The sequence below is a fragment of the Neomonachus schauinslandi genome, chromosome X, assembly GCF_002201575.2.
Source record: "Neomonachus schauinslandi chromosome X, ASM220157v2, whole genome shotgun sequence".
Lineage (NCBI taxonomy): Eukaryota > Metazoa > Chordata > Mammalia > Carnivora > Phocidae > Neomonachus > Neomonachus schauinslandi.
The window spans coordinates 57,388,081-57,676,438 of record NC_058419.1 but is presented as its reverse complement, the minus strand read 5'-3'; the positions used below and the strand labels follow the sequence as shown (position 1 = coordinate 57,676,438).

The 288,358-nt window shown below is 36.9% G+C and overlaps 3 protein-coding genes and 1 pseudogene across 5 annotated transcripts in view; 1 reads left to right on the top strand and 3 right to left on the bottom strand.

Moving 5' to 3' along the window:
- Positions 1–51,075: 51,075 nt before the first annotated feature.
- On the bottom strand, positions 51,076–51,809 carry LOC110581521 (UMP-CMP kinase-like). The gene is given in 2 exon segments (XM_044911821.1): positions 51,076–51,455; positions 51,458–51,809. Coding segments are annotated over 2 exon segments (684 nt in total). The 3' UTR covers positions 51,076–51,123.
- An 87,732-nt stretch (positions 51,810–139,541) lies between these two features.
- On the top strand, positions 139,542–270,461 carry APOOL (apolipoprotein O like). Of its 3 annotated transcripts, XM_021691559.2 has the most exons (10): positions 139,576–139,613; positions 184,271–184,323; positions 186,668–186,772; positions 217,997–218,116; positions 220,779–220,833; positions 222,737–222,835; positions 236,499–236,590; positions 242,771–242,884; positions 243,095–243,212; positions 269,893–270,461. In XM_021691559.2, exons 3-10 carry the CDS (start codon positions 186,668–186,670, stop codon positions 269,979–269,981), a joined length of 792 nt encoding a protein of 263 aa, XP_021547234.1. In that variant the 5' UTR covers positions 139,576–139,613; positions 184,271–184,323; the 3' UTR covers positions 269,982–270,461. The 3 variants fall into 3 exon arrangements, with proteins under 3 accessions (XP_044767624.1, XP_021547234.1, XP_021547295.1); XM_044911689.1 differs by lacking the exon at positions 184,271–184,323 and having other exon boundaries at positions 139,542–139,613; XM_021691620.1 differs by lacking the exon at positions 222,737–222,835.
- Positions 188,120–189,238, bottom strand: LOC110571729 (annotated as a pseudogene).
- Positions 270,462–273,383: 2,922 nt separating the features above from the next.
- The window catches only part of SATL1 (spermidine/spermine N1-acetyl transferase like 1), an 18,401-nt gene continuing 3,426 nt past the window's right edge, over positions 273,384–288,358 (bottom strand). Inside the window, exons 3-6 of the mRNA XM_021683200.1 lie at positions 282,987–283,067; positions 282,469–282,570; positions 281,863–281,903; positions 273,384–273,554 (exon numbers count right to left, since the gene is read on the bottom strand). Of these exons, the coding sequence (XP_021538875.1) occupies positions 273,384–273,554; positions 281,863–281,903; positions 282,469–282,570; positions 282,987–283,067 (395 nt within the window). The remainder of the gene's footprint in view (positions 273,555–281,862; positions 281,904–282,468; positions 282,571–282,986; positions 283,068–288,358) is intronic.

Genomic DNA, 288,358 nt, shown 5'->3' with positions numbered 1-288,358 from the left:
TGCATCCCAGTAGTAAATCCCAGTTGATCAAGATGTATGACCCATTTCAATGTGCTATTGAATTTTGTTTGTTAGTATTTTATTGAGAATTTTTGTATCTATATGCATCACAGATACTGGCCTGAAGTTTTCTTTTTTTTGTAGTATCCTTATCTGATCTTGATAAGAGGGTAATGCTGGCCTTGTAAAATAGCTTTGGAAGTGTTCTCTTCTCTCCAACACTTTGGAAGAGTTTGAGAAGGATTGGTGTTAGTACTTCTTTAAATGTTTGTTCAATACATCTGTAAAGCCATCTGGTCCTTGGGTTTTTCTTTGGGGCAAGCTTTTAAATTACTGGTTCAATCTCCTTACTCATTATTGGTCTATTTGGATTTTCTATTTCTTCATGATTCAGCCTTGGAATGTTGGATGTTTCTAAAAATTTATCCATTTCTTCTAGTTTATCCAGTTATTGACATGCAATTGTTCATAGTAGTCTCTCATAATCCTTTGCATTTCTTTAGTATCAGTTGTAATGTATTTCATTTATAATTTTATTTGTGTTCTCTTTTTTCCTATATAAAGTCTAACTGAAGTTCTGTCAATTTTGTTTACTTTTCAAAAAATCAACATTTAGTTTTTTGTTGGTCATTTCTATCTTCTGCCTCACTATTTCTCCTCTGATCTTTTGTTATCTCCTTTATCCTGCTAACATCAACTTAGTTTTATTATTACTATTTTCTTAATTCCTTTTGATATATAGTTAGGTTATAATTTGAGATTTTTCTTTTTTCTTAATGTAGGCATTTATCACCATAAACTTCCTTCTTAGAACTGTTTTTGCTACATTCCATAAGTTTGGGTATGTTGTTTTTCCACTTTAATTTTTTCAAGTTACTCTGATTTTCCTTTTTTATTTCTTCTTTGATCCATTTGTTGTCCAGGAATGTTTTGTTTAATTTCCACATATTTTTGAATTTTCCAGTTTCTTTCTGTTATTGATTTCTACTTTCATACCACTGTGGTAAGATAAGATTTATTATGATTTCAATTTTTAAAAATTTTCTGACATTCGATTTGTGACAAAGCATATGATGAATCCTGGAGAATGTTCTGTAGGTGCTTGTTTTCAAAGTGTATCATGCTGCTGTTTGATAGAATGTTCTGTGTATTGTCTATTAGGTCCATTTGGTCTAAAGTATAGCTCATGTCCAATGTTCCTTAATTGATTTTCTATCTGGATCGTCTATCCATTGTTGAAAGTGGGGTATCACATCTACCTACTATTATTGTATTTTTATCTCTTTCTCTGTTCATTTTTGTTAATGTTTTCATTAAATATAATAGGTGCTGCAATGTTGAATACATATATTTTTACAATTGTTATTTCCTCTTGATACGGTGACATTTTTATTATAATAAAGTTAGTCTTTTTGTCTCTTGTAACTGATTTTGACTTAAAGTCTATTTGGTCTGATTAAGTATAGCTTCCCTTGCTTTTTTTTGGTTTCCATTTGCATGGAATATCTTTTTACACTCTTTCACTTTGAGCCTGTGTATATATTTAAAGCTAAATTAAGTCTCTTTTAGGCAGTATTTGGTTGAGTCTTGTTTTTAATTCCATTCAGCCACTCTATGTCTTTTGATTGGATTATTTGATCCATTCACATTTAAAGTAATTATTGATAGGTATGGAATTACTAATGTCATTTTATTATTGTTTTCTAGCTGTTGTGTAGTTAATTTGTTCATTTCTCTCTTGCTGTCTTTCTTTGTGGTCTGTTGATTTTCCATATTTGTGTACTTTGATTCCCTTCCCTTCTCTTTATCTTTTGTGTACCTACTGCAAGTTTTTGCATTGTGGTTACCATGAGATTTAATACATCTTACAGATATAAAGTTTTATTTTAAGCTGAAAACAACTTCAATTTTGAACAAAAACTTTACTCTTTTGCTCTCCCTATTTTATATTTTTGATGTCATAATGTTCTCCTATTTATATTGTGTATCTGTATATCCATTCACAAATAACTGTAGCTTATAGCTATTAGTTTTAGCTATACCTATTTTTAATACTTCTATCCTTTCACCTTTACACTAGAGTTAAGTGATTAACACACTGCCATATTATGGTATTGTATTCTGAATTTTACTATATACCTTGACCAGTGTGTTTTATATTTTTGTTTACATGTGACTAATTAGCATGCTTTCATTTGAGCTTGAAAAACAACTTTCAGCAATTGTTGTAAGTCAGCTCTAGGCAGGCCTAGTGGTGATGAACTCCTTCTGCTGCCTTTTTTTTTTTTTTGGTCTGAGAAAATGTTTATCTCTTCTTCATTTATGAAGGAGAACTTTGCCAGATAAAGTACTCTTGGCTGGCACTTTTCTTTCAGCACTTTGAATATATCATCACACTTTCTCTTCACCTATGTTATTCCTAGAAATCCTCTGATAAATTTTTGGGAGTTCCCTTATGAGTGACAAGCTTTTCTTTTTTCTTGCTGCTTTTAAGATTTTCTCTTTGTCTTTGTGTTTTACAATTATACTATCATGTATCTTGGAGAAGATCCCTTTGAGTTGAAATTTGTTTGGGGACCAGGAACTTGAATATCCAAATCTCTTCCCAGATTTGGGAAGTTCTCAGTCATTATTTCTTTTTCTTTTTATTGTGTTATGTTAGTCACCATACAATACATCATTAGTTTTTGATATAGTGATTCATGATTCATTGTTTTTGTATAACACCCAGTGCTCCATGCAGTACGTGCCCTCCTTAATACCCATCACCAGGCTAACCCATCCCCCAACACCCTCCCCTCTAAAATCCTTATTTTGTTTCTTGGAGTCCATAGTCTCTCATCGTTGGTCTCCCACTCCGATTCCACCCCTTCATTTTTCCCTTCCTTCTCCTAATGTCCTCCATGCTATTCCTTATGTTCCACAAATAAGGGAAACCATATGATAATTGACTTTCTCTGCTTGACTTATTTCACTTAGCATAATCTCCTCCAGTGCCATCCATGTTGATGTAAAAGTTGGGTATTCATCGTTTCTGACGGCTGAGTCATATTTCATTGTATATATGGACCACATCTTCTTTATCCATTCATCTGTTGAAGGGCATCTCAGCTCTTTCCACAGTTTGGCTATTGCGGACATTGCTGCTAGGAACATTGGCCCTTCTTTTCACTACATCTGTGTCATGGGGTAAATACCCTGTAGTGCAATTGCTGGGTCATAGGGTAGCTCTATTTTCAATTTTTTGAGGCACCTCCACATTGTTTTCCAAAGTGGCTGTACCAACTTGCATTCCCACCAACAGTGTAACAGGGTTCCCCTTTCTCCACAACCTCTCCAACATTTGTTGTTTCTTGCCTTGTCAATTTTTGCCATTCTAACTGGTGTAAGGTGGTATCTCAACGTGGTTTTGATTTGAATTTCCCTGATGGCTAATGATGATGAACATTTTCTCATGTGTCTGTTAGCCATTTGTATGTCTTCTTTGGAGACGTGTCTGTTCATGTCTTCTGCCCATTTTCTGACTTGATTATTTGTTTTTTGGGTGTTGAGTTTGAGAAGTTCTTTATAGATCTTGGATATCAGCCCTTTGTAGTGTCATTTGCATATATCTTCTCTCATTCTGTGGGTTGCCTCTTTGTTTGTTGACTGTTTCCTTTGCTGTGCAGAAGCTTCTTATCTTGATGAAGTCCCAAAAGTTCACATTTGCTTTTGCTTCACAAGCCTTTGGAGATGTATCTTGAAAGAAGTTGCTGTGGGCGATGTCAAAGAGGTTACTGCTTATGTTCTTCTCTAGGATTTTGATGGATTCCTATCTCACATTGAGGTCTTTCATCCATTTTGAGTTTATCTTTGTGTATGGTATTAGAGAATGGTCAAGTTTCATTCTTCTGCATGTGGCTGTCCAATTTTCCCAGCACCATCTATTCAAGAGACTGTCTTTTTTCCATTGCATAATTTTTCCTGCTTTGCCGAAGATTATTTGACCATAGAGTTGAGGGTCCATATCTGGACTCTCTATTCTGTTCCATTGGTCTATATGTCTGTTTTTGTGCCAGTACCATGCTCTCTTGGTGATCACTGCTTTATAATATAGCTTGAAATCAGGCAGCGTGATGCCCCCAGCTTGGTTTTTCTTTTTCAACATTTCCTTGGCGATTCGGGGTCTTTTCTGATTCCATACAAATTTTAGGATTGTTTGTTCCAGCACTTTGAAAAATGTCATTGGAATTTTGATCGGGATGGCATTGAAGGTATAGATTGCTCTGGGCAGCATAGACATTTTAACAGTGTTTATTTTTCCAATCCATGAGCATGGAAAATTTTCCATCTTTTTGTGTCTTCAATTTCTTTCATGAGTGTTCTGTATTTCCTAGAGTGTAGATCCTGTACCTCTTTGGTTAGGTTTATTCTGAGGTATCTTATGGTTTTTGATGCTATTGTAAATGAATCAATTCTCTCATTTCTCTCTCTACAGTTGCACTGTTAGTGTATAAGAAACCAACTGATTTCTGTGCATTGATTGTGTATCCTGCCACATTGCTGAATTGCTGTATCAGTTCTAGTAATTTGGGGGTGGAGTCTTTTGGATTTTCCACATAAAGTATCATGTCATCTGTGAAGAGAGAGAGTTTGACTTCTTTGCCAATTTGAATACATTTATTTCTTTTTGTTGTCTAATTGCTGTTGCTAGGACTACTAGTACTATGTTGAACAATAGTGGCAAGAGTGGGCATCCTTGATGTGCTCCTTATCTTAAGGGAAAGGCTCTCAGCTTTTCCCCACTGAGGATGATATTTGCTGTGGGTTGTTCATAGATGGATTTTATGAGCTTGAGGAATGTTCCCTCTATCCCTATACTCTGAAGAGTTTTAATCAGGAAAGGGTGCTGTAGTTTGTCAAAATTTTTTTTTTTTTGCATCAACTGAGAGGACCATAGGGTTCTTCTCTCCCCTCTTATTAATGTGCTCTATCACATTGATTGATTTGCAAATGTTAAACCACTCTTGCATCCTGGGGATAAATCCCACTTGGTTGTGGTGGATGATCCTTTTAATGTATTGTTGGATCCTATTAGGTAGAATTTGGTTGAGGATTTTGGAATCCACATTCATCAGGGATATTGGTCTGAAATTCTCCTCTTTGATGGGGTCTTTGCCTGGCTTGGGGGTTAGGGTAATGTTGGCCTCATAGAATGAGTCTGGAAGCTTTCCTTTTCTATTTTATGGAACTGATTCAAGAGAATAGGTATTAGTTCTTCTTTGATGTTTGGTAGAATTCCCCAGGGAATCCATCAGGCCCTGGACTCTTGTTCTTGGGGAGGTTTTGGATCACTGCTTCAATCTCATTACTGGTTATTGGCCTATTCAGGTTGTCAATTTCTTCCCGTTTCAGTCTTGGGAGTTTATAGGTTTCCAGAAAGGCATCCCTTTCATCCAAATTGCTCAGCTTATTGGCATACAGTTGTTGATAATAATTTCTGATAGTTGTTTCTATTTCCTTGGTGTTAGTCGTGATTTCTCCCCTTTCATTCATAATTTTATTAATTTGGGTCCTTTCTCTTTTCTTTTGGATAAGTCTGGCCAGTGGTTTTTCGATCTTATTAATTCTTTCAAAGAACCAGCTTCTAGTTTCGTTGATCTGATCTACTGTGTTTCTGGTTTCTAATTCATTGATCTCTGCTCTAATCTGAATTATTTCCCTTCTATTGCGTGGCTTAGGCATCGCTTGTTGCTTTTTCTCTAGTTCTTTAAGGTGTAGAGTTAGTTGGTGATTTCAGGATTTTTCTATTTTTTTGAGCAAGGCTTAGATGGCTATGTATTTCCCCCTTAGGACTGCCTTTGCAGTATCCCATAGGTTTTGGATCCATGTGTTTTTGTTCTCATTGGTTTCCATGAATTGTTCTTCTTTGATTTCCTGGTTGGCCCAAACATTCTTGAGCAGAGTGGTCTTTAGATTCCAAGTGTTTGAATTTCTGCCAAATTTTTTCTTGTGATTGAGTTCCAGTTTTAAAGCATTATGGTCTGAGAATATGCAGGGTATAATCTCAGTGTTTTGGTATCGGTGGAGACCTGATTTGTGACCCAGTATGTGGTCTATTCTGGAGAAAGTTCCATGTGCTCTCAAGAAGAAGGAGTATTCTGTTGTCTTAGGGTGGAACATTCTGTATATACCTATGAGGTCAATCTGGTCCACTGTGTCATTCAAAGCTCTTGTTTCTTTGTTGATTTTCTGCTTAGATGATCTGTCTATTGCTGAGTGTGGAGAATTGAGGTCTCCTACAATTAACGTATTGTTATCAATATGACTTTTTATATTGGTTAACAGTTAGCTTACGTAGATGCCTGCTCCCTTGTTGGGGGCATAGATATTTACAATTGTTAGATCTTCTTGTTGGATAGACCCTTTAAGAATAATATAGTATCCTTCTGTGTCTCTAACTACAGACTTTAGTTTGAAATCTAATTTGTCTGATATAAGAATTGCCACCCCAGCTTTGTTTTGAGGTCCGTTGGCATGGGAGATGGATCTCCATCCCTTCATTTTCAGTCTGGATGTATCTTTAGATTCAAAATGAGTCTCTTGTAGACAGGATATGGATGGGTCTTTTCTTTATATCCAATCTGCAACTCTGTGCCAGTTTATTGGAGCATTTAGGCTGTTCACATTGAGAGTGATTATTGAAAGATGTGGATTTATTGTCACCATGTTTCCTGTGAAGTCCTTGTTTCTATAGATTGTCCCTGTAAATTTCTATTCTATATCACTCTTGGGGTCCTTGTCCTTTTATAGAACCCCCCTTAATATTTCTTGCAGGGCTACCTTAGTGGTCACATATTCTTTCAGTTTCTGCCAGTCTTGGAAGATCTGCATCTCTCCATCCATTCTAAATGACAGCCTTGCCAGATAAAGTATTCTTGGCTGCATGTTCTTCTCATCTTGTACCCTGAATATATCTTGCCAGCCTTTTCTGGCTTGCCAGGTCTCTGGGGATAGGTCTGATGTTATTCTAATGTTCCTCCCTCTGTACATAAGGAATCTCTTCCCCCTAACTGCCCTTAAGATGATTTCCTTGGTTCTAAGATTTGTGAGTTTTACTATTACATGCCAGGTGTTGGCCTATTTTCCTTGATCTTGGGAGGGATCCTCTCTGCCTCTAGGACACTAATGTTTGTTTCATTCCCCAGATTAGGGAAGTTCTCAGCTATGATTTGCTGAAATATATCTTCTAGTCCTCTCTCTCTCCAGCCCCTCAGGGATCCCAATAATTCTGACATTCGAACGTTTCATGGTGTCACTTATTTCTCTGATTCTATTTTCATGGATTTTGAGTTGTTTTTACCTGGCTTCTCTTTCTCCTTCTTTTCTATCAACTGGTCTTCTAGATCACTAATTCGTTCTTCTTCCTCACTTACCGTAGCTGTTAGATTATCTAGATTTGATTGGATGTCATTGATAGCATTTTTAAATTCTGCCATTTCAGCTTTCATTTCTGCCCTTAGAGACTCTATGTTGCCCTTAATCGATTTCTCCATTCTAGCTATTGTTTTCACAATTGCTACCCTGTATTCCATTTTTGACATCTTGGTTATATCTGTATCTACTTGTAAATCTGTGGCATAAGTCACAGTCTCTGATTCTTTCTTATTTTGGGGGTTCCTCTTCCTAGTCATTCTGCTGAGGGGTGGTTGAGGGAATGTACAGCGTCCAAATTATTGACCACAACCCAAGCAAGATGCACCTGTTTTATAGGGAACTTAGAATTGCCGGGCTCTTGTTATCCCAGCCTGTCTTCTGGGGGAGGGGCCTGCCATGCTGTTACTCAGGCAACCCTGTTTGGGCAGAGTTGCCCTGTCCTCTGTGGGAGGGGGGGATGGGCTCAGTGAAAACCGGTTTTGGGGGGCTTTTGTTTTCTGACAGCTTTCCCTGGTGGCTTTCCCGGTCTCTTCCGAGAGTCAGAGCAGAAGAGATCGTTTCCAACCCTCTGCCTCAGAGCAGAGAGATCGCAGTCTATTCTTCAGTGAGCTCTCCAGGCCACACTATCTCTGTTTCTGTCTATGTGGCTAAAAACTGCAGCGTCCTGTGTCCTGCACCCCTCAGCAGCGCTCCCAGTCCTTGCTTCCAGGTCGGGGCATGTCTCTGCCCTTTGTGCTTCTAACACCACCAGCTTCCCCCAGTTCACATGCCCAGCCCTGCTGCTCCAGGTTCCAGTCTGGGGGGCTGCCCTAATGTCCTTTCCCGGATGCTACCGGTCTGCAAATCTGTGCCCTGTCCCCGGTGCAGGAGGCTATAGCTCACCAGTGGTGCAGGATCCTGATGGCTCAGCTCCCTCCCCCTTCCGTTTATCTTTGGATATGTGCCTGTGGAATCACGGCTCCCCACTTCATACCTTGAAACCAACCGCCTGTGATACTCTGTTTGTAGAGATCCAGATCTTCTTACATCTCAGGCTGATTTCATGGGTGTTCAGAGTGGTCTGGTAGATATCCGGCTCAATTATAGGGACAGTTTGGAATAGGGTCCCCTACTCCTCCACCATCTTTTTCTCTCTCTCAGTCATTATTTCTTTAAATAAGCTTTCTTCCTCTTTCTCCTATTCTGGGACTCTAATAATGTGTAGATTGTTTCTTTTAATGATGTACCATTAATTAGAGAGGTTTTCTTTATTCCATCATTCTTTTTTTTCTCTTCTGACTGGATCATTTCAAATGATCTGCCACCAGCTTTACTGATTTCCTTTGCTTTGTCTAATCTGTTGTTGAAGCTCTCCTTTGATTTCTTCAGTTTAGTCATTGTATTCTTTAGCTCTAAAATTTTTGTGTTTTTTTTTCCTTGTGGAACTTCTTATTTTGTTCTTATATAATTTCCTGATTTTGTCAAATTACTTACTGTTTGTTCTTGTAGCTATAGAGCTTCTTTAGAACAATTTTTTTGAATTCTTGGTCAGGCAATTTGTATATTTCCATTTCTTTGGTGTCAGTTACTACAAGTTTACTGTGTTCCTTTATTGGCATCATATTTTCTTGATTTTTTTGTGATCCCTGTGGCCTTGCATAGAGTTACCTCTTCCAGATTTTATGGACTGACTGCAGTAAAGGAAGACCTTCACCTGCAGGTGGGGACATGCTAAAGCATGCTGTAACCCCACATCTTGTGATGCATGCCACCAAGTGTGGGGGAATGTAGTAGCTCTGGGTCAAAGAAGGCATTATGGATGTTGACTAAGGCCTCTCATGTCCACAACATTGACAACTGGGTGATACTTGATGAAAGTTTTGGGGGGTCTGCAGTGACTGCTGTGGTTGTTGGGGTCCTCAATGGTGACCCCAGGTTCAGTGGTTAGGGCCAGAGAAGGCAGCAGTGGTAACATGCTAGTGGTATGCATATGCTTGGCTGCAGTGCCTGTGTAGTGACAAAGGCTCTCTGCAAATACACACATTGTGCTGAGAACCAGGGTCAGCAGCAGGGGCTTGAGCCAACTGTAGGCACACTAGCGGATACAGGGGCACTGGCTGTTATCTTATACTCCTGTAGCCACAGTCTTGCCACAGGCATGCACATGGCAGTGGAGACTAATGGCAGCCCTCAGGCCAGAGGAGTGCAGGAGTATAGCTGAAGGTTAGCACAGTAGTGCAGGCCAGTGACTGAAAATAGGATCATATCCAGACCCACAGCCATTGTGTGGGCCCTGGCTATCATTATGCACTCATGGACATAGCAGCTTGCTATTGGTGCATGCATGATAGTGGAAGCTGGTGACAGAGTCAGGCCACTGGTGACCAGATGCACAGCTTGTTAATACCTACAGGTGAGCTTAGTGATATAGGCCAGTGACAGGAGTCAGGACTATATCCAGGTCCACAGAGATCTGTGCAGGCCTTGGCTATCTGAATGTACTTCTTCAGCTGTAGGGGCTCACCCCAGGTGTATGCATGGCAGTGGAGGTTGTGATAGGAGTTAGATTGGCAATGTACAGGTGCACAGCAGCAGGGATAGTGTAAAGTCAAGTGGTGCATGCTAGTGACAGGTGTCAGGGTTGGATCTGGGTCAACCAGGAGCTGTGGGGATCTTAGCTGTCCATGTGCATTTGTGCAGCTATAGGGACTTGCCACAAGCATGCACATGGCAGTAAAGGCCAGTGGCTGGAGTCAGGATGCTGTAGGTGCATAGCTGACAGAGGCAAGCCACAAGTGTGCTCACAGTGACGGAGGTCAGCCATAGGGTCTAGGCTGGTGTCTTGCATGATCACAGTTACAGAGCCAGGGCTGGCTGCTGGTATGTTTCTGGGCTCCAGCAGGAGTAGGGACTGAGCTGGCTGTCATCTGAAAACATGAAAATCTGTGGGACAAAAACTTCAGCAATGAAATCTACAAGGGATGCATGACAGCTGTGCTTGCCATTGGTTTCTTCAGTGATAAAAGCTGCTGAGCATTCTATTGGTGTCTGTGATGAGGTCCATGGTGATGCAGTTTGGCGGGTGTACAGCATCTGCAAGAGCTTTTGAGGTCCTCAGTAGTGACGTGTTCTGGGGTCCTCTGCCAAGCAAGCCACTAGGAACCACAGTCATTCCTGCAGTGTGGCTGATACTGGTAGCCCCTATCCTTCTTCCTTGTTCTTAGCCATCTCCAGATGTCTCAGTTTTGCTGTTCTCTGGGTGGAATGGAACTGAAATGGATCCTTCATGTAGTGCCCCAATAGGCTGAAGAAGCTTGTCACTGCCTGCTTTTCCTTTGTTGGCAAAGGGAACTCTTTTGAGCTAGGACATTCCCCCTTGACACTGAGCAGTGCTGACCTAGAGGATGGGATGATAAAGACTAAATTAAGCTATTCCCTCTACCCATTTTATGCATTTATTCTCAGGTACTTAATTCCACTGTGTTGCTGAAGCTTCTTAAGTAGACTCCTCAAATCTTCCAGAACTATTTTCATTTGTGGATAGCTGTCCAGTTGTTAATCTTTCTTGGGAAATGGAGGCTGTGGTCTACTCTGCCATCTAGGTGACATCACTCACCCAAAAGTTTTTCATTTCAATGTAGTCCAACTTAATCTGTAGTTTCTTTTGTCACTTGTTCTTCAGATGTCATCACTAAAACTTTGGGTTAGCCAAGTCACAAATATTTACTTCTATGGTTTCTCCTGGAAATTTTATTGCTATAGCTCCTACATTTAGCTGTATAATTTTTGTTGAGTTAATTTTTATAAAAATGGGAGATAAAGGTGGGAGATAATTGTCCACATTTATTTTTGGATGTGAATACCCAACTGTCCCAGCACTATCTCCTGAAAAGACTATTCCTTCCCCTTCAAAATTTATTGTAGCACCCTATTTTAAAATCAACCATAAATTAGGGGCTTATTTCTGAACACTCAATTCTCTTCCATTGATGTCAGTGGTTATTCTTTTTTTTAAGATTTTATTTATTGAGAGAAAGAGAGAGAAAGCACAAGCAGAGGGGAGGGGCAGAGGAGAGGGAGAAGCAGGCTCCCCACTGAGCAGGGAGCCCAATGAGGGGCTCTATCCCAGGACTCTGGGGTAATGACCTGAGCTGAAGGCAGGTGCTTAACCAACTGAGCCACGCAGGTGCCCCTTTAGGTGGTTATTCTTATACAATTACACACTAGTAAGTTTTGAAATCACAGAGTATGAGCCCTCCAATTTTATTCATTTTTTCAAGATTTCTTTTAAAACTCCCTTTGGTCCCTTTCTTTTCCATGAGTTTTTAGATAAGCTTGTCAGTGGCTGTACAAAAGCCAGTTAGGATTTTGAGGCATAGTGTTTTGAATATGTAGGTCAACATGGGGGATTATTGCCACTTAACAATATTAAATCTTTTTCTTTAAAGATTTTATTTATTTATTTGACACAGAGAGAGAGGCAGCGAGAGAGGGAACACAAGCAGGGGGAGTGAGAGAGGGAGAAACAGGCTTCCCGCTGAGCAGGTAGTCTTATGCGGGGCTGGATCCCAGGACTCTGGGATCATGACCTGAGCCGAAGGCAGACGCCCAACAACTGAGCCACCCAGGTGCCCCAAAAATATTAAATCTTGTTGTCAATGAACATCAAATATATTTTCATTTATTTACTTACCTATCAATCTATTTATACTCCTTTTTTAATTCAATTTTTATTTAAGTTCTAGCTCATTAACACATTAAAATTGGTTTCAGGTGTAGAATTTAGTGATTCATCACTTACATATAACACCCAGTGTTCATCCAAGCACCCTCCTTAATACCTATCACCCATTTAGCCCATCCCCCACCTACATCCCTCCATCAACTCTCAGTTTTTTCTCTGAAGTTAAGATTCTCTTATGGTTTGCTTCCCTCACTCTTTTTTTCCCATATGTTCATCTGTTTTATTTCTTAAATTCCACATATGAGTGAAATCATATAGTATTTATCTTTCTCTGACTTATTTTGCTTAACATAATACACTCCAGCCCCACCCATGTCATTGTAAATGGCAAGATTTTATTCTTTCTGATGGCTGAATAATATTCTTTTATATATATATATATATATATATACATATATACGTATATATATATGTATACATATATGTATACATATATATATATATATACACACACACACACACACATATATATGGCTAATAATATTCTTATATAGATAGATATAGATATAGATATCTTTATCCATTCATCATCAGTGGGTGGAGATTTGGGCTCTTTCCATAGTTTGGCTATTGTTGATAATGCTGCTATAAACATCAGGGTGCATGTGCCCCTTCAAATCAGTATTTTTGTGTCCTTTTGGTAAATACCTGGTAGTGCAATTTCTGGGTCATAGGATAGTTTTATTTTTAATTTTTTGTTTGTTTGTTTTGTTTTTTAGAGAGAGAGCACACACATGTGAGCAGGGGAGAGGGGCAGAGGGAGAGGGAGATAGAATCCTAAGCAGGCTCCAGAGACTGATGCGGAGCTTGATCTCATGACCCAGAGGTCATAACCTGAGCCAAAATCAAGAGTCAGATGTTTAACCAACTGAGCCACCCAGGCACCCCTATATTTTTTATTTTAATTCCACTATAATTAATGCACAAACTTAAGGGTTTATATGGTAGATTATCCTGAAATATAAATTAAGTGGAAAGATAGTCATAGTGTACATAGAAAGCTAAAATCACCTGTAAGATTTCACAGATAAAATTGTAACTCAACTGGGTTCTGAAAGCTAGAAACAATTTGGCTTAACAGAGGTTAAATTAGGGACATTTCAGTCAAAAGGATCACTATGAAAACAGGAATGAGCGTGACACATTGATGTAACAATTAAGAAACTGGCTAGATAAAGCATGATTTCCAGTTGGAAATGCATTTAATTCATTCAGTAAACAGTTAACAAACATCTACTATGGTCCATGTATTCAGTTTAGGCAAAAGAGATACAAAGAGCATAATGACATGGTACTTACCCCTTGAACCTCAAATCTTATGTTGTAACAGTCTTGGTTTCCTCATCTTAAAATGAATGGATTGGACTAGATGTTATTTAAATTAATAGCCAACCTAGATAATGTCTGATTCTGCTTTTAAAAAATCAACGTATTCATGCATATATAACCTATGCAGTATTTATAACTTTGCACTTTAAATTTACATACTGAATTGAAATATTTACTAGGGATAAAATATACATTTGGTACTAGCACAGACGTATATTTTTTTACCTATATGTTTTTTTTAAGTCATTAAGATTGTAAGCTATTTTGGTCTGTAATCATTTAAATCACTGAGCTTTCCCATGACTCCATTACCTGAAGCCAATATTAGACTTAATTGTCTTACTTATTCCTTGGAAAAGTTAGAAAATTGCTTTTATGTCTTCATACTCACCAACAATAAGTATCTATGTAGCTTTACTAGATACTTGGAATTGTACTAAGGGATGGGGATTCGAAGAGTTATATATAGGCTACAATTCCCACCCATGAGACTTACAGATAAATAAGTAGGTGGTTTATTGGACCATTATTTATAACTTTTTATTTAAAATTTTCATTTCTTTTTTAAACTCATACTAATATTTCAGAAATGTGTTCTGTGTACTATATCAAAATATTAAAGGGGCACCTGGGTGGCTCAGTTGGTTGAATGTCCAACTCTTGGTTTCAGCTCAGGTCATGATCTCAGGGTCAATAGATTGAGCTTCACGTAGGGCTCCACACTCAGTGTGGACTCTGCTTGAGATTCTCTCTCCCTCTGCTCCTCTCCCCATTCTCTCTCTCTCTAAAATAAATAAAATAAAAATAAATAAAATAAAAATAAATAAAATAAAAATAAATAAAATAAAAATAAATACATATAAAATAAGATAAAATAAATCTTTAAAAAAATATTAAAATTCACGCAGTTCAAATTTCCTTTAGAGAGTTTACCATATTTAAAGGAAATGATGATATGGTCCCTAAAAGCGTAAATACAGCATATATAAAAATCTCTGCCGAAAGTGCCTTTTAAAATAAACCCACAGTAAATGGATCTTTATGGAGGTCATGATAAGTAAGTGTAATATTTACCCTGTTTTCCTGTGGGCAGGATTGTGAGTGATAGTTGATTTCTTCTTAGGTTCTTCTGCCTTTTCAAAAATTTCCATGAAATTTTCCATGATTTCTTTTCAAAAATAAATGAATATTTAAAACCTATTTTTTACTTTTTCTTATTCACCTTCATGTTGCCTACACCACAGTTTAGAGGACCTAAAAATTTCACCCAGTTTTATACTTGGATACTACACAATTGACTAGGGAATCAAATATATTTTTTCATCCTGTTGGTGAGTCATGTAATATCTTTCCCTGAATAAAAATGCAAACATATGTATACATATGTATGTTCATTTTTGAGAAATGAAAATTATGGCAATTACATATTAGGATTGAGTTAGAGATGTTGATAGGAGTTTTATGCATCTTGTTTCTGTGTTTTCTTCTTTTCTAGTGCAAGAATGTGACTAAAATCTGTCATTACATAGTTGCCCTGCCACCTGATCTTATAGGACCAGAAACACAGATTACAGAATTTCTTACCCCTGAAGAGAAGCTATCTAAGGTGCAAGTGGTAAGCAATTTAAAAAAAAAAGATTTATCATTAATATTAAGCATTTTAAAAAGATTTATAAAGGTCAATAAAGTCCTCTCTAATTTAACACAGCAATTATTTATGGGGTTTTGATTTTCTTCCAGTGTTTCTCAGTGTATACAGTATATATGATGATGTAATCACATCTTTCTTTTCCATATAGTCATCACATTAATTTTAAGTGACTACCTCATAAACTATTGAATTTATATACTATAACTTAATTATTCAATTATTGTTGGATTACATAGGTTGCCATCAATTTTCAGGTGTTAAAAGTAAAGCTGATATAATTATCTTTGTAAGTATAATGTTTTTCAACTATTCAAATAAGTTTCTTGAATACATTTCTATGATTCTTTTTTTAGTGAAGTTTTCTTTAAGAAAATGTTACAGGGGATTTTTCATCAGTTACATTCTTATGATTCTGATTATGGTGACAGAATGTACAATTGCTTTAAGATTATTTGTATTATCAAATTATCTACCAGAAGAATTCTACCAATTAAAAACCTGTATTTTCACCAGTATTGGATTTTATCTCTTTTCTTTATCCTACTAGAATTGTAAAATCAAACCTCATTTTTGTTTATGTGTTTAATTGCTTGGACATTTTTTCTTAGACACTGTATATATCTCTCTTATTTTCTACATTTCTTTATCATTATTATTAAAATTAATTGTTTTGAATTTGAAAGCAATAACTGCTCATTATCTAAAATGTGGAAAATATAGAAAAGCATTTGAATTGCTTTAACCATTAACAATGTTTGTGTATTTTCCCCCAGTGTTTCTTCTATTCATATTTTACTTATACAATTGTGATACACACACACACACACGCATGCACTTATGTGTGTGTGTATAAGTAATATATATATAACTTGTATGTATATATATATAATATAACTTGATCATATGAACATAATTTACTTGTGTGTGTATATATATAAAAATGTGTGTGTGTATATATATATCATATGTATATAATATAACGTGTGTGTATATATATAATGTAACTTGATCATATGAATATAATTTACTTGTTATCTTCTTCATTGCTGGAATTAAAATTATTTTAAGTTTTTTGCTATGTTACTATTATATATACTGCTTTGATATACATAAAAAAGTTGTGAATCATCACACAAAGCCTTTTTTCAGTCTTAGTTGCTTAGGCAGTTGATTTCTTCTTAGGTTCTTCTGCCTTTTCAAAAATTTGTCCAATGGTTATGAATATTTTTAGTTTCTTAATATATATTGAAAAAATGCTTTTCTAAAGGATTTTATCAGTTTACACTTTTATCAGCAGCATGCATGCATAATCATTTCATTGTGCTTTTACTGTTTAAATAAATAGAATTATGTAGGTGACAAATAGTCATTAACTATAATCCTGGTCACAATTGTTGCTCTTACAATTAATGAGGTTACGTGTTTTTCATTATATTTATTAGTCATTTTTATTTCCTTTTAGCTGAATTGACTGTCCATAACCTTTCTCCATTTAACCACTGGGTCTTAGTGTTAACTTATCTGCATTTTATATTGCTTATATGTATATGTTAACAAATTTATTGTAAAGATTTTTATAATGCATTAAGGTAAGGACTTTTTAAGTTCAGAAATAAGAAGCCTGAAAAAAAAATAAGAAGCCTGAAGATTAATTTCCAGTGAAGTCAGCTAGCATATTTTATGTGCATAATTTTAGCCCGATCACAAATTATTGCATCTGTCTTAGTATTTATGTGAGTTTCTAGTACTTTCAAAAAGTAAGGTAGTTATGACTTATATCTCCTTTTTAAACAAAAGGAAAAATAAACTTTAGGCTTGCTCCAACAGAAAAAAAATAATTTAGCATGAAATTTTTAAAGCTATAATTTGAAGTAATCTTTCAAATGTCATGCTTATATTTGCAGGATTATTTAAATTTATTGCTAAGTCTTACTTTATTGTTATCTTTGTAAACATAACAAAATTATTATTACAGTTGCATGGAAAACTTAGCATGATAATTTAAAGAGAAGGGATAGAGATTTTTTAAGATTTATTTATTTATTTTAGAGAGAGAACATGAGTGGGAGGGGCAGAGGTAGAGGGAGAATCTCAAGTAGACTCTGTTGAGTACGGAGCCAGAGCAGGGGCTTGATCTCATGACCCTGAGATCATGACCTGAGCTGAAACCAAGAGTGTGACACTCAACCAACTCTGCCACCCCAGTGCCCCAAGATAGAGATTTTTAATACAGAATTATTTGGGTTGAAATAGTCAGTTAATGACCTGAAAAAATTGATAGACCTTCAAAATAGAAACTGTTATCTTTATTGTGCAATTGTATCAATGATGTAATTAAACTAAACTGCATGCAAAAATTATGACATTTTATGTTGATGGTGAAGTACACAAAGTAATGATTTAAAATACTGAATAATAATTTGGCTCTCAGTTGTAGAGATGGGTAGAATTTTAACCTTGATTTGCAAAATAGACAAATCCAAGCATGTTAGGAAATAAACTTCATTAATGATGAAGCAAATAAATTCAAACAATAGTATAAATTAGCATAAGGATTAAATAGCTTTCTTGAAATCTCTGCTTTACCACTAATAACCTAGATGTAAATTTAAACAAGTCATATTTCCTCTCTAAACCTGTTTCTTATATGTAAAATGCAGGACTTGGGTGAATGACAGCTGAGATCACTTATAATTCTGTGAATCTAATATTGTTTCATAGGCCTACAATTTTATTTCCTCCTGTTGTGCTCTCTCAAAGAAATCATTAACTAGTTCATATATTCTGCCTAGGGATTAATTCCTAATGGAAATGGATTGAGTATTATTGATTTTCATCAAAATGTTTGTTCTGTAGCTATAGATCCAGATATATTGGGGGTAGGGGGAGAGTGTTATGAGTTTGAAGGATATCAAATCAAATTCATCAAACTGACTACTGGTGAAGCATGCTTAACAGGGGAGGCCAGGTTTTGAAGAGCCTGAACCTTATACAGTTTGAGAGTCACTGTTTAAAATATATATGTGTATATATGTTTATATTTATATTTGTATATATTTATATATTTTATATATATACATATATATGCAAATTGAAATTTGGAATGAGAAAAATCACAACAAGTATAAATTTGAAAAATTTGAAAGTATTACAAGCAAAATACTTTTCAGGGCCTTGGAAGGGGCTTAGCAAGTGAGAGACCCTAAAACTTAAGCTTCATTGGCTTCATGGTAAATCTGTCTCTGAGATTAGGCATGTTTTTCCCTTTGCGTACCTTTCTTTGGTTCTACTCCTTATCTTTAACAGTTCCTGTCACTCCATGGACACAAGTAATGTGAAAGAAGAAAACAACATTGGAGGTCAAACAGTAAATACGATACAGATATGATTTTTGTGTGAGCAAAGAATGTGCCACGCCAATATGCTTCCCTCTATGTCAGCTGCTTCAATTATTCTTGCTATGTTGTATTAAACACTGGCCACAAAGTTACAACCTCTCTGGGATGGGTGAAAAGCTTATGAGATGCTTTCATTTAAATGGCAAAAGAGCCTAATCACAAATGTGGTTCAATACCAACCACAATTAGAATAAGTTTCTCACCTGGGACCATTATTTCATGTCCAGGGAGTATACTGGCACGTTGGCATCATCTCTACCAAAAACTTGTCATACTCATCTTTCATCTAAGATGCCTGTTCCTTGTGCTTTTCATGTACTTGGTGTGTGGATAATTATGATCATTGATTCGATCAAGGATTGTAAAGACCCAAATGTTTTCATTATCATAGCCATTGAAGTCTTGTACAATCTGAGATTTGTACTGTATGCTATGGCTTTTAATCAGTTTCCTCTGTTTTTGGCAGCCACCTAAAATGTCTTTACAACATTGCAATGCTGTGAGTAGTCAATGATACCATAGTTGATTTTGAGATCTATCATGTTTCAGGAAATTTTAACATCTCTGCCAACTCCTGGTTATTAGCATCAGCAATCCAAAATAAAAATTAAAGACAAAATTTAATTGTGCCCTTGGAATATAATATAGCATTCTAGTTACTAGATGTTGGTATAAAGCAATGCGCCTTGTTGAGGAAACTAACTAGCAGTAGAAGAAAGCTGCCCAGAAAGATTAGATGGCAGGAAAAATCACCTTTATGCTCTACAAAGGGATGAACCTAAGAAGTAGCTATTTATCTTAGTTAATGGAAAGTTTAGCATATTTTTTAACATTTAAAAACCCAATAGGCTAGGGCGCCTGGGTGGCTCAGTCGTTAAGCGTCTGCCTTCGGCTCAGGTCCTGATCCCAGAGTCCTGGGATCGAGTCCCACATCGGGCTCCCTGCTCGGCGGGAAGCCTGCTTCTCCCTCTCCCACTCCCCCTGCTTGTGTTCCTGCTCTCGCTGTCTCTCTCTGTGTCAAATAAATAAATAAAATCTTTAAAAAAAAAAAAAAAACAACCCAATAGGCTACTTTATGGGCTTTCTGTTGTAAAGTAAATCAATAGTGGAATCATTTCCAAGTGTAAGAAAAGTTAGAACAGAATTACAAAATACATATTTGTATGTTGAAATATTGCATGACCACAAGGTATTTTCATTATAAAGATGGGTCATCTAAAAAGAGTGTTTTGTGTTCCCAAAATATGTTATACAGTATATTCTGAAAATCTATGGTTTAGCTCAAAAAAAAAAGTGGCTTTGTCCTACCCTACAAAACAAAGTTTCAGATTCTATCTATTCCCATGTGAAAATTGCAAATAATGAACTATGTTACAAAATTGTCCAGAGTAAATAGTTCATCTCTGCTCAGTAGGAGAAGCCTAAAACTATTTGGCTGACATCTTACTTTCACTCAAGTGATGGGACCCAGAAGATAAAACCGGGAACCCATAATCAGACTCTAGACTTGCTGTGTGTTCTTCATGGACCATTCTGCAGTAACCCTTTGACCGATGACCTTAATAGGCTTCCAGAAGTAGCAAGTCTGGATAAGATAGCTGTGCTAATTTATCCTCATCAGGAAGCTTTACAAGAGCTCAGTTGTTTTTTTTTTTTATTATGTTCAGTTAGCCAACATATAGTAGTACATAATTAGTTTTTGATGTTTTTGATGTAGTGTTCAATGATTCATTAGTCACGTATAACACCCAGATTTAAAGAAGGAAGTATAAATTTAAAACTCACAGAGTACCTGTCTATCTTTTTGTTTCCCTTCTTTCTCCCATTCTATCTCACTTCTTTACCACGGTCCTCTCTCTCAATTGCTCTAAGTGTGATATGGTCAGTTACTTGCCTACTTAGAGCCTTCCTCCATGAATATTTCCCACAGTGCTGTGGGAATGTGGCAGTAATTGCATGTTCTATAAATGAAAATTTAATTTTTTAAAAATTTTTTTAAGATTTTGTTTCTTTGTCAGAGAGTGTGCACAAGCAGGGGGGCAGGCAGAGTGAGAAGCAGGCTCCCCACTGAGAAAGGAGCCCGATATGGGACTTGATCCCAGGACCCTGGGATCATGACCCAGGCCAAAGGCAGACTCTTAACCAACTGAGACACCCAGGTGTCCCGAAAATTTAAAGAATTTTTATAATTCTAAAAATAAAGATGGATTTTCATATATTTTGTTCTTTTGAATAAAAAAAGATGATATCAGGGGAACCTGGCTGGCTGTTTGAAGAGCTTGCATCTCTTGATCTTGGGGTCCTGAGTTCAAGTTTCACATTGGGTGTAGAGATTACTTAGATAAATAAAACTTTAAAAAAAGATGATTTCAAATTTAATATGTTTTGTTCAGTTTTTTAAAAATCTGCATGTGCATAAGTAGTCAATATTTATATCACCTCATAGTTTACTTTCACATCTATCATTTCTTTTGAAATGCATACCATCATTTCATTTGGTCCTCAAAATGAGTCTATGATAAACAGGACAGAAAATATTTTCATATTCATTTTTTAAATTAACAAATTGAAACCCAGATGCATTATACCACTCTCTACCCCTGCTGTCACTGCTATCTATCAAGTTCAGTTGGATTGTCAGTATTACTTGTATATTTAATCATCTGTGATTGGCTGTCTTTTCTCAAAAGCTAATCCAAAATTTTACCACTTCCAAAGGGAGTTGGTCCACTATCCAGCCACTTTTCAATCTCAGCTTATGGCCTCATACCCACTTCAGCAAAAATATTGAGCCAATCAGTTATGAATACCTCCAGTAATTGTGGACTTGGTATTTTGTGTCAATCTTCCAGCTGAAAAAACCTGAAAAGTTTGACAAATTTTTAAAAATCTCTAAAGGCAATAGAGAGCTAACAATCATTTTTAAAAAATGAGGCCAAAATCTGGGAGAAGATTGAAACCAAAAAGCAATGCAAGAAAAAAGAAAATGGAATGCTAGTTTCAAAAAGTGAACTGAAAATACTGAAAGAAAGTAACTGCCAACTTAGAATTCAATTTCTCAAAAAAATATCCTTCAAAACTGAAAGTGAAATTAAGACTTTTTGGACAAACAGCTGAGAATTTGTATCCAGTACACTCAACTAAAGGTTGTTCTTCAGCAGAAGAAAAATGTTTCCAGATGGAAGCTCAAGGATGCAGAAAGGAATGAAGAGCAACAAAAATGGTAAATATGTATGTAAATATAAATGACTGGATCAATGATAATAATAGAAATAATAATAATGTGTAGCAATAATAATAATGTGATGTTTAAAATACATAGAATTTAGGGATGCATGGGTGGCTCAGTTGGTTAAGCGTCTGCCTTCAGCTCAGGTCATGATCCCAGGGTCCTGGGACCCAGTTCCACATTTAGCTCCTTGCTCAGTGGGGAACCTGATTCTCCCTCTGAGTGCTGCTCCCCCTGCTTGTGCTCGCTCTCTCTCTGACAAATAAATAAAATATTTAAAAATAAATAAAATATATAGAATTTAAATTCATTAAAACAGTAACAAATAAGGAAGAAGGAGGTAAATAGAGATAAAGTACTCTAAGGTCTTAGCACTATCCAAGAAGTGAAAAAGTACTTTGATAAACTATGTATGTTTATGGTAATCACTAAAAGAATAATAAAATAATGTATAACTATCAAGCAATAGAAGGGAAAATAGAAAATAATAATCTGAAAGAAAGCAAGAAAGGAAAAGCAAAGGGAAGAAAAAAAAAGTAGGCAGAAAAAGGGGAAATTAGGGGCGCCTGGGTGGCTCAGTCGTTAAGCGTCTGCCTTCGGCTCAGGTCATGATCCCAGGGTCCTGGGATCGAGCCCCGCATCGGGCTCCCTGCTCGGCGGGAAGCCTGCTTCTCCCTCTCCCACTCCCCCTGCTTGTGTTCCCTCTCTCGCTGTCTCTCTCTGTCAAATAAATAAATAAAATCTTAAAAAAAAAAAAGTGGAAATTAAGTAGTAATGTGGTGGATTTAATCCTAAATATATCGGTAATAGTATTCAATGTAAACAAAATAAATGCCTCAATTAAGATAAAACAGATGTTATACTAGGCAGAAAAATCACAACTATAGGCTGCTTACAAAACACATGTCTAAAATATAAAAATATAGAATGTTTAAATGTAAAATGATGAAAAAAATATGCCATGCAAACAATCACCAAAAGAAACTTTGAATATTAGATTAAGTAGACTTTAAGGAAAAAATCGTTATTGGAAATAAAGATGGATATTTTACAAGATAAAAGTTTACTTTCATTAAAAAGGTGGAACAGTTTTAAATTTGTATGCAATTAATTATAACATAGCTTCAAAATAAATAAAGCATAAGGTTTGAACCTTTTTTGCTTCTTGCATTCCAACCTTCCAAATGACTGTTATCTACACTGGCAATCTTTTTTTTAAATGTTTATTGTTATGTTAATCACCATACATTACATCATTAGTTTTTGATGTAGTGTTCCACGATTCATTGTTTGTGTATAACCCCCAGTGCTCCATGCAGAACGTGCCCTCTTTAATACCCATCACCAGACTAACCCATCCTACCAACCCCCTCCCCTCTAGAACTCTGTTTGTTTTTCAGAGTCCACCGTTTCTCATGGTTCGTCTCCCCCTCCGATTTCTCCCCTTTCATTCTTCTCCTCCTGCTATCTTCTTCTTTTTTTTTTTTAAACGTATATTGTATTATTTGTTTCAGAGGTACAGATCTGTGATTCAACAGTCTTACACAATTCACAGTGCTCACCATAGCATATACCCTCCCCAATGTCTATCACCCAGCCACCCCATGCCTCCCACCCCCCACCACTCCAGCAACCCTCAGTTTGTTTCCTGAGATTAAGAATTCCTCACATCAGTGAGGTCATATGATACATGTCTCTCCCTGACTGACTTATTTCACTCAGCATAACACCCTCCAGTTCCAACCACATGGTTGCAAATGGCAAGATCTCATTCCTTTTGATGGCTGCATAATATTCCATTGTATATATATACCACTTCTTCTTTATCCATTCATCTGTCGATGGACATCCTGGCTCTTTCCACAGTTTGGCTAATGTGGACATTCCTGCTATAAACATCAGGGTACACGTACCCCATCGGATCCCTACATTTGTATCTTTGGGGTAAATACCCAGTAGTGCAATTGCTGGGTCGTAGGGTAGCTCTACTTTCAACTTTTTGAGGAACCTCCATACTGTTTTCCAGAGTGGCTGCACCAGCTTGCATTCCCACCAACAATGTAGGAGGGTTCCCCTTTCTCTGCATCCCCGCCAACATCTGTCGTTTCCTGACTTGTTAATTTTAGCTATTCTGACTGGTGTGAGGTGGTATCTCATTGAGGTTTTGATTTGGATTTCCCTGATGCCGAGTGATGTGGAGCACTTTTTCATATGTCTGTTGGCCATTTGGATGTCTTTGGAAAAATGTCTGTTCATGTCTTCTGCCCATTTCTTGATTGGATCATTTGTTCTTTGGATGTTGAGTTTAAGATGTTCTTTATAGATTTTGGACACTAGCCCTTTATCTGATGTGTCACTTGCAAATATCTTCTCCCATTCTGTTGGTTGTCTTTTGGTTTTGTTGACTGTTTCTTTTGTTGTGCAAAAGCTTTTTATCTTGATGAAGTCCCAATAGTTCAGTTTTGCCCTTGCTTCCTTTGCCATTGGCGATGTTTCAAGGAAGAAGTTACTGCAGCTAAGGTCGAAGAGGTTGCTGCCTGTGTTATCCTTTAGGATTTTGATGGACTTCTGTCTCACATTGAGGTCTTTCAACCATTTGGAGTCTATTTTTGTGTGTGGTGTAAGGAAATGGTCCAGTTTCATTCTTCTGCATGTGGCTGTCCAATTTTCCCAACACCATTTGTTGAAGAGACTGTCTTTTTTCCATTGGACATTCTTTCCTGCTTTGTCAAAGATTAGTTGACCATAGGGCACCTGGGTGGCTCAGATGGTTAAGCATCTGCCTTCAGCTCAGGTCATGATCCCAGGGTCCTGGGATCAAGTACCACATCGGGCTCCCTGCTCCTTGGGAGCCTGCTTCTCCCTCTACCTCTCTCTCTCATGAATAAATAAAAATTTTTTTAAAAATTAGTTGACCAAAGAGTTGAGGGTCCATTTCTGGGCTCTCTATTCTGTTCCATTGATCTATGTGTCTGTTTTTGTGCCAGTATCATACTGTCTTGATGATGACAGCTTTGTAATAGAGCTGGAAGTCCGGAATTGTGATGCCACCAGCTTTGCTTTTCTTTTTCAACATTCCTCTGGCTATTCGGGGTCTTTTCTGGTTCCATACAAATTTTAGGATTATTTGTTCCATTTCTTTGAAAAAAGTGGATGGTATTTTGATGGGGATTGCATTGAATGTGTAGATTGCTCTAGGTAGCATTGAAATCTTCATATTTGTTCTTGCAATCCATGAGCATGGAAAGTTTTTCCATTTCTTTGTGTCATCCTCAATTTCTTTCATGAGTATTTTATAGTTTTCTGAGTACAGATCCTTTGCCTCTTTGGTTAGATTTATTCCTAGGTACCTTATGGTTTGGGGTGCAATTGTAAATGGGAACGGCTCCTTAATTTCTCTTTCTTCTGTCTTTTTGTTGTTGTATAGGAACGCCACTGATTTCTGTGCATTGACTTTATATCCTGCCACTTGACTGAATTCCTGTATGAGTTCTAGCAGTTTTGGGGTGGAGTCTTTTGGGTTTTCCACATAAAGTATCATATCATCTGCAAAGAGTGAGAGTTTGACTTCTTCTTTGCCAGTTTGGATGCCTTTTATTTCTTTTTGTTGTCTGATTGCTATGGCTAGGACCTCTAATACTATGGTGAATAGCAGTGGTGATGGTGGACATCCCTGCCGCGTTCCTGACCTTAGGGGGAAAGCTCTCAGTTTTTCCCCATTGAGAATGATATTTGCTGTGGGTTTTCTCTCTTCTTCTTCTGGGATCCCAATTATTGTAATGTTTTTCGTCTTATGGTATTGCTTATCTCTTGAATTCTGCCCTCGTGATCCAGTAGTTGTTTATCTCTCTTTTTCTCAGCTTCTTTATTTTCCATCATTTGGTCTTCTATATCACTAATTCTCTCTTCTGCCTCATTTATCCTAGCAGTTAGCACCCCCATTTTTGATTGCACCTCATTAATAGCCTTTTTGATTTTGACTTGGTTAGATTTTAGTTCTTTTATTTCTCCAGAAAGGGTTTCTCTAATAACTTCCATGCTTTTTTCAAGCCCAGCTAGTATCTTTAAAATCATCATTCTGAACTCTAGTTCTGACATCATACTAATGTCCATATTGAGTAGGTCCCTGGCAGTCGGTACTGCCTCTTGTTCTTTTTGTTGAGGTGATTTTTTCCATCTTGTCATTTTGTCCAGAGGTGAATAGATGAATGAGACAACAAAATGCTAACAGGGTAACAACGTCCCCAGAAAAATATACTCTAAACAAATCAGAAAAGACTTGAAACTGGGAAAAAAGAAATGGAAAGAAAGAAAAAAGAAAAAGAAAAAGATAAAAACAAACAAAAATAGAACAAAACAAAACAAAAAAAACAGGATATGATCAAATATGATCAGGCTGGTGCATAGATCAGTGCCACACACTAGATTTGGGGTGTATTTTGGTCTGTTAGAAGAAAGTGCCTCCCAAAATTTTAAAGAAAGAAAAACTTATATATGTACAAAAATAAGGGTTAATACGATGAAGGAATGGAATATGACTGTAAAGATGAAAATTATAAAAAATTCTATAAAAGGAATTGATAAGTTGTTTGAAAAAAGAAAAAAGAGGATTAAAAACAAAGAAAATAAAGGGAGAGAATGTGATCAGGCAGGAGACTAGAACAAAGACATACACTAGATATTTAGGGTATATTTTGATCTGTTAGAAGAAACTGTATCTCAAAATTTTAAAGAGAGAACAACTTATATATATATATATATATATATATATATATATATATATATATACCAAAAATAAGGGTAACTATTATGAAGGGATAGAATATGACTCTAAAAATAAAAAATAAAAATGTTTTTTTAAAAAAGGGATTGATAAGATGTTGGTTGAAAAGGGAAAAAGAAAAATTAAAAAAAAAAAGAGTTAAAAAAAATTAACTTTGAAAGACTAAAGAATCATGGTATAAAAGCCATGAATTCTATGTGCAGTATTCCCCTAGCACTGGAGTTCTGCCATTCTCATTGATCTGTAAACTTGGTCTTGGCTGGCTGTTCTTGCTGGTCTTCTGGGGGAGGGGCCTGTTCCCGTGCTTCCTAAATGTCTTTGCCGGAGGCGGAATTGCCCCGCCCTTGCCGGTCCTGGCTAAGTAATCAGCTCCGGTTGCTCTCAGGAGCTTTTGTTCCCTGAAACCTTTCCATACAGCTTTGGAGGATGAGAGTGAAAATGGTGGCCTCCCAATCTCTGCCCCAGAGGAGCCGAGAACTCAGGGCCCCACTCCTCAGTGCACCCCCAGAGAAAAGCAGTCAGTCACTCCCATCTCCCCGGTCTCCGGTCACACTCTGTGCTCACCCGGCCTGTGACCGAGCATTTCTATCTCTGGCACCCGACCCCGTGTGGAGTCTCCAAACCCAGCAGATCCCTGCATTGCGCTCCTGTGCCACTCCTCCCAAGGGAGGAAGGTGAGTCTCCCTGGATCTGCTGCTTGTTGGGTCCCTGCTGGAGGAGCAGGGGCCCGACTGGGCCACGGATCATGGTTTATGGCAACTCCGAGCTGAGAGCCCGCTCCTCAGCCCCATCTCTGCAGCTGGCTTCCCCGCTCTGATACCTAGGAGCTCTGCCACACTCAGGCACCCCTGGTCTTTCTGTGACCCCGAGGGTCCTGAGACCACACTGCGAGGGTTCCACCCCTCACTTAGCCACTGGAGTGACGTCCCTCAGCGGAGCCGACTTCTAAAAGTTACGATTTTGTGCCCTGCTGCTCTATCACTTGCCAGTAGCGGCCGACGGAGGCCCCCTCCCCCGCCTTCTATCCTCCCAAATATCGCCTCGGATTCACTTCTCTGCACGTCCTACCTTCCAGAAAGTGGTCGCTTTTCTGTTCAGAGAGTTGTTGCTCTTCTTTTCTTCTATCTCCTGTTGAGTTCGTGGGTGTTCAGAATGGTTTGATCCCTATCCAGCTGAATTCCTGGGACCAGATGAAATCCAGGTCTCCTACTCCTCCACCATCTTACTCCGCCCTCTACACTGGCAATCTTATTTCCTCCTTCCAGTCACGGAGAAGAACATGTTTCTCCTCGTTTCTAAGAATGATCCTCTTATCTTCTCATGTCCTCCAGCACCTTGTTTCTATTCCTTTTCACTTATCTTAACTTTCCATCTGCTCCTTCTACTCAATCTAAAGTCACACTCAAATCTCACCCATCTCCCCAAATAAAATAGTTCTTGATTCTGTGTCTTCCATTAACTATTTTATTGCCTTTCTCCTTCACTGCTAAGCCAGGATTCCTAAAAGGACAGTCTATGTTATGAATCCTTTACATCCCATCCAATACTGAACATGTAGAAACCAAACTTCTGCCCTCAATACTGTACTGAAACTTCAGTCCTCAACTTACTTTATTTATCTGCAACATTTCACATAGTTGGTCACTGCTTCTTTGAAACTCTTTCTTCCATTGGCTGTTGTCTGGATTCTTCTCTCAATTATCTGGTTGTTTTTCTCAGTGTCCTTGATTGGATTAAGTTTCTTATTCCATACATGTTGCTATTCTCCCATACTTTGTAATGATGTTTTTTTTTTTTCCCAGCTCCCTCTGCTTCAGTGTTTCTCAAGTTATGATTATTTGACTACATACATCAGAAGTACTTAGAGGTTCTTGTTAAAAATGCAGATTCCTGAACTGAACCCCCATAGCTTCTGAATCAGAATCTGTAGGGTTGGGGCTTGGAAATGTGAATTTTTTAACAAACTCTCAGTGATTCTGATGCAGGCCAGTGTTTGAGAAGCATTGTCTGTCCCTTTACCTAAGGAAACTCTTATAATTTCCAATCTATACTTCTACCTAGACTTCTCCACAAGTCAAAACTCAACTATGATTAAATCTTTCTGTCTAGAGAGAGAAGGCAGAAAGGTGATTTGGCTAAAACCTATAAAGTTCTAAAATAGATAAATAATATGAAATTTAATTATTCAAACTGCAAAGAGTACTGCACCTAAGAGTCATGAAACTTACATTGTAGTCTTGGTTCTATTAATTACTGGCTTTGTGATCTTTGTCAATTAACTAAACCCCACACAACTTCAAATTCTCATTTGTAAAAATAAAGGGGTTATAATAGATAAATTTTAAACCATGTAACATTGAACAAGTTACTTAACTGCTCCTAGTTTCCTCAAAAGTATAATGGAGTTAATGATACCCAATAAGATATTTGTGAGGATAAATTGAAATACATTTAACACATATGAAGTGCTCAATAAAAATGAGAGATAGGACTATTATTTTTTTAAAAGATTTATTTATTTATTTTAGAGAAACAGCAGGAGCAGGAGGGGAAGAGGCTGAGAGGGCTGAGGGAGAGAGCATCTCAAGCAGACTCTGTGCTGAGTGTGGAGCCCAACACAGGGCTCCATCTCATGACCCCAAGATCACAACCTGAGCCAAAACCAAGAGTCAGATACTTAACTGACTGTGCCACCCAGGCACCCAGAGATAGCACTATTATTATAAAAAGAATCTTAGTAAATATTCTAATACTTCATTTTTTAAGTTTTTATTTAAATTCCAGTTAGTTAACATACAGTGTAATATTACTTTCAGGTGTACAACATAGTGACTCAACATTTCCATACAGTACCCAGTGCTCATCACAAGTGCCCTCTTTAATCCCCATCACCTATTTAACTCATCCTCCAACCCACCTCCCCTCTGGTAACCATCAGTTTGTTCTCTATAGCTAAGAGTCTGTTTCTTGGTTTCCCTCTCTCTTTTTCCCCCTTTGCCCATTTGTTTTATTTCTTAAATTCCACATATGGGTGAAATCATATGGTGCTAGTCTTTCTCTGACTGACTGATTCAGCTTAGCATAATATGCTCTAGCTCCATCCATTTCATTGCAAATGGCAATATTTAATTATTTTTATGGCTGAGTAATATTCCATTGTGTATAGATATACCACATCTTTATCCATTCATCAGTTGATGGACACTTGGGATGTTTCCATAATTTGGCTATTGTAGATAATGCTGCTATAAACATCAGAGTGCATGTATCCCTTTGAATTAGTATTTTTGTATCCTTTGGGTAAATGCCAAGTAGTGCAATTGCTGGATGGTAGGGTAGTTCTATTTTTAACTTTTTGAAGAAACTTTGTACTGTTTTCCAGAGTGGCTGCACCAGTTTGCATTCCCATCAACAATGCAAAAGTGTTCTCCACATCCTTGCCAATACCTGTTGTTTCTTGTGTTGTTGATTTTAGACATTCTGACATGTGTGAGGTGATATCACATTGTAGTTTTGATTTGCTTTTCCTTGATGATGAGTGATGTTGAGCATCTTTTCATGTGTCTGTTGGCCATCTCAATACTTCATTTCTTAATAGGGTTTTGTTTATAGTGCTTTCCAAAAAAATATTTATCTTTTTACTTTCCTATCAAAAAGTAGAAAAATAAATAAAATGAAACATGCTAATTTTCAAAAGTGATTTTTAAATGTGCAAATATTCTAGAAGAATAATTGTTCTAAAGAACAATGTACTTGTGTGATTTGATTGCCTTTGAAATAGAAATTTGCTGCAAAATCTACAAATACTTAGATTTGATAAACAAGCATTATAAGCTTGCACAGAAGTTAAAAAAAATTGTGAGATGGACTTAGAAATATTTTGCCTCAAATTAGTGTACTCCAGAGAAAGTCTAGAACAACTTTTTTACTCATTGACTGCTTCATCAATTTATTCAGTAATCTGTCTTGAGTATTTACTATATGCCAGACAATCTGCTTATAATGGGAATGTACCCATTTCCCAAGGAATTCACAGTCTAATAAAGGACTATAAAGTAAAATAATTCTTATTTTAACCTGGAAAAACATCAGCATTTAATTTCTTAATCATGAGGTCATTCTAAATGAATTTCTCATGGATCTCTTTTGGTTGTTAAGAACCGTAGCAGTCAATGAAAGTATTATTTGGAGGGTACATGACCCAAGTGAGTACCCAATAATTCATCTCTAAAGCGGGCATTTAGTAGTAGTTTATAGAAGACAACATTTTATGTGGTTATGATAATTTATCTGATATGATATGATGGTGCGGTAGCTCCACTGTTTGTCCAGCATTATTAAATATTTACCAACAAACCAATAAATTTCAGTAAATCTTAATAATGAAATTATGTTTCTATACCCTAAGATAATGTTTTCACAAATGTTTCTACTTCTAAATAGGAACACTTAAGTAGTTGATTCCAAAACAGTTATTTTTGTCTGATCATTTTATTTTAAATAAAATCAACAGATGTCTTAATAATCCTGAACCATTTTAAACTGGAGTTTGTGAGCAGGAATTGTCTTTCTGGTGCAAGAGAGAAATCTGGTTTTACACAGTGTGGACAATAGTAAACTAGGAGAAATCATACTGTTGTCTCAGAACTAATAGTAAATACTTCTACTGATTTTATTTGGGTGACTTACGAATCTCCACTAGACATTAGAAAAACAAACAAAACGGGCACCTGGGTGGTGCAGTCGGTTAAGCATCTGACTCTTGGTTTTGGCTCAGGTTATGATCTCAGGGTTGTGAGATTGAGCCCCGCATCAGGCTCTGTGCTCAGCACTGAGTCTGCTGGAGATTCTCTCTCTCTCTCTCTCTCTCCCTCTGCCCCTCCCACTCATGCGTGCTCTCTCTCTCAAATAAATAAATCTTTTTTAAAAAAAGAAAAACAAGCAAAACATACACGTGGGTAAATGCAATTTCTTCATAAACCTAAAACAAAGTTTGAGAGGTATTTTTTTTCATTTTTTTTCTTTTTCTGCATGTGGAAATTAAATAGAATCTTTTTTTAATAACATCCACTGCTAATTTTTTTCACTAAAACCTACTTTTTCCCTAAGGTTTTAGGTCAGATGAAAATGGGGGGAAACATGAGTAACCCATGCTATCAGATGAAAATGGGGGGAAACATGAGCAACCCATGCTATCAGATGAAAATGGGGGAAAACATGAGTAACTCATGCTATCAAGAATTTTTAAAAAAAAGTTTTTTACAAATTGTATAAAGGCCAGTCACTTCAGATGGAAAGTAAATTAACTTTCATTTCAATTTGAATCATATACTAGTTTTATAACCTTATATAAATTCCCAACACACTCTTGTTCTGGAGCCTGTCATGCCAACCAACATTCATTTTCTTAAAACTATTTTCTCTTCAAATTTACCAACATGTTAAGTATTCTTATAATTTTGAGGCAACCTGCACATATTATTTTTCAGCTATCAAAGGCTTTGAACAAATAGAAGTGTTACGTATAATAATATGGAGGATGCTAATGGACTGGGCCAGGTTTTATAGGGAATTATTAGAGACAATACATCACAAAGTTCATGGTTGGCAGCATAGTTTATGTTTAAATTATCTTGGGCTACACTTTTGATGAGTATACTTAAAATTTCCAAAGGAAATCTTTGTCAGTGCAAGGATCGTAATTTAAGTACTTGTTAGTGTTTACTGACAATACTAGTGATTCCAAAGATAATGATATTATAAATGGTTTCTTATAATACCATTCAAAATAGAAAATTTGGAAATAAGTCTTTTGCTGCCATTTTCCAAGAACATGGTTATAATGTCAAAGATAAACAAAGCCAGACACTTGCAAAATATGGTAAAGACAGATTTTATTCAGTAATACCTATTGAAGTAGGGGAGAGACCTCAATGTAATCTGTGCTCAACTCAGCCAAAAGGAAGTTTTTTTAAATGCTGAGGGTTTGCTAAAGGCAAGGCACTGAATGGCATTAAGTAGGGATTGGTCCATGTGACTAAGACATCTGGGTTTGCTAATTGGCATTTATCTAGAAGAGAAACAAATTTCTCATATATTTATGAAGGAGGTAGTGATACAAGTTGGAGTAAGGCACCCACCAAAGTTAGGCCCTTTCCCTCCCACAGCAGGTAGAAGTAAAAGCTATCTCCTTAAATATTTGCATTTCAAGAAGATGGCTCCCAGGTCCTTGAGAAAAGAGTTCTGTGTGATAGAAGATTTGCAACTCAAAGGACAAAGGAAAGATTTATATTTTGCAAGCTTTTTAAAGAAATTGTTCTAACATGGGGTTCAGGGGCCTACCAGCCTGTCACCAGCTGAAACAAACCATAAATTCTCCTGGAAATGTTAAGCTTTTTCAAGCAGGCATTTTAAAGGAGGCTAGGGTCATTCTAGGGACATGACTTTAAGCTATTAGAAGACCTGCTAGAGTTTGTTCAAGTCTCTTAGTGTTGGGGTTGGATGGAGTTGTTTTGTGCCGAGAGTTTTTTGCTATTTTCAATGGTAATTTTCGATTTGACGTTTAAGCTGCTACAATTGAGAGCTCTACTGACAGAATATTTCTATTTTTATTAAGTAGCACTCACTTACGCAATATATATAAGAAATTTACTATTAAGTTAAAACTTAAAATGTCTTGTTTGGCAACTTCCAATACACAAATTAATTTTCCTGTAGAGATCCACAATCAATGGGGTTTACATACACCTTTTACATTATTGATTAATAGAACATGAAGTTGGAGGGTAACAATAAAGATCTAAACTTGTTCATGTGGCACAAAATAACTATTTTGGTAGAGTTTGGGTCTAAACTGGTTTAGACTTGTTTTTGTATTATTTAGGACCAATAACTCAATCATAATATTTCAGGATATATCTTTTGGAATTTAAATGTTTGTGTAGTCTTGACCTAGAAAAAATGATAAGTGATGGTAAAGCAAGAAAATGGATCCAGGGACTTTGATTCTCGAAGCAAAAAACTGCATTTCAGATCTTTATAAATCCTCTTTTTAAACCAAAGGCATCTTACCTAGGTCCTATTCACAGGTTATATAATAATGAGTACTAAATCTTTGGCTAAATATTTGTATTTTATAAAAGGTTTTGGATATCTTGTGTTATTATAAAGAAGCAGCTATATATGTTTTGGGATTTTATTATTTGAATTAGCCAAAGGGAAAGAATTTGGCAATCTATAAAACAACTACATCACATCACACAAGCATTAGATTACCTTGCTTAGATTCAGAAAAGAGAATGTATGAGAAAAGAGTAATGTGAAAACAATGAAAGCTTTCAATCCTGTCTATATATCCAATAGCAGATCAGATAGGGTTTGAAAAATCTGGCAAATCACTTAGTGAGCCCATGTGACTCTCTGGACAACCTATTTTTAAATATTATTATAATCTTTAAGGTTGACCAGTGTCCTAAATGGGAAAACTCAGTTCTCAAATTTCAAGTTCAATAACCTACATGTATATTATTCAACAACTTTAGAATATTTTACAATTCTTATGAGAGAGTTATGGGTGTTTGAATTTTATTCTTTACTACTATTTAACCTCAGAATCTAACTAAATTACTTAAATTGTCATTCATTCTGACAATGGTTTTCTAAAGAAAGAACAAATTTGTGGGTTTTTTTGGAATCAAATAAGAAGAAAGGCATATTAGAGTATTATTTTGCATTTTAAATCTGAATACCCATTGGAGATTATCTTTAGGTCACTTTTGACACTCTGGCTGTACTAGGTGTGATTGCACTAATATCAAATAAATAAAGCAAGTAAATAAAACACTATTTCTGTTTACATGACTTAGATTTTTGTCACACAAAGGCTGTTTCTACTTGGTACAAAATACAGATCTAGCATTTATTTGTTTAATTTGACAGAAAGGATTAGACCTAACTCAAAGTGAAGTTGGAGGTCATGGGAAGCTCTTAATTTATTAATATAGAAAATACAATTAAATAAGCAGCAGTCGTAGAATGGGAGTAGAATGCAATAAAAAGCACATAATATTTTTACTGTTTTAAATATTAACTAATCCCCTTCTATATAATGATAAAATTATGCTTATTATATATAATAGTCATTTCTCTGTTAAATGCTCTTTTTCTACCTCTACCACCAATTTATTTCAATTATTTGCCAGCATAACTCAGACCTTGTAAAATAAATATTCTGATTTTGTCTGTTACACATATAGGATATTACTGATTTTCCTTAGTGAAAGACACAATAATGAAAATCCTTACCAAAAGCAATATGTCTTTAATATTTCATAGTTAATTGGAATATCTTGGAATCTGTAACAGCACCATAGTCAGCCAATTAGCTAAAGTTGTCCTATCTTCTTAGCCTCTTGGACCTATATGATATTAAGCATCCATGAAATAAACAGTTATCATATGTATTTGGTTTGGATACACCAAAAATGTGAAATTAGTTTTCAAATGTACCTATTTACCCTATTTTTACCTACAGGAATCATTCTAATAAGTTTTGCATATAAGGTGAATATTTAATATGATGTGATATTTTTTACATTAAGTTCCACTACAGTTTTAAAGACTGAATCCTACAAAATATTTAATTGAAATGAATCTTGCTAGTAACTCGAAGAAGCAGTTTGAGTCAATACATAATCTGTTGCATTTAATTGCATTCATAACCCCTGGAAGACGTTAGCCAAAAGGATTGCCAATCCACCTGACCTAGTACACTTATTTTAAGTCACATATATTATAATCTACTACATAATTAACTTCTATCATATTGGAAGTTTTAATTGACTCTCTGGTATTTAAATATTTAAATAGGCCCACTCCAATAATTAGTTGAATTTCCCAGTTGGAAGAATCATTTCAAGATGCTTTTGTGTATGCTTTGGTTCAATAAAATCCAATAATTGTTTTTGTTTTTAATAAGAAAATTGTTCTTTTTAAGTAGAATTTAGCATGTGTGTAGAACCTTATTCTCATCAATTATTCAAAGATATTGATTAATAAAATATCTTAACTAAATTGTAGATTATTGAGAGTAAAACTCAAATGTGTTATTGAATCAAATTACTAAACTCATAGTAGATTCTCAATAAATCCTACTGCATCTAATATCTGGAAGAGTCTATATATAGCCCTTAAAAGCTAATCTACTTATAATATGAATGAGAATTGTGTGGTTCAAAAAGGTGAAGTACCTTATGACATATAATTAGTTTAAGAGCAGATGTTTGCTCCTCATTAATAACAAGAGAAATTTTAATGGTAACAACAAAATCACTTTCTGAAGCTTTATCTGGGAGTGGATTCTAGTAGGTAAGAAGAATTCATCAGTATAAAAATAAAATCACAGTACAGACTTTATCCAATGTGTAAATCCTAACTAGAAGATTATCCCCTCCCCAAAATGTTTACTTCTACTTATAAAAGTACATTTCCTGAATTGCTGCCAGTTTGTATCCTCAACTGTAGCAATATTTATTTTGACAGCATATCACTTTTTGCTGTCTACCACTTGTGTTTTTCCAAGCAATTACGGTATAATTAATATCTTATTTGTGCCCCTGTAGTGAAATTTTCCTTAGTTTCCAGTGGAAGTACCAATGATCTAGTGTAGATTAAGAGGGCATATGACCCATCTGCTTTGCCCCTAATGAATCAGTATCCCAAATGCCCTCTGATTCCTTCCTCTTCCAATTTCTCAATTCCTGGGACATTACAAGTCTTTTTTTTTTTTTTTTTCAAGCTGCCACTCAGGAAAGAGAAAATTGGGCATGGCAGAAGTGGGAAATAGGGGTCCACCTCTGTGTGAGCAGGAAATTTTAACTTTTGGTGTAAAGAGGGATATTGACTCCTATCAGTAGATACAAAGGTCAGTAATCAACACTTCCATATAATGCCATACAGATGATGATCCACAGATAGCTGTTTTCACCAGGGTACTGCTTCTCAATTATGCAAATAGATTATATTTACTACACACCTATTTGTGCCCAAGCAAGTGGAGCCTTGGATAACAAAGCAGCTATTTGTAATGCATTTCCAGAAGATCCTTCAATAATACAACTTCTCTGACTGACTCCTCTGGAAAATTAAAGCTTTAGAAATTCCAGGCATTCACAAGAGGCAATTAGTTCCATATTTGAGTCCCTTTCTTTTCTGAATACAGTGTTTATTGCAAAAGCTCCACTGGACAAAAGAAGTATGTGTGTATGTGTGTGTGTAATGAAAATCATAACTAAAACAATAAAATGACATTAAGTTTCAGTTTTTTCCCACAGAAACTACTTTTTTAGAACCTTTTCTGATTAATATATTTACTTATAAATAGGCTTGATTTCTCCCTCCTTGCCCCTGCCAGGAAAATGTCCATGTCCTGGACTTCCATAGAAAGCACTTTTCAAGTATTATTTCTGGTTTAACTGGTGATGTCTTCTGGTGATTACAGTGTCTATGACCCAACATGACTGTAAAGGGACAGCACTATCCTTCTGTATTCACTTATCTATTTATCCATCATTAACTGAGTACCTACAATATGTAAGCAACTGTTCTACATGAAGCAGTAAAGAGTAGCTGACATCCTCCCTAAAACATTTATAAAGGAGTCCACATTCTAATAATTTATAATGTTTATTCATAGTAAGGATGCATTTCTTCTTTCTTTCTCTTTATCTCCCTTGTTGTTGCTTGAGATAAACTTTCCTACTTCAAGGAAAAGCCCAAAAGTGAATGACAAGTGTATCCCTGCTTAAAATAAGTACTGTTTATCAATATTTCCTCTAAACTCATGAAGTTCATTCTCTAGTTACTTACAAATAACATTAAGATTTTTCTTTTCAAAGTCAGCAACATTTATAACAGTACTTAATGTTGAGTAAATTGCATTTCTACATTTTCATTTTCATATTCAGAGAGTATAATTCACAAGATGTATTATTAAGACATGACTTAGATGTCAGTGTTAATTCACATCAATATGTGCTATTATTATCCCTATTTTATAGATGAGAAACTTGATACACAGACATTGAATAACTTGCTCAAGGTTATACAGCAAAAAGTAGCTGAGTGGGGTTTAGATGTCAGTGGTATGGTTCTGGGTTCCTTACTCTTTTTTTAAAAATTTTGTTTTATTGTTTTTTATTGTTATGTTCAATTAGCCAGCATATAGTACATCATTAGTTTTTGATGTGGTGTTCAACGATTCATTAGTTGCATATAACACCCAGGGCTCATCACCACACGTGCCCTCCCTAATACCCATCTCCCGGTTATCCCATCCCCCAGTCCCTTCCCTTCTGTAACCCTCAGTTTGGTTCCCGGAGTCCAGAGTCTCTCATGGGAAGAAATCAGAGAGGGAGACAAACCATGAGAGACTCTGGGTTCCTTATTCTTAACTACTACACTATATCACTTCTCTGAAAAGAACTTGCTCTTGCTTTGATTCCTGTAACACCACATTATTACCTTTTTTATACTTACCACATACTGTCTTTTGTGTAGTATTTATTCCCTGTCAAACCATGTACTACATTTAATTTAGAAAATGTAATAACTCAAGTTTTCATCTCTGTAATATTTTTTGCTATGTGACCTTGAGTGATTTGCCTACTCTCTCTGTGTCTTAATGTTCTTATCTGCAAAGTGAAAAAACTAAGGTTGTCATGTCCAGTATCTCTCAGCTCTTAAATTTTGTATGGATCTGATATTCACACATATTAACTTTTGACACTTTCTGTGGGCCCATGAGACAGTGTCCTGTTCCAAATTTCATTTGAAGATTTTTTTTAAGTTTCTATTATTAAAAGCTCTTATAATATTCCTGAATCTTATGGTGTATTTCTTTTATATTAGTGCATTTTTAGTTCTTTGGCTTTATTATTTTGTTCAACAAATGTTTATGGAGCTCTTACTATGTGCTAGAATAAAGAGCAAAAATAAATAGAACATGGCTTCTGCCCTTGAGATGCTGGCAATCTAATTAGTGGTTGATATGTGAAAACTTGGCTAGTGCCTACTCTTAAAAAATGGCTTGTTCGGGCGCCTGGGTGGCTCAGTCGTTAAGCGTCTGCCTTCGGCTTGGGTCGTGATCTCAGGGTCCTGGGATCGAGCCCCACATCGGGCTCCCTGCTCGGCGGGAAGCCTGCTTCTCCCTCTCCCACTCCCCCTAATTGTGTTCCTGCTTTCGCGCTCTCTCTGTCAAATAAATAAAATCTTTAAAAAAAAAAAAAGTTCCTTCTCTACCCTCCCCTTCGTGTTAAAAAAAAAAAAAAGAAGGCTTGTTCTTTTGAAATGTTTTCTGTCTCTTCATTTATGATAAATACTATTGAATACAAATTAATTTCCAAAGTGTCTCTTTTAAATATGTTTTTGATAGGGGTGCCTGGGTGGCTCAGTTGGTTAAGCATCCATCTCTTGATTACTGGCTCAGGTCATGATCTCAGGGTCATGGGACTGAGCCCCACATCAATCTCTGCACTCAGCGGAGATTCTGCTTGAAATTCTCTCTTTCCCTTTCCCTCTCACACTCTCTCTCTAAAATAAATAAATATTTAAAAATAAATAAATGTGGTTTTGATAACTGATTACACATGTCTATAAAGATTCAGAAACTAGCCTTGTAACAAGCTAAGAAAAAAATTCCTTAATTCTGTTGACTGTTTTGTTAATACAGTATATTTATTAATTAACATAATAGATTTAAAGGAAAGAAGGAAAAAACATTTCTTTAAAATGCTTACACATTTTTAAAAAAGAAAACTTCATCAGCTAACCAAATGAAAACCATACATCTTTTTTTTATTATGTTCAGTTAGCCAGCATATAGTACATCATTAATTTTTGATGTAGTGTTCAACGATTCATTAGTTGCATATAACACCCAGTGCACATCACAACACTTATGCCCTCCTTAATAACCATACATCTTTTAAGTACTAATTTGTATTCTTGAATCTGTGCTGCTAATATAAGGGAAAAAACATGTCTATTTTTGTGGTTATAAATCTATTGTATATGTAATATAGTATATAGTATGAATATATAGCTAATATACTATAATATGCAACTATATTATAAAATATATGATTAACGTACAATTAATGTATAATATATATTATATGATATGTAATATTGCATGTTATATAATACATATTATACAATAGGTATTGTATATATTGTATATATTATATATGTGTCATGTATTGTGTTTGTGTGTATATATATATATTTATATATGGTCACTAAACAGGATTTAAAGTGCTTTATTTCTAGCCTGAATATTATTTTATTTCTGTCTCAACTAAAATTAGACTTCATAGTTTATTTTCAAATGATTTATTGATTGGTTGTGTTTACTACCACATTTTTTAAATTATATGAAGTAAAAAGTGAAAGGTTCTCCCCCAGGGGTAGTCAGTATTAACCATTTACTACAGATCCTTTCTGACTTTTTTCCAATTCATACACAGACCTGACATTTAATTTCAATCCATATTATTTATTTCTACAAGGAGTAAATTAGAAAAAAGAATGAAAGAGAATGACCCTTTTGTACAGAGCTAAAATAAGATAAAATGTAGCCCACTCTAACATTAAAAGGTGTCATTTTTTCCCAATGTATGTATACATAATATATTTCTCTAATTGTCCACCAATAATTTTTATGGCCTAGTTTGTCACAATCATTTGTCACAAGGCCTTTCCTAAAGAATGACTATTCTTCACAATTTGTAAATTTATTTGTTGTGTAATTTTTTATATGCTGAGGACAAATACTGATAAGTGTTAGTTTGTGGTGTCTATAGACACCAGAGTGTGTGCAAAATAGTGTGTACAAAACACTTTATTGCTGCTTAGATAGTAAAATTGGTTGACCACATAATGTAATACTGAGCAACTATTGCTCTCTAAGTTTGGCCTTATTTTCAAGTGAAGTAGGTTTTCAAACCAGTGTCTTGTCCACAATTAAGCATGTATTCATTTACATAAATAGTACACTCTCCCTATGTTAAATCCTTCTTTTGAAATGTTCTTAGAACATAACACTATGATAAATATATCAGGTCACATTTCGTGACATGAAAGAAATCACAGCTGTGATAGAATTAGCATCAACACAGGCTAAGGGAAACTGGAAGTTAATATTGGAGATAGTAAATAGAAAAAGTAATCAGAAGACAACTGAGACAAACATTATCTGTTTTATAATGTCATCATTGACTAGTTTTAGAGCTGTTAATTCTGATATGAACTAATCTACTCAGACTGTGTCCAGGTTAATTGTTTTCGTATAACCTGAGATGCGAATATCTTAAACTCAGTTTTGAAGTATTGATAAAATAATCTGATCTATCTCTATACCCTCTAGTTGATTTTTCACACACAAAATGTCCCATTTTTGGCAAATCTTCTTTCCATTTATATCCACTTTTTGAAGTTTACTAGTCTTGAATTTTTTTTCCAGGAATAGAAGGGAATTTAAAATGATCCTATGTATATATACATAGTATATTTTTCCAAATGTCCCTATTAAGTGAGGCAACAGCCATAACAGAGTTAATATTTATAAAGCACTAAAAACAGCCTGGCATATAGTAAGCACTGCATAAGGATTGTTAAATAAATACATTCATATCTTTTTAATATAAATTTAGACTTATATATTTATTAGGCTGTTTTGGTAATTAAAGGTGTGGGCTCCAGCACCAGACTACCTGAGTTCAAATCCTAGCTCCATTACTTACAAGCTGTGTGACTTTGGCCAAGTTAATATAATTATCTAGGCCTTAGTTTCCTCATCTGTTAAATATGCATAGGAATAGTACCTAATTCATAAGGTGGTTGTGAGAATTAAAGAAGTTAACATAGAATAATGCCAGACATATAAAAAAAACCACGCAATGAATGTTAACTGTTTATGTAATCATGATTGTATATGTGCACAGTTTATAATCTGATGCCTTATCATAAAAATATTAAAAAGCTAACTAAGATGCCTGAGCCTTTTATAAACAGCTATGGTTTCCTTTTTATAGCACATTAGGCTCAATGTTTAATGGGCTTTTCACTTTTGCTTTTAGCCAATTGCCACTGAACCTGAAGCATTGAGTTTCTCAATAGAACATGGACCTGACTGTGTGCCTCCAACTCAACATCTATCAATGGTGAGTGGGTTGAATTCTCCATTAGAGAGCATTGAGAAGCTAACTATTAGAGGAATAAATACATAAACTTCACCACTTAAGTAATATCCTACATGTACTTGAATTTAGGATCCTAGATAGAATTTGTTTCATTACAATATTTGGACTCAAATAAAATCATTCCACCATGGGCTCTAGTTAAGATTCCCTTTCAGTAATCTTACAAGAACAATTCAAGATTTAGTCATTCATTTAATAATTTATTGAACAGATGGCCTGTTATTTATAGCTATCTGAGTTCTTTACTTCCTTTCTAAGTAAATGTAGGCTAATATTTGACATTTGACTCTGTTGATTCTTCCTTGAAACTTAATGTAACAATTATTTTTTTTCTGGAATCATTTTTTTAACTTCTCTGATTCTCTGTTGTTTTTACTAATTCCTATTCTTAGCATGATATACACAGCCCTTAAAAATATGATCCCAACCAAATTTCCAGCCTCATCTCCTGGAACTCCGCATCCTAGAGTCTCCTAGCCATACTACTCCACTCCTGCATCAGCAAATACTCCACATGCTGTCACTCTATGCCTTTTGTTCATATTTTTCTCAGTGCTCAGATTTCCTGCCCCTTTCTTCTCTGCCTGAGCAATTATTACTCATTCTTCAACATTCAGTTCAAATCTCACTTCTCTTGTGATATTTTACCTGACACCCTCGGGTAGAATTAATCAGGTTATTTTTGTGTGTGATCATGTGGTAATTTGTAAATAAGACTGTCAAAAAACTCATCACGCTGTATTCTAGTCAGTCTGTGCCATATTTTCTTATTGTTTTTTGCAATCACAGCAAATACCGCTGTAACTTGAACATAGTAGAATTTTAATGTTTCTTGAATAAATGAATATATGATTAAATGTATGTAGGTATGAATGGATGAATGGACAAGGTCCAAGAATAAGACCAGGCCAGAAAATCATAAACAAGAGTGAGTAAACCAAAGATAGTATTTCATCCTGTAGATTCAGAGAATATGAAAACGTAAGTCCAAAAAAATCCTGATAAACACAGTGGGTTCTGGTATTTTTATTCAGCCATATCCATCCCTCTGCCCAAGGAAAGGAGACCTCAGAATCCAGTCCTAATGAGGATGGGGTTATTTGCTCTTCCAGGACACAAATGTACAGGGACTACATCTTAGAATGTTCCTGGCCCCTCTGACAAGACTATAAAGTAATTAGATTATTCCAGCCTCTACCTCACATTCACAAAGTGAGTTTCTCACGTTGACATACTTATTTACTTACCTGAATCTTGTTATTTAATCAATTTGGAAACATGGTTATTAAATAATATATAAGTACAAGAAAAATTAAATTATTTAGTTACCTTAATAGGAGCAATTTCAGATAATATCCAGAAATTCCTCACATATATTCCCATAAAATATGAACTGAAATATAACATATTAGGAAATAACAAATCATTCTGTCTAATCAGCTCAATCTTCAATTAAGAATCACATAAACACATATTGGCAATTTTCTCATCATGTAATTTATAACATCTATTTCTAAGATAACAAGATACACAGTTTATTATAGTTACACAGAAACCACATATTATCAGTGTTATAACAAAATATTTGAAAGGTAGAAATAAATCCTAAGTTCTTCTTAGGAAATGGGGGCTATGCAGTGCCAAGTAGCCAACTTTAAAGGGAAAATGCGGATAAGGCATTCCTAATTGGCTTATTAATCTTTAAAAGCTAAGTGATCAAGACCAAAAGTGGTGCTAATTAACATCTAATTCAAAAAGTATTATCATCAATCATTTTTGTTTTTCACCAAGTCCTGTGTGTTCCACACTTAGAGGTGCTTTTTGCTTGGAAGCTTTTAACTGTATGTGTGTAAATGAGTATGAAAGGTAAAGCCCATGCACATGTAATGATGATGCCTCAGTTATTTGTCTTTACAGTCTCTTCACAGGAGATGTAAACCTAAGGGTATATGAAGAGAAATAATTGATCTAATCACTAAATTTATCACTAGAACAATGAAACACATTTTTACTTTTTAGAAATACTGGAAGTCTGTTCCATATACTTTTTGAATGCAGTTACATAGACTGTCATCTGTTGCCAAAGAAGCACTCAATGAAATGTAGGTCTAAGTAGTAATAATGGCAGTCATTTATGGAGTGTTTACTATATACTGGACACTATGATAATCATTTTATAAGTGATGATTTGTTTAATCTCTATGCCAACCTAATGAATTATACATTTTTTTAAAATTTGAGTATAGTTGGTATACAATGTTGTATTAGTTTAAGGTGTACAGCATAGTAATTCAACTTGTCTATATGTTATGCTGTGCTTACCACAAGTGTAGCTACCATCTGTTACCATACATCACTATTATAATATTCCCTATGCTGTGCCTTTTATTCAATTATTATTTCTCCATTTTACAGATGAAGAAACTGAACCACGTAGAATTAATATAACATATCCCAAATTACATAACTATTAAATGACAGGCAATCTGACTACAGAGCTCATGCTTTTATTCAATATGCTATATTATTTCTATCTTGCCTAGCATTTGCCTATGGAATTGCTATAATTAGCTCACTCCAAAACAAAGTTCCATTTGGTTTCCCCACTCTTCTGCCAGAAAAGCTTATGGGGATTGACGTATCTTAAATTAAGGCAAGTTTGTGGGATTATTGGCAATGTTAGAGTTAGCTAGGTTTCTGAATGGCCAAAGTACAGTGCCAAATATTAAATACCTCCTTTTTTTAAATTTTATTTTATTTTATTATATTATGTTAGTCACCATACATCATTAGTTTTGATGTAGTGATCCACGATTCATTGTTTTCATATAACACTCAGTGCTCCATGCAGTCTATGCCCTCCTTAATACCCATCAGCGGGCTAACCCATCCCCCTACCCCACGCCCCTCTAAAACCCTCAGTTTGTTTCTTGGAGTCCATAGTTTCTCATGGTTTGTCTCCCCCTCTGTTCCCCCCCTTCATTTTTCCCTTCCTTCTCCTAATGTCCTCCATGCTATTCCTTATGTTCCACAAATAAGTGAAACCATATGATAATTGACTTTCTCTGCTTGACTTATTTCACTTAGTGTAATCTCCAGTCCCTTCCATGTTCATGTAAAAGTTGGGTATTCATCCTTTCTGATGGCTGAGTCATATTCCATTGTATATATGGACCACATCTTCTTTATCCATTCATCTGTTGAAGGGCATCTCGGCTCTTTCCACAGTTTGGCTATTGCGGACATTCCTGCTATGAACATTGGGATGCATATGGCCCTTCTTTTCATTATATCTGTGTCTTTAGGGTAAATACCCAAGAGTGCAATTGCTGGGTCATAGGGTAGCTCTATTTTTAATTTTTTGAGGAACCTCCACAATGTTTTTTCCAAAGTGGCTGTACCAACTTGCATTCCCACCAACAGTGTAAGAGGGTTCCCCTTTCTCCACAACCTCTCGAACATTTGTTGTTTCTTGCCTTGTCAATTTTTGCCATTCTAACTGGTGTAAAGTGTTTCCCTTAAGATCAGGAACACATCAAGAATGCCCACTCTCACCACTATTGTTCAACATAGTACTAGAAGACCTTGCAACAGCAATAAGACAACAAAAAGAAATAAAAGGTATTCAAATTGGCAAAGAAGAAGTCAAACTCTCTCTTTTCGCAGATGACATACCTAAATGTTAACATAGACTAGTTAGTTGATCTATAGAAAACATTTTCAAATGTCATTCAGAGATATTATAGCTATGGCTTGGGGATTTGTCAGCAAATTGATTACTAGAAAGAACAAAAATAATAGAGATATAATTCTTCTGTTATTTCCTTAACTTTATTTTAATCTATTATTCATCCACTCATTCACCCAATATCTATGTATGGAGCCTCCTCCTTAGTTTTGAGTATTATTCGAAGGCATTGACTTAAAAAAATGAGAGTAAAAATTATGAGTTTTTCCTTCCTAGTAACTTACATTATAGATAGAAATCAAAACTTGAATTCAAGGGTTATAATAAGATAACTTTAGGGTCCAGGAAAGTATCTTAAATAATTGAAGCAGGCTAGATATATAAAAATTAGAAGTGAGGGTGCCTGGGTGGCTCAGTTGGTTAAGCAACTGCCGCCGGCTCAGGTCATGATCCTGGAGTCCTGGGATCAAGTCCCACGTCCGGCTCCCTGCTCAGCAGGGAGTCTGCTTCTCCCTCTGACCCTCCCCTTCTCATGCTCTCTGTCTCATTCTTTCTCTCTCAAATAAATAAATAAAATCTTTAAAAAAAAATTGGAAGTGATTTGGAAAGATGTGGACCAGGAAGCATGGGCTTGAGTAGCTGGATTCAAATTCAAGTGTGTTTTAAAAGATTGTGCCAGCCAGGCATAACAAGTTTTAGAATCGGGTTAGACTCACCAGCTACTAATATAAAGCAATAGATGATTGTCCAAAACTAAAAAAAAATTAAGTATTGTAGAAATTCAAAAGAAATAAAACTGTTAATCCAAAAATTTTTCATAGAGTAAGATTTAATCTGGATTTAGAAGATTTCCATGGAGAAAATGAGGTAAGACCTTATAGGCAAGGGGAAGACTATTCATCTTGTCCCTTCCCTTAATCTCTGACACTTTCTTTTAAACTTGTCTTCTTGGTAATTTACAAAAATAGTATGCTCAGTGCAAGTTAAAAGCAAATATTTGTTGTTATCTATAATATTCAAAACAACTTTTACTCTGCCTCCCAAAATTATATCCAGTTGCTGTCAAGAATTGTTTCCATTGAATAACTGAATTTGCAAGGGGGTATAAACATAGTTGGCCAAATTTAAAAACTAACATTTAAACAGCTTAAGGTAAACCAGTGAAACTATCTATTCATGGTGTATTTTTCTTGAATAAGTATCTGTATGCAATAATAATATCATAAGGAAATACACTGTAAATTTCATTATTGAGATATTTTTATAAAAATGTTTATGCTTTTCAGGGCACTTGGGCTGCTCAGTCAGTTAAGCATCTGCCTTCAGCTCAGGTCATGATCCCAGGGTCCTGTGATCAAGACTCATATGGGGCTCCCTGCTCAGTGAGAGTCTACTTCTCCCTCTAACCCTTCCCCTTGCTCGTGATCTCTCTCTCTCACTCTTTCTCTCTCTCTCAAATATTTTTAAAAAAATGTTTATGCTTTTCTCTTTCAAGCCCCTCTAGCTCTAAGTTGAAGTTGAATTCACACTTTCGCAAAAAAATAATTTCATTGAGATAATTTGATATGAAGTCTCAAATGAAGATATTTTGTTTTATTATTTTTTAAGTTTTTATTTAAATTATATTTAGTTAACATACAGTGTAATATTAGTTTCAGGTGTAACATATAGTGGGAGTTGAGTTTTATAAGTTCTTTATATAATTTAGATACTAACCCATTATCAGATATGTCGTTTGCAAATATCTTCTTCCATTCCAAAGGTTGCCATTTAGTTCATTGAATATTTCCTTCACTCTGCAGAAGTTTATTTATTTATTTATTTAGAGGAAGTCCCAATAGTTTATTTTGGCTTTTGTTTCCCTTGCCTCAGGAGACATATCTAGAAAGAAGTTGCTGTGGCTGAATGTCAAGCAGGATACTGCCTGTGTTCTCCTCCAGGATTTTTATGGTTTCAAGTCTCACATTTAGGTCTTTAATCCATTTTGAATTTACTAAAGTCTTTGTTGCACATACTTTTTTTAATATTTATTTATTTGAGAGAGAAAGAGCATGAGCAGGGGAGAGGGGCCATGGGAGAAGGATCAAGCAGACTCCCCACTGAGCAGGGAGCCCAATGGGGGGTTCAATCCCAGGACCCTGGGATCACGACCTGAGCCAAAGGCAGAGGCTTAACTGACTGAGCCACCCAGGCGTCCCAGTTTCACATACTTTTTGAGTGTAGTTACATGGACTGTCATCTGTTACCAAAGAAGCACTAAATGAAATGTAAGTCTAAGTAATAATATTAGCCAAGTCTAAGTAATAATACTAGCTTTCATCTATGGAGTGTTTACTATGTACTGGACACTATGATAATCACTTTAAAGTGATGATTTGTTTAATCTTTGTGCCAACCTAATGAATTATATATTATTATTTTAATTTGAATTTACTTTTGTGTATGGTATAAGAAAGTGGTCCAGTTTCGTTCTTCTGCGTGTTGCTGTCCAGTTTTCCTGGCACCATTTATAGAAGAGACTTTTTACCATTGGTTACTCTTTCCTGCTATGCTAGAGATTAATTGGCTGTATAGTTGTGGGTTCATTTCTAGGTTTTCTATTCTGCTCCAATGATCTATGAGTCTATTTTGTGCCAGTACCCTACTGTTTTGATCACTACAGTTTTGTAATATAATTTGAAGTCTGGAATTATAATGCCTCCAGCTTTGCTTTTCTTTTTCAAGGTTGTTTTGTCTATTCAGGGTCTTTTGTGGTTCTATACAAATTTTAGGATTGTTCTAGCTCTGTGAAAAGTGCTGGTGGTATTTTGATAGGGATTTCATTAAATGTATAGATTGCTTTGGGTAATATAGACGTTTTAACAATATTTGTTCTTCCAATACATGAGCACGGAATATCTTTCCACTTCTTTGTGTCATCTTCAATTTCTTTCATCAGTGTTTTATAGTTTTCACAGTACAGGTCTTTTACCTATTTGGTTAGGTTTATTCCTAGCTATCTTACGGTATTTGGTGCAATTATAAATGGGATTGATTCCTTGATTTCTCTTTCTGCTTCTTCATTATTTTTTTTTCTGCTTCTTCATTATTAGTGTATAGAAATGCAAAAGATTTCTGTATGTTAACTTTGTATCCTGTGACATTACTGAATTCATTTATCAGTTCTTTTTTTTTTTAAAGATTGTATTTATTTATTTGACAGAGAGAGACACAGCAAGAGAGGGAACACAAGCAGGGGGAGTGGGAGAGAGAGAAGCAGGCTTCCCTCAGAGCAGGGAGCCAGATGCGGGGCTCGATCCCAGGACCCTGGGATCATGACCTGAGCCGAAGGCAGACACTTAACGACTGAGCCACCCAGGCGCCCCTCATTTATCAGTTCTAAGAGGTTTTTGGTGGAGTCTTTCAGGTTTTCTATACAAAGTATCATGTCATTTGCAGATGGTGAAAGTTTTACTTCTTCCTTGCTAATTTAATTGCCTTTCATTTTTCTTTGTTGTCTGATTGCTGTGGCTAGGACTTCCAATACAATATTAAGTAACAGTGGTGGGAGTGGACAACCCTGCCTTGTTCCTGACTGTAGAGGAAAAGCTGTCAGTTTTATCCCATTGTGGATGATATTAGCTGTGAGTTTTCCATATATGGCATTTATTATGTTGAGGTGTGTTACCTCTATCCTTACTTTGTTGAGGGTTTTTATCATGAATAGATGTTGTACTTTGTCAAATGCTTTTTCTGCATCTATTGAAATGATCATATGGCTCTTATCCTTTCTTTTATTAATATGGTGTATCACATTGATTGATTTGTGATGTTGAACCACCCTGGCAACCTAGGACTAAATCACACTTGATTGTGGTGAATGATTTTTTAATGTATTGTTGGATTTGTTTTGCTAGCATTTTATTGAGATTGTTTGCATCTGTGTTCATCAGGTATATTGAACTGTAATTCTCTTTTTTAGTGGAGTCTGTCTGGTTTTGTATCAGGGTAATGGTGGCCTGATAGAATGAGTTTTGAAGTTTTCCTTCCTTTTTCTATTTTTTGGACTAGTTTGAGAATAGGTCTTAACTCTTCTTTAAATGTTTGGTAGAATTCCCCTGGAAACCCATCTGGCCCCGGACTTTTGTTTGTTGGGACAGTTTTGATTACTGACTCAATTTCTTTGCTGGTTATCAGTCTGTTCAAGTTTTCTATATCTTCCTGTTTCAGTTTTGGTAATTTATGTGTTTCTAGGAATTTATCCATTTCTTTCAAGTTGTGTGACTGGTTGTCATATACTTTTTCATAATATCCTCTTATAATTTTATTTCTGTGGTATTGGTTGTTATTTCTCCTCTCTCATTTGTGATTTTATTTTTTTAAACATTTATACGATATATTTTTTATTTTTCTGACCAAAGTGTAATGATTTTTAAATCTCCTTAAACAAATAACTGAAAAAAAGTATTCAAGAAAATAAAACACAAATGGGAAATTAACCATTAGATATTTTTACTTCATACCAACCCTACACTTAGTCTAGAAAACAAACAAAAACACTTTGAATGAAGTGTTAGTAAAACGCTAACCAAATCATTGACCATAAACCTCATACATGCATTTCAAGGTTCCACTGCTAGGAATTCTGTTAAGATCAGTTTAATCACTAAGAACATTACATAATAGAGGACAGGAACACAGGTCATTAGATGCAATCCTTGCCCTTGACCCTCAGATTTATGTCAGAATAAAGCTGACAATTCTGCCAAGCTCTGAACCCCCAGTGACCCCCATCCCAATCCCTGGAAGCAAAGAAGATGCCCTGTCACACAACTCTGTGTAAGTTGTAATAAAACAAAGCCTAAGTTTTCTTATCTTTCTATAGGAAATAGTCAATTATTTGATAAATACTAAAACACTTCTAGGAATTTATTTTATGAGTTCATTTACCAAACACATTTTGCAAGAACCGACTACACAATAAGTTCCTTTAGAATTTGGTCCACGGAGCACCTGGGTGGCTCAGTCGTTAAGTGTCTGCCTTCGGCTCAGGTCATGATCTCAGGGTCCTGGGATCGAGCCCCACATCTGGCTCCCTGCTCGGCGGGAAGCCCGCTTCTCCCTCTCCCCCTCCCCCTCCCCCTGCTTGTGTTCCCTCTCTCGCTGTATCTCTCTGTCAAATAAATAAATCTTTAAAAAAAAAAAAAAAAGAATTTGGTCCACAAATTCACTTAACAGGTTGGAAGTTTAAAACCTGCAAGAAAACAAGGAAGTGGGGAATCCCTAATCCTAACATGTGGTAATTATTAAAGGGATATACAGACATGTGGTAATTATTAAAGGGATATACAGACATACTAAAAAGTTTTGCTCACAGAAGGCACAAACTATAGAAGGGATATGCTTTTTGAGTAAAAACAAAGAACTAAGCTAATATCCTTCTTTGTTTTGTGAGCACCATAGCTAAGATGAAGTTAGACCCGAATTCACTGTCTACTCCTATAACCAAAAAAATCTAAGATAAAAAATTTAATTTGTCTTACTACATACTTTCCAGCCATTAACTGAGATGTAATTATGAAAGATTAAAATTGCCTTAAAAAGGGGTTGTAATAACAGCTATCAAAACAATATTCAAGCATGATTTTGAGGATGCTTTCAGGTTTAGAGTTAGCCTTCTTTGTCAAAAATCTTCACAACTTCATCAAAAACTTCGTCAACAGACTTAGAAGCATCTATTTTCTTGACTTTCCCCATTTCTTCATGTAAGTCAATAATTGGCTTTGTTGACTGAAGATAGGTCTGAATTCTCTTCTCCAAGCTCTCTCTGTTGTCATCACTTCTACCACTACTCTTTCTCCTCTCAAGGCATCGTTCAATACAGATCTCACTATTACAATCAAAAAACAGAACGAAAGACACATCTGCCTTCCCATCCATGGTCTTGTTCCAACCTTGAAGGTTGTCTTGATTTCTTGGAAACCCATCAATCAAGAATTTTTCTTCTGAGCATTGGCAGCCATTGTCTGATCCATTTCCCTCTTTAACAAACTGATGGTTATCTCAACTGTCACAATCTTTCCATCTTTAATGTACTTTTCAGTGAGTTCACCATACTGTGAATCTGGGTTCTTCCTTTCATCACGAAGAAGTTCTCCTGCAGAAAGATGTGTGTAACCATATTTCTTGACAATGCGGGCGCACTGGGTCCCCTTGCCAGCGCCGGGACCGCCGAGGACGAACATGACCAGCAGTTTCATGAGGCGGTGAGCGCAGAGGAAAAGCAGCCGGCGGGTCAGCTGCAGGAAGCTAAGGCCCAGGACGTGCAGCAGCCTGTGGTCGCAGCGGGTCAGCATTCCCAGCGTCTGGGCCCGACGCTGAGGAGAGCTGACGGCGGCCCGGCCGGCGGGGCGGGGAGGGGGGGGGAAGGGGGCGGGCCTAGTTGGCGCCCGCCGCGGCACGCCGCCGTGGCTGCCGAGATGTCCGTGCCGCAGCCGCTGTGATTTTATTTATTTGGGTCATTTTCTTTCTTTTTTGTAAGTCTGGCTAGAGGTTTATCAATTTTATTAATTTTTTCAAAGAACCAACTCCCGGTTTCATTGATCTGTTCTTCTGTGTGTTTGTTCTTTGTTTGTATATCATTTATTATATCATTTATTTCCACTCTAATCTTTTTTAATTCCTTCCGTCTCCTGGCGTTAAGCTTTGGTGGTTATTCCTTTTTTAGCTGCCTTAGGTATAAGGGTAGGTCATTTATTAGAGATATTCCTTGCTTCTTGAGGTAAGCCTGTATTGTTATAAACTTCCCTCTTAGGGCCACTTTTGCTGCATCCCAAAGGTTTTGGACTGTTGTGTTTTTATTTTCATTGTTTCCACGTATTTTTAAATTTCTTATGTTTCCTGGTTGACCCATTCATTGTTTAGTAGGATGTTGTTTAACTTCCACGTATTTATGGTCTTTCCATTTTTTTCTGTGTATACCACCTCTCAGAGAAGCACTCTGAGAAGAGGGAATAATCTCCCCCTCTATTCCCCAGGTGTTTTTCAGATAGCTGTTTCCATGCTGTCTGCCTCAGAGTTTTTTGCCTGCCTTCTATCCAGGAGCAGAGCAGTACTCTCTGGACTCCATCCCAGCCAAGCCTGCTGACCTTTAAAACTCCAGGTTTAGAGATGTGTGAGCAGGGGTTTGTTCTGGTCTTCTGGGGGAGGTGTCCACCTTGCTTGGACTGAGGCAAACTTGGCTGAGAAGGGCAGTCCCGCTAGAGCACAGGGGTGTGAGGCTTGGTATAAGCAAATTAAGCAGCCATTGGTGCACTGCTGCTTCCCATAGACGATTCTGTTTATACTGAGGGGTTGGGTGAGGTAAATGGCTCCAGCCAGCTCCTTTGTCCCCAGAGAGGTGTCTCATTGAATGCTGCCTCTCTGGAAAAGTCTCCAAGAATTGAGTAATTTCCCTAATGTGTACCCCAGGCATTCCTCAAATTGCTGTTTCCATGCTGTCTGCCACTACTTTGCTTGCCTGCTTCCTTCTCAGAGCCAGGGCAGTACCCTCAGAGCTCTATCCCAGCCATGCCCGCTGAAATTTAATACTCCAGGCTTTAAGCCTCACTTATTGCAAGAACTCATGAAATTCAGCCCCTCTCATTTTCTAAGGCAATGGCTTTGGGGAAATATTCTCCTTGTGCATCCCCCCCTGTGTGCTCTACTCTCTCTCACCCTTCTCTGTGACCACTGCTCCCTCCTTTCTGCAGCATCCATATTCTGTTTCTCCCCTAAACCACATTTCTCAGGGTTGAGAGAGGGTTTGGGTGAGCAGCTGAGAAACTGGTTTAAGGTTGCAGCTTATAATGCTAATGGTTTAGCATTTTATAATGTAAATTGATTCTCCAAGTTTGATAGAAACTGAATCTCATGAATAAATAAGTTGATCCGTTAGTTAGGTTTTCATTTTTAAAGCCATCCAACTTTTGTTAACAAAGCCCCGGGTCATAAGAAGCTTCTTGGCGTTCATTTGATATGTGAGAAAAAGGTATAGTAAATCTTTGGGTACTATGGATGCAATTTAGGATTTTTTAAGATTCATGGACTTCTTTTGAGATAAAAAAGATAGAAAGCTAGGATACTGGTTTATTCCATTAGCATAAAACACAGCGTGTCTCCACAAGTCCTACCTTCTTTTTTTTTTTTAAGATTTTATTTATTTATTTATTTGAGAGAGAGAATGAGAGACAGCACAAGAGGGAAGAGGGTCAGAGAGAGAAGCAGACCCCCCGCTGAGCGGGGAGCCTGATGTGGGACTCGATCCTGGGACTCCAGGATCATGACCTGAGCCCAGGGCAGTCGCTTAACCAACTGAGCCACCCAGGCGCCCAAGTCCTACCTTCTTCAATGTGGCATCTTCTCTCCCTTTAGTTGTGAAGTTTGTTCTGTCAGTCATCAGGTTGATTTCTGGGGTATTGCCAATGATTTGATAGTTATCTAGTTTTGTTCATGGGATAAGATGAGCTTATGATCCTCCCACTCTGCCACCATCTTCCTTAATTTTGCCCATTTATATACTTTTATTTTGCAGAGAGAGATTACCAAATTCTTCATACCACTATAATCAGCAGTCTTTTTTTTATATATATTTTTTAATTTGGTAAGACACTTATGGAGAATATTACATAACTCCGTTAAAGAACATAAAAAATATAATAAAAGAACAAAAATGTAATTGGGATACATACACCAGATAATGCTGACCTTTGGAAAGGGAAGATAATGGGCCTGACAGAGAAAATGTAGAGATTTTTTTTTTCCTTTTAAAAAAAGTTTTTAAGTAGTCCTCTTAAAGTATTTGCCTGGGTTTTCTCCCTTGTTTTATACCTTATCAGTATATTTAATACTCTGCTGCTGTTTATCTACTCAAATCATAAACGTAATCATGTCAGTGCTTCTTAACCTTCAATATTTCCCTAATTGTCAACAGAACACAGCCAAAATTCTTTGGAATGGCTTTTAAGGTCTTCCCTAATCTATTGTTAATCCTACCTTCCCAAATATATTTCCCACATTGGTCTCCACTCACCATTTGATCATGCCAACTTGACACGGTATGCTCTGTGCTTTGTCACATCTGTGCCTTTCCTCATGCTTGTTGCTTGTTATGCTCTTTCTCCCTCATTTAAGCATACCCAGATTCCACCCATCTTTAAATTCAAGTTTGAATATCACCTGTTCCACTAAGTATATACAAGATACCCCTAGCAAGATACCATGTTCCCTTGCTTCCCCTACTACACTTATCTGTATCTTCTTTATGATATTTGATATCTCTACTATAGTAATGTATTGTATTAGTCCTTCCCATAACCCTGTGTAGCAGCCATTTGATGGAAGATCCATGCTTGATTTGTCTCGCTGTTCCTTTGCAGCAGCTAGCACAGTCCTTTTATATTTAGAGCTCAAGTACTATGTGCTAGAAGAAGTAGGATTAGTGGTTCCCTAGCATCTACATTTTCTACATAATACCAAGCCTTAATTCCTTGGCCTTGCATTCAGTATCATTATCTTTCCTGTGTAGCTTTTCTTGCTGCTATCCAATAATACAGAAGAACCAAAAGAAAGCAGTGAAAAGAAAAAAGTACCAGGGTGCCTGGGTGGCTCAGTCATTAAGCGTCTGCCTTCGGCTCAGGTCATGGCCCCAGAGTCCTGGGTTCGAGCCCCACATTGGGCTTTCTGCTCGGTAGGAAGCCTGCTTCTCCCTCTCCGCCCCCCCCCCCCCGCTTGTGTTCCCTCTCTCTGTCAAATAAATAAATAAAATCTTTTAAAAAATTGTTAAAAGTAAATAAATAAAAATAAATTTTTTTTAAATAAAAAAAGAAAAGAAAAAAGTACAAAAACTATATTATGTTACAAAGTTGGGCCCGATTTTATAAAAACTGGTGTAACAAATTTAAGTTTTGTAAACTTATTTTAAAATAGAATTCACAAAGAACTATATCTGAGATATTATAGGAACTATAACACATGGAAGAAAAATAGAAAATTCGGCAGTTATACTGCTTAGCTTTTCTTCACCAGGAAAACTATTTATTTCCTTTAAGTGCTTCTACCTTAATTGAGGTCATAAATGACCAAATTAAATGGACTATTTATTATGTGTTCACAAATATTACATTTTAGAGAGTCAAATTCAATCAACACATATATTGACACTTGTAATAAAGTCATAATGAAATACTTAGGCTAACAAACTCATAATTTTGAACAGTGGAATCAACATAACTGCACTACATAACTTTGGTAATTATGTTTTTGTACTTGTGAATATGAGACATCTTTTATCTTTAGCTACTCATATAGTCTACCATTTTCATGTAATGACAAAGATACCATAAATTGTCAGTTGGAGAACTTACTTCTACATCAGTCTTATGCTCTTAAGTACGTTTAAGAAAGACGGGACCCTATAATTATGTTTCAGAAAGCACGAACATCTGTAGAAATTTACAGTTGGACAACTTCTACAAGCATGTTGAACCAATGTTCATGACATCAGATCACCAATCTATGAAGTCTAACTACTGCATCTTACTTCTCATTTGGAATTGTCTGATTTGAGTGGGAAAGGAGGATTTATTTTTTTAAAAATTTTAGTCCTCTCAGCCTTAAAAAATGTATTAAGGTATATTATACCTGCTATTTGCTATTCATTGACTATATAAAAATATAAAGCTGTCTAGGAAGCAACCAGAATGTAATCTCTTTAATTTTGTGGATGAAAATTACTTCTATAATTATTATAACAACCCAACAAAACAAATGTAAATTAAATTAACTGGAAAGAGAAAAAGTTCTGAGTAATATCAGCAAAGCATGGGTCACATAGCCCATTATCTCCCTAAACAGGCATATAACAACAAAAACTGAGTGTTCTAGGTCACTAAATATTATAAACTTTTTCTACCCTATAATATACTAATTATTTAACTCAGTAAAATACTAGCCAATACTCAGTCAAATTACCATAGAGCAGAATTTTCTTAGCTGCATTATAACTTAAAGATAATTTGGCACTGAATGATTAAAAATAACAATAAGTACATATAAAGCACTTTATTATTTACCAAACATTGTGTTAAACAATTATAATCCCGTAATCCAATTATATCTCTTACAATCTTCACATCAACTCTTTTTTATGAAGTTTTTTATTTTAATTCCAATATAGTTAGCATACAGTGTTATATTAGTTTCAGGTGTACAATATAGTGATTCAATGATTGTAGACATTTCTCAGTGCTCATCATGATAAGTGTACTCTTTAATCCCCATCACCTAATTCACCCATCCCCCCCACCCCCCTCCCCTCTGGCAACCACCAGTTTGTTCTCTATAGTTCAGGGTCCATTTTTCTGTTTGTCTCCTTTTTTCTTTGTTCATTTGTTTCTTAAATTCTACATATGAGTGAAATCATATGGTGTTTGTCTTTCTGACTGATTAATTTCATTTAGCATTATACTCTAAACTTCATCCATTTTGTTGCAAATGGCAAGATTTCATTCTTTATATGGCTAATTAATATTCCAGTGTGTGTGTGTGTGTGTTTGTGTGTGTGAATCTCACATTTTCTTTATCCATTCATCTATCTATGGACACTTGGGCTGCTTCCACAGTTTGGCTATTGTAAATAATTCTGCAATAAATGTAGGGGTGCATGTATCCCTTCAAATTAGTGTTTTTTGTATCCTTTGTGTAAATACCCAGTAGAGAAATTCCTGGATCATAGGGTAGTTCTATTTTTAATTTTTTTGAGGAACCTCCATACTGTCTCCCACAGTGGCTGAACCAGTTTGCATTCCCACCAACAGTACAAGAGGGTTCCTTATCACCACACTGTTACCAATGCTTGTTGTTTCTTGTGCTTTTGATTTTAGCCATTCTGACAGGTGTGAGGTGATATCTCATTGTAGTTTTGCATTTCCCTGATGATGAATGATGTGAAGCATCTTTTCATGTGTCTGTTAGCCATCTGTATGTCTTTTTTGGAGAAATGTTCATGTCTGCCCATTTTTAATTGGATTATTTTTTGGCATTGAATTGTGTAAGTTCTTTATATATTTTGGATACTAACCATTTATCAGATATGTCATTTCCAAATATCTTCTCTCATTCAGTAAGTTGTCTTTTAGTTCTGTTGATTGTTTCCATTGCTGTTCAAAAGCCATATCAACTCTTTTATCCCCACTTTATAGAAAAGGAAACAAAGCCACAGAAAGGTTAAGTGACTTCCCTAAATTTACACAATAATAAGTAAAAAAGCCCAAACTTGAACCCAGCTCAGTCTAATTTCATAGCCCGTACGGTTAATCATATCCCTGTGGTTGAATCCTATAATATGATAAATTTACTAGGAAAGAGCTGAGAGAAAATCTAAGGCAAAACTGATGTGAAATTTTTTTATCAAAATTACTTTAATAGATTTCTCACATTTAAAATTTTCTATCAGGATGTATCTCTTTAATTTTTATAGAGAATAAATATGTTTTATATAAAACATGGATCTATTTTAATTTATAAACTTATACTTTCACAATCACAAATACTAAAAAGCATTCCAATAAATAAATAAATATCTTGTTTGGGGCACCTGGGTGGCTCAGTCAGTTAAGCATCCAACTCTTGACTTCAGCTCAGGTCATGATCTCAGGGTCCTGGGATTGAGCCCCACATTGGGCTACATGCTAGGTGTGGAGTCCACTTGAGATTCTCTCTCTCCCTGTCCCTCTGCCCCTCCCCTGGCTTGTGCTCTCTCTTTCACTCTCTCTCTCTAAATGAATAAATAAAATCTTTTTAAAAATAAATAAAAATAAATAAATATCTTGCTTACAGATTATGTGGCACCTACTATAAATTCATTTTTCTCTGGAATGTCCTTTCTAATATATTTTGTAAGAGTGCAACATGACTCACTAACTATAAAAGGTTGAAATATTGTATTGCTGATGGAAACCTGAGAATTGCTAGTTTAAAGGTTTATGCTTGCATAATAAAATCATATTCATGTTATATAGAACTTATAATTCAAGCATATTACCAAGGCAATAGGTAACTAGAAAAAAAATTGAGGAAACAATTATATATGTATATGGAATAAGAAAAAATCAGATCAGGAGAAAGTAATTATCTCATAATAATGTTTATTGTTCTTTGGCATGTAACTTGAAATACTCCCTTACATTTTTAGATCTGTGATCATTTTAGGCAATAGTAATATTTCATATATTATAGAGTAGTTTGACAAAATATGTGTGACTAGAAGATTTTATTAGGGAGTGATGACAACATTGTCAAATGAAGAAGTGATTAGTTTATATTATATCCAGTTATCTCACTCACAGGATGAAGGTTGCACTGCAAGGCTTGTAAAATTAAAATGGAAAGCTTTCATTTTGTAGGAAAGAGGAGTGATATTCATTATCCATTGTCTTTGTAGCCACATCCCATTAGATGTGAGATCCCCATTCCCACTCTTCTGGAAACAGAGTCTATTATTAAGAGTCACCCCCTTATTCTCTTGGCATCTCTTAGAATCAGCTTTTGGGTGTAGGGCAAAAAAAATCTTGGGTGGTTCAGCACTCTATAATTCCATAAAGTCTTTTTTTAAGATTTTATTTATTTATTTGAGATAGAAAGAAAGAGCAAGAGAGAGCAAGAGAGAACAAGCACGAGCTGGAGGTGGGGCAGAGGGAGAGGGAGAAGCAGACTCCCCACTGAGCAGGACCCCTGAGATCATGACCTGAGCTGAAGGCAGACGCTTAACTGACTGAGCCACCCAGGTGCCCCTCTACAAAGTCTTTTAATGTAAAAACGTTTCTCCATGTATAGTGTTTGTGAATTAATTGGATCATTTTTTTTCTTCAGTCCAGAGGATCCACAGAGAATCCCTCTTTGGCAACTCACAAATTACATTTTCAGATGCATAAGTCACAAATTTCTCTAGGGACAAACTACTGTATGACTTTAACACCATTAAAGATGCAAAGAGAAGCCTCTGAACTCTCAGAAATTTAAGCAAATTGATCATTTCTCTACATGGGAAAACTATCTCAAAATACTTAAAAAGGGCGATTAATCTTGCTTAAAAACATAAGCTCATGGACTCTGAGTCAGAAAAGTCATTGGAATTCATGTAGTTCAGAGGATGGCAAACTTTCTGTAAAGGATTAGTTCTTAAATATTTGGGGCTTTTCAGCACTATGTTCTCAACTATTGAAGGAACTGTTCTCACTGATGGGCTAATAGATTTTTGCACTTCACTTTTTTACAATTTTTAAACATGAAAGTCTTCCTTTGCTCTTGAGGCATACAAAACCTGATCGTGGGCTGGATTTGGCTCACAAGGCATAGTTTGCCAGCCCTTCATCTAGCTCATTTTTTCTTAAACTAGGCTATACTTTCTTAGGGTGCTTGTTGAAAATACTTGGATATTCTGGCTTCTTTCCTTGACATCAAATTGCAAATGGGCATTTTTACTAGTGATGTTTTTCCAAAGTAAACCTCTAGGGAAATGTACAATGTACAATGGTGGGGATAGCTTACCAAAATGAGGACCACTTAAGAGTCGTTTCATAACTACAGGCCTTACTTTTAGAAAATAAAGGGGCTCCTTGCCTTGCACTATCCCTGCTCCCCTTAAACTCCCTATTTACCTTAAAATCCTTAAAATTTTGCAAATCACGTGCTATGACTTCCTTTTCATGTAATTGCATTAAAAATTAACATTAGTTATACAATGATACTTTCTACTTAAAAAACAGATTGTGGAGGAAAAGCTTCCTATATAATATAGCTTATTAATGTAACCTTTTTGTTATTTTCACATTCCCCATGCACCTGGGGGTTCACTTGGGCGTCATCTTTTACACTCTGAGGCCTAGATAACCTGTGAGTCCATTTCTTTTAGAACAATGACTAACTAGGATACAACTGTATATTATAGGTGTGTGTGTCCATGACACTGATGTCATCAGATCAAGAAATGGTCTGTCTAATAAATTTCTTCATCTTAATGACTAATCTATTAAGATTATAGGATGAAATTACAACTTAGTTCTTTACAAGATGCAGTAAAAATAGCAGATAAAAATAAAGGAAAAACAAGGATATAAACCTTTAGACAGAGCCTTACAGGCTTAACTGAAAGTTGGTTTAGTGTACAGTATAAAACTGTAGAGTGAAATAAGTCAAGCAGAGAAAGACAATTATCATATGGTTTCACTCATATGTGGAACATTAGGAATAGTGTGGAGGACCATAGGGGAAGGGAGGGAAAACTGAATGGGAAGAAATCAGAGAGGGAGACAAACCATGAGAGACTCTGGACTCCAGGAAACAAACTGAGGGTTACAGAAAGGAAGGGGGTGGGGAGATGGGGTAGCCAGGTGATGGGTACTAAGGAGGGCACTTGTTGTGATGAGCACTGGGTGTTATACACAACTAATGAATCATTGAACACTACATCAAAAACTAATGATGTACTATATGTTGGTTAAGTGAAAATTAAAAAAAAAACAACTGTAGAATTCATATTCTTTAGAGGAAAGAAGCAACTGTCTAGAAAGAGGGGGCAACTTTATACAGATTCATTAGTTGGACACATTTAACAATCTAATTGAATTTAGTTTTCACGGCAATTTTTTTTTCTCTCAATTAGAACTTCTCAATACTGTACAGAATTACAGTTCTCAGGAAAGGATAGTCTTGGACATAAAGGTAGATTAGATTTTACAGAGTTCTAATGAATTTATAAATATCCTTCCCCCTCTTTTGATGTTAGGTGAAGTTTAATTAACTAGCAAAAATATATTTCAAAAGTGTCATCTCTGGAAAGTGGTATTACTGGAAGAACACTTAAACCTTCTAATGCTCTATACTATCTTTGAAAGTATTCCTGCTAGGGAAGATATTTGGTTTAGTACTCCAAAAGGCAGACATAAAGGTTTGTTCTAGTCAAAGTCCCCAAAACTTCAGGCAGTATGCCAATCCTAAATAACCACTGTGAATTACATATTTACTGAATATGAGTTTTTTATCAATGTAGTAGAATATGTAGCTGCCCTAGGTTCTTTTGGAAAGAGTAAAAACATTATCTGTATAGTTCCTCAGGAGGCCTGGTAGCCTGATAAATCTAATACATGAAAAGATATTAGTTACCAATTTATAAAGGCAAATATTATTTTATTAGGCATATATTATATCTAGTTGAGTAAAATCTTTTAATATTTTTAAAAGATTTTAATTACTTATTTCAAAGATAGAGTGAGAGAGAGAGAGAGTCTGAGCAGGATGAGGGGCAGAAGGAGAAGCAGACTCCCTGCTGAGCAGAGGAGCCTGATGCAGGGCTTGATCCTGGGACTCCAGGATCCTGACCTGAGTCCAAGGCAGATGCTTAACTGACTGAGCCACCCAGGCGCCCCTTGAATAAAATCTGCTTGTATTTTTCCTCACCCTTTAATTTTTGTCTTGACTTTCAAGCTGATGAAAACTAGTGAATTGCAATAATGATGGAAAAGCTATTACTATGATTTGAGAATAGGAGTCAAAGAAATTCTGAATATTGTCACGTTTTAGATCAATGTTTAGAAGCACATGAAATTTGTTATCTACCTCCCCTAGGATGTGAAAATTTCAATATTTTTCATGTTTGTTTGCCATGTAAATCAACATTACCTTTCTATTTCTTATGTTAATCCTTTACATTTTATGTCTTTACCAGTTTCCATAGTGAGTGTTTTCTCTTACTCATTATTTCATGTGAGCTTCACAATTATCTGCTGAGACAGAAGATTCCAAACCTTGTAATTATAATCAATTAGAGAGTATAGTAAATCTCATGGAATATGTTTTTCTTATATCATACCTAAATTACATGTTATAAGTCTACAATTTTTTGCTCAGGTTTCATTGAAAATGGAATAAATCTTTTTACATAGATAAAATTCATTTTGATCATTCTTCAACTTTCTCTTCTCCTGTGCTTGGACACTTTCTTTGCCTAAAAGACGTACTTATTAGGTATGTTCTACTTTGAAGCTAACAATAAAATATTAACAGCAATTATGATGTCTATGAGAGTCCTTTTTTTGAAAAGAACAAAACCCTACTCATACTAGCTTGAGCAAAAACAAAAGGGTCTGGTAAGAACTCTAGTCAAGGATCATGACTACCATGGAGAACTCAAGGGTAGAAAGTAAATACTTAGGAGGAGCTGGAATCAAGAAAAATGTTTTCATCTGTTTCTCTAGAGGCATCTGATCTCTTGTTTCAACTTCCTTTATGTATGGCTGTTTTATTCTTCACGTTCTCTACACATTGACCTTTTTTCTACTTCTCTAGGCATGTGACAGACATTGTTTTTTTGTGGTGCCTGAGATTGCCTATCCCCATTTCAAACAACCAGCAGAAAAACAACAATAACAAACAAACAAAAAACTTCTGAATTCTAACTCTAAATCCCCAGGAAAGAGAATCTGCCCCAATTTGGGTCAAATTTCAACTACCTCCAACCAAGGGACTGGGTAACAGAGTACGAATGCATCATTGGAAATGGCCACTAGTTTTTGGAAAACTAGAGGCTAGGAAGATACCTCATAGTGTATCTATGATGTCTGCCCTTATAGTTGAATATTAATTCTGAAGTTTTACTTTGGAAGAGGTTCTCACCATGACTTACCCTTAAGCACAAGTGCAGCTAATTAAGTGATATCCCCCCCCCAGTCAAAATTCCTAAGTGTTCTGTGTTCCTTGGTAAATGCAACTGAAAAATTATAACTTGGTTTTTTATTTATTTTGCTTTTGTTTTGCAGCCAAGAAGTACAACTAGTTCATCAAGTGAACCTATATTTTCACTTCAACATGTGTCCCTTCCAATTGAAATAGCACCTAACAAATTTGAATATTTTTCCTTACAAAGGCTCAATACTCTAAGGTAAGCCTCACTAATAACCAGATCTACAAACATACAATCTTAACTTGGAGTAGAATATAGAAATAGTTTGTTTTACTTTCCACTACATTTTTAACATGATATTCAATTCCCAAAATAATGATGCATTAATTAGACAGGTCAAGAAAATAGTACATTGCAAGGAAGTATCCTAGGCAAGCTATTACTTTCAGCTGTGATGGAGAACAGTTAATGTGGGGGTAAATGAAAGTAAGTGTAAAATCTGCTCACACTGATATTCTTCCAGTTTGTTCACAAGAATGTTGGTGGTGTTTCTTGCTTTCTGCATTCTAATAGATAGAAATATATACTCTATAATATTTTCCTACAGTGAGGTTTTCAACAGAGAAAACATTTGACATTTAACATTTGATGAATATTTTTAAGGTGTTCATGTTTGTCTTTTCTTTAAGTAATGAAAGAGCAGTTATGATGTCACAGGATGAAGGAAGCAAGTCCGAATCAGAAGCTTCTGATACAAAAATTTCTGAAACTTCAGCTGGTTCTTTGGACTACAAAAGTCTCCAAGACCTAACAATAATTGAAAATGACACCCCCCCACTGGACTCTGGCTCGGAAAGATGTGTGATTGATTCTGACTCTGACAGAGGCATTAGTTTGGACTCTGACTTAGAAGAACATTCAAAAGACTCTGAGTCAATAATATGTGGAATGGACTCAGACTCGGAAAAATGTCCCATGGCCTCAAACTCTATGAAATACCTGCTAGAATCAGAAAAATGCCAGATAGCTTCAGGATCTGTGAAAGACCTGATGGAGTCAGAGCAACAACTAGAGGGAATTGAACAATGCCAGATGGACTTTGACTCTTTGAAATACTGGATGGACTCAGATTCAGAAAAATACTTGACAGACTCTGAAAAATATGTGTTGAACTCTGACAATGAAAGATCAGAGATGGATTCAGACTCAGAAAAATGTCCAATTGCTTCTGCATCTGTGAAACACCTGCTGAAGGCAGAAAAATGCCAAATAGCTTTAGATTCTGTAAAACGCCTGATGGAATCTGAAAAAAGATTGATGGAGACCAAACAAAACTGGATGCTCTCTGATTCTAAGAAGTGTGTGATGGACTCAGAAATGGATAGGGATGGAATGGACTCAGCTTCTGCATCTGAGGTACATCTGATGGGGGAAGAAAAACACCAGGAAAAGATTAGATCTAAGAGATATATAACGGACTCTGATTCTGAACCATGTGAGATAGACTCAGACTCAGAAAGATATGGACTAGCCTCAGCAGCTGTGGAATGTGTCATGGATGCCAGCGCTGACACTGAGGGGTACTGGATGGATTCTTGGTCTGAAAAACGTACAATGGACTTAGATTCTGAAAGCCTGGGCATGGTCTCTGATTCTGATTCCACGAAACACATGATGAAGGCTGAAGATTGCCAAAAGGCCTCTGACTTGGAAGGATTCTGGATGGGCCCCAGGTTTGAATCTAAAAGATGCTTGATTGACTCTGAAGGACGAAAGTTGGACTTTGACGCTGGTAGATGTTGGGATAGCTCTAGAAGATATCAATTTAGGTCTGAAAGACTTCAGCGTAGCTCTAGAAAATATAGGAATGATCTTCAAAAACATCGGGTTAGCTTTGAAAGACATCAAATAGACTCCAGTTCTGGAAAATATCTAGCAAAATCTGAAAGTGAAAGATACCAAAATGAGTTTGAAAGTGAAACACACATGATAGAGATGGAGAAGGAACAGTGTTTGATATTTGAAAATAAGAGACTTGAAATGGATGAAGAGATGAAAAGATCTCTCATGTGGTCTGACAGTGAACAAGAGCACAAGATTGTATCTGACAATGAAAGACACCACACTGACTCAGAAAATGAAGCACAACAGCTTGGTGCTCGCAAGAAGGGTAATCGTCCTCAGGGTAAGCTTAAACGTGTGTGGCTTTTGAAAGCAGCTTGTTTACAAGTATAATTAATAACAGGATGACACTTACAATATGTCAGTAGCTTTAACAGATTTGGGTCTGAGATCATTTCATAAGAAACACAGAGAAAAGGCATTTTAATCCTAGATTTTCATTCACTTTTATTTATTTTTATTTTTTAATTTAAATTCAATTAGCCAACATATAGTACATCATTAGTTTCAGATGTAGTGTTCAATAATTCATAAGTTGCGTATAACACCCAGTGCTTTTTTAAAAATTAGGCAAATAGGGGAACCTGGCTGGCTCAGTCAGTAAAGCATGCAACTCTTGATCTTGGGGTTGTAAGTTCAAGCCCCACGTTGGGTGTAGAAATTACTAAAAATAAAATCTTTTTAAAAAATGAGGCAAATCATCTCTCTTTAGTTATCTGCTTCTTAAAAGAAGAAAAAATACAGAATTATTAGCAAAGACAGTTATTGTGGCCTGGAAAACAACACGTTAAATTTTGTTCCCATTATTCTGAAATGGGTGAATAGAGATTGGTTATGAACTTTTCACTATTATTAGTTGCTGTGAAAAGAAGTAAGTATCCAAGCCTAACTATATAAACATCCAATTTAACTTGCTTCTCTCAAAATTATTATAAAAGCTCCATAATTTTCATAAAATAGTTGGCATTTACCTTGTTACTCACATTTACTTTATCACACTAAATCATTATAATTCTCCATTTCCTAAGCCATTGTATTAAGGTATGCTTAATATAAAGGAACTATTATCATTTCATAAAGTGTTTTTCTTCATATTAGTCATTTTCCACAGAGTCTTACAATTCAAGGCATGAAAAGAAAACTAAGAATTGACCCCAAAACATTCATAAGAAAACTTCCCTCTAAAAATATAACAAGAAGTTTTGTGCTTCAATAAACTCCAGTGACTTTTCAAAAATAGAGTATTTGAAATAATATATATTTAATGTATGATCAGTGTTTCCTATTTTAATATGCTATTTACACATAAGTCTTTGAAATTTGTCCTATATAATACTGACTTCTCCATATCATATTTTTTTAAGTAGAGCAGATCATTAAATCCAATAAAAATATACTATATATTTTTGGGCATTTACTACACAAATTGGTATCCACCCTAGTTGTCAGACAGGTACCTTTATCCTCAAGCCATTAACTCAGTTGGATTAAGTGTGTAATATTTTATTTGAACACTCAGAGGAAAATATTCACCTCATTCTTCATATTCCCTGACAAAAATTCTGATTTCTAGTTAGAAATGCAATTCTGTTGGAAAGGATTAAGTAATGTGAGGAATGAATTTCTTTTTTTTTTTAAAGATTTTATTTATTTATTTGACAGAGACAGAGATGGCGAGAGCAGGAACACAAGCAGCGTGAGTGGGAGAGGGAGAAGCAGGCTTCCCACTGAAGAGGGAGCCCAATGTGGGACTCGATCCCAGGACCCTGGGATCATGACCTGAGCCGAAGGCAGACCCTTAATGACTGAGCCACCCAGGCGCCCAGAAATGAATTTCTGAGATCCTCTTATAAACCAACATATTGGTAGGGTGGTGAAAGAAGTATGTTACCTTTTATGAAGAGGGGAAAAAAACCCTTAAAACAATGAAGAAGATAGCAGGAGGAAAAATGAAGTGGGGGAATCGGAGGGGGAGACGAACCATGAGAGACTATGGACTCTGAAAAACAAACTGAGGGTTCTAGGGGGGAGGGGGGTGGGGGGATGGGTTAGACTGGTGATGGGTATTAAAGAGGACATGGGGCACCTGGGTGGCTCAGTCGTTAAGCGTCTGCCTTCGGCCTGGGTCATGATCCCGGGGTCCTGGGATCGAGTCCCACATCGGGCTCCTTGCTCAGCACAGAGCCTGCCTCTCCCTCTGCCTGCCTGCCACTCCCCCTGCTTATGCTCTCTCTCTCTCTCTCACTCTCTCTGTGTCAAATAAATAAAATCTTTAAAAAAAAAAAAAAGAGGGCATGTTCTGCATGGAGCACTGGGTGTTATACGCAAACAATGAATCATGGAACACTACATCAAAAACTAATGATGTAATGTATGGTGATTAACATATCATAGTAATAATAATAATAAACTAATGTTTTCACTGGATTTGAATTTTGTAACACTAAGTTAATTCTCTCCTGATCCAGTATCATTCTCTTCTAACAAGGCAATATTAGCAATCCTGTAAGAGTTGAATTAATCAGCATGGAGGGTATAAAGATTTACATATTTCACCCAGCTTCAGTTTTTGATATTTTCAAACAACATCTAATAAGTGTCCACTGAAATAGCATAACTACTTCTAAGGGACTCAACTGCATTGTTATTGATGTGCTTTATAAAATTTTGTCAATCTAATGCTTACTATATGCTCAGCATACATTATAATAAAAACATAAAAGTATAATACCTTATATTTACATAGCACCTCAGCCTTTCAAAGTCCATTACTGTGAAAATAATAAACCATCTAATACTGAGTGTCAAGCACTATGCTACACAAGTCACATGCATTACTATACCTAATCCCATCCTTTACTGATAATAGCTAAGCTTTATATAGCATTGCCAGGAAGAATTCTAAGCATTTTACACATACTAATTTGTTAGTACCAATTCACCAGCACAAATTAATTAATGCTAATTGATGAGTCTTACACATGTGACTTCATTAAAACCTTACAACAACCCCAGGAGTTAGGCACTATTATCATTTCTAGTTTACCAATGAAGAAACTGAGGCACAACGAAGAATTAACCAAGGTAACACAATAAATGACAGGACATGAACCCATGCTCCAAAATCTATGTTGTTAAACATGAAGACATACTATCTTTCAGCTAAGAAGAAAGTATTATCCCAATTTTACAGTGACAACAGTGAAGCTAAAATATTCAAGTGGGTTGTTCTGGACTTTAAAACTGGGTTTATCTGATTCCAGAGCCTGAGTTCTTAATCAAGTTTAAGTATGTTACTTATATCTCAACTGTTGTTTAACTTCATCTTCTTCTAGTTTAGAAAGAGCTACTGCAGTATAGCATTATTATACCTGCTTCAAAATTGAGGAAACTGAGGCTCAAACAGACTACTTCCCTAAATGTCACATAGGTAATTAGTGGTTAAGCTAGAGCATAGAAACTCCTAGTCTAGTGTTATCTCAACTACATCTGTGACTTCATGAAGTTAATAATCTAACTGAGAAAATAATATTACTCCTCATGAAACCAGTCAATTAATTACACTTTAGCTGAGTCTAATTTTTTTTTAATAAAAGGCTTTGAAGCATTTTAAATATTTGCAGTTAGACTGTACCTAATTTGTTGATTATTATTAGTGTAAAACATGCATTGGGGTATGGTTCAACCATAGGTGACGCCCTTTCATACATAAAATCAAACTTTTGCTAGCTGTTTTCACCCATCTTCAGCTGTTGTATATTGAAAATATAAACTGATAGGCTAAATGTGATTTTGAAGCCCATGGGTATAGAAAAATTACTCTTTGTGCTACTTATGCTCACTTCCAAATGAGCAATACACTCTTCTTAAAGTTAGCTTTCACTGTCTGTCCCTTCTCTAGCTGTCTTATGGTAAAGAGATAGGAAAAATGGCTTTGCTGCATGTCCCAGGTCGAAAATTAAGTCTTTTTATTCCTCTGACCATAGATTTTAAATGACAATAGTTTTTTTAAATGAATACTTGGTTACAAAAAACATGTTTTTAAAAGATTTTATTAATTTATTTGAGGAGAAAGAGAGAGAGAGTATGAGCAGGGGAGGGGCAGAGAGAGAGGAGAAGCAGGCTCCCTGCTGAACAGGGAACCAGAGGTGGGGCTAGATCCCAGGACCCTGGGATCATGACCTGAGCCAAAGGGAGACGTTTAAACGACTGAGCCACCCAGGCACCCCACAAAACACGTTTTTCTTTTATCTTTTTTTTTTTTACAAAATGCCTTTCCCGAGGACAATATAAAGCTCATTAATAATATTAACTCATTTACTCAACTTCTATGCTTATATTATAATGATGTTTAGAATTTATGGTGCACTTTAAAATTTTATACCAGGGCACCTGGGTGGCTCAGTCATTAAGCGTCTGCCTTCAGCTCAGGTCATGATCCCAGGGTCCTGGGTTCAAGCCGCACATCGGGCTCCCTGCTCAGTGGGAAGCCTGCTTCTCCCTCTCCCACTCCCCCTGCTTGTGTTCCCTCTCTTGCTGTGTCTCTCTCTGTCAAATAAATAAATAAAATCTTTAAAAAATAAATTAATTAAATAAAATTTTATACCAAGTACTATCATTTTGGCATTATTGAATTGAAATATCCATTGTTTAACATGAACATATTTCCATATCTTCTCACCCTCATACCCTGCCATAGCCTATTGTTAGCCATTTTTTCATTAAAAAATTATGGTAAAATATACATTACATAAAATTTACTATCTTGACCATTTTTAAAATGTACAGTTCAATGGTATGTACATTCATATTGTTGTACAACCAAGTCTCCAGAACTCTTTTCATCTTGTGAAACAAACTTTATACCCATTAAACAATAACCTCCCATTTCCCTCTTTACTCAGTCCCTGGCAACCACCATTCTACTTCCTTTCTCTACGATTTTTTTAAGTTTTATTTACATTCCAGTTGGTTAACATACGGTGTAATATTAGTTTGAGGTGTACAATTTAGTGATTCAACACTTCCATACAACACCTGGTGCTCATCAAGAGTGTACTCCTTAATCCCCATCACCTACTGAACCCACTTCCTGCTTATAGCTCTCAGTTTGTTCTCTATAGTTAAGAGTCTGTTTCTTGGTTTGCCTCTCTCTCTTTTTTTCCCCTATGCTGGTTTGTTTCCTTCTCTATGATTTGACTAAGCATCTCATATAAGTATTTACTTCATATATAGTATTTGTGTATTTGTGCCTGCCTTCTTTCAATCAGCATAATGTCCTTGTATTCATCCATGTTGTTGCATATGTCAGAATTTCCTTCCTTTTTAAGGATAAATAATATTCTTTTATATGGATATACTAGATTTGCTTAATCATTCATCTGTCCCTGGATAGATGGTGTTGTGTAGCTGTCATTTTTGTCTACTGTGAATAATGCCACTAAGAATATGAGTGTGTAAATATCTCTTTGAGATCCTGCTTTTATTTTGGGGATATATAATCAAAGAGTAATTGTTTGATTATAAGATAATTATATTTTTTATTTTTTGAGGATTTGCCATACTGTTTTCTATAATGGCTATACCATTTTACACTCCCACTAACTTATTTTTTGTGTTTTTGATAGTAGTCGTCTTAATGGATACTTCTTACGCAATTTTACACCCAGTATTTCATTTATTAGGACAAGAACTGTCTACAAAACTCTTTAGAGGAAGTGAACTGAGAATCTGCTGAATTTTTACATGAGTCAAATATATCACCAGTATATGGTGGAATTTTTTTAAAGATTTTACTTATTTTGAGAGAGAGGGAGTGTGTGGGTGTGGGTGTGGGGAGGGGCAGAGGCAGAGGGAGAGAGAGAATCTCAAGCAGACCCCATGCTGAGTGCAGAGCCCAATGCAGGGCTTGATCCCACAACCCTGAGATCATGACCTGAGGAGAAATTGAGTCAGGGACTGAACTGACTGAGCCACCCAGGCACCCCTATGGTGGAATATTTTTAACTCAGTTTTCAATATTGCTATAATAAATTCTATGAAAATTGGAAAGAGGATCCCTGTTACTAATAGATATAGTATTTGAAGAAAAAGTATTATCAGAAATATTTCTTCACTGCAGAATCATATAAACTTTTCCTTTCTACAATCTTATTTTATTAAGAATTGGAAAATAATTGAGTCTATTTAATACGTTTACAGGTTTTTGGAGGCCTGTTTTCCAGTCACCTCCACTTAGCCAAAGAAAGGAAACTGAAGAACAAAAAATTGTAAAACAAATTGATAACAGAGGTGAGTATATTTTATAGAAATTGTCTAAGGATTTTATATATTTTCTGTCAATATTTGGAAAAATTTAAGCCAGAATTTGTTGTATCAGAGATCCCCAAGGCAATATCAAGGTACAATCATTCTCTAGGAGGATTCACTGGATTCAGCATACAGTAGTACTCAAGGTTAAAATTTACTACAGCAAAAGATCACATAATAAAATAAAATAAGTAATGAGAAAAGACACATAGAGTGAAAACTAGCAGAAACTAGGTACAAGGTTTCCAGTGTCCACTCCCGGTGGAGTCACGCAAGATTCATTTAATTTATCCACCAAATTATGACAACAGGTGTGAAATGTTCCCTACCAGGAAGCCCATTCAATTGTCAGTATCCAGAGCATTTTTTTAAAAAACACCTTTACTGAGATAATTCATCCATTCAACTATATAATTCAGTGGTTTTAAGTATACTCACAGATATGTGCAATCATCACAACAATCCCTTTTGGAAAAATTTTATCACCATAAAAGATAACCCTGTACCCTCCAGTTCTCATCTAACTACCCTTCCTATTTCTGCTAGCCCTAAGGAACCACTAACGTGCTTTCTGTCTCTATAGATATCCCTATTCTGAGCCTTTTATATGAGTGGAATAATATAATACATGGCCCTTTGTAACTGGATTCATTCAGTTAGTATAATGCTTTCAAGATTAATCAATAATGTAGCATGTTTTCATTTCTCTTAAATATATGCATAGGAGAGGAATTGCTGAATCACATGGTTACTACGTTTAATTGCTTGAAGAACTGCCAGGCTGTTTTCCAAAGTTACAACATAAATTTACACTTCCGCCATCATTGTATGAGGATTCCTCTTTCTCCACATCCTTGTAAACATATTTCATTAACTGACTATTTTTAAAGCAATTATTTATTTATTTATTTAGAGCGTGCGTGAATGGGGGAGGGGCAGAGGGAGAGAGAGTATCTCAAGCAGGCTCCGTGCTCAGTGCAGAGCCCGAGAGAGGGCTCGTTCTCATGACCCTGAGATCATGACCTGAGATGAAATCAAGAGTCAGACACTTAACCAACTGAGCCACCCAGGTGCCATATTGACTTTTTTTATTTTAGCAATCCTAGTGGGTATGAAATATTATTTCACTGATTATTTGGTTTATATTTCCCTAATGACTAATAATGTTGAACATATTTTTATGTGCTTTTTGACCATTGTATATCTTCCTTGGATAAATGTCTATTCAGTTTCTCCTTTATATATTATTTTAATTTAATTTTATGTTATTATGCTACATTAGTGGCCATACAATACATCATTAGTTTTTGATGGAGTGATCCACGATTCATTGTTTTTGTATAACATACAGTGCTCCATGCAGTATGTGCCCTCCTTAATACCCATCACTGGGATAATCAATCACCCCACCCTCTCCCCTCTAAAACCCTCAGTTTCTTTCTCACAGTCCATAGTCTGTCATGGTTCATCTCCCCCTCTGATTTCACCCCCTTCATTTTTCCCTCCCTTCTCCTAATGTCCTCCATGCTATTCCTTATGTTCCACAAATAAGGGAAACCATATGATAATTGACTTTCTCTGCATAACAGATTTCACTTAGCATAATCTCCTCCAGTCCCATCCATGTTGATGTAAAAGTTGGGTATTCATCTTTTCTGATGGTGGTGTCATATCCCATTGTATATATGGACCACATCTTCTTTAACCATTCATCTGTTGAAGGGCATCTCAGCTCCTTCCACAGTTTGGCTATGGCGGACATTGCTGCTAGGAACATTGGGATGCATACGGCCCTTTTTTTCACTACATCTGTGTCTTTGGGGTAAATACCCAGTACTGCAATTGCAGGGTCATAGCATAGCTCAATTTTTAATTTTTTGAGGGACCTCCACACTGTTTTCCAAAGTGGCTGTACCAACTTGCATTCCCACCAAATGTGTAAGAGGGTTCCTTTTTCTCCACAACCTCTCCAACATTTGTTGTTTCTTGCCTTGTCAATTTTTGCCATTCTAACTGGTGTAAGGTGGAATCTCAGTGTGGTTTTGATTTGAATTTCCCTGATGGCTAATGATGATGAACATTTTCTCATGTGTCTGTTAGCCATTTGTATGTCTTCTTTGGAGAAGTGTCTGTTCATGTCTTCTGCCCATTTTTTGACTTGATTGTTTTTGGGGTGTTGAGTTTGAGAAGTTCTTTATAGATCTTGCATATCAGCCCTTTGTCTGTAGTGTCATTTGCAAATATCTTCTCCCAATCTGTGGGTTGCCTCTTTGTTTTGTTGACTGTTTCCTCTGCTGTACAGAAACTTTTTATCTTGATGAAGTCCCAAAAGTTCATTTTTGCTTTTGTTTCCCTTGCCTTTGGAGTTGAATCTTGAAAGAAGTTGCTGTGGCCAATGTCGAAGAGGTTACTGTTTATGTTCTCCTCTAGGATTTTGATGGATTTCTGTCTCACATAGAGGTCTTTCATCCATTTCGAGTTTATCTTTGTGTATGGTGTTAGAGAATGGTCGAGTTTCATTCTTCTGCATGTGGCTATCCAATTTTCCCAGCACCATTTATTGAAGAGACTGTCTTTTTTCCATTGCATATTTTTTCCTGCTTTGTCGAAGATTATCTGACCATAAAGTTGAAGGTCCATTTCTGGGTTCTCTATTCTGTTCCCTTGGTCTATACGTCTGTTTTTGTGCCAGTACCATGCTGTCTTGGTGATCACTGCTTTGTAATATAGCTTGAAATCGAGCAATGTGATGCCTCCAGCTTTGTTTTTCTTTTTCAACATTTCCTTGGCGATTCAGGGTCTTTTCTGATTCCATACAAATTTTAGGATTGTTTGTTCCAGCACTTTGAAAAATGTCATTAGAATTTTGATCGGGATGGCACTGAAGGTATAGATTGCTCTGGGTAGCATAGACATTTTAACAATGTTTATTCTTCCGATCCATGAGCATGGAATGTTTTTCCATATTTCTGTGTCTTGTTCAATTTCTTTCATAAGTATTCTGTAGTTCCTAGAGTATAGATCCTTTACCCCTTTGGTTAGGTTTATTCCGAGGTATCTTATGGGTTTTGGTGCTATTGTAAATGGAATCATTTCTCTAATTTCTATTTCACAGGTGCATTGTTACTGTATAAGAAAGCAACTGATTTCTGTGCATTGATTTTGTATCCTGCCACATTACTGAATTGCTGGATGAGTTCTAGTAATTTGGGGGTGGAGTCTTTTAGGTTTTCCACATAAAGTATCATGTCATCTGCGAAAAGAGAGAGTTTGACTTCTTCTTTGCCAATTTGAATACCTTTTATTTCTTTTTGTTGTCTAATTGCTGTTGCTAGGACTTCTAGTACTATGATGAACAATAGTGGCAAGAGTGGGCATCCTTGTCGTGTTCCTGATCTTAAGGGAAATGCTCTCAGCTTTTCCCCATTGAGGATGATATTTGCTGTGGTTTTTTTATACATGGATTTTATGAAGTTGAGGAATATTCCCTCTTTCCCTATACTCTGAAGAGTTTTAATCCGGAAAGGATGCTGTATTTTGTCAAATGCTTTTTCTGCATCAATTGAGAGGACCATATGGTTCTTCTCTCTTCTCTTATTAATGTGTTCTATCACACTGATTGATTTGCAAATGTTGAACCACCCTTGCATCCCGGGTATAAATCCCACTTGGTCATGGTCGATGATCCTTTTAATGTATTGTTGGATCCTATTAGCTAGGAGTTTGTTGAGAATTTTGGAATCCATATTCATCAGGGATATCAGTCTGAAATTCTCCTTTTTGATGGGGTCTTTGCCTGGTTTGGGGATTAAGGTAATGCTGGTGCCATAGAATGAGTCTGGAAGGCGGCACCTGGGTGGCTCAGTCATTAATCGTCTGCCTTCAGCTCGGGTCATGATCCCAGGGTCCTGGAATCGAGCCCCGCATAGGGCTCCTTGCTCCACAGGAGGCCTGCTTCTCCCTCTCCCACGCCCCCTGTTTGTGTTCCCTCTCTCACTGTGTCTCTCTGTCAAATAAATAAGTAAAATCTTAAAAAAAAAAAAAAAAGAATGAGTCTGGAAGCTTTCCTTCTGTTTCTATTTTTTGAAACAGCTTCAGGAGAATAGGTGTTATTTCTTCTTCGAATGTTTGGTAGAATTCCCCAGGGAATCCCTCAGGCCCTGGACACTTGTTTTATGGGTGGTTTTTGATCACTGCTTCAATCTCATTACTGGTTATTGGCCTACTCAGGTTGTCAATTTCTTCTTATTTCAGTCTTGGCAGTTTATAGGTTTCCCAGAAGGCATCCATTTCTTCCAGGTTGCATAATTTATTGGAAAAATAGTTGTTGATAATAATTTCTAATAATTGTTTCTATTTCCTTGGTGTTAGTCATGATCTCTCCCCTTTCATCCATAATTTTATTAATTTGGTTCCTTTCTCTTTTCTTTTGGATAAGTCTGGCCAGTGGTTTATTGATCTTATTAAGTCCTTCAAAGAACCAGCTCCTAGTTTTGTTGATCTGTTCTACTGTTCTTTAGGTTTCTATTTCATCGATGTCTGCTCTGATCTTTATTATTTCTCTTCTCCTGCTGGGTTTAGGCTTTATTTGCTGTTCTTTCTCCAGCTCCTTTACGTGTAGGGTTATGTTGTGTATTTGAGACCTTTCTTGTTGATTGAGAAAGGCTTGTATTGCTATATACTTTCCTCTTAGGACCACCTTTGCTGCATCCCAAAGATTTTGAGCAGTTGTGTTTTCATCTTCATTTATTTCCATGGATTTTTTAATTCTTCTTTAATTTCCTCATTGACCTATTCATTCTTTAGGAGGATGCTCTTTAGCCTCCATGTATTTGAGTTCTTTCCAACTTTCCTCTTGTGATTGAGTTCTAGTTTCAAAGCATTATGGTCCAAAAATATGCAGGGAATGATCCCAATCTTTTTGTACTGGTTGAGACCTGATTTGTGACCTAGGATGTGATCTCTTCTGGAGAATGTTCCATGTGCACTAGAGAAGAATGTGTATTCGGTTGCTTTTGGATGGAATATTCTGAATATATCAGTGAAGTCCATCTGGTCCAGTGTGTCATTTAAAGCCTTTATTTCCTTGTTAATCTTTTGCTTAGATGATTTGTCCATTTCAGTGAGGGGGGTGTTCAAGTCCCCCACTATTATTGTATTATTGTCTATGTGTTTCTTTGATTTTGTTATTAATTGGCTTATTTTTTTAAAGATTTTATTTATTTATTTGACAGAGAGAGTTAGCGAGAGCAGGAACAGAAGCAGGGGGAGTGGGAGAGGGAGAAGCAGGCTTCCCGCCGAGCAGGGAGCCCGATATGGCGTTCGATCCCAGGACCTGGGATCATGACCTGAGCTGAAGGCGGACGCTTAATGGCTGAGCCACCCAGGTGCCCCTTAATTGGCTTTTATAGTTGGCTGCTCCCATGTTAGGGGCATAGATATTTAAAATTGTTACATCTTGTTGGATAGACCCTTTAGTATGAGATAGTGTCCTACCTCATCTCTTATTATAGTCTTTGGCTTAAAATCTAATTTGTCTGTTATAAGGATTGCCTCGCTGGATATAGTATTCTTGGCTTCATATTTTTCTTGTTTTGTTCCCTGAATATATCATGCCAGTCCTTTCTGGCCTGCCAGGTCTCTGTGGATAGGTCTACTGCCAATCTAATGTATCTACTGTTGTAGGTTACAGACTTCTTGTCCCAAGCTGCTTTCAGTATTTTCTTTTTGTCTCTGAGATTTACAAGTTTTACTATTAGATGTCGGGATGTTGACCTATTTTTATTGATTTTGAGGGGGGTTCTCTCTGCCTCCTGGATTTTGATGTCTGTTTCCTTCCTCAAATTAGGGAAGTTCTCTGCTATAATTTGCTCCAATATACATTCTGCTCCTCTCTCTCTTTCTTCTTCTTCTGGGATCCCAATTGTTCTAGTATTGTTTAGCTTTATGGTATCACTTATCTCTCAAATTCTCCCTTCGTGATCCAGTTGTATTTTATCTTTTTTTCAGCTCTTTATTCTCCATCATTTGGTCCTCTATGTCACTAATTCTCTCTTCTGCATCATTTATCCTAGCAGTTAGAGCCTCCATTTTTTATTGCACCTCATTAATAGCCTTTTTGATTTCGACTTGGTTAGATTTTAATTTTTTTATTTCTCCAGAAAGGGATTCTCTAGTGTCTTCTATGCTTTTTTCAAGCCCAGCTAGTATGTTTATAATTGTTATTCTGAACTTTAATTCCAACATCTTACTAATGTCTGCATTGATTAGGTCCCTGGCAGTCGGTACTTCCTCTTGTTCTTTTTTTTTTTTATTTGTGTTTTTCCATTTTGTTATTTTGCCCAGAGAAGAATAGATGAATGAGAGAATGAAATGCTAAAGGGTAACAACGACCCCAGAGAAATATACACTAATAAACAAGTAGGAGAGATCCAAAACCAGGGGAAAAGAAAAAAAAAAAGAATATGATCAGGCTGGTGAATAGAACAGAGCCATACACTAGATTTTGGGTGTATTTTGGTCTGTTAGAAGAAACTGCATGCCAAAATTTTAAAGAAAAGAAAACTTATATATATACAAAAATAAGGTTAAATACAACGAAGGGATGGAATATGACTGTAAAAGTGAAAATTAAAAAAAATTTTAAAAAGGAATTCATAAGATGTTGATTGAATAATGAAAGAAGAAAACTTTTTAAAAAAAGAAAGAGAATGTAATAAGGCAGGTGAAAAATACAGAGCCATACACTAGCATACACTAGATTTGGGGTATATTTTCGTCTGTTAGACGAGACTGCATCCCAAAATGTTAAAGAAAGAAAAACATATATATATACAGAAAATAAGTTTAAACACAATGAAGGGATAGAATATGACTGTAAAAAAGAAAATTAAAAAAGATTTTAAAAAAGGAAATGATAAGATAAGAAGTTGGTTGAAAAGGGAAAGAAGAAAAATTCAAAAAAAAAAAGAAAGAAAAAGAAAAAGAAAATTTTAAAAAATAAAGTTTAAAGACTAAAGAATCATGAGAAAAAAGCCATGAATTCTATGTGCTGTATTCCCATAGCACTGGGGTTTTGCCTTTCTCATTGATCGGTAAACTTGGTCTTGGTTGGATGTTCTTGCTGATCTTCTGGGGCAGTGGCCTGTTGCAGTGATTCTCAAATGTCTTTGCCTTAGGCGAAATGGCCCCACCCTTGCCAGGGGCCAGGCTAAATAATCTGCTTGGGTTTGCTGTTGGTAGCTTTTGTTCCCTGAAAGATTTCCTTACAGCTTTGGAGGATGAGAGTGAAAATGGCGGCCTCTCAATCTCTAGTCCCGGAAGAGCCAAGAGCTCAGTGCCCCACTCCTCAGTGAGCCCTCATAGAAAAGCAGTCAATCACTACTGTCTCCCTGGTCTCTGGCTGCACTCTGTGCTCACCGGGCCTGTGACTGAGCATTTCTATATCTGGCACAGGACCCCGTTTGGAGTCTCCAAACCCAGCAGATTCCTGAAGCAGTCTCCTGCGCCACTCCTCCTAGAAGAGGAAGGGGAGTCTTCCCAGATCTGCCGCTTGTTGGGTCCCTGCTTGAAGAGCAGTGACCCGACTGTGCCGCGGATCACAGTTTATGGCAACCCCGAGCTGAGAGCCCACTCCTTGGCTCTATCTTTGCAGCTGGCATCCCCCCTCTGATGCCTGGGTGCTCTGCCACACTCGTACCCCTGGTCATTCTGTGACCCCAAGGGTCCTGAGACCACACTGTCCCAGTGAGGGCTCCACCCCCCACTTAGCCACTGGAGTGACGTCCCTCAGTAGAACAGACTTCTAAAAGTTCCAATTTTGTGCTGTGCTGCTCTATCTCTTGCCGGTAGCCAGCTGATGGAGGTTCCCTCCTGCCGCATTCAGTCTTCCCAAATATCGCCTTAGATTCACTTCTCTGCACATCCTACCTTCCAGAAAGTGGTTGTTTTTCTGTTCAGAGGGTTGCTGCTATTCTTTTCTTCAATCTCCTGTTGAGTTTGTAGGTGTTCTGAATGTTTGATAACTATCTAGCTGAATTCCTGGAATCAGATGAAATTTAGGTCTCCTACTCCTCCACCATCTTGATCCTCCCCAACCTCCCTATTGCTTTTCATGCCTCTTTTCTGTTCCTTCACAAAACCCACATTTCAATGTTTCTTCTGGTAAAAGTTTAATGCCTTCTATTTCCCAGCCACTTACTGAGGAAACAAGCCAACTGGGGATGTGATAGATAAGGACAGATTTTTTCCTCTACCCCACCTACCACTTGTGATTTACTAGTAATAGCCTAGTTGAAAAACCTTGCTCTTCTTCCTTCTCTGTGAACAAGTTAGAATCATATGCATTGGCCTTTCTTTTTTTTTAAATTTTTTTTAATTTTTATTTTATTATGTTAGTCACCATACAGTACACCATCAGTTTTTGATGTAGTGATTGATGATTCATTATTTTCATATAACACCCAGTGCTCCATGCAGTACATGCCCTCCTTAATACCCATCACCGGGCTAACCCATTCCCCCCACACCCTGCCCTCGAAAACCCTCAGTTTGTTTGTCATAGTCCATAGTCTCTCATGGTTCGTCTCTCCCTCCGATTCTGCCCCTTCATTTTTCCCTTCCTTCTCGTAATGTCCTCCATGCTATTCCTTACATTTCACAACTAAGTGAAACCATATGATAATTGACTTTCTCTGCTTGACTTATTTCACTTAGCATAAACTCTTCCAGTGCCATCCATGTTGATGTAAAAGTTGGGTATTCATCCTTTCTGATGGCTGAGTAATATTCCATTGTATATATGGACCACATCTTTTTTATCCATTCATCCATTTTAAAAAATAAAGTTTAAAAACTAAAGAATCATGGGCATCTCGGCTCTTTCCACAGTTTGGCTATTGCAGACATTGCTGCTACGAACATTGGGGTGTATATGGCCCTTCTTTTCACTACATCTGTGTCATTGGGATAAATACCCAGGAGTGCAATTGCTGGGTCATAGGGTAGCTCTATTTTCAATTTTTTGAGGCACCTTCACACTGTTTTCCAAAGTGGCTGTACCAACTTGCATTCCCACCAAAAGTGTAACAGGGTTGCCCTTTCTCCACAACCTCTCGAACATTTGTTGTTTCTTGCCTTGTCAATTTTTGCCATTCTAACTGGTGTAAGGTGGTATCTCAGTGTGGTTTTGCTTTGAATGGCTAAAGATGATGAACATTTTCTCATGTGTCTGTTAGCCATTTGTATGTCTTCTTTGGAGAAGTGTCTGTTCATGTCTTCTGCCCATTTTTTGACTTGATTATTTGTTTTTTGGGTGTTGAGTTTGAGAAGTTCTTTATAGATCTTGGATACAAGCGCTTTCTCTGTAGTGTCATTTGCAAATATCTTCTCCCATTCTATGGGTTCACTCTTTGTTTCATTGACTGTTTCCTTTGCTGTACAGAAGCTTTTTATCTTGATGAAGTCCCAAAAGTTCATTTTCCCTTTCTTTTCACTAGCCTTTGGTGATGTATCTTGAAAGAAGTTGCTGTGGTTGATGTCGAAGGGGTTACTGCTTATGTTCTCTAGGTTTGGATGGATTACTGTCTCACTTTGAGGTCTTTCATCCATTTTGAGTTTATCTTTGTGTATGCTGTTAGAGAATGGTTGAGTTTCATTCTTCTGTATATAGCTGTCCAATTTTCCCAGCAACATTTATTGAAGAGACTGTCTTTTTTCCATTGTATATTTTTTCCTGCTTTGTCGAAGATTATTTGACCATAGAGTTGAGGGTCCATTTCTGGGCTTTCTATTCTGTTCCCTTCATCTATATGTCTGTTTTTGTGCCAGTACCATGCCATCTTGGTGATCACTGCTTTGTAATATAGCTTTAAATTGGGAAACGTGATGCCTCCAGCTTTGTTTTTCTTTTTCAACATTTCCTTGGTGATTCGGGGTCTTTTCTGATTCCATTCAAATTTTAGGACTGTTTGTTCCAGCACTTTGAAAAATGTCATTAGAATTTTGATCGGGATGGCATTGAAGGTATAGATTGCTCTGGGTAGCATAGACGTTTTAACAATGTTTATTCTTCCGATCCATGAACATGGAATGGTTTCCATCTTTCTGTGTCTTCTTCAATTTCTTTCATGAGTGTTCTGTGGTTCCTAGAGTACAGATGCTTTACCTCTTTGGTTAGGTTTAATCCAAGGTATCTTATGGTTTTAGGTGCTATTGTAAATGGAATCGTTTCTCTAATTTCTGTTTCAACAATTGCATTGTTAGTGTATAAGAAAGCAACTGATTTCTGTGCATTGATTTTGTATCCTGCCACATTACTGAATTGCTGGATGAGTTCTAGTAATTTGGGGGTGGAGTTTTTTGGGTTTTCCTAATAAAGTGTCATGTCATCTGCGAAAAGAGAGAGTTTGACTTCTTCTTTGCCAATTTGAATACTTTTTATTTCTTTTTGTTGTCTGATTGCTGTTGCTAGGACTTCTAGCACTATGTTGAACAATAGTGGGGAGAGTGGGCATCCTTGTCATGTTCCTGATCTTAAGGGAAATGCTCTCAGTTTTTCCCCAAGGAGGATGATATTTGTTGTGTGTTTTTCATAGATGGATTTTATGAACTTGAGGAATGTTCCTTCTGTCCCTATACTCTGAAGAGTTTTAATCCGGAAAGGATGCTGTATTTTGTCAAATGCTTTTTCTGCATCAATTGAGAGGACCATATGGTTCTTCTCTCTTCTCTTATTAATGTGTTCTATCACATTGATTTGCGAATGTTGAACCTCCCTTGCATCCTGGGGATAAATCCCACATGGTTGTGGTGGATGATCCTTTTAATCTATTGTTGGATCCTCTTAGCTAGGATTTTGTTGAGGATTTTGGAATCCATATTCATCAGGGATATCGGTCTGAAATTCTCCTTTTTGATGGGGTCTTTGCCTGGTTTGGGGATTAAGGTAATGCTGGCCTCATAGAATGAGTCTGGAAGCTTTTCTTCTGTTTCTATTTTTTGAAACAGCTTCAGGAAAATAGGTATTATTTCTTCCTTTAACGTTTGGTAGAATTCCCCAGGGAATCCATTAGGCCCTAGACTCTTCTTTTTGGGAGGTTTTTGGTCACTGCTTCAATCTCATTACTTACTGGCCTATTCAGGTTGTCAGTTTCTTCCTGTTTCATTCTTGGGAGATTATAGCTTTTCAGGAAGGCTCCCATTTCATCCAGGTTGCTCAGTTTATTGGCATATAGTTGTTGATAATAATTTCTAGTAATTGTTTCTATTTCCTTGATGTTGGTCATGATCTCTCCCCTTTCATCCATAATTTTATTAATTTAGGTCCTTTCCCTTTCCTTTTGGATAAGTCTGGCCAGTGGTTTTTCGATCTTATTAATTCTTTCAAAGAACTAGCTTCTAGTTTCGTTAATCTGATCTACTGTGTTTTTGGTTTCTAATTCATTGATCTCTGCTCTAATCTTAGTTATTTCTCTTCTAATGTGTGGCTTAGGCATCGTTTGTTGATTTTTCTCTAGTTCTTTAAGGTGTAATGTTAGTTGGTGAATTTGGGATTTTTCTATTTTTTGAGTGAGGCTTGGATGGCTATGTATTTCTCCCTTAGGACTGCCTTTGCAGTATCCCATAGGTTTTGGACCCATGTGTGTTCATTCTCATTGGTTTTCATGAATTGTTTAAGTTCTTCTTTGATTTCCTGGTTGACCCAAACATTCTTGAGTAGAGTGGTCTTTAGCTTCCAAGTGTTTGAATTTCTGCCAAATTTTTTCTTGTGATTCAGTTCCAGTTTTAAAGCATTATGGTCTGAGAATATGCAGGAAATAATCTCAGTGTTTTGGTATCGGTTGAGACCTGATTTGTGACCCAGTATGTGGTCTGTTCTGGAGAAAGTTCCATGTGCGCTTGATAGGAATGAGTATTCTGTTGTTTTAGGGTGGAATGTCCTGTATATATCTATGAGGTCCATCTAGTCGAGTGTGTCATTCAAAGCTCTTGTTTCTTTGTTGATTTTCTGCTTAGGTGATCTGTCTATTGCTGAGAGTGGAGTATTGAGGTCTCCTGCAATTAACGTATTATTATCAATGTGACTCTTTATTTTGGTTAACAGTTTGCTTATGTAGATGGCTGCTCACATGTTGGGGGCATAGATATTTATAATTGTTAGATCTTCTTTTTGGGTAGACACTTTAAGAATGATATAGTGTCATTCTGTGTCTCTAACTACAGTGTTTAGCTTAAAATCTAATTTGTCTGATATAAGAATTACTACCCCAGCTTTGTTTTGAGGTCCGTTGGCATGGAAGATGGATCTCCATCCCTTCACTTTCAGTCTGGATATATCTTTAGGTTCACAATGAGTCTCTTGTAGACAGCATATGGATGGTTCCTGTCTTTTTATCCAGTCTGCAACCCTGTGCCATTTTATGGGAGCATTTAGGCTGTTCATGTGAGTTCTTTTTGAAAGATACGGATTTATTGTTATGTTTCCTGTGAAGTCCTTGTGTCTATAGATTGTCTCTGTAAATTTCTATTCTACATCACTCTTGGGGTCTTTCTCCTTTTATAGAACTCCCCTTAATATTTCTTTCAGGGCCAGCTTAGTGGTCACATATCCTTTCAGTTTCTGCCAGTCTTGGAAGCTCTGCATCTCTCTCCATCCATTCTAAATGACAGCCTTGCTGAAAAAAGTATTCCTGGCTGCAAGTTCTTCTCATTTAGTGCCCTGAATATATCTTGCTAGCCCTTTCTGGCTTGCCAGGTCTCTGTGGATAGGTCTGACATTATTCTGATGTTCCTCCCTCTGTATGTAAGGAATCTCTTCCCCTAACTGCCCTTAAGATGGTTTCCTTGGTTCTAAGATTTGTGAGTTTTACTATTACATGCTGGGGCATTGGCCTGTTTTCCTTGATTTTGGGAGGGGTCCTCTCTGCCTCTAGGACACAATGTTTGTTTCATTCCCCAGATTAGGGAAGTTCTCAGCTACGATTTGCTCAAATATATCTTCTAGTCCTCTTTCTCTCCAGCCCCTCAGGGATCCCAATAATTCTGACATTGGAACATTTCATGGTGTCACTTATTTCTCTGATTCTATTTTCATAGATTCTGAGTTGTTTTTCCCTGGCCTCCTCTTTTCCCTTTTTACCTATTAATTGGTCTTCTAGGTCACTAATTTTTTCTTCTGCCTCGCTTTCCCTAGCTGTTAGATTATCTAGATTAAATTGGATCTCATTGATAGCATTTTTAAGTTCTGCCAATTCAGCTTTCATTTCTGCCCTTAGAGACTCTATGTTGCCATTAATCAATTTCTCCATTCTATCTATTGTTTTCACAATTGCTACCCTGAATTCCATTTCCGACATCTTGGTTATATCTGTATCCATTTGTAAATCTGTGGCATAAGTCACAGTCTCTGAGTCTTTCCTATTTTGGGGGTTCCTTTTCCTAGTCATTCTGCTGAGGGGTGATTGAGGGAATGTACAGCGTCCAAATTATTGACCACAACCCAAGCAAGATGCACCTGTTTTATAGGGACCTTAGAGTTGCCAGCCTATTGTTCTCCCATCCTGTCTTCTAGGGGAGAGGCCTGTCTCATTGTTACTCAGGCAACCCTGTTTGGGCAGAGTTGCCTGCCCTCTGTGGGGGGGAATGGGCGCAGGGAAAACCTGTTTTTTGAGGCTTTTTTTCTCTGGCAGCTTTCCCTGGCAGCTCTCCACGTCTCTCTTCCGAAAGTCAGAACAGAAGATATCATCACCATTCCTCTGCCTCAGAGCGAGAGATTTCAGTCTGTTCTTCAGTGACCTCTCCAGGCCACACTCTCTCTGTTTCTGTCTATGCTGCTAAAAAGTGCAGCATCCTGGGTTGTGCACTCCTTAGCAACGCTCCCAGTCCTTGCCTCCAAGTCAGGGTACGTCTCTGCTGTTTGCACTTGTAACACCGCCAGCAGCTCCCTGTCCACATGCCTGGCCCCACTGCTCCAGGTTTCAGTCCAGGGAGCTGCCCTAATGTCATTTCCCCACCATTACCAGTCTGTGAGTCTGTGCCCTGTCCCCAGTGCAGGAAGGTATCACTCACCGACCGTGCAGGATCCCGACGGCTCAGCTCCCTCCCCCTTCCCTTCATCTTTGGATATGTGCCCGCTGAATCACGGCTCCCCGCTTCACACCTCGAAGCCAGCCACCTGCAATATTCTGTTTGTAGAGATCCAGATCTATCTTCTTACATCTCAGGCTGATTTCATGGGTGTTCAGAGTGGTCTGGTAGATATCCAGCTCAGTTTGGAATAGGGTTCCCTACTCCTCTGCCATCTTTTCCTCCCATCTTTCCTTTATATTCTTATATTTTTATTGTTTTTTTTATTGAGTTATAGGAGTTCTTTATATATGCTGAACACATGTTTTTTTTAATGGATATATAATTTGCAAATAGGTTGTACCATTATGGATTGTCTTTTTATTTATTTTTTGATGGTGTTCTTTGCAATACAAAACTTCTAAATTTTAATGTAAACCAAATTATCCATTGTTTTCCCTTTCTTGTTCATAATTTGGGTGTCATATCTAAGAATCATTTGCTCAATCCACAATTGTGAAGATTTATAGCTATATTACTTTCTAATAAGTTTATAGTTTTAGTTCTTACATTTAGGTGTTTGATGCATTTTAAGTTAGCTTTTTCTGTATGGTATGATGTGAGGGAACAATTCATTCTTCTGCATGTGATTGTCCATTTGACTCAATACCACGTGTTGAAGAGACTATTTTTCCCCATGGAATCATACTGGCTCTTAGTCAAAAATCAGTTGATCAGAGATCCATGGTTTTATTTCTGGATCTCAATTTTATTCCACTGATCTATAGGCCTATCTTTGTGCAATTACCATTGCTTTATAGTATGTTTTGAAATCTGGAACTATATGTACTCCTACTTTGTTCTTTTTTAGGACTGTTTTGGCTATTTTAGGTCCATTACAATTACATATAAGTTTTTGGATCAGCTTGTTGATTCATTAAAAGAGGTCAACTGAGGGCACCTGGGTGGCTCAGTTGGTTAAGCGACTGCCTTCGGCTCAGGTCATGATCCTGGAATCACTGGATCGAGTCCCGCATCGGGCTCCCTGCTCGGCAGGGAGTCTGCTTCTCCCTCTGACCCTCCCCCCTCTCATATGCTCTCTCTCAAATAAATAAATAAATCTTTAAAAAAAAAAAAAAAGAAGTCAACTGAGATTCTGATAGAGATGGTGTTGATCTGTAGGTTAATTTGTGAAGTATTGCCATTCAACAATATTAAGTCTTCTGATCCATAAACATGGAATGTTTTTCATTAATTTAGATCTTTTAAAATTTCTTTCAAAAATGTTTTATACTGGGGCACCTGGGTGGCTCAGTTGGTTAAGTGACTGCCTTTGGCTCAGGTCATGATCCTGGAGTCCCAGGATCGAGTGCCGCGTCAGGCTCCCTGCTCAGCAGGGAGTCTGCTTCTCCCTCTGACCCTCCCCCATCTCATCCTCTCTCTCTATCTCATTCTCTCTCTCAAATAAATAAATAAAATCTTTAAAAAAATGTTTTATACTTTTTTAAATTATGATTTTTGAACATATTTTATTAAATTTATTGCAAAGTTTTCTTTTTATTTCTATTGTAAATGGAATTTTTAATTTTATTCAATTATTCTTCATTGCAAGTATATAGAAATAAAATTGATTTTTTTCAAGTTTTTATTTAAATTCCAGTTAGTTAACATAGAGTGTAATATTACTTTCAGGTATAGAATTTAGCGATTCATCACTTACACTTCACTGTGTTCATCACAAGTGCCCTCCTTAATAGCATCAACCATTTAATCTTCCCCTCACCCCCACCTCCCGTCCAGTAATGCTCAGTTTATTCTTCTTAGGTAAGACTGTTTTCTGGTTTGCCTTCTTTTGTTTTGGTATGTTCATCTGTTTTGTTTCTTAAATTCCATATGTCAGTGAAATCACATGGCATTTGCCTTTCTTTGACTGACTTACTTCACTTAGCATTATACTCTCTAGTTCCATCCATGTCATTGAAAATGGCAAGATTTCATTCACTTTTATGGCTGAGTAATATTCCATATTGTGTGTGTGTGTGTGTGTGTGTGTGTGTATACACATCTTCCATATCCATTCATCAGTCGATGGACCTTTGGGCTCTTTCCATAATTTGGCTAGATAATGCTGCTATAAATATCAGAGTGAATGTGCCCCTTCGAATTAGTATTTTCATATCCTTTGGTTAATTTGCTAGTGCAATTGCTGGATCGTAGGGTAGTTCTACTTTTTTTTTTTTATTAACATATAATGTATTATTTGTTTCAGGGGTATAGGTCTGTGATTCTTCAGTCTTACACAATTCACAGAGCTCACCATAGCACATACCCTCCCCAATGTCCATCACCCAGCCACCCCATCCTTCCCACCGCCACTCCACTCCAGCAACCCTCACTTTGTTCCCTGAGATTAAGACTCTCTTATGATTAGTTTCTCTCTGGTTTCATCTTTTTGAGGAAACTCCATACTGTTTTCCAGAATGGCTGCACCAGTTTGCATTCCCACAGTGTAAGAGGGTTCCCCTTTCTCCACATCCTCACCAACACCTGTTGTTTCCTGCGTTGTTAATTTTAGCCATCATGACAGGTGTGAAGTGATATGTCATTATAGTTTTGACTTGTATTTCCCTCATGATGAGTGATGTTGAGCATCTTTTCATGTGTATGTTAGCTATCTGTATGTCATCTTTGGAGAAATGTCTGTTCATGTCTTCTGCCCATTTTTTAACTGGATTATTTTATTTTTTGTTTGTTGAGCTTTAGAAATTCTTTATATATTTTGGATACTAACCCTTCATTGGGTATATCATTTGCAAATATCTTCTATTCAGTAGGTTGCCTTTTAGTTTTGTTGATTGTTTCCTGCCTGTATAAAAGCTCTTTATTTTGATGAAGTCCCAATAGTTTATTTTTGCTTTTGTTTCCCTTGCCTCAGAAGACATAGCTAGAAAAAAAGTTCCTACAGCTAATGTCAAAGAGGTTACTACCTGTGTTCTCCTCTAGAATTTTCATAGTTTCCTTTCTCACATTTAGGTCTTTCATCCATTTTGATTTTATTTTTGTGTATAGTGTAAAAAAAGTGGTCCAGTTTCAATCTTTTGCATATTGCTGTCCAGTTTTCCCAATACCATCTGTTGAAGAGACTGTCTTTTTTCCATTGGATATTCTTTCCTGCTTTCTTGAAGATTAATTGACCATATAGATGTGGGTTCATTTCTGGGTTTTCTATTCTTTTTCATTGAACTATGTGTCTGTTTTTGTGCCAGTACTATACTGTCCTGATGACTACAGCTTTGTAGTCCGGAATTATGATGCCTCCAGCTTTGCTTTGCTTTTTCAAGATTGCTTTGGCTATTTGGTGTCTTTTGTGGTTCCATATAAACTTTAGGATTGTTTGTTCTAGCTCTGTTTGTATTTTGATAGGGTTGCATTAAAAGTATACATTGCTTTAGGTAATATGGACATTTTAACAATATTTGTTTTTCCAATCCATGAGTGTGGAATTTTTTCCATATGATTTCACTCACATGTGGAATTTAAGAAACAAATGAGCAAAGGGAAAAAGAGAGAGAGAGAATATATATACAAATATTTGAGACCATGGTATATTATTCCCTGCATTTGAGAACACCTTTTCTAAATGTTAGGGGGAATCTTCATAGTTATTACTCAGTCAGAATTTTGTGTTTAACTCCTATATGCCTAAGGACCATTCTGGGTTTTTGGTTTATTTGGGTTTGTGTATGTGTGTATACGTAAAAATATGCATGTAAATGGTTTTCTTTTCTTCCTTCCTTCCTTCTTCCCTTCCTTCCTTCCTTCCTATCTATGTTTGTTTAACATTCACCAAAACAAAACAGCATTAAGCCCATGTTTCTGGGATAGTATCATTTTCAGCAACATAAGAAATAAATCATGGAAAGTTAAATTGTAATTTTTCCTGAAGCTTTAGCCTTTCAAGTTTTGTAACTAATTGAACAATTTAAATATAATGTAAACAATTTAAATTGGACAATTTAAAAACAGCCATACCTTGTGAATTATGCAAGACTGTTGAATCTCAGATCTGTACCTCTGAAACAAATAATGCAATATATGTTAAGAAAAAAAAAAAGAAGAAGAAGAAGGTAGCAGGAGGGGAAGAATGAAGCGGGGGAAATCGGAGGGGTAGACGAACCATGAGAGACGATGGACTCTGAAAAACAAACAGGGTTCTAGAGGGGAGGGGGGTGGGAGGATGGGTTAGCCTGGTGGTGGGTATTGAGGAGGGCACATTCTGCATGGAGCACTGGGTGTTATGCACAAACAATGAATCATGGAACACTTCATCTAAAACTAATGATGTAATGTATGGGGATTAACATAAGAATAAAAAAGTAAAAAATTTTAAAAAATTAAAAAAAAAAAAAAAAAACAGCCATACTAGAATCCATAGCCATATCTACAGTCATATAAATGCAAGTTTATTTGCAAGATCCCTGAAAGGAAAATTTTATCACTACCAACCACCTCCCCACCTAAATAAGAAAACGAAACAAGTTCTGGTGTGTTTTTTTTTTTTAAGATTTTATTTATTTATGTGACAGAGAGAGACACAGCGAGAGCAGGAGCACAAGCAGGGGGAGTGGGAGAGGAAGAAGCAGGCTTCCCACAGAGCAGGGAGCCCGATGCGGTACTCGATCCCAGGACCCTGGGATCATGACCTGAGCCGAAGGCAGACACTTAACGACTGAGCCACCCAGGTGCCCCTCTGGTGTGTTTTAAGTAGGTGATCAGAACTTAGTTAAATGGACATTTAAAGGTTCATTCTAGTAAACCATTCCTTTTCAAGAAGTTGAAATTCCTGTGCTACATTGACTAATAAAAGGTCATGATTCATGGAATGTCTAAGACTTCATTCATGGAAACCTAATCATAATCAGATGGTTAGAGATGTTGGCAGCTTAAGACCTGCTAGGATAAGTGAGTAAACAAACATCTGTAATCTAAATTCTTGAACTACATGTTTCATCTTTACCCCAACTCATACCTCACATGTAAACTCAATCTTGTATTTAAGTTACTGGTTCAGCAGAAACCAGGAAAAATAAATTTGTAGTATTCAGAATGTTATACAACTGTATATTGTTTACTTTATTGTAACTACTGGTAAACAGTGGTCAATAGTTTTTTAGTCCTTTAAAAAAATAAAATAATGTAATGAAAACAGTGTTATATATAACTAATGAATTACTGAACTCTACCTCTGAAACTAATAATACACTCTATGTTAATTTTGAATTTAAATTTAAAAATCAAATTAAAAAGTAAAATAACATAACATAAACAAGTTGTCTCATTTCATGTGAATATCAACACTTTTTCTCAAAGTTAATGACATGAGTATCATTACATATCATTCAAGCTATTAGCAATTATTATTACTGAAATGGTCACTGTAAGAATTTGTACTTGTCATAATTTTGCTGTGTTTATACTTTATTTTCATAACTATTTCCTTAAATTATATTTAAATAAATATCACTTTATTTAATGTTTTTAGTAACAACATTTAGGATAAATCAGCTTTCTTTTCTTTTTTTAAATTTCTTTTTATTAATATATAATGTATTATTTGTTTCAGGGGTACAGGTCTGTGATTCATCAGTCTTACACAATTCACAGTGCTCACCATAGTACATACCCTCCCCAATGTCCATCACCCAGCCACCGCATCCCTCCCACCCCCCTCCACTCCAGCAACCCTCAGTTTGTTTCCTGAGATTAAGAGTCTCTTATGGTTTGTCACCCTCTATGGTTTCGTCTTGTTTCATTGTTCCCTCCCTTCCCCTATCATCCTCTGTCTTGTTTCTCAAATTCCTCATATCAGTGAGATCATATGATATTGTCTTTCTATGACTGACTTATTTTGCTTAGCATAATACTCTCTAGTTCCATTCACATTGTTGCAAATGGCAAGAGTTCACTTTTTGATGGCTGCATAATATTCCATTGTATATATATACCACCTCTTCTTTATCCATTCATCTGTCAATGGACATCTAGGCTCTTTCCATAGTTTGGCTAATGTGTACATTGATGCTATAAACATTGGGGTACATGTGCCCCTTCAGATCATTACATTTGTATCTTTGGGGTAAATACCGAGTAGTGCAATTGCTGGGTCATAAGGTAGCTATATTTTCAACTTTTTGGGGAACCTCCATACTGTTTTCCAGAGTGGCTGCACCAGCTTGCATTCCCACCAACAGTGTAGGAGGGTTCCCCTTTCTCCGCATCCCTGCCAACATCTATCGTTTCCTGACTTGTTAATTTTAGCCATTCTAACTGGTGTGAGGTGGTATCTCATTGAGGTTTTGATTTGGATTTCCCTGATGCCAAGGGATGTTGAACACTTTTTCATGTGTCTGTTGTCCATTTGGATGTCTTCTTTGCAGAAATGTCTGTTCATGTCTTTTGCCCATTTCTTGATTGGATCATTTGTTCTTTGGGTGTTGAGTTTGGTAACTTCTTTATAGATTTTGGATACTAGCCCTTGATCTGATATGTCATTTGCAAATATCTTCTCCCATTCTGTCGGTTGTCTTTCGGCATTGTTGACTGTTTCCTTTGCTGTGCAAAAGCTTTTTATCTTGATGAAGTCCCAATACTTCACTTTTGCCCTTGCTTCCCTTGCCTTTGGCAATGTTTCTAGGAAGAAGTTGCTGCAGCTAAGGCTGAAGAGGTTGCTGCCTGTGTTCACCTCAAGGAGTTTGATGGATTCCTATCTCACATTTAGGTCTTTCATCCATTTTGAGTCTATTTTTGTGTGTGGTGTAAGGAAATAGTCCAGTTTCATTCTTCTGCATGTGGTTGTCCAATTTTCCCCAATTTTTTTCCTTTGAACATTCTTTCCTGCTTTGTCGAAGATTAGTTGACCATAGAGTTGAGGGTCCATTTCTGGGCTCTCTATTCTGTTCCATTGATCTATGTGTCTGTTTTTGTGGCAGTACCATACTGTCTTGTTGATTACAGCTTTATAATAGAGCTTGAAGTCTGGCAACATGATGCTCCCAGCTTGGGTTTTCTTTTTCAACATTCCTCTGGCTATTCGGGGTCCTTTCTGGTTCCACACAAATTTTAGGATTATTTGTTCCATTTCTTTGAAAAAAAAGTTGATGGTATTTTGATCGGGAATGTATTAAATATGTAGATTGCTCTAGGTAGCATTTACATCTTCACAATATTTGTTTTTCCAATACGTGAGTATGGAACGTTTTTCCATTTCTTTGTGTCTTCCTCAATTTCTTTCATGAGTATTTTATAGTTTTCTGAGTACAGGTCCTTTGCCTCTTTGGTTAGATTTATTCCTAGGTATCTTATGGTTTTGGGTGCAATTGTAAATGGGATCAACTCCTTAATTTCTCTTTCTTCTGTCTTGTGGTTGGTGTATAGAAATGCGACTGATTTCTGTGCATTGATTTTATATCCTGCCAATTTACTGAATTCCTATATGAGTTCTAGCAGTTTGGGGGTGGAGTCTTTTGGGTTTTCCACATAAAGTGTCATATCATCTGCAAAAAGAGTTTCACTTCTTTGCCGATTCGGATGCCTTTTATATCTTTATTTTGTCTGATTGCTGCCGCTAGGACTTCTGTGTTGAATAGCAGTGGTGATAGTGGGCATCCTTGTTCTATTCCTGACCTTAGGGGAAAGCTCTCAGCTTTCCACATTGAGAATGATATTCACTGTGGGTTTTTCATAGATGGCTTTTATGATATTGAGGTATGTACCCTCTATCCCTACACTCTGAAGAGTTTTAATCACGAAAGGATGCTGTACTTTGTCACATGCTTTTTCTGCATCTATTGAGAGGATCATAGGGTTCTTGTTCTTTCTTTTATTAATGTATTGTATCACATTGACTGATTTGCGGATGTTGAACCAACCTTGCAACCCAGGAATAAGTCCCACTTGGTTGTGGTGAATAGTCCTTTTAATGTACTGTTGGATCTTATTGGCTAGTATTTTGGTGAGAATTTTTGCATCCATGTTCCTCAGGGATATTGGTCTGTAGTTCTCCTTCTTGATTGGATCTTTGTCTGGCTTTGGGATCAAGGTAATGCTGGCCTTATAAAATGAGTTTGGAGGTTTTCCTTCCATTTCTATTTTTTGGAACAATTTCAAAAGAATAGGTGTTAATTCTTCTTTAAATGTTTGGTAGAATTCCCCTGGGAAGCCATCTGGCCCTGGGCTCTTGTTTTTTGGGAGACTTTTGATTATTGCTTCAATTTCCTTAGTGGTTATGGGTCTGTTCAGGTTTTCTATTTCTTCCTGGTTCATTTTTGATAGTTTATACGTCTCTAGGAATGCATGCATTTCTTCCAGATTATCTAATTTGATGGCATATAGTTGCTCTTAATATGTTCTTATAATTGTATTTCTTTGGTGTTGGTTGTTATCTCTCCTCTTTCTTTCATGATTTTATTTGGGTCCTTTCTCTTTTCTTTTTGATAAGTCTGGCCAGGGGTTTATCAATCTTATTAATTCTTTCAAAGAACCAGTTCATAGTTTCATTGATCTGGTCTACTAATTTTTGGTTTCTATTTCATTGGTTTCTGCTCTGATCTTTATTATTTCTCTTCTCCTGCTGGGTTTCAGCTTTATTTGCTGTTCTTTCTCTTGGTCCTTTAGGTGTAGGTTTAGGTTGTGTATTTGAGACCTTTCTTGTTTCTTGAGAAAAGCTTGTATCACTATACACTTTCCTCTTAGGACCACGTTTGCTGCATCCCAAAGATTTTGAGCAGTTGTGTTTTCATTTTCATTTGTTTCCATGAATTTTTTTTAATTCTTCTTTAATTTCCTGGTTTACCCATTCATTCTTTAGGAGGATGCTCTTTAGCCTCCATGTATTTGAGTTCTTTCCAACTTTCCTCTTGTGATTGAGCTCTAGTTTCAAAGCACTGTGGTCCAAAAATATGCAGAGAATGATCCCGGTCTTTTGGTACTGGTTGAGACCTGATTTATGACCCAGGATGTGATCTCTTCTGGAGAATGTTCCATGTGCACTAGAGAAGAATGTGCATTCTGTTGCTTTGGGGTGGAATGTTCTGAATATATCTGTGAAGTCCATCTGGTCCAGTGTGTCATTTAAAGCCTTTATTTCCTTGTTGATCTTTTGCTAGATGATTTGTCCATTTCAGTGAGGGGGTGTTAAAGTCCTCTATTATTATTGTATTATTGTTGATGTGTTACTTTGATTTTTTATTAACTGGCGTTTATAGTTGGCTGCTCCCATGTTAGGGGCATAGATATTTAAAATTGTTACATCTTCTTTTTGGATAGACCCTTTAAGTATGATGTAGTGTCCTTCCTCATCTCTTATTATTGTCTTTGCTTTAGAATCTAATTTTTCTGATATAAGGATTGCCACCCCAGCTTTCTTATGTCCATTAATATGGTAAATGGTTTTCTACCCCCTCACTTTCAATCTGGAGGTGTCTTTGTGTCTAAAATGAGTCTCTTGCAGACAGCATATCGAAGAGTCTTGTCTTTTTTATCCAATCTGATAGCCTGTGTCTTTTGATTGGGGCATTTAGCCCATTTACACTCAGGGTAACTATTGAAAGATATGAATGTAGTTGCCATTGTATTGCTTGTAAGGTGACTGTTACTGTATATTGTCTCTGTTCCTTTCTGGTCTGTGTTACTTCTGGGCTCTCTCTTTGCTTAGAGGACCGCTTTCAATATTTCTTGTAGGGCTGGTTTCGTGTTTGCAAATTCTTATAGATTTTGTTTGTTCTGGAAGATTTTATCTCTCCTTCTATTTTCAATGACAGCCTAGCTGGATATAGTATTCTTGGCTGCATATTTTTCTCATTTAGTGCTCTGACTATATCATGCCAGTCCTTTCTGGCCTGCCAGGTCTCTGTGGATATGTCTGCTGCCAATCTAATGTTTCTACCATTGAAACTCACAGACCTCTTGTTCCGAGCTTCTTTCAGGATTTTCTCTTTGTCTCTGAGGCTTGTGAGTTTTACTATTAGATGTCGGGGTGTTGACCTATTTTTATTGATTTTGAGAGGGGTTCTCTGTGCCTCCTGGATTTTGATGCCTGTTTCCTTCCCCAAATTAGGGAAGTTCTCTGCTATAACTTGCTCCAATATGCCTTCTGCCCCTCTCTCTCTTTCTTCTTCTTCTGGGATCCCAATTATTCTAATGTTGTTTCGCTTTATGGTATCACTTATCTCTCGAATCCTCCCCTCATGGTCCAGTAGTTGTTTATCTCTCTTTTTCTCAGCTTCTTTTTTCGCTATCATTTGGTCTTCTATATTACTAATTCTGTCTTCTGCCTCATTTATCCTAGCAGTTAGAGCCTCCATTTTTTATTGCACCTCATTAATAGCCTTTTTTATTTCAACTTTGTTAGATTTTAGTTCTTTTATTTCTCCAGAACGGGATTCTCTAATATCTTCTGTACTTTTTTCAAGCCCAGCTATTATCTTTTTTTTTAAGGTTTTATTTACTTATTTATTTATTTGACAGAGGGAGACACAGCAAGAAAGGGAACATAAGCAGGGGGAGTGGGAGAGTGAGAAGCAGGCTTCCCGTGGAGCAGGGAGCCCAATGCGGGGCTCGATCCCAGGACCCTGGGATCCTGACCTGAGCCAAAGGCAGCCGCTTAACTACTACGCCCCCTAGCCCCCCCAGCTATTATCTTTATAATTGTTTTTCTGAGCTCTAGTTCTGACATCTTACTAATGTCTGTATTGATTAGGTCCCTGGCAATCGTTACTGCCTCTTGTTCTTTTTTCTGAGGTGGGTTTTTCTGTCTTGTCAATTTGTCCAGAGGAGAATAGATGAATGAGTGAACCAAATTCTAAAAAAGTGCTAAAATAGTAACAACAACCCCAGAAAAATATATACTAAACAAATCACAAGAGACCAAAAACCAGGGGGGAAAGAAAGGGAAAAAAAAAAAAAAAGAATATGATCAGGCTGGTGAATAGAACAGAGCCACACACTAGATTTTGGTTGTATTTTGGTCTGTTAGAAGAACTTGCCTCCCAAAATTTAAAAAAAGAAAAACATATGTATACAAAAGTAAGGGTAAATATGATGAAGGGATGGACTCTGACTGTAAATATATAAAAAAATATATTTTTTAAAAGGAATTGGTAAAAAGTTGGTTGAAAAAAATTTAAAAAAATAAAAAGAACGTGATCAGGTGGGGGACTAGGACAACGTCATACACTAGATTTAGGGTATATTTTGGTCTGTTGGAAGAAACTGTATCCCAAAATTTTAAAGAAAGAAAATCTTATATATATACAAAAATAAGGTTAAATACAATGAAGAGATAGAATATGACTGTAAACATGAAAAATTTAAAAAGATTTTAAAAAAGGAATTGTTAAGATGTTGGTTGAAAAAGGAAAGAAGAAAAATTCAACTAAATAAATAGAAAAAGAAAAGAATAAAGAAAATTTTAAAAACTAACTTTGAAAGACTAAAGCATCATGGGAAAAAAGCCATGAATTCTATGTGCTGTATTGCCTAGCGCTAGGGTTTTGCTTTTCTCATTGATCGGTAAACTTGGTCTTGCCTGGACGTTCTTGCTGATCTTTTGGGGGAGGGGCCTGCTGCAGTGATTCTCAAATATCTTTGCCTGAGGTGAAATTGCCCCGCCCTTGCCAGGAGCCAGGCTAAGTAATCTGCTTGGGTTTGTTCTTGGTAGCTTTTGTTTCCTGAAGGCTTTCTGTACAGCTTTGGAGGATAAGAGTGAAAATGGCAGCCTCCCAATCTCTGGTCCTAGAGGAGCTGAGAGCTCGGTGCCCCACTCCTCCGTGAGCCCTCATAGAAAAGCAGTCAATCACTCCTCTCTCCCTGGTCTCTGGCCACAGTCCGTGCTCACCCTGCCTATGACCAAGCATTTCTATCTCTGGCACACAACCCCGTTTGGAGTCTCCAAACCCAGCAGATTCATGTGGTGTGTTCCTGTGCTGCTCCCCCTTGGGGGAAGGGGAGTCTCTCTGGATCTGCTGCTTTTTGGGTCCCTGCTTGAAGAGCAGTGGCCCACCTGTGCCACGGATCATGGTTTACGGCAACCCCAAGCTGAGAGCCCACTCCTTGGCTCTGTCTTTGCAGCTGGCTTCCCTACTCTGATACCTGGGAGCTCTGCCGCCCTCAGGCACCCCAGGTCTTTCTGTGACCCTGAGGGTCCTGCGACCACACTGTCCCAGTGAGGGTTCCATCCCCCCACTTGGCCACTGGAGCAAAGTTCCTCAGCAGAGCCGACTTCTAAAAGTTCCAATTTTGTGCTCTGCTGCCTCCATCACTTGCCTGTACCCGGCTGACGGAGGCTCCCTCCACCCCCTCGCCCCCCGCCCCCCGTGGTCTATCTTCTCATATTATCACCTCAGATTCATTTCTCCTCACGTCCTACCTTCCAGAAAGTGGTTGCTTTTCTGTTCAGAGAGTTGTTGCTATTCTTTTCTTCAATCTCCTGTTGAGTTTGTAGGTGTTCTGAATGGTTGGATAACTATCTAGCTGAATTCCTGGGACCAGATGAAATTTAGGTCTCCTACTCCTCTGCCATCTTGCTCCTCCTAAATCAGCTTTATTTTCACTATATGCAATAGTGTGGGAAATAAAGGTATTGGGCTTTTTGGAATTATAAATGAAATTAGAATTGGTATCATAATTATATAAAAATGCCTAAAATTTAGTCTTTGTAATTGAACAATCATGTTCTTCCTAATATTCAGAAAATTAGAATTAATGTAATAGTGCAAAATTGGCTGCTAGTCACTAGGTATATAAGATTCACAAGGGTACAAAAACTTAGCACAACAATCTCAACAATATTGTACTCTTCTATCTTGGGAAGGTAAAAATGTCTAACATTTGTAGAGTATCTCATTTAATCCACACAAAAACTTTAAAAGGTAGATATAATTGTTTTAGAGCTGAAGAAACTATGGCTTGTGAATATTGTATAACTTTCCCAAATCATATCACTAAAACTGACAGAACCAAATTCTCAAACATAGGCTATTGACTGAAAACCAATGCTCTTTCTTACACATACAATATTGACTTCTCTAAATCACATAGAAACCACTGTTCTGTCTGATAATGTCATTAAGATTCTACTTTGTTGTCATTTATTCATTTTAATTCCTCCTCTAAAAGTCACAGAAAGAATAAAAGGCTTTATATTATTTTTTTCTAATTTTATTTTATTTAAATACAATTAATTAACATATAGTGTATCATTAGTTTCAGAGGTAGAGTTCAGTTATTCATCCATTACATATAACACCTAGTGTTCATTAGATCACATGCCCTTCTTAATGCCCATCACTCAGTTACCCCATCCCCCTACCCCCTTCCCCTCCAGAAACCTTCAGTTTGTTTCCTATAATTCAGAGTCTTTTATGGTTTTTCTCCCTCTATGATTTCTTATTTTCCCTCCATTCCCCTATGATCCTCTGTTTTGCTTCATAATTTCCACATATGAGTGAAATCATATGATAATTGTCTTTCTCTTATTGACTTCTTTTGCTTACATAATACCCTCCAATTCCATCCATGTCATTGCAAATGGTAAGATTTCATTTTTTTGATGGCTGAGTAATATTCCATTGTGTGTGTATATATATATATATATATCACATCTTCTTTATCCATTCCTCTGTCGATGGATATCGGGGCTCTTTCCATATTTGGCTATTGTTTACATTGCTGCTATAAACATTGGGGTGCAAGTGCCCCTTCAGATCACTATGTTTGTGTCTTTTGGGTAAATACCTAGTAGTGCAATCTGGGTCATAGGATAGCTCTATTTTCAACTTTTTGAGGAATCTCCATACTATTTTCCAGAGTGGCTGTACTAGCTTGCATTCCCACCAACAGTGCAAGAGGATAGCCCTTTCTCTGCATCCTCACCAACATTTATGTTTCCTGACTTAATTTTAGCCATTCTGATTGGTATGAGGGGGAATCTCATTGTGGTTTTGATCTGTATTCCCTAATGCCAAATGATGTGGAGCACTTTTTCATGTGTCTGCTGGCCATCTATATGTCTTCTTTGGAGATATGTCTGTTCATGTCTTCTGCCTGTTTCTTGAGAGGATTATTTGTTTTTTGAAAAACAAACAAACAAACAAAAGTTAGAAAAACAGCAAAGGCAGCAATAATAATATCAACAAAACAACAATATCTTCTGGAAGTGATTCTGGAGTATGCTATGTACACTCTGCTATTGTGTTTTGGCTGCTCTTTCCCACTGGTCCTTCCTCTACCAAGTTCCTCCTTGCTTGTAGTGGGGAATGTTTGTTCCTTTAAGTAGGTATGCTTTGATTTGTTTTTGAAGTTAAGCCATTAGGTGATGTTTTGGAGTTTTCTTTAATCAGTAGACTTGGTAGATATGGGGGTTTGTGTTGATCTTCTGAGGGAGAGGCCTGCCATGCTGGCTCACAATCTGATTTGCCCTCCTAAAGATGCCCTGCCAGGTCATGGGGGTGGGGTTTAGTGTAGGGCACTCCAGCCTCCACTAGAGTGTCTGTGTTTCTTTCAGGAGGCTGACTGTGCTGGTCGGCAGGAGAGGGGAGGTGTGGGTGGTGGAGAAGGTAGAATATGGCATCACCTTGCCTTCTTGTCCCTGGGGAGCAAAACTCCAGCAGCTGCTCTTAGGAGGTCCTCTTAGAAAAGCAAGTCATCTCGGGGCGCCTGGGTGGCTCAGTCGTTAAGCAGCTGCCTTTGGCTCAGGTCATGAACCCAGGGTCCTGGGATCGAGCCCCACATCAGGCTCCCTGCTCGGTGGGAAGCCTGCTTCTCCCTCTCCCACTCCCCCTGCTTGTGTTTCCTCTCTCGCTGTCTCTCTCTCTCTCTGTCAAATAAATAAATAAAAATCTTTAAAAAAAAGAAAAGAAAAGAAAAGAAAAGCAAGTCATCTCATGTGACCCAGGCCCTTGTCAGCTCCCTGCGCTAACCTGTCTGTGTCCAGGTTGTCAGCACACCCAGACCCCCAGATTTCCTGTATTTTATCTCTGGCCAGTGGCTGGGATTCAAAACTCCAAGTTTTAAAGGGCCACATAATGTGAGCACCCACTCCTGTCCCCAGGCAGGGAGGCTTGGGGTGTGCCCAGCACCATCCCATTCCTGAAAATCTGTCACAGTGTTTGTGCAGAGGCTACAGTTTATTGTAACACTAAGGGAAAAGCTGGAGCCAGGTTGTCAGCCATCTGCATTTGACTCAGTCTCGTACTCCCCTTTGTCCCAGAAAAGCTATAGCAGAGGCTTGAATCTATTGTGGCAGACAGCAAAAAGCAGTAGTCAGGTTGTCCATGATCTGCTCCAGTCTCTATGCTCTGCTCAGTCAGTCCCAGAAAAAACTAGATTATTTCTTTTTTTTTAAAAGATTTTATTTATTTATTTGACAGAGAGAGAGAGTACAAGCAGGGGGAGCATCAGGCAAAGGGAAAGGGAGAAGCAGGCTCCCTGCTGAGCAGGGAGCCTAATGTGGGGCTCCATCCCAGGACCCTGAGATCATGACCTGAGCTGAAGGTAGACGCTTAACCAACTGAACCACCCAGGTGCCCCAAATACTAGATTATTTCTGATAGAGATCTCCACCATATGCCTTATGCATTCTGTACTGTAGCTACACCAAAACTGCAAGTACAGATAATCATGTAGGAATAAATTCATCATTATAGAGGCCCTATTTTTCTTATGCAAATGAATATATCCATTTGGTTTATGAAATCAAGGATACATCTTCAGTTTTATTGAGAGATACTTTCTTGACTATAATTTATTCATTTTTTTTACAAAATGATTTCTCTCATATGTGGAATTTAAGGAACAAAACAGATGAACATAGGGGAAGGGGGAAAAAAGAGAGCGAGGCAAACCATAATAGACTCTTAACTATAAAGAACAAACTGAGGGTTGATGGAGGGGAGGTGGGTAGGGGATGGGCTAAATGGGTGATGGGTATTAAGGAGGGCACTTGTTTTGGTGAGCCCTGGGTGTTATATGTAAGTAATGAATCACTACATTCTGCTCCTGAAACCAATACTACACCATATGTTAACTAGCTAGAATTTAAATACAAACTTGAAACAAACAAAAATCTTGTTTATAATTTAAGTTCTCTATCTCTGTAGAACAGCCTGAGTACTGCTGTCTGATTTTCATCTCACTCTTAGTGTTGTGCCTTACTTCTGATCACATAAGATATTAATCAATTTGGTGATACAACTCTTATTCTTGATATGACTTTTTTCAAACAGTGTTCCTTTTTCATTGAGTTTAAAAAGCTTGTATACCTTGAATGCCCAGATACTTCCAATTTGTTTTACAGCCAGATTGTTTATTAACTGTTTTAGTATATTCCATTATTATCTTGAGTGTGAATGAGTTTAACAAATAGTGCAATTACATCATTTTTTTTGTTTCTCAGGGTTTAAGCCTTTGTCACTAATTTATAATAATAGCACTATATTAGTAAATTATATAATACATGCTATTGAAGAACAGAGCCATTAAAAATTATAGTTACCACCTTCCTTCAATATTTGTTGACACTTGGCTTGGGATAGAAAATTTATATTTGTGTTTCTAGTATTTACTATAAAGCATAAATAAACGCTATCAAGATCTCATGTCTTTTGTATTATGTGAACACCACTAAATGCTATCATGTTATCAAAAGCAACATAATGACTTCATGTATTTACAAGAATATGAGCTCCTTTTCATAGAAATAAATCTGAGGGCTATACAGTAAAAAAGCTTCATTGTCATATATAGCATACCCTATTGAATACTTTTCAGAATGTATCTACATAAAGTTGTCTCTTTTATAAATGCCTAAAGATTATGAGTGTGCAATTAAAAATTTATCTTGAGGATTCTGTATGTCCTTAAAGGAAATTTTATGAAAAGACATATCTCCTTCTCTCTAAAAAGGCACTATCAATTTCTAAGGGGAAACTACCACCCAGAATTCTTTGACTCTTTCCCAAGTATGATTTTGTATTTGGTGTGAAAACATAAGAAAAAGGAAATGGTAGAAAGAGGTCTGCTGTTTTTAAAATTAAGTGATGTTGATTTTTATTTTTTTTCTGCCTATTTACCTGACATATCAAGCCAAAGAAATTTTTTTTTCTCTAAACAGGGAGATTGTATAAATTATAGGAATTATATTCCAGGAAATAATAAACTGCTAGTATTTCTAGAAGCAAAATGAAAAAAAAATATATAGACCTGTGGTAGCCAAACTTTGTACAGCAAGTTTTATTTTGGCCACATTGTGCCAGTGAATTCCTACTAAATGACCTATCTCCTAAGGAATAAGCTCTCTGAATCTGGACAGTATAGAAATATAAGATAAATTATCACCTTTCATTTTTTATGTCTTAATGAGCACAAGAGGACAGAAGAAAATTTAGGATCATGGCCACCTTTTGAAATATCAAATAGCAATAATCTATTGAAAGAAATGGTGTTTTTTTCCTTTGCAGAGATTTGTGTTGTAATGTGAATGTCAAAGTAAAACTTTATTATATTTTTTGTTATTCTTGCTCATGTTTTATTCTTCTCTTTCTAGCAGTTTCAAGAATTCAACTTGTAAGATATCTGAGTGGTGACAAGATTGTGAGATTTAAAGAGGTATCTCCAACGTTCAGTGACAATCAAAACTCACAGAAAAAGTTAAAGGAAAAGCACAGACACAGCCTCTCTCTAAAACCAAACACAGTCATGGATAATAAACATCACAGAAATGCCAGGCACAAAACTTCTGTATGTAAAATTCGTTGCAAGGACTACAGATTCCCACAAAGTTTTCAGAGTTCCCAATCTCAAATGAATCCTATTCCTCCTCTAAATGTTGAGGATTATACCTCCGAAGACTTAGCACTTCTCTGCCATCCTATGTCCATGAGCCCTTGGCCTGATGTACGCCCCAAGACTCACAGAAATAACACATATTCTTTGGACACTAGAGCTCCTATATGTTCCAAATGTTTCATGGAAATCAGTAATTCCTTCCATAAATGTCTTGTGAATTCTGATAATGATTCAGACCCTGAGTCTACTTTACATCTCCAAATTCCCTTGGATTCTAAATATTCTCTGAGCCCCAAATCTATTAGACATCATAAGACTTCTCGGAATAGCCCTTTATCTCAATCCCTGGATCCTAAGCATCCTGTGGGCATCCACTGTCCTTTACACCGGGAGGATTCTAAATATTCCTTGGGCTCAACTTCTTATTTACACTGTGAAAGTTGCTCAGCTCTTCAAAATCTCATAGGCTCTACTGTAACCAGTACCTTTCCCATGAATCCTCAAAATACCATGGGCCACCATAGTACCCCTGACTCAGACAGTGCTATCTACACCAGCAATATTCCCGGCCTTGAAAATGAGGGCAAGTTTAACCTTACTGCTAAATTTGAAAATGAAGTCAATTCTGACAATGAAACTAAATTGGCCAGTGCTGGAAATCTCAAAGATAAGGCCAATGCCAAAGAGAAGCCTCTTCTCAAAGATGAGACAGACCATGAAGACGAGACAGAGTCTGAAGATGAAAAAGATCCTGAAGATGAAATAGATTCTGAGGATGACAACAACACGAAAGATAAGAAAGATCCCAAAGATAAGTCTGACTCTGATGACAGTGATTCCAAAGATAGCAATGCCGAAAAAGATGCAGACACAAACAATGGATCTGATCCCAGTGGTGATGCTGACCCTACAAGTGGAGCTGATTCCAGTAGTGATGGTGATTCTAACAATGGAACTGACTCCAACGGTGAACCTGACTCTAACATTGATAACGCCACTAACAATGATGCTAACTCCAAACATAGCACTGATTCTGATGGGGAAAAACACACCAATAATTCAGACAGTACCTCTGGCCTAGACAATGGTGTTGATCAGGATTGTACTGCTAACTCCAACAGGGACACTAATACAAACTATAGCTCTGGGCTCCAAAATGGAACCGGCCTGGACTATGCTTCTGGTTCCAATAATGGTGCTGGTCCCAACAATAGACCTGGCTCTAAAATCAATAGATCTGGCTTCCAAAACAATGCCTCTGACCCCCAAAATATCAGATCAAACCCCAACAGCTCTGAGTCCATTAAGAATGTCTCTGGCCCCAACAACAATGGTCCTGGCCACAATAACAATGGCCCTGGCCTTAAAATAGACCCTGACTCTAACTATAATGTCAGGCCTAGTAACGCTACAAGCCACAGTAGTGCTATTAGTTTTAACAAGTATGCTGATTCCAAATATGATACAAAACCCACCATTGCTACTGGCCACAACTATGCAGCTGTCCCAAACTGTGACTCAGATCTTGACTGTGTCTCAGGATTTGCCCATGCAGTAGGTTCTGGCCTTCTACTCAACTCCAACTATATTGCCAGAAATAGTTATGCTGCCAAACCCAGCTCTACAGCTACCACTGTCAATGCCATTGACACTAGCAATACAACTAGTTGTAGTGATGCCCTTAGCCCTAGTTATACTGCTGGCACCACCTTTGCCTCAGGCACTAACCATGACCCTAGATTAATTCATGTTTTTGGATCCAACCTTGTCACCAACCCCAATTATGATGCCACAAATACCCATAATGTTCATAATTCTACCAATACTAGCAATATTATTAATCTCCCTGAGCCTGAATTGGAAATTAGTACCAATTCCTCCATTCTTAATATTTTTAATGGTAACTCCCCCAGTTTTGCTGCTAACACAAACTATATTTCCACTCCTGGAAATTTGACCACCTCTGAATTTTCTAATCCATCCAAGCTTGGTATAAATTACACAATTTTTGATAACCACAAATTTGGTGCCTGCCTCAAAGACTCTGTTGGCTCCATGGACTTTGTTAGCCTTAAGCATACAACTGAGTCCAAGGATGTCCTTGATGCCAAGGAATCTGGCTTTTTAAAAGATTTCTCCAGGGTCCAGAATCTCGTTGGTATCAAGGATCCTACCAATTTAAATTTTCACTCCAATTCAGATATTCCACTCCCTAGTTTTGACATTATAGTAGAAGCTGAACCACCAAATGTTGTGAAGTTTGCTGTATCATCAGGTGCTGTGAATCAATTTTTTAAGGTAAGTTTATATAAATGTAGGCTTTAAATTTCTTCTCCCTTTCTTATAATTCAGAGTGTTGGGTCACTGAGACAGGACCAAAAAAACTTCCTTTTTAAAATTTACTTGAATATGCAATCCATGGAAGAGAGGAGACAAGATGTCCAGTATTATTTATTTTTTGACCCTGGTAGCCAGCAACACGGTTTTCCATTTGAAAGATCCATCTGCTATACAGCTGGTAAATAGAAAAATGGCCTTGATTGCACTGTGGCTGGCTCATTCACTACCTCCATCAAAGGTACAATGGCCAAGTGTTGGTTTCTTCCCTCTATTTGCAGAAAAAGTAAAGTTAAATTAATTTTAAATATCATGAATCAAGACATTTGAAACTACCATCTCCCAAAATCCCATTTTTATAAGGAAGCTGGCAAAAGTAGCTATAGCTATTATATTCTAATTTTCCATTAAATAAATATAATTTTAATTAGTTTGGTGACATAATATTAAGGAGCAAAGAACCCTAATATTTTTTTTTACTTTTGACTTAAATTTTGCTTTTTTTATTTCTCCTGAAAATGAGTAAAATTATATCTTTAATAAGTCTTTATCAAATGTTTCTTCTAGCACTCTGAATTGCATGCACAAACTAGGATTTCTATATTTTGGAAGACTATTTTTGACAGCAGCAAGTAATACTCTTTTTGCTGAAACTTTACCACCATACTGTCATTGAGACATAATCAAGTTGGTACACATTGAATTTTATTTTAGTTATTCTTCATTAGACATGGTAAACAAATACATTTATTTGGATTATAGTGTCTGTGTGGATAAATGTGCAACTTGAAAAATTACTTTGGTTTTCTACTAGAATGTATAATTGAATATATATATATATATATATATATATATATATATATATATACATTTTAAAATAAGGCATATAATCTTATAACCAAAATGAAAGTACAAAATAGTATCTCTGTAATGCTTTTACTTTAATAGAGAACAGTCTCATGATTTTCCCAAGAGAACCATCTCTCTGGAAATAGTTGTAAATACCTAGTATAGTTTTATAGCTCCACCTTATGTAAATTTAAGGGTAATGTCCTGTTATAAGTAATAAAAATAATATTGCTAAAATACAAGCCTTAACATTAGAAAAAAGAGATGTTTTCTCTAGTTGTTTCATACAAATGAACTTTTGCAGTAGTCTGAAAACTTTTAAAATGTTTGTTTTATGGACTTTGTATTTTGGGATGAATGAAAATATGGTTATCATAAGTTGTAGCTTACTAGTTAAGGAACACTTTGCAGTTAGAATCCTAGTATATAAGAACTATGTTTCCTAAGTTTGGGTATGTAAAACATATCTTGTTGATTTTAGATGAAAACTACCTGCAGAGTAGGGCATTTCCCTCCCCCCCAAAAACAACCAAATTTTTCAAATGGAGGGTACACAAACAAAGCATTCTTCTGAAAGAATGGATGATTGCCTTCCCTCAGAGCTTTGGTATTTCCATATTTTCCTGGTTTATTACATCCTTGTCCATATTTCCATCATAAACAACTACAATAGGGAAAACAAAGTTACTTGCCCCATTAAGACAATTTAAGAAGTGAGAGAAGCTCACTTTAAAAGGAATAAAACTTTTCTACTAACCACAAATGAACCAAACAACCAACTTAACATCAGAACATTTAGTCAAGCCATTTGTATCATCTTCATTCATTATTTCAATAGGCATTTAGTAATTAAACAGCGTAAAAGTCTCAAAAAATATACAAAGTGAAAAATATAGTGCCTTTTAAGGTGCTTTTAGCCTACTTATCTTAATAGGAAAACAAGTGCCTATTTGAGAATAGAGGCTATGTGAAGACAAATAAAATGGCATCTCACTGAAATTCTAGAATGGTTAGAAAACTTTTTGGTTGTTCAGATCACATATCACCAATGTATTAAAGTAGTTGGAAATATGTGTGTATTAATTATTATACTGTGTTGCACTTTTCAGAAATAACCAAACAAGATCATAACTCCTGAAATTATCTTCCTTTTTGTGAGGGTTAACATCGATTTCTGTGGATAGTGGTTTTAGAACTATATTACTAAGAGCCTGATACCATTTAATAAGTTATCTAGAAGTTATTTACAATTCTGAAGAAACAATATGATTCCATATAAAATAGATAAAAGTAATACCTTATCTTTCTTAAACTTTGAAAATAGTCTTTATTTATAAAAAGATTTACTCAAGGATTTAATTAGTTGAAGTACTTGACAGATTCCAATGTACTTAAGAAAAATTGCATTAGGGCCATTCAAAGAAGTGGTCATCTATGATTTATGGTAGATTAAAAAAAAAACAAAGATGATTCAGTAGTGATGCTGAAGGAAATTTTCATATAGTATAGTCTATTATAACCAGAGTTTTATAAATACAGAGTTATATAGGTCTTCTTAGCGACAGATGTCTGAACATACCAATCAAATGTGTTAATGCTTTTTGCACCAAAGTTTTCTTACATTAGTATCTCTAGAAATTGCTCCAAAATTAACCAACAAAAATGTTTTTGTTTATAAGTATCTTGTATGTTTGAGGAAGCCTACAGATAAGTCTTGGTTCAGAAGAGACTAAATTTGTAGTATAATGTCATCAAAATGGATTAAGTGAAGTGGCCAGAAGTTTTCATATTTTCATTTCGAAATGGTCCACCCAATGTATCATTTCCTTTCTGATCATAGAGCCATTAAAATACATGAATAGGTTTAACTCTTCTGCCTAATATTCATTGAAATAAATCTTAGTTAAACCCAACCTTTAGGCATATTTAGGTATAGAGTACCCACATACTCCAGGTAATCAAAGCAATGTCCTGCCTTGTAGTTTCTTAATTAAATATGTTTACATAGAGATAAACAGTTTTTCTCTTTCTAGCTTTTTAGGGATATGCTGTGTTTTGTCAGTGGGAGACATGTTTTCTGGGGATTTTCAATCTAAGATACAGTAAACCATCTCCTATCAACTTGCTCAAGGTCTGTTAATTATTAAACTGATTTACTGAGGTCATCTGTGCACCAAACCTTTCCATAAAGTCACTCCTTTATATATCAATTTGATCATATTTCTTTATAATACTGAGGTGCTTCCATGGCATCCTATTGCTGGATTTGTTGTTAGATAGGATAATGTCCTGAAAGTGTTTAATTGAAATACAGTGAACTGATTTATTTCGCTCAACATAATACCCTCCAGTTCCATCCACGTCGTTGCAAATGGCAAGCGGGGGAAATCGGAGGGGTAGACGAACCATGAGAGACGATGGACTCTGAAAAACAAACTGAGGGTTCTAGAGGGGAAGGGGGTGGGAGGATGGGTTAGCCTGGTAATGGGTATTGAGGAGGGCACATTCTGCATGGAGCACTGGGTGTTATGCACAAACAATGAATCATGGAACACTGCATCTAAAACTAATGATGTAATGTATGGGGATTAACATAAGAATAAAAAAAAAAGAAATACAGTGAACTGAGTTGGAACCTACTTTGGAATTAATTAGTAAAAGATCTCAAGTTGAATGTAACTAAATAAATAATATTGAGTAAATAAAAAAGTTCCTCCTGCTAACCATGTGAACTGCCCGTTGTTCTCTGAATAGTTTTGGGAAAAAAAAAAAAAAAACAATTGTTGGTTTGTTAAAAGATCAAAGTCTCAGACTGAATTCAGCCTTCTCTATCTACACCATCTATAGTTTTCTTTTTTCTTTTTTTAAATTTTATTTTATTTTATTATGTTAGTCACCATACAGTACATCATTAGTTTTTCTTTTTTTTTTACACTTCAATTATGGCTATATTTATTTTTGTTTGTTGTTTTTTATTATGTTATGTTAATCACCATACATTACATCATTAGTTTTTGATGTAGTGTTCCATGATTCATTGTTTTTGTATAACACCCAGTGCTCCATGCAATACTTGCCCTCCTTTAATACCCATCACCGGGCTAACCCATCCCCCCATCCCCCTCCCCTCTAAAACCCTCAGTTTGTTTCTCGGAGTCCATAGTCTTTCACGGTTCATCTCCCCCTCTGATTTCCCCCCCTTCATTATAGTTTTCTAAGCCAACCACAACCTTGCAATGACCCAGGTGAACAATCCAATGGAAAGCCAGTTACCCCAAGCTCAAAGTAAAGTACACTTTATTACTGCCCCTATTGCAGAAAATCTGTGCAAATGACCTTCTTTCTGAAGGAATTTCAAAATTATGTATTTTCCCTCATGCCTCAAGGGCCTTTGGCCCAGCCTCCCTAAATGTAACCACAGAATCAATGATGCATCTTATCTGAGCAGATAAAGAAAAAACAGACCAAATCAACTTGAGTCCAAAAATTGGTAGAGACTAACTTAGGAGAACTTTAATACTATCACTCAACATCATAAATCTTAAATAATTGACTAAAGAGACATTTTATTCTCAAAAAGAAGATTTCACTAGATTTTCAAACCTCAGAAATGTTTGTTACAATGACACCAGGGTGTATGTAGTGCATTCAACAGATGTAGGATCTGTGTGGTCTGCCATGTTCCAGGCTTGAAAAAAACTGAGGCAGGTGTGTCTGAATTTATTTCATCTTCTACTTGAGGGACAATTAGTAAACTACATTTTCCAAAATTTTTAAGTCTGAGTTTGGAAGTATTGAGTATCAAAGACAATAAATGTGAAATGATTAAATAAGCAAGGTATGAAATTTCAGGTTTTGTCTCTCATGAGTTATGTCAACCAATCCACTTCTAAAGATACCTGGATTCATTAAGTGGAATATTTATGGGATGGAAACTACTGACCCAGTGTAATAGAGTCCCTCATTAAAATGAAGAATGTAGATAAGAAGGTAGCAGCAAGAGAGGATTATATTGGAGGTGAAGACAAAGGAAATAATGTTATATGGAGAAGGAGGGATATTGTGGAATAATAAAAATGATTGCAGTAATCTTTACTTTTTTTATCATATCATTGAATCCCAATATGCTCTGGCTGGTCCAAGTCCATTTGTAAAAGAAAAATATTTCCTCTATGCCATCCCTTGTACTTCCTTACCTACTCTTATCTCATCACACACATGCACACTCACACACACACAATAGACTTACACACACATACACAATTGCACTTTTCAAAGTTTCAAATACCAAGAATACAAGCACCCTATATTAACAAATGCTCACTTATTCACCACCAGCTTCTGTTTTTCCCATTCTGAGGTCATTCTAACACCCTAGTATACTAGCCCCATTTAGAAAGTAACCAGGCTGTTAAGCTGTCAAGCTAAGTGTACTTCCTGATTGCTGACTTTTGAAAGTTTATCTCCTAATATATCTGCTACCACCTCATTTTTACTCTTTCACATAGAACCTATACAAATGCACACACACACACACACACACACACATGCACATACACCATTGGTAACTTTCGTTGCTTTGGGGTTACTTTGAGGACCATAGCCATCTGAGTTTTCACAGAGATTTTAATAAAAAGATCATTTTTATTACAAATAACTGATTTTTTGGGTTTTTTTTAAATAACTGGTTTTTTTAATAAGAAGTTAGGAACAATCTGTTTGTTCATACTTACTATCTTGGTACTTCCTGAATAAAAAGATGACCAATCAAGTAGTAAATGAAGTAGAAATAATAGAAAAAACAAGCACCAGCACTACCTTATTTCACCACATAAATATTATACCACAAATGGACATTGACCACAACCAAGCAGCATAGTTCATCCTACCTGACTACATAGTGATAGGTAATGAGGCAAACAAAATTTTATTTTAGGCCCCGAAAAGACCATTTCTAGACAGTTGCAAAAGGCTCTGAATCAGAATAAGATTGCTAATTGTGAGAGTTTTAAGCAAAAGGTTCAGAAAATTCAATTCTCAGTATGATTATTTTCATGGCTTTATACTACTCTTGAATATAGTTTACAAATGGAATATGATATGACATAACAAAAGATTAGTAAGACAGCAATGTTGAAATTAGAAAACAAATAAACTTCAATGTAAATCTTATGCCATTTCATAACCAAGATTTAGTAGCACTTACTATTTGACATGCATTCTTGAGTTTAATGTGTAGTAGTTCATTTAACCCTCTCAACAACTCTATGAAGTTACATAATTTTCCCTATTATCCCTATTTTATAGGTGAGGACTATGTCATATAGTCAAGTAACCTTTTTGTGATCACACAACTACCAAGTGAAAAAGAATCAGAGCCTATAATGAAAAATTTAAAGTTAATTTTATATATTGAAAATAACATAATTAAAGGTGTCAGGTGTAGTAAATATTGTGTTAACCTAATGTTAGCAGATGCTTAGGTTACAACATGAGCACTACTATAGTTCCATCTTAGTATTTTAAGAGACAGTATTATACTTGTGATTATAAGGTGGTCATAGTAGTTTTTGGGGCATGGGTTTGAAGTTTTCAAGGATCATGATATCTAATATTTTATATTAAATAATCTATTTAAAGTAGTCTAAGGATAAAAATATTTTTTTCTTTCATTACAACTTTTAACTCCCAAGTTTCTTTTTATCCTGTTGTTGCAGCTCAACCTCCAGACAGGTAGCAGACAAAACCTTGACCCTTGATTAGTGAAAAGAATACCTTGAGATGGAAAAGACAAAGGCACACAAGAAGGTTTTGAGGATGTGAGCAAATAACTTCAAAACCTGCAGAGATCCCTGAGCAATGTTTATTATATGTTTGTTTTCTTACCCCCTCCCCATTACATGACCTCGCCTTTATTGTCCATGGGACCAACAATGTTGCTTCAAATTACCATGTGACAATTGCCCCATTCATCTTATTTGCTTTTGGCAGACTCTGAAGTTAGAAAAAGAACACATTGTGGTCCTTTCTAACCATCATATAAAAATTATTTTGTATTGTTAATGACTAAAAAGTGCAGTCAGATTTTTCAGCCAGAAATTCTCTCCATCTTTTGTGTAAGTCTCTGTCTCCAGAACAAGATTGTCTTAATTTTTAAGAAATTTCATAACAAATGCTTTTAATATTGTGATAGCCACTTAAGAAATCTTATGACAGATGCTTTTAAAATTGTGATAGCCACTCCAGGTTTAATATCACTCATAATACATTGTTATTTTATTGTTAATGTTGCTTATTATTGTTATTGTTTTATGAATATGGTACACATAATTAAAACAGTTGAGACTCATCAGTACTGTGTAGTGTTTGCTTAACTTGATATTTATCCCATTCAACCTTGCTAACCTAGAAAAATTGATAACATATGTCATTTACCAAGAAGTTTTAGAAATGAATGAATTGGATGCAATAAAGCTATCTCTGGAGCTGCCATAAAGCAACTCAAAAACTGGTATAGAGTTTTTATAGCTTGTGGTAAAAGAGCTGGAAAATATAGTGAAATAATTAAAAGAACAATATATTTCTTTCCTTTGCAGTTAGAAACAGGGGCTGGGTTGCCAGGTGTACTTAAAAAAAAATACCTTTTTGTGACTAATAATTACCAGATACACTTTGAGGACTATAGGACACATAGGCAATCAAGCCACAGTGACCTACCAGACCTTTTTATAAGATCTCCATTATTTGTCACCATTCTGTCTGTATGCTCATTTTTATTGCTTAAATCTAGCCCTCTGCTCCACCTAGGTGAGTCTCCCTACTATTCTCTACATTGTCTTGCTTGTATATATAGGCACCATATTCTTTTTGGTATCTTCCCTTAACCAAGACCTTTCTCATTCAAGAAGTTTCAGACTTCGGTGAACAATATTGCTCCTCCATTTTTCAAGTTTCTATTCTTAAAGTCAGCTGAGAAAGATCATAGCGCATTTGGGGAACTACCCATATTTTGGGATGCATATATTACATGGTTTGACTGAGGCTGATGAGAAGTGAGATTGGAAAAGTAAGCAAGGACCTTGTTTGCCTTTAGAAAGTTTATATCTCATCCCAGAGGTAATAGGTAACCTTTAAAAGATTTTAAGCATGGTAGCAATGTGATTGATTGCACTTTAGAGAAATAACTCTGGTGGAGGTGTGGAGGATGGATTTAAGAAGGCATAGAGGAAAAGAGGACAGAAGGACACCTGTTAAGACACAGTTGTGGTAGTCCAGATTCTAATTCAAAAGAGCTTGAAATAAAGCAGTAAGAAGTAAGAATGGAGAAGCGAGGACACATTTGAAAGCTATTAAGACAGAAATGGCTGTAATTACTGGATTATTTGATGTAGTAGGAAAGAAAGTGGGAAAAGTTCAGTTTAACTCCAAGCTTTCTGATATGGGGAGATGGTGGTGCCATTAACCAAGTTGAAATATAGAGGAGAATGGAGGAGAGGTGGTGGTAATGATACCAGTTTGTGACAAATGAAGATGGAGATTCTTGAGTAACATTTAGGTGCTGATGTCCAAAATTCATCTAAGATAAGCCCTGACCTTTAATATAACCCAGATGTAGAAGAAAAATAACATAATATTTATTGACATTGTATTTACATGTAGGGTTAGCAATTGTATATGAAGCATTATCAGAATATTTGATCTTATCAATTACCCTTTAGAGTCATCATCACATGTAATAGTAGCTTCATTGTACATAAAAATAAGGAAACAAAGGTTCAAAAAAGACAAAATATGTTGTTCAAAGCTACAGATACAATTAAAAGAACTTGGAACTGGAACACTTGTATAGCAGTGATGGGTTCCAGAAAGTAACTCGTGGCTCAGGAAAAAAATGCTTGTAACAAATCTTCTGATTTTCAGAATCAACATTGTGTTTCTTTATGTTAAGTTAAAGATGAAACACCTCAAGAAGAAAGTAACAAATTACATGTTTACATAAAACAACTACTATAAATATAATTAATTTTTGTAGATTTCTGTGCTTTGCATAGTTACAAATTACCTAAAAAATAAATTTCCATTTTTCCCCTATTTTTTTTATTTTGGTAAAATGCACTTAACATAAAATTTACCATCTTAACCAATTTTAAGTGTACAGTTTAGTGCTATTAAATATATTCATGGGACACCTGGATGACTTAGTTAAGTGTCTGACTCTTAATTTCAGCTCAGGTCATGATCTCAGGGTCTTGGGATTGAGCCCTGTGTTGGGATCCACACTGAGAGCAGAGTCTGCTTGTCCCTCCCCCTCTCCCCACTTGTGTGCACTCTCTTTCACTCTAAAAAAATAAAATATTTAAAAAATAAATATATTCATAATGTTGTCCAAACATCACCACCATCCACCCCCATAACTTTTTACTTGTAAAATTGAAACTCTATATCCATTAAATAAGAACTCGCAATCCAATCCCCAGCCCATGGAAATCACCATTCTACTTTCTGTATCTGTGATTTTGACTAGTCTAAGTACGTCATATAGTGGAATGATACAGTATTTGTCTTTTTGTGATTGGCTCTTTCACTTAGCATAATGTCCTCAAGGTTCATCCATGTTGAACCATATGTCAGAATTTTCTTCCTTTCTAAGGGTAAATAATGTTCCATTGTATATTTAAACCATATTTTGCTTATCCATTTATCCAACAATGGACACTTGTGTTGCTTCCACGTTTTAGCTTTAATGAAATAATGCTGTTTATGAACATGGGTGTACTAATGTCTCTTCAATACTCTGCTTTCAGTTCTTTTGAGCATACACAGAAGTGTAATTGCTTCATCATATGGTAGTTCCTTTGTGTGTGTGGGTGTGGAACTGTTATATTGCTTTCCACAGCAGCTGTACCATTTTATATTCCCACCAATACTGCACAAGAGTTTCAATTTCCCCAAATCCTGGGCAATATTTGTTATCTTCCATTTTGTTATTCTGTGGGGTTTGTTTTGTTTTGTTTTTATATAGGTCCCATCCTAATAAGTATGAGATGATATCTCAATGAAGTTTTGATTTGCATTCTCTTAATGATTAGTGATGTTGAGCATCTTTTCATGAACTTATTGGCCATTTTTACATATTCCTTGAAGAAATGTCTATTTAAATCTTTTGCCCATTTTTGAGTCATTATTTAATTTTTGTTGTTGAATGTTAGGAGATCTCTATATATTCTGAATATTAACCCCTTATCAGATATATGATTTGCAAATATTTTCTCCCATTCTGTTGGTTATCTTTTTACTCTGTTGACATTGTCTTTTGAGGCACATTTTTAAATATTTCATTAAATCTAATTTGTCTGATTTTTCTTTTGTTGCCTATGCTTTTGGTGTTATACTCAAGAAATCACTGCCAAATCCAATGTAGTGAAGATTTCACCTTGTTGTCTTCTAAGAATTTTATAGTTTTAGGTCATATATTTAGGTTTTTGATCCATTTTTAATTAATTATTGTATATGGTGTTAGGTAAAGGTACAACTTTATTCTTTTGCATGTGGATATCCAGTTTTCCCAACACCATTTCTTGAAAAGACATCATCAATGAATGCAATTGGCAGCCTTATCAAAAATCATTTAACCATGCATGTAAGAATTTATTTCTGGGCTCTCTATTTTTTTCATTGGTCTACACGTCTGTCTTTATGCCAGTACAGCACAGTTTTGATTCCTGTATCTTTTCAATAAGTTTTAAAATCAGGAATCGTGAGTCCTCCAGCTTTGTCCTTTTTCAAGACTATTTTAGCTATTTTGGGTCCCTTGATATTCCAAATAAATTTTAGAATGGGTTTTCTATTTCAGCAAATAACATCATTGGGACTTTGATAAATATTTCATTGAATCTATGTATCACTCTGGGTAGTGTTGACATCCTAAAAGTATTAAGTCTTCCAATCTATGAACATGAGATGTATTTCCATTTATTTATGTCTCCTTTCATTTTTTTCAGTAATGTTTTGTAGTTTTCACTGTACAAGTCTTAACTTCCTTGGTCAAGTTAATTCCTTTTTTCATGGTATTGTAAATGGAACTTCTTAAGTTCCTTTTTAAATTGTTCATTCTTGGGGCACCTGGGTGGCTCAGTTGGTTAAGCAGCTGCCTTCAGCTCAGGTCATGATCCCAGGGTCCTGGGATTGAGCCCCGCATCGGGCTCCCTGCTCAGCGAGAGGCTGCTTCTCCCTCTCCCTCTGCCTGCCACTCTGCCTACTTGTGCTATCTCTCTGTCAAATAGATAAATAAAAGATATCTTTTAAAAAAAATCCTTTAAATTGTTCATTCTTAATGCCTAGAAATGCAACTGATTTTTGTGTGTTGACTTTGTATCCTGCTACATTGTTGAATTCATTTATTATCTCCAGCAGCGGTGTGTGTGTGTGTGTTTAATCATTAGAGTTTTCTATATGTAAGATCATATCATCTGCAAACAGAGGTAATTTTAGCTCTTTTTTTTTTTTCAATTTGGATCCATTTTATTTATTTTTCTTGCTTAATTGTTCTGGCTACAACTTCCACCACTGTGCTGAATAGAAATGATGAATGAGGGCATCCTTTCTTTATCTCTGATCTTAAAAGAAGTCTTTCACTACTGAGTATGATATTCACTGTGGGGTTTTCATATATTCATATATTAAGGTAGTTTCCTGCTATCCCTAGTGTATTATGTATTTTTATCATAAAAAGATGTTGAATTTTGTCATTTTTTCTACATTAAATGAGATGATCATGTGATTTTTCTCATCATTCTGTTAATGTGTTATAATTTATTGATCGATTTTCATATGTTGTGATATCCTTGAATTCCATGAATAAATCTTACTTGGTCATGATGTATAATCCTCTTAATATGTTGCTGAATTCTTTCCTAGTATTTTGTTGAGGATTTTTGAATTACTGTTCATAAGGTATATTGATCTATGTTTTTCTTTTCTTGTGATTTTTTTTCCAGCTTTGGCATCAGGATAATGCTAGATTTATAGAATGAGTGAGGCAGTGTCCCATCATTTTAAATTTTTTTAGAAACATTTGAGAAGGATTGACATTAGTTCTAGTTTAAATGTTTGGTAGAATTCACAAGTGAAGCCATCAGGTCCATGGCTTTAATTTGTCAGAAGAGTTTTGGTTATTGATTCAATCTCCTTATTAGTTATAGGTTTATTTCGATGTTCAGTCTTCATGATTTATTCTTGGTAGATATTATGTTTCTAAGAATTTGTTCATTTCATTTAGGTTATCCAACTTGAGTACAATTGTTCATAGTACTCTCTTATAATCTTTGTTTCTGTAGAATTCATAGTAACGTCCCCAATTTCATTTTTTATTTTAGAAATTTGAGTCTTCTCTCTTTTTTCTTAGTCCATCTAGCTAAAGATCTCTCAATTTTGTCAATGTTTTAAAAGAACTAACATTAGTTTTATTGATTTTTTCTATTTTTTTCTCTTCTCTTTATTTGACCTCTGCTATGGTCTTTATCATTTCCTTCCTTCTGCTAGCTTTTAGTTTAGTTTGTTCTTCTTTCTCTAGTTCCTTAAATTATACATTTAGGTTGTTGATTGAGTTCCTTGACTGATTTTTTAAAGAAATATTCATTTTTACTGCTTTTATGATTTCTATCTTCATACTTTCATTTTTAGTCTTTCCTTTTTACTCAAAGAGCCCCCTTTAATATTTCTTGCAGTGCTGGTTTAGTAGTCATGAACTCCTTTAGTTTTTGTTTGTCTGGGAAACTCTTTATCTTTCTTTCTATTCTGAGTGATAGTCTTGCTGGATAGAGTATTATTGGCTGCAGTGTTTTTTCATTCAGCACTTTGAATATATCATGCCACTTCTTTCTGGCTTGGAGATTTTCTGCTGAAAAATCCACTGATAGCCTTATGGGGTGTCTTTTGTATGTAGCTGTCATCTTTTGTCTTGGTGCTTTTGAGACTTTTTTCATTATCATTATATCTTGACATTTTAATTACAGTATGTCTTGGTGTGGATCTGCTTTTATTGATTTTGCTGGAGGTTCTCTGTGCCTCCTAGGTCTTGATGTCTGTTTCCTTCCCCCAGATTAGGGAAGTTTTCAGCTCTTATTCAAATAAAATTTCTGTCTCCTTTTCTCTTTCTTCTTCTTTGACTCCTATAATATGAATGTTTTTACATTTGTTGGAGTCACTGAGTTCCCTAAGTATATTCTTGTTTTGCATAATTCCTTTTTCTCTCTTTTGTTCAACTTGACTGCTTTCCATTACTCTGTTTTGTAGGTCATCAATTTGTTCCTCTGTTTCTTCCATCCTGCTATTCATCCTATCAATTATGTTTCTCATTTCATTTATTGAGCCTTTTATATCTGCTATGTTATTCTTTATCTCTTTGTTAATGGTCTCACTGATGTGATCCACTCTTCTCAATTCCAGTGAGTATACTTATCATTGCTTTAAATTCACTATCAGGCATATTACTTATATCTGTTTTACTTAGATCTCTGGCCATGGCCTTGTCCTTTTCTTTCATTTGGGACAAATTTCTCTGCCTTCTCATTTTGTCTAAGTCTCTGTGCATGTTTCTGTGTGTTAGGAAAATCAGCTACATCTTCTATTCTTGAGGGTAATGGCTTTATGAAGAAGAGGTCCTGTAGTGCCCTGCAATGTAGTTTCCCTTGGTCCCAAGGGCCTGGCACTTCCAGGATTGTCTCCAATATGTACTGCATATGCTCTGCTGTTCTGCCCTGGCCACCTTATTTTTCAGAGCAGTCATCTGCAGAGGTTCTCTTTGCCTATTGTGGGCAGTGTTTGGTCCTGTGTCTGAATGTGGTGAATTTTAACTACGTGTGCTCTTGTGAAATAAGATATGGCACCATTGCCACTGGCACAGAGGCCTTGCAAATCTCCCAGGTAGGGAGATGCAGTATTGGCATGGATTTGGGCCAGACTTATGGGGGAGGAGGTCATCTGTGCTGGGACTGAGGCACGTGTGACTAGGAGGGGCACTTCCACCAGAGCATGTGGAGGCATGGCTTAGTGTAAGCAAGTTAGGTACCCAGTATTGCTGCTGTGCAGGTTCCAGCAGGTGGCTCTGTATTTATGCTGGGGGGAAGGGGAGGGAAATGGTGCCTTTCAGTTTCTTTGTTCTCAGAGAGGTCTTTCTGTGAACATTGCCTCTCTGGGGCATCTTCCAAGATGAGCAAATAACCTCCCCATTTATGCCCCAGGTGCTCTTCAGATCAGTGTTTCCACATTGTATGTTCACAAGCTGTTTTCCCTGTCTTTTCTCCAAGAGCAGCCCCAACATCTCTGGAGCTTTCCCAGAGTCAAGCTTGCTGACATTTAAAACTCCATGCTTTAAGCCCTGCTGGTTGCAAAAACTCATGAGTCAGGTCCTCTAGCTTACCAAGACAATTGTTATGAGGATTTGTTTTCCCCATGTGCTCCCATGTGTGTTAGTCTTTGTCTCACCCTTCTCTGTGACTGCAGCTCCCTCCCCATTGTAGCAGCCATAATCTGTTTTTCTCCCAAACTGTGTCTCTGTACTTCCTATCTCCTTCAATGTAGTCTTTCTCTACCTTTAGTTGTGGAGTTTGTTCTGTCAGTCTTCACAACAATTTCTATAGTATTTAGGATGATTTGATAGTTATCTAGTTGTATTTGTGGGACGAGGCAAACCTAGGGTCCTCCTTCCCCATCACCATCTTCCCATCCAGTCTCCTAAATTGTATCTCAATTTAAAGTTAAACATTTTTGAACACCATTACAGGGACAAAAATGCAAGCCACAATGTGGTAGTAGATATCAACACATATAACTGACAAAGTGCCTGTATAAGGTCTTATAAAGGACAACTAAAAATAAATGAGAAAAAATAGACAACACAATAGAAAAAGTGGGAAAAACTTAAACAAGCACTTCATGAAAGATAATATTCATATGGCTGACTGAAATATGAAACGGTGATCAATTTTGTTAGACATCATGGAAAGGCAAAATAAACTTGAATGAGATACCACTATACGCCTACCAGTATGGCTAAAATGAAAAAGACAATACCAATTGTTAATGAAGATGTTGAGCAACTCTAACCTTCAAACCCTACTGGTGGAAGTGTAAATTGGTACAATTATTCCAACAATTACATTTCTGTCTTCTGTTCTTCGGCCAATTTTTATGTGCCTGCTACCAAAGCAAAAGCAGCTGCACATAGACTCTCACTGAATTCACTCAGGGACAATCTGATGGTTCCTTGCCTCATGCTCATGCTATAATCTTCTCACTTTGCACCCTAGGGTTCCTCTTTTGACATGGAGACATGCAATACTATGGACCCACCCAGCACCTGTACATGTGCAGCTTGGAATTTGGGGGCAGGTAACCTTTCATGGCATGAATCTTTAGTAAATGGGTGATAGGAACCAAAGGATAAATACTTTTTCTCTTCTTCCCACTGCCAGATTGTCCTGATACAGCCCACATAGCCTCTCAAAAATGAGATTGTGAGATTGAGCAATCAGTTGTGTTGGTTCCAGGTGGTGGTCAGCTCAGTAACACAGTCTTGAGTTAACTCTCCCTTCTCCTGAGCCTTAGTCACCTTGTGAATGTTCTCCTTAATCAAGTAATAGTACATAATATATTTCTCAGGCTGTTTTCTGAAGAACCCAGGCTAAGGAAATACCCAACTGAATCATAAACATATGTACATCAAAAGACATGTACAAGAATGTTTATAGCAACATTATTCACAATATCCAAAAACTAGAAACAACTCAAATGTCCATCAAAGTATAATAGATTTTAAAATGTGACAGAAGTCAGGAGTGCCTAGTCAGTTAAGCATCTGACTCTTGACTTTGGCTCAGGTCATGACCTCAGAGTCGTGAGATCGAGCTCCACATTGGCTTCCATGCTGGGCATGGAGCCTGCTTAAGATTCTCTCTCTCTCCCTCTCTCTCTCCCTTTGCTTCTCCCCCCACTAGCATGCTCTCTCTCTCTCTCTCTCTCACTAAAAAAAAATTAAAAAATGTAAAAGAAGTCAAACACAAAAGAATACCTACTGTGTGATTCCATTTATGTAAAGTTCAAACACTGGCAAAATTAATATATGGTGTGAGGACGGAAGAGTGATTATCTTTAGAGAAGAGAGAGAGTAATTAATGAGAGTGAGCACAACGAAGGCTTCTAGAGTCCTAGCAATGTTTGATTTTTTGATTCGTGTGCTGTTATGTGGATGGATTTAGTCTATAATAATTTCTGTTTATACACTTTTCTACAAATAGGTTATACTTCAATTTTTTAAGAAAACTGATTGTCATAGTCCCACTTGTCCATTTTTGCTTTTGTTGTCTCAGGCAACCTATGGAATGGAAGAAAATAATTGCAAACCATATATCTAATAAAGGGTTAATTTCCTAAATATATAAGAAACTCCTATAACTCAATATCAAAAATAAAATAAAATAAATAACCTGATTTAAAAATAGCCAAAGGACCTGAATAGACAATTCTCCAAAGACATACAAATGGAAATGAGAATATATGATTCTCAACACTACTGATCATCAGAGAAATGCAAATCAAAACCACAATGAGATGATAATTTCACACTTGTTAGAATGGCCATTATGAAAGCAAGGAAGAAAGAGAAAGGAAGGAAGGAAAGAAGGAAGGAAGGAAGGAAGGAAGGAAGGAAGGAAGGAAGGAAGGAAGGGAGAGAAAACAAGTATTGGCAAGGATATGGAAAAATCAAAACCTTTGCACTGTTGGTGGGAATACAAAATGGTGCTACCAATATGGAAAAAAGTATGAGGGTTTCTGAAAAAATTAAAAATAAAACTACCATATCATCCACAAATCCCACTCTTGAGTATTTCAATCCAAAATAATTGAAATCAAACTCTCAAAGAGATATCTGGACTCTCGTGTTCTTTGAAGCATTATTCACAGTGATCAAGATATAAAAACAATCCAAATGTCCATTGACAGACTAATGGATAAAGAAAATGTGGTATACACATGCAATGGAATATCATTCAGCCTTAAAAATAGAAGGAAATCCTACCATTTGCAACATGAATGGTTCTGGAAGACATTATGCTAAGTGAAATGTCAGTCACAGAAAGACAAATACTACAGGATCCCACTTATATAGAGAGAGGTATATACAATAGTCAAACTCATAGAAGCCAAGAATATGACGTCTTGCTAGGGGATGGAGGGAGGGAGAAATGGCGAGTTGTTGTTCAATGGATATAAAGTTATACAAGATAAATAAGTTCTAGAGATCTGCTGTACAACATAGTGCATATAATTAACAATACAGTGTTGTGCACTTAAAAACTTAAGAGGATAGACTTCATGTTAAATCTCTTACCACAAAAATGAAGAAGGGTACACAAGAAATCTTTTGGAAGTAGTGGATATGTTTATTACTTTGTGCTGATGTTATCATGTGTATATTTATATGTCCAAACTCATCAAAATGTATAAATATGTGTAATTTTCTGTATATTTAGTATACTTTGATAAAGCTGAAAAAAACTTAAACGAAAAGGTAGGCCATAAGAGGGAGAGGGTAGTGATTTCCATAGCAAGTCTCTAAATCTGGGACATAACTCCAGGGAAGTTTTCCAAGAAAGGAGCAGTCCCACCACCTATGAAAAACTGAGTATCTATAAGTAAAGCCTACAATGTGGAATATTTTTGGACTTCCCAGGACATGTGAGTTACGGCTTACAGACTTTCCAACATTGAACTAAACAAGAACCACCCACTGATCATCTACAACTAGGAAATAGTTAAGGATCCAACTTCATCAACATCCAGTGACTACCCCCAGTGACTACCTCTGCAGGAATCACATCAATCCATGACCAAGACTTCTTTGCTTCCTGTATGATTTGCTCCATGTGAACCTTCCCTCCTTAAAATGCCCCAGAACACTCTTAAACTCAAGGAGAAGAGGGAGGGGGGGCATTTGTAGATTTTTTTTTCCTTTTAGTGCTTTGAATATATCATGGCACTCCCTTCTGGCATGTGAAGCTTCTGAAAAATTAGGTGATAGCCTTTTAAGTTTTCCCTTGTAGGTAATTTTTGCTTCTCTCCTGGTGTTTTTAAAGGTCTTTATCTTTAATCTTTGACATTTAAATTATTATCTGTCATTGTATGGACTTTATTGGGTTCATCTTGTTTAGAACTTCCTGTGCTTCTTCGACCTGGATGTCTTTTTACTTCCCAATTTAGGGAAGGTTTCATTTATTATTTCTTTAAGTTAATTTTCTACCCCTTTCTTTCTTCTTTTTCTGGGACCCCTCTAATGCAAATGTTTGTTCACTTAATCTTGTCCAAGAGATCCCTTAACCTATCTTCACTTTTATTTCTCTTTAGGCTGTTCAGGTCTCACGATTTCCATTACCCTGTCATCTAGATCACTGATATTCATCTGCATCTGCTATACTACTGTTATTTTTTCATTTAAATTCAATTAGCCAACATATAGTACATCATACGTTTCAATGTAGTGTTCAGTAATTCATCAGTTGCATATAACACCCAGGGCTCAACACATGCCCTCATTAATGCCCATCACCCAGTTACCCCATCCCCCCACCAACCTCCCCTCCAGCAACCCCCAGTCTGTGTCCTACAGTTAAGAGTCTCTCATGGTTTTTCCCACTCTCTGATGACTTCCAATTCAGTTTTGCCTCCCTTCACCTATGATCCACTGTGCTGTTTCTTATATTCCATATATAAGTGAAAACTTATGTCTTTCTCAGAATTATTGTGCTCAGCATAATACCCTCCAGTTCCATCCACATCAATGTAAAAGGTAAGTATTCATCCTTTATGATGGCTAAGTAATATACCATTGTATATATATATACCTTATCTTCATTATCCATTCATCTGTCAGTGGACATCTTGACTTTTTCCACAGTTTGGCTATTGCAGACATTGCTGCGATGAACACTGGGGGGACAGGTGCCTCTTTGGATCCCTACATTTGTATCATTGAGGTAAAAACCTAGTAGTGCAATTGCTGGATCATAAGGTAGCTCTATTTTTAACTTCTTGAGGAACCTCCATACTGTTTTCCACAGTGGCTGTACCAGCTTACATTCCCACCAACAGTGTAAGAGAGTTCCCCATTCTCTGCATCCGTAACAACAATTGTTGTTTCCTGTCTTAATTTTAGCCATCCTGACTGGTGTGAGGTGGTATCTCATTGTGGTCTTGATTTGCATTTCCCGGATGGCAAGTGATGTGGAGCATTTTTTATGTGTCTGCTGGCCATTTGTATGCCTTATTTGGAGAAATGTCTGTTCGTGTCTTCTGCCCATTTCTTGACTGGTTTATTTGTTATTTGGGTGTTGAGTTTGATAAGTTCTTTATAGATTTTGGATACTAGCCCTTTATCTGATACGTCATTTGCAAATATCTGCTCTCATTCCATAGTTTGCCTTTTAGTTTTGTTGACTGTTTCCTTTGCTGTGTAGAAGCTTTTTATCTTGATGAAGTCCCAATAGTTCATTTGTGCTTTTGTTTCCCTTGCCTTTGGAGACATGTCTAGCAAGAATTTGCTGTGGCCGAGGTCTAGGAGGTTACTGCTTGTCTTATCTTCTAGGATTTTGATGGAGTCCTATCTCACATTTAGGTCTTTCATCCATTTTGAGTTGATCTTTGTGTATGGTGTAAGAAAAAGGTTTAGATTCATTCTTCTACATGTGGCTGTCCAATTTTCCTAGCACCATTTATTGAAGAGATTGTCCTTTTTCCATTGGATATTCCTTCCTGCTTTGATGTAGATTAGTTGGCCATACAGTTGAGGGTCCATTTCTGGTTTCTCTATTCTGCTCCATTGATCTATGTGCCTGTTTTTGTGCCAACACCATACTATTTTGATGATTACCGCTTTCTAATATAGCTTGAAGTGTGGCATTGTGATACCACCAGCATTGGTTTTCTTTTTCAACATTCCTCTGGCTATCTGGGGACTTTTCTGGTTCCATACAAATTTTAGGATTATTTTCTTCCAGCTCTGTGAAAAATGTCAATGGCATTTTGATAGGGATTGCACTGAATCTGTAGATTGCTCTGGGTAGCATAGACATTTTAACAATATTTATTCCTCCAATCCATGAGCATGGAATGTTTGTCCATTTCTTTGTGTCTTCCTCAATTTCTTTCATAAGTGTTCTATAGTTTTTAGAGTAGAGATCCTTTACCTCTTTGGTTAGGTTTGTTCCTAAGTATCTTATGGGTTTTGATGCAATTGCAAAAGGAATTGATTCCTTGATTTCTCTTTTGTCTGTCTCATTGTTAGTGTATAGAAATGCAACTGATTTCTCTGCATTGATTTTATAGCCTGCCACATTGCTGAATTGCTATATGAGTTCTAGCAATTTTGGGGTGGAGTCTTTTGGGTTTTCCCCATAAAGTACCATGTCATCTCTGAAGAGTGAGAGTTTGACTTCTTTGCCAATTTAAATGCCTTTTATTTCATTCTGTTGTTTGATTGCTCAATCTAGGACTTCTAGTACTATGTTGAACAACAGTGATGAACGTGGGCATCCCTGTCATGTTCCTGACCTCAGCAGAAAAGCTCTCAGGTTTTTCCCATTGAGAATGATTATTTGCTATGGGCTTTTCATAGATGTCTTTCATGATATTGAGGTAGGTTCCCTCTATCCCTACACTGTGGAAAATTTTAATCAAGAAAGGATCCTATATTTTGTTAAATTCATTTTCTGTCTCCATTGAGGTGATCATATGGTTCTTGTCCTTTTGTTTACTGTGATGTATCATGTTGATTGATTTGTGAATGTTGAACCACCCTTGCAGCCCAGGATTAAATCCCACTTGGTCATAGTGAACAATCATTTTTATGTACTGTTGGATCCTATTGGCTACTATCTTGGTGAGTATTTTGGCATCCATGTTCACTGGAGATATTGATCTATGATTCTCCTTTTTGGTGGGGTCTTTGGTTTTGGGATCAAGGTAATGCTGGCCTCATAGAACAAGTTTGGAAGTTTTCCTTCCATTTCTATCTTTTGAAACATCTTCAGAAGAGTAGGCTTTAATTCTTTAAATGTTTGGTAGAATTCCCCTGGAAAGCCATCTAGCCCTGGATTCTTGTTTGTTGGGAGATTTTTAATTACTGCTTCAATTTCCTTGCTGGTTTTGGGTCTGTTCAGGTTTTATATTTCTTCCTCTTTCAATTGTGGTAGTTTATATATTTTCAGGAATGCATCCATTTCTTCCAGATTTCCTAATTTGTTGGCATATGGTTGCTCATAATGTGTTTTCAAAATTGTATTTTCTTGGTGTTGGTCATGATCTCTCCCCTTTCCTTCATAATTTTATTAATTTGGGTCCTTTCTCTATTCTTTTTGATGAGTCTGGCTAGGGGTTTATCGATCTTATTGATTCTTTCAAAGAACCAGCTTCTAGTTTCATTGATCTGTTCTACTGTTCTTTTGTTTGTTTGTTTTTTTCATTAATTTCTGCTCTAATATTTATGATTTCTCTTCTCCTGTTTGGTTTACCCTTTATTTGCTGTTCTTTCTCCACTTCTTTAGGTGTAAACCCATTTACATTCAGAGAAATATTGACAGATATGAATTTAGTGCCATTGTATTACCTGTAAAGTCCCTGTTTCTGTAGATTGTCTCTGTTTCTTTCTGGTCTATGTTACTTTTGGGCTCTCTCTTCACTTATAGGATCCCCTTTAATATTTCCTGGAGGGCTGGTTTAGTCATCACAAAATCTTTTAGTTTCTCATTGTCTTGGAAGCTATTTGTCTCTCCTTCCATTCTGAATGACAGCCTTGCTGGATAAAATATTCTTGGCTACATGCTTTAGTATGCATGATATATTCATTTACTACCCTGAATATATCATACCAGTCCTTTCTGGACTGCCAGCTCTCTGTGGATAAGTCTGCTGCCAGTCGAATGTTTCTATCATTATAGGTTAAGGAACTCTTTCCTCAAGATTCTTTCAGGATTTTATTTATCTCTGAAATTTGCAAGCTTCACTATTCTATGTCAGGTTTTTGATCTATTTTTATTGATTTTGTGGGCATTCTCTCTACCTCTTGGACTTGAATACCTGTTTCCTTCCCCAGATTAGGGAATTTCTCAGCTATGATTTGCTCAAATATACCTACTGTCTCCTAATCTCTCTCTTTCTTCTTCCTCTGGGACCCCAATAATTCTAATATTGTTTCACTTTAGGGTATCACTGATTTCTCAAAGCCTCTCCTCATGGTCCATTCATTGTTTTTCTCTCTTTTCCTCAGCTTCCTTCCTCTCCATCATCTTGTCTTCTATGTCACTGACTCTCTCTTCTGCCTAATTTACTCTAGCTGTTAGAGCATCCAATTTAGACTGCATCTCAGTTAAAGCATTTTTAACTTTAGCCCGATCAGATTTTATTTCTGTACTAAGAGATTCTCCAGTGTCTTTTTTTAAAATTTAAATTCAATTAGCCAACACACCGAATATCATTGGTTTCAGATGTAGTGTTCAACAATTCATCAGGTGTGTATAACACCCAGTGCTTATCCCATCACGTGCCCTCCTTAATGCCCATCACCCAGTTACCCAATCCCCCCACCCACCTCCCCTTTAGTAACTCTCAGTTTGTTTCCCATAATTAAGAGTCTCTCACTCTAGTGTCTTTTATGCTTTTTTCAAGTCCAGCTAGTAACTTTATACTCATTATCCTGAATTCCAGCCCTGACATTTTACTTATATCCATATGGATTAGATCTGTGGCAGAGAGTATTACCACTGGGTCTTTCCTTTTTTTGTGAATTCCTCTTTCCAGTCATTTGTCTCGGAGAAGAATGGATGAATGAGAGAGCAAAATCAAAAATATCAACCATGACCCAAGCAAAATACACATTTAGACAAATCCAAAGAGGTCAGAAACCAAAAAAGAAAAAAAGGGGGCAGGTAAAGAGAAAATCTAACCTCCCAGGTGTTCAAAACAGGGTGATCCATTTGTTCCTGCATGTATTTTGGACTGTTTGTTAGAAGACACTAAATCCCAAAATTGTAAAGAAAGCAAAACTTATACAAAAATAAAATTGAATACAGTGAAAGGAAGCCAAAAATGAAGAATATATCTATAAAATGTAAGTGTAAAAATGAAAGTTAAATGAAGACTTAAAAACAGAGAGTTGATAAAATAAGAAACTAGTTGAATAGGAAAAGAAGAACAAAAAGAAAAGGAAAAATTTAAACTGAAGGATAAAAGAATCATGAGAAAAAAAACTCAATTTCTATATACCAGCACTGGAATTTTGCAGTTCTGGTATTCCTCTGATGTTACAGCTGGTCTTCTGGTATAGGGGCCTGCTGTGCTTATAATCAGATGTGTTTGTCTACACGGAGTTGCACTGCTTCTTGCCAGGGGGCTGGTCTCAGTTTAAGCTGTTTCAGGTTCTTTGATGTGGCTTTTTTTCCCCCTGAAGGCTCTCTGTGCTGCTTCAGAGGTTGAAAATAAAAATGGTTGTGCCCTGATCTCCAGCCCTGGAGCTGAGAGATCATGCTGCCCTCTTTCTTCAGCACACCCTCAGGGAAAAGCGATCTTCACCTTTGTGTGTGCCAAACTCTGCAGACTCATGTGTTGTGCACCTGTGCCTCCCCTCCTGGGGCAGGGAGGAGGGTTGCTGGGGGCCTGCTTTGCAGGGTCCCCACATGGAGAGCAGTCACCACTATCTTGCTGCAGATTGCTGTTTATGGCAAACCTAGCTGAAAGCACACCCCCAGCCTCGCTGACCATAGCCTGTTTCCCAGCTAAATGTTTGGGAACTATGCCGGCTCAGGCACCGCCATTCTTTCTGTGACCCCAGGGATCCTGAGACCACACTGTCCCACCTAGGATTCTGCCCTGCTTCACCACCTGAGCATCTTTCAGGCAGGGATGTCTCTCAATGGAGCAGATTTCTAAAGCTTCCAATTTTAAACTATATCACTTTCCCATAGCCAGCTTGTGGAGGCTCCCTTCCCCATCCATTTATCTTCTGATATATCCCCTCTGATTCACTTTTCCACACATTCTACCTTGCAAAATGTCCTTGATTTTCTATTTGTAGAAATTCAGGAATTATTTTCTTACATCTCAGGTTGAATTCATAGGCATTCAGAATAATTTGATAGATATCTAGCTAAATTCAAGGGTCCAGATAAAATGAAGTCTCCTACTCTTCCACTTTCCTGCCTCCCAGTCTAGTCTACTGTTGATTCCCTCTAGTATGTTTTTTTATTTCAGTTATTGTACTCTTCAACTCTCATTGGTTCATTTTTATATTTTTTATCTCTTCATTGAAGTTCTCACTGAGTTTTTCCATTCTTCTCTCCAGGCCAGTGAGCATCTTTATGATCATTACTTATAATCTTAATCAGGCATATTGCTTAGCTCCCTTTCATTTAGTTATTTTCTGAGGTTTAATCTTGTTCTTTGTTTTGGGGAATATTCCCCTGTCTCCCCATTTTGTTTCACTTTCTGTGTTTGTTTCTATGGATTAGGCAGAACAGCTACTTCATCTAAACTTGAAGGAATGGTCTAATGTATGATCATCTATGTAGATTTTGTGTGATTGGTGACTTTTGCTGGCTGGCTGGAGCTGTGGATGTTGTGGGCTGGGGTCCTGGGGCTTTCCACAGAGTGGGCACACTGTCAGAACATTTAAGTTGAGGTGGATGCAGACCAGTGTGTCCCGGGGTTCTCTGTGTTGAGGGTACCCTGGCAGGACAGCTGAATCTGAAATGGGTGCAAGCTGGGTTTCCCTGGGGCACTCTGTGTAGGGGGTGCCCTGGTGGTATAGCTGGAGCTGAGGTATTATGCAAGCTAGGAGGCCCCTGAGCTCTCTGTGCTGAGGGTGCCTTGACAGGCTAACTGAAACTAAATTGGGTGCAAGCCAGGGGGACTCAGGGCTCTACACACAGAGGGCACCTTGGTAGGACAACTAACGCTGAAGTGGATATAAACCAGGTATCCCAGGACTCTCTGCACATAGGGTGCCCACAAGGGGTGGCTGGAGGTGAGGCATGGTACAGGACAGGAGTTCCTTGGTGTTCCATGCAGATGGTTCTGCTAAAGCTAAAATGGTTCTGGGGCAGTGTGGTCCCTGGGCTCTTCATACAAAATATGCCCTGTCAGAGCAGCTGAAGCTGAATTGGGTGCAAACTTGTATGTCCCAAGGTACTCAGCTCAGTGGGTGCCCTGGCCAGGTAACTGAAACCATGACTGGTGTGGAAAGGTGTGTTCTGGGGTGCTGCACACAGGGTGTGCTATGATGGAAAGGCTGAAATCAATGCAACCTTGGGCTAGGGGTTCCCAGGGTGTTCCACATAGGGGGCACCCTGGCAGGGCAGCTGGATCTAAAGCACACATTAACCAAGTTTCCCGAGCACTCTGCCCTTGGGGTGCCCTAGCAAGCCATCTAAAGCCAGAGTGGTATAGACCTGGCGTTTTCCACAATGCTTTGTGCCTATGTCACTTTGGCACAAAGGCTGGGGCTATAGTGATCACTAATCAGGGGCATTCTAGTGTGCAATGTCTTGTGGCTACCTTGGTGGGACAGCTAAAGCTGGTGTGCGCTATGGGCCTGAGGCTCACTGATGTGTCAGGTCAGCTAGGATACCCAGACTGTACACTGGTCTGTGCTTTCAAGGTTGGGGGAAGCGTAGATCTTGTCTATCAGCCTCTCCCATCTACAGAGCATTCCAGCTGTTCCCCAGCCATTTGGTAAAGGTCTAGTGGTAGCTGTTTTATATGCTAGTTGCTGTTTTAAGTTGCTTTTTAAAGAAAAAAAAAAGAGGAAAAAGAGAAAAGAGGAAAAAAGAGAAGAGAAAAAAAAGAAGACAACATGTAGCTTTTTTTTTTTTTTTCCTGTATCCTAGAGCGATCAGGGCTGGTGTGGGTTTGTAGACCGAGGGCTTGCAGAGACAGCAAGACAGTTATGGAATCCAGGACCTTGCTCTGGTCTGTGCTTTTAAGGTGGAGAGGGAGCATAAACCTGCAGTTCTTCAGTTCCTATGACCCAGAGACCAGTCCTATGACTCCCCTGCTATTTGGCAGAATTCCAGTGTTGTCTCTTTTATATATTAGTTGTTCATTTATTCATTTATTTAAAATTTTATTTATTTCTTTAAGAGAGAGAAAGAGAAAGCACGAGAAGGGAGAGGGTCAGAGGGAGAAGCAGACTCCCCACTGAGCAGAGAGCATGATGCAGGACTCGATCCTGGGACTCTGGGATCATGACCTGAGCCGAAGGCAGACGCCCAACTGACTGAGCTACCCAGGTGCCCTTAGTTGCTCTTTTAAACCAATGTTTCTTTTCTGTGCCCAATAACAGAGGAATCTGTTCCCAGGCCCTCAGTACTATCCCTTCCCACTGCAGTTCACAGAGTTGTGTGGTTGAAGGATTCCTTTGTTACCACGGTTCCTTCTCTCTTGCTGTTCTCTTTTGCTGTTTTTTCTTTTGTCATGCAAAAGTTTTTCAGTCTGCCCTCAGTTTTTCTTCAGGAGGAGCTGTTCTATAAATAATTGTAATTTGGTGTGTTTTGTGGAGGCTGTGAGTTCAGGGTCTTCCTATGTCACCATCTTGGACCAGAACTCTACACCACAGCTTTTTTATCCATTCATCTATCAACGGACACAGGTTGCCTCACTATCTTGACTGTTGTAAATAATGCTCTGATAAACAAGAATGTGCATATATTTTTTTTATTTAGTGTTTTCATTTTCTTTGGGTAAACACCCAGTAGTAGAATTATTGGGTCATGTGGTATTTCTACTTTTAATTTTGTGAGGAAATGCCACATTGTTTTCTACAATGGCTGCACCAGTTTGCATTCCCAACAACAGTGCATGAGGGTTTCTTCTTCTCCACATCTTCCCAACATTTGCTATTTCTTGTGTTTTTGATTTTAGCCATTCTGATAGGTGTAAGGTGATATCTCATTGTGGTTTTGATTTGCATTTCCCTGATGATTAGTAATGTTGAGCATTTTTTTCATGAGTCTGTTGGACATCTGTATGTCTTCCTTAGAAAAAGGTCTTTTCAAGTGTTCTGTCCATTTTTTAATGTGATTATTTGTTTTTATGCTGTTGAATTGTACAAGTAATTTATATATTTTGTTCTTTTTTTTTTCTTTAAGGATTTTATTTATTTGACAGCGAGAGAGACAGCGAGAGAGGGAACAAAAGCAGCGGGAGTGGGAGAGGGAGAAGCAGGCTTCCCGCGGAGCAGGAAGCCCGATGCGGGGGCTCAATCCCAGGACCCTGGGATCATGACCTGAGCCGAAGGCAGACGCTTAATGATTGAGCCACCCAGATGCCCCTATATTTTGGATATTAACCCCTAATTAGATATATCATTTTCAGATATTTCTTCCATTTATTAGGTCATATTTTAATTTTGTTGATGGTTTACTTTGCTGTGCAAATGCTTTGTATTTTGGCGTAGTCCCAATAGTTTGTTTTTGTTTTTGTTTTCTTTGCCTCAGGAGAAATATCTAGAAAAATGTTGCTAAGGCCAATATCAAAGAGAATACTGCCTATGTTTTCTATTAGGAATTTTATGATTTACGTCTCACATTTAGGTCTTTAATCTATTTTGAGTTTATTTTTGTGTATGATGTAAGAAAGTGGTCCAGTTTTTCCAGATGATTTACTGAAGAAAGTATCTTTTCCCCATTGGATATTCTTGCCTACTTTGTCATAGATTAACTGACTATATATGTGTGGATTTATTTCTGGGTGTTCTATTCTGTTTTATTGATTTATGTGTCTGTTTTTGTGCCAGTACCATACTATTTTTTTTATTATAGCTTTGTAATGAAATCTGGGATTGTAATACTTCCAGCTTTATTCTTATTTCTCAAGATTTCCTTGGCTATTTGGGAGCTTTTGTGTCTCCATACAAATTTTAATATTCATTTTTCTAGTTTTGTGAAAAATGATGTTGGTATTGTGATAGAGATTGCATTAAATCTGCAGTTTGGTTTGGGTAGTATGGACATTTTGACAACTATAATTTTTCCACCTCATGAACATGGAATAGCCTTCCATTTGTTTGTGTTGTCTTCAATTTTTTTCATCAGTGTTTTATAGTTTTCAGAGTACAGGTGTTTCACCTCCTTGGTTAAGTTCAGTCCTAGATATTTTATTATTTTTTGTGCAATCAGTTTCTTAATTTCTCTTCTTGCCTATTTATTATTAAGCAACACTGTGGAAAGACTCACATGATAAAAAAAAAGGAGGCTTCTTAATAACAACTATGTAAGTGAGTGAACCATCTTGGAAGTAGATCCTCCAACTTCAATCAAACCTTCTGATAAATGCAGTTCCAGCTGACATCTTGAGAAGAACCTCATGAGAGACCTAGAGGCAGAATCACACAGCTAAGCCACTTTTGGATTCCTGAGCCACAGAAACTGTGAAATAATGTTTGGTTTTTGTACTGCTAAATTTGGGGTAAATTGTTATGTAGCCATAGACAGCTAATCAAGGCCTAGAGATCTTGACAAAATCAAAGAAAAGGTGTGGTTCCAAGAGCTTAAAGGATAATAGTTGTTTTAATTTAAAGTTTCAGAGGTGAAGTGGTTCTCCTAGTAATAACAAATTCAAGAGTATAGACATTGTTGTGGATGGCTGAAGCGAAGTAGGAGTAGAAACCACTGGAGATGAGAATATCATGTGTCCACAAGAATATTGGAGTTACCCAGGATGACCAAATAGCATTATATAAAAGCCCTTATAGAATCTTAAAATGTTGGTGCTAGAAATGACATAGCATTGTAAATCATTTAGTCAATCTAATTGAACTTAGTTTCTCAAAGTATAGCCCAAGGAATATCCACATTAGAAACAATTGAGGAAATTTTGCAGAATTCCCTTATATCAGAAAAAAATGATACTCATATCCAGGTCTGGTATCCAGGAATCTTCATTTTATCAAATTATCTGGGTAATTCTTAAACACACTAGCTTTCAGCACCTCTGGTTTATTTCAACTCCTTTATTTTATGACTCCTCTTTTAAAGACCAAGATCTTATTTTGCTTCTAATACTTTTCATTACTCAGAGCAGCTATTTGTGCCCAAAGCAATCAGTAGCAATTGGTAAACCTACAGTAATAAGTCAGAAAATATTTAAATAATATTTAAATTAAATATTTCTTTTTAAAAATATTTTATTTATTTATTTGTGAGAGAGAAAGAGCAGGAGCAGGGGGGAGGGGCAGAGGGAGAAGGAGAAGCAGACTCCTCTGCTGAGCAGGGAGCCCAATGCAGGGCTCAAACCCAGGACCTGAGATCATAACCTGAGCTGAAGGCAGATGCTTAACTGACTGAGCCATCAAGGTACACCTTAAATATTTCTTATAAAAAGAAAATTGAAATTTTACACATATGATCTGGCTCCTGCCTGACTTCTACTACTTTCTGCTTCACTCATGATACTCTAGTGAATTTGTTCCCACCTCAGGGTTTTTGCATTTGTTGCAATTTTCACATAAGTGAAGCTGTGAATCTGTGATATTCAGATATTCACATAAGTGGACCCTCTTGTTACTCAAGAGGTTACTCAAGTCTCAGCTCAAGTATCTGCTCCTTGAAGAAGTATTTTCTGTTCCCCCAATCTAGAGTATCTACCACACCAACCTCTCACCCTCTATGGTAGTTAACACTATTTGAAATAATCTTGTTTCTTTTTTTGTTTTCCTGGTCAAAAACTTACACTTAAGCTGAAACAGACCAGGGGTTTTGTCTTCATGTCTGTTTTGTTCATTGTTTCATATCCACCACATAGAACCATAACAGGCTGTGAGGCCCTATGGGCAGGAATGGGAGTAGTCAGACCTGAGTGCAGTCAATAAGGAGATATATTATCTATAGAGAATTTAAAATCATTAATAAAACAAGAAAAATCATTCTTCTTTTTATTATTACCATGTACTGGAAATTCTAAGCAATGTCGCTAATAAAATACTCCTCCCCTAGAAAACTTTTATTTTTTTTTTGGTCTAAGTTCTAAACAAATCTTTTGGTTACTATATGTAACCCTCAAATTAGCACATCTTGATAACTTATTCTTTAACAAACATTGTATTCTCCAATAAAAATTAATTTGGAGAATTCCAAGTTATACAGTCAGTTTCCAAAAACATGTTGACTGAGCTATACAAATTCTTTTAGAGAATACATTCACAAAGTTTCCAAATTGTTGGAGCTCAACTTTGGTGCAGGTTGCATCTCTGCCCCCTGTGGTACTACATATCCCTGCATTTAAACAGATTAGAAATGAACAATGATGGCACAGTGATTGAAAAAGAGAAAGAGAATCTGGATTATTTCAATTCTGCCATTTTATGTGACCATTCGGTGTTTTGTGTGTGTGTGTTTAAAATTTAAAACACTGAAATGGAGTGCAAACTTTGAGGTGTAAATTTTGTTTGGAAAAGTGTAACCTTAAAAAAAAATTTATTTTTGGGCGCCTGGGTGGCTCAGTTGGTTAAGCGACTGCCTTCGGCTCAGGTCATGATCCTGGAGTCCCTGGATCGAGTCCCGCAACGGGCTCCCTGCTCGGCAGGGAGTCTGCTTCTCCCTCTGACCCTTCCCCCTCTCATGTGCTCTCTCTCATTCTCTCTCTCTCAAATAAATAAATAAAATTTAAAAAAAATTTTTATTTATTTGACACAGAGCGAGCAGGGGGAGGGGCAGAGGGAGAGGGAGAAGCAGACTCCCCACTGAACAGGGAGCCCACTTAGGGCTCAATTCCGGGATCCTGGGATCATGACCTGAGCCAAAGGCAGACACTTAAGCAACTGAGCCACCCTGGCACCCCCAAAAGTGTAACTTTTAATATATCATGAACTATTTTACTGAATTTGAATTTTCTGGTATGAAAATTTAGATGAGGTTGTTAATCAAACAGAAAAATATGTGCAAACAGCCAGAATTAGCCTTGAGCACCACACAGTGAAAAACAAAGTCTTAAACTGTTCCTTAAAAATTGGGACACAGAAAATGTGAAGAAAGTAATTTACTATGCAGCAATACAATGTAAGGAGATAGACATTACATAGAAAAGATGATCACATTTTAAAAAAATAATAGCAGGAGAAATGACAGAAGATGATTGTGTGATATTACCAGAAGAAACCAAAAGGGCATTAAATGAATGCCTTGATAGTTTGCAGAAAGCACTGGACAATTGTTCTAAAGCAATGGATCAAATGATGTCAAAGTTCCCTCTCATTCAGACATTTTTCACTGATTTCTACAGAAGAAGAACTTCTAAAGTTTTTACCTAGTAGTATAGAAATGTATAATTAATTTTCTGACGAAGATATTTAGTTGAAATTTTCAACTGTGGAAAATTTGAATGCCACTGGATTTGATCCTGAATAAACTAACACATGGATGGTATTGTAATTCATGGAAGTTCTGTGAAAGAAAATTATTATAATTCTCTTCCAAACTTATTCACAATTTTGTGCTCGCTTCGGCAGCACATATACGAGCTTATTCACAATTTTAAGACTTTTCTTATTTGTATATATGTTGCTTTATATGAAATAAACTTTATATACAGGTTTAAGTTCTTTCTCTTTTAAAAACATACATTAATGCAATTAGAAAACATTGATCCGTTACTTTTCTCCTTTTCTGTACTGCACTATTTATTTTGTTTTATTTTTATGATAGATAGATATGAAGTTCAATAAAAGAAAAATTTCAGTGTCTTTTATGCCTTTTATTATTAGTTTAATTTCATCCTTCTTTCTTTTAAAATATTTATTATAATATTTAATATTTATAAATAATAGTTATAATATTTAATATTTATTTAATAAATATTTAATATTTTTGAGTATAGTTGACACACAATGCTACATTAGTTTCAGGTGTACAACATAGTGCTTCAATAACTCTATACATTATGCTATGCTCACCACAAGTGTAGTACCATCTGTCACTATAAAATGCTATTACAATACCACTGACTGTATTCCCTGTGCTGTACCTTTTGTTATCCTGACTTATTTTTCGATAACTGGAAGTCTCTATCTTCCTTCACTCATTTTGCTCATCCTCACCCCTCCCTCTGGCAGCCATTAATTTGTCTTTTGTATTAATAAGTCTCCTTCTGCTTTTTCTTTGTTTATTCATTTGTTTTGTTATTTAGTTTCCATATATAAGTGAAACCGTATGGTATTTGTCTTTCTGTGTCTGACATATTTTATTTAGCATAATACCCTCTAAACCCATCCATGTTGTTGCAAATGGCAATATCTCATCCTTTTTTATGGCTGAATAGCCAAGATATGGAAGCAACCTAAGTGTCCACTGATAGATGAATGGATAAAAAAGATGTGGTATATATTATACAATAAAATATTACTCAGTCATCATTATTTCTCAAAATAATTTTGTCATATAGAGAAAGCCATTAAAAAATGATTTGCTTAGAGTGTCAAATATGTTAGATACGTTACTGATGCCTGGTATATAGTTTGCACTTAAATATTTGTTGAATGAATAAATGAATTAATATTGGCTATGCTGATGGTCAGATTATGAGCATTTTCTTTCCTTAGAATCATTCACTGGAGGCCTAGGGAATATCTTGCTCCCTGTTGAGTAGATTGCACCTATTCAACGCATATTCTCCTTACAGCACCAAAATAATCCTTTTAAAATCTAACTTAGATCATGCCACATCTTTGCTCAAAACCCTCCATTGACTAGCGCCCCCCGCCGCCATTCAGAATCAAATCCGAAGTCTGTATTGTGGTACAAAAAGCCCCTACATAGCCTGTTATTTCATTCCTTTTGAACTTCTCACTCCAGCCACACCGGCTGTTTTTCATTGTTGTTCTTTCTACATGAAATGTTTTTCCCTAAATTCCTTCAGCACTTTTCTCAAATGTCAGCTTATCAGATAGCCTTTCCCTAACCAATTTAAACAAGTAAATTCTCACCTTATCTCCATACTGTTTTATTTTCCTTCATAGCATTTGGCACTTCGTAACATTTGTTTGTCTTTTCCTCTTGGAAACATAAGCTCCATGAGGGAAGACATCGTACTGTCCTGTATGTTGAACAAGTGCCTGGCATATAGAACGCTCAGAGTGACATAGTCTTAAAATGTATGAACTTGACCATTTATCGCAGAGGTAAGATGTTCTTTTAGTGATTGATAAAATAAAGAAATTTTCAACTTTTCATGTGTTTGTGGGTCCTGCTCCTGGGGTCCCAGAGAATGTATCCTTTAACATTTACCAAGGTCAAAATGACTCTGCAAAACTTCAAAGTATGGACTTTATTTCCGCCCCAGGCACATGTTGTACATATGCTTCATTAAAAAAAATAGCCAAAAAAGAGCATTCCAAACATAAAGATAAGAAAAAGAAAAAAAAAAAAATCTCCCTTGTTCCCATAAAATTAAAGTCATACAGCCTTGCACATATTAAAAACCTAAGATAAAGTCTTTAACCTTCTGGAATGTCCTTCCTCAGGATGATTTGTAACTTTTTATGAAAAAAGAAAAAAAATATATATATATATAAAACCCTGCACCAAATGTTCCTTCCCAGGAGCACTCCTTTCTTTGTGAAGACTGTGTTTCCGGGCAACTGTATTCACTTGGGCTTGAATAAAACTCTTTTCCTTTCTCTTTAAAATTTTAAGAAAGCTTTCTTCAATCTGCCTGGACCTGACTATATAGTTATTTATTAATGCAGCTCGACTTGGATTTTAGATCCTTACCTATACAAATCACATATGTCTGAAACAATGAAAATAGTGCAAACTTTTGCACCGAGCAAAACAGCTTTCAACTGGATTATGGAGAGTATTCTGAAAGGCTTTACCGAGGATAGGAACAGTCAGTCACGAGGATGGAACGGTTTTACCGAGACAGCCGGCTAGCTGTAGCAGCTTTCCAAAGCCGCACTAGGAGGGTGGAGAAAGGGCGGAGACAGCAGACAAGGACGTAACAAGGCGGGGCTGGTGAGGTGAGCCGAGTTGAGCTGTTTTGTCCCTCTCTGCCCACCATATGAAAAACTCAGACGGAGAAGGTCACAGATATGGCGGCTGTGAAGGTAAGTTTAAAAAAAAAACAAAAAAAACCTTCCTTAGTTTCTGGGTGCAGATAGCATTCTAGTAACTATAGAAGGGATCCTCCTAACTTCAGAAGGGAGCCCTACAGCAAGAGGCGGGGTGGAGGTGGGGTTGTGAGAGAATTGACAAGGCCAGGGAATCTTAAAAAACGTTTGCAGCCTCCAAACACCGACCTCTCCACCTTGGATTTCCTGAGCCTGGGACAGTACTCTCTCCTCCGTCCCCTGCAGTTAACTGTTTATACAGCGGCATGGTGAAAACTGGGGAACGGCCGGGTGAAAAAGACTGGCTTGGCGACAAGCAGCAGCAGACTTGTGGGTCTTGAACTGAAAGAGTAAAAATCCTGGGCATTCGACTGGGCGCACAGGGCGGAGTCTCATGACCCTTTGAAAGACTTTGTTCAAACATTTGAAGGTGAAATAGACTAGGATAGAGACATCTCAGAGTCTACGCAGTGCGCGGTGTTTGTATTCACTGTTGTTCCTTTCCGGGTTTGAATAATAGGTTACCCAAGTTTCTTTTGAGTTCTGTAATGGGAAAAGATGCCTTTACTTAGGAATCTATGTACCGGAAGTGACTCAGCTGGCTGCTAGCTGCTGTTCCCTAAGTAGGTTTCAATATTAGTAGTAGACAAATATCTACAGGTGGGTATTTGTAGCGGGTTTTAAGTGTAAAATGCACTGCTTGCAGAAGATACAAATATGAATAATTCAGTTCAGCCACAGTTTAAGGTGACTCAGTATCCATCTGGATTGACCATTCTTCATTTCAGCATTTCTGGTTCTCATAACTTACCGGAATTACCACAATAGCCTTGTAACTGGACTCGCAGTCTCTAATTTAGCTCTGGTGGAATCCGTTTTCCCTTAACTGCCGGAGTACTTATAGTAAAATGCAAATCTGATTATATCCCTTTCCTACTTAAAGACCTTTATTGGCACTCCATCATCTGCCCTCTGGGGTCAGGTCAGACTCCTGTGTCTCTAACATCCAACCCTGCCTTGGCTTTTCAGCTTCATCTGTTGTCTCTTGGGAAATTTTTTAACATCTGTACTCCAAGCCTTTTTCCCTGCTATTTCTCTGGACCTGATGGGAAACATCCTCATCTGGTTAGTTCCTATTTAAGTCCATTCGTTCCTTTAACAGCTATTTGTGTACAGCCTCCTCATATACTAAGCACAAAATGCGTTTTCCAAGATAGTGTTCCCTACTTCCCCAACCTAATATAAATAACTCCTTTTTGTGCTTCCAGAGGACCCTGGGAGTACTTTTACCTTAGGACTTACCACATTTCAAATAATAGACTACTGCCTGCTCTACCCTTCTATAAGCTGCTTGAGGACAGTAATTATGATATTAATTTTTGTATCCCTAGCACAGGTATGACTTACATTAGGTACTCAATAAAAGCTACAGGAATAAATAAACGCCAGGCAATGAAGAAGTAGTGTACTCTGTGATTCAGAGCAAGAAAAGTGCCTTGCCTCAGGAGAAGTACAAAGTGATCTGAGGGTTCAAATGAGAGAACTCAAACCTGGTTGAGGAGAATAAAGAACGACTGCATGGAGGAGGTGCAGAGACAGAAGGAATAGTCAGTGGTGAAAAGCAAACCAGAATAGAGTGTTGTCACTGAAGCCTAGAGGAGAGAGTTGAACAGTCTTTTGGTTTAGCCATTAATAAGTCACTGGAAGCTACCATTTGTTAAGTGCTTACTACAAGATCAGGCACCGTGCAAAAATACTTTACATATGATATTTACTTAAATCTCGAGACAACTTTATCTTGTAGTTATTATGATCACCGTTTTACAAACGAAAAACTAAGGTTGAGGGAAGTCAAGTCAGTTGCCCCAAATCATAATGCTAATAAGAGCTGAAGTGAGAAAAACCAGTATAAATAAAGTGGTAGAGGGAGAACCTAGATTGTAAGGGGTTAAGGAAAGGCTCAGGGGTGGGAAACTGGCCTTAATTTAGCACTTACTTTGGCCAGCTGCTCTACATGTATTATTTCATTTTAGTCCTTTCAATGACCCTAAGAAATGGGGTAGTATCCCCATTTTATTTATGAAAAAACAGGCTTAGAAAAAGTGCTTGCTCCAGGTCATATAGCTGCCAAGTGGAAGAGTTAGGTTCAAATGCAGGTATATTTAGCTCCAAAGTCCATGATCCTTCCATTACTCCTTGCTTCTGAAAGGAAGGGTACATTACTCTTTGGAAAAGTGTGTGGTAAAAGGAAGGAAATAAATCTTGGGATACAGGTAACAAATTCCAGAAAAGGTGTCTTTTCATTTAAAAAAGTCATGAGACTGTCAATTATATCTTGATAAAACTGGAAAAACAAAGTCAGGAGGCCTGAGCCGGTTTGGTGACAAGGGGAAATGTGCCAAAAACTAGTATAGAGGTGGGATGCCTGGGTGGCTCAGTTGCTGAGGTGTCTGCCTTTGGCCCAGGTCATGATCCCAGGACCCTGGGATCGAGTCCCACATTGGGCTCCTTGCTCAGAGGGGAGCCTGCTTCTCCCTCTGCCTGCTGCTCTCCCTGCTTGTGCTCTCTCTCTCTCTCTCTCTCTCTGATAGATAAATAAAATCTTAAAAAAAACTAGTATAGAGGAAAGATAATAATTGTTATCACAGCTAGCTATTAAGTTATTAAACATTCACTGTGCTAGGCATTTTTGCTGAGCATTTTACGTGCATTTTCTCATTTATGCTTCACAGTGGCCCTATGAGTAGGTAGTTATCAGCATTTTACAGGTAAGGAAACTGAAGCTTAGAAAGTTTGAGTAACTTGCCCACAGTCACATGGTAGTAAGCAGTAGAGCTGGATCTGAAATTACATGATCTGAGTCCCGATTATGAGGCTTAAGTTTGAGGAAGTATTTGTGAGGCCAAGGTACCAAAAGGGTGATCTGTGTTCATTTTGAAGCCCTAGAAGTTTAATAACAAAGAGTAAGATAGAGGGGAACCCAGCAAGTTGGCAGAAAACTCTATAAAAAATATTACATAAATCTTGAAATAGAGCTTGTTGAGCAGATATGATAGTGGAACACTGACGTGGAATTACCCTCAAGGAATAAGGACTATGTTGATTTTTCCTCCTGACTTCTTGAATCAGAAAGAAGGGCTTGAGGGCTGGCCTTCATTTAAAAGGATTGGTAGGAGAGGCACCTGGGTTGTGCAGTCACTTAAACCTCTCTTAGTTTCTGCTCAGGCCCTGATCTCAGGGTCATGGGACAGAGCCCTCTGTCGGGCTCTGTGCTGAGTGCAGAGTCGGCTAAAATTTCTCTCTCTCTTTCTCTCTCCTTCTGCCCCTCCCCATCTCTCTCTCAAATAAATAAATCTTTTTAAAAAAAGGACTGGGAAGAATGTAGTAGTGTTAGACAAAAGCCAAGTTTCTTTCATGCCAGAGGTTGAGTGAATTTGAGGAAAATGTGAGTCTCTAAAGAAAATTTGTTTATGATAAAATACATATTATTAAAATGTGGGGGCACCTGGGTGGCTCAATTGGTTAAGCATCTGTCTTTGGCTCAGGTCATGATCTCAGGGTCCTGGGATAGAGCCCTGCATTGGGCTCCCTGCTCAGTGGGGAGTCTGCTTCTCCTTCTCCCTCTGTCCCTCCTCCTGCTCATTCTCTCTCTCTCTCTTAAATAATAAATAAAATCTTTAAAAAAAGAAAACAAAACTAAATATGGCTACCATTTATTGAGCACTTCCTGTGTGTCCAATACTGTGCCAAGCTGTTGATGCACATCATTTCATTCTCATGAGAAGTTTTCGAATGTAGGTAATTTTATTAGCTCAAAGAACAGGAGTAGAGCAGAAGGAAAATCAAAGGTGCAACAGGAGGTTGTAGTTAGAAAAAAGCTTGTTGAGTGTATGATTTTAGCTATTAGCAGGTTCTGGGTAATGGTAAATTCAGGGTATACTCATGGAGTGGATAGCCATAGTGGAGTGAATATGAAGGTCTACGGAGGTAAGGTAAAAGAGTGAGAGGAGGCTTTTGGGTGGTTTGTCCACATGCATATTAAAGTCATTCTTAGTTAAAGCAGGATTTAGAGTATAGAAGATTGCTAACCAGGATTCTAACTCTTTGATGTGATGCAGTGACCAGGAGGCAGGTAGATGATAGTGCTAAGAATGAATAGATAGATGGTATAAACTTCATAGTAGCAGAGTTACTTTTATTTCTTTTATATAAACTTTTTTTAAATTGAAGTATAGCATATATCCATCAAAGTACACAAGTCATAAGCAGCTTCGTAAATTTTCATAAAACGATCATGTTTATTGAATCAGAACCCAAATTAAAAAAAAAAAAAGAGCATTACCAACAGCCCAGAAACCTTTCCTTCTGTTCCCCTACATTGTTATCCTCCACCATAGATTATTTTTGCTTATTTTTGAGCTTCAGATAAATGGAATGGTGCAGTATTTACTGTGTTATGTCTGGCTTCTTTCACCCAATATTATGTTTCTGAGATTCAGCCATTATGCATGTAACACTAATTCATTTTTATTACTGTATGACATTTAAGAAGGTGACTGTATCATGATTTATTTATCCATTTTACTCTTGATGAACATTTGAATTATCTTCAGTTTTGAGCTATTACACAAATAATGACCCTGTGAACATTCTTCTGTATGTCTTTTTGGTGCACGGAAGTGTACATGTCTATTGTGTATATACCTAGGAGTGGGATTGCCAGGTCATAGGGTGTGTAGCTTTGGTAGATGCTGCCAAATAGTTTTTCAAAGTGGTTATACCAATTTACATTCCATTCAAGAGAGTTCTAGTTGTTCTACTTCCTCACTAATAAGAACAGAGATTTTTACCTAAGGGTGAAGAAGTAATAGCTTAGAAGTAGCATTGGATATCAGGAAGAAGAAAATTAACCTCCTTTCCCTGAGACACTTTGAATAGCCTCCTCTCAGTATTATAGGGGAAGTAGAGACCTCAGAGGACAGTCATGTTTCATTTCAGGCAAGGAGAGGGGAGGGTAGACACAATGCAAGGACTTTTGGAGGTTTTTTTTTTTTTTTTAAGATTTTTTAAATTTATTTATTTGACAGAGAGAGACATAGCGAGAGAGGGAACACAAGCAGGGGGAGTGGGAGAGGGAGAAGCAGGCTTCCCGCGGAGCAGGGAGCCCGATGCGGGGCTTGATCCCAGGACCCTGGGATCATGACCTGAGCCGAAGGCAGACGCTTAACGACTAAGCCACCCAGGCGTCCCGGACTTTTGGAGTTTTGAGGAATAGCAGAAAGTTTGGTCAGTGGAGAAATTAGAATACAGGAGATAATACATGAGGGATTATATTTTGGGGCTTGGGCCAAGGATGATGGATATGGAGAGGAACATGGACATCATAGGACTTAAGGTTTTAAAATCCTTGATAACACCAGCTGCATATTCCTTTGTGTCAACTTTAGTCCTTGTCTGTTTCCTTTCCTTGTTTCATGTAAGTTGTACCAGAAAATAGAACCTAACAAAGTGAAATTTGTTAGGTTGGGAAGACTGGTGTTTAGCAAAATCAGTGTTCCTGTTTCCACTTAGCATTGTTGAACATGTTTATTTTCAGTGCAACTTTGAAAGTTAAGCTTTGAAACCCTTAGCCTATTTAACTATGTTTGGTATAGGTTCCAGGATATCACTTTATACCATAAAGTGAAAATGATGTGTGCATTTCCTCTTCCCACACCCACATGACTGACTATTCCCTGTAACGCCATCCTCAAAAATGGTGGTTAGGTGTTCTGTGAGCGTCTTTGAATATGGAAATAAAATATTGCTTGTCATGTATCCTAAGGTTTTAGAGAACTATGGCATGTTCAAGTTATCTTAAGTAGTGTTTTAATGAAAGGATGCATAGTTTAGCAAGAAGGCCTAGGAAAGTGTCTCACCAGCCAAACAAACCTCAAGAAGAGCCATTCAGAATATCATAGCAACTCTGGTAGTTACCAATCTCATGACTGGACTGTTCTGTTTCTGCTAACTCTACATGTTTTATATCAAGACTTTCCTAGAGAAAGGATTTGATTGGGTTGGCTAGACACTAACCACTACAAAGTACCCCTGTTGGGCAGAAATTGCACCTCAGGCCCCTTTATAAGACAGCCTCTAGTTGGCTGCCTTTGGCTCAGGTACCAATCCCTAGTCTAGTCAGTTTTGGCCAGGGCATCAGTCCTGTAGTTCAAAGCATAGCAACCTATGTTAGGAATCATAGAAGGGAACACTATAATTTTCAGATGCTCTGAAGCTTCTTAGAAGGGCCAAGGCAATGGACGGATATACTTTTGGGGTTCATGGTCTGTCTGGTATAAATTTACTTTTTTTGAATACTTTCCAGAAGTAAGTAGTAAAGTTGTTGAAATATGGTAGAACATTTTTAGAATTGCTATTAAAACCTAACTTATTAACCTCTTGTAATTTAAATTGGGAAATTGGTTCCTCAAGGATAAAAAACAGCAAGATGGTGGAGTGTTTGAATGCTAGGATATGTTGGAATTTTATTTTGAAGGTAGTAGAGAACCATTGAAATAAATCCAAAATGATTTATGATTTTTAAATTTAATGTAAAATATTACAGTTATCAAAAAGGCATTAATGAACACTGTAAATGTAGGTGAAACCTCCTGTGTATCCCTCCAACTCTGATTGCATTCTCCTTGCTTCCTAAACCCCGCATAGCTACTTTCCTGACTTGTATTTAATATTGCTATGTGTGTTTTGAGACTTTTACTCTATATGCATGTATTCCTAAACTTTATACACTGTTGTTTTGTGTGCTTTTAAGCTTTATATAAATTTTATTTATGCAGTTATCTATTCTTCTGCATGTGTTTTTATCAAGTAGCAGTTTGTGATACATACATGTTTTTATGTGTAGCTGTAGTTCATTTATTTTCACGTGCATAGTATTCTGTTATACGAATATAACAGATTTATTTCTTCATTCTCTCTCTTTTTTTTAAATTTTCCAAAGATTTATTGAAGCAGAAACAAGTTGGTCAGATATTTGTTGGAAAAAAAGCAGTTTTAATGGTATTCAAAAATACTTTTTAAAAAGTATTCTAGTACAAGTTTTCTTCATAAACTAGATTATGTTGTAAACTTTTTCCTAAATCTTTTAAGAGTGTTGGTTCTTAAGAACTAGAGATTATTCCTATTCCAAATCTATCTTGCGCTCCTGAAAAACTGCAGAAAGGCACTTGAAAGCTGTTTCTTTAAGATACGGATTTCTTTTTTATTCTTGCTGGTAGTATTGCTGCACTGACTCTGTGCCCTCTTTACTCAAGGTCATCGTGATGCTCTTCATTCTCTTAATGGGTACTGTAGTCACTTTTTTCTATTACAAATAATGCTATTATGAACTATAATATGCAAATCTCCTTGGACCCATGTGAGTTTCCCTGCTATACCATAGACTAGCTGTATGACTTTGGGCAAATCACTTAACCTGTCGAAACGTCAGTTTTCTTATCTGAACCCTTAGGATAAGAATAGTACTTATCCCCTAGAGTTTTATACTAGGAGATACTAAGTAGATAGTATATTATGTGCACAACACTATGTATGGGTTATAGCAGACATCCAATAATTTCTAGCTCCTGTTACTCTCGGTGTTTAAAAGAATATATTCCCAGCACTTAAGGTAATGCCATTATTTCTTCTGACCTTTAGATCCCAATTTAAGTCACACCTGGTTCAGGCCAGTGGATTGATAACCTGTTTCTTGTGAATATCAGTAGTCTCAAGCAAGTAGAATAGAAATTTGTTGTGTTAACATGATCAGTTATTAATTGAAATGAATATTTATACACAGCCTGGTTTCTTCTTAGACTTATTTTGATTTCTTTCAGACTCTTGATGCTTATTCATGATACTTTTAATGGTAAATAATTTTTAAAAAGTATAAAATGTGATGTGCTTTTTTGGTTACCATACCCTTTATGTATAAAATGTTCTTTCTCTCTTCATCGTTCAAACCCTAAGCCAATAAACAAGAAATTTGAATGGAGAGATTATTGCAGAGATTGTTTAGTCAAAAACTGTCATGTGAAACATAAAATAATTTTTATGACTTAAGAAAGGTTGCTTTAAGAATAACCCTAATTGAGGGCACCTGGGTGGCTCAGTTGATTAAGCATCAACTCTTAATTTCGGCTCAGGGCATGATCTCAGGGTTGTGGTATTGAGCCCCACATCAGGTTCCATGCTCAGTAGCGAGTCTGCTGGAGATTCTCTCCCTCTCCCTCTCCCCCTTCCCCCCACACACTCACTTGCTCTCTGTCTCTCAAAGAAATAAATCTTAAAAAAAAGGAATAACCCTAATTGAAGGAGGTAAAGTTCTAGTAGAGTAGGAGAGTACCATTTCCATTGATCTATGAACCCTAACTGATAAAGAGTGTAATTAAGGCATAATAGAGTCTCAAACCTTTGAATATTGAGATGCTAAAGGCTTTGTAGTTTGTTGCTGTTTTACACCTATAGTTTTTTCACAGGTACTTTATTTTTTTTGTATTTTCAAGTTTTTATTTAAATTACAGTTAGCATACAGTATAATATTAGTTTCAGGTGTACAATATAGTGATTCATTACTTCCATACAAGACCTGGTGCTCATCAAAACAACTGCAATCCTTAATCACCATCATCTGTTTAACCTATCCCCCTACCCACGTCCCTTCTGGTAACCATCAGTTTGTTCTTTATAGTTAAAAGTTTGTTTTTTGGTTTGCCTTTCTCTCTCTTTTTTTTTCCCCTTATGCTCTTTGTTTTGTTTCTTAAAATCCACATATAAGTGAAATCATATGGTATTTGTCTTTTTCTGACGGACTTATTGGTCGCTTAGCATAATACTCTCTAGCTCCACCCATGTCTTTGCAAAGGGCAAGATCTCATTCTTTTTTTACGGCTGAGTAATATTCCATTACACACACACACACACACACACACACCCCACTTCTTTATCTATCCATTAGTTGATGGACATTTGGGCTGTTTCCTTAATTTAGCTATTGTAGATAATGCTGCTATAAACACTGGGGTGCATGTATTAGTATTTTTTTTATTATGTTCAGTTAGCCAGCATATAGTACATCATAAGTTTTTGATGTAGTGTTCACGATTCATTAGTTGCATATAACACCCAGTGCTCATCACAACATGTATTTTTAGGTAAATCCCTAATAGTATAATTGCTGGATTATAGAATAGTTCTGTTTTTAACTTTTTGAGGAAGCTCCATACTATTTTCCAGAGTGGCTGCACCAGTTTGGATTCCCACCAACACTGCAAGAAGGTTCCCCTTTGTCAACATCCTCCCCAATATCTGTTGTTTCTTGTGTTGTTGATTTTAGCCATTCTCACTGTTGAGGGGTGATATCTCATTGTAGTTTTGATTTGTATTTCCCCGATGATGAGTGATGTTGAGCATCTTTTCATGTGTCTGTTGACCTTCTGTATATCTTCTTTGGAAAAATGTCTATTCATGCCCATTTTTAATTGGATTATTTGTTTTTTGGTGTTGAGTTTTATAAGTTTGTTATATATTTTGGATGCTAACCCTTTATCAGATATGTTATTTGCAAATATCTTCTCCCATTCCATAGGTGGCCTTTTAGTTTTGTTGATTATTTCCCTTGCCCTGCAGAAGCTTTTTATCTTGATAAAGTCCTAGTAGTTTGTTTTTGCTTTTGTTTCCCTTGCCTCAAGAGAATTATCTAGTAAGAAGTTGCTAAGGCTGGTGTCAAAGAGGTTACTATCTATGTTCTCTAGGATTTTGATGGTTTTCTGTCTCACATTTGGATCTTTCATCCATTTTGAATTTATTTTTGTGTATAGTGTACAAAAGTGGTCCAGTTTCATTCTTTTGCATGTTGCTGTCCAATTTTCCCAACACCATTTGTTGAAGAAACCGTCTTTTTTTTCCAATTGGATATTCTTTCCTGCTTTGTCAAAGATTAATTGACCATATAGTTGTGGGTTCCTTTCTGGGTTTTCTACTATGTTGCATTGACTTATGTGTCTATTTTTGTACCAGTACCCTACTGTCTTGATCACTACAGCTTTGTAATATAGCTTGAGGTAAGGAATTGTGATGTCTCCAGCTTTGCTTTTCCTTTTCAAGGTTGCTTTGGCTATTCACAGTCTTTTCTGGTTCCACACAAATCTTAGGATTGTTTGTTCTAGCTCTGTGAAAAATGCTGATGATATTTTGATAAAGGATTTCATTAAATGTGTAGATTGCTTTGGGTAGTGTAGACATTTTAACAGTATTTGTTTTTCCAATCCACGAGCATGGCATGTCTTTCCATTACTCTGTTTCCTCTTCGATTTCTTTAATGAATGTTTTATACAGGTCTGTCACCTCTTTGGTTAAATTTATTCCTAGGTATCTTACGGTTTTTGCTGCAATTGTAAATGGGATTGATTCCTTGATTTCTCTTTCTGCTGCTTCATTATTGGTGTATAGAAATGCAACAGATTTCTGTACATGGATTTTGTATCCTGTGAATTTACTGAATTAGTGTATCAGTTGTGGTAGTTTTTTAGTGGAGTCTTTAAGGTTTTCTATATAGAGTATCATGTCATGTGCAAATAGTGAAAGTTTGACTTCTTCCTTGCTGATTTGGATGCTTTTATTTCTTTTTGTTGTCTGATTGCTGTGACTGGTACTGTGTTAAAAAACAGTGATGAGAGTGGACATCCTTGTCTTGTTCCCGACCTTAGAGGAAAAGCTCTCAGTTTTTCCCTGTTGTGGATGATATTAGCTGTGGGTTTTTTTTTTTTTTTAATCTATGGCCTTTATTATGTTGTACATTCTTTCTAACCCTAATTTGTTGAGGGTTTTTATCATGAATGTATGTTGTACTTTATCAAATGCTTTTTCTGCATCTGTTGAACGGATTGTATGGTTCTTACCCTCTTTTAGGGGTGTCTTTATCTGGTTTTGGTATCAGGGTAATGCTCTTCTCATAGAATGAATTTGGAAGTTTTCCTACTTTTTCTATCTTTTGGAATATTTTGAGAAGAAAGGGTATTAACTCTTCTTTATGTTTGGTAGAATTTGCCTGTGAAGCCATGTGGCCCTGAGCTTTTATTTGTTGGGAGATTTTTGATTAGTGATTCTGTTTCTTTGCTGATTATCCATCTGTTCAAGTTTTCTTTTTCTTATTTTTTCAGTTTTGGTACTTTAAATCTTTCTAGGAATATATTCATTTCTTCCAGATTGTTCAATTTGTTGGTATATAATTTTTCATAATATTGTTGTAATTGTTCATATTTCTGTGGTGTTGGTTGTTATTTCTCCTCTCTTGTTGGTGGTTTTGTTTAAATGGGTCCTTTCTCTTTTGTTTTGTTCAGTCTGGCTAAGGGTTTATCAATTTTATTGATTTTTTTTTTTTTCAAAGAACCAGCTCCTGGTTTCACTGATTTTTTTTTTTTTTTTTTTTAGTTTCTATATCATTTTTTCTGCACTGATCTTCATTATTTTCTTCCTTTTGCTGGCTTTGTTGTTCCTTTAATAGCTCCTTTAGGTATAAGGTTGGCTAGGTTGTGTATTTGATATTTTTCTTGCTTATTAAGGTAGGCATGTATTGCTCTATACTTCCCTCTTAGGACTGCTTTTGCTGCATCCCAAAGGTTTTGGACTGTTGAGTTTTCGTTTTCATGTATTTTTTTTTTAAATTTCCTTGAATGGGTTGACACATTCATTATTTAGTAGAATGTTGTTTAACCTCCATGTATTTGTGGTCTTTCCAAATATTTTCTTGTGGTTGGCTTCAAGTTCCATAGCATTGTTGTCAGAAAAGATGCTTGGTATGATCTCAATCTTTTTGTTATTTGTTGAGGAATGATTTGTGACCTAGTATGTCCTCTGTTGTGGAGAGTGTCCCATGTGAACTTGAAAAGAATGTGTATTCTGCTGTTTTAGGATGGAATGTTCTGAATAGTCTGTTAAGTCCATCTAGTCCAGTGTGTCATTCAGAGCTGTTGTTTCTTTGTTGATTTTCTGCCTAGATGATCTGTCCATTGATGTAAGTGGAGTTTAAAGCCTCCTACTGTTATTGTGTTATTATCAATGAATTCCTTTACATTTGTTATTAATTGTTTTATATATTTGGCTGCTCCCTTATTGGGTGCATAAATAATTACAATTGTTAGATCTTCTTGTTGGATTGTCCTCTTTATTATGGTATAGTACTCTTCATCTCTTGTTACAGTCTTTTGTTTAGAGTGTTTAAAGTGTAGTTTTCCTCAGATTGCCAAGGGCTCAAATTGACACTCTTCCCCTCAAATTCCAGCCCCTGTGCTCAAGTTTGTGCACAAAAGTGGGCATAATTATAACAGCAAAGTGAAGCAACCCAAACATCTAACTACTTCTGTGGAATATAGAATGGATAAAAGGAGTGTGCTAGGCTGAGAACATCTCCAACAAGCACATCAAAGAACAGTATATACAGCAGGATTCTGGTTAGTAAAAAAAAAACAAAAACAAAAACAAACAAACCTGGGAAGAATAAAACAGGATGAAACCAGAGAGGGAGACAAACCATAAGTGACTTCTTAAGCATAGGAAAGAAACTGAGGCTTGCTGGAGGGGAGGTGGGGGGGGATGGGGTAATTGGGTGGTGGGCGTGAAGGAGGGCACATGATGGAACGAGCACTGGGTGTTGTATGCAGCTGATGAATCACTGAACTCTACCTCTGAAACTAATAATACACTATATTGTTAATTAATTGAACTTAAAATAAAAAAAAGTAGTTTTCCAATATAAGTATTGGTACTCTGGCTTTCATGTAACATCCATTTGCATGATTAATGTTTCTCCCTCCCCTCACTTTCAATGTGCAAGTGTCTTTAAGTTTATAATAAATTTCTTGTAGGCAGCATATACTTTGGTCTTGTTTGTTTTTTTTTTTTAAGATTTTATTTATTTATTTTAGACAGAGAGAGAGAGTGAATGCATGTGTGCATGTGTGGGGGGAGGGACAGAAGGAAGGAGAGAATCTCAATCAGACTCCTTGCTGAGCATGGAGCCTGACCTGGGGCTTGATCTCACCACACTGAGATCACAACCTAAGTTGAAATCAAGAGTTGGTCACTTAACTGATGGAGCCACCCAGTTGCCCCTTGGGTCTTGTTTTTTTTATCCATTCTTACACCCTATGTCTTTTGCTTGGAGCATTTAGTCCATTTACATTCAGAGTAATTATTGATAGATACGTATTTAGTGTCATTACTTGTTTTGTCATTGTTTCTGGAGATTTTTCCACTCAGAGTCTCTCTTAATATTTCTTGCAGTGGTGGTTTAGTGGTGAGGAACTCCTTTAGTTTTTGTTTGTTTGGAAAACTCTTTATCTCCCCTTCTATTTTGAATGATAGCCTTGCTATTTTTCCCATTCAGCACGTTGAATATATCATGCCACTCCCTTCTGACTTGCCACATTGTGTTGAGAAATCTTCAGCTAGCTTAATGAGTCTTCCCTTGTAAGTTAGGTACTTCTTTTGTCTTGCTGGTTTTATGATTTTTTTCTTCATCACTATATTTTGTAAATTTAATTACAATATGTCCTGGTCTGGGCCTGCTTTGTTGATTGTGATGGGAGTTCTCAGTGCCTCCTAGATCTGGATGTCTGTTTCCTTCCCCAGATTAGGGAAATTTTCAACTATTATCCCTTCAAAACTTTTTTCTGCCACTTTTTACTCTCTCTTCTTCTTCTGGGATTCTTACAATACGAATGTTATTAAGTTTGATGGAGTCTTTGAGTTCCATAAGTCTGTTCTCGTGTTCCATAATTCTCTCTCTCTCTTGTTCAGCATCATTATTTTCCATTATTTTGTCTTCTAGGTTACTTATTCATTCCTCTGTTTTTTCCAGCCTGCTGTTCGTTGCATCAAGCCTGTGTCCAGTTTCAGTTATTGCATTTTTCATTTTTTTTTTAAATATTTTCTTTTATGCTGGGTGTGGAGCCCAATGTGGGGCTTGAAATCTTGACCCTGAGATCAAGATCTGAGCTGAAATCAAGAGTTGGATGCTTAACCAACTGAGCCATTCAGGCACCTCGCATTTTTCATTTTTGACTGTTTTTTAATTCTTTTATGTCTGTGGTAAGGCCGTACCTGATGTCTTCCATTCTGTTCTCAACCTCAGCAAGTATCCTTATGATTGTTACCTTAAGTTTCCATCAGGCATGGTACTTATATTGGTTTCGTTAGATCTCTGGCAGTGACTTTATCTTGTTCTTTCATTTGGGATGAATTCCTCTATCTTGGCATTTTGTCTAAGTCTCTGCCTTCTTCTGTGTTTTAGAAAAGCCCATTATGTTTTCCTGCTCCTGAGAGTAATGGCTTCATGAAGAAGATGTTACAGTGTCTAAGGCTTCCCACTTCCGGGAGTGTCTCTAGTCTGTGCTGTGTGTGTGCTCTGCTGTTGTGTTTTGGCTCTTCTGTTCTTCAGTCCAGTCATCTGCAGAGGCTTCCCTAGCTTGCATTGGGCAGTGTTTGGTCCTTGGCCAGAATGTGGCAAGTTTTAACTAGGTGACCTGATACTACTTCCACTAGAACTGAAGCCCTGCAGAGCTCTCTGGGCTGGACACATGGTATGGGCAGGGGTTTCTACTGGTCTGGGGAAGGGGCCTGCTGTGCTGGGACCGAGGTAGACTTGACTGAGAAGGGCAGTACTGCCAGAGTGTAGGGGTATGGGACTTGTAACCAGGTTAAGCAGCCAGTGGAGGTGCTGTGCTGTTTGCTACAGGTGGCTCTGTGTTTATGCTGAGGGGCAGATCAGGGAAATGAAGCCAGCCAGCTCCTGTTTCTGTGCGGAGGGGTCTGGGTGCTTGCTGTTCTCCATGAAGCGCTGTGAGAAAAACAAAGAATCTCCCTGCTGTGTGTTCCAGGCTTTTTTCAGATCAGTGTTTCTACACTGTTTGCCTTTGGGTTGTTTACCTGCCTTATCTCCAGGAGCAGGGCAGTGCCCTTTGGGCTGTATTCCAGCCAAATATGTTGCCTTTTAAACTCCAGGTCTTAGGGAGGTGGTACTGGCAGAGGCCTGCGCTGGTCTCCTGGGGGAGGGTCTTGCCATGCTGGGACTGAGGAAGGCTGACCCAGAAGGGCAGTCATGCCAGAGCACAGAGCTGTGAGACTTGGTGTAAGCAATTTAGGCAGCCAGTGTTGGGACTCATCTGTTTTCTGCAGGTGGCTTTTTGGTTATGCTGAGGGGCAGGGGAGGGAAATGGCTCTAGCCAGCTCCTTTGTCCCAAGAGAGGAATCTCTCTGAATGCTGCCTGTTAGGGATGTGCTCCAAGAAGAGTGAATAATCTCCCCAGTGTGTGCCCCAAGCATTCTCCCTCTCCTCAGCAGCACTCATAGCTCGTTTCTCCCCTTAACCATGTGTCCATACTTACCACCTTCTTCAGTGTGCCTTCTCTCCTTTTAGTTGTGGAATTCATTCTGTCAGTCTTCAGGTAGGTTTCTGGGGTATTTAGAATGATTCGATAGTTATCTAGTTGCATTTGTGGGACAAGATGAGCCTAGGGTCCTCCTGTTCCATCACCACCGTCTCTCTCAACTAGTATTTCAGTCATTTAAAGTACACGATTTGATATGCAATTGTGGAAAGACCAAATTGTATAGGTGCGTTTTTGTAGTTTATTTGTCCTTTAGTACCGCTGTGTTTTTCAAGGATTTTGTGAGAAAATGCAGGCAGAGTTTTAAAATTTTCTATTTCAGTGAATTATCTGCTTTTCATGTAGCAGTATAATGAATAATGGCATAGCTGTTAGACTCTGTTATTCTCTGTAGATTTAGTGTTAGTTTATTCTCTTAGAAATGATTCACCCACTCATTATTTTCTGAAGAAAATAAGCACCGTGATACATACAAATTTTTGTTAGTGACTCACTGGTGATTAAAACTACCTTTGTGTAAGACTTTTATGTTGCTGTCAGGAAATAGCTCTTAGGCTATGGCTGTGAAATGCAGCATTAACGCCCTTTCTTGTTTTACTTTTAGTCAGAAAGAAATACAGTAGTATTTCTGTTAGAGCAGAAGATGAGTTCAGTAGCACTTGCCATTGTCAGAAACTTTATTACCCCTGGAAAGTAGTACAGGAGACACAAGGGTACATTCCAGAAGTCACTAAAAGGAAATTAAAATATGCTTTCATAGGCAAGTATGGCCAGATGGGTCCTGTATGACTCAAAGGAGTGGAACCAGGACCAGTGAAAGTATATGGACATGTATTTCAGTTTAGTCTATGAAAGAACTTTTTTCATAGAGCTGTAAGAAGATGAAATGATCGATCAGTGGAGTTTCCCATTATTGAAGGTGGTCATACATAAACTGGAGGAATTCAAAATGAGAGAAATGGTTGGACCAGAAAAGCTTTAAGGTCACTTTGCATTGTGAGATTGAAACTCTAGTACAAAGAAGGTGATATGCCTGAGACACAACCTTGTATTTTGAAACCAAACTTTCTTTTGCCATTTTATGTTGGATTCAATAATCATTAGTTTATTCAGGAGCAGTGCTTGATTTTTCAAGCTAATTTGTGTTCCTTCCATCTCCTACCTGATACTTCAGAAGAGGCTAAACTTCCTCAGTTATGTAGTTATTCCCCTCTGTTTGTTTACCAAAGGAGTATTTGTACATTAGGTCTGTAGATAACAGAAATCACCCAGAAAGAATAGTACTAATACAGTCAGTCACAGTCCTCCCTCCCCTGCTGATGATGCAAGCTATTACCACTTCAGGTCTGCCAAAGGAAGGAAAGGGAGAAAGAAGAAAAAATAGGAAGGTAAAATAAAACTTTAAAATCAATTGGAACATACAGTTGCTGAAAAAAATAAAAGGGTGGAAGAAAGAGATGAAGAGAAGAAAGAGCAAAAAATGGGAGCAATTGGAGATGGGTAATCTACTTTTTCCTTTACCAAGGATGGTAGACTATAACTTCACTCTCTTCCCCACCCAGGTCTTGTGATCTGAGCCATAAACAGCCATGTGGTGTTGAGATTTTTCTTGTGAACAGCTCCTAAAAGATACCAGCCCCACACTGAAAAGGAAACTCCTTTTCATACATTTCCAACTCCCTCCATTTCTTGAACTTTTGACCTCCACAAAATGAGGCTTTTTAAAAATATATATTTAAGCAGTATAGTATACAGGAATATTTTTCTGTAAAGGCTTCCTTAATCAAGGTATTATTGACCATTCTAGCTAAAAATGTATCAATTTAGAAAGAAAGTTTATTTTAAAACATTTATTTGATATAGTATAATAATCATCACATTAATTTGACCAAGAAATTTTGTCATGGCATATGCAAAGTAGAATGCTATTTCCAGTAAGAAAGAATCAGGCTTGTTTTGTTGTCCATTCAGATATAATCTTCAGAAGGTTGAAATTTAGTCAAAAAATGTGTTATAAGAATACTACCTTCCATTTATTTAATATAATAGTTTATAAAATTTCATTTATTATAAATTGTATATTATTTATGTATTATACAGGATTCTTAAAACATTGCTATGAGAATTTTTTTTAAGTTCTTTTTTTTTAAGATTTTATTTATTTATTTGATAGAGAGAGACATAGCGAGAGAGGGAACACAAGCAGGGGTAGTGGGAGAGGGAGAAGCAGGCTTCCCGCTGAGCAGGGAGCCCGATGCGGGGCTCCATCCCAGTACTCTGGGATCGTGACCTGTGAGCCGAAGGCAGACGCTTAACGACTGAGCCACCCAGGTGCCCACTATACACCATTTAAAATGGCATTTTTATTAAAAAAAAAAAAAAAAAGACAAACCAGAAAACAGGCTCTTAACTATAGAGAACATACCAGAGGGGAGGTGGGTAGGGGGATGTGTGAAATAGGTGAAGGGGATTAAGAGTACACTTGATGAACTTGATGAACACTGAGAAATATATGAAATTGTTGAATCACTATACTGTACACCTGAAACTAATACAACACTGTTAACGATGCTGGAATTATAATAAAATAAAATAAAATAATTTTTAAATAAAAAAATAAAATGGTATTTTTGTCCTTTGCAAATCTCTTCTCCCATTCAATAGGTTACCTTTTTGTTTGTTGATAGTTTACTTCTCCTTGCAAAAGTTATTTATTTTGCTATAGTCCCAATAAGTTTAAATTTGCTTTTGATTCCCTTGCCTGAGGAGACATCTAGAAAAAATGTTTCTATGGCCGATGTCAAAGAAATTACTGCTTATGTTTTCTAGGAGTTTTATGGTTTCCAGTCTCACATTTAGATCTTTAATCCATTTTATTTTTGTGTATGGTGTAAGAAAGTGGTCCATTTTCATTGGTTCACATTAACTGTCCCGTTTTCCCAGCACCGTTTGTTGAAGAGACTGTCTTTTTCCCAGTCTTGCCTCCTTTGTCATAATTTAACTGAACATAAAAGTGTGGGTTTATTTCTGGACTCTCTGTTCTGTTCCAATGATCTGTGTCTGTTTTTGTGCCACTAGCATACTGCTTTTGACTACTGCAGCTGTGTAGTATATCTTGAAATTTGGGATTGTGATACCTCCAGCTTTGTTCTTTTTCAACACTGCTTTGACTGTTTGAGGTGTTTTGTGGCTTTATACAAATTTTAGGATTATTTGTTTTAGGTTCTGTGAAAAAATGCTTTTAGTATTTTGATAAGGATTGCATTAAATCTGTAGATAGTTTTGTGTAGTATGGACTTTTTAACAATATTGATTCTCCCAATCCATGAGCATGGAATATGTTCCCATTTGTTTGTGTCATCTTCAGTGTCTTTCAGCAGCATTTTACAGTTTTTAGAGTAGAGGTCTTTTACCTTCTTAGTTAATTTATTCCTAGGTATTTTGTTATTTTTGGTCCATTTGTCATTGGGATTGTTTTCTTAATTTCTCTTTTTGCTACTTCATTATGAGTGTATAGAAATGCAATGGATTTATGTATATTAATTTTGTATCCTGTAACTTCACTGAATTCATTATCAGTTCTAGTTTGATGGAGTCTTTAGTTTGGAGGAGTCTTTAGGGTTTTCTACATATGGTATCATGTCATCTGCAAAGAGTGGAAGTTTTTTTCTTCCTTACCAATTTGGATACCTTTTATTTCTTTTTGTTGTCTGATTGATGTGGCTAGACTTTCCAGTACAATGTTGAATAAAAGTGGAGAGAGCAGACATCCTTGTCTTGTTCCTGATCTTAGAGGAACAAGATCTTAGTTGTCACCATTGAGTATGATGTTAGCTGTGGATTTTTCATATAAGGCCTTTATTATGTTGAGGTATGTTCCCTCTAAACCTACTTTCTGGTGAGTTTTTATCATGAATGAATGTTGTACTTTTTTCAAATACTAATTTAAAAAGATATATGCACCCCTGTGTTTATTGCAGCATTATTTACAATAGTCAAGATGTAGAAGCAACCCAGGTGTCTGTCCATAGATAATAAGGAAGTTATGGGGTAAACACACACACACAACACACACACACACACACACACAATGAATATTACTTAGCCATTAAAAAGAATGAACTGCCATTTGCAACAACATGGATGGGTATAATGCTAAGTGAAATAAGTCATATGATGTCACTCATATGTGGAATTTAAGAAACAAAACAAATGAACAAAGAAAAAAAGAAGAAACAGACTTAAATATAGAGAACAAACTGGTGGCTGCCAGAAGGGAGATGGGTGAGGAAGTGGGTGAAATAGGTGAAGGAGATTAAGAGTACACTTATCATGATGAGCACTGAGTAATATATAGAATTTTTGAATCATTATATTTTGTACCTGAAACTAATTTAAAACTGTATGTTAATTATACTTGGATAAAAAAATGGCATTTTTATTTTTTTTAATTTTTAAAAAATTTTAAAAAGATTATTTTAGAGAGAATGAGCAGGGGGAGGGGCAGAGAGAGAGAATCTTTAAGCAGACTCCCCATTGAGCATGGGGTTCCATATGGGCCTCGATCTCGCCACCCATGAGATTATGACCTGAGCTGAAACCAAGAGTCAGATGCTTAACCAACTGAGCTACCCAGGCACCCCTAAAATGGCCTTTTTCTTAAGATTTACTTATTTGAGAGAGAGAGAGAGAGCTCAGGGGGAGGGTCAGACAGAGAGGGAGAGAGAATCTCAAGCAGATTCCATGCTGACCTTGGAGCCTGATATGGGGCTTGATCTCATGACCCTGAGATTACAACCCAAGCTGAAACCAAGAGTTGGATGCTTAACTGCGCCATTTTTAGGGGCACCTGGGTGGCACAGTCAGTTAAGCATCTACCTTCGGTTTGGGTCATGATCCCAGGGTCCTGGGATCCAACCCAATTTCGGGCTCGCTGCTCAGCAGGAAGCCTCTTCTCCCTCTCCCTGCCGCTCCGCCTGCTTGTGCGTGTGCTCTCTCTTTCTCTCTCTCTGTCAAATAGATAAATAAAATTTAATAAATGGCATTTTTAATGGTAGGCAACAGAGCAAAAAGATGGGTTTTTCGTAAGTTACTGAAATCACTCAATCTGAAAGTTCTGCTTACTTCTGGACTTCCTCTTACGTGGGAGAATAATGTTTTATCATTGTTGAAGCCTACTTGAGTTGGGGATCCCAAAACTTTAACCAAAAGAATCCTAAATGATACCTACTATGTTAGATTGCTCTGAGGATTAAAAGGCTCAATGTGTGTAAAGCACCTACTACATAGTAAGTGTTCCTTAAACAAAGAAAACCTGTCTTCAGTGATCCCTTATGTTTTGAGGGACATTATGTTCAGGTGTAGCACTTGGTGAGCCCATTGAATTGGTGAGCTATTCCATCATCTATTTGTAACTTCATTGCTGTTTTTTTTCTTAGCTATAGCATGTGCCTCTGCTACGGTCTTTCTTTCTACTTTTATTCTTATCCTGTGTATTTCTTGTTACTTCTCCCACTTGGTTTTTGTATGATAAATCTAGACTTTTAAAACACAACTAGCCAGTTGGAACATCCTTGCCTATAATACTCAGCTCTTTAGTTCTTCTCCCTTGTTGTTGGTTGCTGGATGTTCAGGGACAGCTTTTTGGCCACAAGAGATTCTGAAATATGAGGTCTTGTTTCTTTTCCCCCCCTCCCCAGATTTTAGAACTCCCCTAGATACCCAAAAGATCTAGATAGTTAAGATCATACTGTACTATATAATAAGCATGGTTTGTGAAAGACACATGTTTCTAAAAGCCACAGGAAATTTAATCTCCTTACATTGGAGTCATACCATGTGTCTTAGATATGGCTACTATAAAAAAATATCACAGACTGAGTAGCTTAAACAACAGACATTAATTTCTCACAGTTCTGGAGATTGGGATATCCAAAATCAAGATGCCAGCAGATTTGATTCTTGATGAGAGCTCTCTTCCTGGCTTGCAGTCTGCCACCGTCAAGTTGTGTGCTCACGCGATAAGTTTTTGTGCATGCTTAGGAGAAAGAGAGAGCTCTTATGTCTCTTCCTCTTATTACAAGGATACTAATCCCCTTGTAGGGGCTCCACCCTAGTGACTTCTTCTAGACCTAATTACCTGTCAAAGGCCCTACATTATAATGCCATCACATTAGAGGGTTAAGGCTTCAATGTATGAATTTGGGGGCAATACAGACATTGAATCCATAAAACCTTGTATATTTTTAAAGTAAAAAAATTCTTGGAGCACGTGGGTGGCTCAGTCAGTTAAATGTCCTACTCTAGATTTTGGGTCAGTTCATGATCTCAGTGTCCTGAGATCGAGCCCCATGATTGGCTCTGTGCTCAGTGGGAAGTCTGCTTTTCCCCTTCTCCCTCTCCTCTGCCCCTCACCCTGCATGTGCGTGCTTTCTCTCTTTCTCGTTCTAAAATCAATGAATCAATCTTTAAAAATGTCTTTTTTTTTTTTTTTTTACAGTGCAATATTTGTTTATTCGTTCATGGAGTGGAATTCAGTGATTCATCACTTACATACAACACCCAGTGTTCATCATAACAAGTGCCCTCCTTAATACCCATCACACATCTAGCCCATTCCCCACCAACCTTCCTCTATCAACCCTCAGTTTGTTCTATATCAGGAAGAGTCTCTTATGGTTTGTTTTCCTCTCTCCTTTTTTTATTTCCCCCCTTCCCATATGTTCATCTGTTTTCTTCCTTAAATTCCATATTGAGTGAGATCATGTGGTATTTGTCTTTCTCTGACTGACTTACTTTACTTAGCATAATACATTCTAGCTCCACCCAGGTCATTGCAAATGGCAAGATTTCATTCTTTTTTGATGGCTAAGTAATATACATACACCACATTTTCTTTATCCACTCATCAGTTGATGGACATTTGGGCTCTCTCTCCGTAGTTTGGCTATTGTTGATAATGCTGCTATAAACATTAAGGTGCATGTATCCCATTGAATCTGTATTTTTGTATTTTTTGGGTGACGACCTAGTTGTGCAATTGCTAGATTGTAAGGTAGTTCTGTTTTTAAAATTTTGAGATTTAAAATCTTCAGAGTGGTTGCACCAGTTTACATTTCCCACCAACAGTGCAAGAGGGTTCCTCTTTTTCCATATCATCGCCAAGACCTGTTAATTCTTGTGTTGTTAATTGTAGCCATCCTGACAGTTGTGAGATAGTATCTCATTGTGGTTTTAATTTGTATTTCCCTGATGATGAGTGATGTTCAGCATCTTTTCATGTTTCTGTTAGTCATCTGGATGTTGTTTTTGGAAAAGTGTCTATTCATGTTTTCTGCCCATTTCTTAACTGGGTTATTTGGGTTTTTTGGGGTGTTGAATTTGATAAGTTCTTGGTAGATTTTGGATACTAACCCTTTATCAGATAATGTGCTTTGCAGATATCTTCTCCCACTCTGTAAGTTGCCTTTTAGTTCTGTTGATTGTTTTCTTTGCTGTGCAGAAGTTCTTTATCTTGATGAAGTCCCAGTAGTTTATTTTTGCTTTTGTTTCCCTTGCCTCTGGTGACATGTCTAGTAAGAAGTTGCTACAGCCGCGGTCAAAGAGGTTTCTGCCTGTGTTCTCATCTAGGATTTTGATGGATTCCTGTCTCATTTAGGTCTTTCATCCATTTTGAGTTTATTTTTCTGTATGGTATAAGAAAGTGATCCAGTTTCATTCTTCTGTATGTGGCTGTCCAGTTTTCAGAGCACGATTGGTGAAGAAACTGTGTTTTTTCCATTGGATATTCTTTTTTGCTTTGTCATAGAGTAGTTGACCGTAGAGTTGTGGGTCCATTTCTGGGTTCTCTGTTCTATTCTATTGATCTATGAGTCTGTTTTTGTGCCAGTACCATACTGCCTTGATGACTACAGCTTGAAATCTGGAATAATATAGTATAGCTTGAAATCTGGAATCATGGTGCCTCCAGTTCTGTTTTTCAAGATTGCTTTGGCAGTTTGGGATCTTTTGTGGTTCCATACATATTGGAGGATTGTTTGTTCTAGCTCTGTGAAAAGTGCTGGTGGTATTTTGATGGGTACTGCATTAAATGTATAGATTACTTTTGAGTATTACAGACATTTTAACAATGTTTGTTCTTCCAATCCATGAGCATGGGATGCTTCTCCATTTCTTTGTGTCTTCTTCAATTTCTTTCATAATTGTTTTATAGTTTTGAGAGTATAGATCATTTACTTCTTTAGTTAGATTTATTCCTAGTTATTTTACTGTTTTTGGTACAGTTACAAATGGGATCGATTCCTTGATTTCTTTTTCTGCTGCTTTATTATTGGTGTATAGAAATGCAACAGATTTTTGCACATCTGTTTTATATCCTGTGACTTTGCTGAATTCATGTATGAGTTCTAGCAGTTTTTCGATGAATTCCTTCAGGTTTTCTACATAGTATCATATCCTGTGCAAATTCTGAATGTTTGACTTCTTCCTTGTCAATTTGGATGCCTTTTATTTATTTTTGTTGTGTGATTACTGAGGCTAAGACTTGCTGTACTGTGTTAAATAGTAGTGGTGAGAGTGGACATCCTTGTCTTGTTCCTGAGTGTAGGGGAAAGGCTGTCAGTTTTTCCCCATTGAGGATGATATTAGTTGTGGGTCTTTTGTATATGGCCTTTATATGTTGACGTATGTTCCATCTATTCCTACTTTGTTGAGGGTTTTTATCAGGAAAGGAAGTTGTATTTTGTCAAATGCTTTTTCTATATCAATTGACAAGATCATATGGACCTTTCTTTTATTAATGTGGTATATCACATTGATTTTTTTAGGAATATTGTACCACCCCTGCATCTTAGGAATAAATCACACTTGGTTGTGGTGAATAATTCTTTTAATGTACTGTTGAATTCAATTTCCTAGTATTTTATTGAGAATTTTTGCATGTTCATCAGGGATATTGGCCTATAATTCTCCTTTTTAGTGGGGCCTTTGGTTTTGGAATCAAGGTAATGCTGGCTTTGTAGAATGAGTTTGGAAGTTTTCCTTCCATTTCTATTTTTTGGAACAGTTTGGGAAGAATAGGTATTAACTCTTCTTTAAATGTCTGATAGACTTCCTTGAAAAGGCATCCAGCCCAGGACTTGTGTTTGTTGGGAAAGTTTTGATTACTGATTCAATTTGTTGCTGTTATGGGTCTGTTCAAATTTTCTATTTCTTCCTGTTCAGTTTTGATAGTTTGTAAGTTTCTAGGAGTTTGTCCATTTCTTCCAAGTTTCCCAGTTTGTTGGCATATAATTTTTCATAGTATTCTCTTAAAATTGTTTCTATTTTGTTTTTAAAAAAATTTTTTTTAAAGAGTTTATTTATTTATTTGAGGGAGAGGGAACACAAGCAGGGGGAGTGGGAGAGGGAGAAGCAGGCTTCCCACCAAGCAGGGAGCCCGATGCGGGGCTCGATCCCAAGACCCTGGGATCAGGACCTGAGCCAAAGGCAGACACTTAACGACTGAGCCACCCAGGCACCCCAAATTGTTTGTATTTTGTGGTGTTGGTTGTGATCTTTCCTCTGTCATTCATGATTTTATCTATTTTGGTCCTTTCTCTTTTCTTTTTGATACATCTGGCTAGGGGTTTATCAATTTTAATTCTTTCAAAGAAGCAGCTCTTAGTTTTTTAAATCTGTTTTATTATTTTTTTTGTTTCTATATCATTTATTTCTTCTCTAATCTTTATTATTTCCCTTCTTCCTCTGGCTTTAGGCTTTATTTGCTGTTCCTTTTCTAGCTCCTTTAGGTGTAAGTTTAGGTTGTGTATCTGAGACTTTTCTTGCTTCTTGAGGTAAGCCTGTACTGTAATATACTTCCCTCCTAGGACTGTTTTTGTTGCATCCCAAAGGTTTTGGGATGTCATGATTTCATTTTCTTTTGCTTCCAAATATTTTTTTTTTTAATTTTTCTTTAATTTCTTGGTTAACCCGTTTCTTTTTTAGTGGGATGTTTTTTAACCCCCATGTATTTAAAGTGTTTCTAATTTTTTTCTTGTGGTTGACTTCCAGTTTCATAGTGTTGTGGTCTGAAAATATACATGGTATGATCTTGATCTTTTCGTACTGGTTGAAACATGATTTGTGACCCAGTATGTGATCTATTCTGGAGAATATTTCCTGTGCATTCAAAAAGAATGTGTACTCTTCTGCTTTAGGATGAAATGTTCTGAATATATCCTTTAAGTCTATCTGGTCCAGTGTGTCATTCAAAGTCATTGTTTCCTTGTTGATTTTCTGCTTAGAGGATCTGTCCTTTGCTGTAAATGGGGTGTTAAAGTCCCCTACTATTATTGTATTATCGTCAATGAGTTTCTTTGTTTGTAAGTGATTTATATATTTGGGTGCTCCCAAGTTAGGGGCATAAATATTTACAGTTGTTAGATCTTCTTGATTGATAGACCTCTTCATTATGATATAATGCCCTTCTTCATTTCTTGTTACAGTCTTTGTTTTAAAATCTAGTTTGTCTGATGTCAGTATTGCTACTCTGGCTTTCTTTTGTTTTAAAATCTAGTTTGTCTGATGTCAGTATTGCTACTCTGGCTTTTCTTTTGTTCATTAGCATGATAAATTGTTCTCCATCCCCTCAGTTTCATTCTGGAGGTGTCTGTGGGTCCAAGATGAGTCTCTTGTAAGTAGGATATTGATGAGTTCTGTTTTTTATCCAACCTAATACCCTGTGTCTTTTGATTGGCACAATTACTCCATTTACATTCAGAGTAATTACTGATAGACATAAATTTAGTGCTATTGTGTTACCTGTAGAGTTGGTGTTTTTGGTGATGTTCTCTGGTCCTTTTTATTCTTTTTTGCTTTTGGTCTTTTTTCTTTCCAAAGAGTCCCCCTTAAAATTTCTTGCAGGGCTGATTTAGTGGTCACAAACTCCTTCAGTTTCTCTTTATATGGAGAACTCTTTATCTCTCCTTCTGTTTTGAATGACAGCCTTGTTCGATAAAGAATTCTTGGCTGCATATTTTTCCCATTCAGCTTGATGAATATTTTCTTCCACTGCTCTATGGCCTGCCAAGTCTCTGTGGACAGATCTGCTGTGAACCTGATCTGTCTTTCCTTCTAGGTTAAAAACCATTTTTACCCTTGCTGCTTTCAGAATTCTTTCCTTGCTGTGTTGTTTGTGACTTTGACTATGATATGCTTGGCAATGGCTGGCTTTTGTTTAATTTACTGGAAGTTCTCTGTTCTTCTTGGTTTTTGATATCTGTGTACTTCACAAGAGTAGGGAAATTTTCAAACTTAATTTGTTTGAATAAACCTGCCCCTTTATCTCTCTCTTAATCTTCTGGAACTCCTATGATACTAATGTTACTACGTTTTACTAAGTCCCTGAGTTCTTTAAGCACACATTCATGGTCTATTACTTTTCTTCCACTCTTCTTTTTGGCTTCATTATTTTCTATAATTTTATCTTCTACATCACTGATTCACTCTTCTGCTTTGTTTCTATGGCCTCTATTTGTGTTTGCATCTCACTTATAGCATTTTTATTTTGGCCTGATTAGATTTTAGTTCTTTTATCTCTGTAATAAGGGATTCTCTAGTGTCTTCTATGCTTTTTTAAAAGCCCAGCTAGTATCCTTATAATTGTTGTTTTAACTTCTAGTTCAGACATCTTATTTGTGTCTGTATTGAATAAATTCCTGGCCATGAGTTCTACCTTGTGTTCTTTCTTTTGGGGTGAATTCCTCCATCTCATCATTTTTTCTAGAAAAGAAAAGAAGAAAGAAAAAAAAAGAATAACCCCCCCAAGAAAACAAAAAACAGAAACAACAAAGGAACAAAAAAAAGAAAAAAAATAAGAAAAACAAAAACACAAAATAAGAAAACCAAAAAAAAAAAAAAAAGTAGATCCTGGGTGTGTTTTGGCCTGCTTGTTAAAAGAATCTACATTCCAAAATAAGGATAAATTAATAAATAAAAATAAAAGTAGACCAAAAATAGTATCTCTCTAGATAGATATGAAAAGTGTACATATATATAAATTTTAAAAAATAACAAATTTAAAAGGAATTGGAAAATATAAGAAAATAAATGAAAAGATAATAAAAATAAAAGAAATAATAAAAGTAAAATGGAATCTCAGTCCTATTCCCTCTAGAGTTTAAGTTTTGCAGCACTCTGTGATCAGTAAACTTTTTGCGAACTAGTTGTTTGTGCTGGTCTTCTGGGGGAGGGGCCTGGTGTACTGATTCTCAGGCCAACTTGTTTCAGTGGAAATGCTTCTCCAGGGTGCAAGGGTGTGGGGCTTGGTGTTTGAGGCTCTGGCCTCCAGTAGGTGGAGCTCTTTGGCTCCCTAAAGCCTTTCAGCACTGATTGGAGGGATGAAAATGGGCACCCTACTCTCTAGCCTTGGAGCTGAAAAGTTCGCACCCCCTACTCTTCAATGAGCCCTCACAAGAAAGCAGTCAATTACTGTATTTGTTTCTCCAGTTTCCATCTGAATGCTGTGTTCACCCTGCCCATGTCCAAGCCTTTTTATCTCAGGTGTGTGACCAAGTTCAAAACTCCAAATTTCAAGGATGTTGGTGCTGCAGACATACACTATTCCTCCAGGGGAGGGTCTTGCCACGCTTGCCAGCCTGTCCCAGGAAAGCCGTCCCATGACTGACTGGCAGTTTGCAGTTTATAGCAGAATCTTGGTACCAAGACCTGCTCTTCTCTGCCGGCTTGCTGGCTCTTATGCATGGGAACAGCTCAGCACCTTGGTGCCACCCATTCTTCCTGCAACCCAGGAGAACCTTAGACCACCCTGTCACTCCTGGGATTCTTCCCCTCTCTGCCACCTAAGCACCCTTAATCCAGGAACGTCCCCCACAGTAGTGAACTTAAATTTCAGATTTTGCCCTCAGCTGCTTCTAATACTTTGCGGTAGGCCCCAGGCAGCCTTCCTTCCCACCACTGCGTCCACAGCTATGTCTCCCCCAGGTGAGCTTCCACACCTCCTACCTTCCAAAAGGTGGTTGCTTTTCAATTGGTAGATTTGCAGTCTCAGACCTCTTATTGACTTTTTGGGTGTTCAGAATAATTTGATAACTATGTAGCTGTGTTCGAGGGATAAGACAAGTCTGGTCCTCCTACTCTTCCACCATCTTAACTCCTCTCTTTAAGTTAAAAAAATCTTAACATTGGTCAAGTTTGATGTCACTGGGTAAAAATATCTGTCTTTGAACAGTGACCCCACCCCCCCTTATTTCACATTGGGATTATGCTTGATCATCATGTGTCCCCATAGTATTGTTAGACTAGAACTAATAAAACTGCTGTTCACATATTTTATATATATTATTTTAGAAAAATGCTGGCTGATAGTGGATAACTATCATAAAAAGCAGCCTTATATTAATAGTACAAGGAGAAAGCTTCAGTATTTTTCCCAGGTGATAACTCTTTGATTTTAACAAAAATGTCAGTTGAGGGCTGAGGGAAAAATAAGCAAATCATGATTTGACAGTTTTCATGTCAAATAAGCAAACGTAAAGTATCTAATGGATTTTGGGTTTATTAGTAGATTTTTGGCGATCATTAATAAATTACACCACATAAGTATTTCATAAACCTTGTGTTTCATATTGTAAGAAATTTCAGATGAAAGACCTGTTTCATGCATAAAGCTGGCTTATTCTAATTTTAAATCCATGGGATAATACATAATAATGTATAAACAGAGAGGTTATCTTGAATGTGCTCATCTTTACCCCCTGTTCTAAGTTTTAACACATCAGAAATGTGATGATGATTTGTAGGCCCAGTGAAAATCTAAAGAATGGATAAAGATATGATTACTTCATATTTTAGTCCTTGGATCTTACATTTGTTCAGAGATAGGTTATTTTGACCTGATGTTCTACTCTCACTAATTTATACTAAAAAGTATCCTTGGTACAAGCCTGGGGTAAAATGGCTACAACACTGCTAAGATTTAGTCATTGTCTTCAAGTAAAATGCAGTCTGTGGGGTTCAAAATAGAGTGACAAAACAAATATAATTAAGTTAAGAAAGACTACATAAAGAGTGTCATAACAAGTAGTTCTTAAGAATGGCCAGGATTTTAGTAGAGAGGGTATTAATGGGGGTAATGGCATGGAGACAAGCAACCAGTTGAGTTTAGCTACATCAGAGTTCCTGAAGTAGAGTAGTGAATAGACACAAGGTTAGAAAAGTGATGGTGAATTTCCTCAGAGATGGGGCTTGGGGGAGGTGGGAGCATAATTTTTTTTATGTTTATATTCCTAGTACCTAGCATTGTGTTTGACTAATCTTTGTTTAAAGAATGGGAAAAATGTAAAAAAAAAAAGTATATGTGTATATATATACACACACATATATATAATAGGTTTGTTTTTATGATTTTATAAGACTATTCTCTGATTTATAGATTTAAATCATGTTCAGAACCATCCCTACGTAAGGATAAAATCACTCATTTTCAATTTTCCTTTTACTTTCTTGAAAGTGTAATGCCATTATATTCCTCTGCAGTGGCATGAACAACATCCAGCTCTTTCTTCTGCTGTCTTCTGGTCAGCATAAACCCTAAATAGATAGATATAGAGTTAAGACGGGTATGTTTGAAAGTAGAAACCATAAATAATTTAATTTTTTGTCCAATAAACTTGACATGTAAATTTGTGTAAGTTAAAGATGCAAAGTGTGTTACTTTGATGTATTTATATATTGTAATATGATTGCCATTGTAATGATATTTATCATACTACATAATTATAGTACAATATCATCTATATTCATTGTACTGTGCTTTCAATCTCTATTGCTTATTTTTTACTCAATACAAGTTTGTACACTTAAACACCATCAATCTTATCTACCTCTGTCCCTTGGTTACTACGTACATTTTACTGTTCTTTACAGGTTTGACTTTTTAGATTCCACATGTAAATGATTTCATACAGTACTTGTTGTTCTCTGATTTATCTCACTGATCATACTGTGCTCAAGGGCCATCCATATTATTACAAATAGCAGGATATCATTCTTTCTCAGGGCTGAATAATATTCCATTGTGTATATGTACCACATTCTTTTTCATATTTTCATTCTTTGATGGGCATTTGAGTTGTTTACAAATCTTGGCAATTGTGAATAATGCTGCAATAAACATGGGAGTGCATATTTCTCATTGAAATCTTAATCTCTTTTTGAGATTTTATCCATTTTTTTTTCTCATAAGAAAAACCTAATGTTAGAGCTCTAAAGCAGTGCTATCCAATAAAACTTTCTTCGATGATGAAGTGTTCTGTTTTGGTGCTGTTCAGTGTGATAGCCACTAGAGTCACATGTATCTTTTGAGGCCTTGAACTGTGGTTAGGGGATGAAGGAACTGCATTCTCAATTTTATTTAATTTTAATTAATTGAAATACAAATTTAAATAACATATGTGAGTAGTGGCTACCATATTGGACAGTATAGTTCTAAGGGTCCTAAGAAATTATCTGCTTGAGGTCTTTCATTTTATAAATAAGGAGATTTTGGCCCAGAGATTATGTAGTTGTTTAAGAACAGAACTGGGATTAAACACAGGTATCCAGATGCTCACATCAGTGGTATTACTAGAAATGAACACTTTGAAATTTTTTTGGACGCTTTGAAATTTTTTTTTAAAGATTTTATTTATTTGACAGAGAGAGACACAGCGAGAGAGGGAACAGAAGCAGGGGGAGTGGGAGAGGGAGAAGCAGGCTCCCCGCAGAGCAGGGAGCCGGATGCGGGGCTCGATCCCAGGACTCCGGGATCGTGACCTGAGCTGAAGGCAGACGCTTAATGACTGAGCCACCCAGGTGCCCCAGACACTTTGCAATTTTTAAGTTGCTAATCAAATTGTAATTATTACTTTTACTTCATTTATTGTGTTTAGTAGCAATTACCCAGTTCTCCTATCCTTTCTCCTTCCTCTACTTCACACACACCTATATTCTCTCCATCAAAAAAAATATGTCTTTAGGGTGAAGTTTTCAAATTAATTTAACTAGGAAGTAGGTTTTCATTGTGTGTGATTTTAAATGACTTTTACATCTCAATTTTTGAAATTCCTTCTGTGGTCTCCACATTCAAGATGTTCAATGTGGGTAAAAGAGTGATTCTGGTCATATAATCTAGAGTATTATTTTGATATAAGGTAATTATTTATTCATAATTTCCCTTGTAGTTTTAAGAGAAATAAGGTGGCAATATCTTATCTGTAGTAAATTATGCACTGGGAAATTATCACTGAACTTCAGAATTGTGCATTGTCAAAATTAGGAGGATGGGAGAAGATATTTGCAAATGACGTATCAGATAAAGGGCTATTATCCAAAATCTATAACGAACTTAATCAAACTCAACATCCAAAGAACAAATAATCCAAGCAAGAAATGGGCAGAAGCTATGAATAGACATTTCTCCAAAGAAGACATCCAAATGGCCAAAAGACACATAAAAAATGCTCCACATCCCTTGGCATCAGGGAAATACGAATCAAAACCAGTGACATACCACCTCACACCAGTCAGAATGGCTAAAATTAACAAGTCAGGAAACGACAAATGTTGGTAAGGATGCAGAGAAAGTGGAACCCTTTTACACTGTTGGTGGGAATGTAAGCTGGTGCAGCCACTCTGGAAAACAGTATGGAGGTTCCTGAAGAAGTTGAAAATATAGCTATCCTGTGACCCAGCAATTGCACTACTAGGTATTTACCTCAAAGATACAAATGTAGTGAAACGAAGGGGCACCTGCACCCCACTGTTTATAGCAGCAGTGTCCACAATAGCCAACATGTGGAAAGAGCTGAGATGTCCACGGACACAGGAATGGATAAAGAAAATGTGGCATATATATACAATGGAATATTACTCAGCCATCAGAAAGGTTGAATACTTATCATTTACATTGATGTGGGTGGAACTGGAGGGTATTATGCTGATCGAAATAAGTCAGTCAGAGAATGACAGTTATCATAAGGTTTCACTCAAATGTGGAATATGAGAAATAGGGCAGAGGACCATTGGGGAAGGGAGGGAAAATGGAATGAGAAGAAATCAGAGAGGGAGAAAAACCATGAGAGACTCTTAACTATAGGAAACAAACTGAGGGTTGCTAGAGTGGAGGTGGGTAGGTGGATGGGGCAATTGGGTGATGAGCATTAAGGAGGGCACATGATGTGATGAGCACTGGGTGTTATACGCAGCTGATAAATTATTGAACACTACATCTGAAAGTAATGATGTACTATAAGTTGGCTAATTGAATTTAAATTTAAAAAAAGAAGCTAAGGATAATTGTTGGGGAGTAGTGGGAAATAAGACTACCTGTATAGATTGGATATAGATTATGGACACCAGCCACAGATTATGGAAAGTACAAAATGGTTCTACATAGTGTTCTAGGCAAGAAGTTGCCAATTTTCTTGAGCAGAGTAGTAATCTGACTGACAAAAGAATGATTTTAGTTTGACAGTGGTAATTACAGTTGGTTGGAATTAGATGAGACTGGAGTGATGGCCTTTGGCTAAGGAGATTGGTGATGATGGAAATGATGATGATGATGGTTATAATTAATATGTATGAGCCCCTCTTCTCTGCTTGTTCCTGTGAGATAAGTAATATTACAGTGTTTTAAAATTGACACCCATTCAAATCACTTGCCCAAAGCCACACCACTAGTAAGTAATATAGCTCAAATTTGAAACTAGGTCTCACTCTGAAGTCTCTCCTCTCTCCATTATTTTACCATCCAGGCAGTAAAGGCCTGGTCTCGGGTGGTGGACCCTATTGCACTCTGTACCTGCCTGTATAATAACATTCATCACAGTGGGCTCTTTTGGTAGTATATATTTGTCTTCTTTACTAGACTGTGATTCTTTGAGGACATGGATTTTATCTTAATCATTTTAGTAACCCAGCACCTAAATTGTACATTAGGCACTTGAAAATGTTTGTTGAGGGGCACCTGGGTGTCTCAGTCAGTTAAGCATCTGACTTCCTCAGGTCATGATCTCAGGGTCTTGGGATCATGCTCCCTGCTCAGCAGGGAGTCTGCTTCTCCCTCTGCCCCTCCCCCTGCACATGCTTTCTCTCTCTCTCAAATAAATAAATAAAATCTTTTTTAAGAAATTGTTTGTTAAATGAAAGGATAGAGAGTACAGAGTAAACAAGAGATATAAACAAACAATTTTTGTACTTGAGTGCAGTAGAATATTAAAGTTGGAATTCTAGAATTCTTTCTTCTGTTCTTGCCTTTTATCAGTATTAGTAAACTGCCCTCATTTCAACTGAAAAATGCTGTTGACAGATAATAATGGGATATATCCTAAGTTTCATAGGAGTTTTTAAAAATTTTTTATTATGGAAAATTTCAAACATTTACAAAAGTAAGATAACAATGTGAAATAAAATAATGTAATATAGCATAATATAATATAATATGTAATGTAACATGTAATATATGCCTATCCCCAAGCTTCAACAATAATCAAGTCCTGGCAAATCTTGTTTCATCTTTACCCCACCCCTGGAATATTTTGAAACAGATCCCAGACATATTTCATCTGTAAAAATATTAGCATATATCTCTTAAAAAACTGGAACTCTTTAAAAAATTATCATACATAAAAATTCCCTAATACCAAATATCTGGCCAATGTTAAAATATCCCTGAATATGAGGTTGGTTGGGAAGATGACATAGTGGGAGGACTCTGAGCTCACCTCCTCCCACAGATAGAACTAGATAACACTCACATCAGCTTAAGTAACCCAGAAAATGATACGACAACTGGCAGGACAAACTCTGGAGATACAGCCTGGAAGGAGCAGTTTGGAAAACACCAGGGGTATATGGGAGGTAGTTATTTACTCACCTCAGAGCATGGCCCGAAGAGACAAGGATCATGGTGAGACCCCTCCAGGAACAAAGGAGATGGCAGGCACTAATTCCCTCCCCTGCCCCCAGGTATGAACAGTGGACACTTGCTGTGACCAGAGCACCACACACACTCCTTACTTAACATCTTATACCAAGCCCTGCCCATCCCTCACCCAGCATGCTTCTGTGGATCCTCATCTCCCAGTCTTGCTACACTTAGTCCTGGTGCTGCAAACCCCTCCCTCAGAAGATAGGAGCAAACCTTCCTAATACCACATCTCCCAACCTGTGTGTTTTGTAGGACCTCAGTTCCAGGGGTGCTGGGGGCAGGTCTCGTTTCACAAACAGACCACCACATACCATGTTAAAATGTGCCACAATCTGCTGGGGACCAAACACTGCTCACAATAAGCAAAGAGAACCTCTGCAGACAACTGGACTGAAGGAAAAAGAGGCCAAGACTCAACAGCAGAGCACATGCAACACACATAGGACACAGTCTCTGAAATGCTAGGCCCTGGGGAACAGGGGACACTGCACAGCAGGGCACTACAGGATCTCTTTTTCTTAAGGCCATTACCTTCAAAAGCAAGAGACATAGCTAACTTTACTAACATACAGAAACAGACACACAAACAAAATTAGAAGACAGAGAAATATATCCCAAATGAAAGAACAAGACAAACCACAGCAAGAGACCTAAGCAAAACAAATATAAATAATATGGCTGATAGAGAATTTAAAGTAATGATCATAAAGATACTCAATGGACTTGAGAAGAGTGTGGAGAATATCAGACACTTCACAAAGAGATACAAAGGAACCAATCAGAGATGAAGAACACAATAAATGAAATTAAAAAGGCACTTAATGGAAAAAATAGGCTAGAGGAAGCAGAGGAACAAATTAACTACCTGGCAGACAGAGTAATGGGAAGTAACTAAGCTCAGCAAAGGAGAAGAAAATTATTCAAATTGAGAACAGTCTTAGGGAACTCAGTGACTTCATCAAACACTTCATCTGCATTATAGAGATCTCAGAAGAAGAGTGAGAAAAGGAGGCAGAAGATTTATTTGAAGAAATAAGAGCTGAATACTTCCCTAATTTGGGGAAGGAAACAGATACTCAGATCCAGGAGGCACAGAGATCCCCCAACAAAATCAACCAGAGGAGGTCCAAACCAAGACACATGGTAATTAAATGGCAAAAAAGTAGTGATAGAAGAGGGAGAGAACAGGAAGATGGCAGCAGAGTTGGAGGAACCTAGGTTCCTCTCTTCGCATGAATACAACTAAGTAACTATCAAATCATCCTAAATACCCCAGAAATTGACCTGAAGACTGGCAGAAGAAACTTCACAACTAAAGGGAGAGAAGAGGCCACTCCAAGAAGGTAGGAAGTACAGGGATGTGGTTTAGGGGATAAACAGATCCTGGCTGCTGCAGTGGGGAGGGAGCTAAGGTTGTGGAGAGGGCAAAAGAGGGAGGAGCACATAGGGGAATGCACAAGGAGAATGTTTCTCCATAGCCACTGGCTTGGAAAATGAGAGGCACTGGATTTTGTGAGTTCATGCAATCAGTGGGGCTTAAAACCTGGAGTTTTAAAGGTCAGCGGGCTTGGTTGGGATAGAGCCATGAGAGTATTACACTGCTCCTGGAGAGAAGAAAGGCAAACAGCCCAGGGTAGACAGCTCGGAAACAGTGATCTGAGGAGTGCCTGAGGCACACACTGGGGATATTATTCACCAGTCATGGAGACTCCTCTCCCAGAACAAAGGAGCTGGCTGACACCATTTCCCTCCCTGACCCCTTGGCATAAACAAAGACCAACCTGCCTTAAGCCTTGCAGCTCTGGCATGGGGCTGCCTAACTTGCATACGCCAGCCACAGCCCCCTGTGCTCTTGTGGGCCTGCCCTTCTCAGTCATGCTTGCCTCAGTCCTAGCAGGGTGGGCCCATCCCCTCCTAAGACCAGCACAAACCCCTGCCCACACCCTGTGTCCCAAACAGTTCTGTAGGCCTCAATTCTGGTGGAGGTGGTGACAAGTCTCATTTCATAACCAGACTAGATCACACCTAGTTAAAACTCATCACATTCAGGCCAGGGACCAAACACTGCCTATAGAAGGCAAGGAGAGCCTCTGCAGATGACTGGCCTGAAGGATAGAGCAGCTAGAACATAACAGCAGAACGCATACAACACACAATTGAGACACTCCTTGAAGTACCAGGCTCTGAGTACTACATGACCTCTTCATAAAGCCGTTACTTGCAGCAGCAGTACGTAACTGACTTTTCTAACACAGGGAAGAAAGCAGAGACGTAGACAAAATGCCAAAATGGAGAATTTATCCCAAATGAAAGAATGAAATCTTACGGCCAGAGATCTTAGTGAAACAGATAGAAATAACATGCCTGATGGAGAATTTAAAGCAGTGATCGTAAGTATACACACTGGACATGAGAAAAGAATGGAAAACATCACAGAGACTATTACCACAATGATAAAAGATAAAAAAAGAATCAGAGATGAAGAATGTAATAAACCAGATTAGGAACATATTAATGCAATGAACAGCAGGCTGGAAGATGCAGAGGAATTAATTAGTGACCCAGAAAACAACATAATGGAAAGCAGTGAGGCTGAAAAAAGGAATTACACAAAACAAAAATAAACTTAGGGAACTTAGTGACTCCACCAAATGTAGTAACATTTGTATTCTAGGAGTCCCAGAAAAAGGGAAGTGGGGGCAGAAATTTTTGAAGAGCTAATAGCTGAAAACGTCTCTATTCTGGGAAAGGAAACAAGTATCCAGATCCAGGAGGCACACAGAACTCCCATCACAATCAACAAAAGCAGGCCCACACCAAGACATATTTTAATTAAATTTGAAAAATGTACTGGTAAAACTTCTTAAAAGCAGCAAGACAAAAGAAGTCCTAAACTTACAAGGGAAAACCCGTAAGGCTAGCTGGAGATTTCTCAAAGAGAAACTTGGTAAGCCAGAAGAGAGTGGCATGATACATTCAAAGTGCTGAATGGGAAAAATCTGCAACAGAGAATACTCAATCTAGCAAGGCTAGCTATCCCAGCTCTGCAAGAAATATTAAAGGGGACTCTTTGAATGGAAAGGAGAGACCAAAAGTGACAGTATTAAGGCAGGAAGCACAAAAGCAGTAAAAATGACTATTTCTGTAAAAAGACAGTCAAAGAACTCACACACAAAAAGGACAAATGTAATAACATATACCTAAAACATGAGGAGGAGAGGAAGAAAGAATGGGTTGATACTTGAACGACCATGAACTTAAAAGAGACTGCTATTTGCAGAAGAGGTTACATAAAAAGTTAGTGGTAACCATCTATCAAAAACCATTAATACATATGCTAAGGATAAAGGGAAAGAAATCCAAATATATCACTAAAGAAAATCAGTGAAACTTGAGAGAAATACAAGAAAGGAACAGAAAAAATTTCCAGAAAAAAACACAAAACAAGGAATAAAATTGCAATACATACATATCTATTAATAATTACTTTGTTATATGGACTCAGTGCTCCAATCAAAAGATTTACGGTGTCAGATTGTATAAAAGAAACCAGACTGGGGTGCCTGGATGGCTCAGTCGGTTAAGTGTCTGCCTTCAGATCAGGTCATGAACCCAGGGTCCTGGGATCGAGCCCTGCATTGGACTCCCTGCTCAGCGGGGAGCCTGCTTCTCCCTCTGCCGCTCCTCCCTGCTTGTGCTCTCTGTCTCTGAAATAAATAAATAAATAAAAATCTTAAAAAAAAATAAGCCAGACCCATCTTTATGCTACTTACAAGAGACTCATTATAGACTTAAAGACACTTGCAGATTGAAAGTGAGGGGATGGAGAAATGTTTGTCATGCAAATGGGTGTCAAAAGAAAGCTGGAATAGCAATAGTTATATTGGACAAACTAGATTTTAAAGCAGAGACTGCCACAAGGCACAATAATGGCACTGTATAATAATAAAGGGGACAATCCAGCAAGAAGATAGAGGAGTTGTAAATATTTATGCACCCAAGATGGGAGCACCCAAATACATAGAACGATTAATAAGAAACACTAAGGAACTAATCAATAGTACTACAATAACAAATAGTATGGGACTTTAACACCCCACTTATATCAATGGACAGATCATCCAAACAGAAAATCAGCAAGGAAACAATGGCTTTGAATGACACACTGGACCAGATTGATTGAACAGATATATTCAGGACTTTCCATCCTAAAACAGCAGAATACACATTTCTTTTCAAGTGTACATGGAACATTCTCCAGAATAGGTTATATATTATGTCACAAAAAATGGCCTCAACAAATACAAGATTGAAGTCATACCATGCAACTTTTCTGACCACAGTGCTATGAAACTTGGTCAACCACAAGAAATAATTTGGGAAGTACACAAGTACATGGAGGTTAAGTAACATGGTACCAAACAATGAATGGGTCAGGCAGGAAATAAAAAATAAAAAAAGATATTGAAACAAATGAAAATTAAAACACAACTACCAAAATGTTTGGGATGCATCAAAAGCAGTCTTAAGAGGGAAGTATGTAGCAATACAGGCCTACCTCAAGAAACAGGAACAATCTCAACCTAATCTTACACTTAAAGGAACTAGAAGAAAAGCAACAAAGGAAGCCTAAGGCCTGTAGAAGGAAGGAAATAATAAAAGAATAGAGCAGAAACAAATGATATAGAAACTAAGAAAACAGTAGAACAGATCAATGAAACCAGGAGCCGATTCTTTGAAAACATCAATAAAATTGATAAATCTCTAGCCAGACTTATCAAAAAAGAAAAGGACCCAAATAAATAAAACCATAAATGAAAGTGGAGAAATATCAACCAACAGCAGAGAAATACAAATAATTAGAATAGTATGAAAAACTATATGCTAAATAATTGGACAACCTAGAAGAGATGGATAAATTCCTAGAAACATATCCACTGTTAAAACTGAAACAGGAAGAAAAAGAAAATTTGAACAGACCAATCACCAGCAAAGAAATTGAATCAGTAATCAAGAATCTCCCAACAAAGTCCAGGACCAGATGGCTTCATGGGAGAATTCTACCAAACACTTAAAGAAGAATTAATACTTATTCTTCTTAAACAATTCCAAAAATAGAAATGGAAGGAAAAACTTCCAAATTATTCTATCAGGCCAGCATTACTCTGATACAAAAACGAGATACATATACCACAAAAAAGACAACTGCAGGCCAATATCTCTGATGAACATAGATGCAAAAGTCCTCAACAAAGTACTAGCTATCAAATCTAAGCATACATTGAAAAAACTATTCACCACAGTCAAGTGGGATTTATTCCTAGATAGCAAGGGTGGTTCAGTATTCACAAATCAATCAATGTGATACACTGCATTAATAAAGAAAGAATAAGAACCATATGATCCTCTCAATAGATAACAGAAAAATCATTCGACAAACTACAACATCCATTTATGTTAAAAAGACTAAACAAAGTAGGTTTAGAGGGAACATACCTCAACATAATAAAGGCCATATGCTAAAAACCCACAGCTAATATCCTCAATGGGGAAAATACTGAGAGCATTTCACCTAGGGTCAGGAACACAACAGCAATGTCCACTCTCACCACTGTTATTTAATATATTACTGGAAGTGCTAGCCACAGCAATCAGACAACAAAAAGAAATAAAAGGCATCCAAATCAGCAAGTAAGAAGTCAGACTTTCACTATTTGCAGGGTGCTATATATAGATAAATTAAAACACCCCACCAAAAAGCTGCTAGAACTGATAAAAGAATTCAGTAAAGTTGCAGTATACAAAATCAATGTACAGACATTACTCCATTTCTATACACCAGTAATGAAATAGCAGAAAGAGAAATGAAGGAATAAGTCCTATTTACAATTGCATTGAAAACAGTAAGCTACCTTGCAGTAAACCTAACCAAAGAGGTGAAAGTCCTGTACTCTGAAAACTACAAAACACCATTAAGAAATTGAAGATGACACAAAGGAATGGGAGGACATTTAATGCTCAGGGACTGAAAGAACAAATATTGGTAAAATATCTATAGTACCCAAAGCAATCTACACATTTCCTGCAATCCTTGTCAAAGTAGCAACATCATTTTTCTCAGACCTAGAGCAAATAATCCTACAATTTGTATGGAACCACAAAAGACCCTGAATAGCCAAAGCAATCTTGTAGAAGAAAAGTACAGCTGGAGGCATCACAATTGTGGTCAAATTATTTTACAAAGCTTTAGTGATCAAAACGGTATGGTACTGGCATAAAAATAGAATAGAATAGAATAGAGTAGAATAGAATAGAATAGAATAGAAAACCCAGAAATGAACCCACAATTATATGGTCAATTAATCTTTGACAAGGGAGAAAGGAATATCCAATGGGAAAAAGACAAGTCTCTTCAACAAGTGTTTTTCAGAAAACTGGATAGCAACATGCAAAAGAATGAAATTGGACCACTTTCTTACACCATACACAAAAATAAATTGTAAATGGATTAAAGACCTAAATGTGAGACCTGAAACTATAAAAATCCTAGAAGGGAACACAGGCATTAACTTCTTTGATATTGGCTATAGCAACTTCTTTCTAGATATGTCTCTTGAGGCAAGGGAAACAAGCAAAAATAAACTATTGGGACATCATCAAAATAAAAAGCTTCTGCATAGTGAAGGAAAAAAATCAACAAAACTAAAAGTCAACCTGTGGAATAGGAGAAGATATTTGCAAGTTACATATCTGATAAAGGGTTAGTACCCACAATACATAACGAACTTATAAAATTCAACACCTAAGAAATGAATAATCCAATTAAAATGTGCAGAAGACATGGATAGACGTTTTTCCAAAGAAGACATACAGATGGCACACAGACACATGAAAAGATGTTCACCATCACTGATCATTAGGGAAATCCAAATCAAAACTAGAATATCACCTCACACTTGTCAGAATGTGTAAAATCGAAAACATTAGAAGTGTTAGCCAGGATGTGGAGAAAAAGGAACACTCTTGCACCATTTGTGGGAATGCGAACTGGTGCAGCCACTGTGTGAAATGTTATGAAGGTTTTTCAAATAATTAAAAATAGAAGTACCCTATGGTCCAGTAATTGCATTACTGGGTATTCACACAAAAAATACAAAAAACGCTAATTCAAAGGGATATATGCACCCCTATGTTTATTGCAGCATTATTTACAGTACATAAACTGTGGAAGCAGCCAAATGCCCATCAGTAGATGAATGGATAAAGAAAATCTGTGTATATATAAATTTTTATACACACACACACACAATGGGATATTGTTCAGCCATGGAAAGAATGAAATCTTACCATTTGCAGCAACATGGATGGAGCTAGAGTGTGTAATGCTAAGTGAAATAAGTCAGAGAAAGACAAGTACCATTTGATGTCACTCATATGCAGACTTTAAGAAACAAAACAAATGAAGAAGGGAAAAAAAAAAAGACCCAGGAACAGACTATTAACTATGGAGACCAAACTAATGGTTACCCGAGGGGAGGTGGGTGGGCAATGGGTGAAACAGGTGACAGTTATTAAACAGTACATTTTAAAAATAATCCCTGAATGTATCATAACTTTTTAAAGTCCATTTTAAAATTCTTGTTCCAAACAGTATCTATATGTTAGAATTTATTGATTTTAAGTCTCATAAGTCTGTTCCTCCATTTTGCTTCATTTATTTATTGAGGAAATCAGGTCATGTCGTTTTCCCTTTAGAGTTTCTGAATTCCTGAATTTTCTTAATGAGTTCCCATGGTGCCTTTTAACATGTTTCACTGTATTTATCTCCTCTGTCATAATAATATAGGATAGCTAACTGATAATTCCTATTTAAGTTGAGATCTAGAAGATTTTGCTTTAACTTCATCAATCTTTGTCCCATATGAAAATCTCAAATCTTTCAAATTCTAGTGCCCTTTGTCTTATTCTACAAAACAACACACACAAGAGTTTCCTTATAAAATGGCAACATGGCCTCCAACAGTATGATTATTAGAAACATATTATTAAATACATTATTAAGAACAGTTTTAAGATTTTTGTTGTTTTTGCATTTGTATTTTTTGCTGTTTTCTTTTCTTTGGTTATATTGTTGCTCATTAGGGATGGACAATCAATTACTTGGTTGTAATCACTGTGAATTGTTCCTCTCTTTGATCATTGCCTCTGCATTGTTTGTTGATTTCATTTTCCATTTAGTTTTCAGGGCTTAACCTTTTTAACTTTAAGTTTTTTTAAGATTTTATTTATTTTAGAGGGCAAAAGAGAGAGAAAGCAAGAGTGTGTGAACAGGGGAGGGGCAGAGGGAGAGGGAGAGAAGCAGACTCCCTGCTGAGCGCAGAGCCCAACGTGGGGCACAATCCCAGGACCCTGAGATCATGACCTGAGCTGATATCAAGAGTCAGATGCTTAACCTACTGAGCCACCCAGGCACCCCTTTTAATTTTTAAATTTAAAAAAATTTTGTACTTATCACAGGACTCTTGATTTATTTCTTTTTTTAAATTTAAATTCAATTAGCCAACATATAGTACATCATTAGTTTCAGATGTGGAGTTTAGTAATTCATTGGTTGGATATAACACCCAGGACTCTTGATTTAATACAAAAAATCCTTTGCTACATGATACATCTCTAAAGCAGAACTAATAATTAAGACTGGTTTTATATTAGACTAATAAATATGTAGTCTTTATTACAAAATAGGTAACAAAAATTCTTATAAAGAAAACTTTACATTTCAATTCTCTTTGTAAAGTAGAAAATAACCCATATGTTTATGTTCCCAAGTGAACATGGTTAAGGCATTTACCCATTCTGACAAGTGTGAGGTGACATCTCATTCTAGTTTTGATTTGGATTTCCCTAATGATCCCTTCTGTGATCTAATTAGTCCTACATTTTTTTTTCACTTTTTTTGATGCTGCTGCTATTTAAAATGGCTCCCATGCATAGTGCACAAGTGCTATTAGTATTTTTAAGTGCAAGAAATACGTGATATGCCTTATAGAGAAAATATTTGTGTTGAGTATACTTCGTTTAGGCATGAGTTACAGTGCTGTTGACCTTAAGTTTAATGTTAATGAATTAACTATATATTAAATAAGGAGTTTTTAAACAGAAACACATATAAATAAAGGTTACATATTGGTCAGTTGATAATAAATGTAACCAGAGGCTTGCAAGAAATTAACCCTTAGTTTTCCCTAGGAGCAATGTTTCAGTTTTCACAGCTATTTTATGGAATGCAACTACTGCAAATAATGAGAATCAACTGTATTTTGATTACAAAAGTGCTTGGAAAGGTTGAGTCTTATGTGTGAGTTAATCTGATGCTCATCTTCAGTCTTGGTTTTTGTAAATCTCTGTATGATAGAATTCTGTTCTAGAACCTGTTATCTTTTGGAGGAAGCCAATTTTTCTCTGTCACTGATTTTAAACAAGTCGTTAATAATTTTGAATTGACAAGTCATTATTTTGAAGTTACAGATAATTTTAATGCAAGATCTTCTTGTGAAAAGTAGGATTGCCTTTGTTCAATTTTAATGCTATTTAATTAATGGCCTTATGGGACTGTAGGTTTGTATAGTACCCTCAAGCTCTGATATTTTTTGAATGTCTTATTTAATTTTCTAAATCAGGAGTTGGCTTTTTTTTCTGTAAAGGGTTAGATAGCAAATTTGTTAGACTCTACAAAACAGAAGATCACATATTCTTTGTTTCTTATTTTTGTTTTCACTATTCTTTAAATATTAAAAAAAAAATGAAAATAGGACACCTGGGTGGCTCAGTTGGTTAGGCATCTGCCTTTGGCTCAGGTCATGATCCCAGGTTTCTGGGATCAAGTCCCGCATGGGGCTCCTTACTCAGTGGAGAGCCTGCTTCTCCCTCTGCCTGCCACTCTCCCTGCTTGTGCTCATCGTGCACTCTCTCTCTCTGACAAATAAATAAATAAAATCTTTAAAAATTAAAAAAAAAAAAAACATTCTTAGCTCAGAGACCAGACCAGATTTAGCATAGAGCTGTAATTTGCCAATTCCTATTCTAAATTTTTCATGTGTTATGCAGTCAGCTGCCTCTCTTTGGGTAGGGAATCCCTTCATCAGTATAACCTGTGTTTGAAAAAGCCTGAGGATGCATGTGCCTGTTTTCTTTTGATCAAAATCTTGGCCTTTTCTATTTTGAGACAACAAGTATGCTGTATTTTATTGTTATTACAGATCTCAGCCAGAGCCTGATTAGCATCAAATACATCTGAGAAGAAAAATGAGGAGTAAGTGCAGCCACTTAACAACTTTATTCAGCAAGGAAAGATTGGGGAGCTAAAATTAATTGTCCATTTACCAAGTACAAGCCATTTTTATATAATTATTTATTTAATCTTCATGATAACCATATAAAAGGAAGGCATTTCCATGTTTTTCAGATAAATAAACTGAGACTCTAAGGTAGCACTGTCCAGTAGGATTTTTTTCAATGATGGAATTACTGTGTATTTGTCTCTATAGTACACTGTTGAGCACTTGAAATGGAGCTAATGTGATTAAGGAAATAAATTTTAAATTTTATTTATTTTTTATTTAAATTTAAATAACCATAAGTAGCTAGTAGTTACCATATTGTGCAGCATAACTCTAAGAACTTAAGTTACTTGCCCAGATATAACAGTTCCACAACTGGAATTCAAAACCAGGTCTGTGTAACTCCTAAGCTCATGGTTTTACCATTATGCCACACTGCCTCATTAGTAAAAGGTGGATGGGCCCTACCCTACTGAATAGAAAATATAGTGAATTTACTTAGGCATTTTTCAAAATATGTTAACTTTTTAGGCCACTAGTTCAGTTAATCTAGACTCTGGAGCCCTGGATCATAAATACCAAGTAACACCTATGAATTTATTTTATAGTCTATATATTATTATTGTATTATGTGAAGATGACTATACTCTGAGAAGATTAGGGTAATTGAAATTTTTTTAGATATTAGCATACTTCAACTGTTTTTTTTGTATTTAAGGAATAAGGTCTAGTCAGCTGTTTTTAAAATAGCTTTTAAATGTGAGAATTTACATTCTTTAATCACTTCAGAGATATATTAACAAAATTTCTCAGGTGCATGGGAGAGCATCCTTGATGGCATCAGCTTTAATTTTTTTTATTGAGAAATGACATAGGTATGATGTAGAAATCTTATTTCATTAGTGAATACTGAGTATAAGGAAATCAAATGTGATGTCTTTTGGGAAGGTAGGCCTAGATAAATTACTCTGTGATGCTGATAATATATATCAGAGGGAGGCTTGAAGGGAAAATAACAGTGAACAAAATTTTTATTAGCATTGAGTCTTCATTTTACCCTGTCTGAAGTCTCAGTCTAAATCAGTCATGACTGGCTTAAACAGGAAGTAGCCTAACTAAAGTCTCTAGCTTCCCTTATTCTGCTCAGAAAATATTGAAAAATGTGTCAGAAATGAAGTATAGGCACTATCACTGTTATCAGAGAACATTTAGAGTCCTTTGACTAGTATTTCTTCCAGTTCTTATATAATTTCACTTCTGTGTAAGCCAAAGAGACCTCTTTCCTCTGGATGTCCTTTGTCAATTTCAGCCTTTCCTATGTAAAGAAAATATTTGTTCCCTGGAAAGCTTTTCAGCCGGCCTTAAATGGATAATCTTTGGGGAATATTTTGATACCTGAATGACACTGGAGCACTTTGTTCTTAGAGCCAGTGATTTTCCTGCATTATTTTTTTTTTGTTTAAATATTTATTAATTTTAGAGATCGGGAGAGAAAGAGAGTATGAGCTGAAGGGGCAGAGGGAGAGAGAATCTCATGCAGACTCTGTGCTCCCAGTTCAGGGCTTGATCTCACAACCCTGAGATCAAGACCTGAGCCAAAACCAAGAGTCGTAGCTTAGCTGACTCTGCCACGCTGGTGCCCCTTTCCTGCATTCTTAATTCAAATCAAGTTATATCCAAAACAAAGTTCACTTTGGCTTAAATAAAGCATGAGATAGGTAAAAAGTGAATGTTTTGGAAAGTTAGGAACAAAGGATTTGTAATGGAAGGAAATTATTTTTATAAATAAATATAAGTCATATTTCAAGATACAACTTGAATCATTCAGTACTCCAGATCATCCTTATCTTTTACTTTCTCCATAGCATTTATCAATTTCTAATATATTATTTATTTATTGTGTTTATTGTCTGTCTGTGCTCCACTAGAATGTCGTCTCCAGAAGAGCAAGAATCTTTGTTTTGTTTATCGATACAGCCTAAGCACTGAGACCAGTGGTCTGACGCGTATTTGTGTACTAAGTGACTACCATGATCTATCCTACTGAATCCTTCAAATTTTGTATTCACTTCTTGGTAATTATTTTATTGGTATATTCCATATGAAGTAGACAGTTAACTAATAAAAATAATTACTATCTAGGATGATATGAGAATTTTAGGAATTATACTGTAAAAATATATGCAGCAATTTGGAGTGCTTGAGTTTTTAATACTTTAAATAAAACCCATAGTGTTGCTTGGATACCCCCAAAATGTATCAGGAAATGGAGGATGGGGAGCTTTTCAATTAAAAATAATGATATATCTTTCTCAGATGGGAAAGCTGACAACCATACCTGGAGGTCTGATATGTGCATCTATAACTGTGCAGGCAGCTAAAGAAGAAGAATACAAAAAGCAGCTAGTAAAACCAGAGCAGGTAATTTGCCTACAAAAGTTTGTGCATTTTGTATAACATAAATATGATGCAAAAGCCATGAGTGTTTTTATTTTTGACTTATCTCTCTTCATCAAAAATGTATTTGAAGTATTTGTTAGGCACATTTTATAAGTTGAAAGAAATAGTCGTAGAGTGTGTCAAAATAAACACTGTATTTATTGTATTTAAATCAAACATCTAAAATTCTAACTCCAGTGAAAAAAATTAGTGATTTTTCTTAGTGAATAATCAATTAGTAGTACAGGATCTTAGTACTTAGAAGCAGTCTGATTTTTTTTCTTGACAAATTTATACAAGTACACCTGATACTTGAAAACCTTAGTTTAAGAAATTCATTAAGATCTCAGCTTTGAAAGTGACCTTAGATGTTTTCTAGTGCAGCCTTCTGTGGTACTGTAATCCCCTCTACAATAGGCACACTAAGTGGCCATTTATCTTCTATAACAATAAAATTCTGGAAAAAGGAACCTAAGGCAGTCTATCCATTTTCTGGCAGCTCTCATTCAGCTTGAGGTCCTTCCTTATGTCAGACACAGCCGTGTCTCATAATAAGTTCTGTCCTTTGGCCTTGTATCTCTTGGCATTGGTACCATATAGAAAAATTCTCATCCCTCTTCCACAAAACAACTCTTCAGATATCAGTTACACTTTAAGTAATTTTGTATCCTGGATAAGTATATTAGTAGCTTTAACCCTCATATGTCATAGCTTGGAGTTCTTGCACTATAATGGTCATTCTTTGCCAAACATGTTTAGGATGGTTAGTGTTTTTTTCAGGTGACTGTAGGATAGAGTCAGATTCTGACTTGTTTTAGATAATATATTTCTATTAATACTGCCTGAGATCACATTCGTTTTTATGTTTATATTTGTTTTGAGTGTCCTTATAATCAACCTTGCTTATAATCAGCTTTTGACCATGACATAGTAAACTTGGAGTTCTCTAAAATTAATTAAACTTCTTTATATGGGCTACTGGTAAGCTGTCTTTTTCCAATCCGTACTTAAGTATATGGACTTTTTGCACTCCATTACAGGTACAATTATGCCTGTTAAATTTTATTGATGTAGTCTATCATACCAGCTTGTTGATACTTAATTGTGGCTGTTGATTCTGCTCACCATTGTACTTTTTTTTTTAAGGGGATCTTTCTCTTTTATTAGATAAAAAACACAAATAAAACCTGGAGGAACTGGGGGAAGGAAATATAGAAAAGGCCTGGGCAAAGCTCAGAGATGACAAAGGGGAAAAGCAGGGAGTAGAGGGGAAACAGTAAGAGCCCCAAGTCAGGGCATGAAAGAGGTTTCTAAAGAGTAAACATCTCCTTATTTGATGATAATTTTCTGGTGCAAGACTTGGGGCCCAGAGCCAGGGAGTGGCTCGGGAAGTGCTGAGGCAGTGGGTGGCAATCCATGGGCAATGACGTTCTACTTGTAGGCCTCATGGATGATCTTGAAGCCTTGAGCAGTGGTGTAGGGGATGTCTGTGACAGGGTCCCAGTACAGGGCTGGGCAGTGGGTCACAGGTCAGACCTCCCAAACAGAGATCTTGGGGGCAGCCCTTGGGAAAACCATTCTTCAAATGTCACATCACTGAAAATAATGAAGGTACAGGAGCAGTGAGCAGGAGGGTTGATGGGTCCAGTGCTGGCACGGGGAGTCAGTGCAGAAGCTGTGGGAGCAGGATCCAGTCCTTCCACATCCACATTCTCTTCTTTAGGGCCTGGCTCCCCAACAAGCAGCACTGCCACTGAATGATAGGTGATTATGGGCCCAGGGCACGTCTACTTCTTGTGCACCTGCTTCTTTTTGTCAGCCTTGATCTGCTCATACGTTTCTAATAAACATAAGTTCAGCTCCTCTGTGATCTTGGCCTCTCTGAGCAGCACCTCCTGGATCAGTAGCCACTCCCAGTGGGGCCTCTTTTACTGCTGTGACTGGCGCTGCCTCTCCTGTACCCAAAGGAATGTCTGTCACGTATGCTCAGCTGTAGACTGACACATGGAGTTCTGTCAGAGCCATTTTCCTGTAGTTCCTAGTGGCAGCAGTGCTTTCTCTTATTAGGCCTTCTGAGAGCTACCAGCTGGAGTGCTGACTTTTCGAGGTCTCAAGATCTTGAGAGGCTCCTTATATGCTTTGGTGACTACTCAGCACTTCCTTCTTGGCTCTTCTGCTTCTCTATCACTGGATGGTTCATCCCCTTCATGGATGTCGAAGTAGAGTCCACCTAATCCTTGTGTCTGACTGGTGCCCTTGATACTCATTATTTCCCAATTCCTCTGTGAAACCCCCGTAAGTCATCTGGTAGAACTCGTCTTTCTCCTCTGCCTCCAGGAATCCAGAAACCTGGTTCCCCACAGTCTTCTGGGGACCCGGTCCCCAGCCAAACTCATACCAAGACTGCACTGCTACTAGCAGCCCCTCCTCCAGGGTCCTGTTCACCATTGCAATTTTTACCTTTTCCAGCCTGAAGTCACCCCTAAGCTTTATCTACATTCTTAGAGAAATGTATGTAAGTCTGAATCTCAATCCTGACTCCACCACTGTTTGGATGACATTAAAGAGAATTCTTAATGGTGGCATAAATATTTGGTTGTATGAATGTACCATTATCAAATGTACAATTTCTATAATTTTTTGGAAATGTAGCATATTTCCAATTATTTTGCTGTTACAATCAATCAGTGCTTTGTTGAAACACCTTGTATGTAAATCTTTATGTACATTTCTGTTTCCTTAAAATGAATTTCTAGAAATGGAATTATAGGTCAGAAGGCATAAAAAATATCAATACATTGCCAAATTGACATGCATAAAGGTAGTATTCATTTAACAAACTATGTCCTGAATTTCTCTTGTATGTGTATGAGGCACTGTATAAGCACTGGGTAAAGTTTTATTAATTTTCATTAGCAGTCTAAGATAGTCACTTTCCTACATACTTGCTGATTCTCAGTTTTCTTTCTCCTTTTTATTAATCTTAGAGGATGATTTTAAGCTTACCTTGACACTCTCATCTTTGAAAAGCTCAAAATCTAGGTATTCCCGAAAATCTATTTGTCCCAAATAGCTGAATTTACATATTTCTGAATTTAAAAATAAATTTGTACTCTTTATTATAGAATACACAGAATTCCTTATATTTATTGTGTTCCACAGTACATTTTAAATAGAATTTAATTGAATTACTTATCAAACAAAATATTCTTTAATAACTGAAACTTTTTACTCTTAAGCCAGCACCTCCACATTTCCTTCTCCACCCCCCTCTGGTAACCACTTTTCTACTCTGTGCTTCTGAGTCTTTTTGTTTGTTGGTTAGTTTGCATTTCAGTTGTAAGTGAGATTGATCTTGTCTTCATTGGCTTATTGGCATTTGTATTTCTTTTTTTTATTCAAGTATAATTAACATATAGTGCTAAAATCGTTTCAGGTATACAGTGTAATGATTCAACAATTCTATACACTTCTCTGTGCTCATCAAGATAAATATATGCTTAATTCCTTTTATCTATTTCACCCATCCCCCTGGCAACCACCAGTTCCTTCTCTGTATTTAAGAGTCTGGGTTTTTTTCTTTGTCTCTTTTGTCTTTGTTCATTTGTTTTATTTCTTAAATTCCACAAATAAGTGAAGTCTTTTGGTACTTGTCTTTCTCTGACTTAATTCACCTGACATTATACCTTCTAGGTCCATCCATGTTGGAAATGCTAATGTTTCATTCATTCTTTCTTATGGCTGAGGAATATTCCATTATATATATATATATATATATATATATATATAAATTTTCCATTTGAGATATATATCCATTCATCAGTTGATGGACATGTTGGTTGCTTCCATATCTTTGCTATTGTAAATATTGTTACAGTAAACATAGGAGTGCATATATCTTTTTGAATTAGTGTTTTTGTTTCCTTTGGATTACTCTAGTCTTGTAGTATATCTTGAAATCTGACATTGTAATACCTCAAGCTTTGTTCTTTTTTCTTACGATTGTTCAGCTAGGGGTGCCTGGGTGGCACAGTTGGTTAAGCAATCGACTCTTGGTTTCGGCTCAGGTTGTGATCTCAGGTCATGAGATTGAGCCCCACGTTGGGCTCTGTGCTCAGTGTGGAGTCTGCTTAGGATTCTCTCTCCCTCTCCTGCTTGTTTTCTCTCTCTCTCTCCCTCCCTCTCTCTGAAATAAATAAATCTTTTTTTAAGAAAAAAAATTGCTTTCACCATTTGAGATCTTTTGTGGTTACATACAAATTTGGGGATAATTTGTCCTAGTTCTGTGAAAATTGTTCTTGGCATTTTGATAGGGATTGCATTAAATCTGTGGATTGCTTTGTGTAGGATGGACATTTTAGCAACGTTTATTCTTCTAGTCCATGAGGGTGGAATGTCTTTCCATTTCTTTGTGTCATCTTCAGTTTCTTTCATCAGTGATTTATAGGTTTTGGAGTACCAGTATTTCACCTTCCTGGTTAAGTTTATTCCTAGGTATTTTATTATTTTTGGTCCAGTTGTCATTGGGATTGTTTCCTTAATTTCTCTTTCTGCTACTTCATTATTAGTGTGTAGAAATGCAATGAATTTCTGTATATTACTTTCATATCCTGTGACTTTGCTGAATTATCAGTTGTAGTAGTTATTTGATGGTTCTTTAGGGTTTTCTACGTATAATACTGTCATCTGCAAAGAGTGAATGTTGTATTTCTTCCTTATCAATTTGGATGCCTTTTCTATCTTTTTCTTGCCTGATTACTGTGACTAGGACTTCTGGTACCAAGTTGATTAAAAAATGGTGGGAGTGAACGTCCTTGTCTTGTTCCTGATCTTAGAGGATAAGCTCTCAGATTTTCACCATTGAATATGATGTTAGCTGTGGGTTTTTCATAAGTGGCCTTTATTATGTTGAGGTATATTCTCACTAGACCTATTTTGTGGAGAGTTTTTATCATGAATGGATGTTTTACTTTATCAAATGCTTTTTATACCTGTATTGATATTATCATATGGTTTTTATACTTTCACATGTTAATGTGATGTATTACATTGATTGATTTGTGCTTACTGAACCAGTCTTGCATCCCTGGAATCAATCCCACTTGATCGTGGTGAGTGATTTTTTTTCACGCATTGTTGGATTCACTTTGCTAACATTTTGCATCTGTGTTTATCAGAGATATGGGCCTGTAGGGGTGTGTGTGTGTGTGTGTGGTGTCTTTATCTAGTTTTGGTATCAAAGTAATGCTGCCCTTGTAGAATGAATTTGGAAGCTTTCCTTCCTTTTCTATTTTTTGGAATAGTTTGAGAAGAATAGATATTAACTCTTTTTTAAATGTTTTGTTAGATTCATGTGTGAGTTCATTGGGTCCCAGGCTTTTTTATTGCCAGATTTTTGATTACTGATTGAATTTTATTGCTAGTAATGGTTCTGTTTCAATGTTCTCTTTCTTCCTCATTCAGTTTTGTGAAGCTACATGTTTCTAGGAATTTATCCATTTCGTCTAGGTTGTTCAAATTGATGGTATATAAATTTTTATAATATCCTCTAATAATCTTTTGTATTTTCGTGGTGTTGGTTATTTCTCATTTCATTTCTGATTTTATTTCCTTGAGTCCTCTCTCATTTTTTTCTTCATAAGTCTTGCTAAAGGTTTACCAATTTTGTTTACCTTTTCAAAGAAGCAAGACCCTGGTTTCATTGATCGGTTGTGGGTTTTTTGTCATTATTTAGTTTCTATTTCATTTCTCCTCTGATCTTTATTATTATTTTTTTCTTTTTTAAATTTTATTTTATTATGTTATGTTAATCACCATACATTACATCATTAGTTTTTGATGTAGTGTTCCATGATTCATTATTTGCGTATAACAGCCAGTGCTCCATTCAATACATGCCCTCTTTAATACCCATCACCAGGCTAACCCATCCCCCCACCCCCCTCCCCTCTAGAACCCTCAGTTTGTTTGTCAGAGTCCATAGTCACTCATGGCTCGTCTCCCCTTCTGATTCCCCCTCTTCATTTTTCCCTTCCTACTATCTTCTACTTCTTTTTTTTTTTTTTTTTTAACATATAATGTATTATTTGCTGGCTTTGGTATTTATTTGTTCTTCTTTTCCTACCTCTTTTAGGTAAAAGGTGTGTTTATTTGGGATTTTTTGTTTTTTGAGGTAGGCCTGTATTGCTATAAAGGCCTGTTAGAATGGCTTTTTCTGCGTGATAAAGTTTTTTGGATCATTGTGTTTTCATTTACATTTGACTCCATGTATTTTTTTATTTCTTCCTTGATCTCTTGGTTGACACATTCATTGTTTAGTAGCAAGTTACTTAGCCTCCATGTATTTGTATTCTTTCCAGTTTTTTTCTAGTGACTGATTCTAGTTTCCTATCATTGTGCTTGGAAATGATGGATGATGTAATTTCACTTCTTTTTTAATTTATCAAGACTTGTTTTGTGGACTAAATGTGATCTATTCTAGAGAATGATCCATGTATACTTGAAAAGGATGAGTACTCCACTATTTTTAGATGGAATATTCTGACTGTATCTGTTAAGTCCATCTGGTCCGGGCGCCTGGGTGGCTCAGTTGGTTAAGCGACTGCCTTCGGCTCAGGTCATGATCCTGGAGTCCCTGGATCGAGTCCCGCATCGGGCTCCCTGCTCAGCAGGGAGTCTGCTTCGTCCTCTGACCCTATCCCCTCTCATATGTTCTCTCTCTCTCTCATTCTCCCTCTCTCAAATAAATAAATAAAATCTTTAAAAAAAAAAAAAAAAGTCCATCTGGTCCAATGTGTCATTCAAAGCCACTGTTGCATTGTTGATTCTCTGACTGAATGATCTATCCAGTGATGTAAGTGGGGTGTTAAAGTTCCCTACTATTATTATATTACTGTTAGTTTCTTCCTTTATGTCTGTTAACACTGCTTTATGTATGTAGGTGCTCCCATGTTGGGTACATAAATATTTATAATTATATCCTCTTACTGGATTGTCTTCTTTGTCATGATGTGGTGTCCTTTTTTGTGTCTTGTCTTTGTTTTTATTTATTTAGATTCAGTTAGCCAACATGTAGTACATCACTAGTTTCAGATGTAGTGTTCAGTAATTCATCTGTTTCCCATAATACCCATGCTCCTCAAATCATGTACCCTCCTTAATGCCCATCACCCAATTACCCCATCCACCCACCCACCTCCCCTCTAGCAATCCTCATTTGTGTTTCCTGTATTTAAGAGTCTCTCATGGTTTTTCTCCCTCTCTGATGACTTCCCATTCAGTTTTGCCTCCTTTCCCCTGTGGTCCTTTGCACCTTTTTGTATATTCCACATATGCGTGAAATCATATGATAATTGTCTTACTCTGATTGGCTTATTTTGCTCAGCATAAGACCCTCCAGTTCCATCCACATCAATGTAAATGGTAAGTATTCATCCTTTCTGATGGCTGAGTAATATACCTTTGTATATATATATGACACATCTTCATTATCCATTCATCTGTCGGTGGACATCTTGGCTCTTTCCACCGTTTGGCTATTGAGGACATTGCTGCTATGAACATTGGGGTGCAGGTGCCCATTCAGATCCCTACATTTGTATCTTTGGGGTAAATACGTACTAGTACAATTACTGGGTGTAGGAGAGCTCTATTTTTAACTTCTTGAGAAAGTTTCATATTGTTTTCCAGAGTGGCTGTACCAGCTTGCATTCCCACCAACAGTGTAAGAGGGTTCCCCTTTCTCCACATCCTCGCCAGCACTTGTTGTTTCCTGAGTTGTTCATTTTAGCCATTTCTGACTGCTGTGAGGTTGTATCTCATTGTGGTTTTGATTTGTATTTCCCTGATGCCAAGGGATATGGAGCATTTTTTCATGTGTCTTTTGGCCATTTGTATGTCTTCTTTGGAGAAATGACAGTCCATGTCTTCTGTCCATTTCTTGATTGGATTATTTGTTTTTTGGATGTTGAGATTGATAAATTGCTTATAGATCTTGGATACCAGCCCTTTATATGATGTGTCATTTGCAAATATCTCCTCCCATTCTGTAGGTTGCATTTTAGTTCTGTTGACTGCTTCCTTTGCTGTGCAGAAGCCTTTTATCTGTTGAAGTCCCAATAGTTCATTTTTGCTTGTTTCCCTTGTCTTTGGAGACATGTATAGCAAGAATTTGCTGCGGCCGAGGTCAAAGAGGTTGCTGCCTGTGTTCTCCTCTAGATTTTGATGGATTCCTGTCTCACATTTAGGTCTATCCATTTTTGAGGCTAGGGCTTCTAGTTCTATGTTGAACAGCAGTGGTGATAGTGGACATCCCTGCCGTGTTCCTGACCTTAGGGGAAAAGCTCTCAGTTTTTCCCCATTGAGTATGGTATTCGCTGTGGGCTTTTCATGATATTGAGATATGTTCCCTTTATCCCTACACTGTGGAGAGTTTTAATCAAGAAAGGATGCTGGATTTGTCCCATGCTATTTCTGCATCAATTGAAAGGATCATATGGTTCTTTTACTTTCTTTTATTAATGTGATCTGTCATGTTGATAGATTTGTGAATGTTGAACCACCCTTGCATCCCAGGAATAAATCCCACCTGGTCTTGGTGAATAATCCTTTTAATGTACTTTTGGATCCTATTGGCTGTTTTTTTGCTGAGTATTTTGGCATCCATGTTCATCAGGGATATTGGTCTGTAATTCTTTTTCATGGGGTCTTTGTCTGGTTTGGGGATCAAGTTAATGTTGGCCTCAGAGAATGAGTTTGGAAGTTGTCCTTCCATTTCTGTCTTTTGAAACAGCATCAAAAGAATAGGTATTAATTCTCCTTTAAATTTTTGGTAGGATTCCCCTGGGAAGCCATCTGGCCCTGGACTCTTGTTTGTTGGGAGATTTTCTTTTTTTAAAGATTTTGTTTATTTATTTGACAGAGACACAGCAAGAGAGGGAACACAAGCAGGGGGAGTGGGAGAGGGAGAAGCAGGCTTCCCGCGGAGCAGAGAGCCTGATGTGGGGCTCGATCCCAGGATGCTGGAGTCATGACCTGAGCCGTAAGCAGACGCCTAATGACTGAGCCACCCAGGCGCCCCTGTTGGGAGATTTTTGATTATTACTTCAGTTTCCTTGATGGTTATGGGTCTGTTCAGATTTTCTGTTTCTTCCTCTTTCAGTTGTGGTAGTTTATAAGTTTCTAGGAATGCATCCATTTCTTCCAGATTGCCTAATTTGTTGGCATATAGTTGCTCATAATATGTTCTGAAATTTTTAAAAATATTTTCTTGGTGTTGATTGTGATCTCCTCTTTCATTCATGATTTTATTAATTTGGGTCCTTTCTCTTTTCTTTTTGATATGTCTGGCTAGGGGTTTATTGATCTTATTAATTCTTTCAAAGAACCAACTTCTAGTTTCATTGATCTGTTCTACTGTTCTCTCAGGTTCTATTTCATTGATTTCTGCTCTAATCCTGATTATTTCTCTTCTCCTGCTTGGTTTAGGGTTATTTGCTCTTCTTTTTCCAGCTCCTTTAGGTGTAAGGTTAGCTTGTGTGTTTGAGACTTTTCTAATTTTTTGAGAAAGGCTTGTATTGCTATGAACTTCCATATTAAAACCAGCTTTGCTGTATCCCAAAGGTTTTGAACAGTTGTATTTTCATTTTCATTTGTTTCCATGAATTTTTTTTAAATTCTTCTTTAATTTCTGGGTTGACCTATTCATTCTTCAGGAGGATGCTCTTTATCCTCCAAGTGTTTTGAGTTCCTTCCAAATTTCCTCTTGTGATTCAGTTCAAGGGTCAAAGCATTGTGGTCTGAAAGTATGCATGGAATAATCCCAGTCTTTTGGTACCGTTTGAGACCTGTTTTGTGACCCAGTATGTGATCTATTCTGGAGAATGTTCCATGTGCACTCAAGAAGAATGTGTATTCTGTTGGTTTAGGATGGAATGCTCTGTATATATCTGTGAAGTTCATCTGGTCCAATGTGTCATTCAAAACCCTTGTTTCCTTGTTGATCTTCTGCTTAGATGATCTGTCCATTGCTATGAGTGGGGTGTTGAAGTCTTCTACTATTAATTTATTCTTATCATTGTGTTTCTTTACGTTGGTTATTAACTGGCTGATATAATTGGCTGCTCCTGTGTTAGGAGCATGAATATTTACAGTTGTTAGATCTTCTTTTTGGATAGACTCTTTAAGTATGATATAATGTCTCTCTTCATCCCTTACTACAGTCTTTGGTTTAAAATCTAATTTGTCTGATATGAGGATTACTACCCCAGCTTTCTTTTCATGTCCATTGGCATGATAAATGGTTCTTCACCCACTCACTTTCAACCTGGAGGTGTTTTTATGTCTACAGTGAGTCTCTTGTATACAGCATATTGATGGGTCTTGCTTTTTTATCCAATCTGATACTCTGTGTCTTTTGATTGGAGCATTTATTCCATTTATATTCAGAGTAACTATTCACAGACATGAATTTAGTGTCATTGTATTACATGTAATGTCCCTGTTTCTGTAGATTGTCTGTTTCTTTCTGGTCTATGTTACTTTCGGCTCTCTCTTCACTTGCAGGATTCCCGTTAATATTTCCTGGAGGGCTGGTTTAGCAATTACAGATACTTTCAGTTTCTCTTTGCCCTGGAAGCCCTTTATCTCTCTTTACATTCTGAATGACAACCTTGCTGGATAAAGTACTTTTGGCTGCATGTGCTTCTCATTTAGTACCCTGACTATATCATTCCAGCCCTTTCTGGCCTGCCAGGTCCCTGTGGATAGGACTGCTACCAGCCTAATGTTTTTTATCATTGTAAGTTAAGAAGTTCTTTTCTCGACCTGCTTTCAGGATTTTCTCTTTATCTCTGAAATTTATAAGCTTCACTATGATATGTCAGTGTGTTTATTTTTATTGCTTTTGTGGGGTGTTCTCTCTACCTCCTGGACTTAAATGCCTGATTCGTTCCCCAGATTAGGGAAGTTCTCAGCAGTGATTTGCTCAAATATACCTTCTGTCCTCTCTCTTTCTTCTTCCTCTGGGACCCCAGTAATTCTAATATTGTTTCGCTTTACAGTATCACTGATTTCTCAAAGCCTCCCCTCATGGTCCACTAGTTGTTTTTCTCTTTTCCTCAGCTTCCTCCCTTTCCATCAACTTGTCTTCTAAGTCACTGACTTTCTTCTGCCTCATTTACCCTAACTGTTAGAGGATCCAATTTAGACTGCTTCTCAGTTAAAGTATTCTTAATTAAGGCCTGATCAGATTTTATTTCTGCACTAAAATATTCTCTAGTGTCTTTTATGCTTTTTTCAAAACCAGTTCGTAACTTTATCATTGTTATCCTGAATTTCAGTTCTGAAATTTTATTTATATCCATATTGATTAGAGCTGTTGCAGAGTATTCCCTCTGGTTCTTTCTTTTGTTGTGAATTCCTCCTTCTAGTCATTTTGCCCAGAGAAGGATTGATGAATGAGAGAGCAACATAAAAAATATCAACCACGATCTAAGCAAAATACACACTAGACAAATCCTAGGAGGTTAGAAGTAAAAAAAAAGGAGGGGGGAGAGAATATAATCTCAGGTGGTCAAAACATGGTGATCCATTTGGTCCTGGGTATATTTGGTCTGTTTGTTAGAAAACACCAAATCCCAAAATTATAAAGAAAGTGAAACTTGGATATATACGAAAATAAAATTGAATACAGTGAAAGGAAGGCAAAAATGAAGAATCTATTTCTAAAATATAAATGTAAAAATGAAAGTTAAAAGAAATACCTAAAAGCAAAGAGTTGATAAAATAAGAAGCTAGTTGAAAAGGACAAAAAGAAAAATGGCAAAGGTAAATTTTAACTGAAAGAAGAAAGAATCATGAGAAAAAAATCTCTACTTCTATACACTATTTTCCCCTAGCACTGGAGTTTTGCAATTCTGTCTGCTTGTTGAACTTGGTATTCCACTGATGTTCTAGCTGATCCTTTGGGGGAGGGGCCGCTGTGATGATTCTCTGGTGTCTTTGCCTGGGTGTGGTTGTGCCACCCCTTGCTGGCAGGCCTGGATCAGTGTAACTTGCTCCGGGTTGCTTTATGTGGCCTTTGTTCCCTGAAGGCTTTCTGGGTTGCTTTATAAGATGAAAATCAAAATTGCAAGTGCTCTGATCTCCAGCCCTGGAGATGAAAGATTGTGGTCCACCCTCTTCAGTAAACGCTCAGGGAAAAGCAATCTTCACTTTTGTGTGTGCTGAACTCTGCAGATGCCTGCAGCACGCAGCCGTGCCAATGCTCCCCTGGGAGGGACGAGTGTCACTGTGGTCCTGTTACTTACAGGGCCCCCACATGGAGAGTGGTTGAACAATCTTGCCACAGTTCACAGTTTATGATAAACCTAGTTGAGAGCCCACTCCCAGGCTCCCTGACCATAGCCAGTTTCCCCACTCCAATGCTTGGGAACTCTCCTGGCTCACGCACCCCCTTTCTTTCTGTGACCCCAGGAATCATGAGACCACACTGTTCCACCTAGTATTCTTCCCTGCTTTGCCATTTGAGCACCTTTCAGGCAGGGATGTCTCTCACTGATGCAGACTTCTAAAGGTTCCGATTTTGTGCTCCAGGCCTATATCACTTTATGGTACCTGGTTTATGGAGGCTCCCTGTCCCCGCCATCTGTCTTCCAATACATATTCTCTCGGATTCACTTCTCTGCACCTCCTACCTTGCAAAAAGTGTTACCGTTCCATATGCTATCTATAAGAGACTCATTTTAGACCTAAAGACACTTCCAGACTGAAAGTGAGGGGGTGGAAAACCATTAACTCGCTGGTGGACCGCAAAAGAAAGCTAGGGTAGCTATCCTCATACCAGACAAATTAGATTTTAAACCAAAGACTGTAGTAAGGGATGAAGCGGGACACTATATCATACTTACAGGGTCTATCCAACAAGAAGATCTAACAATTCTAAGTATTTATACCCCCAACTTGGGAGCAGCCAATTATATCAACCAATTCATAATCAAATTAAAGAATCACATTGATAATACAATAAGAGTAGGGGACTTCAGCACCCGCCCACAGCAATGGACAGATCATCTAAGCAGAAGATCAACAAGGAAACAAGGGTTTTGAATGACACACTGGACCAGATGGACTTCACAGATATATACAGAGCATTCCATCCTAAACCAACAGAATACACATTCTTCTTCTTGAGTGCTCATGGAACATTCTCCAGAATAGATCACATACTGGGTCACAAAACAGGTTTCAACCAATACCAAAAGATTGGGATTATCCCATGCATATTTTCAGACCACAACTTTGACCCTTGAACTCAATCACAAGAGGAAATTTGGAAGGAGCTCAAACACTTGAGGGCTACGGAGCATCCTCCTGAAGAAGGAATGGGTCAACCAGGAAAGTAAAAAGAATTTTAAAAATTCATGGAAACAAACAAAAAAACAAAAGAAATCCATGGAAACAAATGAAAATGAAAACAACTATTCAAAACCTTTGGGATACAGCAAAGCTGGTTTTAAGAGGGAAGTACATAGCAATACAAGCCTTTCTCAAAAAATTAGAAAAGTCTCAAATACACAGGCTAAACTGGGAGCTGGAGAAAGAAGAGCAAATAACCCTAAAGCAAGCAGGAGAAAAGAAATCATCAAGATTAGGGCAGAAATCAATAAGATAGATACCAGAAGAACAATAAAAGAGATCAATGAAACAAGGAGCTTGTTTGTTGAAAGAATTAATAAGGTCAATAAGCTCCTAGACAGACTTATCAAAATGAAAAGAGAAAGGACGCAAATTAATAAAATCATGAATGAAGTAGGAGAGATCACGATCAACACCAAGAAAATACAAAAAAATTCAGAAAATAATGTGAGGAACTATATGCCAATAAATTAGGCAGTCTGGAAGAAATGGATGCATTCCTGGAAATTAATAAAGTACCACAACTGAAAGGGGAAGAAAGAGATAACCTCAACAGACCTATAACCAGCAAGGAAATTGAAGTAACAACAGAAAATCTCACAACAAACACAACTCCAAGACAGATGCATTGCCGGGGGAATTCTACCAAACATTTAAGTTAGAACTAATACCTAGTCTTCTGAAGCTCTTTCAAAAAAATAGATATGGAAGGAAAACTTCCAAACTCGTTCTACGAGGCCAGCATTACTTTAATCCCTAAGCCAGGCAAAGACCCCATCAAAATGGGAATTACAGACCAATATCCCTGATGAACATGGATGCCAAAATTCTCACCAAGATACTAGCCAATAGGATCCAACAGTACACTAAAAGGATTATTCACCAACACCAAGTGGGATTTATTCCGGGAATGCAGGGGTGGTTCAACATTCACAGATCGATCAACATGATAGGTCACGTTAATAAAAGAAAGAACAATAACCATATGATCCTCTCAATTGATGCAGAAAATGCATTTAACAAAATCCAGCATTCTTGATTAAAACTCTCCACAGTGTAGGGATAGAGGGAAAAATACCTCAATATCATAAAAGCCATCTACAAGAAGCCCAGAGCAAATATCATTCTCAATGAGGAAACACTGAGAGCTTTTACCCTGTGGTCAGGAACACAATAGGGATGTCCACTCTCACCACTATTGTTCGTCGTAGTACTAGATGTCCTAGCCTCTGGAATCAGAGACCAAAAAGAAATAAAAGGCATTCAAATTGGCAAAGAAGTCAAAGTCACTCTTCACAGATGACATGATACTTTATGTGGAAAACCCAAAAGACTCCACCCCATAATTGCTAGAACTCATACAGGAATTCAGCAGTGTGGCAGGATATAAAATGAATGCAAAGAAATCAGTTGCTTTTCTATACACTTACAATGAGACAGGAAAAAGAGAAATTACGGAATCGATCCCATTTATAATTGCAGTAAAACTATGAGTTATGTAGGAATAAACCTAACCAAAGAGATAAAAGATCTGTACTCCAAAAACTACAGAACATTTATTAAAGAAATTGAGGAAGACACAAAGAAATGGAAAAACAGTCCATGTTCATAGATTGGAGGGATAAATATTGTTAAAATGTCTAGGCTACCTAGAACAATCTATATATTCAATGCAATCCCTATGGAAATACCATCGACATTTTTCAGAGCTGGAACAGACAATCCTAGAACTTGTATGAAACCAGAAAAGACCCTGAATAGCCAAGGGAATCTTGAAAAAGAAAACCACAGCTGGGGGTGGCATCACAATGCCTGACTTCAAGCTGTATTACAAAGCTGTAATCATCAAGACAGTATGGTACTGGCACAAAAACAGACACACAGATCAATGGAACAGAATAGAGATCCCAGAAATGGACTCTAAATACTATGGTCACCTAATCTTCAACAAGGCAGGAAAGAATAGCCAATGGAGAAAGGACAGTCTCTTCAATAAATGATCCTGGAAAATTGGACAGCCACATGTAGAAGAATGAAAGTGGACCATTTTCTTACCCCATACACAAAGATAAACTCAATATGTTTGAGTGACCTAAATGCGAAAAAGGAATCCATCAAAATCCTAGAGGAGATCACAGGCAGCAACCTCTGACCTCGGCCACAGCTACTTCATTCTAGGCATGTCTTGAAAGGAAGGAAACAAAAGCAAAAATGAAATATTGGGACTTCATCAAGATAAAAAGTTTCTGCACAGCAAAGGAAATAACAAAACTAAAAGGCAGCCTACAGAAGTGGAGAAGATATTTGCAAATGACATATCACATAAAGGGTTAGTATCCAAGATAGATAAAGAACTTATCAGACTCAACACCTGAAAAACAAATAATCTAGTCAAGAAATGGGCAGAATACATGAACAGACATTTCTCCAAATTAGGAGAGATGGGGAGAAGATATTTGTAAATGACATATCAGATCAAGGGCTAGTATCCAAAATCTGTAAAGAATCTAACAAACTCAATATCCAAGGAACAAATAATCCAATCAGGAAATGGGCAGAAGCTATGAACAGACATTTCTCCAAAGAAGACATCCAAATGGCCAGCAGACAGACGAAAAAATGCCTCACATCCCTTGACATCAGGGAAATACAAATCAAAACCACAATGAGATACCACTTCACACCACTCAGAATGGCTAAAATAAACAATTCAGGAAACAACATATGTTGGCGAGGATGTGGAGAATGGGGAACCCTCTTACACTGTTGGTAAGAATGCAAGCTCATACAGCCACTCTGGAAAATGGTATGGAGGTTCCTCAAGAAGTTAAAAATAGAGCTACCCTGTGTCCCAGCAATTGCACTACTAGGTATTTACCTCAAAGATACAAACATAGTGAATCGAAGGGGTACTTGTTCCCCAATGTTTATAGCAGCATTTTCCACAATAGTCAAAGTGTGGAAAGAGCTGAGATGTCCATGGACAGGAATGGATAAAGAAGATGTGATACACACACACACACACACACACACACACACACACACACACAAAGGAATATATATTACTCAGCCATCAGAACAGATGAATACTTACCATTTACATTAACATGGATGCAACTGGAGGGTATTATGCTGAGCAATATAAGTCAATCAGAGAAAGACAATTATCATATGGTTTCACTTATATGTCGAATATAAGAAATGGGGCAGTGGACCATAGGGGAAGGGAGGGAAAATAGAATGGGAAGTCCTCAGAGAGGGAGAAAAACCATTAGAAACTCTCAGGTATAGGAAAGAAACTGAGGATTGCTGGAAGGGAGGTAGTTGGGGGCACAGGGTAGTTAGGTGATGGGCATTAGAGGGCATGTGATGTGATGAGCACTGGGTGTTATATGCAACTGATAAATTATTGAACACTACATGTGAAAAAGAAACAAAAAACAAAAGGAGGGGCACCTGGATGGCTCAGTCAGTTGAGTGTCTGACTCTTGGTTTTAGCTCAGGTCATGATCTCATGGGTCCTGAGATCGAGCCCTGCATTGGGCTCCACACTCAATGGGTAGTTTGCTTTTTTCCATCTTCCTTTACCTCTTCCTCTGCTCGTGTGCTCTTTCTCTCTCTGTCTCTGAAATAAATAAATAAATCTTTTTTAAAAATCTAAAAATATGGGGTTTGAAGAGCTTCCACATTGAACACATGGATATGTGGGGAGGATGGTGCACCTGGAGAGGGCATGGAAGCTACATTCCCTTTGCTCACACCTTTACCTATGCACCTCTTCTATTTGGCTGTTTCTTAGTTATTTCCTTAATAATAAACCAGTGATCTAGTAAGTAAGTAAGTATGATCAGTAAGTAAATAAATAAACTGCCTAATGAGGGTTATTTGGTTGCAGAATATCTTGGGTTTTATCTGTCTGAATGTGTCCTTGCTACCCCCTCATTTTTGAAACAAAGGTATTTTATTGAGTATATAATTCCCTGTTGCATTACTCTCTTTTGGCACATTGAAGTTATTATCTTGTGCACTGTTGTTATTGAGAAGTCAAAATTTTATCTAACATTTATTCCTTTGAAGGTAATCTAGTCCCTGCCTTTTTTTAAAGATTCTTTGTCATTGGCATTATGGAGTTTTACTATTATATATCCAATTGTGGATTATTTTTTGGTTATCCTACTTAGGATATGTTGGATTTCTGAATCTCTCAAGTGTTTGGTTTAGTCCTGGAAAAATCTTGGCCATTATGTTTAAATATTATCTCTGCCCCTCTCTTTTCATTGTCTTACATATCTGTTTCATTTTTTTTTATTTCTTTGCATAGTTTCTTCAGATTTACCAGTTCACTAAATCTCTCAATAACTGTATCCAGTCTATCAATTGAGTTCTTTTTCTATTAACTTTTTAATTTTAATTCCAGTATAGTTAACATATGCTGTTATATTCATTTCAGGTATACAATAATATACTTATTAAACAATTAAACAATTCTATACATTACTCAAGTGCTCATCATAAGTGTACTCTTTAATCCCAATCACCTGTTTTACCCATCCATCCACCCACCTCCTATCTGGTAACCATCAGTTTGTTATCTATAGTTAATAGACTTTTTTTTGTCATTTGTTTTCCTTTGCTCATTACTTCTGTTTCTTTTATTCCACATGAGTGAAATCATATTTGTCTTTCTCTGACCAACTTATTTCACTTAGCAGTATACCCTCTAGCTCCATCCATATCCTTGCAAATGGCAAGATACCATTCTTTTTATGTCTAAATAATATTCCATTGTGTGGGCGTGTGTGTGTGTGTGTATGTGTGTGTATCACATCTTTATCCATTCGTCTGTCCATGGACATATGGGCTACTTCCATAATGTGGCTCTTGTAAATAATGCTGCAATAAACATAGGGGTGTATGTGAGTTAGTGTTTTTGTATTTTTTGGTTAAGTACCCAGTAATGTGATTACAGAATCATAGCATAGTATTATTTGTACCTTTTTGAGGGACCTCTAGACTATTTTTCACAGTGGCTCCACCAATTTTCATTCCCACCAAACAGTTCACAAGAGTTCCTTCTTTTCCACATCCTCAACAACACTTGTCTTCTCTTACATTTTTTATTTTAGCCATTCTGACAGGGCTAAGTTGATATCTCATTGGGGTTTTGATTTGCATTTCCCTGATGATGAGTGATATTGAGCCTCTTTATATGTCTGTTGGCCATCTATATGTCTTTGGAGAGATGTCTGTTCATGTCTTATGCCCATTTTTCAACTGGATTGTTTGTTTTTTGGGTATTGATTTTTATAAGGTTCTTTTAGATACTAACACCTTATCAGATACATCATTTGCAAATATCTTCTCCCATTCAATATGTTGTTGTTTAGTTTTGTTGCTGGTTTCCTTTGTTGTGCAAAAACTTTTTATTTTGATTAGTCCCAAAAGTTTATTTTTGCTTTTATTTCCCTTGCCTCAGGAGACATATCTAGAAAGATGTTGCTACAGCTGATGTAAGAGAAATTACTGCCTCTGTTCTCCTCTAGGATTTTTATGGTTTCACATTTAGGTTTTTAATTCATTTTGAATTCATTTTTGTATATGGTGTAAGAAAGTGGTCCAGTTTTATTCTTTTTCTTGTTGCTGTCCAGTTTTCCCAACACCATGTGTTCAAGAGACTTGTCTTTTTCCCATTGCATATTCTTGTCTCTTTGGTTGGAAATTAATTGACTATATAATGTGGGCTTATTTCTGGATTTCCTATCTGTTCCATTGATCTATGTGTCCAGTTTTCTGCCAGTACTACTCTGTTTTGATTACTATAGCTTTGTAGTATAACTTGAAAACTGGATTGTGATACCTCCAGTTTTATTTATCTTTATCAAGATTGCTTTATCCATTTGGGGTCTTGTGTTTCTATACCAATTTTAGGATAGTTCGTTCTAGTTTAGTAAAAAAAAATGCTGTTAGTATTTTGATAGGGATTACGTTATATTTGTAGATTACTTTGAGTAGCATAGACATTTTAACAATATTTGTTCTTTCAATCCATGAGCATGGAAAGTCTTTCCATTTCTTAATATCATCTTCAATTTCTTTCATTAGTGTTTTATAGTTTTCAGAGTACAGGTCTTTTACCTCTTTAGTTAAGTTTATTCCTTGGTATTTTATTATTTTTGGTATAATTGTAAATGGGATTGGTTCCGTAATTTCTTTTTCTGCTGCTTTATTATTAGTGTTTGGAAACGCAACAGATTTTTCTACATTGATTTTGTGTCCTGTGACTTTACTGAATTCGTGTATCAGTTCTAGTAGTTTTTGATGGAATCTTTAGGGTTTTCTATATATTGTATGTCATCTTCAAATAATGAAAGCTTTACTTCTTCCTTACAGATTTGGATGCCTTTTATTTCTTTTTGTTATATGATTGCTGTGGTTGAGACATCCAGTAATACAGTGAAAAAAGTGGTGGGAGTGGACATCCTTGTCTTTTATTCCTGATCTTAGGATAAAAGTTCTCAATTTTTCCCCATTAAGTATGATGTTAGCTGTGGGTTTTTCATATAAACCCTTTATTATGTTGAGATATGTTCTCTCTACCCCGATTTGTTGAAGGTTTTTATCTTGAATGGATGTTGTATTTTGTCAACTGCTTTATCTTTGTCTATTGAAGTGATTAACTGGTTTTTATCATTTCTCTTTGATTCATGTTGATTGATTTACAAATATTGAACCATCGCTGCATCCCAGGAATAAATCCCACTTGATATTGGTGAATGATTTTTATTAATAATATAGTTGGATTTGGTTTGCTTCTATTTCGTTGAGGACTTTTGCATCTATGTCCATCAGAGATATTGGACTGTAATTCTCTTTATTATAGTGTATTTATGTGGTTTTGGAATCAGGGTAATGCTGGCTTCATAGAATGAATTTTGAAGTTTTCCTTCCTCTTCTACTTTTTGGAAAAGTTAGAGAAGAACAGGTATTAACTCTTCTTTAAAATGTTTGGTAGAATTTGCCTGTGAAGCAGTCTGATCCTGGACTTTTGTTTGTTAGGCCTTTTTTTTTTTAGATTTTATTTATTTCTTTGAGAGAGTTAGTGAGAGAGAGAGCATGAGCAGGGGGAAGAGGGAGAAGCAGGCTCCCTGCTGAGCAGGGAACCCGATGTAGGACTCAACCCCAGGACCCAGGGATCATGATCTGAGTCGAAGGCAGACACTTAACTGTCTGAGCCACCCAGGTGCCCCATTGTTAGGCCTTTTTTGATTACTGTTTTAGTTTCATTGCTGGTAATTGGTGTGTTCAAATATTCTGTTTCTTCCTCCTTCAGATTTTGTAGGTTATATGTTTCTAGGAATTTATCCATTTCTTCTAGGTTGTCCAATTTGTTGGGACAGTATAATATTTTATAATATACTTTTACAATGTTTTTTATTTCTGTGGTGTTAGTTGTTATTTCTCCTCTTTTTCATTTTTGATTTTGTTTATTTAAGTCCTCTTTTTTTTCTTTTGATGAGTCTGGCCAGAGGTTTATCAAATTTGTTGATCTTTTCAAGGAACCAGTTTCTGGTTTCATTGATCTTTTTTATTTTTTGTTTCTATTTCATTTATTTCTGCTCTAATCTTTATTATTTCCTTCTTTGTTCTGGTTTTGGGTTTTGCTTGTTCTTTTTCTAGGTTTTTTAGGTAGTTAGGTTTTTAAAAAATTTCCTTGCTTCTTGAGGTAGGCCTATGTTGCTATAAATTTCCCTCTTAGAAATGCTTTTGCTGTATCCCAGTTATTTTGGACCTTTGTGTTTTCATTTCTATTTGTTTCCATGTAATTTTTTACATCTTCTTTGATTTCTTGGTGAACCCGTTCATTGTTTAGTAGCATATTATTTAACCTCCATGTATTCGTGCTCTTCCAGATTTTTTCTTTTGGTCAGTTTCCAGTTTTAATAGTATTGTGGTCAGAAAAGATGCATGGTATGACTTCAGTCTTTTTGAATTTGTTGAGACTTGTTTTGTGTCCTAATATGTAATCTGTTCTGGAGAATGTTCATGTGCTCTTGAAAAGAATGTGTATTCTGCTGTTTTGGGATGGAATGTTCTGAATATATCTGTTAAATCCCTCTGTTTTACTGTGTCATTCAAATCCCGTTTCCTTTTTGTTTTTCTGTTTAGATTATCTGCCCATTTATGTAAGCGGGATGTTGAAATCCCCTACTGTTATTGTATCACTATTGATCATTTCCTTTATATTTGTTAACTGTTTTAAGTATTTGGGTGCTCCCATGTTGGGTACATATATATTGAGAAATGTTATATATTCTTTTTGATTTGCCTCCTTTATTATTACATGCTGTCCTTTGTTGGTCTGTTTTAACATCCATTTTGTTCGATATAGTGTTGCTACTCTGGCTTTTTTTCATTTTTATGATAAATGTTTTTTGCATTCCCTCACTTTCAGTCTGCAGGAGTCTTTAGTCCTGAAATGAGCCTCTTGTAGGCAGCATATGGGTGGATCTTGTTTTTTTATCCTCTCTGTCACCCTATGTGTTTTGATTGGAGTATTTAGTCCATTTACTTTCAAAGTAATTATTGATAGATATGTATTTATTGCCATTTTTTTTACTTGTATTTGATTGTGTAGTTTTTTTTTTTTTTCATTTTCTTGCTCTCTTTCATGGTTTGCTGGTTTTTGTTAGTGATTTACTTGGGTTCCTTTCTCTTTATTCTTTACTTATCTATGACTGGTTTTTGATTTGTGCTTACCATTAGGTTTACAGATCATATCTTTTTATAGCAGTCTATATTAAGTTGATGGTTGCCTATATTTGAACCCATTGTTTACTCATCTGTCCCCAGGCTTTAGGCATATGGTGTCATATTTTGCATCCTTTTATTTTTGTGAATCCCTTCACTGCCATTGCAAATTTACTTATTTTTACTGTTTTTATACTTTTTTTTTACTTTTCATACTTTTACTTATTTTTCCTTCCCACTCAGAGAGTCCTCTCTAATATTTCTTCTAGGACTAATTTAGTGGTTATGAAGTCATTACATTTCTATGTGTCTTAGAAATTCTTTATCTCTCCTTTATTCTGAGTGATAGCCTTGCTGAGTAGAATATTCTTGGCTGCAGATTTTTCCCTTTTGGCTCATTTAATGTATCATGCCATTGTCTTCTGGCCTGAAATATGTCTGCTGAATAATCTGATGATAGCCTTATGGAGTTTCTCTTGTGTGCATGTACCTTTTATTTTTCTCTTGCAACCTTTAAAATTCTTTATCACCGTTTTTTGCCATTTTAACTATTATGTTTGTTTTTTTTTAATTTTATTTTATTATGTTATGTTAGTCACCATACAATACATCATTAGTTTTTGAAGTAGTGATCCATGATTCATTGTTTTCTTATAACACCAGTGCTCCATGCAGTATGTGCCCTCCTTAATACCCATCACCAGGCTAACCCATCCCTCCACCCCCCTCCCCTATAAAACCCTCAGTTTGGTTCTTGGAGTCCATAGTCTCTCGTGGTTCATCTCTCCCTCCGATTTCCCCCCTTTCATTTTTCCCTTCCTTCTCCTAATGTCCTCCATGCTATTCCTTATGTTCCACAAATAAGGGAAACCATATGATAATTGACTTTCTCTGCTTGACTTATTTCACTTAGCATAATCTCCAGTCCCATCCATGTTGATGTAAAAGTTAGGTATTCATCCTTTCTGATGGCTGAGTCATATTCCATTGTATATATGGACCACATCTTCTTTATCCATTCATCTGTTGAAGGGCATCTCGGCTCTTTCCATAGTTTGGCTATTGCAGACATTGCTGCTAGGAACATTGGTTTACCTATGGCCCTTCTTTGCACTACATCTTTGTCTTTGGGGTAAATATCCAGTAGTGCAATTGCTGGGTCATAGGGTATCTCTATTTTTTAAATTCTTCAGGAACCTCCACACTGTTTTCCAAAGTGGCTGTACCAACTTGAATTCCCACCAACAGTGTAAGAGGGTTCCCCTTTCTCCATATCCTCCCCAACATTTGTTGTTTCTTGCCTTGTCAATTTTTCCCTTTCTAACTGGTGTAAGGTGGTATCTCAGTGTGGTTTTGATTTGAATTTCTCTGATGGCTAATGATGATGAATATTTTTTCATGTTTCTATTAGCCATTTGTATGTCTTCTTCAGAGAAGTGTCTGTTCATGTCTTCTGCCCATTTTTTGACTTGATTATTTGCTTTTTGGGTGTTCAGATTGAGAAGTTCTTTATAGATCTTGGATACCGGCCCTTTATCTGTAGTGTCATTTGCAAATATCTTCTCCCATTCTGTGGGTTGCTTCTTTGTTTTGTTGACTGTTTCCTTTGCTGTGCAGAAGCTTTTTATCTTGTTAAAGTCCCAAAAGTTCATTTTTGCTTTTGTTTCATTAGCCTTTGGAGATGTATCTTGAAAGAAGTTGTTGTGGTTGATGTCAAAGAGGTTACTGCCTATGTTCTCCTCTAGGATTTTGATGGATTCCTGTCTCACATTGAGGTCTTTCATCCATTTTGAGTTTATCTTTGTGTATGGTGTTAGAGAATGGTCGAGTTTCATTCTTCTGTATATAGCTGTCCAATTTTCCCAGCACCATTTATTGAAGAGACTGTCTTTTTTCCATTGCATATTTTTGCCTGCTTTGTTGAAGATTATTTGACCATAGAGTTGAGGGTCCATTTCTGGGCTCTCTGTTCTGTTCCATTGGTCTGTAAGTCTGTTTTTGTGGCCAGTACCATGCTGTCTTGGTGACCACTGCTTTGTAATATAGCTTGAAATAGGGCAACGTGATGCCCCGAGCTTTGTTTTTCTTTTTCAACATTTCCTTGGTGATTCGAGGTCTTTTCTGATTCCATACAAATTTTAGGATTGTTTGTTCCAGCACTTCGAAAAACATCATTGGAAGTTTGACCGGGATGGCATTGAAGGTATAGATTGCTCTGGGTAGCATAGACATTTTAACAATGTTTATTCTTCTGATCCATGAGCATGGCATGTTTTCCCATCTTTTTGTGTCTTCTTCAATTTCTTTCATGAGTGTTCTGTGGTTCTTAGAGTATAGATCCTTTACCGCTTTGGTTAGGTTTATTCTGAGGGTTCTTATGATTTTTGGTGCTATTGTAAATGGAATTGTTTCTCTAATTTCTCTTTATACAGTTGCATTGTTAGTGTATTAGAAAGCAACTGGTTTTTGTGCATTGATTTTGTATCCTGCCACATTACTGAATTGCTATATGAGTTCTAGTAATTTGGGGGTGGAGTCTTTTGGGTTTTCTACATAAAGTGTCATGGCATCTGCAAAAAGAGAGATTTTTGACTTCTTTGCCAATTTGAATACCTTTTATTTCTTTTTGTTGTCTGATTGCTGTTGCTAGGACTTCTAGTACTATGTTGAACAATAGTGGTAAGAGTGGGTATCCTTGATGTGTTCCTGATCTTAAGGGAAAGGCTCTCAGCTTTTCCCCATTGAGGATGGTATTCCCTGTTGGTTTTTCATACATGGATTTTATGAACTTGGGGAATGTTCCTTCCATCCCTATATTCTGAACAGTTTTAATCAGAAAAGGATGCTGTATTTTCTCAGATGCTTTTTCTGCATCAATTGAGAGGACCATGTGGTTCTTCTCTCTCCTTTTATTAATGTGTTCTATCACATTGATTGATTTGCAAATGTTGAACCACCCTTGCCTCCCGGGGATAAATCCCACTTGGTCGTGGTGGATGATCCTTTTAATGTATTGTTGGATCCTGTTACCTAGGACTTGTTTAGGATTTTGTAATCCATATTCATCAGGGATATTGGTCTGAAATTCTCCTTTTTGATGGGTTCTTTGCCTGGTTTGGGGATTAAGGTAATGCTGGCCTCATAGAATGAATCTGGAAGCTTTCCTTCTGTTTCTATTTTTTGAAACAGCTTCAGGGGAATAGGTATTATTTCTTTTTTGAATGTTTGGTAGAATTCCCCAGGGAATCCGTCAGGCCCTGGGATCTTGTTTTTTGGGAGGTTTTTGGTCACTGCTTCAATCTCGTTACTTGTTATTGGCCTGTTCAGGTTGTCAATTTTTTCCTGTTTCAGTCTTGGGAGTTTATAGGTTTCCAGGAAGGCATCCGTTTCATCCAGGTTGCTCGGCCTATTGGCATATAGTTGTTGATAATAATTTCTAATAATTGTTTGTATTTCCTTGGTGTTACTCGTGATCTCTCCCTTTTCATTTGTAATTTTATTAATTTGGGTCCTTTCTCTTTTCTTTTGGATAAGTCTGGCCTTTGGATAAGTCTGGCCAGTGGTTTATCGATCTTACTAATTCTTTCAGAGAACTAGCTTCTAGTTTCATTGATCTGATCTACTGTGTTTCTGGTTTCGAATTCATTGATCTCTGCTCTAATCTTAGTTATTTCTCTTTTAATGTGTGGCTTAGGCATCATTTGTTGCTTTTTCTCGAGTTCTTTAAGGTGTAGAGTTAGATGGTGAATTCGGGATTTTTCTATTTTTTTGAGTGAGGCTTGGATGGCTTTGTATTTCCCCCTTAGGACCGTCTTTGCAGTATCCCATAGGTTTTGGACTGATGTGTTTTCATTTTCATTGGTTTCCATGAATTGTTTAAGTTCTTCTTTGATTTCCTGGTTCACCCAAACATTCTTGAGCAGAGTGGTCTTTAGCTTCCAAGTGTGTGAATTTCTTCCAGATTTTTTCTTGTGATTGAATTCCAGTTTTAAAGCTTTATGGTCTGAGAATATGCAGGGAATAATCTCAGTCTTTTGGTATCAGTTGAGACCTGATTTGTTACCCAGTATGTGGTCCATTGTGGAGAAAGTTCCATGTGCACTCAAGAAGAATGAGTATTCTGTTATTTTAGGGTGGAATGTTTTGTATATATCTATGAGGTCCATCTGGTCCAGTGTATCATTCAAAGTTCTTGTTTTTTTGTTGATTTTTTGCATAGATGATCTGTCCATTGCTGAGAGTGGAGTATTGAGGTCTCCTACAATTAATGTATTATTATCAATATGACTCTTTATTTTGGTTAACAGTTGGCTTATGTAGCTGGCTGCTCCCATGTTGGAGCCATAGATATTTACAATTGTTAGATCTTCTTGTTGGATAGACCCTTTAAGAATCATACAGTGTCCTTCTGTGTTGGTAACTACAGTCTTTAGTTTAAAATCTAATTTGTCTGATATAAGAATTGCTACCCCAGCTTTGTTTTGAGGTCCGTTGGCATGGAAGATGGATCTCCACCCCTTCACTTTCAGTCTGGATATATCTTTAGGTTCACAATGAGTCTCTTGTAGATAGCATATGTATGGTTCCTGCAACCTTGTGCTGTTTTATGGGAGCATTTAGGCCGTTCACATTGAGAGTGATTATTGAAAGATATGAATTAATTGTCATCATGTTGCCTGTGAAGACCTGTTTATATAGATTGTCCCTGTAAATTTCTTTTCTATATCACCGTGTGGTCTTTCTCCTTTTATATAACCCCCCTTAATATTTCTGGCAGTGCCAGCTTAGTGGTCACATATTCTTTGAGTTTCTCCCGTTCTGGAAGCTCTGCATCTCTCCATCCGTTCTAAATGACAGCCTTGCTGGATAAAGTAATCTTGGCTGTGTGTTCCTCTCGTTTAGTACCCTGAATATGTCTTGCCGGGCCTTTCTGGCTTGCCAGGTCTCTGTGGATAGGTCTGATATTATTCTGATGTTCCTCTGTCTGTGCGTAAGGAATCTCTTCCCCCTAACTGCCCTTAAGATGGTTTCCTTGTTTCTAAGATTTGCGAGTTTTATGATTACATGCTGGGGCATTGGCCTGTTTTCCTTGATCTTAGGAGGGGTCCTCTCTGCCTCTGTGGTATGAATGTTTGTTTCATTCTCCAGATTAAGAAAGTTCTTGGGTACGATTTGCTCAAATATATCTTCTAGTCCTCTCTGTCTCCACTCCCTCCAGGATTCCAATAATTCTGACATTGGAACGGTTCATGGTGTCCCTTATTTCTCTGATTTTATTTTCATGTTTTCTGAGTTGTTTTTCCCTGGCCTCCTCTTTTCCCTTTTTGTCTATTATTTGGTCTTCTAGGTCACTAACTTGTTCTGCCTCACTTACCGTAGGTGTTAGGTTATCTAATTTAGATTGTTTCTCATTGATAGCATTTTTAAGTTCTGCCAGTTCAGCTTTCATTTCTGCCCTTAGAGACACTTTGTTGCCATTAATCGATTACTCCATTCTAGCTATTGTCTTCACAACTGCTAGCCTGAATTCCATTTCCGACATTTGGTTATACCTGCATCCATTTGTAAATCTGTGGCATAAGTCATAATCTCTGAGTCTTTCCTATTTTGGGGGTTCTTCCTCCTAGTCATTCTGTTGAGGGGTGGTTGAGGGAATGTACAGTGTCCAAATTATTGACCAGAACCCAAGTAAGATGCACCTGTTTTCTAGGGTCCTTAGGGTTGCTGGCCTCTTGTTTTCCCAGCCTGTCTTCTGGGGGAGGGGCCTGCCATGCTGTTACTCAGGCAACCCTGCTTGGGCAGAGTTGCCCTGACCCCTGTGGCGGGTTTTGGGCTTAGTGAGAACCGGTTTTTGGGGGTTTTTGTTCTCTGGCAGCTTTCCCTGGCATCCATGTCTCTTCTAAGAGTCAGAGCAGAAGACACTGTTTCCAACTGTCTTCCTCAGAGCAAGGAGATCGCAGTCTGTTCTGTATGTCACTGAGCTCTCCAGGCCACACTATCTCTGTTTCTGTCAGTGCTGCCATAAACTGCAGTCCTGGGTTATGTTCCCCTCAGCAGCATTCCCAATCCTCACCTTCAGGTTGGGGCACGTCTCTGCCCTTTGTGCTTCTAAAACCGCCAGCCCCGCCACTCCGGGTTTCCGTCTGGGGGCTGCCCTAAAGTCCTTTTCCCATTGCTACTGGTCTGCGAGTCTGTGTCCCGTCCCCAGTGCATGAGGCTTTCACTCACCGGCAGTGTAGGATCCCCACCACCAGACTCCCTCCTTCCGTTTATCCTCCAATATCTGCACACAGAATCATGGCTCCCTGCTTCTTACCTCGAAACCAACCTCCTGTAATACTCTGTTTGTAGAGAGCCACATCTGTCTTCTTACATCTTAGGCTGATTTCCTGGGTGTTCAGAGTGGTCTCGTAGATACCCACCTCAATTCCGGGGACTGGTTGGAATAGGGTCCCCTACTCCTCCGTCATCCCCCCCCCCATTATGTGTCTTGGGTGTGGACCTCCTTGGGATGAATTTTTGGGGGATATCTGTGCCTTCTGGATCTGGATATATGTTTCCCAGATTAGGGAATTTTTCAGCTGTTATTTCTTCAAAACACTTTTCTGTCCCCCTTTTCTTCTCAGGTCCATACAATGTGAATATAATGAATTTGATGGAGTCACTGAGTTTCCTAAGTCTATCCTCATTTTGCATATTTCTTTTCTCAATGGCTTAGTTTGATTACTTTTCATTACTCTGTCTTCCAGGTCATTAATTTGTTTCTCTGCTTCCTCTAGCCTGCTATTAATTCCGTCAAGTTTATTTTTCATTTCATGCATTGTGTTCTTCATCTCTGATTGGTTCATGTTTGTCTATTTGTTAAGCTTTTCACTGATATCCTCCACTCTTTTCTCAAATCTAGTGCATATTTTTATCATAATTACTTTAAATTCTATATCTAGCATTCTACTTGTATCTGTTTCACTTAGTTCTCTTGATGTGGTTTGGTCCTGTTCTTTCATTTGGGACATATTTCTCTTGAGTCTTCATTTTGTCTAACTCTCTGTTTCTGTGTGTTAGGAAAGTCAGCTATGTCTCCTGCTCTTGAAAGTAGTGGGCGGGCTGCCCACTTTTGTCAAGGTGGTACTGGTGGGTTCTGAGACTGGGGCTGTATGGGATTGGTTCAAAAACCATGCATGGTTAGGGGGCATAGTTTTAGCAATGTGTGCACATAGTCCCCAGGTGGTGATCAGCCACTACTGCCAGGACTAAGGCCCTGCAAAATGTGCGGGTCAGGGGATGCATTATTGGTGAGGTTTATGCTAGTCTTCTGGGGGAGGGGACCTGAAGTTCTGGGACTGAGGCAAACATGACTGCCAAATCACAGGGCGGAGGGCTTGGTGTAAGAAAGTAGTGAGTGTCAGCATTGCACTTGTTCCTTCAGGCGGCCTTCCATTTATGCTAAGAGGCAGGGGAGGGAAATGTCACCTGCCAGCTCCTTTATTCCTGGAAGGGCCTCCCTGGGATCCCTGCGTATATGGGATGTGTTCTGAGATGAGTAAAGAACTCTCCTTCCTGTATGCACCAGGCGTTTTCCACACTGATGCTGCTACACTCGATCTCAGCAGGCTGCTTCTAATGCTGTCTCTTTAAGGGTAGGACTCAGCTTCCTAATGCTCTCAAGGGTCTCCAAGAGCCAAGACTGATTTTTAACATTCCAAGCTTTAAGTCCCTCTGGTTTTAAGAACTCACAAAATTTGACCCCTCTTGCTTTCAAAACCAAATGTTTGGGGGGTTTGTTTTCCCCATGTAAGCTCCCCACTGTGATAGTCTTTTTTTTTTTTTTCTTGCCCTTCTCTATCCCCTAGGCTCCCTCTTGACTGGATGCCCAGGGCCCTTTTAGCTCCCCACCATGTCTCTGCCCATCCTACCCTTTTTGTGGTGGTCTCTTCTCTACCTTACTCATGGAATTTGTTCTGCCAGTGTTTGCATCATTTTTGGGGTTATTTTACACTTACATCAGTGTTATTTAGTTGTATCTGTGGGACCAAGCAAACTTAGGGTCCTTCTACTTGGCCATCTTCCCAGCCTCCCAATTGAGATCTTTATTTACGTTTTTAATTTCCAGTTCCAGAAGTTCTCTGTTTTCATTAGTTTTGGTAATTTTTGTAGTCTCTTCCTCTTAACCCATAGGTCCTTCATTTATTTCTTTAAAAACAAAAATAAATTTATTTGATATTATATATTATAACATATACATTCTTTGTGGATCAGAGTCTGTTTGTTGTTTCTGCTATGTCTTGTCCAGATACATTCCTTGTGTTTTCTAACTTTCTTTTCCTTCTTTGTGTTTTCTATTTTTTTTTTTAATTATGGGGTCATATTTCTTGGAACTTTATCTGTTGTAATTCCTTGACATCTTGGTAGCTTCCTCCAGAGGGGAGATATTTATTTTGTTTCTGCCAAGTATATGTGGAGGCTACTAGCTTGGGAGTACTTTAAATGTATTCTTGTTTGAGATTTCTCAGATTATCCAGTTAGTTTTATTCTGCAGGTTATATGAGCTCTCACTTGTGTTTGCCAAATCTTAGGAAATATTTCTTTCCTCTCTACTTGATGCCCAATCTTTGAGACAGTCAATTTTCCTTACAGTTCTTTGGAGTGAACTGTTTATTTCTAGTTCACTCTTAAGTTGAGGATGTAAAACTTTGAGATACCAACTAATAGCGTCCCCACTAAGGTTGCCCACCGTAAGCTTTTTCCACGTTTTGTTTCCTGATTCCAGACTCTTGAACCATCCTATTTTAAAGCAAATGATTACAAGGTAAAAGCTGACTTTATTGTTTATCTCTGCATTTCTGTTGATTTTTAATCTAGGCTTCTGAACAGTCTTTATAAACAGCTTTCTGGATCATTTCTCCCATTTAAGATGTTTTTTAAAAATATTTTATCAGCATTTTTAGTTGCTTTTAGCAGGAAGGTTGATGACTTCTCTTCTGTTTTACTGAAAAAGGAATTCCAGCTGTTTCATATTTTTAACATGAACTTTTTTGCCTCTAGCTCCCCATATATACTGCACCACCTCTGCAGTCTAAATATGTTGAAGAACAGCCTGGTCGTTTACAAATGGGCCTTGCATCCATCCGCACTACAACTGGTCATTATATTGGCTGGTGCAAGGTAAGTAAGTTCTAATACTGGTTTAATGTTGGAGGTTTCTGATTTGTTCAGACAGGTGATTCTTCTGTTGCATTTGGTAATGACAGAGGTTACTCAGTGACATTCATCAGGTGAATGGGTTGATCTAGAGGCCCTAAGACAGTTTCATTCTCATCTTTAGTACCTTGTCACAGATAGCTAGAAGGCTAGGCTTAGCTAGGAATGTTGACTAAAGCACCTACATGTGACCTATCAGGCATGGTGATCTCAGCATAGTCAGATAACTTACACACGCAGTTCGAGGCTCTTACAAGAGGCCCTTGGCAGAATTTACTAAGCTGCTTATTTATCATCAGATGTCCAAGAAAGTTACTTCTACAGCATTCTATTGTTAAGTCACAAAGGCCAACCCAATTTTAAAGGGAGTGAAATTAGATGCCACCTCTCAATATGAGTAGCAGCAAAGAATTGTGGCCATATTTAATAATATTTAATCTACTGTACCACTACTACATAGATTATGATAGTTCAGCAAGCATTTATGTTATTTTTCATGTATAGTTGTTTGGCTACTTACAAGAAGTTCTGAAATTATTTCTCAATTGTTCCTTACTTGGCTAAGCAAAATGTTAACTAGTTGGGTTTAGCTCATAAGACCATTCTGAATATAGTCAGCTATTGGGAAAAATAAAATTCATCTGACTTTAATATTTAGCTTTAAGTCAGCATTATCTAGCAGCAGAGTGATGGAGTAAGCTGATAAAATATTGATATTTCATTATCCTCACATCAACATAGGTGTGTTAGCATCAACATCTCTAATGTCAGTTTCATCATTCTGACCTAATAACCACACAACTTTTTCTCAGATATAACCTATCCAATTGTAAACCCTTGTTCTTTTTTGTTTCTAATCCATTCTTTTTTCAAAAAAGATTCTAATGATTTTATGAAACACTAAATGTAAATTCTGGTCATTCCAGATGATATTTAAAACATCTGATGAGTACATGGTGTAATTTTTAAAAATTTGTGTCTGTCAAACAACTCTAATAGTATTAGTTGTATTATACACTCTTAATAGTTTGATCTCAGAGGAAAATATATTAACTAATTAGGATTTGAATCATGCCTCTATTGCTATATACCAACAGCTGGGTGATTCATACTTAAGCCTTCTGAGACCTAATTTTCCATAGTGTTCTCAAATTTGTTTTTGTGAGGTAAATTGTTCTGGAAAGATCCTTAAATTGCTATTGTTACTATCACCCTATTTAAGACTAAAAGAAAGGTGAATAGGTTGAAGAAGGACACTTTGAATGCATTTCATCTCCAATGTAAATAACTTTTTCTGATTTTCCCCTAAAAACATAATATATTCTTTAAAAATTACTTCTGAGTCAAATTGCATTCTGCATTAAACTTAGAATCTTGCAGGGCAAATTCAGTTTCTCCTCCTCTCCTTAGTGTTTTCAAATTTAGGTAGCAGTGAGCCACAGTGGTAAAAGTGAATTCCTAAACAAGCTAAGGAAAACTTGCCAAAAGAAGTGACTGGTTTTCTTCCTCAACAGCTACATGATTTTCAATCAACCAATCAATAGGTATTATAACTTCAAAGGTGAGGTTTTCTCAAGAGAGTCTTTAAAGAGAAGTAACTCAGTGACAGTTAAGGTCTGTGCCGGTTTGTACAGCTTGAAACCATGATGAAGGGATGAACCTCTACATCTCTGATCATCATGAAAATATCTGAAACAAGGTTACTAATACCGAGATATCACAATAGTAATGACTTATTTCTTTACTGTGTAATATAACTACTTCTATGTTCTTTGCTTTAAAAATCGTTTTCGTTTTTATACCATGATTTCATAGCAGCTAGTTCAGAGATAGAGACCATATATTTCAGTTATGTTTTCTGGTTTCTTCAATAGAGTACAGCATGACTATGGGTAAATCATTCTCTGCCTTCATTTTTCTTCTGATGTAATTGAGATGGTACCTATCACTCAGTAAATGAATGTAACCATATTTCTTGCATTAAAATAAATTAGTTAGAAATAGGTAAAAGAGCAAATTTGATTTAAAACTTTAATCACTTCAATGGGTTAATATAATCTTGATTTGTAGAGAATTTATATTCCTATGTAAAAATAATATAAACACTAGTGTGTGTAGGATGATTTCTGTCCTGAGATAAATGTCTTATTTAGGGTTTTTTGCCATTCTAATGCACACTAAGAAAAAGGAGAGGATGAAGTACTTTCTTTAGGTTTGTTGTTACTACTTTCTTCACAAATCATTATGGTGTTGCTACCACATATTTATTAATCAGATGTTGCTTCTAAGCTGAAATAATACCTCTATCCATGATTTATTTAAATTCCATTCATTTTTCTAAGCCTTTATAAAATAAGATGATAAATCTTTGTATTTCTGCAATAAATTATCTGTGAGATGCTCTGACTACTTATAGGCATTACTTGTTTATATGAGGAAGATAGTAAACAAGTATTATCCATGTTAAACAGAATGAAAAAGTTCTCATGTGAATAAATAGGAAAGTTAGATTTAGATTTGAGTGCAATGCTAAGTCAATATTTTAATATTGATTAATGTGGAATATTTGATTTAATTATCAAAATCTTCAAAAATTCAGATGTCCTTTTTTTTTCTTTTTGCTTAGGGTGTTTGTGTGTTTGTGAAAAATGGAATAATGGATACAGTACAATTTGGAAAAGGTGGGTGAGTGAACCATCCATAATTAGAAATGTTCTATTGTCTTTTTAACTTGCAAGGTTTAAATATGAGAAAAAATAAAGGTGGTAAGTTATTCATTATCATGTTTTACCAACTGAGAAGATACTCTTTATAGCACTTTATGATAACAATACCAAAGTAATAGCACCTATCATTTATTAAGCAATTACTGTATGCTAAGGCACTATGGTAAGCATTTTATGCAATTTATCTAATTTCTATACCAATTCTATGAGTGTTGGTATTATAATTATTCCCCTTTTCTTCAAGATTTTATTTATTTATTTGAGAGAGAGAGAGTGCGTGTGTGAGTGTGAGCAGAAGCAGGGGAGAGGCAGAGGGAGAGGGACAGCAGACTTCGTGCTGAGCACAGAGCCCGACACGGGGCTCGATCTCACAACCCTGAGATCATGACCCAAGCGGAAACCAAGAGTCAGACACCCAACTGACTGAGCCAACCAGGTACCCCTATAATTATTCCCTTTTTACAGATAAGGAAACTGAGGTTTAGAAAGGTAAAGTAGGTTGCCAAGGTCACAAAACTAGTAAGTGGCAGTGCCTGGACTCAAACTGAGGTCTGTTTTAGCTGCAAAGCCCATATTATATACTCAAAGCATAAATTAGAAACATGTCTACATTGTTATCAATTAGTTTAAATAGATGCTATTTGCTGTTAAAATCTATAGAATTTTGCTATCTATTGCTAGGAAACACTAATACCAATCAGTTACTCTAGAATATTTGAGCTAATGTTGGAAAGCAATTGTATTTGATTCTTTATTTTGATAATGGTATTTGACAGTAGAAATATCTTCCTAATATTCTTGGGCTATGCCAGTTGTTAAAATAAATGTGTATGGGAGACAGAAAGATCAGCTAAAATTTTATTTTTTTAATTTTTATTTTTAAAGATTTTTTTTTATTTATTTGAGAGAGAGAGAGAGAAATGAGAGAAAGAGAGCATGAGAGGGGGGAGGGTCAGAGGGAGAAGCAGACTCCCCGCTGAGCGGGGAGCCCAATATGGGACTCCATCCCGGGACTCCAGGATCATGACCTGAGCTGAAGGCAGACACTTAACCGACTAAGCCACCCAGGCACCCCTCAGCTAAAATTTTAAATGTCTCCATGATGTTGATGACCTGTAAATGTATTATCATTACTTAGGTTTGTAGGAATTAATTCCAAATTGTATTCCTCATTAATCTTGAGGAATATGATTAAATAAGTGATTGCCATTAAATAATTAATGGTGATAGAAGAGTCTTTTTTGGGGGGTTGTCTGGAAACAGAAATAATTTAAATATATAAAAAGCCAAGAAATCTAGACTTGTGCCCGTTCGTCATCTACTTTTGGTCTAGGCTCACTTCTCCTCCTGATCATTGGTTTTAACCAAGAACAGTGGCTGCTCTGGGTATGGGGGAGTGATGGCAAGCAGGGCCTACAAGCTACATGTATCCCTTGTCAATTATTCAAAGTTCCTTAATAAAGTATTTCTATTCCTACTGGATCCTATCAGAGTTTGAACAGGTAAGTCCAGAAGCATTTCTATTAGAGAGATAAATACATACACAGTCAAGCATTTATTTTATAGTAATCCAAGCTAAGGTGTGAACTCTAGCATCATATTTCATTAAAGAGTAATTGCCTGTATTAAGAAAACAATTATTAAATCAGCTATGGAAGGAAGATTTTAATTTTGTAGCAAGTAACTATTTTAACTAGCTTTTTCATTCGCTGCTCAAATCATTATTTTTGTAGCTTTTTTTGAGGAGTATTTAAACCATCTTCTATCTTAGCAAATCTCTTTAGCATTTCTGCATCATATATAGATTGCCTAATTTTAGTAAGTCATTTATATTAATTTTTAACTTATTTCTTAAAAGATGCGTATATCTATCTGAAGAATCCACCTCGAGATTTTCTTCCAAAACTTGGAGTGATTACAGTTTCAGGATTGGCAGGCTTGGTTTCAGCAAGAAAAGGTAGGGTTTAAAAAAATACATTTTTTTTCTTTCAATGCCATTATATTCTGAATTTTACTATCATGGGAAAACCTCATATCCTTTATTGAATATTGTTAGGATAGGGTACTATGAAGATTTTTAGATTCTGTATTACAGCATGTTTACTTTTATAAACACTGTGCTTAAAAAATAGAGTGATTTCAAGATGTTCAACATCATTAGTTATTAGGTAAATGCAAATGAAAATCACAGTGACATATTACTACACACGTATTAGAATATCTAAAATTAAAAAGACTGACCATACCAAGTATAGTCAAGAATGTAGAGCAATTGAAACTCTCATACACTGCTGGTGGGAGTACAAAATGGTACAGCCATTCTAGAAAACAATTTGACAGTTTCTCTTATAAAGTTAAACATGCTCAGGGCGCCTGGGTGGCTCAGATGTTTAAGCGTCTGCCTTCGGCTCAGGTCATGATTCCAGGGTCCTGGGATCGAGCCCCACATCGGGCTCCTGGCTCAGCAGGGAGCCTGCTTCTCCTTCTCCCTCTGCCTCTCTCCCTGCTCATGCTCTCTCTCTGTATCTCTGTGTCTCAAATGAATAAATAAAATCTTTAAAAAAAAAATAAATAAATAAAGTTAAACATGCTCTTATCATGAGACCAAGTAATCGCACTCCTGGATATTTACCCTGGAAAAATGAAAAATCTGTACATAAATGTTTATAGTAACTCTGTAATTACCAAAAGCTGAAAACAACCTAAATGTCTTTCAGAAGTAAATTAAACTGGCACATCCAAACAAAGGAATTATACTCACGAATAAAAGGAGTAAACCATTGACACATGCAACAATCTTGATGAATCTGACATGAAGCCAGTCTAAAAGAGTTATATATTCTGTGATTCTAGTCATATAACTTTCTCAAAAAGACAAAACTATAGTAACAACAACAACAAAAAAAACAAGTCAGTAGTTCCCAGGAGTTAAGAGTGGGAAGGTGTGAATATAAGGAGGTAACATAAGTTTTTTTTTTTTTTTTAATGGTGATAGAACTCTTCCATATCCTGATTGTACTGGTGGTTACAGGATTTTATACATGTATTAAAATTGATAGAACTATAGATCAATTTTCTGTATGATGTTTAAAATAAAATTAAAAATATACAGCTATTAATAAAATTATAATTTATCATTTCATCATCTTTTAGATAACTTTATTTTTTAAAAGATTTTTTAAATTTAAATTCCAGGTAGTTAACATATAGTATAATATTAGTTTCAGGTGTACAATTTAGTGACTCAACAGTTTCATACAACACCCAAGGCTCAGTACAACAAATGCAGTTCTTAATCCCCATCATCTATTTAATCCATCTCCCCACTCGCCTCCCCTCTGGTAACCATCAGTTTGTTCTCTATAGTTAAGAGGCTGTTTCTTGATTTGACACTCTGTCTCTTTTTTCTCCTTTGCTCATTTGTTTTGATTCTTAAATTCCACATATGATTAAAATCACATGGTATTTGTCTATCTCTAACTTACTTCACTGAGCATAATACTCTCTAGTTCCATCCATGTTCTTGCAAATGGCAAGATTTCATTTTTTTTAAGGTTGAGTCATATATATATATATATATATATATATCACATCTTTGTGTATTATCAGTTGATGAATACTTGAACTGTTTCCATAATTTGGCTACTGTAGATAATGCTGCTATAACATTGGGATGCATGTATCCCTATGAATTACTATTTTTGTATTCCTTGGGTAAATTCCCAGAAGTAGAGTTGTTGGATCGTAGGGTAATTCTATTTTTAACTATTTGAGGAAATTCTGTACTGCTCTCCAAAAGGCTGCACCTGTTTCCATTACCACCAACAGTGCAAGAGGGTTCCTCTTTCTCCACATCCTCACTAACACCTGTTGTTTCTTATGTTATTAATTTTAGCCATTCTGAAAGGTGTGGTAGTTTTGATTTGTATTCCCCTAATGATGCGTGCTGTTGAGCATCTGTTGAAGTGTCTGTTGGCCATCTGTATATCTTCATGGAAAAATATCTATTCATGTCTTCTGCCCACTTTTTAATTGGATTATTTGTTTACTGAGTGTTGAGTTTTATAAGTTCTTTATATATTTTGGATAATAACCCTTTATCAGATATGTCATTTGCAGATATCTTCTCCCATCCCATAGGTTGCCTTTCAGTTTTGTTGATTGTTTCCCTCACTGTGCAGAAGCTTTTTATTTTGATGAAGTCCTAATAGTTTATTTTTGCCATTGTTTCCCTTGCCTGGGGAGACATATCTAGAAAGAAGTTTCTATGGCCAGTGTCAGAGAAGTTACTGCCTGTATTCTCTTCTAGGATTTTCATGGTTTCCTGTCTCACAATTAGGTCTTTAATCCATTTACAATTTATATTTGTGTAAGGTGTAAGAAAGTGGTCCAGTTTCATTCTCTTGCATGTTGCTGTCCAGTTTTCCCAACACCATTTGTTGAAAACACTGTCTTTTTTTCTACTGGATATTTGTTCCTTCTTTATTGAATATTAATTGACCAAATAGTTGTAGGTTCATTTCTGTTCACTTCCATTGATCTGTGTGTCTGATTTTGTGTCAGTACTGTGTTGATCACTGCAGCTTTATAACTTGAAGTCCAGAACTGTGAGGCCTCCAGCTTTGCTTTGCTTTTTTTGACTGCTTTGGATATTTAGGGTCTTTTGTGGTTCCGTGCAAATTTTAAGATGTTTTGTTCTAGCTCTGTGAAAAATGCTGTTGGCGTTTTCATAGGAATTGCATTAAATATGTAGATTGCTTTGGGTAGTATGGACATTTTAACAATATTTGTTCTTTCAGTCCATGAGCATGGAATGTCTTTCTATTTCCTTCTTTCATCTTTAATTTCTCTCGTCAGTGTTTTATAGTTTTCAGAGTAAAGGTCTTTCACCTCTTTAATTAGATTTATTCTTAGGTATCTTATTTTTTTTATTTTTTTAATTTAAATTCAATTAAGTAACATATAGTGTATTGTTAGTTTCAGAGGTAGAGTTCAGTGATTCATCAGTCTTACATAATGCCCAGTGCTCATTCTATCACATGCCCTCCTTAATGTCCATCACCCAGTTACCCCATCCCCCTACCCTCCTTCAGCAACCTTCAGTTTATTTCCTATGATTAAGAGTCTCTTATGGTTTGTCTCCCTCTCTGATTTCGTCTTGTTTTATTTTTCCCTTCCTTCCCCTATGGTCCTCTGTTTTGTTTCTTAAATTCCACGTACCAGTGAGATCATATGATAATTGTCTTTCTCTGATTGACTTATTTAGTTTAGCATAATACCCTCTAGTTCCATCCACGTCATTGCAAATGGCAAGATTTCATTTCTTTTTTGATGACTGAGTAGTACTCCATTGTATATATATACCACCTCTTCTTTATCTATTCATCTGTTGATGGACATGTGGACTCTTTCCATAGTTTGGCTGTTGTGGACATTGCTGCTATGAACATTGGGGTGTAGGTGCCCCTTCGGATCACTACATTTGTATCTTTGTGGTAGATAACTAGTAGTGCAATTGCTAGGTCATAGGGTAGCTCTATTTTCAACTTTTTGAGGAACCTCCATAGTGTTTTCCAGAGTGGCTGCACCAGCTTGCATTCCCACCAACTGTGTAAGAGGGTTCCCCTTTCTCCACACCCTCACCATATCTGTTGTTTCCTGAGTTGTTCATTTTAGCCATTCCAACTGGTGTGCAGTGGTATCTCATTGTGGTTTTGATTTGTATTTCCCCAACGCCGAGTCATATTGAGCATTTTTTCATGATGACAGGATACACTATGTGGAAAACCCAAAAGACCCTAACCCAAAATTGCTAGAACTCATACAGGAATTCAGCAAAGTGGCAGAATATAAAATCAATGCACGGAAATCAGTTGCATTTCTATACACTAACAGTGAGACAGAAGAAAGAGAAATTAAGGAGTCGATCCCATTTATAATTGCACCAAAAACTATATGATACCTAGGAATAAACCTAACCAAAGAGGCAAAGGATCTGTACTCAAAAACCTATAGAACACTCATGAAAGAAATTGAGGAAGACACAAAGAAACGGAAAAATGTTCCATTCTCATGGATTGGAAGAGCAAATACTGTTAAAATGTATATGTTACCTCAAGCAGTCAATACATTCAATGCAATCCCTATCAAAATACTATCAACTTTTTTTCACAGAGCTGGAACAAATAATCCTAAAATTTGTATGGAACCAGAAATGACCCCAAATAGCCACAGGAATGTTGAAAAAGAAAACTAAAGCTGGTGGCGTCAGATTTCCAGACTTCAAGCTCTATTACAAAGCTGTAATCATCAAGACAGTATGGTACTGGCACAAAAACAGACACATAGATCAATGGGACAGAATAGAGAACCCAGAAATGGACCCTTAACTCTATGGCAAACTAATCTTTGACAAAACAGGAAAGAATATCCAGTGGAAAAAGAACAGTCTCTTCAATAAATGTGTTGGGAAAATTGGACAGCCACATTTAGAAGAATGAAACTGGACCATTTTCTTACACCATACACAAAAATAAACTCAAAATGAATGAAAGACTTAAATGTGAGACGGGAATCCATCAAAATCCTTGGGGAGAACACTGGCAACAACCTCTTTGACCTTGGCCGCAGCAACTTCTTGCTGGACACATCTCCAAAGGCAAGGGAAACAAAGGCAAAAATGAACTGTTGTTACTTCATTAAGATAAAAAGCTTTTGCACAGCAAAGGAAACAGTCGACAAAACCAAAAGACAACTCACAGAATGGGAGAAGATATTTGCAAATGTCTTATCAGTTAAAGGGCTAGTATCCATAATCTATAAAGAGTTCATCAAACTCAACGCCGAAAGAATAATTCAAGCAAAAATGGGCAGAAGACATGAACAGGCATTTCTTTTTTTTTTTTTTCAAGATTTTATTTATTTATTTACTTGAGAGAGAGAGAGAAACAGCATGAGAGGGGATAGGGTCAGAGGGAGAGGCAGGCTCTCCGCCGAGCCGGGAGCCCGATGTGGGACTTGATCCCAGAACTCCGGGATCATGACCTGAGCCGAAGGCAGTTGCTTCACCAACTGAGCCACCCAGGCGCCCTATGAACAGGCATTTCTCCAAACAGAACATACAAATGGCCATCAGATACATGAAAAAATATTCCTAGTTATCTTACTGTCTTTGGAGCAGTTGTAAATAGGATTTATTCCTTAATTTCTCTTTCTGCTGTGTTATTGGTGCAGATGCACAGATTTTTGTATATTGATTTTGTACCTGCGACTTTACTAAATTTGTCTGTCAGTTCTAGCAGTTTTTTGGTGGAGACTTTCAGGTTTTCTATATATATATTACCATGTCATCTGCAAATAGTGTAAGTTTTACTTCTTGCCGATTTGGATGCCTTCTATTTCTTTTTGCTGTCTGATTGGTGTGGCTAAGACTTCCTGTACTATGTTTAAAAACAGTGGTGAGAGTTGATGTCACTGTCTTATTCCTGACCATAGAGGCAAAGCTCAAAGTTATTGCCATTTAGGATGCTATTAGCTATGTTTTTTTTTATATGTGGCCTTTATTATGTTGAGGTATATTCCCTCAAACCCTACTTTGTTGAGGATTTTTGTCATGAATGGAGGTGCTATTTTGTCAAATGTTTTTTCTGCATGTTTTGAAAGGTTCTTATCCTTTCTTTTATTAACATTTATTGATGCGGTGTATCCTGTTGTTTGATTTGTAAATATCGATCCACCCTTCCAACCCAGGAATAAATCCCACTTGATTGCAGTGACTGATTTCTTTAATATATTTTTGGATTTGGTTTGCTAACATTTTATTGAGAATTTTTGCATCCATGTTCATGAGGGATATTGGCCTGTAATTCTCTTTTTACTGGGGTCTTTATCTGGTTTTGATATCAAGGTAATGCTGGCCTCACAGAATGAATTTTTAGGTTTTCCTTCCTTTTCTATTTTTTGGAGTAGTTTGAGAATAGGTATTAACTCTTCTTTAAGTGTTTGGTAGAATTTGCCCATGAAGTCATCTGGCCCTCAACTTGTTTGCTGGGAGTTTTTTGATTACTGATTCAATTTCTTTACAGGTTATTGGTTTGTTCAAGTTTTCTGTTTCTTCCTGTTTCCATTTTGGTAGTTTATATGTTTCTACACGTTTATCCATTTCTTCCATGTAGTCCAATTCGTTGGCATAAAGATTTTCATAATATTTTCTTACAGTGTTTTGTATTTCTGTGGCATTGGTTGTTATTTCTCCTTTCTCATTCATGATTTTATTCATTTGGGTTCTTCCCTTTTTCTTTTTCATAAGTCTGGTTAGAGGTTTATCAGTTTTACTAATTTTTTCAAAGAATCAGTTCCTGGTTTCCTTGATCTGTTCTATTGTTTTTTTGTTTTTTTTTAGTTTAAGTATCATTTGTTTTTTCTCTAATCTTTATTATTTCCTTGCTTCTGCTCATTTTAGGTGTTGTTCTTTTTGTAGCTCCTCCTTTGTGTAAGGTTAGGTTTTTTATCTGAGATTTTTCTTGCTTCTTTAGGTAGGCCTGTATTCCTATATCCTTCCTTCTTAGGACTGCTTTCGCTGTATACCAAGGTTTTGGACCATTGGTTTTCATTTTCATTGTTTCTGTTATATTTTGAAATTTCTTTGTTAATTTCCCCATTGGCTCATTCATTGTTTTGCAGCATATTGTTTAACTTCTACGTATTTGTGGTCATTCCAAATTTTTTCTTTTGGTTGCCTTCTAGTTTCACAGTGGTCAGAAGAGGTGCATGGGATGAGTTCAATCTTTCGATATTTTTGAGGCCCATTTTGTAACACAGTATGTGATCTATTGTGGAAAATGTTCCATGTGCACTTGAAAAGAATGTATATTATGCTGTTTTAGGATGGAATGATCTGAATGTATCTGTTAAGTCCACCTGGTCCAGTGTGTTATTCAAAGCCATTGTATCCTTGTTGTTTATATGTTTAGATGGGCTTTGTCCATTGATGTAAATGGGGTGTTAAAATCTCCTAATATTATTGTGTTATTGTCAATTAGTTCTTCTATGTTCGTTACTGTTTTATATATTTGGGTGCTCCCATGTTGGGTGCATAATTATTTAAGATTGTTTCATCTTCTTTTTAGATTGTCCCCTTTATTATTATATAGTGACCTTCTTACAGCCTTTTTTTGAAGTCTAATATTGCTACTCTGGTTTTCTTTTGGTATCCATTTGCATGATAAATGTTTCTCCATCTGCTCATTTTCAATCTGCAGGTGTCTTTAGGTTTAAAATGAGTCGTTGTAGGCAGCATATAGATGGGTCTTCTTTTTAAATCCATTCTGACACCCTATGTGTTTGGATTATAGCATTTATTCCATTTACATTCAAAGCAATTACATAGATACATCTTTATTGCCATTTTATTACTTGTTTTGTCTTTGTTTATGGAGATTTTTTCTGATCCTTTCTTGTTTTTGTCTCGTTTGGTCTCCTTTCCACTCAGAGTCCCCTTTAATATTTCTTGCAGAGCTGGTTTAATGGTCAGGAACTCTTAGTTTTTGTCTTGGAAAGTCTTTATCTCTTCTTCTATTCTGAGTGATAGCCTTGCTGGATAGAGTATTCTTGGTTTCACGTTTTTCCCATTTAGCACTTTGAATATGTTATGCCACTCTCTTCTGGCTTGCAAAGTTTCCATTGAGAAATCTTGAACCAGCCTTATGGGTTTTCCCTTGTAAGTTAAGGACTTCTTTTCTCTTGCTGCTTTCAAGATTATCTTCTTTATCACTATATTTTGCAGTTTTAATTACAGTATGTCTTGGTGTAGGCCTGCTTCTATTGATTTTGATGGGAATTCTCTGTGCTTCCTGGTTCTGGTTGTGTTTCCTTTCCCAGATTTGGGATGTTTTCGGCTATTATTTCTTCAAATAAACTTTCTCTCCATTTTCCTCCATTTTCCGGGACTTATAATACGAATGTTACTACATTTGATGGAGTCACTGAGTACCCCTAGTCTATTCTTTCTCTTTTGTTCAGCTTCATTAATTCTCATTACTTTGTCTTTGAGGTCACTAATTCATTCCTCTACTTCTTCCAGCCTGTTCATTGCATCAAGCTTGTTTCCAGTCTCATCTATTGCACTTTTCATCTCTGATCAATTCTTTGTTAACTCTTTTATCTCTGTGATAATTTCTTACCTGTATTTTCTATTATTTTCTCAAGCCCAGTGAATATCCTTATGATTGTTGCTATAAATTCTACATCAAGGCTGTTACTTATATCTGTTTTTGCTTAGATCTCTGCCATGGACTTATTTTGTTCTTGCATTTGGAATCATTTCTTCCATCTTTGCATTTTGTCTAAGTCTCTGCTTTTTTTCTCTATGTTCAAAAAGCTGACCATGGGGTACCTGGATGGCTCAGTTGCTTAAGTGTCTGACTCTTGATTTCAGCTCAGGTCATGATCTCAGCTCCGTGCTCAGTGGGGAGAGTATTCTCTCTCTCCCTCTCCCTCTGCCCCTTCCCCCTCTCACATTTGTTCTCTCAAATAAATAAATTAATTTAAAAAAAAAGAAAAAAAAAGCCAGCCATTCTCCTACTCCTGAGAGTAATGGCCTTATGAGGAATAGGCCATGTAGTTCCCATGGCCTGGCCCTTTAGGGTGTATCTCCAGTATGTGCTGCATGTACTCTGCTCTTGTGTTTTGGCTGCTGTCCTTTGGGCCAGTCGTGTGCAGTGGCTCTTTGGCTGCTCTTAGAGGTTTGGTCCCTGGCCTGAATATGGCAAGTTTAAATTAGGTGTGCTCTGGTATGCTTGTGAAATGAGACCTGTCACCACCTCCATCAGAACTGAGGCCCTGTAGAACTCACTGGTTGGTAGATGTGGTGTGGGTAGGGGGTTTCTGCTGGTCTTCTGGGGGAGGGTCCCACCATGGTGGGACTGAGGCAAGCATGTCTGGAAAGGACAGCTTCACCAGCATGCAGGGTGTAGGGCTTGGTGTATATAGGTTAGGCAAGTAGTGTTGGTGCTGCACTACTTCCTGCCAGTAGCTGTGTACTTACGCCAAAAGGCAGGGGATGAAAATGGTGCTGGCCAGCTCCTTTGTTCCTGGAGTGGTATCTATCTGAATGTTGCCTCTCAGGGATGCACTCTGAGAAGTGCAAATAATCTCCCCACTCTGTGCCCCAGGCCCTCTTCAGATCACTGTTTCCACACTTTCTGCCCCCTGGGTTGTTTACCTGCCTTCTCTCCAGGAGCTGGACAGTATCCTCCAGACTATCCCAGCCAAGCCTGCTGATCTTTAAATCTCCAGGTGTTAAGCCCTACTGGTTGATAGAACTCACAAAATTCAGTCCCTCTCATTCTCCAAGCCATTGGCTTTGGGGAAGCCTTCTTGTCCATTTCCCTGTGTGTTCCTTTCTGTTTCACCCTTCTCTAGACACGGCTCCCTCTCCTCTGCAGCAGCTAGGATCTATTTCTCCCCTAAACCACATCCCCACACTTCCTACCTTCTTTGATATGGCCTTTTCTTTCCCTTTAATTGTGGCGGTTGCTCTGCCAGTCTTCAGGTCAATTTCTGGGGTATTTAGGATTATTTAATAGTTATCTATTTGTGTTCGTGAGATAAGGCAAGCCTAGCGTCTTCCTACTCTACCACCATCTTCCTTTACTCCTTTTTAAAAAAGATTTTCAAGGGTGCCTGGGTGGCTCAGTTGGTTAAGCATCTGCCTTTGGCTTACATCATGATCCTGGGATCCCGGGATTGAGCCCTGTGTTGGGCTCCCTGCTCAGCAGGGAGTCTGCTGCTCCTTCTCCTGCCGCCCCTCCCCACTGTTCATACTCTCTCTCTCTCAAATAAATAAATAAAATCTTTAAATAAAAGAAAAAAATATATAAACATTTTCAGAGTCTCTAGGTATCAAAAAAAAAAAAAGACCTTGGGAATTTTATGTTAATGTTAAAATGTATGCTAACCACTCAAACTTGTTTGCTCTGCTTTCTGATGACCATTCATATTCTGGGGCTATATTAAGGATTTGAGATAGAGATGCTGGTATCAGAAAAATATTTTACTCTCTCATCATCTCATCCTGACCAAGGTTGCTAGAACCGACATCAGCCACCTCAGAATGGAATTTGCAAAAGTAGACAACTCATTACTCTCATTCAGCACATGAGGCTTGATATGCTTGATTTCTTTTTCCTCTCTTTTTACCCTGTATCTCTACGAACTTTGTCGTTCCTTCTCACTCTACCACTTTTGTAGAGGGTCCCCAAGACTACCCGCGTGTTTGATGGTTAAGTAGGACGATTTAGAAGACTCAACCTATAGTCATAGGCCTTATTACTGTGAAAGATTGCAAAGTAAAGTAAGAAAAGGGAAAAGGCAAATGGGGCAAATCTTTTAAGAAACCAGGTACAAGCTTCTAAGGATCTTCTTCCAGTGGAGTCATATAAGATGTACTTAATTCCTCCACTAATGAATTATGATAATACATGTAAGATGCTGTCAGCCAAGGAAGCTCATTAGACACTGAGCAGTCAAGGTTATTACTAGCAGCTGATCACATAAACACACTCTCTCTATCATGTCCAGAATTCCAGACTAGAAGGAAAGTAGTTGCTCAGCATAAACCATATTATTTCAACAGTTTAAGCACAATGCTTCACTCTTATCATTCAGAGAATGTTTTCTATCATTGTATGGGACTGTTTACCAGAGAAGTCCCCAGATGCCAACCAAGAGTGAACCTTGCAAGCAGGACTTTCTAATAATGGCAGTCTTGAGATACTATGTGAACTCTTTTCTGCACACTATTAAATAACTGTCTTTTATAAATACATGGCGAATTTTGTATTTTCCCATCTTCTACCTCTGAGTATGGAAATTCTTCTCAGTAGGCATTACTGCCTCTCTTCCTCACTGAAGTCCTTACTAAACTGGTACAGTTCTCTGGTTAGTAGCCATTTTGGTTATCTTCCATTCATCTTCTATCCACAACTCAGTTGCCAGTCATTGTTCCCAAACTAAATTACATGTGTTTCAAAGTCACAGCTCTTACTGGAATAAAATATCAGATACCTTATGGTTGGTTTGCCCAGCTTTAGTCCTTAAAGTAGTCTCACCTCAAGTATACCCAATCAGATACAAAACCTTTGTGAATTATAAGAACATTCCAACATTCTAACTCTAGCCCATATATCTCATCCCAATAGATCTAACACTCTCCCTATAGCTAATATTAGTGGGTACTGATATCCCATTTTTAATTCTAATACTGTGAGCAACTTTCACTTGGATACATATTATAATATAAATTACTTATTAGGAAAAAAATTGAAAACCAAGATCACTCTATGTAGCATATAAGACTCAAAGAAGAACATACTAATCAATTTTCAGTAAGAAACTCATAATCCACTTGCAAAAGAATATGTTTCTTAGGTCATTCACATTGTTTCTAAATGGCAGAGCTAGAATAATCTAACCCACTGTTTTTCAAATAGAGATCTCAACCTATTATTAGGTAATGAAATAAGCATAGTGAATAAATAAGCATGAATCTCAGGAAACATTTTATTAGAAAAATAAAATAGAGGAGAACAACAAATATCAGAGTGTTTTGTACTTGTATGGGTAAATAGTGTGAAAGTTTTCTTTCCATGGAGTGTGTGTGTGTCTGTGTAAGATAGGTCATAGGTCATATTGTAGAATTTATTCTGAGTCATGGTCAAAAAATGTTTGAAAGCTGTTGATTTAGTCTAACCCCATTAGCTACATATAGAGGTCCAGAGAAGGGAAATCACTCAATGATTTCATAGTACATAACTTGTTAGTGGCTGTGTCTAGAGTCCTTTCCTACTTATGGGAGTAGGGCTATTGAATCCAAATGAAATTTATATTTTGTTAGACTGCCCTTCATAGCAAGTAAAGAGAAGATGAATGTAAGTCTTTTTTTTTTTTTTAACATTTAAAATGACACATCAAGGAAAAAGAAAATGCTACTTTCCAAGATTAGAAGCAGCACAATTAGGGGAATTTGGCTGAGTCAAGGAAACTTGCATTAAGAGATGTTAGGTCAGTAAAATCAAGAATCAAACTGTAGATACTAGAATAATAGTGAGCAGGACTGGAGTAAAGGAGCAACTTAAGACATGTTTTTTTTTTTCTAACTTATGTTTTAACAGATATAGACCCTCTTTCACAGAACCACGCAAACTAGTCTAAAACCAAAGGAAAGCTAAATTAGAGGTTGAAGCAGCCTACCTACCCACCTCTACCAAGCTCAGTCTCGTAGACTGTAGGCCTCCTTACAAATAGGTAAACCAGACACAGAAATAGCTCTTGTTTCTATCTTTTTATCTTTCATTAACATTGCCTGCAAACATCCCCAGTTATTTTTCACCTTAGTCTTTACTGATGTATCAAATAGGCTGTTCCATTTTTTAAGTAAGGGTTGTAAGACACAGAAATAGCTCTTGTTTCTATCTTTTTATCTTTCATTAACATTGCCTGCAAACATCCCCAGTTATTTTTCACCTTAGTCTTTACTGATATATCAAATAGGCTGTTCCATTTTTAAAGTAAGAGTTGTAAGGTTGTAAGGGTTTCAGAGAATAAAAGTACTTACCCCAACTAGAAATCCCATCATCTAAATGCCCAGCTCATATTTACAGAGTCCAAGGTACCCATTCAAGCATTTAAGATACATATTGTTTTGAACCAGTGGTCTGTTGGAACTAAGCTAGGCTATATGAAGTTACTAGTGACATTGTATTTGGAAGATTTTTTTTTTAAGGATTTTGCTGTAAAAAAAAAAAAGTTTGGGGGCACCTGGTTAGCTCAGTCGGTTAAGTGTCTGACTCTTTATTTTGGGTCAGGTCATGATCTCAGGGTTGTAGGATTGAGCCCTGTATGGGCGGAGGTAGGGAGAGGGAGGTGGAGTCTGCTTCTCTCCTTTTACTCCTGTCCCTCCCCTTGCTTGTACTCTCTCTCTTTCTCTCTCTCTAAAATAAATAAATCTTTAAAAAGTTTGAAAATGTCTCTTAGTTTAAGCACTTTTGGAAATGAATACATTATCTCAAGTTACCTGCAGTTATTAAATTATTACTTCTGTATTTTAAATCAATGACATGAAGGAGTTATATACCTTTTAAAGTCCTTAACTAATTAGGTAGTTGGATCTTTCATGTTCCTAAGGACTTAATCAAAACAGGATATGTAAAGAGAGTCCATATTGCTTTAACATGGTGTCACAAGTATAGTAGTTCATCAGTCCTTTATATTACCATGCCCTATTAGATACTTGAAAAAAAAAATGGCTTACAACTTTGAGTTTCTTAGGACATGAAAAAAAATACCTAGTTTTAAAAAAAATCATCAACTCCCTTTGTGTAGCTAATTATCATTTTAAATTGAGAATACTTTTCTAAAATTGGACATGACAACTAAGAGGTATTAGTTGAATTGTGATCCTTAAGGATTTTTTAGCTACCATTTTGATTAGTATTATTACCTAAAGAATAAATTGATGTAGGTTAATGACTTGAAAGGGAACAAAGAGGACATTAAAGTTATAAAAACATTGTCTCTGCTAGCATCTGTTTGGAGTTTAATAGTTTGTTTGAATTTCATAGGTTCTAGGCTTAAGAAAATTGCTTATCCCCTGGGACTGGCCACTTTAGGAGCAACTGTTTGCTACCCAGTTCAGTCAGTAATAATTGCAAAGGTAAGTTCCTTTTAAGTGATAGCTACATTTCAGTATTTGTTTAATCTCTTAGTGTGACAATATTTAAATGTCCTAAGTATCTGCAACATTTAATTTCCAGAGAAGTAAAGTGAGCATCAACTCTTACTTTGGCAAAATCGCATTACATTTCAGCATGGTAAATTCCATTCTTAATTACATAATCATCACAAATAGGATAAATTTTTTGAAATATAATTCAAAAATGTAAATGCTGCTTTGAGGATTGGGTTCAGAGACACAGAATTAGAATTTATGGGGAGAAATACCACTCCATTGCTGAGCTATGTGAAAGTCAATTTTTAATTAACAGAAAATTATACCTGCTGGATGCTGTCAGTTCATCAGATTAGTATAAGAATCAGCAAATTCGTAGATAACAGAGGCTTCTGAAGGTAAAAAAAAAATCATATATACAAATTCAATTTTGATACCACCTAGAACTAAGTAACATTTTCCATGAGTCCATATTATAGCTGTTTTGTCATTTTCTTTTTTTTTTTTATAGCTGTTTTTCATTTTCTTATGAGCTTACCTACAAATCCAAACATTCTCCTAATGATTTGAACAGTTTGTGCCAGTATTTTACTTTTAATACATATTCAGATTGAGAAGGAGAGCTTTGGGTGCTGCAGTATTTTCTTCCTTTCCTTCTTTTCTTAATTACCAACACTTAACATTTCCCCCTCACACTTGAAGCACTGTGTAGTGTTACCAGAAGAATTTTCTGTACTTGTATTCTCATTACTACATCTCCCTAATTATTGATGTAGATAAAACTGCCTACTCAGTATTTTAAGAATGACAAGGATATAGTGCCCTATGTAGTTTGTAATGTGATGAAGCTATAAAAGTTTATAGCAAAGAGAGCATTATTCATTAAATCTAGTTATAGTTGAGACACTTGGTCCAAAATGATCAACTTATTTTTTATAAATCTTTCCTAAGAATTTATATAGGAATTAGCCACTTCAATTCATATCATATTCATGCTGAAACTTCTGAGTTTATTACATTCAACTTCCTCATTTTCTCATTTACTGATAAGAAAACTGTGGCCCAGAGAAGTTTCACAGTGACTGATTTTGTCCAGGGTTGTCTTCTGCTTCCCTGTCCATTTCTCTTCTCAATATCTAATGCTGCCACTGAATCTTTTTGTTTGTTTAGAGTTAAATAAAATTTGTAACTATTCATCCTTAAATAATTTAAGCATTATAGAAAAGTATAGGGAAAAAAACAATTAACCATCTAGAATTCTTTCATCCAGAAAAATATCAGTGTTAACATTTGGTAGAATGTTGTCTAGACATTTCTTTATGCATGTATAGAGGTAGAAAGATAGATGGGTGAATAGGCAGATACAGTTTCATAATAACAGGATAATATTATAGTATACATCTTATTTTTAATTTTAAGAATAAAGTATTAAACTTAATTTTACTCTAACAGAAGGAAAATAAAAACAGAAGAATTCCTGAACTTCAAATAAAAATTTCTATGATAAAAGAGTTATAAATGTGCTTTCCTGAAAGTTTTTCTATGGTTAAATGCTATTACTGAAATTGCTAGAGTTGAGACCCTTGCTTTTCCTTTGACTGGCATATAACAATGCCATGTGTAATATCTGCTGGATTCTAATATATATATATATAACATAGATTCTTAACCTGAGATCCATGATAGACTTAGGAGTGACTCCACCACCCGAAACTATGAAAAATTTTATATATACAATAGATACCTTCTAATTTGGTATTGTTGGGACCAGTAGTTAATAATTAATTAAAAATGTTAAAGTGGAAAGTTTTTAAAAGTCACAAATATGGACCTTAAATATTTTATTTCAAATTATAAATGTGTGTCCATTTTTCTCTCTTTTGAAGTAGGTATTTTCTATGAGTATGGGTCTCCTAGTTGAAGATCATAGCATCTTTCTTATAGTTAGCCATATCTGTAGTATGTCTTCTACTGTTTCAGTTTAGATTTCCTTTAAATAGAATGAACACTTAAAAACATTTTTAAAATAATATGAGTGCAGAATCCTCTTAAATTGTTATTATTTCTCCCAGCCTTTAACAGTTGACTTGCCCACCTCTAATTTAACAGTAGTTTGGTAAATCATTTTTTAGTCTTTACAAAGCATTTAACTTAATTTTCCTGTAGACAACAATTCTCTTCACACTCATATTTCATCCTATTATGTTACATTTATTTTTTTAATTATAGTAAAACTGATATAGAGACTTAGAAATAAATACAACTGATTCTTGGTAAGTGCACAAATCACTTCTGAAAGACAGTACTTAGATATATTTGAGAGAACCTGCTATCGATGAATATTCAGCATTCTATGAACATCATTTATTATACATTTTTAAGATACCTTTACTTAATCAGACAAGTCTCTTAAAAGGATATCAAATGAGAGCTCTTCTGCTATATGGGTAGTTTCTTTTTTTTTTTTTTTTTTTTTTTTTTTTTAGATTTTATTTATTTATTTGACAGAGAGAATGAGAGACAGAGAGCATGAGAGGGAGGAAGGTCAGAGGGAGAAGCAGACTCCCTGCCAAGCAGGGAGCCCGATGCGGGACTCGATCCCGGGACTCCAGGATCATGACCTGAGCCGAAGGCAGTCGCTTAACCAACTGAGCCACCCAGGCGCCCTATATGGGTAGTTTCTTAAGGAAAGGGCCCGTACCTTTCAGGAGATTCTCCAAGACGTCTATGACATAAAAAAAATCACAAAATGGTAGTCTAGAAGGCTCTTTGAAAAATAAGTCACACTCCAGTTATTCACCATTTCGGAAATATACTTCAAGATGGGATTACTTTTTGCTTTTTATGGTTTTCTTCACACTGTTTTCATTATTAACTTTAATAAAGAGTATCAAGTAATCTGTCTTTGAAACCTATAAAATACCTAGGAATAAACTTAACAAATAATGTTCTAAGATCTATTTATTAAAAACTATTAAACTATAGTAGGAAGGGAAAAATTAAGGGGGGGAATTGGAGGAGGAGACAAACCATGAGAGACTATGGACTCTGAGAAACAAACTGAGGGTTCTAGAAGGGAGGGGGCTGGGGGGATGGGTTAGCCTGGTGATGGGTATTAAAGAGGGCACGTATTGAATGGAGCACTGGGTATTATACGCAAACAATGAATCATGGAACACTACATCAAAAACTAATGATGTAATGTATGGTGATTAACATAACATAACAAAATAAAATTTAAAAAAGAAAAAAACTATTAAACTTTAGTGAAAGGCATTTTTAAAAATTTTGAATACATTTAGAGATATATCTTGTTTCTAGATGAAAGGACTGAATATTGGAATATAGCATATGTTCCCAAATTTAGAAGTTTAATTTAGTTCTTACAGAATTCCTCGATTTGTAGGGAGTATGACATTCATTCAACCAGTATTTGTTGTCCATTTACCATGTATTGGTAACTATGCTAGCACAGACAATAAAATAGACCAAAAAAAAAAAAAAAGAGAATATCCAAAACCAAATATATCAAGTATGTCTTTGTATATATTGTGGGGTAAGGGGAGGGTATAGTAAAGGTGGCATTTCAGATCAGCGTGTAAAGAAAGAATGGATTGGGGTGCCTGGGTGGCTCAGATGGTTAAGCGTCTGCCTTCGGCTCAGGTCATGATCTCAGGGTCCTGGGATCGAGCCCCGCATCGGGCTCCCTGCTCAGCGGGGAGCCTGCTTCTCCCTCTCCCTTCCCTCTCCACTCCCCCTGCTCATGCTCTCTCTCTCTGTATCTCTGTGTCTCACATGAATAAATTAAAAAAAAATCTTAAAAAAAGAAAGAAAGAAAGAATGGATTGGTTATTCCAGACATGTGTTGGAATAATTGGCTTTTTGGTAAAAAATCTTAGACCTTGCAAAAATAAATTTCAGGTGGACTAAAGATCTAATCATAAAATATAATACTATAAAAATATTAGAAGAAGATAAATACCTCTGTAATGTTGAGATAGGAAAGGCACTCTTAAGCAAAACACAATCCAGAAACCATCAAAATAATTAATGTATTTTACTACATCAAAATAAATACATTTCTTCTGATCACAATATAACATTTACAAAGTTAATGGGTAAATTAAAACTGGGAAAACTGTTTGCAACATCTATAACAAAGGACTAAATAATGGCCTTCCTATAAATGGATAGAAAAAAGATAAAGGCTCTCTAAGAAAATGAAGAAAGTAAACAAACAAGCAATCCACAAAATAAGAAACATAAATGGCCTAATATGAAGGATGCTTAACTTTATCAGCAATCAAATAAATGCAAATTTAAAGATCATTTAGATATTGGCTTTTAGTCTTTCAATTTGATAAAGATTTAAAAGACTCATAGTAATACTGCTTCTGGTAAATGGGGTATGAAAACACCTTTTTGGTGGGAGTATATATTACTACAGTGTATTGCTGACTTTATGGAGGCAATGTGGCAATATTATCAAAAATTAAAATGTATATAATCTTTAATCCAGGTATTTCACATCCAGGAATTTGTACCAAGGAGAGACCACAAAGATGTGTGGTCCCAGTTGTATGTGTAAGAATGCTAATCACAGCATGTTTATAATTGCCCAAAAAAGGGAAACATCCCATATTCCCCAAGATAGGGGATTTATTAAACTAACTGTGGCATATCCATTGTAGAATACTAACTAGGCAGCTATTATAAAAGAAGCAGATCTACAAGTGTATAAACTGATATGGAAATATCTCTGACAAATTATTAAGCTTTTAAACTATCAAATCTCAATATGTATAGTGTGATCCTATTTGTGTTTTTAAAAAGGAAACAAGCTAAGTGTATATGTGTGTAGTTTATTTTAAAATTTATTTTAAAACATAATTGAGATTGTAGTGTAGAATCTGTTCTCTAATCTCGTCTTTTCAATTCAGTGGTTCATGGAAATCCATATCAGTGCATATAAATCTAAAATCTACCTCATCCTTTTTGGTAGAGGTATATTCGTATCAACATTCCATTTGTTTTAAAATGTGTATATGCATTTGTTTTAAAATGTGTGTATGTATCTAATGCACATATAAGGAAAATCTCAGGAAGAATAGCCACACAACTGTGACCAAAGTTACATTGTGGGGAGGAAGAAGACTTCTTTTATATTAGTGGTTTGATTTATTTTTCTTAAGTGTAAGTATATACTTAGCAAAAAAATTCTATTTTAAGCAAGAAAGTCACAGTTTTTAAAAGTTCTTTAAGTTCATGTTTATAAAAAGTATAACCCTGGAAAGCTTCCAAAACCTCTTTAAAACTTGAGAAGTCAATAGCTATTGAAATTACTTTAGCCATAAGGAACAAAAAGATGGGGAAAGAACAGAAAGAAGGAATAAGGAGATTTTTAAAGGGAAAGAGATATGAATGAAAGTAAGAGCAGCTTCAGGAATTCACTCACCATCCTTGCCTCTGCTTTGGTGTGTTTGTAGTTCATTTGTATTTTATGTTTCTACCAAAAGAGAGTATTATTCTCTGGAGAAATACATTAATACTTTATGACAGGAGAAAGCACCAGAAAATTTGAACAAAAGTATTAACTTCATAGCATCTTAAAATCTTATTTTCTGTTTATTATCTCAAGCTGTCTTTCCCAAACTTCTGTTAAATAAAAATAGTTTTAAATTCACATATTACAGTGTGAATGCAAACTATACATTTTTAAGAATTTATTTTTCTAAGAGCAGTTTTAGGTTCACAACAAAATTAAGCAGAAGGTACAGAGATTTCCCATACACCCCGTGTTCCCACACATGCTCAGCATCCTCCATTATCAACATCCCTTTTCTACATCCCCCATTAGAGTGGTACATTTGTTGCAATTGATAAGCCTACACTGACACATTATCACCCAAAGTCATAGTTTACTTTAGGATTAACTCTTGGTGTTATACTAACTATACATTTTTTTAGCCTTTTACATGAGGCAAATAATTTTTCATATAAGATTTAGAAAATGGGGTTTTCTGTTATATGATCTAGAGATTTATATCTTTACTATTGATTCTGACCTGAGTGTTCACATAAAATACCTGACATAATTTTTTTTAATACTTGTTATTTTGACTTTTAAAAATATATCTTATTTGACTCACTTCTTGTTTTAATTAGGTAACTGGGAAAAAGGCATATACTACAAGCCAGCAAATTTATGAAGCAGTTAAATCATTGTGGACAAAAATCAACAAAAAAGAGTCATTTCCTAAACCTAAAGAAAAATCTAAGGTAGAGTTTAAAGGGACCAAAAAGGGAGACATTTAGTTTTGTTGGTTGGGGTGGGGGATTGGCTTATAATGGGAGCCCTGAACAGAGGTCAAGGATAGAATGAAAGGAGATGAAGGAACATAATATCTTTGCATACTATACGTTTTTAAGATGTTTTATTGTTTTAGCAAAATGATTTACTTATGAAAGAAAAATCTTTTTGGTAAACAGCTAGGAAATTCTGCTGAAATAGAAATACCTGCAAAAACAACTGACAGCCTGAAATACTCAGTGCCCTTGACAACAGAACTCAGCTCTGAAACAAAGACAAAATCAGAATCCACCTCAGGTTTGTTTGAAATAATTCAATTTTGTTTTCATTCTTTCCTTAAATAATGTTATCGTATTATTAGGAGTAGTTTGAACTTACGTGCTTTTTCATAAATGTTTTTTCTTTCTCATATCTGTAGTCTATATATCTTTATAGATTGTGAGATACTTGGGTACTTGGGACTTTTTCTAATTGTCGCATTGTTCATAATACCCATCTTTGCATATGGTTGTGTGGAGTAACACTGGCGGGTTGGGTGAGTGAAGCATTTAGTATCACTTTGTAAATGTGAGCTTTGTAATTAGTTGGAGAAAAATGTGCCTTTCCAGATTTTATCAATTTACAAGCTATAAGTATGAGTCGTATCTACATAGAAGAAATACTGACTTTCCATTTCTTGTGCTATTTACCCCTATCAGTCTTAGTTTCCACCATTACTTTTATTTAGTTTAGATACTAGGAGAACATTCAGAATGAAATAGTAAAATAACACCAATCATAATACTAATAACTTTTTTAATATTAAATACTGGCAATTGATACTTTGTGAGACCAAACAGTGACAATTATACTTTCTAGGCAAATACTACAATGGTTTTACTGTAATCATTGAGAAGGTAACAGAGTGTTTAATACCATTTTAGGAGTGTATTCACATAAACTCACCAGTCCCTGGGTTATACAGGATTGTCTATCTGTACAATGTGAATGGTACTACCCATTGTTTTATTGCAAAGGAAATAGGGCCAACTCAGAGATAAGGAAGTAGAAAATAATGATAATATCTGCCCTTTACATTGTGCTTACTGTGATATAAAGAGCTATAAATATCATATGTTATTTAATTCTCACCCAAAAGGCAAAACAAAACAAAAAACTCTTGTGCATATGTAATTATAATCATTGAATAATGAACAGACTGAAACGCAGGAAGCTTAAGTAACTTGCCCAAAATCATATAGCTTATGAGTAGTAGATGTATTCATAGCCTAGATTTTCCTAATACAAGTCCAAGCTCTTTCTACTGTATATAGATTATCTAATTTAAAATCAGAGTTTAGTCTCTAATTTCAGCTACCTCCTCTACCTTAATTTTTATAAAACCTGTCACTGAGTAACAAACCTGATAGGAGTTTTACAGTGTTCTCCTATCACCTCTCATTTCTAATCTGTTGGTTTACAGTATTTATTTTTTTATTATTTAGTTTCAATTCTGGTATAGTTAGCCTACAGTGTTATATTAGTTTCAGGTGTACAACACAGTGATTCAACACTGCCACGCAACACCCTTTGCTCATCACAACAAGTGTACTCCTTAATCCCCTTCAGCTATTTCACCCATCCCCCACCAACCTCCCCTCTGGTAACCTTCAATTTGTTCTCAATAGTTAAGAGTCTGTTTCCTGGCTTGTCCCTCTTCCTCTATTTTCTTTTTTCTCTTGCATGCATGCAGATATAGATAGGTAGGTAGGTAGATAGATAGATGGATAGATAGGTAGAGATATAGAGATAGATATGTATATAAAGGAGATGTGGTATCTGTGTGTGTGTGCATATATATATCGATAGACTTTTGGGCTCTTTCCATGTTTTGACTGCTGTTGATAATGCTGTTATAAACATTGGGGTGCATGTACCCCTTCAAATCTATATTTTTGTATCCTTTGGGTAAATACCTAGTAGTGCAATTGCTGGGTTGTGGGGTTGTTCTATTTTTAATTTGGTGAGGAACCTCCATACTGTTTTCCAGAGTGGCTGCACCAGTTTGGATTCCCACCAGCAGTGCAGGAGGGTTTCTTTTACTCCATCCTTGCCGACTCCTGATGTTTCTTGTGTTGTTGATTTTAGCCATTTTGACAGGTGTGAAGTGGTATCTCATTGTGGTTTTGATTTGTATTTCCCTAATGATGAATGATGTTGAGTATCTTTTCATGTGCCTGTTAGCCATCCGTATGTCTTCTTTGGAAACATGTCTGTTCATGTCTTCTGCCCATTTCTTAACTGTGTTGTTTTTTGGGTGTTGAGTTTGGTAAGTTCTTTATAGATTTTGGATACTAACCTTTTATCAGATATGTCATTTGCAGTTATCTTCTCTGATTCTGGAGGCTGCATTTTAGTTTTCTGGATTGTTTCCTTTGCTGTGCAGAAGCTTTTTATCTTGATGAAGTCCCAGTAGTTAATTTTTGTTTTTTTTCCCCTTGCCTCTGGAGACATGTAGACATGTAACAAGTTGCTACAGCCAGGTCAGGGAGGTTTCTGCTGTGATGTCCTCTAGGATTTTGATGGTTTCCTGTCTCGCCTTAAGGATTGTTCGTCCATTTTGAGTTTATTTTTGTGTATGGTGTAATAAACTGGTCCAGTCATTCTTCTGCATGTGGTTGTCCAGTTTTCTCAACATCATTTGTTGAAGAGACTGTCTTTTTTTCTTTCTTTCTTTCTTTCTTTCTTTCTTTTTTTTTTTTGGAATGGGAGTGCTAGCAAGGAGGGAGGGGCAGAGGGAGAGAGAGAATCTTAAGCAGGGCCTACACTTGGAGCCTGACATGGGGGCTTGATATCATGACCCTGAGATCATGACCTGAGCCAAACTCAAGAGTTGGACACCCAACCAACTGAGCCACCCAAGCACCCCAAGACTTTTTTTCCATTGATATTCTTGCTTTGTCAGGATTAATTGACCATATAGTTGTGGGTCCATTTCTTGGTTTTCTGTTCTGTTCCATTGATCTATGTATCTGTTTTTGTGTCAGTACCATACTGTCTTGATGACTACAGCTTTGTAATATAGCTTGAAAGCTGTACTATAGCTTGAAGTCTGGAATCGTGAGGCCTCCAGCTTTGCTGTTCTTTTTCAGGATTGCTTTGGCTATTTGGAGTGTATTGTGTTTCCGTACATATTTTAGGATTGTTTGTTCTAGCTCTGTGAAAAATGCTGGTGGTATTTTGATAGGAATTGCCTTAAATGTGTTGATTGCTTTCTAGTATAAACATTTAAAAAATGTTTGTTCTTCCAATCCTTGAGCATGGAATGTTTTTTGACTTCTTTGTGTCCTTTTCAGTTTCTTTCATAAGTGTTCTATAGTTTTCAGGGTACAAATTTTTTACCTCTTTGGTTAGATTTATTCCTAGGTATCTTATGGTTTTTGGTGCAATTATAAATGGGATTGGTTCCTTGATTTCTCTTTCTGCTGCTTCATAATTGGAGTATAGAAATGCAACAGATTTCTGTATGCTGATTTTATTTAACCTATGGCATTGCTGAATTGATATATTTAGTTCTAACAATTTTTTGGTGGAGTCTTTTGGGTTTTCTACATAGAGTGTCATGTCATCTGCAAATAGTAAAAGTTTGACTTCTTCCTTGCCAATTTGGATGCTTTTTATTTCTTTTTGTTGTCTGATTGCTGAGGCTAAGACTTCTAGTACTCTGTTAAACAACAGTGGGGAGAGTGGACATCCCTGTCTTGTTCCTGACTGTAGAGGAAAAGCTCTCAGAATTTCCCTATTGAGGATGATATTGGCTGTGGGTCTTCTGTATATTACTTCTATGATGCTGAGGTATGTTGTCCCTATTCCTACATGGTAGAGGGTTTTTATCAAAAATTGATGCTGCATTTTGTGAAATGCTTTTTCTGCGTCTATTGAGAGAATCATATGGCTCTTATCCTTTCTTTTATTAAGGTGGTGTATCACGTTGATCATTTTGCTAATATGGAACACCCCTGCCACCCAGGAATAAATCCCACTTGATTGTGGTGAATAATTCTTTTAATATACTGTTGGATGTGATTTGCTAGTATCTTGTTGAGAATTTTTGCATCCATGTTCATCAGGGATATTGCCTGTAATTCTCCTTTTTGGTGGGGTCTTTGTCTGGTTTTGGAATCAAGGTAATGCTGGCCTTGTAGAATAAGTTTGGAAGCTTTCCTTCCATTTCTACTTTTTGGAACAGTTTGAGAAGAATAGGTATGAACTCTAAATGTCTGGTATAAATCTATTGGGAAGCCATCTGGCTCTGCATTTTGTTTGCTGGGAAATTTTTGATTACTGATTCAATTTGTTTGCTGGTTATGGGTCTGTTCAAATTTTCTAATTGTTCCTGTTTCAGTTTAGGAATTTTGTATGTTTTTAGTTATTTGTTCATTTCTTCCATATTACCCAGTTTGTTGGCATATAATTTTTCATAATCCTCTCTTAAAATTGTTTGTGTTTCTTTGTGTTGGTTGTGATCTCTCCTCTCTCATTCATGGTTTTATTTATTTGGGTCTTTTCTTTTTTCTTTTTGATAAGTCTGGCTAGGGTTTATCAATTTTATTACTTCTTTCAAAGTACCAGCTCTTAGTTTCGTTGATCTGTTCTACTGATTTTTTTAATATGGTTTATTTCTGCTCTAATCTTTGTTATTTCCGCTCTAATCTATATTATTTCCCTTCTTCTGCTGGCTTTATGGTTTATTTGCTGTTCTTTTTCTAGCCCCTTTATGTATAAGATTAGTTTGTGCATTTGAGACTTTAGTCCTTCTTGAGGTAGGCCTGTATTGCTCTATACTTCCCTCTTAGGACCACCTTTACTGTATCTGAAATGTTTTGGACTGTCGTGTTTTCATTTCTTTGTTTCCATGTATTTTTTTTTTTAATTTCTTCTTTAATTTCCTGGTTAAGTCATTCTTTCTTTAATAGGATGTTCTTTAACCTCCATGTATTTGTTGTCTTTCCAAATTTTGTCTTTTGGTTGACTTCAAGTTTCATTGTGTTGTGTTCTGAAACTATGCATGGTATGATCTCAATCTTTTTGTACTTGTTGAAACCTGATTTTTGATCCAGTATGCGATCTGTTCTGGAGAATGTTCCATGTACACTCGAAAAGAATTTGTTTATTCTGCTGCTTTAGGATGAAATGTTCTGAATATATCTGTTTAGTCCATCTTGTCCAGTGTGTCACTCAAAGGCATTGTTTCTTTGTTTATTTTCTGCTTAATCTGTCCATTGCCATAAGTGAGGTGTTAATATCCCCAGCTGTTATTATATTCTTATCACTGAGTTTCAGTGTGTGTGTTATTAATTGATTTATATATTTGCAGCTCTCTATTGGTATAAATATTTACAATTGTTAGATCTTCTTGAGAGATAGACCCCTTAACTATGATTTAATTCCCTTCTTCATCTCTTGTTACAGTTTTTGCTTTAAAATCTAGTTCATGTGGTAAATGTATGGCTGTATGGCTATTCCGGCTTTCTTTTGACATCCATTAGCATAATAGATGGTTCTTCATCCCCTCACTTTCAATCTCCAGGTGTCTTTAGGTATAAAATGAGTTTCCTGTAGGCAGCATATAGATGGGTCTTTCTTTTTTTATCCATTTTGATACCCTATATCTTTTGATTGGATCATTTAGTCCATTTACATTCAGAGTGACTATTGATAGATATGAATTTAGTTACATTGTGTTATCTGTAAATTGGTGTTTCTGGTGATGTTCTCCTTTCCCTTCTAGTCTTTGTTGCTTTTTGTCATCTTTTTCCCTACTCAAAGAGTTCCCTTTAATTTTTCTTGCAGGGCTGGTTTAGCGGTCACAAACTCCTTTATTTTTTGTTTTTCTGGGAAACTCTTTACCTCTCCTTCTATTCTGAATGACAGCCTTACTGTATAAAGTATTCTTGGCTGTGTATTTTTCCCGTTCAGCACTTGAATATATCATGTCACTGCCTTCTGCCCTGCCATGTTTCTGTGGCCAGATCTGCTGCAAACCTGATCTGCATTCCCTTCTTATTTAAGGACTTTTTTCCCCCTTGCTGCTTTCAGGATTCTTTCCTTGTCTGTGTATATTGTGAATTTGACTATGATACGTCTTGGTGTTGGCCAGGTTTTGTTGAATTTAATGGGAGTTCTTTGTGTTTCTTAGATTTCAATGTCTGTTTCCTACCCCTGATTAGGGAAGTTTTCGGTTATACTTCACACAAACAAACGTTCTGCCTCTCCTTGTCTCTCTATTTCTTCATGGACTCCTTTGATTTGAATGTTATTACACTTTAAGGAGTCCTCAATTCCTTACATCTACATTCATGATCCAGTACGTTTTTTTACCTCTTCTTTTCAGTTTCATTATTTTCCATAATTTTATCTTCTATATTACTGATTCATTCCTCTGCTTCATCCATCCTTATCGTTACATCTAGTCAGATTTTCATCTTGGTTATAGCATTTTTTACCTCGGCCTGACTAGCTTATAGTTCTTTTACCTCTGCAATAAGGGATTCTCTAGTGTCTTCTGTGCTTTTCTCAAGCCTAGCTAGGATCCATATAATCATTTTAAATTCTGGTTCAGGCATCTTACTTATATCTGTATTGATTAAATCCCTGGCGTCATTTCTTCTTGTTCTTTCTTTTGGGGTAAATTCCTCCATATTGTCATTTTGTCTAGGTCACTGTTTTTTTGTTTCTTATTGTTAGGAAAGCCTGTTCTATTTCCGCTCCTGAGAGTAATGGCTATTTTAAGAAGAGGTCCTGTACTGTCTTGGACCTAGTGCTTCATGAGGTGTTTCAGAGTGTGCACTCTGCTCTTGTGTTTTGGCTACTCCTTTCCTCAGGGCAGTACTCTGCAGAGTTTCTCCTTGGCCTGCCGTGAGGGGTGTTTGGACCATGTCTACTGTGTGGCAAGGTTAAAATAGCTGTGTTTTGGTCTGCTTGTTAAAAAGTAGATGTAAATAAATAAATGAATGAATGAATGAATGAAGAAAGAAAGAAAGAAAGAAAGGTGGATCCCATTTCCCTTAGAACTGAAGCTTTGCAGCACTCTGTGAATCAGTAGACTTGGTGCATGCAAGGGGTTTGTGCTAATCTTCTGGGGGAGGGTGCTGCTGCACTGATTGTCATGCACACTTGCCCTAGTGAAGATGCACCTGGAGGGCACTGGGGGACAGGGCTTGGTGGAAGCAGCTCTGGCCTCCACTGAGTGGTTCTGTGTTGCTCCCTGAAGTCGGTTAGTGCTAACAGGTGGAGGAGGAGTGGGGGAGGAAGGTTCACCCTGCTCTCTTGTCCCTGGAGCAGGGAATTCATACCCGCCACTCTTCAGGAAGCCCTCACCGAAGAGCAAACAATCGCCTCTTTGTGTCTCCCCAGATTCCATCGGATCCTTGTCTTTACCCTCTCTGGGGGTGTCCGAGCTATCTGCCTGCCAGGCACCACAGTACTCCTGTGTTTTATCTCAGGCCTGCATCTGGGTTTCAAAACTACAAATTTTAGGGACCAACTCGGTGTGGACCTGCACTGATCCTGTGGGTGAGGGCTTAGCTGTGTTGTGACCTGTGCTGGTCTTTCCCAGAAAAGCAGTAGCACGAGTGTGCAGTGGTTCAGAGTTTATGTAAGGCACACTGAAAAGCCAGCGCCAAGGTTTGCTCCCCACAGCTGGTATCTTTGTTCCTATACTAGTGAACAGGGCAGCACATTGGTACTGCCAGCTCTTTTGTCCCCAGAGATGCCGTGACATCACTCCCAAGTGCACTTGAGGAACAGGAACTTTCTCCTCATGTGACCCAGGGGATCCTCAGACCATGCTGCCAGCTCCTGGGTCTCCCCGCCTTCCTTCCCTACCGGAGCATCACGAAACCCACCAGGCATGACCCCAGTGATAGTGCAGACTTCTAAAACTTGATTTTGAGCTCTGCTGCTTATAAAAACTTGCGGTAGTCAGCGCCTCTCGTTTTCCCAGTTAGTAGTTTTGGGGAAGAGTTTTTCTTGTGCATTCCCTGCACTCTTTCTCTCTCTCTTTTTCTCTTGCTCCTCCATGATCAGGGCTCCCTCTGCTCTGCCACACCCACAGTTCTTTTAAACTCTCCACAGCATCTACCTTCCCAAAGGTGGCTGTTTTTCTACCTGTAGATGTGCAGTTTGTTCTCTCTGTCCTCAGATTTCTTGGGTGTTCAGAATGATTTGATATTTGTGTAGCTGTGTTCAAGGGATGAGACAAGCTTAAGGTCCCCCGACTCCACCATCTTAAATCCTCTGCCACATCTTCTTTATGCATTCATCAGTCAGTGGACACATGTGCTGCTTCCATATCTTGGCTATTGTAAATAATGCTGTTACAAACACGGGGTGCTTGTATCCCTTTGAATTAGTATTTTTTTAATTTGATTATGTTAATCACCATACATTACATCATTAGTTTTTGATATAGTGTTCCATGATTCATTGTTTGCATATAACACCCAGTGCACCATTTAATACGTGCCCTGTTTAATTAGTATTTTTATATTCTTTGGATAAATACCCACTAGTGCAGTTGTTGAATCATAGGATAATTCTATTTTTAACTTTTTGAGGAACCTACATACTGTTTTTCAGACTGGCTGCCCCAGTTTGCATTCCCACCATCAGTGCAATAGGGTTACTTTTTCTCTGCATCTTCCCCAATACCTTTTGTTTCTTGTGTTGTTGATTTTAGCCATTCTGACAGGTGTGAGTTGATACTGCATTGTAGTTTTGATTTGCATTTCCCTGATGATACGTGATGATTAGCAACTTTTCATGTGTCTGTTGGCTATTGGTATGGCCACTTTGGAGAAATGTATGTTCATGTCTTTTACCCATTTTTTATTTTTATTTTTTTTCTCTATTACTGTTTTTATTTTTTTAATCTTATTTTATTTTTTTTAAATTTTATTATGTTATGTTAGTCACCATACAATACATCATTAGTTTTTGATGTAGTGATCCACGATCCTTTGTTTTCGTATAACGCCCAGTGCTCCATGCAGTACATGCCCTCCTTAATACCCATCACCGGGCTAACCAATCCTACCTCCCCCCTCCCCTCTAAAACCCTGTTTGTTTCTCAGGTGCATAGTCTCTCATGGTTCATCTCTCCCTCCAATTCCCCCTGCCCATTTTTCCCTTCCTTCTCCTAATGTCCTCCATGTTATTCCTTATGTTCCACAAATAAGTGAAACCATATGATAATTGACGTTCTCTGCTTGACTTATTTCACTTAGCATAATCTCCTCCAGTCCCATCCATGTTGATGTAAAAGTTAGGTATTCATCTTTTCTGATGCTTGAATAATATTCCATTGTATATATGGACCACATCTTAATCCATTCATCTGTTGAAGGGCATCTCGGCTCTTTCCACAGTTTGGCTATTGCGGACATTGCTGCTAAGAACATTGGGGTGCATATGGCCCTTCTTTTCACTACATCTGTGTCTTTGGGGTAAATACCCAGTAGTGCAATTGCTGGGTCATAGGGCTCTCTTTTTAAATTTTTGAGGCACCTCCACACTGTTTTCCAAAGTGGCTGTACCAACTTGCATTCCCACCAACAGTGTAAGAGGGTTCCCCTTTCTCCACAACCTCTCCAACATTTGTTGTTTCTTTCCCTGTCCATTTTTGCCATTCTAACTGGTGTAAGGTGGTATCTCAGTATGGTTTTGATTTGAATTTCCCTGATGGCTAATGATGATTAACATTTTTTCATGTGTCTGTTAGCCATTTGTATGTCTTCTTCAGAGAAGTGTCTGTTCACCTCTTCTGCCCACTTTTTGACTTGATTATTTGGTTTTTGGGTGTTGAGTTTCAGAAGTTCTTTAGATTTTCGATACCAGCCCTTTATCTGTAGTGTCCTTTGCAAATATCTTCTCCCATTCTGTGGGTTGCCTCTCTCTTTTGTTGACTGTTTCCTTTGCTGTGCAGAAGCTTTTTATCTTGATGAAGTCCCAAAAGTTCATTTTTGCTTTTGTTTCACTAGCTTTTGGAGATGTATCTTGAAAGAAGTTGCTGTGGCCGATGTCAAAGAGGTTACTGCCTATGTTCTCCTCTAGGATTTTGATGGATTCCTGTCTCACATTGAGGTCTTTCATCCACTTTGAGTTTATCTTTGTGAATGGTGTTAGAGAATGGTTGAGTTTCATTCTTCTGCATGTGGCTGTCCAATTTTCCCAGCACCATTTATTGAAGAGACTGTCTTTTTTCCATTGCATGTTTTTTCCTGCTTTGTCAAAGATTATTTGACCATAGAGTTGAGGGTCCATATCTGGGTTCTCTATTCTGTTCCATTGGTGTATGTCTGTTTTTGTGCCAGTACCATGCTGTCTTGGTGATCACAGCTTTGTAATATAGCTTGAAATCAGGCAACGTGATGCCCCCAGCTTTGTTTTTCTTTTTCAACATTTCCTTGGCGATTTGGGGTCTTTTCTGATTCCACACAAATTTTAGGATTGTTTGTTCCAGCACTTTGAAAAATGCCATTGGAATTTTGATCGGGATGGCATTGAAGGTATAGATTGCTCTGGGTAGCATAGACATTTTAACAATGTTTATTCTTCCGATCCATGAGCATGGAATATTTTTCCATCTTTTTGTGTCTTCTTCAATTTCTTTCATGAGTGTTTTGTAGTTCCTAGAGTATAGATTCTTTACCTCTTTGTTAGGTTTATTCCAAGGTATCTTACGGTTTTTGGTGCTATTGTAAATGGAATTGATTCCCTAATTTCTCTTTCTACAGTTATATTGTTTGTGTATAAGAAAACAACCGATTTCTGTGCATTGATTTTGTATCCTGCCACATTACTGAATTGCTGGATGAATTCTAGTAATTTGAGGGTGGAGTCTTTTGGGTTTTCCACAGAAAGTATTATGTCGTCTGCGAAAAGAGAGAGTTTGACTTCTTCTTTGCCAATTTGAATACCTTTTATTTCTTTTTGTTGTCTGATTGCTGTTGCTAGGACTTCTAGTACTATGTTGAACAACAGTGGTGAGAGTGGGCACCCTTGATGTGTTCCTGATGTTAAGGGAAAGGCTCTCAGCTTTTCCCCATTGATGATGATATTCGCTGTGGGTTTTTCATAGATGGATTTTATGACCTTGAGGAATGTACCCTCTGTCCCTATACTCTGGAGAGTTTTAATCAGGAAAGGATGTTGTATTTTGTCAAATGCTTTTTCTGCATCAATTGAGAGGACCATATGGTTCTTCTCCTTCCTCTTATTCATGTGTTCTATCACATTGATTGATTTGCGAATGTTGAATCACCCTTGCCTCCCAGGGATAAATCCCACTTGGTCGTGGTGGATGATCCTTTTAATCTATTGTTGGATCCTATTAGCTAGGATTTTGTTGAGGATTTTGGAATCCATATTCTTCAGGGATATCAGTCTGAAATTCTCCTTTTTGATGGGGTCTTTGCCTGGTTTGGGGATTAAGGTAATGCTGGCCTCATAGAATGAGTTTGGAAGTTTTCCTTCTGTTTCTATTTTTTGAAACAGCTTCAGGAGAATAGGTATTATTTCTTCTTTGAATGTTTGGTAGGATTCCCCAGGGAATCCATCAGGCCCTGGACTCTTGTTTTTTGGGAGGCTTTTGATCACTGCTTCAGTCTCGTTACTGGTTATTGGCCTATTCAAGTTGTCAATTTCTTCCTGTTTCAGTCTTGGCAGCTTATAGATTTTCAGGAAGGCATCCATTTCATCCAGATTGCTCAGTTTATTGGCATACAGTTGTTGATAATAATTTCTAATAATGATCTATCCTGGTGTTAGTCATGATCTCTCCCCTTTCCTTCATAATTTTATTAATTTGGGTCCTTTCTCTCTTCTTTTGGATAAGTCTGGCCAGTGGTTTATCAATCTTATTAATTCTTTCAGAGAACCAACTTCTAGTTTCATTGATCTGATCTACTGTGTTTCTGGTTTCTAATTCATTGATTTCTGCTCTAATTTTAATATTTCTTTTCTAATGCATGGCTTAGGCGTCATTTGTTGCTTTTTCTCTAGTTCTTTAAGGTGTAGCGTTAGTTGGTGAATTCGGGATTTTTCTATTTTTTTGAGTGAGGCTTGGATGGCTATGTATTTCCCCCTTAGGACCGCCTTTGCAGTATCCCATAGGTTTTGGACCCATGTGTTTTCGTTCTCATTGATTTCCATGAATTGTTTAAGTTCTTCTTTGATTTCTTGGTTGACCCAAGGATTCTTGAGCAGAGTGGTCTTTAGCTTCCAAGTTTTTGAATTTCTGCCAAATTTTTTCTTGTGATTGATTTCCAGTTTTAGAGCATTGTGGTCTGAGAATATGCAGGGAATAATCTCAGTCTTTTGGTATTGGTTGAGACCTGATTTGTGACCCAGTATATGTTCTATTCTGGAGAAAGTTCCATGTGCGCTTGAGAAGAATGAGTATTCTGTTGTTTTAGGGTGGAATGTTCTGTAAATATCTATGAGGTCCATCTGGTCCAATGTATCATTCAAAGCTCTTGTTTCTTTGTCGATTTTCTGCTTAGATGATCTGTCCATTGCTGAGAGTGGAGTATTGAGGTCTCCTACAATTAACATATTGTTATCAATATGACTCTTTATTTTGGTTAACAGTTGGCTTATATAGATGGCTGCTCCCAAGCTGGGGGCATAGATATTTACAATTGTTAGATCTTCTTGTTGGATAGACCCTTTAAGAATGATAAAGTGTCCTTCTGTGTCTCTTATTACAGACTTTAGCTTAAAATCTAATTTGTTTGATATAAGAATTGCTACCCCAGCTTTCTTTTGAGGTCCCCTGGCATGGAAGATGGATCTCCATCCCTTCACTTTCAGTCTGGATGTATCTTTCGGTTCAAAATGAGTCTCTTGTAGACAGTATGTGGATGGGTCCTGTCTTTTTATCCAATCTGCAACCCTGTGCCGTTCTATAGGAGCGTTTAGGCCATTCACATTGAGAGTGATTATTGAAAGATATGAATTAATTTTCATCATGTTGCCTTGAAGACGTTGTTTTTATAGATTGTCCCTGTAAATGTCTGTTGTATATCACTCTTAGGGCCTTTCGCCTTTTATAGAACTCCCCTTAATATTTCTTGCAGGGCTGGCTTATTGGTCACATATTCTTTCAGCTTCTGCTGGTCGTGGAAGCTCTGTATCTCTCCATCCATTCTAAATGAAAGCCTTGCCAGATAAAGTATTCTTGGCTGCATGTTCTTCTCATTTAGTACCCTGAATATGTCTTGCCAAGCCTTTCTGGCTTGCCAGGTCTCTGTGGATAGGTCTGACGTTATTCTGATGTTCCTCCCTCTGTACGTAAGGAATCTCTTCCCCCTAAGTGCCCTTAAGATGGTTTCCTTGGTTCTAAGATTTGCAAGTTTTACTATTCCATGCCAGGGTGTTGGCCTGTTTTCCTTGATCTTGGGAGGGGTCCTCTCTGCCTCTCTGACTCGAATGTTTGTTTCATTCCCCAGATTAGGGAAGTTCTCAGCTATGATTTGCTCAAATACATCTTCTAGTCCTCTCTCTCCACTCCCTCCAGGATTCCAATTATTCTGACATTGGAATACTTCATGGTGTCACTTATTTCTCTGATTCTATTATCATGGATTCTGAGTTGTTTTTCCCTGGCCTCCTCTTTTCCCTTTTTATCTATTATACTGTCTTCCAGCTCGCTTATTCTCTCTTCTGTCTCAGTTACCCTAGCAGTTAGATTATCTAGATTGGATTGGATCTCATTGATAGCATCTTTAAGTTCTGCCAATTCACCTTTTATTTCTGCCCTTAGAGACGTTGCCATTAATTGATTTCTCCATTCTAGCCATTGTCTTCACAATTGCTAGCCTGAATTCCATCTCCAACATCTTGGTTATATCTGCATCCATTTGTAAATCTGCAGCATAAGTCATAATCTCTGAGTCTTTTCTGTTTGGGGGGCTCCTCCTCCCAGTCATTCTGTTGATGGGTGTTTGAGGGAATGTATAGAGTCCAAATTATTGACCAGAACCCAAGCAAGATGCACCTGTTTCCTTGTGACCTTAGGGTTGCTGGCCTCCTGCTTTCACAGCCTGTCTTCTGCGGGAGGGGCCTGCCGTGCTGTTACTCAGGCAACCCTGTTTGGGCGGAGTTGCCCTGCACCCTCGTGGTGGGGGATGGGCTCAGTGGGAATCAGTCTTTGGGGATTTTGTTCTCTGGCGCCTTTCCCTGGCGGCTTTCCACGTCTCTTCCGCAAGTCAGAGCAGAAGAGACCATTTCCAACCCTCTGCCTCAGAGCAGAGAGACCACAGTCTGTTCTTCAGTGAGCTCTCCAGGCCACACTATCTCCGTTTCTGTCCGTGCTACTATAAATTGCAGCGTCCTGGGTTGTGCGCCCCTCCACAGCGCTCCCAGTCCTGCCTCCAGGTCGGGGCACCTCTCTGCCCTTTGTGCTTCTAAAACCACCAGCAGCTCCCAGTTCGTGTGTGCGCGACTCCACCGGTCCAGGTTTCCACCCCGGGGGTTTCAGTTCACCAGCGTGACCTCGGCGCACCGGGTTTCCGTCTCGTAGGCTGCAGTTCCCATGCACGCGACCGTCGCTCTGGTTTCTACCCAGGCGGCTGCGGTTCGCGTGCGCATGACCCCGCCAGTCTGGTTTTCCACCCTAGGGCCTGCCCTAAAGTCCTTTCCCAACGCTAGCGGTCTGCAAGTCTGTGCCCCGTCCACAGCACGTGAGGCTGTCACTCACTGGCCGTGTAGGATCCCCATGGCCAAGCACCCTCCCGCTGCCATTTATCCTCCGATGTCTGCCCGCAGAATCAACGGCTCTCCGCTTCGTACCTTAAAACCAACTGCCTGCGATATTCTGTTTGTAGAGATCCAGATCTTCTTACATCTCAGGCTGGTTTTGTGGGTGCTCAGAGTGGTCTGGTAGATATCCATCTCAATTCCGGGGACCAGTTGAAATAGGGTCCCCTACTCCTCCGCCATCTTTTCCCCCTCCTTTTACCCATTTTTTAATTAGATTTTTTGTTTTTCAGGTTTTGAGTTGTATAAGTTCTTTATATATTTTGGATAGTAAACCTTTATTGGCAATGTCTTTAGCAAATATCTTCTACCATTCAGTACGTTGCCTTTTAGTTTCGTTGATTATTTCCCTCATTGTGCAGGACTTTTTATATTGATTTAGTCCTGGTAGTTTATTATTGCTTTTCTCTCCCTTGCCTCAGCGGACCTTTGTAGGAAAGTGTTGCTACGGCCGATTTCTGAGACGTTATTGCCTATGCTCTCTTCTAGGATTTTTAGGGGTTCAGGTTTCATATTTAGGTCTTTAATCCATTTTGACTTTAGTTTTGTGTATGGTGTAAGAAAGTGCTCCTAGTATCCATGTTTTGACATGTTACTTTCTAGTTTTCCTAACCCCATTTGTTGAAGAGACTGTTTCCCACTAGTTTTTCTTTCCGGCTTTGTCGAAGATTAATTGACCATATAGTTTTCGGTTCATTTCTGAGTTCTGTTATGTTCCATTGATCTGTATGTCTGTTTTTGTGCCATTACCATACTGTTTTGAATACTACAGCTCTGTAATACAATTTTTTTTTTAAGATTTTATTTATTTATTTGACAGAGAGAGAGATAGCGAGAGCAGGAACACAAGCAGGGCGAGTGGGAGAGGGAGAAGCAGGTTCCCTGCTGAGCAGGGAGCCCGATGTGGGACTCGATCCCAGGACCCTGTGATCATGACCTGAGCCGAAGGCAGACGCTTAATGACTGAGCCACCCAGGCGCCCCAACAGTTCTGTAATACAATTTGAAGTCCAAATTATCATGCCTCCAGCTTTACTTTGCTTTTTCAAGATTGCTTTGGTGACTCAGGGTCTTCTGTGATTCCATAGAAATTTTAGGATTGTTTGTTCTTGCTCTGTGAAAAATGCTGGTGGTATTTTGTTAGGGATTACATTAAATATGTAGATTGCTTTGGGTAGTGTAGTCATTTTAACAATATCTGTACTTCTTTCGATGAGCATGAAATATCTTTTTATTTCTTTGTGTCGTCTTCAATTTCTTTCATAAGTGTTCTATAGTTTTCAGAGTACACATCTTTCACCTCTTTGGTTAAGCTTATTCCTAGCTATCTTATTGTTTTTAGTGCATTCAAAAATGGGATTGATTCCTTAATTACTTCCTACTCATTCACTATTGGTGTACCAGAAATTGCAACAGATATCTGTACTTCGATTTTGTATTCTGCGACTTTACTGAAATCTTTTATCAGTTCTAGCAGTTTTTTGGTGGGGTCTCTTGGGTTTTCTATATATAGTATCATGTCAGCTGCAAAGAGTGAAAGTTTTACTTCTTTACCAATTTGTTTTCATTTATTTCTTTTTGTTGTCTGATTGCTGTGGCTAGGACTTCCAGTGCTGTGTTCAATCAGTGTGATGAGAGTGGATATCCTTGTCTTGGTCCTGTCAGGGGAAAAGCTTTCAGTTTTTCCCCATGGATTATCATGTTAATGTGGGTTTTTTATATATTGCCTTTACTATGTTGATGTTTGTTCCCTCTAAATCTACTTTGTTGAGAGTTTTCATCATGAATGGATGTTGTACTTCGTCAAATGCTCTTTCTGCATCTATTCAGATGAACACATGTTTCTTATCCTTTCTCTCATTGATGTGATGTAATCTGTTAATTGACTTGTGAAAAATAAACCACCCTTGCAACCCAGGTATAAATCCCAATTGATTGTGATGAATGATTTTTATTTTTGGATTAGGTTTCTTAGCATTTTGTTGAGGAATTTTGCATCTTTGGTCATCAGAGATGTTTGAACTGTTGTTCTCCTTGTTAGGGGTGTCTGTATCTGGTTTTGGTATCAGGGTAATGCTGTCCTCAGAGAATGAATTTGGAAATTTTCCTTCCTTTTCTATTTTTTTGGAATAGTTTAAGAAGAATAGGTATTAACTCTTCTTTAAATGTTTGGTAGAATGCCCTTGTAAAGCCACCTGGTCCTGGACTTTTGTTTGTTTGGGATTTTTTTGATTACTGATTGAATTTCGTTAATGGTGATCGGTCCATTCAAATTTTCTATTTCTTCCCGTTTCAGTTTTGGTAGTTTATACTTTTCTAGAAATTTATCCATGTCCTCTAGGTTGACCAATTTGTCAGCATATAGATTTTCATAATATTCCCTTATAATTGTATTTCTGTGGTGTTGGTTTTATTTCTCTTCTCTCATTTATGATTTTATTTATTGGAGTTCTTTCCCATTTTTTTTTTCTTAATAAGTTTGGCTAGACATTTATCAATTTTATCAATTTTTTTAAAGATTTTATTTATTTATTTGAGAGAGAATGAGAGAGAGCACATGAGAGGGGGGAGGGTCAGAGGGAGAAGCAGACTCCCTGCCGAGCAGGGAGCCCAATGCGGGACTCGATCCAGGGACTCCAGGATCATGACCTGAGCCGAAGGCAGTTGCTTAACCAACTGAGCCACCCAGGCGCCCCAATTTTATCAATTTTTTCAAAGAACCACCTCATTCAAAGAAACCAGGTTTCATTGACCCTTTGTATTATGTGTTTGTTTTTTTTAGTTTGTGTATCATTTGTCTCTGCTCTGATCTTTATCATGTTCTTCTTTCTGCTGGTTTTAGGTATTGTTTGTTTTTCTTTTCCTGCTCCTTAGGTGTAAGATTAGGTTGTTTCATATTTTTCTTCTTGATGTAGGCTTGTATTTCTATAAACCTCCCTCTTAGAACCTCTACTTCTGTGTCCCAAAATTTTGAACTTCTGTTTTGAACACAAAAAGTATGTTCTTTTTTTTTTTATTATGTTAGTCACCATACAATACATCATAAGTTTTTGATGTAGTGTTCCATGATTCATGTTTGCATATAACACCCAGTGCTCCATGCAGTATGTGCCCTCCTTAATACCCATCACCAGGCTCACCCATCCCCCCACCCCCTCCCCTCTAAAACCCTGTTTATTTCTGAGTCCATAGTCTCTCATGGTTCATCTCTCCCCCCAATTCCACCCCTTAATTTTTCCCTTCCTTCTCCTAATGTCCTTCATGCTTTTCCTTATGTTCCACAAATAAGTGAAATCATATGATAATTGACTTTCTCTGCTTGACTTATTTCACTTAGCGTAATCTCCTCCAGTCCCATCCATGGTGTTGTAAAAGCTGGGTATTCATCCTTTCTGATGGCTGAGTAATATTCCATTGTATATATGGACCACATCTTTATCCATTCATCTGTTGAAGGGCATCTTGGCTCCTTCCACAGTTTGGCTATTGTGGACATTGCTCTATGAACATTGGGGTGCATATGGCCCTTCTTTTCACTACATCTGTGTCTTTGGGATAAATACCCAGTAGTGCAAATGCTGGGTCATAGGGTAGCTTTATTTTTAATTTTTTGAGGCATCTCCACACTGTTTTCCAAAGTGGCTGTACTAGCTTGCATTCCCACCAACAGTGTAAGAGGGTTCCCCTTTCACCACAACCTCTCCAACATTTTTGTTTCTTTTTTATATCTTCTTTATTTCCTGGTTGACCCGGTCATTGTTTAGTAGCATGTTATTTAACCTCCATGTATTTGTGGACTTTCCAGATATTTTCTTGTGGTTGACTTCTAGTTTCATAGTGTTGTGGTCAGAAGAGATTCATGGTATTCTTCAATTTTTTTCAGTTTGTTAAAAAAATTTTTGTGGTCTCATATGTGATTTATTCTTGGGAATATTCCATGTGCACTTGAAAAGAATTAGGATGAAATATTCTGAATATATCTGTTCAGTCCATCTGGTCCAGTGTGTCATTCAAAGCCATTTTTTCCTTGTTGATTTTCTGCTTAGATGATTTGTCCATAGATGTAAATGGGATGTTCAAGTCCCCTACTATAATTAGATTATTTTCCTTTAGTTCCTTTATGTTTGTTATTAACTGTTTTATGCATTTGGGTGCTCCCATGTTGGGTGTATAAATATATACAATTATTCTATATTCTTGTTGAAATGTTCCCTTTATGGTTATATAGTGCCCTTCTTTGACTGTTCTTACAGTCTTTGTTTTAAAGTTTGTTTTGTCCAATATAAGTATTGTTATTCCAGCTTTCTTTTGACATCCATTTGCATGTTAGATATTTCTCCGTCCCCTCACTTTCAATGTGCAGGTATCTTTAGGTCTAAAATGAGTCTCTTTTAGGCATCATATAGATGGGTTTTGTCTTTTAATCCATTCTGATACCCCATGTCTTTTGATTGGAGCTTTTATTCCATGTACATTCAGACTAATGATTGTTAGATATGTATTTATTGCCAATATATTCCCTATTTTATGGTTGTTTCTGATTATTTGCTCTGATCCTTTCTTTTCTTTCTCTCTTCCGTGGATTGCTGGTTTTCTTTAGTGATGTATTTGGATTTCTTTTTATTTTCTGCATATCTATTACTGGTTTTTGATATGTCATTACCATCAGTTTTATATATAACATCTTCTGTGTACAACTCTATATTATTTAATGGTTTGGACCCATTCTTTATTCCTCTCCTCTCTGTGTGTTAACTGTATGGTTTCATATTTTATATCTTTTATTTTGTGAGTTCCTTGTCTGATTTTTAGAGAAATATTTACTTTTGCTGTTTTTGTGTTTCCTACCTGTATTCTGTCACTTTTGATCTCTTCTTTCCACTCAGAGTCCCCTTTAATATTCTTGCAGCTGTGGTTTAGTGGTCATGAACTCCTTTAGTTTTTGTTTGTCTGGGAAACTTTATGTCTCCTTGTATTCTGAATTAAAGCCTTGCTGAATAGAATATTTTTGGCTGCAGATTTTGCCCATATCTCTTTTTGCTTGCAAAGTTTATGCAGATAAATCCCTTGATAGCCTGATGGTGTTTCCTTTGTATGGAATTATCTACTGTTTAATTTTTTATTCTTTATCACTGCATTTGGCCATTTAATTATATTGGTGTGGATCTGCTTTGTTGATTTTGTTGGGCATTGTCTGTGCCTACTGGATCTGTTTTCTTTCCCAGATTAGGGAAGTTTTCATCTATTATCTCTGAAGTAAATTTTCTATCCCCTTTTCTTTCTCTTCTACTTCTGGGACTCCTATAATATGAATATTATTACATTTGCTGGAGTCACTGCGTTCTCTAAGTCTATTCTTGTTTTGTATAATTTTTTTTTCTTTTTTTCAGGTTGATTACTTTCCATTACTCTGTCTTCTAGGTCATTAATTCTTTCCTTTCCTTCTTCTAGCATGGTGTTCATTCCAGCAAGTGTGTTTTCTCATTTTGTTTATTGAGCTCTGTATCTCTACTCTGTTATTCTTTATTTCTGTTTTAAGAGTCTCATTTATGTCTTATGCTATTTTTTTCAATTCCAGTGAGTGTCCTTTTGATCTTTAATTTAAATTCTCTATCAGGCATGTTACTTATATCTGTTTCACTTAGGTCTCTGGTCATGTTTTGTCCTGTTTTTTCATTTAGGACAAATTCCTCTGTCTTTTCATTTTGTCTAAGTCTCTGTGTCTGCTTCTCTGTGTTAGGAAAGTCAGTTCTGTCTCCTGTTCTGGAGGATAATGGCTTTATGAAGAAGACATCTTATAGTGCCATCTAGTGTAGTGTTTCCTATTCTCCAGTGCCTGGTGCTTCCAGGAATGTCTCTAATATGTGCTGCATGTGTTCTATTATTGTGTCCTGGCCACTTTATTCTTCAGGTCATTTGCTTGCAGAGGCTTTCTTTGCCTGTTGTGGGCAGTGTTTGGTCCTTGGCCTGAACGTGGCAAGTTTTAACTAGTTGTGCTCTGGTCTGCTTTTGAAATGAGACCTGTTGCCACCACCTACAGAACCAAGGCCCTGCAGATCTCCCTGGTTGGGAGACATGTTTGGGTAGGGGTTTGGGCTGGTCTTCTGCACAAAGGGCCCGCTGCACTGGGACTGAGGCAGGTGTGACTAGGAGGGGCACTTCCTTGGTGTTACCAAGTTAGGTAGTGTGGAGGCTGTGCTGGTTCCTGCAGATGGCTCTGTTTGTGCTGAAGGGCTGGGAAGGTAATTGATGCCTGACAGTTCCTTTGTTCTGAGGTGTCTCTTTGTGAATGCTGCCTCTCTGGGACATGCTCTGAGATGAGCAAATAACCACTGCATTCTGCTCCCAGATGCTCTTCAGATCGCTGTTTCCACTATGTCCACAGGCTGTTTGCTCTACCTTCTCTCCAAGAGCAGCTCCAATGCTTCCAGGCTCTCCCAAGCCCTGCCCACTAACATATAGAACTCTGGCTTTAAGCCCTGCTGGTTGCAAGCACTTCTGAAATTTGGCTCCTCTCACTTTCTAAGCCAGTTGCTATGGGGAATTCATTTTCCCTGTGCACTCCTCTGTGTGTTTGTCTGTCACCCTTATCTAAGACAGTAGCTTCCTGCCCACCATAGTGGCCATCATCTGTTTCTCTCCCAAACCTTAGTCTCCACACCTTTTACTTTCTTTGATGTGGCCTCCTCTCTGCCTTTAGTTGTGGAGTTTGTTCTGCCAGTCTTCATGTCAATTTCTGTTATTTAGGATGATTTAATAGTTACCTAGTTTATTCACGGGACAGGGTGAGCCTAGGGTCCTCCTACTCTGCCGCCATCTTCCCCTTTCTCTGTTCTAGAATGGTTTGCAGGTTTTAGACTCTGAAAATCCACAGTTCACCATATTCCCACAAGTATATAATATATTCTGTCAATTTTCTAAATATCTGTCAATTAAAGAATATCTTTGTGGAGATGAAACACGTTACAGCTTATCAGTGGGACCAAACTATTGCGAGCCCATGTTTTTTCTTCACACATTTGTATTCCAGAACCCTTTAGCCACTTGTCATGGGTAATGTAGTATGTGAAAAACATTCTGAGTTCACATGTAAAGGAGAGAAATATGCCAGTACTGTTCATCCTTATCTTATATCATTCAGAATTGATTATACAGAATACTTTTGGGATTTATCATTTCCACATTTCACATGCAATCCCAAAGGTCCAAGACATGGAAAACAGTGGTGATTATGAGCACAGATTTAAGAGTAAGACCTGAAACTGAATCCTAGATCCAACATTTGCTAGTTCTCTTACTAGGGACAAATTATCTAATACCTCAAGCCTGTCTTCTAATCCATAAAGGGAAGAAAAATAATAGTGTTTTTCTCACATAGTTGTGAGGATTAAATGAGATGCTGCATGTAAAGCACAAAGTACAATGTCAGTTACATGCTAAATTCTCAGTGAGTGTTAGAAAATATCATTTGCCCAGAGTAATTAGCCATTTTGCAGATAAACAAGTATTTCCATTGAGCAAGCTTTGGGAGCACACTATTTAGCTAGAGAGCCTTGCCATAGCTACCATTTACCACCATACAGAATATGTTGGATATACTATCCAGTTATATATTATGGCTCTTAATATGAGCTTGGTAGTTCTCTGTCATTCATATACATTTATAGTAAAAATTATGTTATTTTAGGAATAACAAATTTGGAAATTTGGTGACATGGACCTCTTTGAAAGAAGAATAAAATCTCTCATATTCTCACAGGATTAATGTACCTCTAAAGCAGAGGTTGGCTGACTATGGCCTTTGTGCCTAATCTGGCTCACCATCTATTTTGTAAATTTCACAAGCCAAGAATGGTTTCTACGTGGTTTATTTACTTTTTTTTTTTTAAAGATTTTATTTATTTGACAGAGAGAGACACAGCAAGAGAGGGAACACAACCTGGGGGAGTGGGAGAGGGAGAAGCAGGCTTCCCTTGGAACAGGGAGCCCGATGCAGGGCTCAATCCCAGGACCCTGGGATCGTGACCTGAGCTGAAGGCAGACGCTTAACGACTGAGCCACCCAGGCGCCCTACATGGTTTAAATGGTTGAAAAAAAAAATAGAAGTATTTTGTGACAAGAGAACATTATGTGAAATTCAAATCTTAGTGTCTATAAATAAAGTTTTATTGGAATACAGCTGCACTCATTCATTTATGTATTGTCTGTGGCTGCCTTCATACATATTGCAGTGTCTAGTATAAGTATTTCAATTACTTATAAGCTGAATGCTGAATATCAATTTTATACAAAGAAACAAAAATAGAATTTTTAAAATCCTAACTTCGAAATTTATTAGTGATCTGTCCCATTTTTTATATCTAACTTGCTCAAAATATAAATAATGTATAAACTAAATTATCAGTGAATAGATGTCACACAGTGGCTATTTAAGATAATAATTTATTGTTATTTTATGACTTTAAACATCTTTATTCTTTTCTGTTTATTGTAACACCAGCTTTTAAGTTTTTATTTAAATTCCAGTTAGTTAACATACAGTTACTCGTTTCAGGTGTACAATATAGTGATTCAGTACTTCCATACAAACACCCAATGCTCATCACAACAAGATAACACCAGCTTTTTAAAAAGTCTTCTAAAAAACTTTTAAGTATAAAAACAGCTTTTTATGAAAGATTAAAAATATGATAAAGTACAAAGAAAAGCATTCTAATGGGTTAGGGGATTAAGATTCAAGGAGAGTTTTATTACTGCTAATCCTTTGGGAGGAGAGAGCCCTTGATCAGTTTAAGGGGTGAAGAAATTTCTAAGAGGAAAGGTGTAACCCTTAGTTACTCAGACAAGCAGGAGATGAATCTTTTTAAAAAGGCACAAAACAAATGACCTAGGCTAAGTGGTTCTAAACTAGAGGGATCCATGTTATAGTTACTGGAGTTGTTTGTTTTCTAAAATTCACTCTACCCAATTAAAATCTTCAGAGGTGAGGCCTCTAAGCAGGTGGATTCTAGGAAGAGCTCCACAGGTAATTCTCTATGCATATTCCTCTAGTTAATAATGTCTGACATAAGCTATGGATAAATTAAAATTCTGAAGCCTTTCAAAAAATTTTGAAAGGTAGAGATCTAAAGGCAATGGGGCATTTCAAATTTGGGTGAGCTGAAGTTTTGACTAGACTTTGGACAAGAATATGTATTAAGGAAGTAAGTAGAAGTGTTAGAGAACTTAGTCAACTGATGGGCATTGTTGAGCAAATTAGGTACATTCAGACTTATATAAAATAATTGTCATATGCTTACTATAATATGTTTGATGAAGAAGGAAACTATTTCCTAGGACACTTTTCACTTGTGCTGAGCAAAGACTTCCACCAGGTGGCAGTAAAAATACATTTGCGAAAGAAGCTGGCAGAACCAGTTTCTTAATCTTTCCTGTGTGTGATGGACCCCTTCTCAGAATAATGCTTTTAAGTGGATAAAACAAAATACATGGTAATATATGTGCTTCTTTAAATGTATTAAACAACAGTACCTAACAGATCTAATAAAAGCCATAGTTTTGAAGTAGTGATAAGTATAAATATTTCAAAATATTTGCAACTGCAACATGATATGAAAATATTTGTGATTTCTGTTAGTGACAAAATCTAAGGTCCTCCTAATAATACTGTGGTTTTGCCTCCACTCATTATTGAAGAAAATGTTCATTTTCAGTCCAAGGTTAATGAAAATGAAGACAAATTTCCTACACTTAATTCATAGATCACATGAATTCTATCCATAGACCCCCAAAGGGACCCCATATTAAGAATTAATATCCTAAAAAAAAAAAATTATTCTATCCTATGGAGAACTATATCAGTGTATGGATAGTGATTACTTATGATCTGGGTTTTTTTTAAACATATGTGGTAGTGAAGTTACATATAGGTATATCACACTTTATGAAATAGAAAAAGTTTCTAGGGGCACCTGGGTGGCTCAGTTGGTTAAGCAACTGCCTTCGGCTCAGGTCATGATCCTGGAGTCCCGGGATCGAGTCCCGCATCAGGCTCCCTGCTCAGCAGGGAGTCTGCTTCTCCTTCTGACCCTCCCCCCTCTCATGCTCTCTCTCTCATTGTCTCTCTCTCAAATAAATAAATAAATAAAATCTTAAAAGAAAAGTTTCTGAAGAGATAGACATAAAATAAATCATTGTGTGTAAATCTATTTCTCCCCTTTGTTTTCATCATAAAACTGGAAATTAAATTCCTCTATGGGAAAAAGATACGTTTCCCAAATATAACTAAATTATTTTAAATCAGATTTTGAAAAACACTTAAAAGCAAATTTCTGAAAAAATATTTTTAATCTTACATCACAAAGTAAATATAAAAATAGTTGTTTCTTGCCTACTTACCATGCACAGGGTATTATATGCAACACTTTGTATGTATTATTATACTGAATACTAAAATAATTGTGTGACATTGTTACTACTCTAGCCCCCATTTTACAAGAGTCAGGGTTGTTGTTTTAGGGAGTCAAACTAACCTGGATTCAGTCCTGGCTCCATTTATCAGCTAAGTGAGATTGGTCAATTTTCTTAACCTCTGTAAATTAAAAAGTCCTTACCTATAAAACAAGGATAATATAAAAATATTATCTATCTTATGGTGGTAATGTGAGATAATGCATGAAAATAATGTAGTATCTTGTCTGGCACACTATCAGATTATCAAGATCACCAATGATCAACACATTGCCAAATCCAGTCCATTTTCAATCTCCATCTCCATGGATTCATCAGTAACTTTTAACACAAGTGATTACTCCCTCTTCCTTGAAACAGATCTCTTCACTTGGCTTGTGGGATACCACTTGCTCTTGGTTCTCTTACTTCACTGACAGGCTGTTCCTTCTGTCTTCTCTGATACATTCTCCTTATTAAATTAAAAAAAATGGAGTATCCAAAGGACTCATTGCTTAGACCTCTTCTCTGATGCTCTAGATGGTCTCATAGATAATTTTAAATGCCATATGTAAATTAGTACTGTAAAATTTATAAAGCAGCCAAAGGCCTCTCCTGAGCTCTAGAGACTCACATTTCCAACAGATGACTCAACATTTGTACTGAGATGTTTAGTTAGCAATGCAAATTTAACACATCCAAAACTTGACACTTATCTTGCCTTCCCCCAAACATGCTTCTCCCACATTATTCCCTATCACAGTAAATGTCAACTCCATCCTTCCAGTTTCTTAAGTTAGAGTCTCTCTCACATAACATATTCAGTCCACTTAGGAAATCCTGCCCATTCTACCTTCAGAAGTTATCCAGAATCCAGTCTTTTTTTTACCATCTCCATTGCTACTGGTTTCCCTGCTTCCACCCTAATTTCCCTGTAGTCTCTTCTCCCTACAGACAAGAGTGATCTTTTTTTTTTTTTGAAGATTTTATTTATTTGAGAGAGAGACAGAGATAGCGAGAGAGAGCACAAGCACAGAGGAGAGGGAGAAGCAAGCTCCCCACTGAGCAGGGAGCCCAACATGGGGTTCGATCCCAGGACCTTGGGATCATGACCTGAGCCAAAGGCAGACGCTTAACTGACTGAGCCACCCAGGTGCCCCAAGAGTGATCTTATAAAAAAATAAAACATCGTGTCACTTCTCTTCTCAAAACTGTCCATCTAGCATTAAAATAAGAGAGAAACACCTTACCATGGACCTATATGGCTTAGCCTTCTATTGTTATCTGATCATGTCTCCTATCACTCTCATTGCACCCACCATCACCACATCTTACCTATTCTGTTCCAGTCATACTGACCATTTTGTGGTTCCTCAGACATGCCTCAGGTCCCTTATACTTTCAAGGCATTTTCCTCTGATATCTACAGGGCACACACCCTCACCTCCTTCAGTTCTTTGCTCAGTTACCACCTTTTTTTTAAGGCCACCCTGTTTAAAATTGTAAGTCACCCAAGTGCTCTATATGCCCCTCCCTGTTTTATTTTTTTGCATAGCACTTACCACCATCTGATAATATCTTTTACTTAATTTATTGTCTATGTTGCCAAACTTAAATGTTAGGTCATATTGACAGATTTTTATTTGTTTTATTCACTGCTGTATTCCCAGTACCAACAATATATTTGTAAAATGAATGACTAATTTTTTTTCATTTTAATGCTTTATCAGGTGCTACACAGTTTATGCTTGACCCCAAGCTCATGGATCACGGGCAGTCCCATCCAGAAGATGTAGATATGTACAGCACTAGAAGCTGAAATAGTCTGCGTAGAGAACTACAAGATGTGTGAAGTTGAAAACGATGATGAAAAAATCATGTAAAGGGTAACCGTGACACAGAGAGTATAACTTTTTTTTTTTTTTTTAGGGTATAACTTTTAAACAAAGTTTTTCCCTCACATTCTAATGTAATGTACAGTTTGACCAATCACATAAGGGATTAAAACACAAACTGTGAATTTAATCCAAACAGTATTAAATGATTGATGAAGAGGCAGAAGTATTGGGATGCATTTAATGATTTTTAAGGGTGTTTATTAAAAAACAAAAATAGAGTAAATATATAAACACTGATGAAATATGTATGTGTATATATAAATATTTATACAGATACATATACATATTTGCTTTAGCTTTTTCAAATTAATGTCAGCTAAATTAGAATGGTGTGCAAAAGAATGTGTTCCCCTTTTTTTTCATTCCCCAGAGCTGGAATAAAATATCCATATTTTATGACACTTGGGCTTGGTTTTGTCTCTTTGTTTTATTAATGTCAACTCCTCTTAAATGTCCAAAAACATTTCTATTTAAGAGGACCATATTCTACAAGGCACCCCAGTGCTACCTAGTAATCCTACTGGTTCCTTTAGTTGGTTTCCTATTCTGTTCCCCAGGAGAGGTATTACAGACCATTTATTCTTAAGTCTCCTACACCTGCCAGAGATGACTGTCTATTACATAGTGGGGAAGCATGAGCTTTTAGACATGACCATTTTCAACTTCTTCCCCTCTACCTTCAAGACTTACCTCTCTCTTTTCAGCCGTGCATCCCTTTCGTCTAAGGCTAATGCTTATTTGTGTTCCTGATCTCATTCTTTGCTGTGTTTTCCAGTACCATATTCTATCCTGTTTAATCTTCAGTCTTTGGTTTCTCTTTTCATTAATTTCTTTTCCTTGATCTATAAATAGCTTCAGATATTCTTTATCCAGAAACAAGAGTAACAAAAACCTTTCCTTAACCCTACCTCTTCCTCTCAAGCTATCTTTTCTTTCTCTTTCCTATGATTGCCATACTTCATAAAATAAATTAGTGTCACTTTCTTACTTCCTCACTTTTGATTCCTCTCTTTCTGACTCCCTGGTCTCTATACCTATTTGAATTTTCTGTAATTATTGACTCTTGAACATTCCCTACCTGAAACTCCCTCCTCCCTTTGCTGTTATTCCTGCTTATCTTATTCTTCATTCTCTTGCTCTGAATCAAAATGCTGTGGCTCTTTAGGTTGCATTCCTAGTCATCTTTTCTCATTTTATATGCTCTCTCATTTTCATTCAATATACTTTACTGGCTTTAGCCACCATTTATATTTCCTTATCATTTATATTTCCAGCTCCCATATTTCTCTAGAGCTGTAGACCTATTTTCTAATTATTTTTTATTGCATCTACCTTACATCTCAGGTATCCCCAATGTTAATATGCCTAAAATTTAATTGCCTCTACCTCTCTCTTCTTTTATTTCTGTGTTTTTCAGATCTACTCTACCTTTTCTACTCTTCTTTAATCCTTGCTCCCATTCAAGTTTTCATCATCACCTTCCTGAATTATTACAATAGCCCTTCATCTGCCCTCCATCATTCTTGCTTTATGTCACTTGAGAATGTGTTCTCTTTGCAGGTAGCAATAAACCAGTTAAGAGTAAATAAGAGTCTGTGTAAAGTCTGGAATTAGACAGTACAGGGTTCATTCCGTAGCTCATTAGTGCCATCAAGGACCTGAACATTTTCTCTTTCCACTCTGCTCTTTAGTATGTCAGTTTGTCATCTCATGGTCACAAAATGGCTGTTGTTCCTCTGGAACATAAACACATTCAGTGTAGGAAGAAAGATTAGGACAAACTCTGCCAGATGCTTCTGACCCTCTATTATCAAAAAAGTAAATGCTTTCTTAGAGCCTCTCTCAGAATTCTTGTCTATATCTTGACCAGAACTTACCATACAGCCACCTTAGCTCAAGGAAAATTGGCAAATCATATTTTTTTCTATGGTGAGGAAGGCAAGCTGTAAGGGATATGGAATGGGTGTTGAGTTTCAGCTAACATATAGTGTCTGCTACCCTATTCTTCTAACCCATCTGTCATATTATGACATAGTTGTCTTTCTAACAACCATTATGGTTAGTTGTCTCTCTGAAATCTTCAGTGGCTCATCATTGCCTATACCGTCAAATCAAGACACCTAAGCACGGCATACAAGGCCCTTCACTTATGATCCCAATTCAACTTTAATCCTATCTTCCCTCTCCTTTCCTACCCTACTGCCAATGTATGTTATATTTTATCTGTAACATATCACTTACTCCTTGAACATGCTTTGTTATTTTAAGGGTTTTTTTTTTTTTTTTCTGCCTATGCTGGTATTTCCTCTTAGAAATTTTTTTTCTGTTTCCTCCTGTTCCATATTCTAACTTCGAACTCATCCTTCAAACCCAATTCCAGTGTCACCTTTCTCAATCTTCTAAGGTAGGAGTGAAATGCTCTCTATTCTACATTCCTTTACACTTGGGTGTTTATAGTTGTGACAACCCATCCAATTTATTATAAAGCTAAAACTAGTATTTTTTCACAGACAAGACTCCTTGTAGGTTATGACTGAATCCTCTTTGTGCAGCTTTTATGCTTATGAAATACCTGGTACATAGTAGGAACTCATGTTCTGTTTGCAACACAGGATACAAAAGTAATTATACTTCTGTCAAAGGGCTTATATTTCTACTAGAAAAGAAAGAAACGTATGTATATACAAGTGTTATATGTAATATCTTCCCTAAGATAAATACAACCAAAGAGCTGTAAATGCTCAGAGATAAAATGTAGTTCTGAGATGATATTAAGGAGTCAGTGGTACTTGAGCTACTCAAGGTAGGGAAATAGTTCACTTACTAGTTTTTCATGAGTAAGCTCCTCAAAATTTAGCTTCAGTATTTTAAATGAATTTTTTGTACCTCAGATCTGTTTATAATCAAATGAATCCATATTTCATCAAATCTAAGACACGTTATTTGCCTCTAAGAAAAAAGTGATACCAGTTGATCATTATAATTATCCCAATTTCAGCTGTGTTAAGATGTGAAAATATAAACATCTAAAATTTAGTGAGATATGGTAGGTAAAAAATAAATATCCTACTACTAAATATAAAGTGATTCTTGATTTATCTACTCTTTTGGATCATCACCTCTGTTACTAGTCATTAGTATATTAGTTTGGATAAAGGAAGGTTGATTATATATGCCAAATCTGTTTCAGAGTAAAAGACCTGCTCAAACCAGAGTTTGATCACTTGCTGTATTGTACAACACTCAAAGTCAAACTGCTGTTGGACTCAGGTGACATTCAAATGTTGGAGCATATGTTGGGACAAGTTGAGATGAATCATCTTTCACTCTTCCTTTGCCATATCCATGAGTACTTCTCTATTAAACCTGAACAGATGCCAACCCTCCTCAGAGGAAAGGTCTAAAGCCCCTCGACGAGTATAGTAGTCAATAGAAGCCTGGTTCCAAATGACAACAAGAAAGTGCATGCAGTTACATTGGCTTCTGATGGCTATCTGTTTAAAAACAAAGAGATTACTTTTAATTGAAAGCATAGTCTTCATTAACACATTTATTTTATTAAAGGTCTATATGTAAGGCACTATGTCTGTATAATACTTCCAAATAATAATACAATAGTTAACTCTTGGACTTCTCCAAAGCTGTAAGAAGAAAAAAAGTCCTGTTGAGTTTTAAAACTCTTTCTTTGAAAAGTCCAAAGATGATTTGCCAAGTCTTCTCATTGTTTTTTCTATAAATCCAATTCAGTTTTTTTCTTTATGTTTTTATAATTTTTTTATTATGTTAGTCACCATACAGTACATCATGGTTTTTGATGTAGTGTTCCATGATTCATTGTTTGCATATAACACCCAGTGCTCCATGCAATACATACCCTCCTTAATACCCATCACTGGGTTCACCCATCCCCCCATCCCCCTCCCCTCTAAAACCCTCAGTTTGATTCCTGGAGTCCATAGTCTCTCATGGTTCGTCTCCCCCTCTGATTTCCCCCCTTCATTTTTCCCTTCCTTCTCCTAATATCCTCCATGCTATTCCTTATGTTCCACAAATAAGTAAAACCATATGATAATTGCCTTTCTCTGTTTGACTTATTTCACTTAACATAATCTCCTCCAGTCCCATCCATGTTGACACATCGGGAAAGGATGCAAAAGTTGGGTATTCATCCTTTCTGATGGCTAAGTAATATGCCATCGTATATATGGACCACATCTTCTTTATCCATTCATCTGTTGAAGGGCATCTCGGCTCCTTCCACAGTTTGGCTATTGGGGACATTGCTCTATGAACATTGGGGTGTATGTGGCCCTTCTTTTCACTATATCTGTATCTTTGGGGTAAATATCCAGTAGTGCAATTGCTGGGTCATAGGGTAGCTCTATTTTTAACTTCTTAAAGAACCTCCATACTGTTTTCCAGAGTGGCTGTACCAGGTTGCATTCCTACCAACAGTGTAAGAGGGTTCCCCTTGCTCCACAACCTCTCCAGCATTTGTTGTTTCTTGCCTTGTCAATTTTTGCCATTCTAACTGGTGTAAGGTGGTATCTCAATGTGGTTTTGATTTGAATTTTCCTGATGGCTAATGAAGATGAACATTTGTTCATGTGTCTGTTAGCCATTTGAATGTCTTCTTCAGAGAAGTGTCTTTTCATGTCTTCTGCCCATTTTTTGACTTGATTATTTGTTTTTTGGGTGTTGAGTTTGAGAAGTTCTTTATAGAACTTGGATACCAGCCCTTTGACTGTAGTGTCATTTGCAAATATCTTCTCCCATTTCTGTGGGTTGCCTCTTTGTTTTGCTGACTGTTTCCTTGCTGTGCAGGAGCTTTTTATTTTGATGAAGTCCCAAAAGTTCATTTTTGCTTTTGTTGCCCTTGCCTTTGGAGACGTGTCCTGAAAGAAGTTGCTGTGGCTGATTTCGAAGAGGTTACTGCCTATGTTTCCTTCTAGGATTTTGGTGGATTCCTGTCTCACATTGAGGTCTTTCATCCATTTTGAGTTTATCTTTGTGTATGGAGTTAGAAAATAGTTGAGTTTCATTCTTCTGTATATAGCTGTCCAATTTGCCCAGCACCATTTATTGAAGAATCTGTCTTTTTCCATTGCATATTTTTTCCTGCTTTGTCAAAGATTAATTGACCATAGAGTTGAGGGTCTGTATCTGGGCTCTCTATTCTGTTCCATTGATCTATGTGTCTGTTTTTGTGCCAGTACCATGCTGTCTTGGTGATCCCTGCTTTGTAATATAGCTTGAAGTCATGCAATGTGATGGCCCCAGCTTTGTTTTTCTTTTTCTACATTTCCTTGGCAATTCGGGGTCTTTTCTGATTCCATACAAATTTTAGGATTGTTTGTTCCAGCACTTTGAAAAATGCCATTGGCATTTTGATTGGGATGGTGTTGAAAGTATAGACTGCTCTGGGCAGCATAGACATTTTAACAATGTATTCTTCTGATCCATGAGCATGGAATGTTTTTCCATCTTTTTGTATCTTCTTCAATTTCCTTCATAAGTGTTCTGTAGTTTCTCGAGTATAGATCCTTTACCTCTTTGGTTGGGTTTATTCCAAGGTATCTTATGGTTTTAGATGCTATTGTAAATGGAATCGATTTCCTAATTTCTCTTTCTACAGTTACATTGTTAGTGTATAGAAAAGCAACTGATTTCTGTGCATTGATTTTGTATCCTGCCACATTACTGAATTGCTGTATGAGTTCTAGTAATTTGGGGGTGGATTCTTTTGGGTTTTCCACATAAAGTATCATGTCATCTGCGAAGAGAGAGAGTTTGACTTTGCCAATTTGAATACCTTTTATTTCTTTTTGTTGTCTGATTGCTATTGCTAGGACTTCCAGTACTATGTTGAACAATAGTGGCGAGAGTGGGCATCCTTGTCGAGTTCCTGATCTTAAGGGAAAGGCTCTCAGCTTTTCCCCATTGAGAATGATATTCGCTGTGGGCTCTTCATAGATGGTTTTTATGAAATTGAGGAATGTTCCTTCTATCCCTACACTCTGAAAAGTTTTAATCCGGAAAGGATGCTGTATTTTGTCAAATGCTTTTTCTGCATCAGTTGAGAGGACCATGTGGTTCTTGTATCTTCTCTTGCTGCATTCTATCACATTGATTGATTTGCAAATGTTGAACCACCCTTGCATCCCAGGGATAAATCCCACCTGGTTGAGATGGATAATCCTTTTAATGTACTGTTGGATCTTACTAGCTAGGATCTTGTTGAGAATTTTGGCATCCATATTCATCGGGATATTGGTCTGTCATTCTCCTTTTTGATGGGGTCTTTGCCTGGTTTTGGGATCAAGGTAATACTGGCCTCATAGAATGAGTTTGGAAGTTTTCCTTCTGTTTCTATTTTTTTGAAACAGTTTCAGGAGAATAGGTATTATTTCTTCTTTGAATGTTTGGTAGAATTCCTCAGGGAATCCATCAGGCCCTGGACTCTTGTTTTTTGGGAGGTTTTTGATTACTGCTCTCACATGTTTTTGCTGCAACTATTGAGATAATCGTATGGTTTTTATCCTTTCTCTTGTTAATGTGATGTATCACATTGATTGATTTGTGAATATTAAACCACCCTTGCATCCGTGGTAAATCTAACTTGATCATAGGGAAAATTTTTTTAAATGAATATTTGGGTTTGGTTTGCTAGTATTTTGTGATGATTTTTGCATCTATGTTCATCAGAGATATTGCCTTTAGTTTTCTTGTTTTGTAGTGTCTTTATCCAGTTTTGAAATCACGGTAATGCTGTCTTTGTATAATGAATTCGTAAGCTTTTCTTTCTTTTCCATTTTTTGGAATAGTTTGAGAATAAAAGGTGTTAATTCTTCTTTAAATGTCTGGTAGAATTCACCTGTGATGCCATCTGGTCCTAACTTTTGTATGGAGTTTTTTGATTGCTTGATTCAATTCCATTGCTAGTAATCAGTCTGTTCAAATTCTCTATTTCTTCCTGATTCAGTTTTCGAAGGTCATATGTTTCTAGGAATTTATCCATTTCTTTTAGGTTGTCCAATATGTTGGCATAAAATTTTTCATAATACTCTCATAATCCTTAATATTTCTGAATTATTGGTTATTATTTCTCCTTCACTTTTAATTTTATTTGAGTCCTTTTTTTGATGAATCTGGCTAAAGGTTTTCAATTTTGTTGGTATTTTCAAAGAACTAGCTCCTGGTTTCATTTATCTGTTGTATTGTTGGTGTTTTTTTTTTCCCCCCTTTTTTAGTCCCTATTTCATTGATTTCCACTGCATTCTTTGTTATCCTCTTCTTTCTAGTGGCTTTGGGCTTTGTTCTTTCTCTGTAGCTCCTTTATGTGTAAGGTTGGTTCTTTATTTGAGCTTCTTAGTTTATCAAGTAGACCTATATTGCTATAATCTTCCTTCTTAAAGCAACTTTTCCTGGATCCCAAAGATTTTGGATCATTATATTTTCATTTTCATTTGCCTCAATGTATTTTTTTTAATCTCCTCCGATTTCTTGGTTGACCTATTCGTTGTTTAATAGCATGTTTGTAGCCTCAAGGTATTTGTGTTCTTTCCAAATTTTTTCTTGTGTTTGATTTCTAGTTTCATATCATTGTAGTCAGAAAAGATGCATGATAAATTTTAATCTTTTTGAGTTTATGGAGACTCGTTTTGTGGCCTAACCTGTGATCTGTTCTGGAGAACATTTCAGATACACTTGAAAAGAATGTGTATTCCACTATTTGGAGATGGAATGTTCTGAGTATATCTTTTAGATACATCTGGTCCAATGTTTCATTCAAAGCCACTGTTTCCTAGATTTTCTGTCTGGATGGTATATCCATTAATGTAACTGAGGGTTATAGTCCCCTACTATCATTGTATTAATGTCATGTTTTTCTTTCTTTATGTCTGTTAATAGTTGCTTTATGTATGAGATACTCCTATATTGGGTGCATAAATATTTACAGTGATTATATCCTCCTGTTGGATTATTCCATTTGTAATCATGTAGTGTTCTTCTCTGTCTCCTGTTACAGTCTTTGTTTTAAAGTTTATTTTGTCTAAGTATTCATACCCCAGCTTTCTTTTCACTTACATTTGCATGGTAAATATCTTTCCATCCCTTCACTTTCAATTTGCATGTAACTTTAGTTCTGAAGGGAGACTCCTGTAGGCAGCTTATCATTGGGTCTTGCTTCTATATCCATTCAGTCACCCTATGTCTTTTGATTGGAGCATTTAGTTCATTTACATTAAAAGTAATTATTGATAGGTATGTACTTATTGCCATTTATTACCTGTTTTACAGGTATTTTTGCTGTTCTTCTCTATTACTTTTTTCTCTTGCACTTTCCTTGTCTTTGATAGCATTCTATAGTGATATGCTTGGGTTCCTTTCTCTTAATTTTTTGTGTATCCGTTAGATATTTTTGATTTGTGGTTTCCATTTGGCTCATATATAACATGCATATAGTGTAGCAGTCTATATTAAGTTGATGGTCGATTAAGTTTGAACCCATTCTATTTTTTAAAAAGATTTTGTTTATTTATTTGACAGAGAAATAGAGCCAGAGAGCACAAGTGGAGAGAATGGCAGAGGGAGAAGGAGAAACAGGCTTCCTGCTCAGCAGGGAGCCCGATGTGGGGCTCGATCCCAGCACCCTGGGATCATGACCTGAGCCAAAGGCAGACGCTTAACTGACTGAGCCACCCAGGCGCCCCTTTTTAAGAACCCATTCTAAAAGCAGTAAATTTTTATCCTCCCCCCACCATTTTATGTATATGTCCTACTTCACGCCCTTTCATTTTGTGAATCCTTTGACTTGATATTTATAGATACACTCGGTCTTACTGTTTTTGTGCTTTAACCTCCATACTGGTTTTATAAGTGATTCATCTATGGCTTTTTTTGTTTGTTTGTTTGTATTTAACTCAAGTTTTTTCCTTTCATAATTTCTTACTCCTGATTATCATGATTTCTTCCCACTCAAAGAATTCCCTTTAATAGTTCTTCTAAGGCTGGTTTAGTTGTAATGAACTGTTTTGCTTTTTGTTTGTCTGGGAAACTCTTTATCTCTACTTCTGTTCTGAATGATAGCCTTGCTGGATAGCCATGAAATGAGTATTCTTGGTTGCAAGTTGTTTCCTTTCATCACTTTGAATATATCATGCCAGTCCGTTCTGGCCTGCAAAGTTTCTGCTGAAAAATCAGCTAATAGCCTTATGGGATTTCCCTTGTATGTAACTTTTATTGCTTTTAAAATTCTCTCTTTATCACTACTTTATTGCCATTTTATTATTATGTGTGTTGGTGTAGATCTGCTTGGGTTGATTTTCTTAGGAACTCTCTGTGCCTCCTGGATCTGAATATCTGTTTCCTTCCCCAGATTAGAGAAGTTTTCAGCTATTATTTCTTCAAATAAATTTTCTGCCCCCTTCTCTTTTCTCTTTTTGGGATCCATATAATGCAAATTTTATTAGGTTTGATGATGTTGCTGAGTTCCCTAAACATGTTCTCATTTGTTTTCTATTTTTTCTTTTTCCTGTTCAGCTTTGTTGTTGTCCTCCAGCCCACTGATCTGTTCTTCTGCCTCCTCTAATCTGTTGATTTCCTCTAGTCTATTTTTCATTTCAGTTATTAAATTATTCATCCCTGATTGGTTACTTTTTTGTTTTCTATTTCTTTGTTGAAGGTTTTCCTGTGATTTTCCACTTTTCTCAAGTCCAGTATCTTTAGGACCATTAGTTTGAATTCATTATCAGGTAATTTGTTTGTCTCCATTTCATTTAGCTCTTTTGCTGTGGTTTTTTCCTGGTCTTTCATTTGGGATATATTCCTCTGTCTTATTTTGTCTAACTCTCTGTGTTTGTTTATATGTAAGGAAAATCAGTTATGTCTCCTGATCTTGAATGTAGTGGCCTTACAAAGAAGAGGTCCTATGGTGCCCTGTAGCACAATGTCTCCTGTTCACCAGAACCAGGTGCTTCATGGGTGTCTTCTATTTGGTTTGTGTGTGCCCTACTATTGTGGCTAAGCCTCATTTGCTTTTAGTCCAGTTGGCTGCAATGGCCTGCTTTGATTTTTGTGGGCCATATTTGGTCCTGTGCTGTTAAAGGGCCATTCTGTAGCAGTAGGTTTACAGTTGGGCATTGTCAGCAGTCAGACCAAAATGCCTGCCCTAAGCCCAGTTTGCTGGGGCTGAAGTCATACCAGACTGCAGAGTGCATTCCCTGCGTTGTCTCCTAAGAGGCTTATGTTGGTGGGCAGTGGCTATAAACAAATCAAATGCTATCCCCAGTTTGTCTCTTAGGGCTGTGGTAGCACCCACCTGCAGGGTGCTCTCCCTACCTTGTACCTTGAGAGGCTTTTATTGGTGGGCAAGGCTGGCAGACCAGATGCCTGTCCCCAGTGCCATGGCTGCAGTGACCCCAAACTGCAGAAGTCTCTCCCTCTGCTAACCCTGAGGTTTTTGTTGGTGGACAGGGCGAGTTATCATATCAAGTGCCTGCCCCCAGTCCATGTGCTGGTGCTGCAGACCCACTGATCAGCAGGGCATTCTCTGCACTGCCAGTTACTAGGTTTGGCTGCTAGGGCTGCAGTCGAACTGATGTGTGGGGTTATCTTTCCCTCTCCACAAGGCAGGAGTCATTTTGGACTGGTGCAGGTCACTGCCAGAGCTGCTTGAATAAGACCTGACAGGAGCTGCTTGGAGAGACTCCTGCTGAGTGGGGTGAAATGGATGGAGTGGATCCACAGGAGAATGTGGGGTGGGATGCATGCTATTAGCAAGGTAGGTGCAGCATACCCCGTTTCCCACAAGTATCCAGCTATCTAGGCTGGGAAGTAGGGGTTTGGGGAAGAGAGAAATGACTCCCACCAGCTTTTTTATTCTTGGCATAGTCTCCTAAAGATCCCTGCCCCTCCAGCACATATTCTGAGATTTGTAAATAAATCTTCATGGATACCCTAGGCATTTTTCATACTGCTGCTTCTGTGTTCTGTCCTGGTGGGGTTGTTTGTTATGCTGTCTCTTTAAGGTTGGGGACTCCATTTCCTATTGCCCTCTCACTCTCAGCGCTAAGCCCACTGATTTTTAACGTTCCTGGAGTTAAGCCCAACTGGTTGTAAAAATTCGAGAAGTTAAGCCCCATGGTTTTCAAAGCCAAATGTTATGGGCACTTGTCTCCAATGCAGATCCCCCATGCCTGGGTTGCCGGCTGTGGGGTCTGATCCTCTCCCTTCTATGTGCTTGTGGTGTCCCTCCCATTTGTGGTTAGTCTCCCCAGGAATCTGGTTCTTGACCTTGTCTCTGCCTCTCCTACCCTTTTCAATGTGGACTCCTCCCTTTGATTAACTGTGGGATGTCTGTTCTGCTAGTCTTTAGGTCATTTTCTGGGTTGGTTGCACTGATGTGGCTGTTTTCTAGGTGTGTCCCTGGGACAAAATGAGCTTAGGAGGCTCCTACTCCAACTTCCCAGAAGTCATTTTTATGCTATTCTTATATTCATACCATGGACCTATTTTATAGGTAGATTTGCCTTCTAATCTCCCTCTTGCTTACTTCTGCTTTATAGCAAAGTGGTGTATAGTATGGTTGTGGGTTACATAGAAATCAATTTTTGATTAAACATAATTCAAATATAATTATATGACTATCTGATTTGAAGATCTATTTTAATTGAAATAAAAAATAAGTATGTTTTGAGGTTATGTTCAGAAGGTGAGATAAATTAATTTACACCCTGTTAAATAATATTTAATGAAGAAAATGACAACGTACAGAATACCAATACTAAATGTAATACATACCTGACTTAACCTCTTCAGCATTTCAGCTCCAATACCTAGACCTTTTAAATAGATAATGGAAAATGACACGAGTTTTAAAAATCCACTTAACAAGTTTTGCTTTAATCTTAAAGAAGTAAAATATGAAACCCTATATGTGGCTGTTATATATTCTTAATAGCTTGTGTTGAAACTCAACTCATGAATGTTTTTAATATCTTCTTCCTAATTGTAAAGTGGTTCCAAAGGTAATAGAAAAGATTTTGGATTTAAAGATTGGTGAAGCAGAAATGAGTCCCTGTCACTCTCATAATATAGTATATTTCTTATTCACTTCCAGACAAAACAACCTAAAATATAAACGCATTTTTTGAAGATAAAAGGATAGCTGTGATAATTTGGCTTATTCAAGCTTTGATGGGAACTAAAAAGAAAGTCATTTTCTAATCTGTGATTGAGTTTTCCCCATATGCAAGGATAACTAGGATAGTGATCAGTCTCATGAAATAGAAGTGAGTTACATAAACTAACTTAAATACCATATTTATAGTGAAGCCCTATCTCTACTCCTTAAAATATGCCATTTTAATTTTTAAACTATAAGTAATAATATAAGTGTAGCTCGACCTCGGTAAGCTTGTATGACATAAAAGTCCTCTAGGTAAAGTAACTTGCCAATCCAGGGGTCATACGTAAAGTAGTACATGGCAAATCCAACAGTCACTTTGCCTAGAAGAGGGACGAGAAGGTACAACGAGATTAATGCTTTGAATCTTAAGAGTGTTCTTTCCTCTAAAATTGAATATCTTAGTGTTTTCTTTATTAAACTAATAAAAGCTTACTGGACAAAATATCAAACAGTACAAAAAATACATAATGTAGGTTTAGGTCCCTTATAACAAAATCTTAAAAAAAGACAGGCCATCTTTTAATAATGTATATTCTTCCAAATTTTTTCCTATGCATATACGAATACATACCACACATTTTCTGTAAAAAAATAAAAAAATAAAAAACAACTAAGTTTATGTACTTATACTCTTCTACTCTGTTTAGTAGTAATTCTGTGCTATCAAATTGTTCTTCATTTTCAAGGTAGAGAAAGTATACCCCAGATTAAATTGGAAGAGGCAGATTTATTTTACCTGATGGTTTTTGTTGATTGTGTACTTCTGCAATTAGACAGTAGAAAAGGGGATTGTCCCCAAAGCCATCTCTGAGTAAATCTGAAATATAAATTCATATACAATATGTTAAAAAGTTTATAATAAAGAAAAGGAAGATGGTAGAGTAGGCAGTACCAGGAATTCATCTCTGCACCTCTATAACTGTACTGGCAGTGAATATTCTGGAACTCTAGAGTTTATTTGAACGCTTACAACTTCCAGAGGACAGCTTGGCTGGTAAACTGCAGTTAATTGTGGTCAAATTCAGCTATCAGCCCACTGGTGGCTTACAAGTTTCCCCTGCCCCCTTGCCTCATGGCAGCAGCTGTACAGACGGCAACATGAATTGTTGAGTGATTGCTGGAGCCAGGGTAGGCATTAGGGGACTTATCCTCCAAATACTGGAGTTCTGTGTTCTGCTCATGGATTGCTACTCTTAATGCTAAGGTGAGAGCTTAGAAGTTGGCCACCATTTTTCCAACCGCCACCAATGAAAGCAGCTTCCAGATGTAAAAAGAGCCACACGAGAATTTAGAAAGCTACCGTGCATGACCAGGGAAACACAGACTTAGAAAAGACCTCAGAACACCTTAAACATTTAACTCAGGCTGATCTCTTACAGAGATACCCTATAACAATAAAAAACAAAAACAAAAAAAAACAGCCATCCTGGGGAAGGGGGAGAATTTTATTTCCAGAGTTAACATAAGATTCAAACGTCCAGTTTTCAACAACAAATCACAAGGCATACAAAGAAATTGGAAACTGTGCCCCATTCAAAAGAATGAAGTAAATCAATAGAAAACATACCTGAGGAAGCCCACATGTATTAGAACAAGACTAAAACAACTGTCTTAAAGATGCTCAAAGAGCTAAAGGAAAGACAGGCACAAAAACAGGAAACAAATATATGAACAAAATAAGAATCTCAGTAACAAAATACAAATTATAAAAAAAAAAAAAAGATGGGCGCCTGGGTGGCTCAGTTGGTTAAGCCACTGCCTTCAGCTCAGGTCATGATCCTGGAGTCCCGGGATCGAGTCCCGCATCGGGCTCCCTGCTCAGCAAGGAGCCTGCTTCTCCCTCTAACCCTCCCCCCTCTCATGTACTCTCTCTCTCTCATTCTCGCTCTCTCAAAATAATAAATAAATCTTTAAAAAAAAAAAAAGAACCCCCACCCAAAATTCTGAAGCTGATAATTATGTACAATAACTGAAGTGACAAATGCACTGTAGAGGTTCAAAATCAGAATTGAGCTAGCAGAAGAAAAAAAAAATAGTGAATTTGAATATAAGACAATTGAAATTACCAAGTCAGGAACTGAAAGAAAAACAATGAAGAAAAATAAACAGTGCCTAAGGGCTTTGTGGAACACCATCAAATGGGCCAGTATACACTCTATAAGGCAGATTCTTAGCATGATAAGAGAGAAGGGAAAAAAGAATATTTGAAGAAATGATGGCTGAAAACTTCCCAAATTTGAATCAATTAATGTATCTACAAATCCAAGAAGCTCAACAAACTCCAAGTAGTATAAACCAAAAAGAGCAACACTAAGACACATAAGCAAACTGCTGAAAGACAAAGAGAAAATTCTGAAAGCAGCAAGAGAGAAGGAACTTGTCATGTACAATGAATCATCAGTAGGGTTATCATCTGATTTCTCATCAGAAACCTTGGAGACGAGAAGGCCGTGAGTTTATCTATTCAAAGTGCTGGGGGAGCCTATCAACTGAGAATTGTATCTCTACCAAAACTGCCCTTCAGAAATGAGGGAGAAATCAAGACATCCCCAGATCACCACCAAAAACAAAGAAACAAAAACCTAAGGGATTTTATTATCAGTATACCTGCCCTGCATAAAATGCTAGAAGTCTTTCAGGTTGACATGAAAGAAAGCTAGACAGTAACTCAAAGCCACATAAAGAAATAAAGATAAAAGTAAAGATACCTAGTTAAAGGTAAATGCATGGGCAATTATAAGGGCTAGAGTTATTTTAATTTTGTTTATAACTCCACTTTTTATTTTCTACATAATTTAAAGACAACTGCATAAAATTAGTTATTAATATATGTTATTGGGCACATAATGTACAAAGATGTAACCTCTAACATCAATAACATAAAAGAAGGGAAATGGAGATGTATAAGAGTTTTGTATGCTATTGGAATTAAGCTGGTATAAATTCAAATTAGATTATTATAACTTTAGGATGTTAAATGTAATTTCCATAATAACCACAAAGAAAATATCTATAAAATATACACATAAGGAAATGAGAAGGGAATCAAAATATTTCAATACAAAAATCAACAAAACACAAAAGAAGGTAGCAGTGGAGGAAATGAGGAACAAAAAGCCTGTATGGCATATAGAAAACAGCAAAATGGAAGAAGTCCCTCCTCATTTACTTTAAATGTAAATGGATTAAATAGTCTAATCAAAAGACAGAGATGAGCATAATGGATTAAAAAAATGATCCAACTCTATGCTGTCTATAGGGGACTCACTTTAGATTTAAACACACACACACAGAAAGGTTGATAGTGAAAAATAATGGAAAAAAGATATTTCATGCAAATAGTAACCAAGAGAGCTGAGGTGGCTGTAGTATATCAAACATCATAGACTTTAAGTTAAAACTGTTACAAGAGACAAGGAGATTATTTAATAATAAAAGGGTCAATTCATGAAGAAGATACAACATTTATAAACATTTATGTACCAATCAGAGATCCAAACTAAATGAAGCAAATACAGAATTGAAGATAGAAAAATAGCTCTACAATAATAGTAGGAAACTTCAGGTCTTCAATTTCAATAATGTATTGAACAACCAGACAGAAGATAAATAATTTGCTAGATTATTTGAACAACAATATAGATCAAATGGACCTAAAAGAAATACAAAGTACACTCCACCCAACAACAACATAATGCACATTTTTCTCAAGTGCACATGGAACTTTGTCTAGGATAAGGCCGTATGTTAGGCCACAAAACAAGTCAATAAATTTTGAAAGATTGAAATCATACAAAGTATCTTTTCCAATCCCAGTGGAATGAAACTAGAAATCAACAGCAGAAGGAAACTAGGAATATCACATATATGTAGAAATTAATGCACTCTTAACCAATAGGTCAAAGAAAAATCACAAGGGAAATTAGAAAACACTTAGAGATGAATGAAAATGAAAATGCAACATATGGAACTTATAGAATGCACTGAAAGCAGTGCTTGAAACTTATAGAATGCACTTGAAAGCAGCTATAAATGCTACATTAAAAAAAAAAAAAAGATCTCAAGCAATAACCTAACCTTATACCTTAAGAAACTAGAAAAAAGGAGCAAACCAAGCCCAAAACTAACTGAAGGGAGGTAATGATAAAGTTTAGAGCAGAGATAAACAAAATAAAGGGAAAAAGTACGATAGGGAAGAATCAGTAAAACCAAAATTTGGTTCTTTGAAAATATCAACAAATTGAAAACTAGACTGACAAAAAAGAGAGAAGATGCAAGTTAATTAAAATCAGAAATAAAGCAACACTACTACTGACCTTACAGAGATGAAAAGGATTATAAGTAAATACTATGAAATTTACACCAAGAAATTAGATAACCCAGAAGAAATGAACAAATTCCTTGAAACTTACAAATGACCTAAACTGATTCAAGAAAAAATCTGAGCAGACCTGTAACAAGAGTTTGAATCAGTAATCAAAAAAAAATTTCTCAACAAAGTAAAGTCAGGAACCAGGAGATGGTTTCCCTGGTGAATTCTATCAAAAATTTAAAGAAGAATTAACATAATCCTTAAACTCTTCCAAAAAAGTGTGAAGAGGAAGAAACATTTCCTAACTCATTCTATGAGGTCAGTATTACTTTGATACTGAAGACAGGTAAAGACATCACAAAAGGGACGCCTGAGTGCCTCAGTCAGTTAAGCATCTGCCTTTGGCTCAGGTCATGATCCCAGGTCGTGGGATCTAACCCCATGGCCAGCTCCCCAATCTGCTTCTCCCTCTCCCTCTGCCCCTTCCCCCACTCTTGCTCTCTCTGGCCTTCTTTCTCAAATAAATAAATGGAATATTACTTAGCCATCAGAAAGGATGAATCCCCAACTTTTGCATCCTTTCCAGATGCGTCAACATGGGTGGGACTGGAGGAGATTATGCTAAATGAAATGAGTCAAACAGAGAAAGGCAATTATCATATGGTTTCATTTGTGGAACATAAGGAATAGCATGGAGGATATTAGGAGAAGGAAGGGAAAAATGAAAGGGGGAAATCAGAGGGGGAGACGAACCATGAGAGATTATGGACTCCGGGAATCAAACTGAGGGTTTTAGAGGGGAGGGGGGTGGGGGGATGGGTGAGCCCAGTGATGGGTATTAAGGAGGGCACGTATTGCATGGAGCACTGGGTGTTATATGCAAACAATGAATCATGGAACACTACATCAAAAACTATGATGCACCATATGGTATGATTTATCCTAGGAAAGAGAGGAAGGTTCAACATAAATCAATATAATACATCATATTAACAAAAGGAAAAAAACACATGAACATCTCAGTTGATGCAGGAAAGGCATTTGACAAAATACAATACACCTTCATGACAAAAGCCCTCAGAAAACCAGGAATAGAGGAAAATTCTTCAACATTATAAAGGGTACTTATAAAAAACCATTAACTTCATGCTCAATGGTGAATGGCTTAAAGCATCCCCCCCTAAGATTAAGAAGACAAGGATGCCCACTTTTACTACTGCTTTTCGACATTGTACTGGAAGTTATAGCCAAAACTATTAGAAAAGAAAAAGAAATAAAAGCTATCTAAATTAGAAAGAGGTAAAATGATCTCTGCAGATGACAAAATCCTACTGATAAAAAACCTCAAAGAATCCAAAAGAAAGTTACTATAGCTAATAAAGGCATTCAGCAAATTTGCAATCTATAAGATCAACAAACAAAAGTCATTTTTGTTTCTATACACAAAAAGAACAAACTAAAAAGTAAACTAAGAAAACAACTCCATTTACCTAAATAAAGATAGCCCCTAAAATAAATACCTAGGAATTAATATAACCAAAGAGGTGAAATATTTGCATGCTGAAAACTACAAAAAACATTGCTGAAAGAAAAGGACCTAAGTAAGTTGAAAGACCTCTTGTATTCATAGATAAGACATAACATTGTTAAGATGTCAGTACTACCCAAAGTGGTCTAAAAATTTAATGCAATGGCTATCAAAATTCCAGTCCTTATCTCTTTTCACAGAAATGGTAAAGCCCATCCTCAAATTCATTTGGAATTCCAAGTGTGTAATTTTATATGCTTTAATCCTC

Coding starts and splice junctions, on each gene's coding strand:
- APOOL (XM_044911689.1), top strand. Junction 186,773..217,996: donor AGCTAGTAAAACCAGAGCAG/GTAATTTGCCTA, acceptor TTTTGCCTCTAG/CTCCCCATATATACTGCACC. Junction 242,885..243,094: donor AACCTAAAGAAAAATCTAAG/GTAGAGTTTAAA, acceptor TTTGGTAAACAG/CTAGGAAATTCTGCTGAAAT.